Raw genomic sequence first — 254,241 nt, 5'->3', positions numbered from 1 at the left:
TTCATGTTTTACCTTTTCCGGAATGTCATATACTTTGAATTATGCAGTATGCAGCTTTTTTCAGACTGGCTTCTTTCACTTAGCAATATACATTTAAGGTTCCTCCATGGGTTTTTTTGTTTTTTTTTTTTGTTTTGTTTTGTTTTGTTTTTTTACAGCTTGATAGCTCATTTCTCTTCTTGCTGAATAATACTCAATAGTATGAATGTACCACACTTTGTTTATCCATTCACCTATTAAAGGACAACTTAGTTGTTTCCAAGTCCTGGCAGTTATGAAGAAAGCTTTTATAAACATTCCTATGCAGGTTTTTGTGTAAACATACATTTTTAACTCATTTGGGCAACTACCCAGTTGTGCAATCTTGACTCATATGCCAAGCCTATGTTTAGCTTTCTAAGCTGACACACTCTTCCAAAATGGCTGTACTATTTTGCATTCCCACCAGCAATGAATGAGAGTTCCTATTTCTCACATCTACTACACCTGCATTGCTTTACAAGTTGATGATAAACATGTGAATCTCTTCCTCTCAAACTTCACTGTTGCAAACTGAGGTTTCTTTTAGGTCTAGCTCTTTGAAAGGCCCTAGGCTGAGGAAAGACCTATAAAAAGGTAAATGTTTATGAACATCAGAACCAATTTCACTATAGAATGTAAGCTTCCTAAAAGTTTCTCTTACACAGGCTGCAACCTGATTAACCCCAGATGAAGATCTTCTATATCATGAGGGGAAATTTTTGAAGGTCAGTTTGGGAAGTGGATGGCTTAGCTGAACATTTGCGTCTTTAAGCCTCTTTAAAGCAAGTTCACTTACACATCAACTTGGGACTTTTTTCCAAAGCTGCTATATGTGATGATTCTCCCAAGATATATCCCAGTAAGAAATTAAGCCTTGTTAATGGGAAAGGAATATCGCCCACTTCTATTTTCATGCAAATGGTCCCAGCAGGATAAAAAGGGGGACAGTGAAAGTGATGACACTGATCTAATTATCTGCAGGCCAATATCACCAAGTTCTTGAAAGGAACCCACAGAATGGCCTGACACAGACACACAAAACACAGCCAGGAAACAATTGGGACCTTAGCAACAAGGCAAAAACTGGCTTCTCTGTGCATAAAGAGCTGTTTTATGAGCATTTCTTGTTACTTTCCATTAAGTCCCACTACCTCTTCCAAACAAGGGTGCAGTCTATTTTTAATTGATGCCCCCTTGCCTAGAATCACTGACATGTACCTTTCCAACCTCTGCTTTCCAGGACTATTGTCCACTCACACAGCTTCAAGCCCTGGTTTCATGGGAAATGTAACACAGAAGAATAGGACTTCAGTGGATACAAACCCTCAGCATCCAAACACAACCTGTCTCTCACATCATCCTATTAACCACAAAATGAAATTAGGTTAAAAATGTCACATTTTAAAATAAGGAAAATGAGGGGCGCCTGGGTGGCTCAGTTGGTTAAGCGTCTGACTTCGGCTCAGGTCATGATCTCACGGTTTGTGAGTTCAAGCCCCGCGTCGGGCTCTGTGCTGACAGCTCAGACCCTGGAGCCTGTTTCAGATTCTGTGTCTCCCTCTCTCTGACCCTCCCCCGTTCATGCTTTATCTCTCTCTGTCTGAAAAATAAACGTTAAAAAAAATTTTTTTTTTAAATAAGGAAAATGAAATCCGAGGAGATGAGGCCACTTGACAAAACATTCAAAGCTAGCTAGCAAGTAGAAAGAGAGGAGTCCCAGGTCTAAGACCCTTTATACTGCACCACATTGCAGCTGTGTTAAGATGTCAACAAAATGAAGAAATGAGAGGTATGCTCCAAACAGCAACATTCAGTGCAATTCAGCAAACAGTTTCCTGGTTTGTGCTTTAGTTCCCTGCATCCAGCCTGCTTTACCTGGGTTCCAGAGCCCTCCCAACCTTTCCTGAGGAGCCTCTTCTCTGCATGGGATGGGCTCCGGGGCACCTGGGTGGCTCAGTGAGTTCAAGCCCCTCATCGGGCTCACTGCTGTCAAGCCTGTCAGCACAGAGCCCACTTCAGATCCTCTGTCCCCCTCACTCTTCCTCTCCCTCGCTTGCTCTGTCCCTAAAATAAAATAAAATAAAATAAAATAGGATGGGCTTCATCTCATCTCTCTCACCCACCTCTCTCTCAGTTAATCTCTTGTTAACTATGGTCCTATATCAAATCCTGGCTGCCTTATCCCCACCTTGTAGTTACCTAAGTACCAACACTGCCTGGGGCCAAGTCATGCCCTGTCCTGTTCCCAGATAAGTCTTTGCCTCCTAATACCAGCTCAGATAAAATCAAGTTCATTACAACCCCTTAGGGTCCTGGCCATCCCCCTTAGGGATCGGATTTACAGTTTACTTCCCCTGGCCCTGCTAAATCCAGCCCATCCACTTCTCTAGGGCCTCATAGTAAGGTTCCACACACTCTAGCAGAGGCAGTGTTTAGTAGGCAATTATCAAAGACTTTGGAGTCAGGCATTCAGGCCTGGGTTTGAATCCCATTAAATGAGCTGGGCAAGGTATTTCAGAAGTTCTATAAACTTCTATTTTCTTACCTGTCTATGGAGAATGATACAATGTACCTTGTGAGGAATCAGCACACAGTGATTGTTCAGTAAAGGCTAGATGTGTCCAAGATCATTATCTTCATTTATATTTAGTCAAAATTCTTTTACTGTTATTGAAGAATAACTACATTCAAATTAAACGGTAATAAATTGCCTTACTACTTAAAAATAGCTAACATTATTTAAGGAGTGAATAAATGATTAAATGAATGATTAAATAATTGAATGAATCAATCAGACTATTGGATATACCTGGTACAAATGAATCAGTTCACTTAAACAAATGAATATTAAATACCACCATGTTCCAGCTACTATGCTGAGTTCTAGGTAAATAGCAGTGAATAAGACAGATGGGATCTTTGCTTTCAAAGAGCTTATGGTCCAACAATTACTCTCTCCTTCCTTTGGTTTTTGATACAAAATCTACAATAACATTGCACAAAATGTATTGGAATTATTTGCTTTGGAAGCTGAGTCCCTTGTTGGCCTGTGAGAACCATGAAGGTAAAAGCTGGGTCTTCAGTACTGCCTCAGGGCCTGGTAATGATTCACGACCTTAGGTACTAGCCTAATTTCCCATCCTTAACAGAGATTTTGCTCTGGATTTATGGATCCAGAGAGTGAATTTTAACTATATATATCTTAAAGGAAAGTGCCGATGTTGTAAAATGAGTCCAAGATAGTATGTCAACTGAAGGGAGGAAGGGGTCAATGAGAGCCAGACTGCGCACCAAGGAGTAAGCCCATGGCAATGCCCAAATTAATTCTGGAGACCAGCATTGCCTGCTGCTCCCTGATGCTCCTGCTATGCATTTGGGTAAGCAGCCCAGCTTAAAGAAACAGAACTACATGGACACTGTTAACCTGTGGAGGTTTAAACCTACCCCAGTCCCAAACAAAATTTGGACCAAGACTGAGGAAATTTGAGAGTGGTCACCCTTTCCCTTGTCAGGAAAACCAGCTGTGCCTTTAGAGGCTCAGGCCTGATGAGAAAAATGAATTCAGTCAGCAACTGGACACTTGTACCAACAAGATGGGCCAAGGTTTCTTCACCTGCTTTCTGGTGCCACAGATATGGGGGAGGACAGAAAATATGGACGAACAATAATTCGCCTCACTTATACAACGGATGAAGAACGGGAAGCCTCAATGCAACTGCCTCACTCCCGTCAGAGCTTGTAGCTGGACATCATGAATATCGGAAAGCATGTGGTTTTCAACTGTCTCACAGAGGAACCCTTTGGAGTAAATGGTATCCAGGAAGTCATTTCATAAGGCAGATGATGGCAGAGCTCTTGTGGCTGGAGTGAGGACACGAGGATACGAGGCCTGCTCAGCCTCCTCCTTGTCCGCCGCAGTTGGCAAGGGTGGGAGGAAGGGAGCAGGAAGGGAGAGAGCTGGGGAGAGGATGAGGAGGTTGTGGTTCATAAAAAGAAACCACCCCACTGCAGAGCGTTGGGATTTCATATTCTTTCAGGGTATTATATACCAAAACAATGGTGAACGGGAATGGTCAGGAATGAGTAATAATGGGCTGCCAGGATCCTTGTTAACCATGGTGATTATCTCCCAGCTAAAGTCAACAGGCAGCAGACCGATAAAAGACACATCAGTTCTTCTGTTCACAATTCAATTAAACCTTTTTTAAAAAAAAAAATATGGAAGCCAATTTATTCAGATATGCAAGCTAGGTCTCTACTCGGCAAAGGGGCATTTGTTCCTTATCCCTCATCTTCTCTCACTCTTCAAAACCAGAGAGGAAAAGGTGCCAAACCAGCTGATCAGAAAGGTCTGCACTCATGCAGGACCTTCTTTCAAAGGCCCTTTGGAACCAGAAGCCTGCATCCCTGCATCCGCCTGTGGCCAAGCATCTTCGGACTTCCCCTCGCCCACCACACCCCAGCTTTGGGCATCTGCTCCCCAGCTGCAGCGGCTGCCAGCCCACAGACTGGAGAAAGAGGAATAAACTGTTGCCATTTATCACCTGTCAAAAATTCAGACTCTGCTTGTCCTGAACAGCATAGCCAGACACAAAAAGGAGACCACCAGTCAGAGGATAAGAAGGAGGGCTGAGGGGTCTGTATCCCACTTGCAGGGAAGAAGAAAGAAAGGTAACAATGGTTTGCCAATGTCCTTCTTCTTTTTTTTAGATTTTTATTTTTTTATTTGGAGAGAGAGTAGGGGAGGGGAAGAGAGAAAGGGAGAGAGAGAATCCCAAACAGGCTTTGTGCTGTCAGCAATGGCACCCCATTTCTATTGTCTTTCTGTCTAAGTAGGAAGGCAGAGTCTTCCAATGTGTGTCTCTTTAGAAATAAAAGGATCAGGCTGAGGGTCTCTATTCTACCCCTTAACTGTGTGCCTTCCAGGGGCGCCTGGGTGGTTAAGTTGGTTAAATGTCCAACTTTGGCTCAGGTCATGATCTCACAGTTTGTGGGTTCAAGCTTCACATCAGGCTCTGTGCTGGATCCTGCCTCGGATGCTGTGTCTCCTTCTCTCTCTCTCTCTCTCTCTCTCTCTCTCTCTCAAAAATAAATGAACATTAAAAAAAAAACCAAAAAACTGTGTGCCTTTCAGAAACTTACTTGATCTAAGACCTGGTTCCTTCATCTGTAGAAGGAGGACAATATGAACACCTGCTTCAAGGTTTTTGCAGAGATCAGCTAAAAAATATGATGAGGCTTGTGAACTGTAAAGCACCGTATGTGTGATTACTGAGTATCTAAAGACTCCCTGGAAGCCATCTGGGTCTGAGTGTTACCGTCCCCTTGTTTCTGTTTTTTCCTGTGTAGAACCATGTAGAACCATCAGTGCCCAGAGGGACTGAAGAAATTAGCAACTTCAGCGCTGCCTGGGACAGCGGTCTAATTATACCACCACAGCAGCTGCAAGGTAACACAAGGTTTTGAACACTGACAGGCTGGGGATCCAGTGTTGCTTCTTACCACTTCTGTGACATCTGACACAATATTTTCTCTGTGTCCCATAGGGCTAATAGCATACACCTTCAAGGTTAAGTTTAAGTGTCATACTGTCTAAAGTGCCCATGGGCGTCTGGGTGGCTCAATCAGTTAAGCGACCAACTTTGGCTCAGGTCATGATCTCAGGGTTTGTGGATTCAAGCCCCACATTGGGCTCTGTGCTGACAGCTCAGAGCCTGGAGCCTGCTTCGGATTCTGTGTCTCCCTCTGTCTTTGTCCCTCCTCTGCTCACACGCTGTCTCTCTCTCTCAAAAATAAATAAACAATTAAAAAAAATTTTTAAGTGCCCAGATCATTAAGACAAAACAACTGGAAATCGGTACTTTTGTACTGGAGATGTGAATTTCACAAACTACCATTTCATATTTTCTTTAATTTTTCCAATCTTCCTCAAAAGTTGCAGGAGCAAGAGGATTGAAAATTTTCAGTTAAATGGTATCTCTTTCTCTTCTGGTTTAACAGTCTCTTTTCTGTATCCTGGTATCTCGGAATAAACGCTGAGGATTTCTTTTTTTCCTCCTTCCTCTGATCCACCCCAGGAATGGTATTTGGATCTGTGAAGAGGAGTAAGATAGGTTACCAACATAGGTTGGTGGCAGCTGGGGAGGAGGTCCTCACATCTCTTCAGGAAACTCCTTATACCTGGTCCCTAGACTGGGACACACGGAGGTGTTACTGATCCTACCAGATCTCTGGGGATGTCCTACACCAGTCTTCTCAGCACATCGGAGCCCCAGCACTGAGCTGAGCAGAAACTTCTGAACACGCTCTGTGCTCTTCACACATCAGGGGAAGAGGCACTACCTATGCCACCTAGCTAGACTGCTTCTTGGCCACAGCTCCCTAGTCTGGCCGGACTCAGTGCTAACCCACAGGCACAACTTCTACTAGAGGCGGACAGCATCCCTGGGCCCTGGACCCAGGCCACTAGTTTCAGTGCTTTCACTTTCCTCACACTCATCTGAGGACTTCCATGGTACAGACACACAGACAGGCAGATAGACAGACACAAACACACAACTCAAGGTCATACCCTCAAAGGGGACTGAGGGGCCGGGGGAATGAGGGAGGACTCCAGTGTCTATCTTATCCTACCTCTTCCATGCTCTGTCTTCTCCTCCCAACATTAACCATGCTAGGAGAGGTGGGATGTCTTCCCGAAGGGCAATACTATTTCCTGAAATTTTTGTTTCACTTTTATATGAATATATGTGTATGTGTGCATGTGCGTGTGCGTGTGTGTGTGTGTTAGGTGAGGATAAAAAAATGTATTTCTTACCAGGAATTGTGGTCAAAAGGTCTGAAAATCACTGGCTAAATTTAAATTCTTGTTAAAAATTTAAGCTTTGCTTTTGATATATAAGGGTAGCTTAAGACCTCTAGAAATCCATCTTTTTTGTCAAAAATGCCTGACTCTGAAAACTATTGTCTTTCTAAGGATTCGGCAAAGAATTCAGGTCTGAAACTGAAAGCTGAATGATGAATACTTTGCTCTAGGTGGTATCTGCCCTTCCAGTGAAAGATAATGACATTGAGTCATTGAATAAGAAGCCACAGGGCGCCTGGGTGGCTCAGTGGTTGGGCGTCCAACTTCAGTTCAGGTCATGATCTCAAAACTCATGAGTTCAAGCCCCGCATTGGGCTCTATGCTGTCAGTGAGGATCCTCTGTCTCCTTCTCTCTGCCCCTCCCCTGCTCATTCTCTCTCTCTCAAAAATAAATAAACATTAAAAAAAAAAAAGGAGCCAAAGATAATAAAATTTATATTAAGATTCATCTGACTAGTCTAAAATGTATGATCCTCAATATAGCTTGTAGAAAAGCATGTATGCCCCTGGCAGCTATGGCCCATGGTAATAACACAACTTATTACCCCCTGATGTCTTGCCAGACATCTCAGAATCAAAGACATTCTGACTGACTTATATCCTATTACAAACAGTCCATTAATAATCCAGTGATTATCTTCAGCAAAATTGGGTTATTCATTACTCCTAGAGTCAAATTTAGGGGTAGGCCAGCCAGGCCATTTCCCAAGATCCCAATTTATAAGGAGAGTGAAAGCAGGTCTGGATCATACCACATCCACACAAACGGTTTTAAACAGTGACAGCTGCCCAGTTTCACTAGGAAAAAAAATCCACCAATAGAGTCAGGAGAAAGCCTCAGAGTACCTTGCGTGATATGAGAAGAATGCCTTGGAGTTTGGCTTAATCAATGTAAGACCACCTCCCTCAGAATCCCATGCTCCTGATGGGGCCCTCACCTCTCTCTCCTTCCCTGGCTCAACATCCATAGCCTCACACTACTACCGTCTGCCTCAAGGCCATCAGAATTAATCTCATATGCCCTTTATGCTAAAGTCGGACATCAAAAGGAGTCTGGCTTGGGGTGCCTGGGCGGCGCAGTCGGTTAAGCGTCCGACTTCAGCCAGGTCACGATCTCGCGGTCCGTGAGTTCGAGCCCCGCGTCAGGCTCTGGGCTGATGGCTCGGAGCCTGGAGCCTGTTTCCGATTCTGTGTCTCCCTCTCTCTCTGCCCCTCCCCCGTTCATGCTCTGTCTCTCTCTGTCCCCAAAAAAATAAACGTTGAAAAAAAAATTAAAAAAAAAAAAAAAGGAGTCTGGACATCCTCATCCTCTGGGCTTTCATCCCCATTTGGTTCTCTATATCCTCTTTTCTGATGCCACTGACCTCAGGAGATACCTTAGGAAACCCTTCCACTGTATCCACCTGGAAATCAAAGCCAGTCATCAGTAAACCCTTATATCCTCAATCTTTACTTTGCCTTCTTGTTCTAATGGAAACCTGATCCTTCTGGGAGGACACTGCTTCCCCAGAAACCCTCTCAAGTGGTTGTTTTTTAATCTCCAAACTCCTTGGTCTATGGAGTCCAGGTGGAGTAAATGTTCTCCTTGCCCATTATAACGCCTCTGCGTGTCCCTAAAACTCCTAGTTTTAATTTTTTTAGTGTTTATTTTTTGAGAGAGAGAGAGACAGAGTGCCAGCAGGAGGAGGGGAAGCTCTGAGCTGTCAGCACAGAGCCAGATGTGGTATCGAACTCGTGAACAGTGAGATCGTGATCATGAAGTCAGCACTTAACCAACTGAGACACCCAGGCACCCCTAAACCTCCTAGTTTTAAATCATGTCACCAGACCATACTGCCCACTACCCTCTCTTGGTTGCTGTCATCTACTGACCTCTAGGTCATGCCTACTCATTTCTTGGAAACTGTATTTCACTTTTATTCTTACTTAGTTATAATGTAATAATTTCATTGAGACATAATTTCAGTAATCATATAGATGTTCCTTCCTGTATCCTGGTTTCTGTTTTCCTTGGTCTCATCTCCTCCGATGATATTACCCTACAGCCCAACCCAGCCACTCATTCCCATAGTCTTATCCAACACCTTACTGTGAATCAATAATAGCATTTATCTCATCTCAGTTTCAAACATGCCACATTCTGATCAACACCATCTCGTATCTTTCCAGTCTTAGTATCCCAGTTCCAACAAATCTTGGACCACACAGTAACCTGCAATGCATGGACCCCACCCCTTTTCACTACCACCCACTCTAGCACCCTGCTGCAGTTTCACTTCTCACTTGACCCAGCTTACAGTCCACGCTCTGTCATAATTTCTCCGCTACATGCACCTTCAACTTTCTTTTCCCTTTCTTGCTTCACTGTACTCATCTTGAAAAACCCCAGCCTCAGTGAGATGCACCTCTTCACTTCTCCCAGCCTGCTTCTGAGCAGCTGAACCTGGCTGGAGGTAAATACACAGCCGTGCTGACTGGTCTGACTTTGTGTTCCTGACTCCTAAACTAGAGCAGGCTCTTGGAGCTGCTCAGGAATCAGGTCCATGGTCTAGTCTCTCTCATGCTTTCTTAAGGAAGTAGTTCACCCATTTTCCTCTCTTTAAACCTCCATCTTTTCTTCCATCATTGCTTCTTCTTTCTCAGGGAAAGTAGAAACAGTCTACAGAACTTCCTGCAACTGCATCAGCCCATTTTCCCTTAGACATGTGTCTGTGCCCACATTCTCTACGTTCTCCCCTGTTCCTGTGAATGAAAAGTCTTTGCTCCTACCTAGGGCCAGTTCTGTTGGCTGTATTTTGAAAGCATCTAAAAGCCAACCTCTTCTCCTTACCCATATCATTATCTCTTTGGTTCAAGATACTAAACCTGGTTTACTGCAATAAATCTCCTGACCAATGTCCCTACTTCCTCCCTTGATTCCTAAATCTATCCTCTAAACTTTTTAAAATGTGTCAGTTTGTGTCACTCCTCTGCTCAAAACCCTTCAGTGGTTCCTATCTCCTTCAGAATAAGAGCCAAGAAGCTCCATAGAGTAAACCATTCTCTATTCTCTGAGTCTTGTATGTACCACGGTGATAACACTTCTCACACTGAATACTAATGAGCTTATTCACTGGTCTGTTATTGCCTACTCTATTAATTCCTTGAGGACGTGGGGTGGGGGGCATTTTCTTTTTCTTTTCAATTTTGGTACTCTCAGCTTCTAACACAGTGCTTAATACCTAGAAGGAGATCTATAAATATTCATTGAATTTTAATTGCACATAACCACAGTGAGTCTGCCTAAACCTAATTTTTCTTGCAGGAAAGTCCCGATATATTCCCAACTAGACTATAAACTCCATGAGGATTAAGATTGCGTCTGCTTCATTCACAGCGCCTAGCATGACATCTACTATGTAGTGGGTGCTGGGGAAATGGCTACTGAATGAATGAGTGATGAATAAGTAATGAAATAAAGGTCCTACACCTCAGGCTGACCCAACCCCCACCCCACCCCCCCGCCATGAAATGCCACTGTCATGTCCAGAACAGCAACTTGTACTTTTCTGAGAGAAGGCTTAGAGCTGTTAACTTCTTTCAGCAGTGCCGAGTTGGCAAAGGGGAACTGCTAGCCTCGTTTCCCGGGCTCAGCTGGCTGGGCTCCGAGCTCCATGCCTGGCTCTGGGGTAGGGGGAGAAAGGGAAGGCAACTATAGATCACTGCTTTGGTGAAGTGAGCAACACTTGCTTCCGTAAAGAAAATATCTTCTCTATTTACCTTCACCTCAAGTCAGAAGAGCTCCTGACCAGCCAGCTTTGTCCCCAAACTCTTTCTTCTCAGTCTCAGGAAGCTAGGAGCCAGAGCTCACTCCTGTTCTGGTGTGTGGTCTGAGTTTCAATTCTGTCTGGCAGACAGTATGGAGGACCCCAGGTCAGCAGGGTCATCAGAATGCTAAGAGGAAATCTGATTGATGAGCAAGTGTCAGCAGGAATGAATGGGAGCCTTAATTAATGACTTCTGCCCTATTTCAAAGAAAGGTTCCCTTACACCCAGTTCTCTCTTTTCTCTGAAAAAAAAAAAAAATTGGGGTGGGTGAGGAACTGAGGAAGAAAAGGAGGAAAAAACACCCCTATAATCCAAAGTTTTCTAAACGACATAAAGGAGACTTCAAAGACAGACATGGTCAGTTTTTTATGTGCAAGACTGGTTCAGTGATTCTCTCCTCTCTTTGTTTCCATGGACAGCTAGGCTCCATTCCAAAGCTAAAAAATAAAAGGCCACATTGTTCTGAGGGGAGCTTGCTTTTACAAGAAATTTCCTCCTCACCACTGGGGCAAATTAACTGCCTCGGCCCTGGGTGCTCTGGGAGTATTTCTTCCAGAGCTGGCTCAGCAGGCCAGCCCTCCATTCCTGCCCTGCTTACTCTCACCAGAGGAGAAGTATAATCTGCCTAGTCCATTCAACAGACTTTGCAAACTGACCAGCCTGGTGAAAGATCACAAGTCAGAGAGATAAGCATGGTAACAGGTCTGATCAGGGTTCGTGTGCAACAGGGGCAACACTAGATTCCAGGATTCCTAGAACGGGTAGTGTCTAAACTGAGGCTTACGTTCAGGAATTTTAGTTGATAACCCAGTATTGAACATCTGCCACATGCCTGGCCATGTAGATGGATGATGTAACAGAAGGTAAAGAGGAAAGTTCCAAATCACAGCTCAGGAAACCACTTAAACTCTCTGTTCTTGGAATCCTCACCTCTAATGTAGATTTCATCAATATCTATTTCCAGAGGTTGCTGAGGGAGTGATGAAATGAGACAATATAGGTAAAATTCTTATGTGGTATGTGCTTGGGACATAGAAGCTAATCAATCCATGATAGTTTAGAAAGGGGAAGGGGAACCCTCCCAGTCTAGTGAGAACAACATGAAACATAAGTAGTCACATTGCGTCCTAGTAAGTTCTAGCTGCTATAACAAATTAACATAGACCGGTGGCTTATAAACAACAGAAATTTATTTCTCACAGCTCTACAGGCTGGAAGTCCAAAATCTGGGGGTCCCACAGTCAGATTCTGGTGAGACCCCTCTTCTGGGTTGCAGACTGCCTCCTTCTTGCTGTGTTCCCATTCACGAGGGCTTCATTCTCATGACAAAATTACCTCCCAAAGCCCCCCACCACTCCTAATACCATAGCATTGGAGGTTAGGGTTTCATTAATTTGGTGGGGGGGGGGGGAGGGGGGCACATTCAGTCCATTGTGCTTTGTGATATTACAAAGGCTACAAAAGGTGTACACAAATATAAGTATGAAGTAGAGTGTACACAGAATAGTAACCGTGAAGGGAAAGTTTCAGCACAGATTTAACAAAGAGCCAAATTCGATCTGAGTGTTGAAAATCAAATAATTCACCAAGTAAAGGAAACTGGGAGGCCATCTGAAGAGGAGGACCAGTAAAACTACATCAAGCGTCATACTCATCAAGGATGAGGGGAGATTCAGTAACAGATGGCACAGTGGGATGACAGAAGCCACCAAACCTACCAATGGATTGGACATGGGTTGAGGGGCAGTGGGAGAAGTCAAAGATGGCTGAGGATGGGCTTGGTGGCAGGAAGATGGTGATGCCCCAAATTAATCTCCCAAGAAACGAGGCAGAGTTGCTCATTCAGGGCAAAGAGGAAAGAGCAGATTGAGTGGATCCACAAATTCCAACCAGTGGGGAAAATTCAGATGCTTTTATGCTTCTGGAAGCGGTGAGCAGGAGAGGACACTGAGCTAACTTTGGCCCCACATCCTCAAATTGTAACAGACCCCACTTCTGCAACTCCATCACCTCTATGAATTACTGCTGAAACCCTCATCAGATATTCCTCTGGCAGCCCTGTCAAGCAAGTGAGGACACTTGTCCTCACTTTAAAGAGATGAAAAAGCTGGACCAATGAGTAGCCCTTAACTGAAAAAACTGTAGGTCTGTTAATGAATTATCTTAAGTGATGTCACTGATTGTGTTTGAGTTAAAATCCAGGATCCAGTTTGCTGAGTTTTGTAAAAACACCTGAAACTAGTAAGTCAAATTGTTTTCCAATGAAAAACTAGGTCTATATGAAGTTAATATACAAACATTACTTTTTACAGATAGTTTTTTTTCTTACCACTGTACATTTTTTTTTTTTTTTGCTAGAAAATACATGCACATGGTAAAGAAATTCTAAAGGTAGGAAAGGTTACAATGAAAAGGAAATCGACCTGTCTCTAGCCACTTCCATTTATCCCTTCCAGAGGTAACTTACCAATTTCATGTGTATCTATATTCTTCTTATATAAATAAAAATATATTCTACACTAATAAAACCTTGTTTGTATACTTCGTTTTATTTACACAAATGCTATTATACTATGCTAACAGTTCTGTACCTGTATTTTCCCACCTAGCAATTTATCTTGGACATTGTTCCATCTCATTATAGATACAATTGTTCTGACTTTTTCACGATTTTCACATTACCAAAAAAAAAAAAAGCCTTTATTAAATATTCTGGTGTTTATTTATATAAATATTTTGGTACCTTAATTTACAGTTTTGAGAATAAAGTCCAAGAAGTGGATGGCAGAAAAAGAGGATATGTTAATTTTAACTTTTTTTACTTATTGCCAAGTTGCTCTCTTGTTAACATTTCCATTAGCAAACTATGTCTGATTTCCTTCACCCCCACCAATGCAATGTGTTATTAAACATTTCCATTTTTGCCAACCTGGTAGGAAAAAAGTGGTTTTATTGTGAATGAAGTTAACTATTTTTTCACATGCTTAGCAGCAACTTGTATTTCCTTATTTATAAATTGGATATCCTAATTGTTGAGCTTTCTTAGTGAGTTATGGATACTTTTGATACACTACGTGTCAGGCACTGACATAAATCAACTCTTTGGGTCCTCATAATAACACCGTAAACTAAGTTCTATGTCGCATCCCCATTTTCTTAAATGAGGAAACGGAAGCTCAGAGAGACTTCATAATTTGCCCAATGTCACACAACCACAAAGTGGCGGAGTCCGTATTTGAACAGAGCCATTCTGGCTCCAGAACCCAAGAGTTAGCTAACTGCTATACAAGACAGCTTCTTAGCATTGTAACCCTCTTCTTCATCTCCTGTCCTCCATGTACTGTATGGCACTGGATGAAGCAGGGCACAAATGAATACTTGACCCAGTAGGAACACCAAAGGCGGAAGAATAAGGCTATTCAGAACAAAAAAGGGCCTCCCCTCTGTGCTCTGTCAAAAAGGGAGAGAAAGTGGGAAACTGGTTTTGAGGAGATCAACTTGTGGCCACCTCAAGGTCAGTGAGCCCTTAGGACCAGGGTAATCTGCATGAGTCTTAGGGCCCCTTGAAGAATGCTAATACAAGGTGCTTCATTTATCCAGATATTTCAATAGAGGTCTGGAGGCAACTTGAGCTGCTGTCCTTCAGAGAATGTGCTCCCGTAGACTGCTCTTGCTCTGGTCCTTCCCCTCCCCCACTCCCCCTAAACCACTGTCGCCAATGCATTTCATAAAAAAAGAATTGAGAAATTTTATTTCCAGAGGATGTAGAATTTGAAGAAATTACTGGAATCCCAATTGAAAACAGCCTTCCACTTGCACATCAAGATTGGGAAACCAAGGTCCCAAACAGGAAGTGATTCATGCAGCTCTTTCTATAGGGGCCAGGTCTCAAACTTCTGACCCTGGTTCCCACCTCAGTACTTTTTATACTGTTGGGGAAATGCAATTATAAACTCTCTTCCCGATCCAGAAAACTTCTCCACAAAGGTTGCAGAGAAAGAAAATAATTTTATTATTAAATAAGCATTAAACCAGAATATGATGCATATCATGGGCAATCAATCCACAGAGATTACAAAGACAGAAAGAAACCTCACCCTTTTATATGGTTTCCATGAGCTGAATTTTTTTCCCTTTAAAATTCATATGTTGGAGCATCTGGGTGGCTCAGTCGTTTAAGTGTCCGACTTCGGCTCAGGTCATGATCTAGCGGTCAGTGAGTTTGAGCCCCGCATCGGGCTCTGTGCTGACAGCTCAGAGCCTGGAGCCTGCTTCGGATTCTGTGTCTCCCTCTCTCTCTGCCCTCCCCAGCCCACACTCTGTCTCTGTCTCTTAAAAATAAATAGACATTAAAAAAATTAAAAAAAAAATCATATAGTGAAGTCATAACCCCCAGCCCCTCAGAATATAAGTATATTTGGAGATAAGGCCTTTAAAGAGGTAGTTAAAGGGAAGGCCCTAATGCAATCTGACTGGTATCCTTCTAAGAAGACTAAATTGGGACACACAAAAAGCCACCAGGGGTGTGCGCACAGTGGAAAAGTCATGTAAGGACACAGTGAGAAGGCAGCCATCTGCAAGCCAAGGAGATGCCTCAGAAGAAAGTAAACCTGCTGACACCTCCAGTCTCCAGAAGTGTGAGAAAATCAATTTCTGTTGTTTAAGCCACTCCCCCACCCCATCTGTAGTACTTTCTTATGGCAGCCCTAGCAAATCAAGAGCCAAGCAGATGCAACCCATTTTGTTCATGTTCTCAAGATAAATGATAATATGGGGTGCCTGGGTGGCTCAGTTAAGTGTCCGACTTTGGCTCAGGTCATGATCTCATGGTTCATGAGTTTGAGCCCTGCGTCGGGCTTTGTGGTGACAGCTCAGAGTCTGGAGCCTGCTTTGGATTCTGTGTCTCCCTCTCTGCCCCTCCCCCACTCATGCTCTGTCTCTCAAAATTAAGAAATGTTGAAAAAAAATTTTTAAAAAGATAATAACTAGTCCTCAGTTAAGAGGACGTGGCAGCACCATTTGTCACACTCAATGCATCCTAGATTCACCTGGTAATTGAGGTGGCCAACTGTGTTGGCTAATTGGCTTTATAAAAACTATTAAAATTGGGGCACGTGGGTGGCCCAGTTGGTTAGGCATCTGATTTCGGCCCATGTCATGATCTCGCAGTTTGTGAGTTCGAGCCCCGCATCAGGCTCTGTGCTGTCAGCATGGAGCAGCCTCTCTCTGCTCCTCCCCTGCCTGCTCTCTTCTCTCTCAAAAATAAATGAACATTTAAAATATATTTTCTGTATCTTTATGAAAGGAAGTATTTTCACAAGTTGAAGCTGGGCACCCACAGAAGTTAGGCTCCTACCTTTCCACAGAACTGGGAGATGGGGGTGCCATCTGTTGCAAGATCAATTGTGGTGTCATTGCACAACAATGTGAGCCTACTTAACTCCACTGAACCATTTGCTTTAAAATGGCCAACACGGGGGCGCCTGGGTGGCGCAGTCGGTTAAGCGTCCGACTTCAGCCAGGTCACGATCTCGCGGTCCGGGAGTTCGAGCCCCGCGTCAGGCTCTGGGCTGATGGCTCAGAGCCTGGAGCCTGTTTCCGATTCTGTGTCTCCCTCTCTCTGCCCCTCCCCCGTTCATGCTCTGTCTCTCTCTGTCCCAAAAATAAATAAACATTGAAAAAAAAAATAAAATAAAATGGCCAACACGTGGGGCGCCTGGGTGGCTCAGTTTGTTAAGCATCCGATCTCGTGGTTTGTGAGTTCAAGCCCTACACTGGGCTCTGTGCTGACAGCTCAGAGCCTGGAGCCTGCTTCAGATTCTGTGTCTCCCTCTCTCTCTGCCCCTCCCTGCTCTTGCTCTGTCTCTCTCTGTCTCTCAAAAATCAATAACTAATTAAAAAAAATAAAATGGCCAACATGATAAGTTTTATGTTATATATATTTTACCACAATACAAAAAGGAGAAATGGTTCCCAAGTCCTTGAGAAAGACATTCCTGGGTTGTAAAACTGGCGGGATGCTTTTAAAAGGATTTATATACGTCTCAAAGGGACGGAGAAAGAATTTATAAGTTACCTAAAGAAAATACTCCAAGAAAAAAGAGAAGTCTTTTCCTTATTCTCAACAGGGAGAATTAAGTCTTTTATTTTTAGTTTGTATTTACCCTTATATTCTAAATCTTACCCCCTAATCACACTTAAGGAAACTATGGCCCAGAACGATCAAAGAGCTTGCCCAAGGTCACATAGCTGGTGAATGTCAAAGCTTGGCCTTGAATTCAGGTGTCCTTACACCCAGGCTAGTGCCAACTCCTGAAATACCCCCAGAGACAATAAAGTCACTCTACCTATTTGTGGAGAAGCCACATCTTATCTTGCAGCTCACTGTGGGGCTATCATCCATATTAAGCAGGCAATGTCCTTTGGCAGTATCTGTGTGGCTACAGCCAACATGATGTCTCCTCTCAGCTTGGGCCAAACAAACTACCAAGAAGCCTCCCTAGGGTCCTCACTCCCTGCTGCAAGGGGAAGGAGAATGAGACCATGAACAGTACCTCTGCCACAGTGCTTAGGGAAGTTCTTCTGCCTCCCTTTCTAATCTGTCTTGACTTGGACAAGTGGTATAATTTCTGTATTTCTAAACCACGAAAAGCCCTGTGAAGGCAGTAAAGAGGAAACAAAGAGGAGAAAATCCTGGTTCTTGGCCCAATGTGGTGCCATCACCAAGAGCCTGGATTATATGTTCCAAGCACTAACAATAACAGCAACCACATTTCAACAGCGCTTAATGGTTTCCAAAGTATGGTAAAACCATTACTATCATCACAACAACACTCTGAGTAAAAAGGAAATCTTTTATACACACCCACCACCTTCCTCTTCCCCTTCCGCTAACACACACACACACACACACACACACACACCCCACTTCACCTTCCAGTCAAAATACATACATAAATACATCTTTCCTCTCATATCCTATCCAATTTTTTTAAACTGTTAAGACATGCAGGAGATTGACCAAGATGGCAACACAGGGGCTTTTGAACTCCCCTCCTTTCATGGACACACTGAATAAACAGCTACAGTCAGAACAATTTCCTCTGAAAGAAACCCAGAAACTAGCTGAGCAACTCTTACACATCAGGCAAATGAGAAAATGCCCACATTGAAACAGGTAGGAAAGGCTGAGACACCCTCTTATTAGAGAGTCTACCTCCTGGGCAGTGCCATGCATTTGGGAAGAACTCAAGTCCTGAAGTGCACAGAGTTTGGACCCCATTTTTAGTGCTCTACCTTTTTTTTTTTTAAGTATATTAATATATTTTAAGAGAGAGAGAGACAGAGAGTGAGTGAATGGGGGAGGGGCAGAGAGTGGAAGAGACAATCCCAAACAGGCTCTGCACTGACAGAATAGGGTTCAAACTCACGAAACCATGAGATCATGACCTGAGCCGATATCAAGAGTCAAGAGGCTTAACCAACTGAGCCACCCACGTGCCCCAAGTGCTCTAATTTTTAATACCCCTAAGTGATGGACCCCCCAAAGCACCCAGCTCTGAAAGCCAACAGGGGTGGCATTCATGAGTCCCACAGAACTATAGTAAACAAAGAAGCAGTTCTTAATGGGTGCGCAAACACTCTCTCCCAGTGCAGAAGGAGCAGGCAAAAATGACCATTTTCCAGTCTTTCCCTGAAAGGACTCTCCATCTGTATACTTTTGAAAGCTGCTGTCTGTGGGTCAGGTTTCTAATTTACTGCAATGGATACCTTCCCTACTTTCTCCTTCTAGTCTGTTTCAATTCACCAGTATCAACCCGGAAGGAGATGTACACATTTCTGCACCCAGTTTTTGCAGCCATCACCCAAGAGATGGGTCCCCATATTATCTGGCTTTGATAGCCAACAGGGCTTGTGTCCACAAGTCCCATGGGACTGTAGCAAATAAAGACGCAGTTCTTAACGAGAGCAGCAGTGCACCCACCCTGTGGCTATACACTTGGGCCAAGCACAGAGGAAACAAGCAAAAACATGAAAGGGGTTACTTACATACTTTTCTAACAGCTGCCTGAGGGTCCAGCTTCCAATCAGCCTTCATCTAAGTGCTGAATTTGATCTTCCCCTTTGGGACACTGCTGGGTCTTGGCACACCTACAACCAGGTAGTCCTTCAGAATTGAAGGAGGCATCGATTTTTCAAGACAAGCAGAAGCCGAAGGAATTCATCACCACTAGACCTGAAACTGTAAAACTCCTAGAAGAAAATACTGGGAAAAAATTCCTTGAGACTGGCCTTGGCAATGAGTTTTTGGATATGACACCAACAGCATAAGCAATAAAAACAAAAATCAGTAGATGGAACTCTATCAAACAAAAAATGCTTCTGCACAGCAATAGAAACAATCAAAAAATGAAAAAGTAACCTATGGAATGGGAGAAGATATTTGCAAACCATATATTTGATAAGGGGTTAATATCCAAAATATACAAGAAATTCTCACAAATCAGTAGGAAAAAAACAAATAACCTGATTAACAATGGACAAAAAACAAAAACAAACCAACAAACAAACCCAATCTAGACATTTCTCCAAAGAAAAAACTATTTAAAGAACATGAGATTAAGAGTTCAATTAAAACACCAGCCAGAGAGACATGATGCTTGGCAAACTTTCTCAGTGAGAATCCCCTGAGAAAATTAAATCTTACAGAAAATATTTTGAATAAATTCTCTTAAAGATGGTGCATAGCTAGGGTAATTTCCAGATGCAATGGAGAAAAGTGAGTTCATTACCCACCGTGGATACTTTAAACAGTGGGGAATAATTCGTTCATGAAATACATGAGAAAGACTTTAATAGCCTGAGGAAGAGGGAAGGGTCAAGAAGGAAGCCTGGGTTTCAGGCTTGGGACTTGAGAAGGTGGGAGTTCTATTTACTGAAACAAGAAAAAATACCCTACACCCACCCCTCTGGTTGTAGAACATTCTTCTCCATCTACAGTAATAGTGCCTGTCCTTTCTCCCTGATTTCCCTAGATGTCTCACAAGCAGTAGCTTCATGTCCCAAAACCAAGTTGTCATTTTCTATTTGCCTACATCCTCTCTCTAGCCTCAGTTGATTGGACTGTATCCTGGAGATGACACAAAGTCAGTGTTTGGGAATCATCAATTCAAGAGCAGGGTCTCTGCAGATGTGTGTTTGCTGTCTCACACAGTGCCTGACACACAACAGAACTCCACACGTACTGAGTGAATAATTAGGAAAGCGTGTATGATGACTAAACCGTTTGGGACTTCTTAAGCAAGAAAGTGACTTAAGATTTGTGTTTAAAAGGATTACTCTGGCTACAGTGTGCAGAATCTCCTAAAACAGGTTTTCTCAACCTTGGCACTGCTGGTATTTGAACTGGATAATTCTTTGCTGTGGGAGGCTGTCCAGGGCATTGTAGATATTTAACAACATCCCTAGCCTCTAGCCACTAAGTAGCATTCAATTCAATTATGAAAGCCAAAAATGTCTCTCCAGACATTGGCAATTTCTCTGGGAAGCAAAATGACCCCTGATGAGAACCACTGTCCTAAAGGGAAAAGATGAACGATCCTTCAGGTGACCGTTCACCAAATAATGTTATAGAAGGAAGAAGGAAGTGCAGTCACGTTGGTTAAGAATGTCTACTAAGTGCTGGGCACTTTACATGTTACCATATGTTAAAGAAGGGTATGGGACATGAGAGCCCTACCCCACACCACCTGCTCCCTGAAATCCCTTCAGGATTACCTGACATCAAGCTCCCAAATGATTAAGTCCTAGGACAGATGCTATCACTTTCCCTAGCCCCACTTGCGCACAGTGAAGACTAATTCCCACGCCATGTCAAAGAGGAGTATTTGACATTGCTCCATGGGTATTAATTTGTTATTCTGGGGAGGACTCAAGATCACTTTTTAGCCAGCTCCAAGGGGAAACAGAGCAGAATTTCTTTGGCACAAGTTGGTGAAATTTCAGGACTTGGTTATCTTCTTCCTTTGCCCAAGCCCTCATCCAAACTTGGGGAGCCGATCCTGGGGACCACGCAACAGCTGAGCTAAGAGCTAAATGCTGGAGCTGGCCAGCATTCTTGGGGAGGTCCAGCTCAGAGGGTCCTGACAGGTGACTGTGTTCACTTAGCAGCCTGGGGGCTCGGTTTGCTCCTCTCTGCTCCCACCATCACCCGCTGGCTGCTGCTGGTATTAATAACCTAAGCAGCAGGAGGCTTTGCACCAGAATCGGGGCTGTCTGGATAATTATCTAGTGGCCTAGGACCAGTCAGTAAATTACTCTGTGACCTGGGAATTCAGCAGGTTACCACCATCACTCAGGCCTACTCACTTTATTGCTCTCCCCTCCTGCTGCCCTGGCATTTATTTGTCTAGTTTACATTCTGAGCATCGATTTCATGCCTTTTGTTTTCCATCTTAGAGGTAAGAAGTAGACCCCTTGGAGAGACTAGTTCTCAGGTCAGTGTAGTGACACAGGGAGGGAGAATATTGGAGGTTTTGTTTTGTGCAATCACTTAGTATGCTCCCAGCACACCAGCACCTGCTCTCTGTGGCACCCCCAAACGTATTTCAATCTTTTTTGTCAGAGCTATGACACATTCCGGTAAATTACCTGTTTATGTAATCTTGCTTATTGGGGAAAGGAAAGTCAGAGAAAAAAACATCTCGTGTCACTCCCACCTCACATACTACACTTCAGCTATACCAAACGGGAACAGCACATTTGAGCTACAGTTCCCAAATGCAGGAGTCTCTCCTTGGAGCATTTGTTCCCTTTATCTAGAGCACACATTGCCCTCACCTTCACCACACGCTTACTCACCTTCCAGGTCTTTCTTAAATGTCACTTCCTCCACCCAGAAAGCTTTTCCCCACCCATCTGTAACAATGTCAGGTTACTCGTACCCCTTTGGGACTGCATAGCCATCCTAAGCCGCCTTATAGGACTAACTCCAGCTGGTTGCAATTACCTGTTTTCTTGCCTAGCCTGTCTTTCAGACTGTGAGCTTGGTAAGAAGTGTCCTACATTGCTTCCAGGCCCCCATTTAAAGTAGCCAAAGAAAATTCATAAGTAGACATAGGAAGATATCCCCCTAACTCTACCTTCCCAGCAAACCTGATTCCCAGCTTCAGTTCAGCCAAGACACTCATTTATGCAACACCATTCTCTAAAGATGGCTGTTTCCCAGTGGAGAAACTATAGCTCCAGCTAAGGACCTTATTCCCATTCCCTGGAATTATCTACTACAAATCTCTCCCTCTTTTCAATGTACCAATTTCTATAGATGCACCTGAAGATACTCCTGTAACTCTCATTAAATGTTTACTTTCACCTCATAATCCATCTAAAAAACACAGATATTCCTGGATCAGCTGATTAAACTGCTTTATGGCCTCAATGAAGACATTTGTATGCAGTCACTCTTGATTTCTTCTTGCACAGAAGGAGTTCATGATCTCTTACGTGCCCTCTTTTCTGAAAGTTTTCTCATCCTAAAATTTGAAGTGTACTTTGTACTTCTGCAGCATAAAGGGGGCAACAGTTCCCATTTTGCTGCAAACCCCTGACAGACAGAATAGAAATCAAGAAATTAATTAAAATAAAGAATTTACCCACTTTCTTCACAAAGGTGCAGTGTGAGATCATAACCTGGCTCCTATGTACTCCTCCAACCTGTCACACTCCACTGCTAATCACAGTTCCTCTCTGCACAAATGCTTTTCTAGCCAATGTACCTTTATACCTATGCTATTCCAACTGCTTACAATGCCCTGTTCCTCTGTACACCTGGAAAACTTCTAAATATGTTTGGAAGCCCAGCTATGGTTAACTCCTCTGGGAAGTCTTTCTTGATCTCAAGTGTAGCCCACCCAGCACAATGAGTAAGAGTTTAGACTGTAAAGTCAGACAGATCTGGGACTTTAATTTGGCCCACCACTTACCACTGTGGAAAAGTGACTTAGCTGATCTGACCAAGCCTCAGCCTCACGATAGTTTCTACCTCACAGGGCTACAAGGATTGAATGAAGTAACTTAGGTGAAGCAGTTGGCTAAGCTCCTGGCAAATAATAAGCACTGTATAAGAGTTAGCTATTATTATTGACCTCAAGTTAGAATTAACCAATTCTGATGCACATTTATCAAGCTGAATTTACATGCCTGCCTCCCCTACCAGACTGCAACTTCCTTAAAGGCTAGACTTATTCAGAACTAGGCATAATGCCCAGCATATAGTAAGTAGTCAACAAATGTTCTGCTGAGTTAAAATGAATTAAACACTTAGAAGAGAATTCTTAAAAGAACAAATATTAAAAATAATACTTTAGGGGCGCTTGGCTGGCTCAGTTGGTTAAGTGTCTGACTTTGGCTCAGGTCATGATCTCACTGTTGGTGAATTCAAGCCCCGTATCAGGCTCTGTGCTGACAACTCAGAGCCTGGAGCCTGCTTCGTGCTCTGTGTCTCCCTCTCTCTCTGCCCCTCTTCTACTTGCACTCTCTCTCTCTCTCTTTCAAAAATAAATAAACATTAAAAATTAAAAAAAAATACTTTAAACAAAGTAAGGTAAAATAAAAGTGAGCATGTTATTTGAAAATGTTCTAGATTGGCTGTGACACTTTCATATTTATGTTCACATTTTCAGTATGGTTCTCACAGTGGCTTTAAGTGGCAGGCATTATTATCCTGAGCTCACGAATTAGAGAAACAGACTCTGAGGGATCTAATTTTGGCCCAAAGTCAACAGAGCAATTTGCAGAATCCAAACGTGTATCACTTTTCTCCCCTCTTATGCTTCTCTTTCCTGCCCATCCCTTGCCCCGCCCCAAAAAGGAGTAGTGAAGCCACACTTTAACTCAGGTGTAAGATGTTAAGCTTCCACAAGTGATCCTTCAGCCAGCACTCAACGAAAGCGAGCGCTGATGAGACCTGGGCCCTTCTCAGAGAAACCATTCCCGCTGGTGACCATGGCCCCGGGTGTCTCCACACGCTGTGGGGAAAGCAGGCATGTGCTGTACAGTTTGCCCTCAGCATTCAGAGGAAACACTTGCTTTCTGCCAGTCCTTTGGGTTCCTCCAGACTTTTCCTGTGCTTTTTGTGCAGCTGAGAAGGTGAAGCGTACGGGTATCAAAAGTGGCAAACAGTCCCTACCTCTGGAGACAGGCATTTACTAGAAGAAAGAACGGACCAATGGCTTCCCAGAGCATTGTTCAGCCACATTAGAGAAAGGATTAAGCAGATACATTCAGCTATTCTAACAGATTTTCTTTAAGCCTTGAATACGCCTCTCACACTCACTCAGATAATCACATTAGTTTTGTCATTAAAAGCTCCCTTTTATAGAAAGTACCTAAACCGCTTAAACCACCCAGAGAGGTTGCATACATTATCAAACACCAAGACAAACAAAAGGGATTTTCTGTTCCACATCTCAGTTTTCCTTATTCCACAAAAAAAAAAAAAAAAAAAAAAGGGCGGGTGGGCGGGGAATAGAGGTAGCGATGATTTTTCAAATAGGCATTGGTTGGACAGCAATTCTCATTCCCCCCTTTCCTTGGCAGTTGCAACTGGGAGGACTGGAAAACCCCTTCAGCACTGAGGCCAGCAGAAAACAAAAGTTAAAACAGACATGGAGACAGCAGGGCAAGGAGAGGGTAGAAAGGAGAGGGTAGAAAGAAGTGTGCTTGCTTCTCTGCACAGGAAATTGCATTTGGAACCAAGGAAGGATAGAAAAGCACAGGATCTGGGATCAGAGAATTTAAGAAGAGAGGGGGGATAGAAGGGAGTCACTTCATTTCTCTTGGCTTCATGATCTTCCTGTATAAAATGGAGGTAATATCTGCCAGGCATGTTGAGGAGCTCACATGAGCAAAGGCAGGTGGCAGCGTTCTGCAATCTATAAAGTATGATACCAGCATTACAGGGGAGGTTTCCCTTGGCTTTCTTGTTAGGAACCCTAGTAAAATGGAAACTATGTCCTTCTGTCTTTTTTTCACAGTAACATGATCGGTGCCTAACCCTTGGTACATGATGTGTACTTAATAATTTTCCTTTAAAGCCTTCCTCAAACCTTCAGGGCGAATCCATCACTTCTGTTTTCATGCTCCCACAGCATCCTGAGTGCAACACAAATTCTTAGCCCCATCACCCGACATTGTGACCATCTCTCCCTAGTAATTAACAGAGCTTCTTGAAAACAACTGGGCTTTGCCTTTGAATTCTTACTACCTAACACTATACTGCATAGTCAATTAATGTTTGAATGAACAAATGATAAACAAAGGGACAATCCAAAGAATTACAGTTATTTGGTCCAGGAAAAGTAAATTCAAGGACTAACTTGAGAATCAGTCTCCAAAATATATACAGGTTATTACATTTTAGAGAGGAGTGTGTCTGTATTAAACATTGTGCTATTGCATGGTTTACAGCATAAGGCTATTGGATGAATTGAATTAACAATAAGTTTTTCATCTTCTTTGTGGGGTAAAACTTGAGAAAAGGGCCTTAGATTACAATAGCGATTTAGGTTGGACTAGAGTTTTTCAACATCAGCATTATTGGCATTTTGAGTCAGATGACTCTGCTGTGGCAGGCTGTCCTCTGCATTGTAGGATGTCAAATCACACTAGACACCAGCCCACCTCAAATTGTGACAACCAAGAATAACCCCAGACATTGCCAAATGTCCCCCTGGGGGGCAAAACTGACACCAGTTGAAAACCAGTTGGTCTAAAGACTAAATTCCTGCCCGTGAGGGTTATGTGGCATCAGAAAAAGAGACAAGGGTTGCTTGGGTGGCTCAGTCAGTTAAGCATCTGACTCTTGATGTTGGTTCAGGTCATGATCTTGCAGTTCATGAGATGGAGCCCAGCATGGGGCTCTGCACTGACAGCATGGAGCCTGCTTGAGATTCTCTTTCACCCTCTATCTCTCTGCCCCTCCCCTGCTCTCTCTCAAAATAAATAAATAAGCATTTAATATGAGACAAAGAAGATGGTGGAACTCTGACCATGAGTTTCTTTAAGACATAGCAGAGGGTTTGTTTTACTGATTTACATTGTACCTTTCATTCTGAAGGCAGGTATTAAACAAATGAACTGATATCATGGTAACATATAAAACATCTTCTGTCAGCTGCAAGGGATATTTCTGAAACAGGAATAATCCGACAGCTTTTGTTGATGAGAGAAGGAAGCCATTTATCATCTAGTTACTTCCACTGTATTGCACTTATTCAAGGTCACTGATTGTACACCCTCAGTGTCATAGCTCTTTACATATCACCTAAGCAAAAAGTTTTCATTTAGAGTTTAATATCTTAGAGTTACTGACTGGATGGTTTTCTGTAAATCTTTATTTGGCTATTTACCTCTGGGCTTCAGGAGCTACAAAACAGAGAGAACAGTTAAAATCATCCCCCAAAGCCATAGAGGAAGTTTGATGACACATGTGAACATCTCTGCAGTGGAAGAAGCACGTGATTCCTTGTCTCGCTCTGCATCCACATGGCTGGTGAGCTACCGTTGGTCCCATAGTAAGTTAACAGTATATTCAGGTGTCCGAGCTTGTTTTTTTTTTCAAACTACTTCATTTGTGTTATAAAATAGCATTCCTTCTCCCTGTTCAACTACCTACTGAGGCATTCAAACTGGCCAAGACACATCTATCTGGTGAAATTTTGGCTGAGAGTGTTCCTCCAAACACTGTAAAATCTATTTTCAGATGAAGCCAGATCAGCAAAATATATACACACCAGTAGTAAATTTCATTAGCTCATTATAGAATAATTGCTGTACTTTGGTGTTAAGACTTTCCTCTGTACTAAAGGATCACATATGGATGAATACAATGAAACCTAGCCATATATGTAAAGAAGTTGAAGATCTCATTACATTTTTCCCCTTTCTGAGGCTCCTTTAGAACATTCCTGCCTTGGCTTCTCCAAGTTGATTGGTCTGGTTTATCTTACACACTGTGTGAACTGTTTAACTGACTTTGTTGTCTTCTTTGAAGATGGCTGCTAGAAAAGTTAGCCAACTTTTCTTGGCCCGTCTTCTGAAAATATATAGAATTCTGTAACAGTATTTCTCAATGGCTTCCTCAAATGCTGTTGAAAAGGGGGTTGTGGATCAAAAAAGTTTGGAAAGTGTTGCATTCTTGGTGATTCACAATGCACATGGCATATCAAAGTTTTGAGAGATTCTGTAATAAAGATAAGCTGTTTACATTTATTTCAAGCATTTGCATCACGTATACCTTTTTAATGACCTACCCACTAACATCTGGCCATATTAGCATTCTGTAGAACCTAGCTGATAAATGCCACTTCATGGTTTGCATACTTAGATCCATTTTACATCTCTTTCCCTTTTAAATCTCTTCTGTCCCATATGCTGTGTTTAATCTATTATCTTTAGAACATCTGAAATCCTTTCAGAATGAGGTGTGACAAAAATTTAAAAACAATAAATAAACTGTTAGCTATATGACCTTGGGCAAGTAACTTTCACACTCCAGGCCTGAACTTATTAAAGGTGTTAGCCATGTTAAACACACATGCAGAACTAAGACTGAATTTGCACTTTGCTACTGTAAGCATCCATCCTCCGATCTTCATTAGTAGGTAACAAAATCTATTGAAACCAGCCCCTTCTTTCACTCTTTGCATTGAAAAATGGCTTCAGAGAAATCCATCCACTTGCATGTCTCCGTTTCTAGTGTTCTAGTTCCCACCTAACCTCAAGAGAGGTTCATCCCCTTGATAAAGACTGCCAGGCTGATAGAGTGGGAGAGGGAGCCAGGAACACACTCAGTTGAAGAGAGGGTAAATCGGGAAGTCTGTGTTCTAGAGGTATTGAGTACTAGGAGATCCCCTTTCCAAAATCCAGGGAAGCCTGGGGCAGGAGGTCACATGATCACATCAGAGCTGTGAAAGGTACTTGCCTATAGAGACAGAGGGATAGAAAGTTTGGCCTTTCCACCCCGCAATGTATCTATTCATATAAATTTACAGAGGGCCTACCAAGACCTGGCTGCCAGTCTCCATACTAGATGCTGGTTACGAGAAAGAAGGAGGCATAGTTCCTGTTCTCAGAGAGCTTGGTCTTCCTAAGAGGGTGAGAACATTTAGCAAAACATTACAATTGGGGATATGTGCGTTAAATAAGAGGAAGTCGGGCACTGTTTAAGGTACTAGAGATGCAGAGATGAATAAAACAGATAATCCTTACCTTGGTGGAGCCTACATTAGAGCTGACATACTAGGTGTGAACCTTGTTCTTTGAGAGCGTAAATAAGGAAACCATTCCCTTTAGGAAAGCTGAGAAAGAACTTCACAGTGTAAGTAATCAAGTTGATCTGGGCTTTGAAAGATGCACACAAGTTTGCCAGTGAACACATATTGGAAAAACATATTGGGGGGTAATGCTAGGAAAGGAATTTCAGAGGAATTTTAGTGTGACTGAATGGCAGGGCATAAGGAAAGTAATAGGAGGCAAGTAAGAATGGGAAATGAGTGCAGAGAGGTAGATCCCAATTTTAAGCCATGGTTGTACCACAGCACAAGTGGTGGGTTGGCTAAGTGGGGTCATATGTCCTACAGTTGTAGTACAAGATGTTTGAGGCTTACTTAATGTATCATGGTAAGTACAATACATTAGTGGCTCCTGAAGTTTCCTGAACACTAGAGTTCCGTGAACTAACATCCCAGGCTTTGATTACTATCCATTCACCATGGCTTTCCAGCCCAGACTGGATTCCAGACCTTTACATCCAACAGCCCTACTTGACAGCTAGCTCTACTTGGTTATTTCAAAAGTACATAAAACTCAGCCTGACAAAACTGAACTGAACCCATAATCTTCCTGCCAAACCTGGTCACCCTCTGTCCTCTGATGCTCCTTGCCAGTGCATGGCACCACAATCTATCCAAGTGCATAAGCCAGAATTCATCATCCTTGACACCTGTCCAACTCATATCTCATAGAACACATCACCAAATCCCATTGACATTCCTTACTAAAACTCTCAAATTCCTCCACTTCTCGCTGTCACCTCTACCACCCTAGTCAGTGCCACCCTCTTCTCTAACATGCACAAATGCAACAGTGGTCTCTACACCACATGCTTGCCTCCTACAATGCATATTCCACTCTATAGCCAGCATGACCTTTTTATTTATTTATTTATTTATTTATTTATTTATTTATTTATTTTTTTTAAAGATTTTTTTTTTTCAACGTTTTTATTTTATTTTTGGGACAGAGAGAGACAGAGCATGAACGGGTGAGGGGCAGAGAGAGAGGGAGACACAGAATCGGAAACAGGCTCCAGGCTCCGAGCCATCAGCCCATAGCCTGACGCGGGGCTCGAACTCACAGACCGCAAGATCGTGACCTGGCTGAAGTCGGACGCTTAACCGACTGCGCCACCCAGGCGCCCCTATTTTATTTTTAATATATGAAATTTATTGTCAAATTGGTTTCCATACAACACCCAGTGCTCATCCCAAAAGATGCCCTCTTCAATACCCATCACCCACCCTCCCCTCACTCCCACCCCCCCTCAACCCTCAGTTTGTTCTGTTTTTAAGAGTCTCTTATGCTTTGGCTCTCTCCCACTCTAACCTCTTTTTTTTTTTTTCCTTCCCCTCCCCCATGGGTTTCTGTTAAGTTACTCAGGATCCACATAACAGTGAAAACATATGGTTATTTATTTATTTTTTTAAATGTTTGTTTATTTTTGAGAGAGAGACAGAGAGGCAGAGTGTGGGTGGGGGAGGGGTAGAGAGAGAGGGAGACACAGAATCCAAAGCAGGCTCCAGGCTCTGCGCTGTCAGCACAGAGCCTGACACAGTGCTCAAACTCACGGACTGCGAGATCATAACCCGAGGCAAAGTTGGATGCTTAACCAACTGAGCCACCCAGGCACCCCTAGCCTTTCTATTTTTTAATTCATTTATTTTTTTACATTTTATTTATATTTGAGAGACAGAGACAGAGCATAAGTGAAGGAGGGGCAGAGAGAGAGGGAGACACAGAATCTGAAGCAGGCTCCAGGCTCTGAGCTGTCAGCCCAGAGCCTGACACAGTGCGCAAACTCATGGACTGCAAGATCATAACCTGACCAAAGTCAGATGCTTAGCCGACTGAGCCATCCAGGCACTCCCAGGATGACCTTTTGAAATGAAAATCTGTTCATGTCATTCCCAACTAAGGACTGTCAATGATTTCTCATTCCCTGTAATGATTCCTTATCATGGTCTACTTGAATGAGCTTTCTCCCTGCCCAAGCCTGCAGATTTATCTTAGATCACTTCCCCTATGGTCTGCTATCCTACTACAGTGGCCTTCTTTCAGTTCTTGGAATATGCAACACTCAGGACTTTCACACATGCCATTTTCTCCACTCCGCTTCCTATACAGCTCCCATTCATCATTTAGATCACAGCTAAAACATCACATCTCAAAAAAGCATTCTCATATTCCTGTAGACTAGCTCAGATTCCCTGCCAAAATAGCCCCCACTCTTCATGGCACTTATACCAACTCATTATAGAACTTGACATTTCGTGTCTTTCTTCCACTAGACCATAAACCTTATTAGAACAGATACTATATTTTCTTTTCACCATCGTTTTCTCCAGGTCCCAGAATGCCTTAAGCCTTGTAGATGGCCTTAAGCCATCATTTTCCAAACTTGTGTAACTATGGATCTTTCTCCTACCTAAGCATTGGCATTTTGTTGGACATTTATGTTCTGAAAAACACTGTGTGATAGATAGATAGATGATAGATAGATAGAGTTGTCTGAACTGCTCTCTCTCCATCCTAAATAGTGTATCTCTGAAGCCATGGTTTTATAACCTCATCCCTTTCTAAACACCTGTGGGCTTGTTAGGTGGTGCAGCCACAGGTGCCTGAGGACACCATGCTGGGATGTCATCATGGTCCTTGTGCCAACAGAAAAGAAGCTGGTCGGCAGAGAAAGAACAAAGCAACCATGGGAAGGGAAGCCTTAGGCAGGGCTCCCACACTCAGATGGAATTAGGCAGGACAACAGGAGTGAGGCAAATTGACAGGGCATGTCCTGTCTCAAGATATTCAAACTCAGAATTCTTTCAACTGCTGGTTCTCAAAATATGATCCCCCAGTATCCTCTAGAAACTTGTTAGAAAGGTAACTTCCCAGGGTTGACCGCCAAGACATATTACAAACTCTGGGGTGAAGCTCAGCAATCAGTGTTTTCAGTAATTCTAATCAGTAATTACTGATGCTCATTTGCATTTTATACTGCTGGCCAAACTATAAAAATCTGAGGAACAAATCTCGCCCACAGGCTGGTGACCTCTGTTGAAAGCAAGACAAAACAGAAAGTAGCAGTCTTTTTTTCATGACTTTCTAGACACTGGCTCCCCCCCCCCCCAATTCCTGGTTTTATTCAAATCCTGGAGCTATGCCTGCATAGTTTCAATAAATTTCCTCTTTTGCTTAAACTAGTTTGTTGAGGTTTTGTTACTTATCCAAATAGAGATTTAGCTACATCAATGTAAAAAACAACAGCAGAACAAAACAAAACAAACCTGGATTTAAGGCCTGGTTCTACCAAAAATGAACTATGACAAGTCCCGTCTCTCTGAGCCACAATGCCATCACCTACAAATGATGGGGTTGGACTGGATGATATCTAATTTCCCTCACCTTCTAATACACTAGACACTGATTCCTCTGGATAATCTCTTGATCCTCCAGATCCCTTAAGAAAGTTTCATAAGTTTCTTTAGTTCTATCCATTGACTGAGGTAGTTAAAATACCAAAAATAGAAAATAGAAATACTCCAATTCTTCTTCTTTTTTTTTAATGTTTATTTTTTTGAGAGAGACAGAGTGCAAGCGGGAGAGGGGCAGAGAGGGAGGCACAGAATCTAAAGCAGGATCCAGGCCCCGAGCCATCAGCACAAAGCCCGACGCAGGGTTCAAACCCATGAACCGTGAGATCATGACCTGAACTGAAGTTGGACGCTTAACCAACTGAGTCATCCAGTCACCCCAGAAATACCACAATTCTTTACGTCTCTCTTTCCTTGTCTTTCAAAAGCATCATCTATTAATGAGAGAGATGCTTTAAATAATAACTTATTTCATGTTCTAAGTCTTTTTCAATGTAAATTAAATTCTAGCATTGTAATTAGGCTAACCTAAGGTTGTTGTCTGTAATGAAATGTACATTGAAAAATGTGTACGTAATACCAAATTATAATTGCATACAAATATAGTAATTTTGGCAGTTTTTCTCTTCACAAAAATGTAACTTATCCAAACAATGTTAAATTAAATGGCAGAATATTTTAAAGACTTTAAACAAGTATAAGGTTTCAAGGAAAATACCATAAAATCAATAGTACCTAAAATAAATAGTACGAATATCCTCTACTAAGCCCATAAACCCTGCTTATATAAAGAATAAAAACTAGTATTGTTTTGACCCTTAAATTCTCACTCCAGCAGACTTTTCTCTGATGCTGAAACGAAAATAGTGACCAAATGCTTTGATGGACAACTCATTACAATGAGAACTGAAGGCTTCCGAAACCAGACAAAGATTTTTTTTCTGTATCTCCCAGATGCCGGGAAAGTAAGGGAAATATTTCAGTTTCCCACCCAAGAATGAACTCTATGTCTGCACTTAAAAAACAAAAATAACAGCTTTAGAAATGACTGAACTCAAGGTACAGTTTTTGAAAAGCAGAAAATGTTCCCAAGGCAGGGTGAAGAAAAAAAAATTATTGAGAGAAAATAAAAAGAAGGGGGAAGAAATCTTTCAACAGAGTAGAAACTGTTAGTCTCTCTGTGTGTCCCTGAAAGGTTTTGATCCAACCCTATTTGTTATCCTAGAAAAGCTCCTCTGAAGAAAGGTCTCAGTGTAAGAACTGCTTGAAAGAAGCCAACCCCTTGGAAATAGGAACGGCTCAGCCATTTATTAATGTCAAATATGCTGCCTGCACGAATCAGTCAGCTTGTCTCTTGGAAGCCATACAGAAAAGTTCTCGCACACCTGCCTCTTGGTGCCTGGACACTTCTGACTTTAATGACAGCAGTAACAACCACCAGAAAATAAAATCTAAAAAACAAAATGCTGAACATGACTATATTCTACTTCCCAAGTAGTTGATTCATCAATTTTTAAAGGCTTCTTGCTGAAGTATCATCAGTAACCACAGCATATAAAAGCTTGCTCAGATGTAAAAGCAAAAGCAAAACAGAGTCATTCTCCTAAACTGGCAAAATGTAACCAAATTACCACAAAACTGACCTTAGAAACAAAGAGAAATGGAGCAGAAAAAGGCCAGATTTCTTACTGGCAGTACCACAGTGGCAAGTATCCCAGAACTGAGAAAAGCTGCCAAGTAGAAGAGAGAAAATTAAAGGATTTTCCAAAAGCAGCCAAGCCCAATGCACACAGCATTCCCAACAGCTGGAGTGAGCTTCAGAAGCAACACACAGGTATAAGGTCCAGCCTTATTCTTTATTTACAGCACAGTCAAAATCATTAAATCAAGTACAAAAGAAATGGCTTCCATTTCCTGGATTGGCATCGGACATCCTTCCTACCAGCTGCAATTACATCATTTTTGTCTATCTTCTGCTGTTCTTTTTTGAGGGAAGGGCTAGGGAGTGACAAACGGACCAAAGAGACTTTACCCTCAAACCCAAGAGGAAGCTCTGCTTGCAGAGAAACAAAGGAAGTGACCCTCCCTCTTGTGAAAGGCAGTCAGGAACTCTGCTCCAGTTATGAGGGCCACTGATGGTGTAGGAAAGCTGTCACAAAGAGATTCTTTCCAGGGGTGGTGTGAAGAGGGCGACGATTCAGGGTGTGGGATGGCTGCTATCACCATCATCACCCTCTCTTCTATCTCAACCTTTGCCTCATCAAATCTAATGACAAACCAAAGTAATTACATGTAGAAAACCAAAGTGAATGGGAACGTGGGTAAAATGAACAGAAAAGAAACTGAAAGTGATCAAAATTTCTCAGTGCTTCTTTCTCTGACTGGCATAGAAATCTCTGATCCACTGCTTCATGTGTCTAACTTCCAAGGAGCGGGCTAATAGCACGGTCGTGGGGTCAAAGGCATTTCTGGCTCGAAGATCTAGATGATGGGCCCCTTCTGGGATGGTGATCGCAACCAAGGTGTCTGTGATATCCTTGGTTACTCCACCTCCTGACCAGGGGTCTAGTTCACCATTGCTAAGTGAGGGAAAAAAGAAAAAATAAGATTGTTAGTTTTTCATATCTACACCCAGATAAGATAGGAGAAACCTATTATGTGCATAACATCAAAAATTACAAATTTATAACCTGGGGGATTTGATCTGAGATCTAATCTGTCATATAAAAAGGTGCTTCATGCTGGAATTTTACTTAATTTCTGTAACTAGGTGCAAGAAATAGAATCAGAGAAGACTGAAGGTGGTACTATATGAATCAACCCAGCTTCTACTAGGACATGGAATATAGAAGCCTGAATTTTAATCCCAGCTTCATCACTCAAAAGCTGGATACCTCACACAAGTTACTGACTCAGTTTCTTCATCTGTAAAATAGAGATAACAAGGCTGACCTCATAAGGTTGTTAATAAGGGCTAAACCAGATGGCACATGTGGATGTACTGAATAAGCACAGTGTCAGGCACAGAGGACTCCTTCAATTAATGCTGGTTTCCTTACTACCTAGGACCCCAACTCAGAAAATTTGGGCATTACTCAAAGATCTTCATTTTATATTAGCTTTAAACTTAAAGAAATGGTATTTTATTAGTCTTGGCTGTTTCACACAACACATTTCAGAATGATGTAAACAGGATCAGTCATTAAAATAGGCTATTTAGTTTAGCTGAGTAAAAAGCCAATATACCACTGACAGTATTCCTAAGAATATTATCAACAGCTCTTACTGAGCCATAATTCACCTATCACAAAAGTCACCCACTTAAAATGCACAATTCAATGGCTTTTAGTATATATTCAGAGTTTGCAACCATCACCACAATCAATTTTAGAAAAGTTCATCACCCCCAAAATGAAATCTATACTCATGGCAGTCAGTCCCTATTCCCTTCCCCATACCTCCTCACTCTCAGCCCCAAGCAACCACTAATCAATTTTCTGCCTCTATAAATTTGCCTTTATCTTTACATTTCACATAAATGGAATTATACAATACGTGGTCTTTTGTGATTGGCTTAATTCACTTTGGCATAACGTTTTCAAGTTTCATCCATATTGTAGCATGTATCAGTACATTATTCCTTTTAATTGCCAAATAATATTCCATTGTATGGGTATATTACATTTTATTTATCCAGTCATTAGATGCACATTTGTGTTGTTTCCACTTTTTGGCCATAATGAACATTGTTCCTATAAATATTCATATACAAGTTTTTGCTTGGGTGCAGGCTTTCATTTCTCTTGGGTATATACCTAAGAATGGAATTTCTGGGATGTATGGTGACTTAACCTTTTGATGCACTGCCAAACTTTTTCCAAAGTGGCTACACTATTTTATATTCCCACTAGCAATATATGAGGGTTGCAATTTCTCTATATCCTTGCCAATACTTATTATCTGTCTTCTTGATTATAGCCATCCTCTGTGGGTATAAAATGGAATCTCATTGTAGTTTTGATTTTAATTTCCCAAATGACTGAAGGTATTGAGCGTTTTTTCATGTGCTGACTGGCCATGCGTATGTCTTCTCTGCAAAAAAATGTCTCTTCAGATCCTTGACTGTTTTTAAATTGAGTTATCAACTAATATCATTTGATCCATTTTAAGTTACTTTTTTGTATGGTTATGAAATAGGGATCCAACTTCATTTTTTGCTTGTGAATATCCAGGTTTCTCAGCATCATTTCTTGAAAAAAAATACTCTTTCCCCAATAATTTGTCTTGGCCCTTGTTGAAAATCAATTGACCATATATATACCAAGGGTTGACTTCCAGACGGTCAATTCTCTTTGACTGATCTGTATGTCCTTATGGTAGTATCCTAATATATTGGTTATGGTAGCTTTATAATAATAAATTTGAAAACAGGAAGTATGAGGTATGAGTTCTTTAAATTTGTTCTTTTTTTTTCATAATGTTTATTGAGAGACAGAGACGGGGGGGGGGAGGGGAGTGGGGGAGGGGCAGAGAGCTAAGGGGACAGAGGATCTGAAGCAGGCTCTGCACTGACAGCAGAGAGCCCAGCCCCATGCAGGGCTCAAACTCACAAAGTGCGAGATCATGACTTGAGCCAAAGTCGGACACTTAACCAACTGAACCACCCAGGTGCCCCTGTCCTCCCTTTTCAAGATTATTCTGGCTATTCTGGGTCCCTTACACTTTTAAGATCAGCTTGTCAATTTATGTGAAAAAGCAAGCTGAGATTTTCATAGAGATTGCACTGAATTTGTAGATCAATTTACAGACTATTAACACCTTACCAATATTATCTCTTCGACAAGAACATGAGATGTCTTTCCATTTATTTAGATTTTAATTTCTTCCAACAATGTTTTGTAGTTGTATAAGTCTTACACTTCTTTTGTTAAACTTATTCCTAAGTATTTTATTCTAGATGCTATTAGAAATCAAATTCCTTCCTAACATTTATTAACTCCATATCTGCATAGAGTAGTTTAGAATTTACAAAGCCTTGACTATTGTAACAACTCTGTGAGGTAGGTTTAATAACAACTCTTTATAGACAAGAAAACTAGTACCCAGAGAAACTAAAAGATTTGCCCATATCATTCATCTAGCAGCGGCAAATCTGAGATACAAATTCAGACCTTGTAGCTCCAGTCTAATGTTCAATCTTTCATGCACACATCGTAAATCAACAGCACTCTTGACTTGTATGGTACAGAATAAGAACATGAGCTTTGGGATCAGACACACCTGGGTTCCAGTGCCAGGTCTGCGCCTCACCTTCCTAATCTTATGGAAGTTTAGATTCCTCAAAATAAAATAAAGACTGAAATACCTGGATTAAGAACCTGGTAGCTATTAGATTACTTTCCCCTGGTACTGTACTTTTTGGTATATCTTTATCTACATATCACTTATGGAACATTTCTATATGCTTTCTGACATTTGTTTCATGTACATTCCATTTTGCTGATATTGTTACAAAGCCTGAAATAACAAATATTCAAGGTCACATTATCAGATATATGAAATTGTTCCCATAATTTGCGTAATCATTTTTAAAAGTCTCATCTATAAGTACAATCTATACAGATGCCTATCCAATAATATCTTTTTTTAAAATGCTTATTTATTTTGAGAGAGAGAGAGAGAGCATGAGCAGGGGCCAGGCAGAGAGAGAGAGGAAGAGAGAATCCCAAGCAGGCTCTGCACTGTCAGCTCTCCAGCTACAACTCCATGAGGGCAGGGATTTTTGTCTCTTTTGTTTATTACTGCCCACAGGGCCTAGACCAGAACTGGCACACGGTAGGAGCCAGGTGTTTATTGTGTGAATGAAAAAAAAATTTTTAAGTGTTTAGATGTCTGCGGCCTTGTACCAAATGCCCTACAAAGAGATATATAAATATATGTAGGCAAGTTCAGGCATATGAAATCACTTCAGTACTTTTTATGTGGGAAACCAAAGTTAATATAAATGATCAATATAAATCTAGAGAGACTAACCTTCAGCTGTGTGTAGTAGTGAGAAGAACCACTAACTAAGAAGATGTAAGTTTTATTGCCCTACCAGCCTATGACTTTAAGTAAGTCACCTAACATATGTGAACCTTAATTCCCACATATACAACAAAAAATAAATTTTTTTAAAAGATAATGCCCCTCCATCACAGAGATCTTGTGAGGTTCAAGTTAAATAATATATGTGGTAGTAAGATATAAACTATAAAATACTACACAAATGTGCAGTATTATTACAATAATTATCATATTCTGTAAGTATGAGAAGTATTAATACTTCTGAGAGGTAAATGAATCATGAAAAGGGATGTGAAAGCATGTCTCACAGACATTTGGCTAGAAAAGTAATGTGGTCAACATTTTCCGTTAATGTACAAGCTAAATGAGAAAATAAGCATTTAGGTACATTAAATATATGTGTGTTTGAGATACAATTTTAAATTCCTTTTACAATTCCCACCACATTTCTCTTTTAAAAAAAATTAATTCAACTTCAACTTAATAACATCATTCTTGGAAAGAAATCACTCCAAAAATGTACATTTTTGGTTTCGTTAAAAATGAAAAGGAAAACTCACGTGCAAAATAACAGTCTTAGTTTTCAACTACCAGATAAATTCTTAAAGTAAACTACACAAGGGGTTAGATTTTCCTAAGTGAACAAATCGCCTTTATCATTATTCCAATTTAACAGGACCAACCCAGATAGGAAACTCTCCATTATTTGCAAAACAAAAAAGCCATCCCAACAGCCACATAATAAGCAAACTGCATTTGATTTAAAAGGTCATCTGAATCAGCCCAGTGGCTTAGCAACAGTGTTTGGAGTTGCCGAGAGACCCAAGATGCACATGGACTTGAATTTCTTGGTCCTAGACACGTGAAAGCTTAACCAGCCACTGGGACATTTACCAAAAAAATACTGGCTTTCATGAGAGAGTCTAGATGCCTGGATAAAATTCCCAACAGTGAGCTTCTAATCACTAGCAACAATTAATTTGCCTGAGAAATGATATTAAACTAACCAGCTCCTCAGGGACTCCCTTTTGGATTTATATTTAAATTACTGAGCATGACCATTGGTAAAATAGTTTCTTACCAGTTGGGGTTGGGGAAAAAAAGGAATCCTTCTAACAAAACAACCGTACAATAAAAAAATTGTTGAAATGGAATGATTAATGGCTCCTAGTTATTAACTCCTCATTCATTCAACAAACGTTTACTGAGTACCTACTATGTGTTCAACAGTGAACAGACAAAATGTCCTCATGATGCTTACTTCCATGATAATCTATTTACTCATTAAAGTAACCTTGTTTGGTAGTCATTATTTCTAACTTTTATATATTGGCAATTTGCCTGAGTCTATACAGCTAACTTGGTCTCCCTCACTTCAAAGCCCAAGGTTTTAATTGCACTGACAAATTTCCTGTCTGATACGGACTAAACTTTCCATTCAGGAAAGCAGTCACAGTTGGACTTGGAGATGACCTAAGGAGAGAAGCATGGACATAAAGATACTTTCCACCTGGTTCCTTGGACATTTTCTTACTCATCAACCAAAACCGTTTTCTAGTTGGTAGCCACTAAGTAGAGACAACAGAGGCACACCTAAGGCTGTTTCTTTACTTTGGGAATGTGTTTACTTTAGAAAAGCAGGACAATTTTGAATTTTTAAATATACTGGGGACGTCTAGGTGGCTCAGTCGGTTAACCTTCTAACTCTTGATATCGTTTCAGGTCATGATCTCATTCACGGTTCTGACATCGAGCCCCACATTGGGCTCTGTGCTAACAGAGAGGAGCCTGCTTGGGATTCTCACTCTCTCGGCTCCTCCCCCACTTGTGCATGTGCATGTGCATACACATGCACACACACATGTACACACACACTCTCTCTCTCTCTCAAAATAAGTAAACATTAAAAAAATAATAATAAAAAAAATAAAACTTCTATACTGGATTTCCTCACACCTAGCAGCATAAAGATTTCTTTTTAAAAGTACTTGCCACTGTAAAAAGATAAACTAGTACCTTCACATAGTCCTGCCTTTACACTCTCATATGCCTCTACAGACTTTCTAAACTTTGTATTTTGTTCCTTGTTTTTATCAACACACATATTTCTTGGGCATCTAGTATGTGCCAGGTACTGGATGCAAATGCTGAAAGCACAGATACAATTAAGTCAAAGTCTCTGCCATTAAGAAGTTTTCAATCTCATGGGGCAGACAGAAACATAAATAGATCATGTCCAGAGTGCTAAGTGATATTCACAGGCCTAGGGGAGCTAAGGGGATGGGGTAAATCTCACTTCCCTGGAGGAGTCAGGGAAGGTTTCTGGGAAGGTGCCTGAGTTTTAGGAAAAGGAGAAAAAGATGAAGGGGAAGGACATGCAAAGACGAATAACTCCCTATGTCTAGGACATGAGTACAAGGCAGAGTGTCCTTCCATTTATTCATTCAACAAATCTTTTTTGGGCACATATATTTGCCAAATCTGGGCCAAATACTTTCTTGGGTTAACTCTTAAGCATTATGCAACTCTGTAGGGTGAGTTATTATTATCATTTTATAGAAAAGTCTGAGGATCTAAGAGCCTAAGTAATTTTTCTTAAAATAGCTCAGTTTACCTTTGCAAAGTTCTATTGGAAAGTCCTCTCTTAACACTGAGTTAAAAGTTTCTAACACTGAGCTAGAATTTCCACTTCTTGCTTCAGTTCTATTCCCAAAACTTTTCTCACCAAATCTGCCCCCTCCCCCAATGATGATGATGATGATGAGTTTGATAGCCTAAGGAAAATAATATAAAAGGACAAATAGAGTGCTAAGATACCCATCTATGGTTGAATCCCATAACTCATACATTAAACTCATACATTAAACAAACTCATACAGTGCTCGCTTCGGCAGCACATATACTAAAATTGGACTGATACAGAGAAGATTAGCGTGGCCCCTGCACAAGGATGACATGCAAATTTGTGAAGTGTTCCATATTTTTTTTACCCAAGGTATACAGGAGTGCTGATGCATAGGGCCACTTGTACCCCAATGTTTATAGCAGCACTTTCAACAATAGCCAGATTATGGAAAGAGCCTAAATGTCCATCAACTGATGAATGAATAAAGAAATTGTGGTTTATATACAGAATGGAATACTACTTGGCAATGAGAAAGAATGAAATATGGCTTTTTGTAGCAACATGGGTGGAACCGGAGAGTGTTATGCTAAGTGAAATAAGTCATAAAGAGAAAGACAGATACCACATATTTTCACTCTTATGTGGATCCTGAGAAACTTAACAGAAGACCATGGGGGAGGGGAAGGAAAAAAAAAGTTAGAGAGGGAGGGAGGCAAACCATAAGAGACTCTTAAAAACTGAGAACAAACTGAGGGTTGATGGGAAGTGGGAGGGATGGGAAGTGGGAGGGTGGGTGATGGGCATTGAGGAGGGCACCTGTTGGGATGAGCACTGGGTGTTGAATGGAAACCAATTTGACAATAAATTTCATATTAAGAAAAAATACATACTAAAATAAAAAACTAAAACAAAAACAAAAAAACTATTGGCCATGTCCAGAAGGTAAAATTTGACTCTCATTTTAAAGAGATTGTAAAAGAATCACATTTACAGTTTAAACAATGGCTCCAGGTTAAGAGGCCTATATGCTATCTCTCTACTATTTCCATGTAGATTTGGGGAAATTTTTTAAGTAACTTGTTTTTCTCTTAATAGCTGATAGGCTAAGGTTCAAACCAAAATATGGAAATTTTAAAATCACAATCACATACACATAGAGTCTACTCAATTAACCCTGATGTGAGCCAATACCAAATACATCCCTTCTAAAGAAGCAATGTAACATAGAGGAGCAAACACAGGTTTTGTAGTCAGGCAGGCCAAGGTTGAGATCTGGTTTACCACTTAGTAACCATTACAAAGCTGGATGAGGTTTGGCAAGAGACTGAACTCAGCGACCTTCGCTTTCCTCCTAAGTAAAAAAGAGACTATAACAACTACTTCAGAGGACTGCTGGGAGGATTCAATTAGGCAATTTATTTAAAGTGCCTCATATAGTGCCTGAAACAGAACAGAGTAGGCACCTCAAAAGTGTTTGCTGAAAAAATAGTGAAAAATATTTACTATCAATTAATAATAACAGTTAACAGTAACAGTTAACAGTAACAAGGGCAGTACAAATTGAGAACAGCAAATGATACTTCATTTTGTGCTAGTTTTTTTAAATAAAATATTTAAGTTTTGTTGCTGTTACTGTTTTTAAGCCTTTAAGCATGTTTGTAATAGAGTATAAAAGTGTATCTCTTGCTCAGCATCCTGTCTTTCAAAGAAAGACATGATGGATACCACTCCTGTATTCTACATTGTTTTACTATCAGCATTTTTCTGGTTCTACCTTCTCAGCTATTCTACAAATGTCTTCATCAACCAAAGTTTTTCTCTGCACTAGTAAAAACTCACCTAAAAACAATGTTGCTGTGTGAACTGATGTTTCTGCCTCCATACACAGTAGTGATCCAGGCGGGCCTTGGTCTCACACCCCACTGTTTAAAACAGTCATCAGAATATTCCCTAAAGTTCCATGAGCGAGGCTCAAACATGTCATCGATACCATTAGTACAAAAAGGCATGACCATTTCTGTGCAAGCCTAAAAAAGGAAAACAAAAGAGAATCCAATGACAAAATAAAGCACAAAGAGTTAAATAACTTGTCCAAAGTTATTCTGCTGGTAGCAGCAATCTAGGGTTTGACCTCAGGTGGTCTGGCTTCAGAGCTCCTGCTCTTTACCTATGTCATACCACCTCTCATTATTCCTGGAAAGGCTCAGCTGAGAAGTAACAAAAGTTAGGGCTATATATTCTTCATCGGTAAATTGCTGTCTTCCACATCTATTATCATATTTAACCCTCAGGAGGGAAAGTATTAGTATTAGTATTATTAGTCTCATGCAGGTGAAGGGATGGAGGCTCAGAGAGTCAAGTCAGACTCCCCTTCTTTTCTTCATCCATAAAATGCTTCCTTTTGATAGGAAGCATTGCTTTTGATAGGACTTACCAAGAGATATTGTAATGTTAGTATCTTTTTCAACGAACTATATTTAAAGGTGAGATCATGTCATATTTATCTTTGTATCTTTGGAGTCTAGCAGGTTGCCTGGCACATGGGTACCCAGAAAATATTTGGTGATGATTAAATACATGAAGGAAGGAAGGAAGGAAGAAAAAAAGATAATGGAGCCCAGATTTGGACCCAGGTTAGTGACAAAATCTTGTGAACTATCTTACAGTACAACCATATCAGCGGGAAATTCCACTTGAGGAAATTGTGCAAGCTTACCTGATAGCTCCAACCCTGGGTTCCCAGATTGCTAGTTGTTGTCTCTGATATATTCAGGCATCTCGCCTGGCCTGAGTAATTGTAATATATATTCAGAGCTTGGAAAATATTCTGCAGCAGCTGTGCATCAGATAAACTGGGATTGTTCAAATACTTGCACACTACCTGTCATTTTAAAGAGACATAAAAGAAGAAGAGTCAGAATATATTTATAAAATCATAATTTTAATGAAATAAAGAAGAAATATGACTGTGATTTGCCTATAAAATAATCTTAAACATCTAACAGCATTGCTTGACAATTTCTATCTCTTGAGTATAATCCTGTTCATAAACGAATAAACCATTACTCTCCAAGTGTAAAATTTAAATTACTCTCCAAGCTATAGAAATAAACCAAAGGCATTTGTATGGTATGCAAAGTATTCCACACCTACCACTGTCGCCTCATCTTTTTTGCACGCTTTGTTCCAGCCTAGCAAAACCATTCTCAACACACCAGGGTCGTTTTCTCCTCTTTGCCTTTGCTCACCCTAAAATACCCTTTTCTCACTCTCGCACTCCAGTAATGTCTGGCAAACACCAATACACCTTCTATAATACTTAGCTCAAGTATCACTTCCTCTATGAGGCCATCATTAGCTATGCCCTCAAGTTGGGGAGAACTAAATCACTACTCCCTTTGTGCTTCTACTTACCCTGTACTTGCTTCTATCAAAACCCCTGTAACACTGTACTGTACTCATTTGATTCCACAACATCCTCCTCAGCACTCAGCAAGGTATCTGACAACTAAATGCTAGCTGAATGAATAAATACATTTTTGTGAAAATGTAAAATTTATAAAATTTCTTATGGAAAAACTATACCAAGCTCCAGTATCTGTGGTGTGATAAGAAATATATCAGGCAGCAACCCAGCTTCCAAATATTCCTGCCACTAGATTATCATCAGCATCTGAAATCTAGTACCTAAAAATCACAGAGAATACTTGGGGTCAGAAGTGAGGGCAGGAATGACTAGATAGAGGCATGGGGGAACTTTCAGGGCTAGGGAAATAGTCCTGATCTTCATGGAAGTCTGGGTTACACAACAAACAGTTCACTTGCGATTTGTGCAATTCACTGTACATAAATTTTATCTCAAAAAAAAAAAAAAAGAAATACTGAACTTTAATTAATGATGATAAAGGTGAAGTACCCTGAGAAGTATACTGATGTCTGCAACTTATTCTGAAATGCATTTTATTTTTTTTTTCCAACCTTTATTTTTTTATTTTTGGGACAGAGAGAGACAGAGCATGAACGGGGGAGGGGCAGAGAGAGAGGGAGACACAGAATCAGAAACAGGCTCCAGGCTCTGAGCCATCAGCCCAGAGCCTGACGCGGGGCTCGAACTCACGGACCACGAGATCGTGACCTGGCTGAAGTCGGACGCTTAACCGACTGCGCCACCCAGGCGCCCCTTGAAATGCATTTTAAAAATAAGATGGAATGAAGGATAGAGGGATGGCTAGCCAAAAATATCTGTGCTAAATCAAACCTAGCAAAATACTTTTATAGAATTTAGGTGGTATTTTTAATGGGTGTTCACTGTCCAATTATTTCAGTATTTCTGTGTTTGAAATCTTTCACAATAAAATACTGGGGAAAAATCACAGGCAATGGTTTCACAGCTGCATAATACCACCACTTACTGATTACTGAGCTCTGGGTTTACAACCATTGTATTATATAATCCTCAAGCAATCCTATCAGATATATTATTGTCCATTATTTTACAAAAAGAAACTGAATCTTATGTTAAATCACTTTACTTGAAGTCATCCACCTAGTAAATGTTAAGATCTATATATAACCCAGATCTCTCTAGCTATGAAATAGGCATCTTCTCCATTATGCTACACGGCTTAGGGAGCATCCTTTGTAAAACTGCAAATAGCCCCGATGGCAAGGGAAACACACTCAGCTTGCATCATGAAGTCAGTGATTTGGTCCTTTCTCATTTTATATGGAAAAGATGTATACAACAGGCAAGTCTGATTTTAAAAAAAGAGACAGGAAGAGAGAGGGACAAGCTGAGAGAAAAAGGAGCCAGGAAAGAAAGAGCCTAGTTACCCTACTTCAGGGAGAGATTCCACGCAACAGGAGCAACAAGGCCCAGGCTGGGGACATGCCCAAAAAGGAGGCACTGAGAAAGGAAGTGAACAGCAGAAAGCAAACCCAGCTCTCCTCCTAGTTCTGTTTAGGACCAGTTTCCAGCAACACCTTTCTGAAAAAAGAGGAAATGTGAAAAGACTGCAGAAATTAATCATAAGGAAAATTCAAAGTCTCTCTCCAAATGCATTCAGCACAAAAATATTTCTGTGAAATGTTGAATGGCACTTTGTGAAAAAAAGGTTTCAGAGTCAAATAATTTTAAGAAATATTGTGTCAGCAAATGTGAACAGTTTACTTGACTGCGGGAATCCTCAGAGCCTTTAACATGCTCAACTACAACATGACTTTCCAAAAGGGATAGAGAGTATGCACTACTTCCAGTAAGTTTTTGGAAATAACAAATGTAAGAAAAGTCAGAAATTGGGGCGCCTGGGTGGCTCGGTCGGTTAAGCGTCTGACTTCGGCTCAGGTCATGATCTCACGGTTTGTGAGTTTGAGCCCGCATTGGGCTCTGTGCTGACGGCTCAGAGCCTGGAGTATGCTTTAGATTCTGTATCTCCCTCTCTCTCTCTGAGCCTCCCCTGCTTGTGCTCTTTCTCTCATTCTCTCAAAAACAAACATTTTAAAACATTAAAAAAACAAACAAACAAACAAACAGAGCCTGGGACCAAAACATACATGCTTATAGTTTATTTGGGAATGTGATCCCAAACAAGATAAACGACAGGGACAGAAAAAGGTAAGGAAAAAAAGGTGATACGGAAATGTGTACCAGGTGGTCACCACCACGGCCTTCATAAGGCGCCTATAAGGGATCTTCATGGAATTCCTCAGAACCCTTGTGCACTATGGGTGAGAATATAAATTGGTACATTGTGGAAAACAGTATGGAGGTTCCTCAAAAAATTAAAAATAAAACTACCATAAAATCCAGCAATTCCACTTCTAGGCATATATTCAAATGAAAGGAAATTAGGACCTAAAAGAAATATCTACACCCCCATGTTCACTGCACCATTATTCACAATAGCCAAGATAAGGAAACCTAAGTGTCCATTGATGGATGAATGAATAAGGAAAATGTGAGATGTATATAAATGAAATGGAATATTAATCACTCTTTAAAAAGAAGCCTTGCCATTTGTGAGAATATGGATGAAACTGGAAGACATTACACAAGCCAGATACAGAAAGACAAACATTGTATGATCTGTTATGTATAGAATCTAAAAAAGTCAAACTCATAGAACCAAGGTAGAATGGCAGTTGGTAAGGGCTGGGGGAAGGGCGATGGGTAAATGCAGAAATGTTGGTCAAAGGATATAAACTACTTTCAGTTATAAGATGAATAAGTTCTGGAGATCTAATGAAGATATTGGTGACTACTATTAATAATACTTGAAATCTTCCAGGAGAGCCCCGCGTCGGGCTCTGTGCTGACTGCTCAGAGCCTGGAGCCTGTTTCAGATTCTGTGTCTCCCTCTCTCTCTGCTCCTTCCCTGTTCATGCTCTGTCTCTGTCTGTCTCAAAAATAAATAAACGTTAAAAAAAAAAAAAATTAAAAAAAAAAAGAAAAGTCAGAAATTAAGATGTCCAAATAACCTGGATATACCTTTAAAAAGTAACAGCGAGGTCATAAGAGTAAGATAAACCTGAAAAGGTGTACATGAAGAAACAGTACTGAGCTAACCTCAGAGCTTCGCAAACCTGTTAAGCCTAAAGCAATAAGAAAATGAAAGCTGAAGAAAAAAGGCAAAACAGTGTTTTACTTTTCTACAACTTTCATTTATTCATAGTAAGTCAAAAAATACCTAACAGTTGTTGGAAAATGTCCCTAAGAAATATGCCAATCAGAAACACTCAAGAAAATATGGAAATCAAGAACCAATCACAGAATTTGTTAAACTACTTATTGCCAACAGTTGGTCAGCATTGCTTCCTGACTGTGGACACTAACGGTGGATTCAGCTGTTTCCAAATGCAGCATAAAGGTATGGGATGGACCCGCGGAATGCATAGGAGAGCATTATGTCCAAGCACAGCACAGTAGATGAGGCAGGGTGACAATGTAAGCCAGGCAGGAGGAAAAGGGAGCGCTGATGAGCAACAACAAACAAGTTGCCTAAAACTCTGTTAAAGAACAGTAGCAAGTAAGTGTGACTCACATGCTGGCATCAGATCCCCTCTCAGAGCTAGAACACTGGGCCTCTGTCAGGCAAAGAAAAGGAGTCCCCATGAATAGCCATCTCTGCAAACAGCAGTTACTGTCACTCCTTAAAAGACACAGGCATGGCTGGGGACCGGCACCGGCTGACAATACTTGGGTTTCGGCAGTGCCAGTTACTCAGAGGGAACATCGTGGTCAGAAACTTGGCGTCTACTAATAGAAATTCCATATCCAGATTAAGGGCACTCCTGGGCCCACTGTCCTCTGTAAGGTCAGGGCTCCCTTGGAGCACTGGGTCCAGTTCCGAGCACCACACTTTAAAAAGGACACTGACCAACATGAGAAAATTTAGAGGGGAGCAATCAGGATGGGGAGTTGAGGAAAAGTTGAAGCAATCCTACAATTGTTTGTTTGTATCATTTTTCCAATCTTTCAGTACTACAAATAAGGCTACAATAAATAACCTTGGGCCTAAATCTTTACGTACACCCTGAACTGTTTTCTTGAGATAAATTCTTAGAGGAGTTATTAGTTCAAAGGAAATAAACATTTTTAAGGCTTTTGCTACATCAACTTTTGGAATAATTTTATATAAGGTATAGCATTTCTATTTAGGTCATAAATTCAGTGATATGAGAGCAACTGGGACTGAGGCTGCTAGTCCAACTTGTGGTTCCTTGTGGTCAGGTACTTTCCCTATGATGACCCAGGGGAAAACATAGAACGACCATCCCCATATCACAGAGGAGAAAACAAGCTCAGAGAGGTCTGGCTAAAGATATACAATTTTAAAACTATGAATATAAGTTCTGAACCCACACTTTGGCCACAAAGTCCTAGTACAACACTGCCTCTTTGTTACTATATACAACAATAATAGCTCTTGTTATTATTATATAATTAGTATCAATTTAGTGCTTACTAAGCACTGGGTCCTATTAAATTCTCATAATGACCCTAATAATTACTAGTAATTACAATTACTATTATCCCCACTTTGCAGATGAGGAAACTAAAGAACAGAGAGGTTAAGAAACCTGTCCCAGTCACACAGCCAGAAAGTGGCAGAGCTGGCATTCAAATGCAAGATTCGCTGTGGAGCTTCCATTTGTAACTGCCAATACTACACATACTCAACTTCAAAACTGTAGTGTAAGAGAAAAATAACAACACAAACAGTGCCTAAATATACCTGTAGTCTCACGCTTAATTTTTTAAGCAAAAACATTGTTTTAACGTTTATTCATCTTTGAGAGACAGAGAGAGACAGAGCATGAGTGGGGAAGGGGCAGAGAGAGGGAGACACAGAACCTGAAGCAGGCTCCAGGCTCTGAGCTGTCAGTACAGAGCCTGACGCGGGGCTCGAACTCACAAACTACGAGATCATGACCTGAGCCGAAGTCGGATGCTCAACCGACTGAGCCACCCAGACACTCTGCAAATTTTTTTATTCTTAGATTATCTTTATATTTTTCTAAGTTTGTTTTACATAAAAACTTAAATAAAAGGGATTCTGTGGCAATGTAAAAAACAAACAACTTTTTTTTTATCATGCAACAGAAAAGAAAACTGTAAAACAGTAGAGTAATTCATATGAGGCTCAAAAATCAACATATGAAATAGACTTAATTCACTTTCTATTTCCTAGAACAAAGATGAACATTCAGGAAAAACTTAAAAAGAGCATTAGAAGTCCATTTTAGTAATTCTTGTTTTAAAGAGTGTAGAAATCATGGTGAAAGAACATTTCAATCTTAGTACCAAACTAATTAGCTCTATACCCAGATATTTAGAATCTCCCCTTTGATCCCACATACACTAGACAGTGTAAAGATAATGATTTGTTTAAAAGCTTTATGTGTCCCCTTACCTATAAGGATAAACGTCTGAATAAGAGAAATAAAAAGGGGGCAAAGAAAATTTTTTAAAAGAAGGAAAGAAGATGGGTTAAAAAAAAAAAAAGACCAACCTCCTCTCAGAAAGTATGGCCCATCCACATTAGAGAAAGGATTAAGCAGATACATTCAGCTTTTCTAACAGATTTTCTTTCTCTACGGCTTCAATACCCCTCTCACACTCACAGATAATCACATTAGTTTTGTCATTAAAAGCTCCCTTTTCATAGAATGCACCTAAACCGCTTAAACCACCCAGAGAGGTCGCATACATTATCAAACACCAAGACAAACGGAAGAGATTTTCCATTTTATGTCTTATTATTTCACTACATCTAACTGCATGCTCAGAAGGCCAAGCCAAAAGATTTGGTGAGTTATCAGCTAAAAAATTATTCCAAAATCAATAACCGCTATAGTATCCTTAAAAACTGTTCTTTAAGCTGAGAAGGGACCTAGTAGTTTCTATGCTGACAGAGCAGTCAAATGACAGAGAGGTTTTCTATTTCCCTTTTCTCTTCTTCCTTGTGCTCTCTCAGCCAAGTCCATGATTATTTCTGCATGAATGTTGCAGCTTCTGTTAACAGTAAACAAAAGCAAATGGAGTCTGAGTGTGCAAAGCCCACAAACAAATTAAAAAGAACGATACTTGAGTTGACACGGAAAAGGCATTCAATCACTGCCTCTGGATCTTTCAGAACCATACAGGGTCCAGGCAGAATTGGAAATCCCCTACTTTTTTTCATAACCCAACTGTTACACATTATCTCACTATCCTAAGCCTAAGTTACAGACTTAGAAAAGGACGGCTGTTTGTCAGCCTTTTAAAAAGGAGGAAGTGTATCAGAGGGAGGAGGAGTTATGGTTAAATGGAACTATCCAAGTGAAAGAGCGGTCCCCAACTGGGTAGTGTTCCTGGGATTAGTGGGTTGGGAGAACAGAGAGGAGGTCAAGAAAGGAGAAATAGAATGAACAGTGAAAGAAAGTGATCTGAAGCTAAAAGTTTGGGAGGGAGACATGTAGTAGAAAAACTTTGAAATCATATAGGATAAAAGTGGAAATAGAGGCAATGGAAAGTTCTCAAGCAGGGGGCAATGAGAGATTTCTTTTGGTTGGGTGCAGGCAAGAAACAGAAACATAAATATATTATAAGCAACCAAGAATTCCTTAATATGCCAAAAGAAAGGATAAAACCAGTAAGAAATGACTGAAGAGAATAACAAGAGGTAGTCCTGGAGAAAAGAAGTAAAACCTGATTGTCGGGCAAAGACACAAATTACCTTGCCTTAAAAATAAACTTTTATAATGCATATATACAGAAGATAAAAGAAGGACTGTGCTAAATCAAAAATAAATGGCAGAATATTTGAGATATACTCTACTAATTTTGAATGAATGAATTTTTAATGAATACTTAGGAGAGAGGAAGGATAGAATATTTATTTACATGTGAGATGCATCAGCAAATTTTTCAAAAGGAACATTAAAGAAATGGGGAGAAAAGCAAAGTTAGTGTTCCTTGTTCCAAATCATAATACAAACGAATACAAAAAAGCTGTATTCCTCTGGCTTTTTTCTAAATCAGGGGTTGGCACACCCCCAGGCCAAATCCAGGCTACTGCTTATTTTATAAATAAAGTATTATTGCATAGTCTTCCTCATTTACTTGTATTTGCCTATGGCTACTTTCCTGCCACACCTGCAGAACAGAGCAACTGTGACAGAGACCAAATGGCCCACAAAACCTAAAATTTTTATTATTAGCTGTTTACAAATAAAGTTTGCCAACTTCTGTTCCAAATACCAAGGGAATTCCCTGTATGTTTTTGATTTATGTATTTATTTTGAGAGAGTGACAGAGTGCAAGCAGGACAGGGGCAGAGTGGGAGACAGCAAGAATCCCAAGCAGGCTCCGCACTGACAGTACAGAGCCCAGTGCGGGGCCTGAACTCATAAACTGTGAGATCATGACCTGAGCCGAAATCAAGAGTTGGACACTCAACTGACTGAGCCACCCAGGCGCCCCATTCCCATATGCTTATCATGTGACAACTCATTTGTTCTTCAAATGGGCATAAAAATGCAAACTTAATTTTCACTTTGTAAACAGACTATAGTTAAATTTGATAGTTGTCACAATGTGGCTAGAGATCCATCCCAAAATCCAGCCAAATCCTCTCCTAATCCAGTGCAATATGGTAAAAGATCAGAGGCTCTGAACAATGGTAGACCCAAGTTCAAATTGTGCTTTCCCCATTTCTTGACTGAGCTTAAATTTCCACTCCATTGTACCTCTTTTTCCCAGAGTATTTTTGTGGGGATTATATGGGACAGCATATATGAAAGTGTTCTGTAAATAGTAAAATAAGAGAGATAAGGCATTATTAGCACAAAGACATGTATGGAGGCTAACTGGCTCAAATTTAGTTTTTTTCCCATTATTTTGATCCAGGTTTTCTTACCATGAGAGAGATCTGATCTTTTAAATAACTCTGTATTGTCGAAATTCAATTGAATTCAATACAAATTTAGCTCTGGCCTGCTATGTGCAAGACAACCACTTCTCATTCTAGTTTTTAGATGAAGAATAGGATCTCTAATAGCAAATGACCTTGTTCTATTTGGGTTACAAAGTTTTAAGTAAAATGTTCATTTAATAGTTCAAAGGGACTTATGGGGCACCTGGGTGGCTCAGTCAGTTAAGCGTCTTGACTTCAGCTCACGGTTCATGAGTTCGAGCCCCACATCGGGCTCTGGGCTGACAGCTCAGAGCCTGGAGCCTGCTATGGATTCTGTCTCCCTCTCTCTCTGCCCCTCCCCTGCTCACACTCTCTCTCTGTCTCTCTCTCTCTGTCCCTCTCTCTTTCTCTAAAATATAAACATTAAGAAAAAAAATTTTTTAAATAGTTCAAAGGGACTGTTAAGTTCAAAGTGCTTTTGAAAACTGGTTTTCATCTGACCAAGTCTATTTATATTTCCAGCACTCATTCTATCTGTAGAATCAATTATATTCTCTAAACTTAACCATCAAGTTAGCCAAACTTTAATTTTAAAACTAATAAGAATATTCTTTACAAAGAAATGCTTAAAAGAGGATGAATACACAATAAAGAATTTTGTCATGAAAAGAACTTTAAAATTTATAGTGCGATGTATCTTTACAGTTTCCACAGTACTTTCACGTCTAATATTTTATTTGATCCTCAGCACAACCCTATGGAAAATGTAAGTATCATTACCTCACTTTGCAGAGGAAGACAGGGAGGCTCAGGAAGAAGACAGCCTTGCCCAAGATCACACAGCTGGTATATGGTGGTTCTGGATCAAAGATCCAGAGTCAGTACTCCTTCCACTCCACCCTGCTGCATGGGGATCACTCCTTTATGATATGTCGAGCACTTAGAACACATTAGTAGTTGACTGAGTCATAGCACTATGATAGCAGTTGCCTTTTATTAAGCACTAACCATATATGACATAGGTCTATGTGTCTCAGATGTATGACAAAGATGGAGTGAATTGTGCATGCAAAGTGTACAGCACAGGACTTGGCACACAGTAATCGTTCCATTAGGAGCAACTACCGATCTTAGCTCTAAATCATACAACTCTATAATCTATACATTTATTTCCTTTACTCAAATCAGAGGAAACTGATGTTTACAAACATTAGGTAAGGTGTCCAAGGTTGAGTAACCAGAAAGTGACAGAAGCCAGAATTTCTGCCCAGGTTGGTCATACTCAGAGCCCCTTTGTCATTGGAAATTCCTCTGATGCTAAAAGTCACAGAAAGCACCAGTTTAAAAAACAAAACAAAAAGAGAGAGAAAAGTTCATATTAAAAGTGATGAAGGAGAGGGGCCTGATGGCTCAAGTCCCTTAAGCATCTGACTTTTGATTTTGGCTCAGGTCATGATCTCACGGTTCATGAGATCAAGCCCCATGTTGGGCTCAATGCTGACAGCATGGAGCCTGCTTGGGATTCTCTCTCACCCTATCTCTCTGCCCCTCTCCCTTCTCAAAATAAATAAGTAAACTTAAGTAAAAAAAAGTAACGAAAGGATATTTTCCTATTACCTTGATAGGCCAAGCAGGCAAAGGCTGTAAAAAGTTAGACTCGTAAGGGTAGTCCACCATTGCCAGATTTATCCAGGTTTCAGAGATCCAGCCTTTCAAATGCTGAACATCCTGCGAATTTCTTAATGGGGTACATAAGTGAAGGGCTTCAGAAAGCCAATGCAAGCCACTGCCTGAAAACAGAATCACATTGTTGGAATATAAAAAGCACTACTTGACAGAAGGCTTTACCGATCACTTGGTATTTTAGAAAATTCAATCTTCTATACCATTTCTCCAAGTATGCTTTTTCAACATTCAATAAAATATTTTTAAAAAAAAATTTTTTTTTTCAACGTTTATTTATTTTTGGGACAGAGAGAGACAGAGCATGAACGGGGGAGGGGCAGAGAGAGAGGGAGACACAGAATCTGAAACAGGCTCCAGGCTCTGAGCCATCAGCCCAGAGCCCGACGCGGGGCTCGAACTCACGGACCGTGAGATCGTGACCTGGCTGAAGTCGGACGCTTAACCGACTGCGCCACCCAGGCGCCCCTCAATAAAATATTTTTAAAGCAACTGGAAAATCCCATGATAAACAAGTTGTCTATCTTCATGGGGTGTGCCAGAATTTATTTGAATTATTTCTTGTTTCAAAGATACTTTTGAAATAAGTAAATAAATCAACAAATGGAACATCAGAGAGCAATCAGAATGCATAAACCACAATGAAATAAAACAAACAGAAGTATCTGACAAACATAGTGTTGATCAAAAGACAGCAGATACAAAACATAGTACTATGTTCTTGATTACAGTGGATGATTATTATACTAATATACCATATTGGTTATGTTTCACTCCATGAAAATTCATCAAGTGATGTATTTTGATTTGTGTATTTTCTGTATGTTATACTTAAAAATAAAAACAAGCAAGTGTTGAATTTAACAAGTGAAAGGTAAAACACTCCATGATTTTATTCTATTAATTAAAGCTTACCTGTTCCTGCGAGTCGAGTAATAGCACCCCAGGAATTGTGGATGGTCTCTGAACAATTTGGGCCACTTTTCCTAAAATCTTCAGTTACGATCTTCATAAATACACCACAAGGTACCAGATTACTAAAATGCCAGATGGGGGCAGAGGCTGCAAGAGCTCTAAATTGGAAGGAAAATAATAAAGGCAAACAGAAAAAAAATGTAACTCATCAAATTCAAGTTTTAAAATTGAAACGGACATTGAACAAAAATGGTGAGAAAAATAACAGCTGTTAATGAAATAAAAACCAGAAATCTCAGTACAACAGAAACAAATATCTAAGTATGCTGTGACAGTATTAAGAAGTGCTCATGTCCAATGAATAGCCACTTCTCCAAAGAAGACATCCAGATGGCCAACAAACACATGAAAAAATGCTCAACATCACTCATCATCAGGGAAATACAAATCAAAACCACAATGAGATACCACCTCACACCTGTCAGAATGGCTAACATTAACAACTCAGGCAACAACAGATGTTGGCGAGGATGTGGAGAAAAAGGATCTCTTTTGCACTGCTGGTGGGAATGCAAACTGGTGCAGCCACTCTGGAAAACAGTGTGGAGGTTCCTCAAAAAATTAAAAATAGGACTACACTACGACACAGCAATTGTACTACTGGATATTTATCCAAGGGATACAGGTGTGCTGTTTCGAAGGAGCACATGCACCCCCATGTTTATAGCAGCACTATCGACAATAGCCAAAGTATGGAAAGAGCCCAAATGTCCATCGATGGATGAATGGATAAAGATGTGATATATACATACAATGGAGAATTACTCAGCAATCAAAAGGAATGAAATCTTGCCATTTCTAACTATGTGGATGGAACTAGAGCGAAATTAGTCAGAGAAAGACAAATATCATATGACTTCACTCATTTGAGGACTTTAAGATACAAAACAGGTGAACATAAGGGAAGGGAAGCAAAAATAATATAAAAACACGGAGGGGGACAAAACATAAGAGACTCTTAAATGTGGAGAACAAACAGAGGGTTACTGGAGGGTTGTGGGAGGAGGGATGGGCTAAATAGGTAAGGGGCATTAAGGAATCTACTCCTGAAATCATTGTTGTACTACATGCTAACTAAGTTGGATGTAAATTTAAAAATTAAAAAAATAAAAATACAAAAAGAAGTGCTCATGTCCAACATAAATGCATTTACCCAACTACCATATGAGGGTATTTCATCCTGAACCAGGCTGCAAGCATGCCACCATAAGAGCCCCCTAGGGCAATGACAGGTTGATTTTTAGCTCCTGGGATTGTTCTTTTCAAGTATTTGATTAACACTGCAAAATCTGCCAGAGCTTGTTCTGATGTCAGATAATTCAAGTATCTGGAATCCTAAAGAAAAGTAACAAAGAACAAGTATAAATGTGCACATAATAGCAGCTTAGGCATAGCATAGATCCAGGGAAAAAGCCAGTCAGATAAGTTTTACTCCAAATAGAATTTCTAGGCTATTGAGTTAAAATGCCCAGTCAACGCAATAACAATGCTGATTTAAATAAATCATTAAAAAATTATTTCAAGTTTGTGCGAAGAACATAATGTATTTTGCATTCAAATGTAATTTCTATTAAATGCTATTTACCAAAGACCTTGTTGAGGTTGTAGAAACAATAGAAACAAACTGTAATATTTAATAGTAAATGTGATGGAATACAATTCTCAGCTTAACAGACAACTGCTGTATTACAATTTTTATTACTTTTTTTTAATGTTTATTTGTTTTTGAGAGAGACAGACAGAGAGACAGAGCACAAGCAGGGGAGGCGCAGAGAGAGAGGGAGACACAGAATCCCAAGCTGGCTCCAGGCTCTGAGCTGTCAGCTCAGAGCCCGAGGCCAGGATCGAACTCATGAACCGCGAGATCATGATCTGAGCTGAAGTCGGATACTTAGCCAATTGAGCCACCCAAGGTGCCCCTACAATTTTTATTTTAAATTTTGAAACATTTAAAATGGCTACTGGGGCACCTGGGTGGCTCTGTTAAGCATCCGACTTCGGCTCAGGTCATGATCTCGTAGTTCATGAGTTCGAGTCCAGCCTCAGGCTCTGGGCTGACAGCTCAGAGCCTGGAGCCTGCTTTGGATTCTGTGTCTCCCTCTCTCTCTCTGCTCCTCACCTGATTGTACTCTCTCTCTCTCTGTCTCTCTCTCTCTATCAGTCTCAAAAATAAACATTAAAAAAAATTTTAAAAATAAAATGGCTACTATACAGGCAAAGGCAGACTGAATCTTGTGAAAAACTGAAGAATCATCAATAAAAATCAAACTCATCCTTCCTTATCAGAAAGATTATCATTATATCTGCATACCAACAACTGGAAATTACCCTGTTGTAAACAACTATAAAATTGGAGTTACAAAATGCAATACAGCAACTACATCCAGGCATTAGAAAACAGGCAACACAAGACGTTGATCCCTGAGAGAAGGATATTCATAAAGTAAGCCCCATGATCACTGTCTCTCTGCCTAGAGACAATTTCCTCAGTGCAACGTAGGGGGGTAAAGCTCAGAGTCCTGCTAAACTAAGGGAGCTAGTAAAGTGTATGATTGGACTCATAGGTGGAATTTGAGAAACTCAACAAATGAACATAGGGGAAGAGAAGGAAAAACAAGATAAAAACAGAGAGGGAGGCAAACCATAAGAAACTCTTTTAAATACAGAGAACAAACTGAGGGTTGCTGGAGAGGGTGAGGGCGGATGGGTTAAATGGGTGATGGGCATTAAGGAGGGCACTTCTCAGGGTGACCACTGGGTGTCATATGTAAGAGATGAATCACCGGATTCTACTCCTGAAGCCAAGACTACACTGTGTGTTAACTAACTTGAAAATTAAAAAAAAAAAAAAAGTATCTCTCCTTTAAAAGAAAAAGTCTTATTCCTCTCTCTTTGAGCTTGGGCTGGGCTTAGTGACTTGGTTCTAATTAATGTGTCAGAAGTGACGTATAACTTCCAATGTTAAGTCACAATAAGCACTGCAGTTTCCACCTTGCTCTCTCTTGAGCCACCCAGGGACCCCAAGATACATACTTTCTGACCTCTTACCTCCTCTTTCATTATCTATCACTAGTCTTTACTTCCAATTTTCTATGTATAGTTGAGTGTCATTTTTTTCTAATCCTTGCATAACATTTGTAATATTAACCCCCATGCTACTGACAAATTCTGTGAGCACATGAAGGGAAAGAAGCGTATCAAAAAGAGCCCTTAGTTCCATTTTGCTAACAAAGTATGAACCATGGGGATCTAGGTGACATTATGTTTCTATCTGCAACAAGCTGACTTCTTCCAATGGTTTCAAGATCTATCAACTCTCCTAATCAGATAATTATGCAGAATAATAAGCTAAAGAATTGAGTTTCCCCCCATAGCCCAACAAATATCAGCAAATAGTTCTGTTCTTCATTCACAACACAAGAAATTTTCATTTATTTTATTTATTTATAATATGAGCTAATAAAACCTCTGAGAATGAAAATTAAAACTCTTTTCAGGGGTGCCTGGCTGGCTCAGTTAAGCATCTGACTTCAGCTCAGGTCATGACCTCATGGTTTGTGGGTTTGAGCCCCACGTTGGGCTCTGTGCTGACAGCTCAGAGCCTGGAGCCTGCTTCGGATTCTGTGTCTCCCTCTCTCTGCTTCTCTTTCTCTCTCTCAAAAATAAACAAACACAAATATACATATATAAACTCCTTTCAAAATAGGCAGCCTAGAAAATTACTGGCCCCAAGTTCTTCTAAAAAGATGGTATATACATACTGGTAGTATGCATAATGATCTTAGGTAATCTTTTTTATTTTAATACTTGTTTTAATGTAATTTAGAAAAAAAAAAACTAGTACATGAAACCCTTGTTAAGATAATGCAAAATTTGAAAAGTTAGTTGTTCAAAGACAAGTATTATGTAAATAATAGCACAGATAGCAAATTCATATACCCAGAATCACAAAGTACATGAGTGACTCAGTTGAGGAAATAGTATCCTTTTTATTGGGTGTACAGTCTGTGGCCAAGGCCAAAACTCCTTTGAGATTAGGAAAGGTCAGAAGGGAATCCAAGTGGCTATTTGGACTCACTGAGACAGAGATAATTTGTCCTTATCTTATTGAAAAATACCTTTAAAAAAAAAAAAAAGAAAAAGAAAAATACCTTTTTAAACATTTGAGTGCTCATTATACTTTTTCCTGTGGTAGACCCAGTATATAATACATTATTAATATAATATATATTATAAGTGTATAATTTATAAAGTAGAATAATTTACTGATATTTCTGAAACAATGAGAAGTTCCCCTCACATTCTCTGCAGCCATATCTTAAGATTTCCCACTGAGTTAAAAAATGATCAACATTAGAAATGATAATATTATAGTTTAAAAAGGGCTTGGAGGCACCTGGGTGGCTCAGTCGGTTAAGCATCCGACTTTAGCTCAGGTCATGATCTCATGGTTCATGAGTTTGAGCCCTGCATCAGGCTCTGTGTGGACTGCTCTGAGCCTGGAGCCTGCTTCAGATTCCGTGTTCCCCTCTTTCTCTGCTTCTCCCCCTCTCGTGCTCTGTCTCTCTCTGTCTCTCAAAAATAAAAATAAAAATAAATAAAAAGCACCCAATCTGTTCAACTGCATATAAAAAAGGAAAGATTAAATACAAATTATTGAAATTTCAGGCTATTCAAGCTAAAGCTATCATTTCTTTCTTAAAGTGGAACATGTAATTAGAACATGTAATACTCTAAACTTCAAAAAAAAAACCTTTTAAACTTAAAATTAAAAACTACGCAGGCATACCTCAGAGATATTGCAGGTCTGGTTCCAGACCACTACAATAAAGTTAATATCTTAATAAAGCAAGTCTAATGACTATTTTGGCTTCCTAGTGCATATAAAAGTTATGTTTACACCATACTGTAGTCTATTAAGTGTGAATTAGTATTATTTCCAAAAAGATGTATACACTTTTTTTATTTAAAAAAAAAATTTTTTTTAATGTTTTTATTTATTTTTGAGACACAGAGAGACAGAGCATGAGCAGGGGAGGGGCAGAAAGAGAAGGAGACACAGAATCAGAAGCAGGCTCCAGGCTCTGAGCTGTCAGCACAGAGCCCAATGCAGGGCTCGAACTCACAGACTACGAGATCATGACCTGAGCCAAAGTCGGACACCCAACCGACTGAGCCACCCAGGCGCCCCAAAAGATGTATACACTTTAATTTAAAAATACTTCATTGATAAAAAATGCTAACCATCATCTGAGCTTTCAGTGAGTTTTTTTGAGCTTTCATCTTTTTTACCAGTGGAGGGTCTTGCCTAAATGTTGATGGCTGTTGACCAGTCAGGGTGGTGATTGCTGAAGGATGGGTTGGCTTTGGCAATGTCTTAAAACAAAACAACAATAAAATTTGCCATATCAATTGACTCTTCCTTTCATGAATGATTTCTTTGTAGCATGTGACACTGTTCAATAGAATTTTCCCCTCAGAATTTTTTTCAGAATTGGAGTCAATCTTCTCAAACCCTGTAGCTGCTTTAAAGTTTGTTTAATTTTCTACATTCATTGTTGACATTTCAGCAATATTCACAGTATTTTCACCAGCAGCAGTTTCCATCTCAAGAAACCAATTTCTTTGCTCATCCATAAGAAATAACTCCTCATCCATGAGAAACAACTCTTCATCCATTCAAGTTTTATCACAAGATTTCAGCAATTTAGCACATCTTCAAGGTCCACTTCTAATTCTGATTCTCTTATTTCCACGACATCTGCAGTTACCTCCTCCACTGAAGTCTTTCTTGAAACCCTCACTGTCATCCACAGGGTTGAAATCAGCTTCTTCCAAACTCCTGTTCATGTTGATATTTTGACCTCTTCCCATGAATCCTGAATATTCTTCATAGCATATAGAATGGTGAATCCTTTAGAAGGTTTTCAATTGACTTTGCCAAGATCCATCAGAGAGGAATCACTCTCTGTGGCAGCTATACCTTACAAAATGTTTTTTGTTTGTTTGTTTGTTTGTTTGTTTTTTCAGAGAGAGAATGAGCAGAGGAGAGGCACCAGAGGATCCAAAGCAGGCTCCCTGCTGACAGCAGAGAGCCCGATGTGGGGCTCAAACCCAAGAACTACGAGATCATGACCTGAGCCAAAGTCAGATGCCTAACCAGCTAAGCCACCCAGGTGCCCCACAAATGTATTTCTTAAATAAGATTTGAAAATCAAAGTGACTCCTTGATCCATGAGTTGCAGAATGGATGTTGTGTTAGCAGAAATGAAAATAATAGTCATCTCGTCGTACATCTCCATCAGAGGTCTTGGGTGACCAGATGCATCGTCAATGAACAGTAATATTTTGAAAGGAACTTTTTTCTTCCTGAGCAGTAGGTCTCAACAGTGGTCTTAAAGTATTCAGTGAACCATGTTGTGAACAGATGTATAGTCATCCAGGCTCTGTTCTTTCATTTATAGAGCACACACAGAGTAGATTTACCATAATTTTTTAGGGCCCTAGGATTTCCAGGATGGTAAATGTGCATTGGCTTTAATTTAAAGTTACCAGTTACATTAGCTCCTAACAAGAGAGTCAGGCTGTCCTGAAGACTTCAAGCCAGGCATTGACTTCTCTTTATGAAAGTCCTCAATGGCATCTTCTTTCAATAAAAAGCTGTTTTGTCTATATTGAAAATCTGTTGTTTACTGTAGCCACCTTCATGATTTATCTCAGCTAGATCTTCTGGATAACTTACTGTAGCTTCTACATCAGCACTTGCTGCTTCACCTCGTACTTTTATGTTATGGAGACAGCTTCTTTCCTTAAACCTCATGAACTCTGCTAGCTTCAGATTTTTCTTCTACAACTTCCTCACCTCTCTCAGCCTTCATCACATTGAAGAGAATTAGGGCCTTGCTCTGGATTAGGCTTTGGCTTGAGGGAATGTTGTGGCTGGTTTGATCTTCTACCCAGACCTCTCAAACTTTCTCCTTACCAGCAGTAAGACTGTTTCACTTTCTTGTCATTTGTATGCTCACTGGAAGAGCATTTTAATTTCCTTCAAGAACTTTTCCTTTGCATTCACAACCTGGTTAAATGTTTGTTACAAGAGTCCTAGCTTCCAGCCTCTCTCAGCTTTCAACATGCCTTGCTCACTATACTTAATCATTTCTAGTTTTTTATTTAAAGTGAGAGACATACAACTCTTCTTTTCATTGGAACACTCAGAGGCCAGCTGGCCTCATTTCAACATTTTTATGTCTCAGGGAATAAGGAGGCCTGAAGAGAGAGACAGAGATGGGGGAATGGCCACTTGGTGGGACAGTCACAACACACACATTATTTATCAATTAAGTTTGCCATCTTATGTGAGCATCTTCTAGATCACTGATTGCAGATCACCATAATAAATGTAATAATAATGAAAAAGTTTGACATATTACAATGATTACCATAATGCAACACAGAGAAACAAAGTAAACAAATGCTGTTGGAAAAATGGCACTGATAGACTTGCCCAACACAGGGTTGCTACAAACCTTCAATTTGCAAATAACACATGATCTGTGAAGTCCAGTAAAGTGAAGTTCAATAAAACAAGGTATGCCTGTACTTACCTTGAATGAATTGTTACCAAAAGGTAGGGATTCTCCATAGTATCGATGTTCAGCAAACACCAACATAGCTTTCAGTTCCTCAGCCACATCCCACATGAACCCCTAGGGAGAATTTACAAATTCACAGGATAAAAATCATTTTTTATGTGAAACAGTCATTGAACCTTTTGCCAAGTCATATGAGATGAATGTTAAACCAGACCAAAAAGAGCTCTGAGAAGTTGCACAATTTATATTTGTTCTACAGATAAATAACTGTTGTTTCGTTGTTGCATGTTAATCTCATACTATAGTACAGTGAGATAATTAAAAATAAGCCCAAGTCACTCAACCACCAATCATTCCAACTCTCCTTATTCTGACACTGGAGCTGCATAATCAATATTTTGTCAAAAATAGTCTTCAAATTGCACTGTATATAAAATAGTCTAGGAAAAACTGTAGATATCTAAGTTAGCTGCCTACCCATAAACACTTACAACATAAAAGAAAAAAGAAATACGAATAAGCATACTGGGCTCCCTTGGGTTTTATATTAATCTTATTTTCTCAAAAATAAGTAGTAGCTAACAATAGCTAATAATAATTGAGTACTTACAATGTGTCGGGCTGCTCTAAATACTCCATATATATTACTTCATTTGATTATCACAACAATCTAAGAGATAGGTACTTTTAGTAACCCCATTTTACAGACAAGGGCACTGACACAGTAGTTTAAATATCCTGTAACAGTCACACAGCTAGAAAGCGGCAGAGCCAAGATTCAAGCACAGGCTAGCTTCACAGTACAATCATCAAATGCTTTCAGATCTTATTTCCATACTTAATGCTGGTCATTAATCAATCACTGAATTTTTTCTCTTACCTCAAGTGGTGCTCTCAGAATCCTTCTCAACAAAGCACTCTAGACAGCCAACATCAATCGATTAGATTTAAATTTAGCACAGATTAAAAACTATTTGTCATTCCTAGGGCACACTGCTGTTTTTTAATGAACTGCTGCTTCCTAACAAGGGCTAAGAACCTCTAAAAGTTTTTATTCATCTTGATCAATAAATGAACAATTTAAAGAGCTACATGCACATGACGATGGAGAATTTAACCTGTTATCTGTGATGGTTTCAATAACCTTCACTTTCTCTCTTAACTCCTTGCCCATTTCCTGCCATTTATCTGCAGACCCTGTAACAACCAGCTCAAGCATGCCCTCCTCTGCCTGCCCCATTTTGGCATTGCTGATCAGTCCTGCCTCTCAACATCACTGTGCTAGGTATAGATCTCTATTACTACGCTGAAATATTTGTTTATATGTGTCTTACCCTACCAGACTATGAACTTCTTTTTTTTAAAGTTTATTTATTTATTTTGAGAGAGAGAAAGCACGAGCAGGGGAGGAGTAAAGAGAGAGGGAGACAGAGAATCCCAAGCAGGCTCTGAGACACCAGCCTGGAGCCTGACTAGGGGCTTGACACAAGGCTTGAACTCACAAACCATGATATCATGACCTGAGCTGAAACCAAGAGCTCAACCCAGAGTCACCCAGGTGCCCTCAGACTGTGAGCTTCTTAAGGGTAAGGATCATCTATCAAAATAGCCAGGCCTCTGGGGAGCTGAACTCAGGCTTTCAAAGGAAGCAATTTAATTGAACATTGATTGTAGTCAGTAATTTTTGCCTGCATCTATTTCAGGGTGTTTTTATTTTTCAGAAGAGGTCCATGTAATATATTAACAATTTAATAACACTCTGTGCCAGCACTGTCCTAAATTCCTAACTCTTATTTAGTCCTCACAGCAACTGTATGAACTAGATTATTATCACTACACCCATTTAACAGGTAAAAAAACCAAGGCACAGAATAAGAGACTGCCCAAAGTCACACAGCATAATGGCAAAACCAGAATTCAATCCTAACCAGTCTGTCACTCTTGACCATTCTGCTACAGTCTCTTAATAAATGAACATCCAGATTATGTGATAGTGCAACCAGGACATTTTAGTACAAAGGGAGGTGTCTAGGGCTGGGAAAGGGCCAGGACCCTTCTAAGGATCTACATCTAGTCACTTCCCTGGAACTGTTCCTACACTGTGTAGCTCTTCCTTTCTGTCACTTCTAAGGTAAGCCTTAAATTATGCTGCCTGTCAGAGCAGTGGAGGCAAGAACATCTGCCTGTCTATAAGAAAGAGGAAAAAGAGCTGGGAAAAATAACTGGACACGAGAAGCTGCCCCATGGCCGTGGCATAAATGGGAAATCACACATGAGAAAGAGAAAAAGACAAAGCAGCCTCAGTTGTTTCACAGAATAACTAAGCAGGAATCTGATGGAAAATAAATCCTGATTTCACTTGTCACTGATGTAAGAGAAATAGACATCCTAGGATCTGAATTATTTGATTTCAACTAACATATTTAGACTCAACAGTCTTAAGGAAATATTGAAAAATGAGAAATGCAATAACATTATAATTGGGTCGATATCTTTGCTTTCAATTCAGTTTAGTTCAACAAACATTTACTAAGACCTCTTGAATACCAGGCACCGTGGCGGACATTGGCAATGGAGAAAATGTGACTCAGTCTTCAGTTTAAGGTAATTCACAGACTAGCTTTTTGGTAGAAAATTGACATTTTCTAGTCATAGCGCTAGAACATAAAAAAAAGGAAAATATCTTCCTTTCAAGTGTCCTTCTAAAGTAAATTTTGTTAATGGATTTAAGTGTTATTACAAAAGACAATAGAATGTATGGTCAGGAAAGCAAGCTAACATCTATACTATTTTTTTACTCACAAATGTAAGAAAAATAGTAGAACAGGAAAGCTAAACTAAAATATAGCTACAACTTTACCTCTGTCCATTTCTATTTGACAATCAAACTTGCATTTTGTTTTTCTTATTTGCACTGGCATTATTTAGATTTTATTCATTCATTTAACAAATATTTATTGAGCACGTACTGTATGTCTAGCACAGTTCTTAGACTGAAAATACAATACTAAACAAAAAAACAAAAATTCATGCCCTCATGTTTATATCCTGGAGACCATAATCAAAACAAACAAAAACCAAAAAAATCTATATGCAATAATATTCCTCTTCCCATGTCCCTCATATCCTTATTCACTCTAGAAATAAATTGGGATTAAAAAAAAAATCTAAGATTCAATTGTCCAAAAATAGTATTTCACTCTTTTCATGAGTAATTCTTTAAACTCGAAAGAGCTTCTTGATTAAGTACAGTAATATTTGGTCATATATACCGCAAAACATTTTTTTCTAGTTTGTCATAATAAAAGGCAAAGTGAGCATAGGAATTTCACAAATTTGCACATACCGTATTATTGCAAAACCAGACAATGTCCCCTTCATTACCAGTGTAGAAAAGTATTGATCCATCATCTTTCTTCCAGTGTTCATCAGCTAGTAAGTACCGCTGTTTAAAAGTTTTATCTGTAGTAAATCCAAAATGATCAACCTATAACAAAAACAAAGCAGACAAATTTCAGAGGAAAGTAAATGAGATCAACAAAAAAGTAATTAAACTTATTCTTTCATTAAAACCGAACTAAGCTACAAAAATATTCACAAAACTTCTTAAACTTCATTTGATTTTAATTACAAGGGCACTTGGGTAGCTTAGTAGGTTAAACATCTGATTTTGGCTCATGTCATGATCTCGCAGTACATGAGTTCAAGCCCTGTGTCAGGCTCTGTGCAAACAGCTTGGAGCCTGGAGCCTGCAGCCTGCTTCAGATTCTGTGTCTCCCTCTCTCTCTGCCCCTCCCCTGTTCGTGCATTGTTTCTCTCAAAAATAAATAAATGTTAAAAAATTTTTTAATTGATTTTAATTGCAGTAGTAATATTGGCACTGTTATTTTGAAGTTACTTTCTTTATATTGTAAAATAAAACAATGTTAGGGGTGCCTGGCTGGCTCAGCTGGTAGACAGCATGTGACTCTTAATCCCAGGGTTGTGAGTTCAAGACCCACGCTGGGTGTGGAGCCTACCTAAACACAACAACAACAATAAAACAATGTTATTGGTACTCAAGATTCTCAGTGATAAGATAACAGAAAAGATAAAAGATAACAATTATAAAATCAAGGAGTTACTTAAAAACACAGTATGGTAAAACTGAAGTGGAAATAGGATATGAATTCATTAAATTGTTAAAATACAGATATCCCTTATGTTTTGAATTTTCATTATCCAAACTTTCAATATCAAAATTCATGGACTAAACAGACCACTGAAAAGGTCTATAAACACTGTCACCCCAGTAACAATTGACATTCCAAGAACTAGGATTTTGGTGTTTAATACCATTCCACACTAAAAGGAACTAGGGCTTGTCAGTGAAGTGGCTGACTAACATTTTGGGACAAGGAAGCTAAATGATAAACCTATACATCTTGCTGTGCATGGAAGCAAGGAAGTGCTCAAAAATTAATGCAGTGATGTCTAACAGATATAGGAACCAACTACAAGGGACTATATTATTGGCTTGTTTTAACAAATTGAACATAAAACAAGTTGAACATATAAAGAATAATGATTGTAGCTGATTGAAGCATTCAATTCACAAAAATCTACTAGTTCAGATGGATATCAAAAAGGAAACAAATACATATGGTCATATGCCACCATTTAAGGTATTTATTAAACCAACTCCTAATTTAGAAATTGGGAATACAAAAAAGAACTCAATATTTAACCTGGGTTTCCAATAGAATTGTGTTTCAAGGTACCAAATAGTCCCAGTTAATGAAAAAGACCTCTGTTTAATTAAATGTCAGCTAATGCAGAAGGAATGACAGAATTAGAAAAATGACAGTTTTGCAAACCCTTATGAAGTTACTGATTCAGGCAAGAATTACCACATGGTGTTAAAAACATTAGGAGAATAAATGACAGGGAAATGAAGATTCATCTTAGTGCCAGAGTAATATCATGGAGAGTGCTCTCTTGTCACCAGGGCAAAATGGAACTTTACAATGGAAGAATCAGGCTGCCATCACCTCAATCTAGTGATGAAAATTAGCATCACTAACAGTGGGGCAGGCATAGATTATGCACCTCCTCACATGGTACAACACAAAGCAAACTTCACCTATGATAAAATCGTGCCCAAAATGTTCAACTTGTATCTTTTTCCACCCTTTAGATCTAATTTCTTATGGATCTAATTTCCTGTTTCCAGGAAATACACAGTGTAGAACAAGCGAAAGGCACTCTGAATAAGCAGTTGGACAAATCCAAATGTGCGATAAGACAATGGTAAGGCAAGTCATGATAAATAAATTAGATTAAACAAAATTTAAGGAACAAAATAACCAGATGCAATGCATGATTCCAGATTGTATCCTAGTTTGAACAAATGATACAAATGATAATTAGGACAATTAGGTTAATGTGAATATGGACTAGGTATTAGAAGAATCTAATAACTTGTTAATTTTGTTAGGGGTGATCATATTGTGGCTGCATAAGTAAATGTTTTTACTTTTTACACCTGTATATTGAAGGATTTAGAGATAGAATGTCATGCTGTCTGCAATTTACTTGAAAATATTTCAACGCAAAAAAAGTAAGATGAATTTAAAGGAAGAAATTTTAATCTATGCTGAAAGAGACAAAATACACACTGAGACTTTAAAACATGTATAAAACGTGTCAAAAATGATAAAAATGACATAATAATTTCAAGCTTAAGATGAACTTTAGGGGCGCCTGGGTGGCTCAGTCAGCTCAGGTCATGATCTCACGGTTCATGAATTCAAGCCCTGCATTGGGCTCTGTGCTGACAGCACAGCCTGGAGCCTGCTTCAGGTTCTGTGTATCTCTCTCTCTCTATTCTTCCCCCACTTGCACTCTCTCTTTCTCTCAAAAATAAATAAACATTAAAAAAAATGAACTTTAGGGGGTGCCTGAGTGGCTCAGTCGGTTGAGCTCCTGACTTTGGCTCAGGTCATGATCTCACAATTTGTGGCTTTGAGCCCCGCATCAGGCTCTGTGCTGACAGCTCAGAGCCTGGAGCCTGCTTCAGATTCTGTGTCTCCCTCTCTCTCTGCCCCTCCCCTGCTCACGCTCTGTCTCTCTCTCTCTCTCAAAAATAAATAAAACTTTTTTAAAAAAGGGTTTTTTTAAGTGAACTTTAAATTTTGGGGATTTTTTTAACCTTTCACTTAATAAACTCACCATTTAAAATATAATTATCAAATCCTACAACATGGCAAGATTCATGCGCAATCTACCTGAATTTACAGTGTTATCCCACAGTACAGAGGCCCACTGAGCCTTTAGGATCATAGGGCCAGAGGCAACTGGGTAGCTCAGTGGGTTAAGCATTCAACTTTTGATTTGGGCTTAGGTCATGATCTCACGATTCATGAGTTCGAGCCCTATGGGCTCTGTGCTGACAGTGTGGAGCTGGCTCAGGATTCTCAATCTCTCCCTCTCTGCCCCTCCTCCATGCACATGTACTCTCTCTCTCTCTCTAAATAAATAAATAAATAAATTAATTAATTAATTAATTAACTTTAAAAAAAAAGGATCACGGAGATGAATTTCTCTAGTACTTGGGAGACACAGAAGTGAAAATGCTGCATCTGGTCTGAGGCAGACCCAGTGATCCAGAGCTGCTCCAGCCTGTCCAGCCTAAACCAGGCTCTGCAAGACTTCCGTAGGCCATTCTAAAACAGATGGGACTCCATAACCCAGCTCCATCTACACACACATACCTACTTCACATTCATACCAGAGGTCCCAAAAGGCAAGTTTCTCAAAACTGCACTAAATTGCATACCTCCTGATGTCCATGATCATTACTATATATAGTCCTAATACATAAGCTATTCTAATCTAAAGATGGCCTCCCTCAGGAAAATAAACAGTTTGTATAGAACAGGTTTATAATAATGATGTCCATGTGCTAAAAACCAGTAGCATTATGTATGTTAATTCAACATATATAATCAATCACTCATTCAACCAGCATCTATTGAATGGCCAAGTTCTCGTTCTGGACCAAGAAGTAAGTTAAGCAATGGGATAAAGTGTTGGCTGAGCCACAACCCCTACATTTAATTTAAACTAGGGGCGCCTGGATGGCTCAGTCAGTTAAGTGTCCGACTTCGGCTCAGGTCATGAGCTCACAGCCTGTGGGTTCAAGCCCTGCATCGGGTTCTATGCTGACAGCACAGCCTGGAGCCTGCTTCAGATTCTGTCTCCCTCTCTCTCCCCCTCCTCCACTTGTCCTCTGTCTCTCTCTTTCTCTCAAAAATAAATAAACATTAAGAAAATTAAAGACAAATAAACTAATTCAACTATACTCACTCAGCCTAAAAATAAAAGAGAGCAAGAGAAACAGACAATGGAGGGAAGATAGACAAGTGATTCCACTTGCCTCCATTCAGTAAGTATAGCGCTCCTCCATGTGAGGTCTCTACAAGTCAGCATCAGCATCACCTGGGAATCTGTTAAAAATGCAAATGCTCTGGCTAAATCCCAGAACTACTGAATCAGAAATTGTGGATGGTAGAACCCAGTAGTCTGTGTTTTAACAAGCCCTCCAAGTGATTCAGGTGTACAGCTGAAGTTTTAACAATGACTAAGTTAGCCTAAGCCACAAAATGGAACATGAATCTGCTATTCCTTCTCTTGATCTAGGTTTCAGAATACCTCTAATACTATAAACATCTCACCATTATGAATGAGATTCTGGTGTTTAAAGATGTGCATTACCACCCAACATGGTCCCCAAATACAAGCCAACTTCATCATTTGAAGCTCAAAAGGAAAAACCATCATCTGTTTCACCAAAAAAGAAAAGACTGGCTGTGCTGGACTTAAAGAAAGTAGGTACATGTCTCTCTAACAAGACACCTTACCATGCGATTCTCAAAGATTATTCTGCTTCTTGTAAAATGAGATATTGTTGTACCCTTAAAAAGTAGTCCACAAAAAACCGTATTTCAATAATCCAGTCTAAAGGTTTGAAATTTGAAACCATGTAGAATTATAAGGGCCACAAAAACTTTAGAACCAGAGAAAGCCAACTTCCATGTGTGACCACTGTCTGGCCACTACTGCTGTGAGCAATTCATCCCTAACTATTTAGATTAGGAAGAGAAGGGAAGAACTCAGGTAGAGAAAGCAGGTTTGCAAATTAATAGACCTAAACTTGAATCTCTACTGTGAGGCCTCAGGCAAGTCACTTAACCTTTCTGAGCCCAGTATCTTCCTATATAAAATAAGGATAACACCATTTAAAGGATTGCTGGAGTGCCTGGGTAGCTCAGTCAGTTAAGTGTCCAACTTTGGCTTATGTCATAATCTCACGGTTCATGGATCCGAGCCTTTGTTTTGGGCTCTGTGCTGACAGCTCAGAGCCTGGAGCCTGCTTCGAGTTCTGTGTCTCCCTCTCTCACTGTTCCTCCCCCCACTCACACTCTGTCTCCCTCTCAAATAAAGATTTAAAAAAAAGTTATTTTAGGGGCACCTGGGTGGCTCAGTCGGTTAAGTGCCCAACTTCACTCAGGTCATGATCTCATGGTTCGTGGGTTCGAGCCCCACATCAGGCTCTGTGCTAACAGCTCAGAGCCTGGAGCCTGCTTAGGATTCTGTGTCTCCCTCTCTCTACCCCTCACCGGCTCACATTCTGTCTGTCTGTCTGTCTGTCTCTCTCTCTCAAAAATAAACATTAAAAAATTTAAAAACATAAAAATAAAATAAAATCAATTATTTTAATTAAAATAAATAAATAAAATAAAATAAAGGATTGCTGTGATGATTAGAGAAAGTGTACCTAAAGTACCAGGTATAGTTTCTAATGTATAATAAGTACTTAATAATTGTTAGTTCTCCTCTCCATCCCATTTGGAAACCAATCCTAAGCATGGGGTACTTAGATGGGGTAAATAAGGGGGAGGGAAAGGATAAAGCTCTTCAGAAACAAAACAAAACAAAACAAAACTCTAAAGCTCTTCACTTAATTATAGGAAGTACCCTTGGAATGTTGAAATCTCCTATTTTTTTAGTGTTTCACCTAAATATTAAATAGCTAGAAACAGGCTATGAAATCCTGTTTGCAAAATATTAGTTTACACTTTTCTTGGCTTTTCCTAGCTTCAAGAATATCAACTTCAGGCTACAAAACTGTAGAATGTTTCCAATACCTAACGGCCCAGCACACTAGGGGCCGTGTGCCCTCTGCCGTTGAGAACTAGGATCCACATGCCACTTTCAGCTCTGCTCCTGAATAAAGAGATTTCATAAATCACAGCATGAAAGGGAACAAGGGCTTTAGAAATCATTTGATCTGTGTTCAATTGAAGAAACTGGGCTCAAAGAGGTCAAGTGACTTGACCAAGGTCACAAGTTGGAGGCAGAACTAGAGGTTTTAATTATTTTTGCAATTTGGTTTACTGAAATAACTAAAATAGATAATAGTGCTGTAAAAGCAACAAAGCATGAACTCAAAAAGCAAACACACCTCTAGTCACATACAGCAGTTCTTTCTAAAATGTGGTCCCAATAGTTTTCAAGAGATACTTCCCTCCACCTTGTAGATAAGAAAGAAATCCATAAGAATGTGTAGGCAAGAAGGAACAAAGAGAATATCCTTTAAGTAAAATTTATTGTGGCAAAAATAACTATTGGACTTTAAAACTGTTCAAAGAATAAAGTTCACATCCAGAAGAGCCTATTAGAACATTATACCTGTCACCAACAATTTGGGTGGCAATTTGGGGATGCAGGGAAGAAAGGAAAGTAAATCACACAGAGCACCAACTACGTCTCTGGCACCATGCTGGGGCTTTCTTTATACAGATCATATCACCATCTTCCCAGTGGAGCTCTAGGGGCACTTTCATTACACCAGTCTTACAAAAAGGTTGCGGACACTCAGAGAGGTCAGAATACTCGCACACGATAACATAACTAAAAAATAAAAATCAAATACAAGTTTTTCATGTGTTTTTATCCCCTACCCAATCCTACCTCCAAAGAAACCCAGTCTGATTTTTCGCTGTAACATACTACTGCAGAGAGAGCTACCAATGTCAACCTTAAGCAGGAGACACTATACTAGCTTTCTCCAAATTTGTAAAATGAAGGACATATCCTCCAGCCATTTACTAATGGTTAAAGTGAAGAATATTTGGAATATTGGTCTTTTCACCAGCCTGACTCAAAAATTGTTACTATTACTGTTTTCAACCCATTTAATTAGTCACTAATAAAAAACAAAATCACAGAGATGCCTAGGTGGCTCAGTCAGTTAAGCATCAGACTCTTGATTTCAGCTCAGGTCATGATCTCATGATTGTGAGATCAAGCCTGGAGTCAGGCTCCGTGTGGAGCGTGAAGCCTGCTTGGGATTCTCTTTCTCCCTCTCCCTCTGCCTCTCTCTCTCTTTTTCAAAAAAATAAAATAAAAAAATTTTTTAAATTACATTAACTCTTATACAATAGCCTTTCATTTTAGAAAACATAGTACACAGTTTTATTTATGCACCCAGATATATGATCATAGCTAATTGAAATTTTACTAAAGGTATGAAAAGTATACTCAGAGATATACAGGAAAAAAAAAATGGACTCATACCTCCAATAAACAGAAGTACCTTAAAAGAGGGCTCTCTGGGGGCGCCTGGGTGGCGCAGTCGGTTAAGCGTCCGACTTCAGCCAGGTCACGATCTCGCGGTCCGTGAGTTCGAGCCCCGCGTCAGGCTCTGGGCTGATGGCTCAGAGCCTGGAGCCTGTTTCCGATTCTGTGTCTCCCTCTCTCTCTGCCCCTCCCCCGTTCATGCTCTGTCTCTCTCTGTCCCAAAAATAAATAAACGTTGAAAAAAAAAAAATTAAAAAAAAAAAAAAAGAGGGCTCTCTGGTTTCCAATTCTAATCCAAAGATGCTAAAATGAAATAAGACCCCCTTTCTTCCACTTGATGTGTATGTCCTGTATTAATTTTGGAACCGTGGCATAATATTCTGTTAGAGTTCCTAAATGGAGACACATTGTTTCTAGGCAAGGTTGATCTCTCCTGAAAGGGTAGACACCTTCATGTTGGAAAGACACAGGTTTTCAAAGAAGGAACCAAAATCTGGAAGGTAAGGCTTAGGCAGGCCATGGGTCTGTACCCGAAGAAGGCTGGATATCTACAAGTGGAATCCTACTAAGTTAAGTTATCCCTCATACAGGAGGTAGCCCAAGCTAAAACAAGATCAATATTCCTTGAGGATATTGTGGTGATGACAAAGGAAATGGTCCAAGTCCCACCAAGAGGAAGGTGAGTCTAAGAGACAGGATTGTCCTTCCCTTCCCACAGGGATGTTCTCTTCATTGCCATCCTTTGCAGGTCTAGTTTCCATTTTAACAAGGAAAGTGGAAGTTTCCTCAGACATACCCTTCAAATGAAATCATCATTCTGTATAATAAGACACTGTTCTGCACACATCCTTCTGTGCATATTAACCAGGAGAGAGAATTGTATTCCCCCCTTCCATACTTTTTTGGTAACCTACTCCTAATCTTAAAAAGGAAACAATTAGAAATAAATTATTTAAAGAGAAAATGACATGGGGAGAAGTATAGAAAAGGGGTGATATGGGAGAGTCCACTGTAGAAAAAAGTTAGACCATCCGGTCTCCTATATTCATAAATGGATAGTTAGAAAGGCAAGAACACAATAGCTACCACAGTGTACCTGTATAAGACAGATGCTTTAGTGACATCTGGGTGGCTCAGTCGGTTAAGCATCTGACTCTCAATTTTGGCTGAGGTAATGATCTTGCAGTTCATGAGATCAAGCCCCACATCAGGCTCTTCACCAAGAGTGCAGAGTCTGCTTGGGATTCTCTCTCTTCCTCTCTCTCTCTTTCTCTCTCTCTCTCTCTCTCTCTCTGTCCCTCCCCAGCTCATGCATCCCCTCCTCTCTCTCAAAATAAATATTTTTTTAAAAGACCGATACTTTAGGGCACCTGAATGGCTCAACTGGTTAAGTGTCTGACTTCAGTTCAGATCATAAACTCATGATTCATGAGTTTTAGTCCTGGATTGGGCTCTGTGCTGTCAGTGCAGAGTCCCCTTTGGATCCTCAGTCTATCTTTCTCTCTGCCACTCCCTACATGTGTGCTCTCATTCTCTCTCTCTCTCTCTCTCTCAAAAATAAACATTAAAAAAAGATATTTCATAAATGTGTTAATGTTTGTTTTTGAGAGAGAGAGAGAGAGAGAGAGAGAGAGAGAGAGAGAGACAGAGTGTGAGCAGGGGAGGGGCATAGAAAGAGGGAGACACAGAATCCAAAGCAAGTTCCAGGCTCTGAGCTGTCAGCACAGAGCCCGACGCAGGGCTCAAACTCATGAACTGTGAGATCATGACCTGAGCCAAATTAGGACACTTAACTGACTGAGCCACCCAGGGGCCCCACTTAAAAAATATATTTTTTTAATAAATAATCATTAAATGAATATAGTTCAATTCTTCTAATCAGTGGCTCCTCACATTTTTATGTATGAAGCCCCCTTGTTAATGTTAGAATTTTCATACATGCTCTATTTAATAGTCACTGCTTGAGAAAATATACAGGAGAAGCTAATATAAATTTAATACTGGTATAAATGAATACACAACAGCATCTAATTACATTTGAGAAAACAATATATGCTTGGCAAGAAAATGGATTCATGCACCCTCTCCAATAACTGCGCAGTGCTCAGTTACTCCCTTTTCCTCTGACCAAGTACTGTATGCCTCAAGGGGGAAACGCATTCTAAATTACCAAAATTCTACAAAAACAAAATGCTCTCTGCTCTACTACTAACACAGAGGTGGAGATATCCTGCCCTTGAAACACCTAAAACATTACAGTAAATCAAGAAATAACATGTTTTTGAAAATATGCTCTACGTCACTCATCATCAGGGAAATACAAATCAAAACCACAATGAGATACCACCTCACACCAGTCAGGATGGCTAAAATTAACAACTCAGTCAAAAACAGATGTTGGTGAGGATGCGGAGAAAGAGGATCTCTTTTGCACTGCTGGTGGGAATGCAAGCTGGTACAGCCACTCTGGAAAACAGTGTGGAGGTCCCTCAAAAAATTAAAAATAGAATTACCTACATCCTAGCAATTGCACTACTAGGTATTTTTTTTAACTTTTTTAATGTTTATTTATTTTTGAGAGAGAGCATGAGCATGAGCAAAGGAGGGGCAGAGAGAGAGGGAGACACAGAATCCAAAGCAGGCTCTAGGCTCCAAGCTGTCAGCGCACAGAGCCCAACACAGGGCTTGAACTCACGAACCACGAGATCATGACCTGAGCCAAAGTTGGATGCTTAACCGACTGAGCCACCCAGGCACCCCTGCACTACTAGATGTTTATCCAAAGGATACAGGAGTGCTGATTCAAAGGGCCACATGCATCCCAATGTTTATAGCAGCACTATTGACAAAAGCCAAAATATGGAAAGAGCTCCAATGTCCATCAGCTGACAAATGAATAAAGAAGATGTGGTACACACACACACACACACACACACACACACACACACACACACACTGGAATATTACTCAGCGATCAAAAAGAATGAAATCCTGCCATTTGCAACAACATGGATGGAACTAGAATGTATTATACTAAGCAAAATAAGTCACTGAGAAAAAGACAAATATCATATGATATCACTCATAGGAATTTAAGAAACAAAACAGATGAACACAAGGAAGGGAAGCAAAAATAATATAAAAACAGAGAGGGAGACAAACCATGAAAGACTCTTAAATATAGAGAACAAACTGAGGGTTGCTGGCGGGGTGTTGGGTGCAGGAATGGGCTAAATGGGCAATGGGCATTTAAGGAGAGCACAAGCCTGGGTGTTATATGGAAGTGCTGAATCACTAAATTCTATCCCTGAAATCATTATTACACTATATGTTAACTAACTTGGATTTAAATTTTATTATTAAAAAATAATTTAAAAAAAATACTACTTACCTAAAAAGAACTCTAAGACTTTGGGGGGAAAAAAAAAAGAAACATGTTTTGTCAAAAAACAGTTAAGTGTTGGATCAGACAACAATTCTGGCATCATCTGTTGACTAACTTTGTGCAAGCATCAGATGATCAGTAATCACATGATCAACTCCCAATGGCTTTAGGAAGCTTTGTACCACTAGAGTTACCTGGCCACAGCTTAAGCTCTCAAATTAGAAAGTATTAATTACTGTGATTACTAAATACATACATTTTAAGAAGTATTACACAGTCAGAGGGCGCTGTTGTATAAGTAGTGGGAGAGCCTATTAAGTTTTATACACTAGATTCATAACATTTCAGATTAGATCTCAAGTCCAAACTCTTAAATGAGATATAGTGATGTCAATTATTTTAAAACTCTCTTTTTATTTTATTTTTTTTAATGTTTATTTTTGAGAGAGACAGAGCATAAGAGGGGGAGGGGCAGAGAGAGAGGCAGACACAGAATCCGAAGCAGGCTCCAGGCTCCGAGCTATCAGTGCAGAGCCCAACGTGGGGCTCGAACCCACGAACCGTGAGATCATGAATTGAGACGAAGTCAGACGCTTAACTGACTGAGCCACCGAGGCACCCGAAATCTATGTTTTTAAAATAAAGATATAGTCACATAATTTAAATATGGCATTCATCATCCTTTTTTTTTTTTTTTTTTTTAAATTTTTTTTTTCAACGTTTATTTATTTTTGGGACAGAGAGAGACAGAGCATGAACGGGCGAGGGGCAGAGAGAGAGGGAGACACAGAATCGGAAACAGGCTCCAGGCTCCGAGCCATCAGCCCAGAGCCCGACGCGGGGCTCGAACTCACGGACCGTGAGATCGTGACCTGGCTGAAGTCGGACGCTTAACCGACTGCGCCACCCAGGCGCCCCCATCATCCTTTTTAAAGTAAGGGTTCAAAAATTCATGCTTTTAAAAATCAGAATAGTGGTTACTCTTGTAGGGGGAAAGTGACTCTAAAAGAGAATAAGGGGATTCTAGAATTAGAATGGTGCGTTTTTCTATATGTATAGGATAATCAACAAAATAGACTTGTAAACATTTAAGATTTCCTCCAAGATACATGTATATGTATATATGTTTATATTTCTATTTCACTATAATCATATGGAAATTATACTGTACTAAATCACATCTGTATTAGATTTTCTTTCATTCAAAAATATGTACTGAAGGGCACCTGGGTAGCTCAGTTGGTTGAGCGCCCAACTCTTGATTTCAGCTCAGGTCAGGATCATAAGATCATGAGATCGAGTCCTGTGTCAGGCTCTATGCTGAGCAGGGAGCCTGCTTAGATTCTCTCTCCCTCTACCCCTTTCCACCACTTGTGCTTTCTCTCCCTCTATAAAATAAAAAATAAATATATGTATTGAGTACTCATTAAATGATAGGCATTAAGGAAAGAGAACTAAGATACAATTCCATCTGTCAAGTTTTGAATTTAACAAAAGTGGTGAACATGCTAATAAACAATCACAGGATGGTGTAGTTAAGTTCTACAAAGGGCTATGGGAGCTCACAAGAGGTAGTTACCATCCTGCCTGAGGCAATCATGCAAGGCTTTACCACAGAGGTAATATCCAAGCTTAACTCTGAAGAGTAACAAGATTTTTTCAGGTACAGAAGAAACAGAAGAGCATTTCAAGTAAAGCAAACAAGGTAAGCTGTGCAGAACAAGCCTATTCAAGAACTGTTGTTGTTTTATGGCAGGAGGTATACAGTTTATGAGGGGAAGAAATGAGAGATCAGATTATATTCATCAGGCTGCCTCCAGATATAGCAATGAAAATCTTCCTATAAAGAGAAACTTACCTGAAATCTGAGCTTGCATCTCTAAACCAACATTGAATGAAACTGGTTCACTGGAAACAGCCTTAATGAGGCAGAGACTTGTCTGGTTTGTCCACTAAATGTCCAGGGACTTGTATAATGTCTAGCACATAAAAGAACATCAGTGAATATACAGAGAATGAATGATTGCATGCATACATCCTAGCTCTGCTATTGGTGTAAAATTAGACCCAACGGGGCTTCAGAGAACAGCATGGTTCAAAGCAAAGAGAATGGAGATCAAAGTGCCCAAGAGTGAAGTTTGTGCAGGCTCATTTACTGCATGAGTCTACTATTGGCTTTGGAAGAGTTGCAGAACACTGTAAGTGGCTGTGCCTTTTGACCCAAGCATAAAATCTAAAACCAATTCACAATAGTTTAGCCTTATCCAGGATGCTGAGGACACAGGAACTGCATGCCCTCTGCTGAGAGTACAAACAGGAAGATAAAGAAGTATGAAATTAATATAGACAATAGACCAGCATCTGGGTGTAGGGGCAGGGGGAAAACTAATAAGCATTCTTCTGAAGTATATAACCTAAAATATACCTGACCTTGCGACAGGGTTATAGTCACAATTTTCAGGACTGGAAAGAATTTAAAGGTGTGGTTCTCAGCCAGTGCACAGTTACCTAACCTGAATGACAGTTTCCTGTAAAATGTATATCATAACGGCTCATTCAGCAGCATACTGGTATTTGGTAAACCCAAATATGCTACAAAATGTTGATCTGATCAATGTGTAAGATACACTTATTGAACAACAGAGTTTTATAAAGAAGGAAGAAACACAAAAGAGGTATCATGGCCAAGAGCACATGATTAGACAAAACAGTTGAAACTATATATACAAGGAGGCATATCATGATGCAGGGGGAGTCTGAGGAGGCAAGACAGAATGCGGTCAACAGCACAGATGGAAGGATTTGACTTGGACAGGAGGAAGAACCTCTCCTTCACTGAGAAACAGATGGCTGCAGGAGGAGTTACATTTCTAGGTGGAAAGGGAAGAAACTGAAGGGGTTCTAGCTAAAATGCCTGTTACACAGCAACTTAGTTTCTTAATCAGTGAAGTAGGGGACAGGGCATAGTGTTTCAATGATTTGAAGATAGAGGTAGAAGTGTGACATGGAAGAAGGAACTGATGCTTAGGCCTCCTAAGGGTCCCTGAGGTGGAGGCTGAATTTGCAGGCATAGATAGCAATCTGCCTAGTTGTAGGTTTGCTTCAGCAGAGATCCACAACCCAGGAGTAGGAGTAGAGACATTTAACAGCTATATAAAACTAGGATGGGAATTCCATAAAGAAGCTGACAGAAGGACAGGGGTAAAAAGACCAGAGATCATCCCTGATCTCTACACAAACATGAATACCTAGAACCACGAGGTCCTCTACACCACAGACAAATGCTATCGAAATCCACTTGCTGACTTGAAAGGGAATCTAAACTCTGTTATATTTATTCCATTTCATGGAGTAAAAAATCTTGACAGAACTCATATATGCAATATGTATTTCAATGATAATCTTATAAAAGTTATATAATGCTGTATATTACCAAACAAAGCTTTACATGTTAATATTTTCCTGCTTTGTTAAATATAATATGATGTATTACCATCATTTTTCTTCCTTTATACTCTAGTGTTCTTTAAAAAATTTTTTCTAATGTTTATTCATTTTTGAGAGACAGAGAGCGCAAACAGGGTTGGGGCAGAGAGAGAGGGAGACGCAGAATCCAAAGCAGGCTCCAGGCTCTGAGCTGTCAGCACAGAGCCTGAAGTGGGGCTCGAACCCACAAACCACCAGATCATGACCTGAGCCATAGTCAGACACTTAATTGAGCCACCCAGGTGCCCCTATACTCTAGTGTTCTAAATGTTTCTGTACACACAAAATATTCTTCTGGTAGCACTGTTATAATCGTATACCATCCCAGAACTTCTGAGAGATGGAGGCTGGTATCTACTATAGTGTAAAAAAATAAATATCCCAGCCCTACCCCTAAAAAGGCAAAACCATGCTTTCCACATACAGGACCACAGGCCTGTGGTATAAGTAACACCATTCAATCTTCTGTACTTCCCCTCCTCTGAAGGGACGGTCCTCCTGCAGAGGGCTGTGATGACTTCTCAGATCTTCTCCAACAGAGCAACCCTGTTTCTTACCCATATGACACTTTCTGAAATGTTCATAACCCCATTCACATCCTAGTTCAATTATGTTCCTCTCATGCATGGCGTGCCCAGAATTTAGTAAAATGCATGAAATGCGGTCTAATGAAGTGCCTTCCTCACCACCGGCCAGAAATAAATAATTTGTGAGTATGTTCATAGATATTCCTCCACTGCTACAGCCTACTTTAAATTAAGAGTTCAGGAAAGGTGTGTTGGGTTGAATAGGGTTTCCCTCAACCCCCCAAAATTCATATCCTTCCTGGAACCTCAGAATATGAATTTTTATGGAAATAGAGTCATTGTAGATGTAAATAGTTAAGATGAGGTCATACTGGAGCAAGATGACCCTTAATCTAATACACTACTGTCCTAATGAGAAGAGACACAGAGACAAAGACAGAGAGGAGAATGCCATGTAAAGGTACAGATGAATAAAAGAAAGACAGCCATGTGACAACAGAGGGAGACAATGAAATTACACAGCTACAAGCCAAGGAACACCAAGGACTGCCAGCAACCAGCAGAAACTAGCAAAGGCATGAAACAGATTCTCCCTTTGGTCCCCCTAAACAAACCAATTCTGGCAACAACAGAATTGTTACAACAGCTCTAAGAAACTAACACACAAGTATTCTCCACAGAGTGGCATTGAAGGTAAAGCCTAAAGGGGCCAGCCAGGGGAAGAATTCCAGAAAGAAGGAATGGAAAATATAAAGGCTCAGAGGCCAGAAAGGGCTTACTTAGCATGTTATAGAAACAGAAAGGCGTCAAGAGTGTCTGGAGCATGGTGAATAAGGGGGAGAAGAATATGGGATGAGGCTTAGGGTAGGGAGTTTAAATTTAACATTAATGGCAATGGGAAGCCCTAAGAGCTTTTTTGTTTGTTTGTTGTTTTTGAGAGACGGGGGGGGGGGGGGGGGGGGGGGGGGGGGGAGCAAGCGCACAGAGAAGGGGCAGAGAGAGAGACAGAGAGGAGCCCCAAGCAGGGTTCAAACCCATGAACCATGAGATCATTATCTGATCTGACCTCAGACACTTAACCAACTGAGCCATCCAGGCACCGCCCCCTCCCCTTTCCCTAAAAGCTTTTTTTTTTTTTTTTTATATGAAGTTTATTGACAAATTGGTTTCCATACAACACCCAGTGCTCATCCCAAAAGGTGCCCTCCTCAATACCCATCACCCACCCTCCCCTCCCTCCCACCCCCCATCAACCCTCAGTTTGTTCTCAGTTTTTAACAGTCTCTTATGCTTTGGCTCTCTCCCACTCTAACCTCTTTTTTTTTTTTTTTCCTTTCCCTAAAAGCTTTAAGACTTGTTCCCATCCATGTCTTAAAGAGATCACTCCAGCCATTCTGCTGAGGCAGGCCTAGAGAAGACGATTTTTAAAAAGGGAGAAAGAATAAACAGAAGGTTACTACTGAAAGGGCCAGATGAGAGATCACTGCAAGACTGATAAATAAGCTAAGTTTTAACCCAGATCTCTCTTTTTTTTTTTTTTAAGTTTATTTATTTATTTCAAGAGAGAGAAACAAGCAGCGTAGGGGCAGGGAGAGAGGGGAGAGAGAGAATCCCAAGCAGGCTCTGTACTGCCAGCACTGAGCCCAACACAGGGCTTGAACTCGCGAACCATGAGATCATGACCTGAGTCAAAATGAAGAGTCAGGAGCCTAACTGACTGAGCCACTAGCCACCCAAGCCCAGATCTCTTTTAAATTGTTACATATATCACATATAACAATGTTCATTTTCCAAAATCATAATACACCCAGGAAAGGTCACAATGAAAAAGGGCCCAGTGTATAATATCAGCAGTATATGCACAACAGCCATCAACAAAATGAAGTCTTCCAAACCAGTGTAACCACCATTGCTGCTCTTTAATGACTGATTCTGCACTGAACCTGACTGTGGGCATTCTAAATAGTAAGATCCCCACTAAACTAATACAAGACTTCCAAGGCCATCAGGCTCCTCCTAGTAAATAGTGGAAGTTAATAAAGTAGATTCTATTTCCACCTTTTTCCTCCAAAATCTAATTAAAGAAATTGTACAAAGTGAGACCCCGAAGTTCTCAAACTTTACGGCCTCTGTTCCCCTCTGATGAGACAAAAGCCATCAGGGACCACAATCTTTACCTTGTTACCTCTGTCAAATGTTACCACATGCTAAAATGCATCTCCTCCTCCACCATGGAGGATCTTCTGTGAATCACACTGTGAGAACCATTGAAACAAAAATCTATAGCATTCATTTTCAGAGATTGCTTTAAAATGAATTATTTTTAATACATTGAATAATACAAGATTTTAAAAGCTTTTAGCATTCCAAAATATTAAACTTTACGAAATCCTCACATGAAAATCATCCACAAAAGGAAGCAACTGAAGAAAAGTAGCTGCCTAAGCTTCTTCCTGGGGAACTCCAGCGTCAAAGTTCTCAGTCCCGATTTCACTATAAAATGGTCTCTAGAGACCTTTAATCATCAACTTAAAAATACACTCTATAGACTACTCATTGTTTTCAGCATTCATCCGGTCTGAGTGATAAGGACACTGTAAAAAAGATAAAGGAAAGGGAAAAGGATATCCTCAGCTGAAACCAAAAAACTCAGAACAATGACAAGTTCAAACACGACCAAGTTGCTTCTTTGATTACTTTCAGGTGCTTTTGCCATTGTGTCACCATCTTGTATAACAACTTCCCAGAGTTAATAGGATGTACAGAGAAGTGACAGTGAGTAGTTACAGTCATTTATTCATTTAAAAGCATTTCTTGAGTGCCTACCATGGGTAAGTACTACAGACAACAGTGGACAAGCTAGATATGGTCACTGCCTTTACAGTGCTTATAGTCTAATGATAGAAACAGACAACAAATAAGCAAAGACACAAATAAACACTCAGAAACCATAACAGAATACAGAGATACACCTAATTTTAATACAATGGTCAGAGAAGGGGTCTCAGAGCAGATAACAGTTAATTAAGCCTTTAATCTCCATAGCCTTCTATCAGTTATGTCACTGTGTGAAGAGGTCCAGGGGATTCTATTCAATGCCATTTTCTACGCAAAGCAGTCCTTGGCCTTCCTGCCTTCTTTGTGCTTCTCTGGTAATTTTAGTTCTCTTATAACATTTTTCAAATGTACTCTTTCACGGTAGTTATTTATAGACACATATCCTATCCCTGCTGTATACTATTATTAACCCAAACCTAAAGTAACCCTAAATAAGATGTTAGAATCTGTTGATCAAACGATTGTGTATTAATCCCACTTGTGCCTGTGAATAGTGCAAAGGCTGCACCTAAGGCCTAAATGTACATTCTCTCATTTGTTCTTCACAGAAATTCTAATGAAGGTGACTTTTCCCACCACATCATACTGCCTTCTCTTTTTTGTTGTTCTTTTTTTTTTATTTTTTATTTTTTAAAATTTACATCCAAATTAGTTAGCATATAGTGAAACAATGATTTCAGGAGTAGATTCCTTAATGCCCCTTACCCATTTAGCCCATCCCCCCTCCCACAACCCCTCCAGTTTGTTCTCCATATTTATGAGTCTTTTCTGTTTTGTCCCCTTCCCTGTTTCTATATTATTTTTGTTTCCCTTCCCTTATGTTCATCTGTTTTGTCTCTTAAAGTCCTCATATGAGTGAAGTCATATGATTTTTGTCTTTCTCTGACTGACTAATTTCACTTAGCATAATACCCTCCAGTTCCATCCATGTAGTTGCAAATGGCAAGATTTCATTCTTTTTGATTGCTGAGTAATATATAATATTATATATATATATACACACACACACACACATATACATATATATATATATATATATATATATATATATATATATATACACACACACATATATACATACATACCACATCTTCTTTAGCCATTCATCCATCGAGGGACCTTTGGGCTCTTTCCATACTTTGGCTATTGTTGATAGTGCTACTATAAACATGGGGATGCATGTGTCCCTTCGAAACAGAATACCTGTATCCCACGGATAAATGCCTAGTAGTGCAATTGCTGGGTCGTAGGGTAGTTCTATTTTTAGTTTTTTGAGGAACCTCCATACTGTTTTCCAGAGTGACTGCACCAGCTTGCATTCCCACCAACAATGCAAAAGAGATCCTCTTTCTCCGCATCCTCGCCAACATCTGTTGTTTCCTGAGTTGTTAATGTTAGCCATTCTGACAGGTGTGAGGTGGTATCTCATTGTGGTTTTGATTTGTATTTCCCTGATGATGAGTGATATGGAGCATGTTTTCATGTGTTGGTTGGCCATCTGGATGTCTTCCTTGGAGAAGTGTCTATTCATGTTTTTTGCCCATTTCTTCACTGGATTCTTTGTTTTTTTTGGGTGTTGAGTTTGATAAGTTCTTTATAGATTTTGGATACTAACCCTTTATCTGATATGTCATTTGCAAATATCTTCTCCCATTCTGTCGGTTGCCTTTTAGTTTTGCTGATTGTTTCCTTCGCTGTGCAGAAGCTTTTTATTTTGATGAGGTCCCAGTAGTTCACTTTTGCTTTTGTTTCCCTTGCCTCCAGGGACGTGTTGAGTAAGAAGTTGCTGCGGGCAAGATCAAAGAGGTTTTTGCCTGCTTTCTCCTCGAGGATTTTGATGGGTTCCTGTCTTACATTGAGGTCTTTCATCCATTTTGAGTTTATTTTTGTGTATGGTATAAGAAGCTGGTCCAGGTTCATTCTTCTGCATGTCACCGTCCAGTTTTCGAGCACCATTTGCTGAAGAGACTGACTTTATTCCATTGGATATTCTTTCCTGCTTTCTCAAAGATTAGTCATACATTTGTGGGTCCATTTCTGGGTTCTCTATTTTGTTCCATTGACCTGAGTGTCTGTTCTTGTGCCAGTACCATACTGTCTTGATGATTACAGCTTTGGAGTATAGCTTGAAGTCTGGGATTGTGATGCCTCCTGCTGTGGTTTTCTTTTTCAAGATTGCTTTGGTTATTCGGGGTCCTTTCTGGTTCCATACAAGTTTTAGGATTATTTGTTCTAGCTCTGTGAAGAATGCTGGTGTTACTTTGATAGGGATTGCATTGAACATGTAGATTGCTTTGGGGAATATTGACATTTTAACAATATTTGTTCTTCCTATGCCGGAGCATGGAATCTTTTTCCATTTTTTTTGTGTCTTCTTCAATTTCTTTCAAAAGCTTTCTATAGTTTACAGTGTATAGATTTTTCACCTCTTTGGTTAGATTATTCCTAGGTATTTTATGTTTTTTGTGCAACTGTAAATGGGATCAATTCCTTGATTTCTCTTTCTGTCACTTCATTGTTGGTGTATAGGAATGCAACTGATTTCTGTGCATTGATTTTATATCCTGCAACTTTGCTGAATTCATGAATCGATTCTAGCAGTTTTTCTGTGGAATCTTTTGGGTTTTCCATATATAATATCATGTCATCTGCCAAGAGTGAAAGTATGACCTCCTCCTGGCCGATTTGGATGCCTTTTATTTCTTTGTGTTGTCTGATTGCAGAGGCTAAGACTTCCACTACTATGTTCAATAACAGTCTGCCTCCTCTCTCTTACTCACATCTGAACCACCACAGCACAAAGCACAATGGGTACAGCACTGTTTCATCAATAACTGTTGAGTTGAATTGGAAAGAAAAAGTGAGAAGTGTAACGTGACACCAGAGGACCAAGTAGCCTACCTGAATCAATTAACTCTGCTCTCACCCCTTTTGTCTACCAGTGACACTATGTTATCTTTCTATCAGGTATGTTAGCATCAGGAAATATGGACAGATCCAAAAATTATCATGTTAAAATCCAACTCAATACTGACTCTCTTCAGCAAGGACAAGGCCCTTTCATCCTCCCACTACTTCCTGACTGCCTACTGCATGTGCCTGGCTACACCAGACACAAGGATAAAAGACACAGTCTTTGCTCTAAAAGAGGTCATAGCCCAGTTGAGACAAGCAAGTAAAGAAACTATTTCTACACAATGGATGCTATCATGAATCCAGGTAGCACAAGATGTTCGTTATAGCAGCAAAGAGGAAACACAATCTAACTAACTGCTGGTATAGGAGGCTGCAATGAAGGCAAACACAGAGGACATGATAATGCCTCTACTGGGACCCTGCCCACCTCTTTTCCAACCTCATCTTCCATTGCTTATCCCTCTCCTATTTCATAATTCAGAAACCCACTGGACATAATATGCTTTCTCAAGTCTCCAGGCTACTGCACGTGAATTTTCCCCTGCTTGGAATATTTTCCTACCCACGTCATTACAGAAAACTCCCTACTTCATCCTCCATCCATCCAAGTATTCATTTAAGAAGTGTCCCCTCCATAAAGTTTTCCAGGACAATCCCAGGCCTACAGAGTGGCTGCTTCTCCAGTGGAAAGAGCCCAGCTTTGCTGCCTGACACGTCCTGAGTTGAAAACCCAATTGTGCCATGTTCCAAGCCAGATGAGTTTCAGTACATTTTTCACATCTCTGAACCTTAGTTGCCTCATCTTTAAAAGGAATATTAATATCTTCCCTAGAAGGTAGTGTTTGTATAAATCCCTGACCACAGTAGAGGCTCAAAATTTATTGAATTATACCAAATACTCCCTGATGATTGATAGCCATCAGTAATTACACATTGTGGTATATATTTTTAATGTTTACTTGTTTTTGAGACAGAAAGAAAGAGTGTGAGTAGGGGAGGGGCAGAGGGAGAGGGAGACAGAATCCGGAGCAGGCTCCAGGCTTCAAGCTGTCAGCACAGAGCCCAACGTAGAGCTCAAAGCCATGAACCACGAGATCATGACTTGAGCCAACATCAGACACTTAACCAACTGAGCCACCCAGGCGGCCCACACTTTGTGGTATTAAACACACACACACACACACACACACACACACACACACAAACACACGCATAAAAGTACATTACAACCATAGCAATGTTTTCACAACAGTTGGCATGTGACCCCTGGGAAACCTTAAAAAGCAGTTTGATAATACATTTTCCCCAGGAGCAATTCTGTCCTCATTAAGGCAGTAAAAATAATGAAAGATAGAATTTACATAAAGGATCTTCTATAAGAGAAGAGAATTGCCACAAAGAGTAAAACCAAGGAAATCTTCACCTCAGAAGTTTATTTCATTTAAAAAGCAAAGTTCGTGGAAAACAAACAGCACATTCTGAAGGAAATTATTCAAGAGTAATAATTATAATCTCCCAAAACTACTTACAATAGGACATTGTCTCCCTTTAAAACTATAATCCAAGCAGCCTACAATGAGAAGGTAAACTATTCACAAGTAATACTTTCATCCCACAGCCTAGTACCTCTTAGAGCTCCCCGTTTTTAAAAGAGTCATTTTTGTTTGGCCCCAAAATGCATGACTATAAAAAAAGAAATAAATTTTCTCCCTTATAGTATTCTGCTTTGCTCATTAATGTTTAGAAATACAGTCCAAGTCAGGAAACCTCAATTATAAGCTCTGCTACTTTGCAAACACATCAACACTGAGAAGAAAAACAAGATGGTGAATAAAGAAGAAATGAATGTTAAGTCCAGGACCAGATGGCTTCAAAGGTGAATTCTATCAAACATCTAGAGTTAAATACCTAGTCTTCTCAAAATATTCCAAAAAATAGAGGAGGAAGGAAAGCTTCCAAATTCTTTCTACAAGACCAGCATTACCCTGATACCAAAACCTGATAAAGACACTACAAACAAAGAGAACTATAGGCCAAACTCTTGATGAACTTGGATACAAAAATCCTCAACAAAATATTAGCAGACCAAATCCAACAACACACTTAAAAAATAATTCACTACAGGGGTGCCTGGGTGGCGCAGTCGGTTAAGCGTCCGACTTCAGCCAGGTCACGATCTCGCGGTCCGTGAGTTCGAGCCCCGCGTCGGGCTCTGGGCTGACGGCTCAGAGCCTGGAGCCTGTTTCCGATTCTGTGTCTCCCTCTCTCTCTGCCCCTCCCCCGTTCATGCTCTGTCTCTCTCTGTCCCAAAAACAAATAAACGTTGAAAAAAAAAATTAAAAAAAAAAAAAATAATTCACTACAATCAAGTGGGATTTATTCCCAGAAGGCAACAATGATTCAATATTCACAAATGAATCAGCGTGAAACAAGAAAAAGGATAAAAGCCACATGGTCATTTCAAAGATCATACAGAAAATGCAGAAAAAGTTTGACAAAGTACAACATCCATCCATGATAAATATCCTCAACAAAGTAGGTTTAGAGTGAACATACCTCAACAAAATAAAAGCCATATAAGAAAAACCCACATTTAATATCATACTTAAGGGAGAAAAACTGAAAACTTTTCCCCTAAGGTAAGAAACAAGACAAGAACGTTGACTCTCACCACTTTTATTCAACATAGTACTAGAAGCCCTAGCCACAGCAATCAGGCAACAAAAAGAAATAAGAGGCATACAAATTGGTAAGAAGTAAAACTTTTACTATTTGCAGATGACATGATACTACATATAGAAAACCCTAAAGACCGCCAAAACAACTACAAAAACTGACAAATGAATTCAGTAAGGTCACAGGATACAAAATCAATATACAGAAATCTGTCATATTTCAATATACTAATAGTGAAGTCGCAGAAAGGGAAATTAAGAAAACAGTCTCATTTAAAATTGTATCAAAAATAATTTTTAAAAAAACTAGTAATAAACTTAAGATGGTGACACGGTGCCTGGGTGGCTCAGTCAGTTAAACGTCCAACTCTTGATTTCAGCTCAGGTCATGATCTCACGCTTCTGAGATCACTTCTGAGAGAGAGATCTCACTCTCTCTCAAAAATAAAACAAAACACCTTAAACAAAGAGGTGAAAGACCTGTACTCTGAAAACTATAAAACACTGATGAAAGAAATTTGAAGATGACACAAATGGAAATATATTCCATGCTCATGAACTGGGAGAACAAATATTGTTAAAATGTCCACAGTACCTAAAGCAATCTACAGATTTACTGCAATCTCTATCAAAATACCAATAGCATTTTTCATAGAACTAGACTAGAATAATCTCAAAATTCATATGGAACCACAAAAGACTCTGAATACCCAAAGCAATCTTGAAAAAGAGTAACAAAACTGGAAGTATCACAATCCCAGATTTCAAGATATACTACAAAGTTGTAATAATCAAAACAGTATGGTACTGGCACAAAAAAACAGACACATATATCAATGAAACAGAACAGAGAGCCCAGAAGTAAACCCATGATTATATGGCCAATTAATCTTCAACAAAGGCAGAAAGAATACCCAATGTGATACAGACAGTCTCTTCAACAAATGGTATTGGGAAAAGTGGACAGCGACATGCTAAATAATGAAACTGGACCACTTTCTTACACCATACACAAAAACAAACTCAAAATGAACTAAGAACCTAAATGTGATACCTGAAACCATAAAAATCCTAGATGAGAGCACAGGCAGTAATTTCTCTGACATCAATCATACGAACATCCTTCTAGATTTGTCTCCCATGGTAAAGGAAACAAAAGCAAAAATAAACTATTGGGACTACATCAAAATAAAAAGCTTCTGCACAGTGAAGGAAATAATCAACAAATCTAAAAGGCAACCTACTGAATGGGAGAAGATATTTGCAAATGATACATCTGATAAAGGGTTAGTATCCAACATATACAACTCAATACCCAAAAAATGAATAATTCAAATAAAAACTGGGCAGAAGACATGAGCAGCAGACATTTCTCCAAAAAAGACATCCAATGGCCAAAAGACACATGAAAAGATGCTCAACACCACTCATCACCAGGGAAATGCAAATCAAGACCACAATATCACCTTATACCTATCAGAATGACTAAAATCAAAAACGGAAGAAACAAGTGATAGTGAGCATGTGGAGAAAAGGGAAACTTTTTGCACTATTGGCAGGAATGCAAACTGGTGCAGCCACTGTACAAAACAGTAGAGATTTCTAAAAAAATTAACAATAGAATAACCATCTAATCCAGTAATTCCCTGAGTATTTACCCAAAGAATAAGAAAACACTAATTCAAAAGATGTATGCACCCCTACATTTACTGCAGTACTATTTATAATAGCCAAATTATGGAAGCAACCCAAATGTCCATGGATAGATGAATGGATAAAGAAGATGTGGTGTGTGTATGTATGTGTGTGTGTGTGTGTATATATATATATATATGTATATACACACACATATATATATGTATATATATGTATATATACATACGTATATATATGTATATACACACACATATATGTATATATATGTATATATATACATATATATGTATATACACACACATATATATATGTATATATATATATATATACACACACACATATAGTCTTAGCCATAAAAAAAAAAATCTTGCCATTTGTAACAAAACGGATAGATCTTGAAAATATAATGCTAAGAGAAATAAGTCAGTCAGAGAAAGACAAATACCATTAAATTTCACTCATATGCAGAATTTAAGAAACAAAACAACAAAGAAGAAAAGAAGCAATCAAAAAGTAGACTCTTGGGGCACTTGGGTGGCTCAGTTAGTTAAGCTTTTGCCTCTTGGTTTCGGCTCAGATCATGATCTCACGGTTTGTGGGCTCGAGCCCCATGTCAGGCTCCATGCTGACAGTGCAGAGCCTGCTTGGGATTTTCTCTCTCTCCCTCTTTGTCTCTCTCCCTATGCTCACTCACTCTCTCTCTCTCTCTCTCTCTCACTCTCTCCCTTACTCTCAAAATAAATAAATAAACTTAAAAAAAAAGTAGACTCTTAGAGAACAAACTGATGGTAACAAGAGGGGAGGTAAGTGGGGCAACGGGTGAATAGGTGAAGGGGATTAAGAGTAAACTTATCATAATGGCCGCTGAGTAATGTGTGGAATTGTGGTACCATCTAAAAAATAAATTGTACACCTGAAACTAATATAACACTGTACATTAATAATACTGGAAATGAAATAAAAATTTAAAGAAAGTGGAAGGAGGGGCACCTGGGGGCTCAGTTGGTTAAGCATCCAACTTTGGCTCAGGTCATGATCTCAAGGTTTGTGAGTTTGAGCCCTGTGTCGAGCCTGGAGCCTGCTTTGGATTCTGTCTCCGTCTCTCTCTGCCCCTCCACTGCTCAAGCTCTGTCTCTCTGTCCCTCTCTCTCTCTCTCAAAAATAAACATTAAAAATATTTTTAAAGAAAGAAGAAATGGATGTATATTATTCCTACAGGCCCTTGGGAAAAAAAAAAAAAAAACTCTGAAAAGAATGATTTAACTATCAAGGGAAAATCTCTAAGAAATACCACGTCCCTTTTCTCCCAAACAGAATCTTCCTACAATAGGAAGTAGTTATCACCATGCAATTCTCCTTCCTCCGAAATCTTGTGCTATATATCTCTCTTGCAATAATTTACATACAACCTAGTAAAGATTTTTGCTTCCAGGCCTTACCTCTCCATTATAGGAGAAACATCCATCTTTGTAGAGCCCATATAGTCTACATTAGTGTTTCATAAAAAGGAGGTTGTGATCCATTCGTGGGTTATAAACTGAAGTTAGCAGGTCACAGTCAGCATTTCTTTTAAACAGAATTGCATGCTATTCAGCAGCCTGTCTACAGAATTTGAAATTATGTCAATCAGGAAATTTTAAAACTCTAAATGTTCTGAACCATTATGCCCCTGTGGGGATATTAATTCTAGGGCAAGTATGCTTTCTACCTGAGAGATAACTACCTGTTAAATCACATTCCAAGATATAATTACAGTTCAGGCAACAAGAGCCATTTCAGACAGTTAATGTATAGTTAACGAATGCTACAGACAATAAGTATTCTGGGAGCCCAGGGAAAGATAGCTGATACTAAGCTGAGTCAATTGAAGGTTTCCCTGAGGAGGTGGGGTTTAAGCAGGGCCCAGTAAAGATCTAGATTAGAAAAGAGGAGGGGAGAAAAAAACACAGTGCCAGCTGGCCTGGACTGAGGCTGATAGAACAAAGGGACTGAGGAGGCTACTGTAATAGTTTAGCTTGGAGTTGTGTGGGTAGAAAAAAGCTAATAACCCTGAACATGCAAAGTAAGTGGCATGAACTAAGAAGGAATCATGGAAGAGTCTTGATGGTTAAGTGGACTCTGGTCTGGTGTACAGGTGAAAGTGAAGGAATCAGATGATTCCAAAATACTCTAATCCTGGATGACCAGGAGATTAGTGCCATTAATAGTAATGTGAAAAAAATCAAAGGAGTTTTAGAAGGGAATGTTATATAATGACATTAATACTTGTTATTAAAGTTTAACTTGCTTTGAACACCCATACCTCTCAATTGCACTTAGGTATCCATATAAGGGATACTATCCAGTATAAGCAGCATGCTATTCTTGAGGCACTTACTGCTTGGAAGAACCAAGGCTGATACTCAGCCAGCTATTATAATATTGAAATCCTTCTATACCAGTTGGCAAATAATTATCTTAGTAACTTGAGTGATGTCTGCCCCCATTCTATGCCCACCAATCCTGCTGTCCCAGTTCCTTCTCCAGACCTCAGGTCTAAAGAACCAACCCACAGCACTGCAAGAACCCTCAGTTCTATGATCAGTTTCTGTTCTGATTGGACAGAGTCTATACCATATTGGTAGTACTAGACAAAATATAAAATAAAAGCAAGTGTTAACAGCATTCAGAAAAGGGAGAAATCACCTCAGGTTGGGTCAGTTACTCATTTAAACCATTGTTGAGGGCATACACTGTGGATACACTGATAGGTGTGGTCCCAGCACTCAGGCTACTCACATCCTTATACGGAGACCAACATATAAACAAATCATTGCAATCCAGAGTAACTGAGTACAAAAGAAGCATTTATAAAGTACAATGGAGGACACAAAGGGAACAGTAGTCAATACCCAGCTTGAGAAGAGAAATAAAGAGAAATAAAGTTTCACAGATAAGGTGATATATAAGACCTGAGCCAGGAAAGATGTACAAGAATGCCAGGCAGAGAAAGGAGGAAGACAAACCATTTCGAGTAGAGAGATACCAGTACTGTGTGAGTCACATCCCAGCATAGTGTGTGTACAAAACACTGTGTACACACACACAGTGTGTACAAAACAATGAAGTGACCGATGTGTAATACTTGGCACACAGTGTCAATAATAAATAACTATAGAATAAATATTAGAGATTCTTTTCTAGCAGATTTACTTCTCTGATTATGTTTTTAAAGGCTGATCCTAAAACTCATTTGTTTTGTCTAAGCCTACACTAGCTGAGCAAGGAATGGGGAAATCAACATATCCTGGGAGGCATGAGGTCAGTCAGTTTGGAATTTAAAAATAAAGCACATTCTGGGGTCCTATGTGGCTCACTCGGTTAAGCATCCGATTTCGGCTCAGGTCATGATCTTACAGCTCCTGAGTTCAAGCCCTGCATCAGGCTCTGTGCTAATAGCTGAGAGCCTGGAGCGTGCTTTGGATTCTGTGTCTCCCTTCTCTGTCTGCCCCTCCCCTGCTCACACGATGTCTCTCAAAAATGAATAAACACTAAAAAAAATTAAAATGAATAAAATAAATGAAAAATAATAAAGCACATTGGGGTGCATGGATGACTCAGTGGGTTGAGCATCCGACTTCAGCTCAGGTCATGATCTCGTGGTTTGTGAGTTCACGCCCCGCATTGAGCTCTGTGCTGACAGCTCAGAGCCTGGGCTGACAGCTCAGATTCTGTGTCTCCCTCTTTCTCTATGCCCCTCCCCCTGCCTCATGCACGCTCTCTCTTTCTCAAAAATAAACATTAAAAAAATTAAAAATAAATAAATAAAAACAAAGCACATGGAATTCACAAATCAACTAGAGTTGCCTGCACTTGTTAGATGTGTGTAAGCAAAGATGAGCAAAGGGCAGTGAATGAATTGGAGTGTGAAACAGAAGCAAAAAAACAGCAGAAGACTTCACTCCTTTTCCAATTAACAAGGGCTTCCTGGAGGGGAATATTTTATAACAGAAGGAACAAGCAAGTGCTAAACAAGCCAGATGTCTTGAAGATCAAAGAAGTATTTAAAGAATAGATCTTCAGAGGAATACCAACAGGAAAGAGTAAATGTATGTATATGCTTGGCTGGAGTATGAAATGGAGAAAGATCATCTGGAGAACAGAGACTATAGATAAATGACTATAAATTCAAACCAAGAAAAGGGTTTGGCAATGTTACAGAATTTAACTGCAAAAAGCCCTTTTGGAAATCTTTAAAAACCGTGATCCATATTTTTTGGAGAGTAAGTCTCCAAGCATCTTAGCCAATATTCATTTCATCATGTTACATTCAAATTCTTCAGAGATGAACCAAAGCACTGGGTGTATGTAAGTAACAGCAATAGGCTCTTCTATACCTTGCCTAATGTTTATTTGCAATTAATGTTTTCAATAACAGAGGACATGACATGCAGTGTCATTCTATCAGCTCAGCTCCACATGTACAGAGCTTGGTACTGCACCCTCCCAGATCCACAGATGAATGAGACCCAAGGTTGCTGCCCTTGAAGAGATCATGGAGAGGTGGTCAGCAAATATTAATTCTCTTCTCTTTTAAACTGTGGTCATTTTCTAGAAATCACACTATATAAAAAGGCAAACAAAAAGCCTGTTTGGGTCTGCACTACCGTCACCAGTCATTGTCATTTAAAGCTAATTGTTTAAGAGAAAGGAAGCATCGTAGGCGGAGGAGAAGGGAGTCATCATCACTGCTTTCTGAAATTGTTGCATGAGCAGCTCCCTCCAAGGAAGAGGCCATCAGTGCTCAGGAAATGACAAAGGTTTCCGACAGTTTTAAAGGATAGTGTCTGCAGTGTGACCCATGGTTCAAACTGCATAAAAATAAGAATTCACTGACAAATGATAACAAGTACTTCCTCACTTTCCTCTGAGCTGAATCAGAGCCATTGTTTGGGTTGTAGTTCCTTGTTTAAATTAGGTTATTAAATCACAATGATGCTGGCCAAACCTGCAGTCATACACCACCAGGAAAACTTAATAAAAAATACCAGTGTGTGGCAAGGTTTAAATGCACACACACACGCAGACACTTGCTTTTGCACTAATAAAATCTGACCAGCACCAAGCATATCTTTCAAAAACTGTTTCCCCCCGCACCTCCAGAAAACCATAAATGAATGTCCTGTGACGTTGCAGAAAGAGAAAGGAATTTGCAGACAGATCTGGGTTTGAGTACCGGTTCTGCCAACTACCAGAGCTATTTGAATTTGAACAAGTGACTTCATGTCTTTGGGCTTGTTTTCTTGTACGTAAAATGAAAAAATACTGCCTATCTTAGAGAGGTCTTATGTTGATTAAGTTGGGTAATGCATGCATGAGAGTGCCTAGCAAGGAGCTGCATGAAGTCAGAGCTTGATGTATTACTAGGACATTTTGTAGAGTATATTTTATTAGCATTCACCTCCCCAGTCTGAAACCACTGCCAAATACACACACAAACATCTACAATGGTATGTTATGTGTTTAATAGTACTACATATGAGAAAGAAATTGTGACATTAAAACTTTAGCAATTTGTTCTGACTATTCACTTAAAACAGTTATTTTTTTCTTTTCAAATTTTTATTTAGATCCTAGTTAGTTAACATACAGAGTGCAACATTGGTTTCACCACTTAAAACAATATGACCTTGCAAAGTGAAATTAAGAAAAAAACTTGCAGTTATCATGGAACTGAAGACAGCAAAAAAGCAATGACTTGATGACAGTAAGAGCCCCTTACACACCAAATATCATGTGGCCTGATATGTGATATGTTTCTGCTTTTGACTTTCAATCCAGTCCTGTGACAGTACAATACACCTTTAGTACACATTCATCACTGTATGAATTGTATAGCTCTGAGGAAAAGTATGTATCACAGAAATAAAACATGACTGAATATCCACTTCTAAAGAATTTTAAAATAATCTGTGACATCACTTTCATCACCTCATATGCTGAAGATTATAAATCCACATCTCAAAGCACTACTTATTTCCTCTAAGGTATCAGAATAATAGAATTACAATCATGATTCAAACAGCCAGGTTTCTCATAAAAGTAAAGGTATTAGCTTAAATTTTCAGTCTAATATTCTTTAAAATAATAACACTTTATTAAACAGAAGAATAACAGTATCATTCTAAGCACCATGTTTAAAGATGAGACTACCATCCAGGCTTTTATAGAAAACAAAATACCTAGGTCTGGTTAACTGAACTTTTTTTTTTTTTAAATTTCTTTTATTTTATTATTTTTTTTACCCCTCCCCCTTAAAATTTTTTAATCTTTATTCACTTTTGAGAGACAGGAAAAGACAAAGCATGAGCAGGGGAGGGGCAGAGAGAGAGGGGGGACACAGAATCCAAAGCAGGCTCTAGGCTCTGAACTGTCAGCACAGAGTCCGATGCAGGGCTTGAACCCACGAACCATGAGATCATGACCTAAACCAGAGTTGGACACTCAAACGACTGAGCTACCCAGGTGCCTTCTTTTATTTTATTTTAGAGAGAGAAAGCAGAGCAGAAGAGAGGGGCAAAGTGAGAGGGAGACAGAGAAAGACAGAGAGAGAACTCCAAGCAGGCTCTAAGCTCAGCATAGAGCCCAGAGCGGGATTCAATCCCACAACCCTGGGATGAAATGACCCCAGACAAAATCAAGAGTCAGATGCTCAATCAACCCAGGCACCCCTGAATTTGACTTTCTAATCAAGGAAGACTTTCAAAAGCCAAGTGCCAAAGGGTGACCTCTGTTCCTTTGAGTTACTGGAAAAGAGAGGAACATTCAAGTGGAGTAGAAGATGAATATATAGCAGTGACCAGTCCATGCAGCATAGATGAGGAACATTTACATGAACTTCAACATACTCCAAGGCCAATTTTGTACACAGACTGTTGGGAAAGCTTAAAAAGGAGGCTTCCTTAATGGAATTAGGGTAAACTGTACAAATTTATAGGGACAATTTCTACAGCAGTGACCTCACTCCTGACCTACCACTTTAGTCTCCTCCTTTATTTCCTTGGATAGTACCTTTTTTGGGATCATCAGTGGAGGTCTCTTAACATCCTTTAGTCTAGAATGTATAGAGCCACCCACAAATACCTCACAGTCTATATCTTAGATGGTTTCATAGTTCCCTTCTCCTGTTAACATGGTTCATTTATTTAAAGCCCATTCATGTAAAAGTATTCTTTCTGTAACACAAAAGCCAAGTCAGAAGAAAGTTCTGTATTATTAAAACCTCCATTATGATTTTTTTCTCTCCAAAATTAACCAACCTAGTGCTAGAGAATTAAGATTCCTTTTATTCTACTTTATTACTGTTTAATCTAGATTTCCTTAACAAATGTGACTGCCAGGGCACCTGGGTGGCTCAGTTAGTTATCATATCTGCTCAGGTCATTATCTCTGTGCTGAGAGCTCAGAGCCTGCTTCAGATCCTCTGTCTCCCTCTCTCTCTCTGCCCCTCCCCCACTCACACTGTCTCTCTCAAAAATAAATAAACATTAAAAAAAATTTTTTTAATGTGACTTCCACACTATCTCTAATTAAGGCCATGAGTTACACAAACTTCTGTCTATTCCAGAAATACAGTTAGTACAGAAACAACATCGATCAAGAGCTCTGATTTCAACAGAGCTCAGTTTAAATCCTGGTACTACCACTTATTAGCTATGTGATCACAGACATAGTACTTTACCTCTGAGCCCTTTATTTCTCTGTAAAAAGAAAGGTAGTACCTCCTTGCAAAGTGGAAGATAAATATATTAAGAACACTTATGTTTCTTTTGGGATGAGCACTGGATGTTGTATGGAAACTAATTTGACAAATTTCATATAATAAATAAAGAAATAACAACAACAACAAAAAAAGAACACTTATGCAGTATCTGTCACAAGGTGAATGCATTTACTCTGGTCAGCAGAGCAGTGCTTTGCCCCTTACCACTTCAACACCAACTTATATTCTTAAAGTCAATGACAGATTCAGAGAAGGAATACCCATACCATGCGTGTGCAAATGGAAATAGTGACAATACTGTCCTCACACTGTTGAGGGCCAACCTCTTGCCTCTCCCAGTCTTACTGAACTTTCAGTTCCTCCAACATAGACTGTTCTTTTCTATTTTAGGATCTTATACATGATACACCCTCTACCTGGACAGAAATCTCAATCATCTCCCTTCTCCTGGCTAACTCCTGCTCAGCTTCCCAGTCTCTGCTGTGGTACTATAGCTGCCTATAGGTTTCTCTAATACCCAAGACTCAGGACTCAGGACTCCATCGTAGATCCCACAGCAAATTACTTCCTTAAAGCATGTGTTGTCCCACTTGTAATTACTTGTTATTGTGTTTTTTCCCACTAAACTGTAAACTTCATGAGGTCTGTCTTTGCTTTCCACTTATCCCCATTTATTAACACAACACGTGGCACATAGGAAGAGCCAGTAAATGTTTCTGAATGAACATACAACTGTGCTGTTTTACCATATAAATGTTAGATATCCTGTCTGCTATAACAGAATGATATTTCCCTGTATCATACAACCAACTTGAAGAGCTGCTCAGGGAAAGCTCCTAAGGAAACTGTACTTTAATAAATCTGCCTTTTCCTAACCCATGTGGGCAGACCCCACAACATGAGCAACAGGAAAGAGAACATTGTGAGCTTGACAGAGACACAACAGCTGATCCTCTTCAGGTACAGCACTGAGTGGCAACCTAGAACTGACACATATGTAATAGAAAGTATGGATTTACAAATACACATAGCTAATTGGCTTCTTTTTGCAAATGCAAACCCAAATCATAAAAAGTACTGCCTTTTACCTTAGCTCTCTAATAAATATGGGCAGTATAGAATTGCCACAGAAGTAAGCTTTAGGGGGACATTTTTCCTAATGTCTTCATCCTTTACCCTTTCCCTGGCCCTCACCCATACACAACGGAAAGAGCAAACAGAAATTGCTGCACTCCCTCCCACTATTCTTTCTCTGTACATATATGAGAAGGGTCAGTACAGATAACTAGCTACAGCTTCCAGATCGTGAAAATAAGAGAATGTGAAGAAGTGGGCCTGTTTTTATTTGCCTGGCATTCTATAATGTTTCCCAAAAGGATTTAGACAGTTGAGAATCAAGTTTCTATACTGTTTCCCTCCCTACACACACACACACACACACACACACACACACACACACCCCTCCCTTACCTCAATAGGTAGAGAAGCAGGAAAAGGGAGAGGGAGAAAGATACAGATTCAACAAGCATTTGTAAAAATGATACTCTATAAAACTATAAAAACTATGTAAAACTATGGGCAGCATTCTATAGAGGATTATGGATACAAGACAGAGTTTCTGCTTTAAAAACGGAGTAAGACAAGGATACAAAAGATTTTAAAGCAAGGCTAGAATAAGACACATGTCATGAGAGAAGTACAAACAAAGATTTGACTTTCACACATTTTCCAGGATATTAAGAAATGTCTCATGGAGGAGGCAGACAGTATCTGAGATGGGGCTTAAAAAATGGATGGGATTGGTAAAGCAGGGATAGCATTGGGAAAGGTACTCCAGGCCAAAGGAACAATATGGGCTAAAGCAAGGAAACAGGAAAAGAATGAGCGTGTGTGAAGAATAGATTAACACACTGGAAAGGTGGGTTGGGGTCACAGGTTGGAAGGCCTTGAATGCTACAGGATTTTATTCTAAATAAAGCAAACAATAAGGAATCATTGCAGGCTCTGAGCAGAAAAGTGGCTTGATAGGAGGAGATGTGATTAATGTGACCCATAGGGACTACAGTAGAGGGAGCACTGCAGGAAGCAAGGAGGACCTTCAACCTCATATAATCTACCTTTTACTGTCCCTCACCCCATCCTCACTCCCTTTCTGACTTGGCTTAAATTTCATGGTCAATGAGTAAATTACTCCCTTGCATATGCCCCTCAGTCCCCATGTCTCTCTCTGACTTTCTTTTACTGATTTGGCAAAAGGATAATCCTGGCTAAAAAGAACTTTCCACCAACTTCTCACTCATACCCAAGAAAGTAAATGTAGCTAGAGAAACACACAGCCTGTCAAATGGTCTAATATGTATGAGGCTTCAAAGCTGCCTGCATCACACTGCATTTTCCTAGTCCATTTACTTTCCTTCTCTGCTAGTGAAGTATTTATGTTCTCTTTCCTCTTCACTATCTTCATCCCCTACTATTCTCTCCTTGGGTACATCTTTCCAGCCATACTGGCCTCCTTGTAGTTGTTCCCACCAGGCACACACCTACCTTAGGGTTTTTGTACTTACTCTTTTCTATGCCTTGAATGCTCTTCCCTCAGTGCCTAGAAGAGCCTTACAAAAAGTAGGAACTTAACAAAAATTGAGTAAATGAATTTGGAAACACATTGTACATTCAAGTTTTCTATTTTGCTTTTTTCACTTATCATTAATTGATGAACATCTCCCCACACTACCAGATATACTTCAAGGCCACCATTTTCAAGAGACAATAATATTCCCTTTTATGGATATATAATAAATCATTTACAATTTGGGATTGAGAAACCAGCAAATTGACAAGTGGGATATTTTGAATATTTCTTCTTTTGATTTTTCTGAACCTTCCTAGTTTCACCTCTAAAATTGAGCATGATATCTACCTCACAGGGTTGTTGTAAAGATTGAATGATCTCATGGTTCATGAGACTGAGTCCGACTGTGCTGTTGGCAGAGCCAGCTTGGGATTCTCTCCCCCCGTCTCTCTGCCCCTCCTCTGCATGTTCTCTCTCTCTGTCTCAAAATAAATAAATAACTTTAAAAAAGTATTTATTTTTATTTATTTTTTATTTTTTTTTTTTACATTTATTTATTTTTGAGAAACAGAGTGAGACAAAGCGTGAACGAGGGAGGGGCAGACACAGTAGGAGACACAGAATCTGAAGCAGGCTCCAGGCTCTGAGCAAGCGGTCAGCACAGAGCCTGATGGCGGGGCTCGAACCCACGAACTGTGAGATCATGACCTGAGCTGAAGTCGGACACTCAACCGACTGAGCCACCCAGGCACCCCACAAAAAAGTATTTATTTTTAAAAGTGATTGTAATAATTAAAAGTAGGATATAAAAGAGTTTAAAATAATACCTGGCCCAGATAAGACAATCAATAAATGTTTATTCATTCACCGCTCATAAACAACTATGACTCTTCTTAAACTGTGAATCATAATAAAAAATATTTAAAAAAACCCAAATTTTATAAACACCCCAATCACATACACACTGTCAATGCAAAACTGTCCCTTTGATGAACACTTACAAAGCATACATCAGATTTTTTACATAAATCTCTATATCAATTTTGTTTCCTTTATTATGAAAAAAACCGGCAAAACAATCTTTTTCAATTACTGAATGACAGTATGAATAAATAAATTCCTTTATTTACTACATGCTCCAATGTATATATACATCAGGTCAGTGAACTATCATGATAAGGGTAAGTTGAGCAAGAAAATATTAAGTAGACCAGCCTTAATTCAGGGACTTTTTGAAGTAATCTACATTACAAATGTATTAGTCCTTTTCCATATTTTTCAGATACAAGCTTAAGTATGTATGACTGCAATGGCCAACAAGTATGTGAGGTCTTCCAGGATATAATCATCTCTGCCTTCCTGGGACCTAGTCCAGTGCCTGACATATAAAAGGAATTAGATGAACAGTAAGTAGGTGGATGGGTGGGTGGGTAAGAGACTGAATGAGTATGGTAGTCATTAGTGCTGTTTCTCCTTCTAGGCACTCCAGAATCAGTATTTTTTGTCTCCCCACCCTGTCCTCAGATGCAGCAATGTAGTCTGTTTGGGCCAATGAATTATGAAATGAATGTGCCATTTCCAGACTGGAACATTTATTATCATTTCATGTTCTTTTTCCACTGCTATGGTGATCATGAAAGTATATGTTGAGAGGAAGCTTCCATAAGTCCTTTAGTCTTGAAGTGAATGTAATAAGGGAACCCTCTGCTCACCCCAATGGAAATACAATTTGAGTAATAAATTTTCGGGGGGTTAAGTCATTAAATTTTTGGAGTTCTGCTACAGCAGCATAACCTATCCTATCCCAACTAGTATAACAAACAAGGTTATAACATTTACTTTAGAACTAGAAACTCGTTAGAGTTTATTTTCAGAAAAACAAAATGGGACAGTGCATCTTGAACATGTAACTCAACATTTCTGTATGATCATTCTCTCACCTATAAAGTGGAATAATAATAGCATCTACCTCATAGGACTGCTATAGAAATTAAATAAATGAATGTCTGTTAAGTACTCAAAACCTAAGGCATATAAGGGGCACCTGGGTGGCTCAGTCGGTTGAGTGTCCAACTCATGATTTCTGCTTAAGTCATGATCTCACAGTTCATGAGTTAGAGCCCCATGCTGGGTTCTGTGTTGACAGTGTGGACCCTGCTTGGGATTCTCTCTCCCTCTCTTTCTGCCCCTCCCCTGCTTACACTCTCTCTTTCTCTCTCAAAATAAATAAATAAACTTTAAAAAATCAAAAACAAAAAACCAAGGGCATATAAAGTTTTCAATCAACAGTAGCAGATTACTAGTATTATCAGTGCATTAGACATTTATATACTGCACATTTCATTTTATTCTCTCTCCTCTTACTCCTTATTCATTTTAATTTTTAGCCAATTTTTTCCATTCAAAGAAAATCTTTATTAAGAACTATTATGTAGGCACACCTGGGTGGCTCATCAGTTAAGCATCCAACTCTTGATTCCAACTCAGGTCATGATCTCATGACCTGTGGGTTCAAGCCCCACATTGGGATCCATGGTGATAGCATGGAGCCTGCTTGGGATTCTCTCTCTACTTACCCCTGCTGTTGCCCTCCCCCCAAAAACAAATAAACAAATAAACATTAAAAAAAAAAGAACTATTATGTAGATGGCACTGTGCAATGCACTAGGAATATGAAGACAAATAAGACATATCATCAAAGTATTCTTCTTCCCTATGATTCTTCTTTCTTCTCCAATCCACCCATAACCAAGCAAACTTCAAAATCATAAATATAGTGTCCTATGTTATAAATACTGTGTTAATTGTAGAGCTAAGTAATTTAAAAAAAATTTTTTTTTAAGGTTTGTTCATTTTTCAGAGACAGAGCGTGAGTGGGGGAGGGGCAGAGAGAGAGGGAAACACAGAATCTAAAACAGGCTCCAGGCTCTGAGCTGTCGGCACAGAGCCCGATGTGGGGCCCAAATTCACAGACAGCGAGGTCATGACCTGAGCTGAAGTCAGACGCTCAACGGACTGAGCCACCCAGGTGCCCCATATAGCTAAGTAGTTTTAATTAAAAAAAACCCTTTATATGAGTCTGTGTCTAATTCAAAGTTCACATGGAAAAATTGTTCATGTCTACTGTGCCAAATGCAATTAATGGCAAAGGTAAAAAACACAACCTGTATTCAAATCCCCACTGATCCTGATATAGGGCCCATACAGACAGGAGGCACTCAGTGAACAGAATGACACATGTATCACAGATTGCATATGGAATCCTCTTATCTTACATAAGAGACCTTACACTGAGATCTAGAGGTAAGCAACTTGTCCCAGGTCATTATATGAGTTAGTAACAAGTCTGGTTGATACTAGAACCCAAACTTTGAAAATGTTTAAGTACTTAAAGTGCTTGTAATATGCTGCAGAGGGACATAAATATGACAGAGCAAAACCTTAAAATTAATTTTTACTGAAATTACATTTTAGCATTAACTAGTAAAACATTGAGAGCTATTAGAAAGACAGTGTTAGATTTAGTATTAGTATCAAAAAGAGAAGATACTTGAAAAACCTAAAATAATGCATTCACTGTCATATTGTCCCCTCCACAATTTACCAAAACACAAAATAGAACAGGAAAAAAATAATAGAAATAGCTTATATGCTTTCCGTTATCAGTCTTATGTAAAAGAAAATTGTTTCAAACAAGGAAAGAGTTAATTTCTTTGCCTTATTTCTAAGTGTATTAAATTATATGTCACAGATAAAAAGGCATATATTACTATTGTGTAACTGAAAAGTTCATACAGATTTTCATATTTTACAAAATAACTATTTTAGGTATGCTAAGTGATGATTTAAATATTCTGTGTGGAGAGGGGGTAGATTAAAGCCACATGCATTAAGAAACCACAAGATAAAATAAAAATATTTACCATTTATTGAGTGAAGTGATATAAACTGTGCTATTTAAGCCCTTTACACATACTAGCTCATTTCACAACAAATCTGTGAGATGAATAATATAATTATCCCCATCTTGCTGATTATAAAAATAGATGCTCAGAGAAACAGAATTTGTTCTCAAACTTGTATGGTATTCGATCTCTATCAAGTTCCTGACTCTCCATAATTTAGATCAAGGTTACTTCATCATATCTAAGGGATGGACGACATGATCTCTAAGACCACTTCTGGCATTGATTCCATGATTAAAAACAGAAATCAGTTCATATAATATTTGTGACATGTGGTCCAGGCCGTAAGGGGAAAACCATCAACAGATGAACCAATTAATAATAAGAAGAGAAGAGGGCAAAAACTAAAAAGAAGAGGAGGAAAAGAGCAATATTTTACTAGACATTAGGGCCACCGTGACATGAGTGGGAAAGGAGAACCTGGAGTAGGAACTGAAAGTAAAGCTGTAACAAATAAAAATAGCTCAGCCCACTGATGGGATTACCTCACAGCAGGCAAGGAAGGAGCTGTGTGAAGGCCTTGCAGAAGTCAGTGGCCATGAGCTTAATGCTGCATGAAGATGCAGAATTCTAACATAAACACTGGTCAGTAAATAGGAATAGTTGAGTATAGATGACTGACCACTAAATTTCTAGAAGAGGCATTACCACAATGGTCATGCATTTGGATCAATCTGAAATGATAACACTATGAGAGTGTGGTTTTAGGACAGAGTGGGGAAGAAACCAGCACTACTCTATTACTTTCCTTAAGTTCCTACCATATTCTAGGCACTGTGCATGTGCTTTCATGGGTTACCATATCTGGCCCTCAAAACAACCTTGGTAGAAGTGATGGTTAATTTTACATGTCAACTTGGCTGGGCTATAGGGTCCAGATATTTGGTCAAACATTCTGGATGTTTCTATGATGGTATATTTTTGGGGATTAACATTTAAATCACTGGACTTTGAATAAAGCAGATTTACCCTCCATAATGTCGGTGGACCTCATCCAACCAGGTGAGGGCCTGAATAGCAAAAAAAAAAAAAAAAAAAAAAAGACTGACCTCCCCTGAGCAAGAAGGAATTATACAAGTAGGCTCTCTTTGGTCTCAAATTGCAACTCTTCTCTGGGTGTCCAGCCTGCCAGCCTCCCCTGTACATTTTGAACTTACCAGGCCTCTATAATCACATGAGCTAATTCCTTAAAATAAATCAATCTCTGTGAAAAGAGAGACACACAGACACACACAGACACATTCTATTGGTTCTGTTTCTGTAGAGAAGTCTGATTAATACAATGAATACTGTTTCCTAAGTCACCACTGAGGTAAATGAGAGCCTCAAAGGACCCATTCCCTTTTCCCAGTACATCACATAGTAAAATGCTCTCAGTACTCAAATTCTACTGTGACAGGCTTGGGTGAGAGGTGAAGAGTAATGAGAAGTAGGGAAACATTGTAACCACAAGCCATGGATTCCAAGGAGTCCCTTACAACACTGGCATCACGCATGTGCCCAAAGCCTGGATGTGACCAAGTGAGGTACCATCCTTTCTCTGGTCTCCCGATTCAGTTACTTCGGATAAAAGAAATCAAATATTCCTACTAAATCAACAACATTTGAAGACTCTGAAAGAAGAGAAAAAATAATTAGTAAAGAATAGAAGTAAAAGATGAAAATAAAAATAAGTGATTTGTGTCAATTAAATGATGACAGACTTTGCCTTGTTTAGGCTTTTTTGGATAGTCATTCATTCACTCCCTCCACAAATATGTATTTTGTACTTTATAATTTTTATGGGCTCCTCTGGGTACTGGAGTGTGCTATCTAGGTATGGGGGACACACCAAAATAATAAGTCTGCAGAGCGAAAAAAGATCAACTAAGTTGCCCTAAAGTCAAGAACACTTCACAGAACAGGGGGCATTTCAGTTGGGATACAGGTATGAGTTTAACTTTAGGAGAAGAGACATGGTATGCCAGATAGAATTTTTAACCACTGTAAAATTCAATTGAGTCTACATTCTATGTTGCTAAAAGTATATGTGTGTGTTGGGGGGCAAAGGAGAGGAAAAGGCCTCCCCTAAGGCGTTTTTACCCAGACCATAAATGGAGCTTATGTTCATATAAGGATAGCTGGGAATAGCTTTGTCAACTGGACAGATATAACTACAGATAAAGAAAATCATTACAAGGTTTTATAAAAATTAAGCCTTGAATAAAAACTGAGCCTTACAGTTATAATAATAACATTTATTTTTAAAAGGCATAAAAGCATACTGAAACTAAAATTACTCTGTACGTTAACCATCTGGAATTTAAATAAAAACTTGAAAAAAGAAAAAAATAAAAAGCATAAAAATATTTCATGTGCTCTAACTAAAAAAAAAAAAAAAAAAAAATCAAGTTGAGTTTATACAGACATGGTAAGTCCCAACTAAAAATCTACAGTCCAGAATTGGTAACTACTATAACTATTATCATGCAATAAATACATATGTGGAAGTTTTCTCCAAAAAATGAAATAAAATTCAACTGGAACTTATGTAATGGATATTATTATTATAGTAATAAATAAACATGTGGGATCTGTGTCCTAAAATACAAGCTAAGCCAGAGGGCAAAGGTGGCTGAGTAAAGCCAAACAGATTTTGCAAGCCACCAAGAATGGAAAAAGAACTGATCTTAAATTATGTTTCTAAACAGTAAAGTGGTCAAAAAAGTAATCTATAATGAAGGAATATAAATTAAGTGCTCACAGATCATTTGGTCTCTCCCACCTTTTGTTCCTTTTCAGCTGCTAGTTCTCTTTTTCATCATTTTTAAAGAGATTTCAGACACCCTCATTCCAATAGTTTCCCTTCAATTTTACTTTACCGATGAAACTCTGCAAATAGTCGTATACAAAATACAAATATATAAAACACACCAAAGCATAAAGTTCAGGCTCAAAGAGTTCGGGGAGAGAGAGGTTACTGGAGCACTCTCACTTGGGCCTTCACACCACCTCTCTGAGATAGCTTCCCAAAGACCCCTAAATTTTCCTCAGTACAGTGTGTAACATGTCATTCCTTGTTCAAACCGCTCAATTTGTAAATGAGGAAGTCATAGCCTAGAGAGTGAATTTAAGTGAGCTGCTTGAGAAAAAGGCCCGTTTCCTGGTGTCGCTGCTGAAATTGAAATGCTTTCTCTTCCTCAGAAACTCTAATTTAAATTTCCGGGTTAAAAATCATTTCTTATCAGTTACAAATTCATGCACCCCTTCTATCCCAAATTCCTATTAAAATTCACACAGGTCAATAAGCCGAACTTTAAAAAGTGTCTACTCATGGTCAGATATTCTGCTAGGGACATGTTATCTGTTTTCATTCAACCATCACCAAAGCCCCAGATCAAGAAACTGGGTTCAGAGAGGTACTGTATCCTTCCCAAGGAGAAGAGACATGGTATGCCAAGGTCACGGAGCTAGCAGAGTGGAATGCTGATCTATGCTACTCCAAAAGCCAAACCTCAGACTCTTGCATTCTTTCTAATGTAAAACTTTCCCAAATCTTTGCCTACCTTTACACAGGCCCCCAGAAATACAGAATTGTAAGGGATCCTGTCATTTCACACAGGATGTACTTTTCCATCCAGACTTGTAGAGTGCCTCATGCTTCAGCCAACACAAAGGCATCAAGCCTACTTTAAACTCAATCTTCAGAACCATATAAATGCTAACCCCCAGCCCCATGCTGACCGTCAAATCCTAACATACCTCTACAACTTCCTTTACAAGTATGGGTTACATAAATGTTCAGTCTTATGGTAAATAGGAAAAGTTAAAAACCTTTTTTTTTTTAAGTTTATTTTGAGAGTGGGGGAGGAGCAGAAAGAGAAAGAATGAAACAGAGAATCCCAAGCAGGCTCACGCTGTCAGCACAGTGCCCGATGTGGGGCTCCATCTCAAACCTGAGATCATGACCTGAGCTGAAATCAAGAGTCAGATACTTAAAGGACTGTGCCACCAAGGAAAGGTTAACAACTCTCAACAAAAGGGCTACAAAATCAACTTTGAGCTGAGCATGAGATGACAGACTGGTGCTTTAGGCTGAATACTAAATATTATCTAATAAGATATAGGAAGTGTGTACTTAACGGCGGCTTTGGGACAAAGGATGGTTGTCACTACCAGTAGAAGCCCGAGTTGGCATTAAATAATTTTAATTTGATGGGAAGTCAAATTACGGAAGAGAGTTGGACCCAGAGCTGATATTAAAGTACTGGTAATGGGAGAAGAGATTTTAAACAGAACTGGGGCTTGGTGCCACCCTCTGGAAACTGTGAGCCCAAGATTAGACAAGTCCTAGGCACTAGGGGTCTGAAACTCCGGGTGGGCTCCGGTGCCTCAGCTGGGGTGGGTTAGGCCCGGTGACCTGGGAAGCCCCAGGGGGACTGGGAAGCCCCAGTCTTCTCCCACGCCCGCCCCGCCTCGCCTTACCTTCTGTTGGAGGTAGTGAACCGTGTACTTCGTGGGTACAGCGGGGCGGGATGTGAGGCTGGCTGACCTGTGCAGAGTGCTGAGGGCCCTCAGGGCCAGCGGTACGGGGATGACCTCCCGAAGCATCAGGAAAGCCAGGAGCAGGAGCAGGACAGTGTGGCGCCCCATGGCCAGGGTGGCAGCTGCAGAGTGAGTGGGAGCGAGACCAGCAAATGCGGGGAGCTAGAGTCCTAAGCTCCACCCACCGCAGATGGGCTCCTCCCCCGTGAAACCCAAAGCCACTCTGCCCCACAGCAACACAGCCCAAACCTGGTAACCCAAACCACACCGCCCGCTTCCCAGAAGGCGCCGCAACTTTTCTATTTTCCTCCCGTGCAGTCTCTCTCTTTAGAGTCCACCTTAATTGTGATCACACTCCAAGTCTGCCCTTACCATCTCAGGACCCCTCCTACCTGACTGCCGGAATCCCATCCTTTCCCTGAGCGCTCCCCAAGCCCACCTTTCCCCGCCATGCCCTGTCTGCCTCAATTCCACTGCCACACCCCTTGCCCTCAGCAAACCCCATATAATGGTAATAATAATAGCTACCATGACAATTTATTGAGCGTTCTTTACATGTCACTATTATCGCTAGGCATAATGGCACACATACCAACTCATTTAACTCAAGCAGCGCAGCAATCTTGTGTGTCCTGTATGATTACTACTCCCATTTACAGATGAAGAAACTGAAACTCCGAGAAGTGTGGGGACTTGCACTGGGTGACTCAGGAGGCAATGGAGCACAGCTTCGCAGACCACTCGGTCTGGCTCCTTGCACCCACTTCCAGTATGTTAGCCAACCACCTCCTGTGGTACTCTCTGTTCATGAATCACCCCAAACTTCTATGTTGCCTACATAACTCATCCCATAACGGGAGTCGCCCAGGTAGCCCCCGACTCCCGCTTGGTCCTGGGCCCTTCTCCCAGGATACGCCCCCCTTTCTTCTCCCGGCTCCGGGTAGCCTCCCTTCCGTCTTCACCGCGCCGCCAACCCCTTTCGCCCAGATACCACTCCTCCTTCCAGTCACCCTGCTGAACCCCGATTGGAGAGGTGCTACCACCCTTTCCTGAGATTCCTATGCTACCCCCCAAACCAGCTTTATAGACTGTGTCACTACCCCACCAGTCAGGGAAGAACATTCGCCAAACCCTGTCTCTCTACCCCCAATTCGACGAAAATGGTCGTACCCGAATGCTCACAGAACGCGGTGTTCAATCTCCACCCTCTGCGGCGCCTTCTTCTGATTGGCTCTGAGGGACCAAGGCCAAAGCGTCACTTCCTGCGGAAAAGGACGCGGGAGATTCGATTCAAGGCGCTTGGCTGGTCGCTGAGTCCTGGTGGCCTGCGCCAACGAGCGTCGCCCGGGCAGGTCTCGGTTCTGTGTCTCAGGTGAGGAGCTGTGGGGAGAGAGTCACGGGGCGCGCAAAGGACGAGGCCCCTAACGAAGCCTTCATTGTCGTTATAAATGAGACTTAACAGCATTCTATTTTGTTTCTTCGGGAGTTAGTCTTTTCCGTAAAACAGTGGTCGGGAGGGTAAAGAGTAAAAAGGTCGGTCATTTAAATTTTAGTGCTGTTGATAACCGCTCAGCGAACGTTTACTCAACATTTACTGTGCCATCGAGCTAGTTACGGGGGAGTGTCTGGAACCGGTAATACGAAGAGGAAAAGTACTACTCCAGCTTTTGAGGTGCTCAGAGATATGGTTTTAGCAGGCTGCTATGACGAGTTAATACGTACGGAAAGGGAGTCTTTTCCAAACCTCTTTGACGGCCTGGAGGGAAAAGTGCTTCGCTTAAGTGACCAGTGTGCTCAAACCAGAAACTGGCAATTTTCTAGACTCCTTCCTTATCTCCTATCCAGCCACTCATTACCAGCCTCTTAAATATCTCAAATCCTTAAAGTTCTCGCCACTTAAGTCATCAGCCTCCCAGCGAGTCTTCTTTCAATCATGTTACTTTCCAATCCAGTCTCCATATTGCCAGGCTAAATGTAAATCAGATCTGATCAGGGCACCCCCCCCCCCCTTTAAAGCCTTTCCTTGCTTCCTATTTGCCCTCAGGTTTAAGTCTAAACTCCTTCACATGTTTTACAGGGCCCTTCTCACCTAGCCTTTGCCTACCTCTCTTTGTTTTTCACCACTCTAGGCTCCAGTCCTACAAAATGCCTTTTTTGAGTTCCTCAAATGCACCTTCCCATCTCACCTGCAGACCTCTTCTAACCCCATCCCCAACGTAGCCAATTCTTACCTCTTCTTTAAGTCTCAGTTTATTAAGCCTTTTCAGTCAGGAAGGCTTTACTGCCCTGCAAGGTTGGGTCACAAAATACCCAGTAGTTATTCCATAGATAGTTGTAAGTGCCTCCCTCTGCCAAGAATTGGTAGGCCCTGAGATTACAATGGTAAAGAAGTTAGATTCTTCACCTAATGGAACTTAAACCTTTTATGCAGGGAGTTAAGGATAACAGGGGAATCTGATGGAGTTAGGTTGGTCTGGGAAGGCCTCCCTGAGGTCTTAAAAAACAATTCAGCCAAGTAAATTTGAAAATGAATTAGCTTTATTAAATGATGCAGGCAGCATCTTATCTAGCAAGTAGAAGGAGCTCTGAAGAGTTGTACAAAATGGAAGGTTTTTATAGGAAGGAGAGTGAGGCAAGAAAATTATTACAAAAAAAAAAAAAAAGGATTGTTCCAGGCAAGGTCACTTTCCCTCAGGGGGGAGAGCGAGGAATCTTATACAGATTACCTTTGTAGGAGGGAGAGAGCCTGATGTCGGCACAGATCGGAAAATTCCTTACTGACTAGTTAAGACTACATTTCTGGGGAAGGTTGAAACTACAGTTAGATTTAGATATTAAGCCCTGGTTTGGGGACTCTGCCTAAGTGACTCCATTTGGGATCTGTGATTTTCTTTTTAACAGAGGAGTGGACAGTTTACAAGGCTTAAAAGGTGAGAATGATCCACCCACGCAATAGAGAAAAGGAAGAAAATTCCAGAGTGAATAGGTTGTGCAAAGGCCTAGAGGCAGGAAAGAGCTTGGCATTTGGGTGTTCAAGAACCTAAGAAAAGACCAGTGTTGCTGGAATATATTCAGAAAGAACAGGTGATGAGTCTGGGGAGATGGGCAGGGACCAGATCATGTGGTTAGGTTAATGCAGCAGCAGAAGCAGGTGATGGTGGTTTGGATTAAGATGGTGGCAGAATATAAGGGAGGGAAAGTAGATGATGGTTTTTAGATATGGAAATAGATCCAAGGACACACTGATGGGTATAACGTGGGATCTGAGGGAAAAATAAATGAAAGATGACTCCTAGGTATTTGACCTGACTTAACTGGTTGGAGAGTAGTACCATTTGGTGAGATGAAGAAAATTGTAAGAAAAGAATGTGATGTCTGTCAGATCGGATGGCGGCCCCCAAATGTGGGGAGATAATCGCATAGAATCCGGTGGCGGTGCAGGTGGTGAAAGGATTCATCCAAGGCAGAACAAAGGAGATAGAAGTTTATTGAATACACCACAAGGGAGCAATGGGCAGGACAGCAAAGGAGAGACCATCTGCCTCAAGGCAGTGGGGGTTGGGGGGCCGTTTTTAAAGGGAGAAGATGAGGAGGTGTGGCTTCGAATGGAATTTTCCCTTTTTTGGTAACTGGTCCATTGGTCGGTTAGGGCCTACGGATATTTTGAGGTGGGTCACCTGACGGGCCTGTCTGTATTCAGCCAGGTGGTCACTGTGTGCCTTTTTGCCTTGCTCTACGTTCCATTGCTCAAGACTGTTGTCTAAAAGCAGCTTCTACAAAGCAGTTTGAGAGGAAACTAAGAATTCAACTGTTTTACCTTTTTTACTTGAGATGTCTGAAATATCAAAATAGTTGGCTCTCTGGTAAGCTGTTGAGATGTGGAAATCTGGATCTTGCAGATATTATATGTACCTTATAAATTTCTTGAACACTAGAGCCTGTCTTTTCTATCTGTAACTGTCCCCTTTCCCATCCCTAGAATAGTACTTGATGTATCATAAATTCATTAGACAGACTGTGTTGTACTAAGATATTCTTGGGTAGTGTTTTGAGTTTTTTGTTGTTGTTTTGGGTTTTTTCTTTTAAGTAGGCCCCATACCCAGTGTGGAACTTGAACTCGGTGTCCTGACATTAAGAGTTGCATGCTTGGGGTGCCTGAGTGGCTCATTGGTGACCATTGGCTCAGATCATAATCTCACAGTTTGTGAATTCAAGACCTGCATCGGGCTCGCTGCTGTCGGCACAGAGCCTGCTTCAGATCCTGTCTCCCTTGTTCTCTGTCCCTCCCCAACTCAAGCGTGCTATCAAAAATAAACATTAAACATTAAAAAAAAAAAGTTGTATGCTCTATGGACTGAGCCAGCCAGCCGCCCCTCTTGGGTAGTATTTTAAAAGTATTTTGGGGGCTCCTGGGTGGCTCAGTCAGTTGAGCGTCTGACTTCGGCTCACGTCATGATCTCACGGTTTGTGGGTTCGAGCCCTGTGTCAGGCTCTGTGCTGACAGCCTTGGAGCCTGAAGCCTGCTTCTGATTCTGTGTCTCCCTCTCTCTTTGCCCCTCCCCTGCTCACGCTCTGCCTCTCTCTCAAAAATAAATAAATGTTAAAAAAAAATTAAAAGTATTTTTCACTGGGGCTCCTGAGTGGCCCAGTTAGGTAAGCAGCCAACTCTTGATTTTGGCTCAGGTCCTGATCTCACAGTTCCTGAGTTCAAGCCCCATATCAGGCTCTATACTGACAGCACTGAACCTGCTTGGCATTCTCTCTCTCTCTCTCTCTCTCTCTCTCTCCCTCCCTCTCTCCCTCTCTCTCCCAAAATAAATAAATAAATAAACTTAAAAAAATTAATAAAAGTATTTTTCACCAATACTTCTCCAAACAAAAGAGGTTTTCTTTCTTTGTTTTTTGTTTAATTTTCCGTCTCCTGCCTTCTCTTATCCCTTTCTAGAATTTTCATGTTACTGTCAGTAGATCATTTCTCAAGGATTTGTTATGACTACTTTTATTTTATTTTATTTTTTTTTTATTTTTTTTCAACGTTTTTTATTTATTTTTGGGACAGAGAGAGACAGAGCATGAACGGGGGAGGGGCAGAGAGAGAGGGAGACACAGAATCGGAAACAGGCTCCCGGCTCCGAGCCATCCGCCCAGAGCCTGACGCGGGGCTCGAACTCACGGACCGCGAGATCGTGACCTGGCTGAAGTCGGACGCTTAACCGACTGCGCCACCCAGGCGCCCCATGTTATGACTACTTTTAGAAAAATTAGACACTGTACCCTTGGGGGTGACCTTTAGATAGTTTTAAGTAAACAGCTCAAAATAGTCACCCTTCCCATAGGTGAGGCCTCTTGGCCTATATAGTATGAAACAGGAAATCTGAGAGCAGCAAAGTGACAGGTTTTCTTGCAAAGCAAGAACAGTTTGGGGAGTATGGAAGCTGCCCCATGATGGGCCTCTTTGACATGAAGATTCTTTTGAGTTAAAAAACAATCAAAATCTAGCAGATTCAGGAAAAGCTTTGTACTTCCTCTACCCACTTCTCCTTAGTTCAGGATGACATATACAGTATACCTCATTTTGCTTGACTGTCTTTGGAATTTCCATGTCTGTGTGGATTCCTGTACGTATGCGTGTATTAAATTTGATTTCTTGTTAACCAGTCTCATGTCAATTTGATTCTTAGTCTAGGTAAAAGGACCTTGAATGAGACAGGAATTTGTGTCCCCAGCAATATTAAACACTTAATTAAATTTTTCTCCAAGATCTAACGTTTAATAAGAATTATTGTAGGGGCACCTGGGTGACTCAGTCAGTTAAGCATCTGACTTTGGCTGAGGTCATGATCTTGAGGTTTGTGAGCATGAGTCCTGCTTTGGGCTCTGCTCTCAGCGCAGAGCCCACTTCGGATCCTCTGTCTCCCTGTCTCTCTGCCCCTTGTGTGCTTGTGTGCTCTTGTGTGCTTGTGTGCTTGTGTGTCTCTCTCAAAAATACATAAACATGTTTAAAAAAATTATTCTGATTTTCTAGGTTAGCCCAGAGGAGAAAAAAAAGTATGTTAGTGTGTGTGTGTATGTAGGGGCTAGGGGCATGGTTTTTCATATTAAGCTGCTTTCTAGGAAATTGATAGTGAAGGAGGTAAGCTGAAGGGTCCCCAGATAATAGATTAGAGCAAAGATTTACAAAGTAATATGAAAGATACTGTAATGCTCTCAGGCTTTACGATTTAACTATAACCATGTTAATCACAAGTGTTGTTCACTATCCGATGGCCTCATTGGCTAGCCAGTGATTTTCAAGCCTAGGCAGCATAAACATTATCTGAGAACTTGTGAGACATACAAATTCTCTGGTCCTCCTCCCAGATTTACTGAGTCAAACTCAAATTGGGTCCCAGAAGTCCATTTTATTAGGCCTTCTAGGTGATTTTGAGGCACACTAAAGTTTGAGAACCACTTGGCTAGTATGAAAACAGATAGTAATCAATGATTTATGTATCTGGGCCCATTGTCAAAACCATCTCTCGTGTGAAAAAGATTCATCAGCTGTATTAGCCTGATTCCATTAAAATATTTGATTCACGTAATGCCCCCTCTTCAAGCAACTTTCTCTTTATAATTTGGCTTGACATACAGTTATACCCAAAAGAAAATACGGGCTTAAGCTGTGTCCCCTGTGATTATAATTTTTCATGGCAAATTAGTAAAGCACGTTTGGATATGGTTTATATTCTCATATAGCTTGACTAGAAAGAAAGAAAGCAGGTATTCCAGAGCATTTTTATAAAGTTTCTTTATTTATTTTGAGAGAGAGAGAGAGTGCAAGCACACACACAAATATAAGGGGGAGGGGCAGAGAGAGGGAGAGAGAGGGGATCCAAGCAGGCTCTGAATTGCCAGCACGGAGCCCAACTCAGGGCTCAAGGCAACGAACCACAAGATCATGACCTAAGCTGAAACCAGGAGTCAGATTCTCAATAGATGAACCACCCAGGCACCCCTCCTTGTTTCTACTTTTATGTATGAGAGATTGAGAGGACCCAAGATTTGCTTTATATGTTATTGCTGAGTTCCCTACCTAGTGTTTTTTTATATTTATTGGTTTTTAAAAGTATAAATGTAATGCATTTTCAAAATACCTTTTCTTTTCTTTTTTTTTTTTTTTTTAAGTTTATTTTCAGAGAGAGAGCATGCAAGTGCACATGAGTGGCAGACAGGCTAGTGAGAATCCCAAGCAGGTTCTACACTGTTACTGTGGAGCCCAGTGTGGGGCTTGATCCCACTAACCATGATGTCATGACCTGAGCCAAAATCAAGAGTCGGCCACTTTACTGATTGATGCACCCAGGTGCCCCCAAAATACTTTTCAAACAAAGATTATGTGTTTGCCTATTTTCCTTTCTCCCCACTCCTCCAAGCTAAGACTAGAAAAGTCTCCTTGTTATATTTTCTCATAGCATTATGTACATTTTTTTTTTTTTAAGAGAAGGAGCATGTGAGCAGGGGGGAGAGAGAGAGAGTGAGAAAATCCCAAGCAGGCTTCATGTTCAGTGAGGAGGACAATGCAGGGCTTGAACCTACAGTCCTGGGATCATGACCTGAGCCAACATCAAGAGTCAGATGTTTAACCAAGTGACCCAGGAGCCCCTAGTTTTTTTTATAGAGTTTACTATGTTAAAATTCAGTTAAATTTTTTATGTGATTATTGTCTGTTTTGCCCATCACTTATATTATCCCCAGTACCTGGTATTTAGCAGCTGCACAATAAAAAATTGACAATATGTATTGGAATATGGTTTTCTGGCTGTGCTGGAGCTGAAAGAACTGTAACGCTATATCACCATCCTTATCAAAAGCAAGAGGTACTAAATATGAAATTGTTCCCAAGTCTATCATAAGGTTTCATAACTTTAGTATATATTTATTCCTGATGCTTCATTCAGTTCTCCGTCAAACATGAATTTACCACACTACAAGCCAAACAGTAGAGAGCTAAAACCAACTAGATAACAAGTGTCCTGAAGGAAATACTATAAAAACAGCAAAAGGAATAACTAACAGTGACTGCCTGAAAGGATCTTAATGCATTTTTGTCCACCAGACAATTAATGAGAAGCCTTCTTTCCATTTCTGAAGTTTACCAGGTGAAACATAAATAGTAAAAATAGTTTAATGACCTTTTTCATTTTGCCAGTAATTTGTAAATACTGTAGTTTTTTAGACATACTTATTTGATCCACTAGAGGGCAATAAACCCTTACATAAATATAATTTAATCAATTTTACTTTTAAAATCTAGCAATTAGTGCTTGCACAGTGAATTTAGAAATAACGCAAATATTTCTGCTTGTGTTTTTCATTTGTTGGTGAGCTGTCTGCCCAATTAGACAGTAAACATCTTTTCATTGTTTTCCCTACAATAGCACAGTGTCCTAGTTAGTTATCTTTTAAGGTTTATTCTATTTCCTAAGGTTTGAATTTGATAACAGTTTGTCTAAGAATATGATCTGATGAATGCCCATATAGTTGTGGTACAATATTTTGTTTTACTTTTTTGTGAGAAAGAATCTTTTTCTTTTTTTTTTTTTTAAGTTTATTTATTTTGAAAAAGAGCAAGCATGAGCAGGGGAGGGGCAGAGAAAGAGGTAGACAAAATCCCAAGCAGGCCCTGCACTATCAGCACTGAGTCCAATGTGGGGCTTGAACTCATGAATCATGAGGTCATGACCTGAGCTGAAGTTGGACACTTCACCAACTGAGCCACCCAGCGAACCCAGAGAATCTTTTTTTATGTCTAGAATTTTTTTGAGGGAGAGCGTGAGCGAGGGAGGGGCAAAGGAAGAGGGAGAGAATCTTAAGCAAGCCCCACACCCATTGCAGAGCTCGATCTTACCATGAAGTAGTGACCTGAACCAAAATCGAGTCAGACCCTTAATTGACTGAGCCACCTAAGTGCCCCTAAAATTCTATTTTAGAGCCCTAAAGAAGATAGTCTCTGCTCATAATTTGACCACAATTAAGGGGGAACAATGGAAATGAAGATATAATGTGGATGATTAAAATAAGTTTTAAATAAGGTATTATATGTGAAACTATTCTGTGCACTCTCTATATAAATATAAGATTATTTTGTGATTTGGTAAAATTGTGTATTTAGTGGTATATGGCAAAACTGGCTTTAGGTAAAGGAAAGCTAAACATCAAGAAGAAAGTTAACAGCTGAAGTTCAGATTGACAGTTTTTGAGCTTGGCCCTGAGGATATAATGAGATGGTCCCTCTAAGATCTTACACTGGTTTCCAGCAAAAAAACATTAAACAGGTAAGTTTACTATGATGTGGAAAAAAGTAGGGTCTTTAACCTGAGAAGCTTCCTGGAGATGAAAGCCCCTGAGAAGACTCTTAAAGAAGAATAAGCATTAGCCAGGAAAATGAAAGAGCATTTTAGAGGGAAGAATGAAAAGAAGCAAAGGCAGAGAAATGTAAAACATATTGTAATGGGGAAATGTTGGAGGGTTGAGAAGAGAACGAGGGATGTGTTCTCTTTAAGCATAGATTACTGACACATAAATAACGAGAGAGAATCAAGAGAAAAGGTATTTGGGAGAATAAAACCAAATGGAAATGATTAGAGTAGACAAAGAAAACAGATGGTAGGACTATAGAAGTACAGTAGTATAAGATGCAGAAAAAAAAGAAAAGCCATCATCTTTTTGTTAAAAGAGGAAGCCTTTTGTATTTTTTAAGTTTATTTATTTGGAGGGTAGTGGGGCAGAGAGAGAATCCCAAGCAGGCTTCATGCTGTCAGCACAGAGCCTGACATGGGGCTTTATCCCACCAACCAAGAGATAATGACCTGAGCTGAAATCAATAGTCAGAAGCTTAACCGGCTCAGACACCTAGGTGCCCCAGAGGAAGGCTTTTTAAATGGAGCTTTAAATGAAAAAGGAAATTCTGTTATATTGCATATACCTACTATCATGAAATTTTTTCTTAAATTGCAAAATTCTGCTTATAGTTTTCTATTCAGAATATTGAGAGTATAATATATTCTGAGCACTGGAGATATATAGTAGAACACAAGTTAGACTACATCCCTTTCTTCAAGGAACTTTCAGACTAGTAGGGGTAGAACAAACAAAAATAAGTAAGATAATATATGCATTTTCATGGTTGGATATATCACAAGCAGCATTAGTTCTATGAAGGAATAAAATGGGTGATGCCACAGAAGCTAAGAGGAAAGCTGGTGAGTCTACTTGAAATAATGTGGGGCTCTCTCAGGGGTAACATTAGAGTTATAGATTACTCTTCTTAGAAGCTTCTGGGAAGAGAAATTGTTTGGTGTGTTTGAGGAGCAGAAAAAAGGCGAGCATGGACTGAAGTGCAGAGATTAAGAGGGAGTGTGGTACAGGGTGAGGTCAAGGAGGTAAGGCTAAATGACCAAGAGCCTCATAGACCACTGTAAGGAACTGTGGCTTCAATCTAAATAGCATCATTTTAAGCAGGTAAGAGACAACATTTTTCAGGAGGGAGCTGTGCCTTTATCTCCCATAGCTCACAGATAGGTGTACCACCGTGTTACACTCTACCCCAAACTGGATTTTAGAGATCTAGAGGGAAGATGCCTTTGCTGACTTACATTCTATCATTTGTTGTGTTGGAAAGGAACTTGAGGTTAAGAGCACTAATTCAGTATTCTGTGACCTTTCTGCCTTCCCCTTGTAGCCCATTCACCTACTCTACTTTGCCCTTAGAGATTGCCTTGTGACCTAAGAGGACAACCAAATCTGGGACTACGTATCTGCTTATGATAAAACCTTACTGCTCACGTTATCCTAAGGGTCCCAAAACAAGGATTAACAACAAAGAATTAGGATTAGATTTTTTCTTTTTTCTATGCTCCCTTTAATAACATAGGTCAGTGATTTATATAAATCCCTTTATGTTTCATCTTTTTATTTTTAAGTAGGCTCCATGCCCGATATGGGGCTCAAACTCATGACCCTGAGATCAAAAGTTGCATGCTCTACTGACTGAGCCAGCCAGGCGCCCCTTTATGTTTCATCTTTGCAGGTTTTCATCTTACTGCCTAGATGGCAAGATTTTATTTTCACAGAAATATTTGATTGATAGAATCAGTATCACTTTGTTTGAATTTGCTGATGCCAGTCACAGAAACAGTTCCACCCATTTTCAGAAATTGAAACCTTTTGCCATATGTTTACAAATGAAAATTTATTGATGCAACTCTATCTTAAACATGCTTTGAATAAGCTAATCCGTTTAAAAAAATTTTTTTTAAGTTTAAGTTTTTTATTTTGAGAGAGAGAGAATCCCAAGCAGGCTCTGTGCTGTCAGTGTGGAGCCCGACACAGGGCTTGATCCCACGAACCACGAGAGCATGACTTGAGCCAAAATCAAGAGGCAGTCGCTCAACCGGCTGAGCCACCCAGGGGTCCCAAGCTAATCAATTTTTAAATTTTTGATAAACCAACATTTGAATTTTTAAAAAGAGGAGACCATTGCTATTTTACTGTTCTGCTTCTCTGAGTGTTTTATACAAGGATCTTAAAGTACTTTGTACTCTCTTGACCATGTAACATTTTTATTTTTCTGTTTGCAGAATCAGAATTATCTTTTTTTTTTCATTAGGCTGTGTAAAATATATACACCGAAATCTAATAAGGTGATTTTTTTTTCAGCCAAAAAGAACCATTTACCAATTTAGATTCTTTAAAAGAATCATGTAAGTTTCTTTAAGTTCCTTCCTATTAATTGAAGAAACAAGCTCTTATAGCTCTTTTAAATATGTGACAAGGTCTAAATGATATCTTTCCTGGTTACTGGGATGCAGCATTTATTAAAAAATAGAATATTTGTTTGAGCTACTTTGTTTTAAATCTTGTTTTCTTACTATTAATAGTTTTAATTAGGCAGAAAAATAAAATGAGTTTTCCAATACATTGGCACTTAACCACAAAAGCCATCTATCTATTTGCTTTACAGTGGAGGCTAAGTTGTTTTCCTAAGAGATGAATTATGTACATACAGTTAAAGATTTTCCAATCATCCCATGGCTATTCTGTTTTGTAGGACACAGTAAGAACACATGAATGGAGGGAGAAGATTTCTTCTTGCCTCAGTTCTTGCTCTCCAGAATTCCAGTTTTATCTATCCATCATGTCAGAAGTGCTTCTCTCGACTAATCCTGATCTCCAAAAGGTAAAAATAAAGCCTGTGGCGGCGCCCTGGGTCATTCAGTCTGTTAAGCGTCGACTCTTGACTTTGGCTCAGGTAATGATCTCACGGTTCATGATTTCAACCCCTGTGTCAGGCTCTGCACTGACAGCATGGAGCTTGCTTAGGATCCTCTCTTTTGCCCCCACCTCTGTCCCTTCCCTTCTGCTCTCTCTCTCTGTCTCAAAATAAATAAACTTAAAAAAAAAAAAGTAAAGTCTGTAAGCATGAGAGGAAATACATGTGTACACTATAGATTTCCTACGACTCAAGGGCAAGTAAGGTTTACATCCATCATACCAGAAACCATCCCAAAAGTGGAAAGGAAACTAACTGTGCTAGAGCATTTACAGAAAGGACTTGGTGAACCAGGACTATAGGTGAGAAGGGGACATGTGATCCATTAGGGGAGCCAGAGCATTGGTCTTTAGGCTGGACAGAGAAGCAACAGTAGAGGGGGAGTTGCCAAGTTCAGATCTCTCTCAGGCCAGGTGGAGCAGTTAGTGTGTGTTTCTGTGTGTCTTTTCTGCCTTCAAAGCCCTGAACAAGATTCAAGCTACTCTTCCTTCCCCTTGAGCTTACTCTGAGGATGTTCTCTTGGAAGTTTTGGTTCCACGCAAACCAGGTGGTGCCTGATCACCTCCAGATCCTAGGCCCTACACATGGACCTGTACAAGAAGACCCATGGGAGGAGAAGGCACCTCTGGGAGCAGCCCAGGAGGCACCAAGCATCCAACTCCAGTCTAAGGAGACCCAGTTCCAGTGTGAATCTCTGGAGACTTGGCCTTTCCCAATGAGTGAAGATGACACACAGTCCAGGGACAAAGGATCACTGCCACAACCACTCATTACAAAGTAGAATCACAGGTGTTCTCAGAAAAACTCACCACTGACACCTCTACTTTTGAAGCTACCTCTGAAGTTCAGAGCACTTTAGAGCAGCAACAGAGAAATCCCGAATTGGAGAGAACGAGGCGGTCCCCTGTCCAGGAGAAATGCTTCAGGCAGATGATTTTCACTCATAAGAAAACTCCCACAGGGAAGACCGTAAATGTAGTGAATGTGGTAAAGTCTTCATTTATCACTCACACTGTATATCCATGAGACAATTCATTCTGGAGAAAAATGCTGTAAGTGTAGCAACTGTGGGAAAACCTTCAACCAGAAGTCAAACCTCATTCAACATCAGAGAATTCATACAAGAGGAAACCCTACAAATGTAATGAGTGTAGGAAGTCCTTCCGGTGGAGTGCTCATCTTCTTTGGCATCGGAGGTTTCATTCAGGGGAGATGTTGAGAGACTAAGAGAAAAATTACCAGGTGTACCCTCAACTGCAAAGAAAAGAGCCCCCCCCCCCTCCCCCCCGCCGTTCCCGGAACCAGCCAGGGCGTGCCCGGTTGTGGTCTGACCTAAAGGCGGGAACCAATCAAGTTCTGCTGAGTGTTCAAATTTAAATGACAACCAATAACAGCTCTGTAACCGCGAAAAATCCCTAACTTGTTTGTGCCTGTCTATAAAAGAAGCTGTAAGATCCTCCTGGCTCCTGACCTCTTAGCGTCACCGGTAACGAGTGCGCGGAGGTCCGGGTTCGAACCTGCAATAAACGACCCTTGCCGCTTGGCTTTGACTCTGGACTCTGGTGGTTTGTTCTTGGGGGTCTTTCGAATTTGGGCATATCAATGTCCTATGAGTGTAATGAGTGTAGGAAGACCTTCAGTCAGAATTCATATCTAAGTCAGTATCTGAGACTTCACAGTGGAAAGAAACCTTTTTTATGTAAAAAATGTGGGAAAGCTTTTAGGTGGAGTTCAGAGCTCCTTAATCGTCAGAGAATTTATTCCAGAGAAAAGCCTGCCCAATGTACTAAAGGTGAAAGTGCCTACAGACAGAATTGTACTTTTGTTTAATAAATTGTGGGACTATGGGGCGTCTGGGTGGCTCAGTGAGTTGAGTGTCTGATTCTTGATCTCGGCTTAGGTCATGATCTCACAGTTTGTGAGATCGAGCCCTGCATCAGGCTCTGAGCTGACAGCTGCCCCTCCCCAGCTCACTAGCTCTCATTCTCTCTCTCTCTCTCTCTCTCTCTCAAAATAAGTAAATAAACATTAAAAAAAAATAAGTTATAGGACTAGATTACATAAAAGTTAGTTATAATAAGTTCTTTTGAAAAAATTCACCGTACCAGGACATAAGATTTTCTTGGATTGGTTCTACTTTAGAGGAGAAAAATAACTTCTTGAGAGTACATCTCAATCCTGATGAAAATTTAGTCCACTTCTGGAATATCCCTAGAAATAGGGTTTTTTTCTTTGTTTCCTTATTGTTTGTTTATTTTTGCGTTATACCTAGATTATTTTTTTAAATAAATTCCTTGAGAACAGAGACTGTTAGAAATCTCTACCTTTCAGCAGCTTGAATGGTGCTTGACACATAATACTTTATTGTGGTCCTGAGATACAGGCCAATTATACCTGAGAGTCTAAGATTCTTTGATTTTTAAAGTACAAGTAAGGGTTAGGGTTGGAGTTTTTTAAGAACACTTTCTTTTCTGCATAGAGGATATATAGTAAGTACTTAGTAGTATGGAAGAATAGTATGCCAGCAATATTCTTTTTTTTAATTTTTTTTTAATGATTATTTATTTTTGAGAGAGAGAGCGTGAGTAGGGGAGGGGCAGAGAGAGAGGGAGATATAGAATCCGAAGCAAGCTCCAGGCTCAGCAGTCAGCACAGAGCTGGACAGGGGCCCTGAATCATAAGATCATGACCTGAGTGGAAGTCCGATGCTCCTGCTCAATCGACTGAGCCCCCAAGCGCCACCCCCACTCCGCCCCCAGCAATATTCTTAAATAGTCTGTCTAGTTAGCATTCAATGGGGAAGGATTAGCAGTTCCAACACCCATCTAGACTTTAAGGGATCTTTCCAGAAGATCCCCTTATCACTTGTTCTTTTATTGAGCCATTTTCTCAGGTATGCATTTATAAACTCAGAACAACCCCACTTGTGGTATTCATCATTAAATCCTCAGCATCCAGGCCAAGGTCTAGTTTATAACAAAAGCACAAAAATGTTTGTTGAATGAATGAATGACAATATGATAGTTTCTATAGGTACACTTTACGTATTGCAGTATGTTATGGTGATTAAAAAGCATAATTCTCTGGAGCCAAACTGCCTTTTCAGGAGCCAAACTCCCAACCCTGCCACTTGAAACTGTAGCCTTGGGCAAGTCACTTGAATTATCTGGGCCTCAAAATGGGGAAGGTAATATCTGCCTCATTGGGTTGTTATAAAGGATATAATGAGTTAAGATACATGAAATGCTTATTAGGACATTGTGTGCTACATAATCAGTAGTCTATACATGTGAAATATTTTTAAAACTGGTTTTGGGGTGTGTTTTTTTACCAAGTCATTTATTTTAAAGATAATCTGCCTCAGGGCACCTGGGTGGTTCAGTCACCTTTAGCTCAGGTCGTGATCTCATGGTTCACAAGTTTGAGCCCCATGGTGGGCTCTGTGCTAACAGCTTGGCCTGGAGCCTGCTTTCGGTTCTTTGTCTCCCCCTCTCTCTGCCCCTCCCCCTGTTTGCACTCTTTCTCAAAAATAAACAGTAAAAAAAATTTTTTTTAAAGGTAATCTGCCTCAAAAATTTAGGTTGAACAGTAGTGCCATTGTTCCCTCTTGAGTCTGGTAATAATAATAGATAACATTAACAAACATTTACCATACACGTAAGTACTTTGCTAGGAGCTTTGTAAGCATTATATTTTTTAATACACCAGCCCTATGAGGTGATGCTATTGTTAATGCCAGCCTTCAGAGGAGAAAAATTAAAGCTTAGAAAAGTTAAATAACTTGCCCCAAATAACACAGCTATCTAGTTAGTGGCAGAAGCATATTCAAGCCTAAACAACATGACTACTGGCTATATTCCTAATTACCAAGTTACCTTCAAATTAGCAGGGGAATATGTATCCAGAATGACATCACTGACCCCCTTCCAGAGCTTAAGATGCCCTGGTAATGGAGCTCTGACTGAACTGTTTCGGTACATAAAACCCACAGCAATTGTCCTTGCATGTAGAACTATAGTCCACAGAAATATAACCTATTGTCTCTATATATTATATTGACATTATATAAAAAATACATCCCTGTGATTTCCAGTGTGTATCTTTTCTACTGTTACTTCTGCTTCCCTTTTTTCTTACTTGGAATCATTTGTAAGCCAACACAGGAAACAAATTCCTCACCCTCTTGGGGCACCTGGATGGCTGAGTTGGTTGAGCATCCAACTCTTGATTTTGGCTCAGGTCATGATCCCAGGGTCATGGGACCCCGCCCCGTGATTGGCTCCATGCTGAACATGGAGCCTGCTTAAGATTCTTTCTCTCCCTCTGCCCTGCTTCCACATTCAGAAAGAAAGAAAGAGAGAGAAAGGAAGAAGGGAGGGAGGGAGGGAGGGAGGGAGGAAGGAAAGAAGGAAGGAAGGAAGGAAAGAAGGAAGGAAGGAAGGAAGGAAGGAAGGAAGGAAGGAAGGAAGGAAGGAAGGTTTCTCTCATTTCCCCACGGTTACAGAAGAGCAAATTTATGACAGAAGAATTCTATACTCTAGCCTTTACACATTTTAGAGACAATGAAGAGCAAAAGGTCTGCTCCCTAAGAATTTTATTGAACCTCAAATCTTTAGCAACAGCAAACAAAATAGGTGTTTGTGTCCTATGGAGTTAACTTTTTTCTTTTTTTAACCTTCAAAATTAGAGCAGTGATGATTTTCAAATTGCATTCTCCATGTAGGAGGTGCTTCTAGAGGGAAGTAGGAATTAGAGAAGCAGTAGTGGCCAGGGTTGACTAGTAGGTAGGCTCTAGGGCCCCCACTTTAGTTTGTAAACTGCAAAATGCTGATGCATATTTTTCTAAGATTTACTAATAGTTTTACATTAGACCCAAATGCATTATTAATACATAAGGGGAAGGTTAGATGAATGGATTAGCACAGAGCCATTTTCAGTGTGGCAAAAAGATAATAATTAGCACAGATCTAGTGATTATGAATCAGTAACTTCTTATAGAAAGGATTAACCTCTGTTCAAAATAGTCACCTTGTGAACTATGGATTTTAAGCTCCCCCTAGTGGCTATCTGGCAACCATCAATTATACAACCATCTCTACATTATTTTATATTTGCATTTTACCACTCATTTTGAAGCCAGATCATTAGGGACACGAGACAAAAATAAAGTCGTAGGATTAACAACTACCATAAGATGTACTAAGGGGTTATTTTGCTAAATTTAAGAACCTGAAAGATGGCTATCACAGTTGTAAGACCTTGCAAACAACTAGAAAGGAGGGAAACACTAAGTAGAGTTGACAGTAATCATCACAGTATTTAATATAACTATGAGGAAGAAGCAGACCAATAGTTATTAATTTGGCAAGATCTGCACTAGATCCTTTCTTTACTTTCTTTTCTTAGATTTTGTCTCATTTTATTCTTCAACCCCATTTTTACAGATTAGAAAATCAAGGTTTTAAGGGATTTAGTAACTATCCCAAGACCTGACTGCTAGTACATAATAGTAGAGTTACAGTTGACCATGGAACTAGGTACTTTGTGTATCAAGATTTTTTGAATATTTCAAGATTATTCATTATTCTCTTCACAGATACTGTTTTCTTAATAAAAGATAGACATTAAACATCAGGTATTCTGTTGGTGTGGTGTTCACTTCATTAATGTTTACTTTGCCTCCCAATTCTAGACTGTTTATTATATGCCTCGATTTGTTAATGATAATTTACCCAATAAGAAAATCTATCTGTTCCTCCCTTCCTCCTTTCCCTCTCACTCTCTCTCCCTCTTTTTCCACTTTCTCCTCTCACACAGTTTTTCTTCAGGTTTCTATCAATTTGGTGCTACTTAAATCGTAAAAGTAGTTGTTATGAATAGAGATTCAAAAGATGTTGGTTGAAATTGTTTAAGAAGGATATAAGTTATATAAGTACATTTGTACACACAATATTATTTTTAATCTCTTCCAGATTTGTTTCCTGTAATATAAAAAAAAATTAATGAACATCTCTATCCTTTTTTGTTTCCTCCACTCTTTCAGGTCTAATTGTCCAAAATGTGGCTCCACTGGTAAAGCTGAAAATGCCAGTTACAGATATAAACTTTCCTTAAAAGTTGCAGAATCAAGCAAATTGTTTGGCATTACTGTATTTGGGAGCTGCTTAGATGCATTTTTTGGTCTTACAGCCACTGCTTTGCACAGGTAAGAATATTTAAAGCATTTTTTTTTTCCTAGCTACTCATTTAGTATACCAATAGAATTTGAAGATACATGTTTTTAAGATAGTATGCATTTAGTTAAAATATGATAGCTTGACCTCAGATCATCAGTTCCTTTAAAAGATAATCAAAGAAATAGAAAGGTATTTATTTTCTGATTACACATTGTGATGTTAAACTAGGCTCCTTTTAGTTAGACCAACTGAAGTGTAGTTAAAATATTAATTTACAATAGTCCAATCCAGATTGGAGAAATACGGAATAGGAAAGTAAAATTGTTTCAAACCATTTCAAACTATTGAAGTGGCTAAAGTCCCTTGAGGTTGAAGAAGCTATTGAGGGAATATTTGCATATCAGAGGTAGAAATGTTGTTGTTCCTCTCACTTACCTTGTGTCTTCATCTGCATAGTTTGACCTAATAAGATGTCCTGAGACGTATGAAAGATATATATAAGCAATTAAAACTTTTTCTTCCCTTCAGTCTTCCACCCTCCTCCCCCAATCCCCTGACAGAAGAAATCTCTATTTCCTTGTAGTTGAGAGCAAACTGCATTGCCAGGGAAGAGAAAAGAATTGCCTCTGCTTTGAGGACAAGGGCTAGAGATTCCATTACTACTCCTACAGCCACTTTTGGAATAAATACTGGGCCTGATTACTAGGAAGGCATCTGCTTTATAATACACTTGATAGTTTTTGGCTTTCTAGGCTATGGGACACTAGAGAGGGAGCAAAATTGCCTTATTTTTAAAGACACTTTTTTCCTACATGTAACTGAAAAGGTTATACTGCATTTTCAAACTAATTGTATTTTCTTTATGGCAAGTTAAAATTTCAAATTTTTTCTCTTCATGTTTTTAATTTTCTTTCCAATCAAGGTACATTCAGGACCATAATGAAATTTCAGAAACACTGGACAGTGATGCAATTCAGAACCTATTAACTAAAGCAGTTGAAATTTGCTTCATTGGACAAAGCTTTATTTTTGGAGTGACGGTAATTAAAACTAGCTTTCTTTTTAGTATTCCTTTAACATTTCCATTGTAATAAATGATTTGACTTTTCTGAGTAGTTTTTAGGAGTCATAAATGTGAGAGTCTATAACATTTTAAATGTATAAAAAATAGGTTATACATGATCTGTTAAAACACCAATGTGACAACTCCCTCTTTCAAAAGTCAGAAGAGCCCAGTTCAAAGATTTCAGAGCTTTAAAAATCCAAATTTATTTTAAATTCAGAATACATAATTTTGTTTTGATATTCAGTGTTTATTTCATCTCCAAATTTTGTTTAAATTCTGTAGTAAAATTTGTATCAACTCTTTAGCTTTTTGATTCTATCAGCTGTAAAAGAAGGAGGGAACGAACATGGAAAGCAAAGCGTCTAAATATTGGTTACTTTAAGGATAAGTGGGAAGGATGGCCTTAAAGAATTATAAAAGTGATGTAGAAGTTACAAGAATATACTGACTCTAAAGGAATAATCATTTTCTGTCTCCTCTATGCTAAAGGAAACAAATGGAAATTTTGCCCACACTGGATTCAGGGTTTGACAAGTGGGAATAGAGCATTCCATAGCTGAACAGTGAGAAGAACTCAAAGCAGTAAATTAGGAGTTACGAGTTACAGAGCTTTTTTTTTTTTCCTGTTAAAGTCTTAGATGGTTCTTGTTCTTTTTCTTATTTTTTTTTATTAAAGTTTATTTATCTTGGCGGGGTTGGGGGCAGGGAGGAAGGGACATAAGTGAGGGAGGGGCAGAGAGAGAGAATCCCACGCAGGCTCTGCATTGTCAGTGCAGAGATGATGTGGGGCTCAAATTCACGAACTGTGAAATCGTTAACCAAAATCAAAAGTCAGGCTCTAAACCAACTGCACCACCAAGTGCCTCTCTTCTTCTTCCTTTTTTTTTCTTTTTTCTTCTTTATGAGTGGGAACACTTCCTTAAACATTCGAAGTTTATGGACACTAATGAGAAATATAATAGTAGGCACTATTTATTGAGCAACTACTATTTGCTAAGCACTATAGTTTTCCAAGTATTATTGATAATACAGTAGTCCTGCATATTTATCCTTAATTTATACATGAGAAAACTAAGATTCAGAGAAGTTAAATAATTTGTCCTAAGCCCCAACCCTAGTAAATGTTAGAACCAGTCTCTTTACTCAAGGTTTATTTCTATTACTTATGCTTCTCTACCTATAACACTACAGAAATTAAAACTATAGGAGTAGGAGATGTAATTGTGTCTGTTTTAATCTGTTAAGTCCCTGTTTCACCTTTGAGTCAAAGGAAAAAATGTGTATTCTCATTTAAGTTCATTTACTTTGACAGAATTTTGGAAACCAACATGGACGAGGTTCAGATTCCAATAACTTCTTAAAGCAACGTTCTGACCACAAGAGAGAAGTAAGAGCACTAATAGCTTGCCAGATTGTTCTACCAGACCCAGGTGTTGCAGGCTTCACTGTCATTGACTACTTCCATCAGCTTTTGCAGCTTTCTCATTTCAGGAAACTTCATGATGGCTCCCAGGCACCAAATAGCCACTTACTTGCTTTAGAACACACAAATAGTGATCTCAGCAGCATATGTGGCCCTGACAGCAGTTCTGGTTTCTTCAAGTCCCATGGCAGAGATAGTTTTTCAAGATTCTGGCAGGCATCACTTGAACTCACTTACACACTTTCACACCTAACAGGTGATAATTTTTCAGCTTCAGAACAAAGCAAGGCCATTGGTACTCTTCACCAGAACAGAAAGTGCATCTCTTTTTCCGAGGCCACTGGTTCCCATAGCTGCCATGATGCCTTTCAGGGTTCTTGGAGCCTTGTTTCATACATGGATAAAAAGAGTACATCCCAGAAGTTGGATGAAGAACTTGTCTTGCAAGCTTATCAGCCCAGTGTAGTCCATAGCAGTCATGAAATCGGAATTGTTGACTCTAATTTTTTCCCTTTAAAAATGCGAGAGCTCCTGGAGTCAAATAATAAAAAATCCTTCCACAGCGCAGTGGAAATTAAAAATCAATATTCCCAGCATGAGCTAACATGTGACCAGTATCTTGATTTAGATAACCCCCCTAGCCTTCAGAAGAGATCTACATGTTGTACACCTTCATCACTCAGACTTGAAGAAATAGCTAGTGGTTCCCAGGACTGTGACACTGAGATTTGGGATGATCTGCCATTCTCTGAAAGCCTGAACGAGTTCCTGGCAGTTATCGAAAGTGAAATTGCTACAACTCAGACACATGCCAGTAATAGGAAATGTCATCTAGATAATATCGATAGATTACAGGCAGACCACGTCAGGTTATCTGTGGCTTCCCAGAGAACTGGAGCCTTGCATACACCACCTGTAGCTTTAAGATCATCACAAGCAACAGTCAAGGCAAGCTGTAGCAAAGATAACTTCTTTTCCAACTGTGAAGCAAATTCAAGTCCTTGTGTTCAAAAGGAGTCACAGTTAAATAACACAGCAGAGGTTGTCTCTATAAATAGTAATGGAAGTGATATTTCTGAATATTTTCCATCAAATGCTTATCTCTCAGCTCTGTTTCCATCTTCAAAAAGTTTAGGAACAACAGTTACTCTGAAGTCTACCAGAATTCCACTACATAGGGCTGAAATTTCACTTAAGCTCACTACTTCAGAGAGTGACCATTCTTGTCTCAGTAGCAAATGCTTCAATAGGTGTGGAGAAAAATCACTTTCAGAAATGAGTGAAAAGTTGGTAGCTTTGGGTTCTAGGAGATATAATGATGTTTCTGACCTTTGTAACTTAGAAAATAAACAACATTGTAGATGGCCAAAGAACCAAGATGACCGTTTTACAATTTGCAGGAAACTTACGTATCCTTCAGAAGCTCTTGGCTGTAGTCCAGATACAACTACAATTACACTGAAAGAAATGCCTGGTAGACATATCAATAATAACTTAACACAGAACTATTCTACTGGTCACGAAGGTAGCTACGATGCTTCTGCTGATCTCTTTGATGATAGTGCTAAAGAAATGGACATCACAACAGAAATTACGAAAAAGTCACAGCATATTTTGTTACAGTGGGGAAAATCTTTGGCAGAAAGTTATCATATAGAATCTGATTTTCTAATGAGATCACTCCCTGAGAATTCCAGCCAGTTTTCACAAAAATTGTCTTTGCAAAGTATGTCTGCCACTCTATGTCCAAGAACATGCTCTTCTCCACCTCATTGTCAGTCAGATTCAGAATATGATTTTGTAGATAGCCAAGACTTTGTTCCATGTTCACAGTCAACTCCAGTTGCAGGATTCCACCAAACAAGAATTCATGGGATGAAAGGAGCTTTCAAAAACTTACCTGACCTTTATTTGGATCTTGATGGTAACTATAAAAAAAGAAAGATTTCCTCTGAAAATGATGCACAGCAAGCCACCCCTAGCTGTCCAAACAATGTAAGGACGCCGAGCCAGAAATCCAGAAGCCCTGTTATATCTGGTATTCCACAACCAGAGGTTTTCAACAATAGTCCTTTTGCTGAGTGTCTTGAAACTGAAGATGAATGGGTCCCTCCTACCACTAAAAAAGTATTTCCTTCAGAAATGCGTGGATTCCAAGCCTTGAGTCTAAGGAAATGCTCTGCTGCCTGTGATTCTCCTGATCAAAAAGAACCACCGAGAAAGAAACTGAAATGTGTCAAACGAAGAATTGAAAAATGTTTAATTAAAAAGGAGTTAAAGAACATGTTTACAGCAGGAGTAACGAAACAGAAAACTCTTAACACTAGTTCAGACTGGTTTTGCAAAGAGTCAGTTTTGGGACTTGATTCTTGTTCAGAAGTCAAATGTTGCCTTCCGTTTTCAAAAAATTGGCCACCTTCTGTGCCTGAGACTAAAAGCAGTTGGTCTCCTGAATTATTTTCATAAGTCACCTGAACCTAATTGCTAAACTTTTAAAAGTAAATCTGTTTGGAAACTTGGCTCCCGTGGTATGGAAGGCAATCTTGCCATTTTGAGAACTTGAACAGAGGCAAATAGTAAATAGGTATCGTCATGCTTTTTAAAACATAAACCCTTTGTTTGGGCACGTGGGTGTTGCAGTCGGTTAAATGTCTGACTCTCTTGATTTCAACCAGGGTCATGGTCTCATGTTTTGTGAATTCCAGCCCCACACTGGGCTCTTTGCTGAGGGTGCAGAGCCTGCTTGGGATTCTCTGTCTCCCTCTCTCCCTGCCCCTCCTGTGCACACGTGTGCTCTCTTTGTCAAAAATAAATAAACTTAAAAAAATAAAAATAAAAAATAAAGCCATTGTTTTTTCCAGCATACATTTGTTCAAACACTTTGGCACTTTATCTTATATTGTTGATTGTCCTTTAGTAACACTGTTAATTTTGCTTATTAAAAGTATTAGTTAAAATCACATGTATATTTAGAAATAAAGCTTTTGCAAACCAAAACTTAAAGTCTTGATTGGTCTGTTCATCTCAGAAAATGCCTGCTATATGTTAGGGCCAACTACTGTGCTGAGTTTGTGATACAAAGCTACCAGATCAGTAATCTCAAAAGATTTTAGTCTGCTGGATAAGACAGACATATAACACAATTTCAGGGCAATGCAGTAAATGCAGTGATAGAGGTTTTTAATGGGTACTAAAACATTTATGTTGGTATGGGAGTGTGGTACAGAATTAATTTAACCCAGCAACATTTATGGGCTGGGGATAAGAAAGGTCAATAAAAACCTACTATTTACAGTTAAATGTGAAACTGTCATTATTTTATTTAGTAACTATTTATTGAATGGTCACTACATATCAGGCACTGGGCTAGGTGCTAGGAACTCGAAAATGAAAGTCAAGCCTGTTCCCTCAAGAAACTCAAGGTCTAGTAAAATAAACAATTAGTAAGCATCTGGTAAGTCCTATGATAGGAGATAAGCTTGAAAAGCTTAGAGGAGCAAAAATGAGTAGTTTCTAGACTATCCTTAGCAGCACCTCAGCTGTACCCTGTGAAATCTTTTACATATGTCCGGTCAGCTTCCTTTGCTGTTTGTCACAGTGGCCATTCCAAATCTTCCACTCTTAATACCTCCAACCCACACTACTCTCCTCACCTCATACATCATGGGGAAGATTGAGCTCATTTGGTATTCCCTCAACTTCCCACACCCATAGCTACCCACTTGTCCATATCTGTACTCTTCCACAGCTTCTTTAATCTCAGAAAATGATACACACCTTCCGTTTAGTGCTCATCTTTCTAGTTGGGCTGTTGATTATTATACCCATCATTGCCTTGTCACTACTGGCTTTTTGGATCTCCCCCCACCCAACTTTTATTTTGAAAATATATAAACACAGAATTTGGAAGAATAGTAAAATCATTTTTAAGATTTTGCCTTTTGTGTATGTGTATTTGTTTTTATTGTGTCTGAATGGATACATATAGTTGTTTTTGCTGAACCATTTGAAGATAAGCTGCAGATAGGACATTTCACTCCCAAATACTTCAACCTGAGTTTCCTTAGAGTAAGTGTTTTTCTTCTACAGAATTGCAGTATCATTATCATGCCAAAGAAAAATAACAGCAATTGTCCAAATATCATGTAATATTCAGTGCATAATCAAATTTTTCTACTTGTCCCTAAATTACCTTATAATTGTTGATGATGTTTAACCAGGAATTCATTAAGTTTCATTCATGGTGTTTCATTATGTTTCTTGTCTCTTCTAGAACTTTACCTCTTATTTTTCAACACTGGCTCTTTGAAGAAATCAGACCATTGTTTTGTAGAACATCCCACAGTTAAGATTTGTATGTTTGCTTCTTTATAGTAACGGTAACTTATTTCTATGTCCCCCACTATTTCCTGTAAAAAAGTCCTGAAGACTTGATTAGATTCAGGGTTTTGGCAGAGACATTTCATGGGTTATATTATGTACTTCACATTGAATTCTCATTAAGAGACAATGTCAAGCTGTCTACTGGTGATGCTAAATTAGATTGCTTGGTTCAGTTGTGCCTACCAGATCTCACTTTTGTAAAAGTACTTTTATTACTCAATTGCACTCATTATTCTTTTTGATATTCTTGCTATAATAGTCCTTGCTACCTCCCTGCTAAGTACTGTTGTTCATAACCAGGGTCCTTTAAAAAATAGGGTCAGGGCGCCTGGGTCGGTTAAGCGTCCAACGGGCTCAGGTTATGATCTTGTGGTCCGAGAGTTCAAGCCCTGTGTTGGGCCCTGTGCTGACAGTTCCGAGTCTGGAGCCTGCTTCGGATTCTGTGTCTCCAATTCTCTCTGCCCCTCTCCTGCTCATGCTCTGTCTCTGTCACTCTCAAAAATGAATAAATGTTAAAAAAAAAAAAAATGGTCACGGTCAACTTTCTCACCACTCACTGTTCAACCTGCTGCAATCTGTTTCTTCCAAATCCAATGGATTTGTCTTTTGTTTTGTTTTGTTTTGTTTTTTGAGAATCCCAAAGCAGTGAGCGTCAGACACTCAACCGTCAGAGCCACCCAGGTGCCCCAGACTTGTCATTTCTTATTTTATGTGATCTCTGCATTTCCCCCTTTTCCAAGTTACCATTCTCATCGTTTCTGGTTTTGCCTAGTTTCTGCTTCTCTTTGATTGGGGCTACCTCCAGGGCAGATCTTTTTTTGCAGGGCCCTTGTCTATAAACAGTTTGATTTTAAAATGTATTATGAAATTCATGGGCCCACATAAGGTAATGTGGTTTGTCAATAAAGATTTAGAACACTGAATAGAAAAGGTACACACTTATTGTTCAATCAGTGCACATAAAGATTCTTTATAATATATCTCCCAACTGCAATAAAAGAATGGTAGTGCAGTTACTCACAATGCTATGGCTCTTAAGAACCTGTTTGTATTGAACTATATGGATCTTCCCTCTAGAGCTCCCTAATACCATCTTTTTAATGCTCATTACATCATTACTTAGGATGCTGCACCCATTGTGCCACTGAATACTGGCTTCCAGTGACTATCAAAGGTTGTTGCTGTGTTTCATTGATGATTACCAAAAATGCAAGCCTTACCCAGAATATGCAGGAAAATGAATAATATTTCATTTTATGGTCATATTGTATTTATCATTTGGACTTTTGTAGCATAAACACAGAACACATATTCTTACAATGTCTTTTCTTGAACTTTTTAGGCTGTAATTGCATTCCTAGGCTGTGATCTCTGGCCACACCCAGGAAGAATAGACAAGAGGCCCAGAGATGGAACAGGAAGAGGGGTTTCATTTGTACAAGGAATGTCCATTTCTCCATCGGCATGGCTTAAGTCCAAACTTATTGACACCACAATGTCAATATCAATTGAAAGGAGGACATTGGTTAGAAGGGACAATTGGCATTGTGGAGCAATAGTCATAAAAGGCCTCAGATGAGAAGGGCCTGGCCTGGCACAAGGTACAAAACCTGCAAAAGGGTAGGGGACCTCCTTAGTGCCAGTGGCAGGAGGTAAATGGTAAAGAACAACTGCCACCACCTCACAAGCCTGGGGTCTACAGACCAGAGGCAGCACCATAGCTAAAACAATGAGAGCCCATGCACAAGCCCACACACACAACTCAATCCCACAGGTCAGTGGTGACATTTGGTAGCCCCGAACCTGGAATTTGTTCAATAGGAGAGTCACCTAAACAGCACCATTCCTGCAGCCCAATCACATACTGCCATGTGAATGAAATATTTCTTCAGACCCAGGGCGATGCCATAGGTGCAAGACCCAGAGCTCCTTTGAGCATTTGCTGCACACCCAGCATGAGTTAGGGGGTTGGAGAGTACCTGAAAGGGGAGAAATGGTACTTATCCCAGGCACTAAGTGAAACTTAGAAAATTTCAAGGGAGGTACTTCCAGCAACCAGATCCCATGTGGGACCAGATCCAGACTCAGGGTGCCTTGCTTCGTCCCAGAAACTGGAGAACTTAGAAAATCTTGAAGGCACTCTAAAGTACCAGTCTCCCGGAAGCATGTGTGCTGGAGTAGGATCCCTGCATACTCAAGTCTCAGAAGTATCGTCTGATCATCTCCCCTTATGTCTTTGACTACCCTTTTATTTGCCTGCATTTTAAAAAAGATGGTGCCTGTCAGTGTTCTATTATTGGCCCTTTAAAAAAAAAAATGTTTATTTTCTTCACAGTGATTATCACCATCTTATATTACTATGTATTTCTTTTCTATTCTTCCTATGCTATAATTTCCATTAGAGTAAGTTTTTATAGTTCACTGCTATAGTTTCAGTGACTAGAACACTTCTTGGCACCCAGTAGGTACTTGACAGATAACTGAAGGCTATCAACATTGAGATCCTCATTTTATAATGAGGAAAGCAAGATTAAAAAGGCTAATTGGCCCAAAGTAATACAGATATCTTGACCTAAAGCCTTTGTACTCTTCATTCCTTTTGTTTAGAATGCTTTCCATGTTCAAAGCATGTCTTAATCTTTGTCTTCTATCAAAACTTGTGTACTTTATACTCCAACTGCTGAAAGCACTTCACAAGGTTACAATGAGGATTAAATGTGAATGTAAACATTAACAAACTTTGTAGAATGTTAGGCCACATACAGTTGTTAGTTCTTGTGGTTTCATCTCTTAACATCAAAGTCAGAAAGACCAGCCTGTTTCTTCAAGCTTATTTTTATCTAAATGTGAAAATGTAACTCTTCTCTAGGAACCTGAATAAATTCCAGGTATGAAAATTTAGATATGATGTCTTAATGTTACCAACATGTGGTTTCCTGCAAGGAATGGAAATAAGATATTTTAGTTCTTGAAATATTCCGAGGTGAGCACCTGGACAAAAGCACAGGCACATGACTGTGGTTTAAACATAGCTCCCAGTTTCATCTCAGCTGCAGATGTGTTTTGGGGCATATAGATAGCTTATATGAGGTATAGTCTGCCGGTTAGCAGATGTGGAATAATTGAGTCAACTGAGGATAGTTATCCTCAAAGATTTTTAAAACACTGATTTCCAGCTTGCCAAGGAATTGTGTATCTGAAGCATTACATTGCCCAAATGAGAAGATGTACAGTGATCTAAACATTAGCTATTTGGGGAATAAATCACATTCATACTTTTCTTCCAATGATCTGTAAATATTTGTACATGCATAAGTATTTAAAAATTCTATTCAAGTTTGCAATGTATCCCATTTAACTAATGGAAAAATCAATGTTCAAGGTGAAGTAACTTGTCCAAATTTCCTTGGGAAAAAAAAATAGAATGAAAATACATAAGAAACCATTTCTTCACTGGCTAGTGGTATTTGCATCTCAGTCTTTGCAACTTACAGCATACTAGGTCATATTAGAATGATAAGAAATTATCTGACTGGTTTTGACCTACAAAAACAAATTTTTTGTGGTGCAAGTTAATATTAATAATAGAACACTTAAAACCACAGAATGTATAAATTCAGAAGAGAAATTCAACAAAACACATCCTTTTAATGAAGGTGCTAAAATAGCAAAAATAAGAGTTTCATACCAACTGTAGAAAAGCTATAATTAGACAATAACATAAATTTATAGTAAATGATTTTTTAAAACCCGATACTTTATAAATGCTAAATGATCATGTCAAATAATCATACTGCCTATGATCTAGTAACTAAAGAACACCATGTCAGGGAGCCCAAATGTTTGATTCCTTTATCATTCCGTTAACCCTACCTAGCATGTTCCATGACCCATGTACTCACTCTTAATCCAAGACACTGATTTCTCAAGTGCATGTCCCAATGCAGAGGATAAGAGGAAAGGATAGGAAAGGAAATGAATTTCAAGAAAAAGAACAAATCCGACTCTTGGAGTAGAGGTAGGGGAGGGATTCCTGCACCTGCCTTATAGCATATGCTAGTAAATTGTGAATAAATGAATGGGTGAATAAATGAATGCCTTTCTAGTGATGAGTATGTAGTTTCATTCCTAATTGTGAAGGATAAGATCTTAAGTGATATGTCTGAAGAATACAGAACCATATAGTGTGTTTTAGATGGAAGGGAACTTAAAGATATCTAATCTAGTGTGTAGTTAGTATTTGAGAAAATCAAGGCTTGAAATTAAATGATTAGTCCAAAGTCACACAGCTCATCAGTGTCACAGTTGGGACTAGAATTTATGTCTTCTGATTCTCAGTGTAATACTCTTTCCAGGATACCATCCACTAAAGCATCTTTCTCACCATTAGAAACAATTAGCAAATAATTTTCATACCCTGAATATAGTCTTATTTAGTATTATAATTGGAAGGACTTAAAGATTATTTAATCTAGCCCCTTATTTTACAGAGAAGAAATCTATGGTGCAAAATGTTAAATAATTTGTCCAAGGTTAGGCAGTTAGAGAATAAACAAACTCAAGTGCCCAAATCCAGAGCAGTTTCCATGTCATGCTGAAGGACACTGGTATACTTAAAAAGCTTATTAACTTCTACATGCTTTGATGGCATATTATACTCCACATATGGGCAACAGGAAATGTTTATTTATATACAAGGACATGAGAAAGCAATTTCCATTCATCTTTTAAAAAAATTTATACAAATAAAAAGTTATTGATACATTCATCCTTTGCACACAAAATACATTCTTTTTACTTTTACTCTCAGTATGAATTATTTCTTAATAATAAAAACTTAAGCTACAATGGACAGTCAGATGGTTTGGTGATTTGACAATCTTTTTTCAAGAAGGAAAATCCAAACTTTAAAGACACTCAATATGTAAAGGAAATTGTATATTAAAAGTGCTCCTTCATTGAATCCTAGAAGATTGAATGAGTACTCCTCTCCAACATGGTTTGTAGCTGTCCCTTAAAACAATGCAGAGGACTTTATAAATTCATTCTGTGCAATGACAATTTCTACAAGACTGAAACAGTCTTCATGAAATTGATTACTGTATATAAATGATAGGCTCACTGAAAGATTCCTATGGACATATTGGGAAGTTAGCCATTATTCAGGGATCTCCTAATTGACCAATTGACCTAAGATTGTAAGTTGCATCTCCAAGTGGGATTTTAAGAGGTTCTGCTTAAGGAACACAAATGACTTGATTTGCTAGACTACTGCTTTTAAGAGAGACATGAAAATGTATACCCACATGGAAAACTTGTGCACAAATGTTCATAGCAGCATTGTTTATAATAATCCCAAATGGAAACAACCCAAATGCTCAGCAACTGATGAATGGACAAATAATTTGAGGAATATACATACGATAGAATATTATTTAATCATAAAAACAATGTATTGATTCATGCTACATGAAACTTGAAAACATTATGTTAAGTGAAAGAAGTCAGACACAAAAAAAACACATATTGTGTAATTATATTTATACGAAATGTCCAAGACAGGCAAATCTAGAGAAACAGAAAGTAGATTAGTGGTTACCAGATGCTGGGAGGGGTGGTAGGTACAGGGAAAAGATTGATTGCTAATGATTACAGAGTTTTTCATTTGGGATGATGTAAATAGTCAAGAGTTAGATAGTGGTGAGTGTTGTACAACTTTGTGAAAATACTAAAAAATACCAAAGTGAACACTTTTAAAGGCATGAATTGTATGTGGATTATATTTTAATTTTAAAAAGAGGGATGCAACTTCATTAAAATTTTTTGTTCACATTCCTGTTCCCTATCCCCTCTTTTTAATGCTAATTGAAGTTTTCATGCAGTCACCTTTCTACAGAGGTGCACTTCAGCTAAGTGCACTCAGGTCATTGTGGGCTTATATTTCTAACAGACTTTTTATTAAACAAAATACATGTACACATAGGACAATACAGTGTACTGTTATTATCTGCATATTAACATTTAAAATCAAGTATTATGCCTGTATAGAAGCAGATGGTTAGATTTTATATACTGGTGTATTCAGATATTACTGAAAGCCTATGCTTAAAACCAACAGCCAAATATTAATAACTGAGTTCATAAGATTTGATAATTAACATGTTTGTTAAAATTATGTGTAAAAGATCCATGTTTTAATGGAAAGAGATAGGAAAAGAGGGGAAATCAGGGGTTCTCTAAGTCTTCATAAAACAGCTTCTCTAAATATTTTAACTAGCTGCTGAGAAGACCTCCATAATGATATATTTTGCATTTTATTTCATCCCTACACTAAAAGTCATGCATTAAGGTATATGTAACAATATATATGGGGCACAACTTTTTCCCTTTAGATGATCAGAAATCTCTTCTTAATCCTTTATTATTTGAAATTTTAAGCAGAGGTTTTTCTGGAGGGGTGTGTGTGTATGTGTGTGTGTTTTGCTGAAAACAGCAACTTTACTCACACACATTTATGTAAGTGTATTTACATAAATACATTTATGTAGCTCCCTTACATATCATCAAAGGAGCTCCAGCCATCTGGTATGTCTAGAGGACACTTCAGTGAGCAGAAATTAGAAGCCAGCATTCTAGTCATTTGAAATTTTCAACATAGGAACATGAAAGCCCCAACATGCCTTAAAGGAATAAGGGGATTAAAAAAAATTTTTTAATAAATCAATTGACATTCATTGTCAAACAGCCTACAAGAAAGTTCCACTAGCATTCTGCAATTGTGTAGGATAAGAGAATATTCCTAATAATTACATTCCAGAAAGCAATATGGTTAGCAGCTGTTTTTCAGAGGGCTTATCAAGTTTTGCTATTGTTATTTAATCCAGGCATAACTGTGTAACTTTAAACAAAGCTGTGGACCATTCAACTAACTAGTGATAAATTATCTTACAGACCAGATTCTTATCTTTTATTATTCTATACATGAATTTTTGCTTTATTAGGCATTTGGTACTCCAATTTTTATTTCAGAGCACAGTGCACATGTAGAAAGGTTAAGAAACCCTGCTAAATTTGGGTGTTGGTAATTCTGTCCACCAAATACATGTCATCTATGAAATTAAATTCTAAAAGTAGATGACAAACTAGGATTGATAACTCCATTTTTACCAAGACAAGGAAATAAGAGTCACACAACCAGAATAATTCTTCAGAAGCACACTTTGTTACCAAGTATATAAGGAAGAAAACTACGTGGATAATTGAAGAGTTAAACAACACTAAGATTACAATCTAAATCTGACACTAATAAGAAACTAAGAGAGTATAAATACCTAGCCTGACATTCCCCAAGGGAATAATGATTATCACCTTAATGAGCTTTTTCTGACTGTCATTAAAGGGAAAAAAAAATGAGGCAAAGGGCAATAACGCATGGCAAACACAGTCCCTTAAAAAGATGATAGGATAAACCCATTTTTCTTCCCATGGAGACTGGGATCAAGAAGAAAGAGGTTCAAATTGCACTGTGAGGTATTTCAGTAATAATGTTAAGTTTCCTGATTATGAGGAGTTTGCAACCTTGGAACTGCCTGTTGGAAAAGAGAGAGAGAATACCTTTCCTGAAGTGTGTAAAGAAATAAAGAGACTCTTGGGTAACAGTAATGCCCAAAGGCAGAAAGATAGATCAAATAAGTGACTTCCTTTTAATGCCCTTTCAGAAATGATGCTCTTTTCTTTGAAGTTAAAAAGGGTTCTTTGTTTTCCCCTAAGGATTTATACTTTTATCAGACCATCCAAGTCTGCCTTTAATCAAGGAGAAAAGAATTTATGAGTGCTTACTGTTTACTGAGCATTGTCCTTTCAATTTATCTTATCTAATTTTCACAATAATCCTGACAGGTATTATGAGTCTTCTCATAGATGACGAAACTGATGCTCAAGAGATTGTGCTTTGCATAAAGTTACAGCTAATTCATGGCAGTACTAGGACTCCTCATACCTAACCCGGTGTTCCCCCTTCTACACACCTCTCTACATCACTCTCTGAAATGTTAAAATTACAACCTACCAAAGAATCCACCAGGAACTAGAACACAACATCTCTAAAAATTCTGCTCTAATTCAGTAGGAAAGTAAAAATTTGTCTCAGGTACCTCAGTAAGTCAATTAAAGAGGTAGCTAGCTTTTGGGCTCTGACCTCTTATTTAAAGGAGTCAAGGAAAGTCTCACCCAAATTCATGTGTTTCTCACCATACTGATGCAAGACCAATGACTTTATAAACACTAATGAAAAGCTATCTATCAACCTAACAGGGATGCAAGTTATTTTGCAGGTGGAATCATTTGGTCATAGGCTTTATTAGCAAATGTTGCTTATGGTTATCTCTGATTTTTGAAAACCCATGTTTTGTTACTTTTCCTACCTGAAGTAATTTGGCCTTGGTTCTATTAAAATAAAATAATTTGCAGATCATGCTTTTTCAAGAAGATCAAGCCAACTAACCAAATGTCATCTGAGATTTTGCCAAAATAGATCTTAGGGTCTGCTTTATGCCAGTAACATACCAGCCCATCTCTAATGGAAGCTGCAAAACTTCACATTGGTATGTTTATGGGATCTTTAACTGAAGATTCTGTTCTGCTTTAAAAAGGACTGGCTTGAAATCCTGGATACCAGTTATTCACTAAATTGAGCATGGCCTATGTTTGGCAAGTGACAAAAACTTAATTTTCCTGATTTCATGTAACTTCTATTAAAAAAATACCTTTTCTTCTTTTTAACTCAAGAACCAGTTTGTGATTTCAACTGAACATGAGTGAATGGACTGACAAAGCAATCCCTCAAGCGCAATGACAAGCCAGTCTTTTAGCTTAACAACATGTAACCAACCTCCTTCCCGGACTGGCAGAACAGCAAAGCCTTTAAAAAAAAAATCACTAGCTGTGGGTCAAAAGATACTTAACTGAACATGATATGAAAGACAAAGTGCTAGAACATAGAATTATGTTAATAAGTTAATAAGTCATATAGTCCAACCTCCAACTAATGCTGAGATCCTTTCCACATCATCTTTACCAAGTTCTTATCTAGCCTCTGCTCGACAGATACTATTACCTAAGGCAGTGCCTTTCATGGTCAACCATCTTTTTGAGAAAGTTCTCCCTGACATAGAGCCCAAATCTGTGGTCCTATGGCTCTTAATCAGTAGGCCTCATTCTACCCCTCCGAACCAGTGTCTTGCTCTAATTCACTAACCGTATTCCTCTCTTTTCCAGGCTAAATTTCCAAAAATCCTTCAAATATTCTTCAAATGTCTTAAATTTTAAATTCCTTCACCATCTTTGTTATGCCTCAATTTGTTTTTAATTTCAAAGTATAGCTCTCAAAAATGATTGTAGCATTCCAATGTAATAAATAGACTTAGGAAAGATGAACCATCACCTCTCTTGTTCTAACATCACTGTATTAATTGTTTGAAGGGATGATAATTTCTTAATTCAGTGTGCTTTCTACATAGTGTGATGAATGTAAGGGAAGGCAGCTTTCCTTTTAAACACAAATACACTCATGGGACATAAATTAAATTTGAAAAGAAAAAAGAAAAGAAAGCACATCTTTCTCTTATCCCAAAATTAGTGTTCAACCTGATTGCTTATGTGGAGTACTGTTTGTCTGAACGATGAGATAAACATGTCTTTTTACTGTTTTTGAATTTTTAGTTAAGTCTCAAAAGTATTATAGTTGCATTAAAACACATCTGTCAGGACCATGGTTGAGGAGAGTAAGGAACCAGGTGCAGTTAAAAAAAAAAAATTCTAAAGAAAACAAAGGGCAAACCCTAGAAGAGCTCTTCCAGAAGCTAATAGAGCAGTATTCCCTAAAGTACTAACAGCTATGAAAGGTAACAAGTTTTGCAGGATTAAGAAACAGAAAATGTCTATCTTTAAAGCCATTGGTTTGATATGTGGGGGGAGAAAATGAAAGGGTTTTTTTTCTGGTTACAAGATGGTATCTTATGTGGCTTAGTTTATTAAAAAAGATGTTTTCACTTTAGTCAGAAGAGCAATTCAAAATCACTTTCAACTGGTATCTATTCAGAATGATTCATTAGCTGAAATTTGATGCTTAATCTGGAAGGCTTGTGGAATAGCCAAGAAAGTAAATGAGACAAATCATTGACCTAACCCTGGAAGTCACCAGTGTCCTCCAAAGGTATACATTCACAAATAGAATCCAGTCCTCTGTCAGATTCTGCCTCCTCTCTCCAACAAATCTAAATTGCTTAAAATAAATAACCCTAACTCAGATATATTATTTTGGCCAGTGGTTTTCATGTTTCTTTCAGAAATTGACACACTGTCAAATCAATCCATTTGACTTTCATTTCTAGTTCTATTCTTGCTGCTTTACTCAGGAAGAGATGGTAACATGAAATGACTAGAAAAGACAGGAAAAAAGAAAGGCCAGGAGAGCTAATGGCCTACTCTAATCCACAGAAAGGATAAGTGGCCCCGCAAAATCAATATTAAATATTAATACATTAGAAATAATAAAAGCATATAAAGAAATAAAAAGCCTTATGTAGGTAAAGGAAAAAACACAAAATCCTTTGAGGATACAGCCTATAGAAAGCCATATAAAATATTATTAATATCAGCAAGCTTTTAGATTTCAGATTCTCCCAAACCTGACTCCATAACATGAATATGATGTGTTTTCACTGGAAATTGAAAAAAAAGGTTTTGCCATATATTTAGTAACTTTATTAAAAGAAGAAAAAGATTACAGCAAAAATGCAAGTGGACACGGACTCTGGTAGTGTGAGTCAGACCAAGCCAAACTAAATTAATGAGAAAGCACTCTTTCTTTCATCCACCATTAAGTAAGAATTCATTTTTATTTAAGAAGGCTCATCTTAGCAAATGTTGCCATGGCAATAACAACTAGTAAGCAAACCAGTAAGTTTAGGTCTTGGTCTAGGTTAAGATAACCACGTTTCATTACGACCCTTTCTCAAGTTCTATTTGAGAAATTTCTATTTCACTGGCAAAGCTCCACTTGGCACAAAGTCTTCATTCAGCTTTTATTGAGCACCTACAATATTGTCAGGGATTGTTCTCAAACTTGAAATGTGTCAGTGAGCAAGTGTCCATAAGGCCTTCACACAACTAGGGGTCGGGGCATGGAGAAAAGCTTCAAATTCTCATGTATCTCCACTATGGGCCATGGATGGGTGACTGTAAGATACGGAAAGGCTGGGAGGAGTAACAGGGAAGGAAAGGCCCAAGAGCAGAACTTTCTAATCCCCTTATTTATGAGTATGGCCACGGGTGGACAGAGAATACTGAGCCCTAAGGAATAAGAATTTCAGATGCAAAAGTAGCCCTAGAAACTGTTGTTTTATGACCAAATTTGCCCAATCTAACAAAGTCCTATCTGAGTTCTCAAAGCAGCTTCAGTTTCAACACACTTGCTGCTAAGGTGGGGTCATGATGTGGGATATTAATTAGATTTTTGCCCTAAATGAAAGACAATAAATCTACACTTAGGGATACTTACTCACAGTTTAAAAAGAGAAGTTCTTCTGCCCACTTTGATCAGCTTGTTTTCTGAATACTTTTATTGTTGCTGGCTTAGTGGAGAAATGGGGAGGGAAAAGCAACAATTATCACTGATTTTGGTTGGTGTTTATTAAAATGATTTTTCTTTCCTGTAGACACAGATTCAAAATAAAAGCAATTTAAACTTCTGAGATCTCCTTCTGTCATGCAGAGGACCAGGACAAACACAGTGAGGCCAACCAAAGGTATCAACCCCTTAAACAATGTATATAATCTCTATACAAAAGATGAGTCACTCTGAAATCTGCTGGAGAAATGCTGGAAATGCTTTATCAACATCATGTCTCCACGTGTCTCATTTCTTTAAAATTAAATAGCTTTCAAATATCAACATATCAGGACTGAGATTGCCACCATCGACAACAACAGCAGAATTGCATATCATATCCTTATCCCATTCTTCAGCCCTCAGTGATGCTAAGCAGCAAGCTACAGAAACATCTGACAGCATCAACAGCATACAGGTTTAATTATTTCCCCAATTTGCATTTATATCGGTGAACAAATTGGAAGGCATCAAAGTATGGCACTAAAGAAATTAGTAACACATATTCAGCAGCACATCTTCCATTTTGAGTCTTGTTTTAAAATTGGCTAAGTAAAGGCATATACACCTCCATTTGAATTGGAGATTTGCAGTAACACATGCATATGAAGGGAGAGAGGAAAAGAGGAAAGTAGGAGAAGACCAGGAAAGAAAGGCAGAGGAAAGGAAATAAGATAGAACGTATGGTCGTGAGTCTGAGAGTAACATCACTACATGAAGGAGGTGACAAATGACAGCTCCACCTGCTTCCACAAGCAGAATCTGTCGAAGGTTCTTGACAATACAAAAATGGTTCATGAGACTTTTCATCTGTTGCTATTGTCACTTATCATACTAAAAACATGTACAAAATTCTAAGCCTTGGTCTGTCCAAGATGGATAGTACCAGGAAGTAAAAGATGTCACCTGCTATCAAGGACTGTGCTCTGCTTAGAACTCTGCATTGCAGTCCATTAATCCACAGTATTTTGGTCAGATCTGGTCTGTTTTCTCATACTACTCATAATGTCTTAGAGATAGTCTTTTTTATTAGAATATCATCAACCATTTTTTTTTTCATTTTTCTAGTGTTTTCATTTACTTAAAGGGCAGGAAAGATGGGAGAAGAGAAGAATAAAATGGTAGAGATTTCGAGGGGAAAGAACATGAAAGGAATAGTATTTTATTTTCCAACAAATCTACCCTAGAAAAGGTAGTAAGGAGACTTTGAGAAAGAGTGCTGATTCATGGACTTCCCTTATTATTATTATTTTTTTATTTCAATATAATACATTTAAGGACATCAATGTACTAAAATGTTTGGTCTGTGAAAGAGCAGAATCATTAGCACCAGAAGGAGTCATGGGGCTTGTATATATTATTAAACCAATGATTGTTACTGTTGGTCATGGGGTAAAGGTTTCATTTCATTTTTACATCCCAAAGTTCTTGAAAGTGCCTGTGGACAAGAGAAATAACACTTTTCAAAGTCTCCGTGGAGTCATCAACACGCACCACAAAGACAGTACTTGGCCTTCCCAGTTTTGGTTTATCTGGTAGACAAGAAAACCAGGGCCCCCAGAAGCCCTAAAGAACAGCCCCCACATGCACCCACTGACGTGCAGGAGGGGTCCCTACAGTACATTTCCCCCTGGACTGTGTTCAGGAATGCGCTTTTACTTGCTTTTTGAAAAGAACAAAAGCAACATGCTCTGCAGATCATGGAGCGTCTAGCGCAATTTTCTCCTTGCTCCAACTCCTGACTGCGAAAGGGTGAAACCATTGTATGTTCTGCTAATGCTGGCCTGCGGACAAAGCCTTTGGCCTGCCATGCTGTGTAAGCCCTGGATCCCACAGGAGTCAGAGGGTCTAAGAGCGGGAGCCACAGTCATCACCAGATCTGCCCAGCAATTCAGGGCCCATCAGGGCAGCTGCTGATTCCTTTCGCTTCTCCTTGCATCAGCCTTCAGTTGAAATTACAACAAGTCAAATAGCTGATGCTTTTCCCTTCTCCAGGTAAGGGCGAGGATACATTGTTTACAAGCGTGTTCTGCCTGGCTTCACTGATGAGGCGGCACGCTAAGTCAAGGAATAGTTTCTCCACGTTATCTGATTCCTTGGCCGAGGTCTCCAGGTAATACATGTCCTGAGCTTCTGAGAATTCTTCAGCTCTCTGCTGGGAGACCTCTCTCCTTTCAGCCAGATCAATCTTATTGCCTGGAACAGGGATAAATCAGAGAAGGAACCATCACTTGACTTTTTACAGGCTCAGAGGCATCAAAATGCAATTTCAAATCTGAAGTCAAATCAGACAGATGGGCAAGTAAAGCAGAGCAAATGTGTCTGTGATTACCGGAATGTTTATTTTAAAATATCAGTGTCGTGTGTAACGGCAAATAACTGGAAACGCAAATGACCACCAGTTGGCCACTGGCTTGATGAAGTATGGCACATGCACACAATGCAGTTATTTGCCACTGTAGAAAGCAATGAGGAATATCTCTATATACTGCCATGGAATGAGACATTAGGATATACTGTTAAGCATATACCTGCTATACTGTTCTACATTTTCCTAAGTATAAAAAAGGTATATAATATACAACTGCTTAAGCAAAAGGGATGAAAAAAAATACACACGGGCACACTTACAGACTTAATTTATTTTTTTAATGTTAGAATAAGCCAACATTTTAATTTTAAAGATAATGGTTACTCATGAAAGGAGCAAGGTTGGGGAGATAGGAAAGGATAGAAACTAGATGTCTCTACACTTTGTCTAATAGATTTGACTTCAGAATCTTAGAAATGTTTCACATAATTGTACAATTAAAACTATATAATTAATACAAAATTAAATTTAAAAAGCAATCCCTAAGAATGGAAAGCAATATGAAACAAATGAACCTGTTTATCATGAAATGGTGTAACCACACAGAGAGGAACTATTTCTCTGGTATTTTAACCATGTATCCTCAGTGGTATATACCCTAAGGACAAAAAGAGTTGAAGGAAAAACCCTTGAACTCTTGTAGTAATCGTCCTGTCAGTGGTAGTGTGAGTATTGTTATTCTGTGGCTGCTATACGGGTATTAGAGGATAAAGCAAATAAGTAATTGTGTCGGTGTCATGGTCCTGTGACTTGGGCATGGGAAAAAGGAAAAAGAGATATAAGATTAATGAGGTTAAAGGGGCACCTGGATGGCTCAATTAAGCATCCAACTTCAGCTCATGCCATGATCTCATGGTTTGGGAGTTTGAGCCCCACATCAGGCTCTGTGCTGATAGCTCAGAGCCTGGAGCCTGCTTCAGATTCTGTGTCTCCCTCGCTCTCTGTCCCTCCCCTGTTTGTACTCTGTCTCTCTCTCAAAAATAAACATTAAATTTTTTCAATTAAAAAAAGATTAATGAGGTTAAGTAAAATTTGTACAGTCCGGAATTATAAATGCAAGTATCAGTGTGAATAATTCATGATGGATTTTATCATTAAAAAATGTTCTACCTCTGTTCTCCTGGAAACCTGACAAAAGTGATATGTCAACCATGCTACCTGGCAGCACAGCTTATGATAAAAGTGACCTTTTATCATCAGGTCAAATTCCATCTGGCCTGGGAATTCTACATATGAATTATAAATATCTAGTGGAAAACCACAACTTTGGGCTTCCCGTAGTGTGGTGATTCCTCACTTGAAGAGACTCTGAAAGTCAGGTTTGTAGAGTTGTTACAAGAGAGACTGGCTCCTGTTGAGGCTTCTAGGCCAGGGCAGGTCCATCATGTGCCTGACATGAGTCTTTTTCCTCACCTGAACTGTCCGGAAGGCCCTGGACAGCTATGTGGACTGCTATTGAGGATTACTTCCACTGAAGAGTAATGCCTGATGCTGACCTACTATTAAGCTGTTATTTCCTGTTCTGAATCCTTCTAAGTGAATGTCCTGCCAAGTATGGCCTATAGTAGTCTTGTGAATAAAAGTGCTTAGTGGAGCCTAAGAGACAACCCCCTGTGAGTGCTACAGAATTCAACACACACACACACACACACACACACACACACACATTAGTTCTGTCCACTGAAAAGCCTAAAAACAATGACCAGCTACTAGTACAGAAGATTCTTATCACTTTGGTTGTGGCCTCTAAATATAATTTGCCATTAATAATAAATGTGTGTCTTGAAAAAATGGCTAATTCCAGCTCTGGGGAAGGAAATGCGCTGGTTGTGCCTGGAACCCTTAAACCAGAAAGCAAGTGAGGTCATGTCAAAAGGACTCAGGAGACCATCTGAAGCAGCTCCACAGTTGGAACATTTGGACCTTCAATAATTACAATTGCAAGAGCCTAGAAAATACTGCATATATTTAAATCTCTAATAATACTAAAAATATAAAATTTCCGTAGTGACTTTTGGAAGATAATAGGGAACCAACTCATTATTTTAAAAATTGGGAAATAAAAAAGAGACAAGCAAGTTTTTTTCTTAGCTGTCCTATGAGAACTGTACCTCAGAATATCAAATAGGAAGTATATTCGCTAAGAAAAAAAAAACAAAAAAACTTGAATCTGATCAGGCCTCTAAATTTACCTACAGATCTGCAGGAAATACAGATGATGGAGGAACATGTTAAATGACACTATAGTGGTGAAATAGCAAAATTCAGACATGGAAACTCTGGAGGATTAACATATGCTTTAACAAATAAATTCCAAGGCAGAAAAATGGAGGGATAACTAACATATAAAAGGAGAATTAAAAGACACAAAAATCGGGGTGCCAGTGTGGCTCAGTTGGTTGAGCGTCTGACTTCGGTTCAGGTCATGACCTTGCGGTTCGTGAGTTCGAACCCCGCATCAGGCTCTGTGCTGACAGCTCATAGCCTAGAGCCTGCTTCAGATTCTGTGTCTCCCTCTCTCTCTACCCCACCCTTACTTATGCTCTGTCTCTCTCTCTTTCAAAACTTAATGAACATAAAACAAATTTTTTTAAAAGACACAAAAATCAATTAGAACATATGAGCCTTATTGGGATCTTTGATTTGGACAATTTTTTTTTTTAAATGTAGGAGTCAATCAAGGAGATCTGAACATTGTCTAAATTTCTGATGCTATTCAAGAACTGTTAATATGTTTTAGGTGTGAAAACGGCATTGTGGGTAGGTTCTCTTTCTCAAAAAATCTTTTAAAGATATTCATTGAACTAATGAAAGATATATTAATAGAAGATCTGGAATTTGCTTCAAAATAATCTGAAGGGAAGGGCAGACAGAAAAGAGGGGGAACAGATAAAATAAGATTGACTGTAAATTGATAATCATTGAAGCTGAGATGTGTTCATGGGAGTTCATTATACTGTTTTCTCTACTTTTGCTTATGTTTGAAATTTTCAAGAATAAAAAGGTTTTTTGTTTGTTTGTTTTTTTTAAGCCAGTGCCTCTTTCATACTGAGTGGACTAATTATTTCCCATCAAACTTCCATTTAATTTCTTTAGACAGAATCCCAAGGAATAATGCTTTGGCTCAAGTTCTCAAGGGCTTTCTGTCAAATAGAAAGAAAGCCCAAGTCCTGAGACGGGTGCTTTCAAGTGCTTCATGACAGACATTCTCCAATGTGCAAGAGGGTTTTCAGGAATGGGCATAGAGTACTAGCTCATAGACAGGTGGATACTTAACCCAGCAGCCTGAAAGAAAAGTCCAGCAATTTGTTATAAAGCAGAACATTACAGCTGGACAAATACAGGGTTTGAAGTTGATCCTACATGCTGTGCAACCCTAGGCAAAGAGCTTCACCTTTCTGAGCCTTGGTTTCCTTGTATATAAATAACGAATCATCACGTATAAATTTTCTGATATGATTCCTGGCACATGTATGCTAGCTATAATGCTTACAGAAGTATTTACTTAGCTTATTGTTAACCATAATTTGTAACTTAACAATGTTTCTGAGATTCTCTACCCTGATTTCCAAAATTCAAGTCTTGCTAGAATATATAGTGATGTTCCTTTATAGGAAGTAAACATTTTAACAGCCATATACTATTAACATTTTTCATCACCACAAGAGGAGTTTTTAACCATCAATTCCTTTTCTAATGGGTGTATTTGTCACAAAAGAAAATCATGGGTTGTTTTCTGCTTTTCCCTCATGCTAAACAGGTTCTACCCTCCTACAAGATGAAACAAAGTGCAGAATTTCCTTTAGTGGATTCTTTCTGAAATTAGAATTTTTCAAGTCAGCATGAATGTAAGAAGAGAAAAAATTACCCAAAGTCCATTTTTTTAGGCAATAAACAATTGCTTCAAAAACAAATTCTTTGTCAAGACATGTTTTACTTCTAGACCAGCAGTTTCCACAATCTTGTAACTAGATTTTTTTTAATGTTTAGCAGCCCACATAAATCTCATGGCAGTCCACCTTCTTCCCTAGAGCCTTCATTGACAGAAAAATCAATCAGCAATATTTTCTACTTTACTTTTCTAAACCATTACCTTGGGATACGACCTATTTCATTTTCTCTTCAACTTCAGGAGAAACTGAATGTTGACTGAATGAATTATATAGCTGTAGACTATATTACTGGAAGATACCAGGGCATAGGTATTATGTGATTATAAATTCTCTGATGGCCACAAACCAATTTCCCTCTTCATTAGTCCTTACTTACCCACTAGCACAGTGATGACCTTGTTGCTAGCATATTGTTCTATCTCCCGCAGCCACTCAGGAAGGCAACGGAAGGATTCCTCACAGGTTATGTCATAGGTGAGGATCAAGGCATTGGCGCTTCGGTAGTAACTCTGGGTAATGGACCGAAATCTCTCTTGACCTGCTGTGTCCCAGATCTGAAGCTGTAAAAACGTAAGAGAAAGATCAGGTTGGAGAAGCAGAAAAGAAAGTATTGCCTTGCTTTAGTTTAGAAATGGAAACACCTCACTCAACTTCATGGTTGCTTTCTGCCCTTAAAAAAAAAAAATGCACGTTTTTTTTTTTTTTAATGTGTTGGGTATGCCTGGTTAGGGAGAGAGGCTTGCTTTGTTTTTTGTTTTCTGCTTTTTATTTGTTTTGTTACCCAAGAATTTCTTTTATCCTTTTAAAAAAAAAACTTACTGAGCATTTATTATGTGTCAAGCTCTAGGCATTTTACATGTAACAACTCGATGAAGTAGGTACTATTACCATATCCATTTCTCACATGAAGAAACTGAGGCAGAGAGATTAAATAACTTGTTCAGGGTGTCACAGCCAGTATATTCCAGAGCCAATTTAAGCAGGCTTTGTGGTCCCAGAATTCATGTTCTTGACCACAAAAACATATTACAAACATCAGGATACAGGGCAGACTGTCATTCTATGATAGTTGGCACTTCAGTTAGCAACTGAAGCAGGAGAACATCCAACCTCAACCACCTTTCCCAGTTCAAAATTCAATGCATCTATTAAGATATTATCTTTGTTAATGAAAACAGAAACAGTGCCATGGCGGATAGAGAAAATAATTTCCCTCCACCCCTTTTAAGCACTGAGATCTTGGACAAGTCACTTAATCTCTGGGTTTCAGTAGTTTCTTTAGAAAAAGGAGTCAGTAATATGCAAGCCTACTGAAAGTTCACATTTTCTAATAACAAAGAAGAGAGTAAACATCACTTCTCCCTGAATTTCTCTGCACAGAGCAGAAGGCTGCCAAGAGAACAGCTCTCTAGAACAATGCACAAGGCCTTGAGGAACAACATCAGCAATAGTAAGAATGTTCCCTTCTAAATGCATAAACCTTATCTCACAAAAGGCATTCACTCCCATTAAGAGAACATCATTTCCTCAGGGAACACCTTCTGGAATGTTCAGATTAGGTCAGGTTGCCCATACCCAACCTCCAATCCCCACATATTTCCTCCCACACCCCACCCTGTAATTCTCCCTCATGACGCCTGACACACTCAAATCATTTATTTGTAATAATAGGTTTTTAAAAAATGTTTGTTTATTTTTTGAGAGAGAGAGAGAGAGATAGAGCATGATCAGGGAAGGGGCAGAGATAGAGGGAGAGAGAATCCCAAGCAGGCTCCATGTCATCAGTGCAGAGCCCAATGAGGGGCTCGAACTCACAAACCATGACATCATGATCTGAGCTGAAATCAAGAATCAAATGCTTAACTGACTGAGCCACCCAGGCACCCCAAACATTCAAATATTTATTACAGGTCTCCTTTAATCTTTACAACAACCCAGTGAGGTAGGCAAGTTTATGCCTGCCCTCCACCTTTTAACTGGTTACTCACAAAGCTGGGGCTCGGACTCCAGACCTTCTCATTCCCAGGTGCGGACACATTCCACCACCATGCTGCCTTTGCTCCCAGAGACTGATTTAAATATACATCTGCATCCAGAGAGGATGAGTCAGTTGGTGTCACCCTCTGTTCATACCAGTTTCCCTCAGGAGACTAATGAGGGACTGGCGGTCCCTGCCCCCAAACAGGGGCACAAGGCTCTCCTTTGATCTGAAGTCGCAGCTGCTTTTCATGATGTACATGAAAGTCTGTGTGCTGAAGGCAACCATACAGATGTTATGGCTTTTGCTGGGACAAAAGCTATTTCTCTGCTCTGCTTCAAACCTAGGGACATGGTTCCCCTCTGCCAGGATGTGTCTTAGAACAACAGACTATTATTTTAATGCTACAATGAGCCTTGAGAAACACTTGTTATTGAATTTAATACTGTCAATCATTAGATATCAGTATGTTCTCATGATTGGCACATCTTGAGAACAGCTTTGAGAGTTAAAAACCACTGAAATATTTTCTAGAATAGTGATTGTATGGCCTTGCCAAGATAATATGCTGCTTTCTCATAGGGGGCTGTCTGTTTCTAGCTTCAGAGTTGATTTTTAAGGATATCCATATTCCACTGCCTTCATCATTCAGTTCGGTTTCACTATTTTCTCTACAACTCATTTGTTCCTTTTCAGCATTTCTGCATCATTAATATATGCCCGCTGCTATGTTAGGTACAGGGAGGATCCCAAGACAAATAAAACATAATGCCCAATCTCAAAGAGCATACAGTCTACAGGGAGGAGAAACCTAGAAGAGTAACCATAATAAAATAGAAGATGTCCTATTACAGAGGTGTCAGCAGGAGAGAGTGCCTCCTAGTTTTTGTCTCATGCTGTCAGTATGTTCTCAACAGTTCAGTCATGGGCTTTCTAACCACCTTCATGTCCAGCATGGGGCTACACTGTTTGTCTCCACTCTTCTTTGCACTACTACTTATCTCTATTGTCTCACTGTTTCAATAATGTATTGTAGTCATAGGTGTGCCTCTTTGCTAGACTCAGTACTTTAAGGGCAAGGGCTGTCTCTTATTGAACCTTATACTCCAGTGTGCTTTCCTAACAGGGTACAAGGTACACGGTAGACACAATTAAATAATGGCTACCTGGATGAACAAAGGATTACGGAATCAAAAGAAAGGACTGATTAATGCTGCTTAAATGATTAGTAGGATATTAAGGAAGGTTTCACACATAAAATGTTTGAGCTAGCTGACTGCGAGTTCCTACAGGGCAAAAATGCTTTACCTATTCTTGGTGCATATCATCTACTATACTACAGGATGGATATATGGATGAATGGATGTTCATTGGCTACTGACAATAGCCAAATTATGGAAAGAGTCCAAATGTCCATTGATGGATGAATGGATAAAGAAGATGTGGTGTGTGTATATATATATATATATATATATATATATATATATATATATATGCAATGGAATATTACTTGGTGATCAAAAAGAATGAAATCTTCAGGCCTCTGGGTGGCTCAGTCGGTTGAGTGTCTGACTTTGGCTCAGGTCATGATCTAGCAGTTCACACGTCAGGCTGTGTCATGACAGCTCAAAGCCTGGAGCCTGCTTCAGATTCTGTCTCCCTCTCTCTCTGCCCCTTCCCCACTTGCACTCTGTCTCTCTCTCAAAAATAAATAAACATTAAAAAAAAAATGAAAGGGGCGCCTGGGTGGCGCAGTCGGTTAAGCGTCCGACTTCAGCCAGGTGTCCGTGAGTTCGAGCCTCGCGGTCCGTGAGTTCGAGCCCCGCGTCGGGCTCTGGGCTGATGGCTCAGAGCCTGGAGCCTGTTTCCGATTCTGTGTCTCCCTCTCTCTCTGCCCCTCCCCCGTTCATGCTCTGTCTCTCTCTGTCCCAAAAATAAATAAAAAGGTTGAAAAAAAAATTAAAAAAAAAAAATGAAAACTTGCCATTTGCAACAATGTGGATGGAACTAGAGTGTATTATTCTAAGCAAAGTAAGTCAGTCAGAGAAAGACAAATATCATATGATTTCACTCATATGTTGAATTTAAGAAACAAAACAGATGAACATAGGGGAAGGGAAGCAAAAATAAGATGAAAACAGAGAGGGAGACAAACCATAAGAGACTCTTAAATATAGAGAATAAACTGAGGGTTGCTGGTGAGGTGTTAGGTTGGGGGATGGGCTAAATGGATGATGGGCATTAAGGAGGGCATTTGTTGGGATGAGCACTGGGGGTCATATGTAAGTGATGAATCATTAAATTCTACTCCAGAAATCATTATTATACTATATGTTAACTAACTTGGACTTAAATAAAATTAAAAAACAAAAGACTTTCTTATCTATGTAATATATACCTGACACAAAGATAGTCAGTAACTCTTCTATTTATATTATAATTAATCTCCTAAAATTAAAATGTTGTAGTCTGAGCTTAAAGCTTTGTTTGTTACTCATTTATTTATGATAGACTGATAAAAAAAAGGATAGGAGAAAATTCTACATCTGTTTTCATCCCATTTTCTACTCAAGGTCATTTTCAAAATGCAGACCTCTTTTTCTTTTCTTTTCTTTTCTTTTCTTTTCTTTTCTTTTCTTCCTTCCTTCCTTCCTTCTTTCTTTCTTTCTTTTAATGTATTTGTTTTTGAGGGAGAACATGTGTGTATGCTAGCAGGGAAAGGGCAGAGAGGATCCAAAGAGGGCTCTGCACTGATAGTAGCAAGCCTGATGTGGGGCTTGAATTCACAAACCGTGAGATCATGACCTGAGCCCAAATGAGATGCTCAACCAAGTTACCCAGGTGCAGACCACTTTAAGGAAGGGCCTCAACTTTGCCTTTACTGACTTGGCACTAAGGCTTAACAGCCACAAGAATTTTTCTAATACCTTTGATTTCCTGCCTTCAGTCCTGGAGGCTATCCTAGAAGGAATGAGCCTTAATAGGGGAGGCTGAGGCGGGTTGATGGAAAGTCAGGAAAGAGACCTAGGTTGTGGTGCTGCCCTGGCACTCACCAGGCAGGTGATCCTGCACAAACCACCCGTAGATTCTCTTTTCCACTGACTTACGAGGTTCTAAGAAAGCCTGCACACTACCTGCAAAACGACACTTAAACATCACCAAGAAGAGGTATTCGGTAAACATTAAAGAACAAGGATAAAAGTAAGACAAAAACTCTTTCCCTAGGGAAGTTTGGGCAGCTCTTCCTTCTTCTACTGAAAGACTGAAGAAGTTGCTCCTCATGTATCCCCGTGTTATTTTTTTTTTTTGTATCCATGTGTTAATGAGGCCCTTGGATTAATGTGGTTGAAGAAGGTCATTTATTTTATTATTTTTATTTTTGTTTTGAGAGTGTGCACGCACACACCAGCAAGGGAAAGAAGGGAAAGATGAAGGGAGAGGGAGAGAAGGAATCTTAAGCAGGCTCCATGCCCAGTGCAGAGCCCAATGCAGGGCCCAATGTCACTACTGTGAGCTGAAATCAAGAGTTGAATACCCAACCAACTGAGCCACCAGGCACCACTCTCAGAGCATTATTTTAGATCTTGATTCTATATAAATGGCTAGAAAAAAACTCAAACAAATTAATTAGGACTGCATTTGGAAGATTAAATCTCTTACTGTTTATTTTTTTATTTTAATGTTTATTTTTGAGAGACAGAGAGAGACAGAGTGCAAGTGGGGGAGGGGCAGAGAGAGAGAGAGACACACACAGATTCTGAAGCAGGCTCTAGGCTCTGAGCTGTCAGCACAGAGCCCGATGCGTGGGTCAAACTCACCAATGGTGAGATCATAAACTGAGCTGAAGTCAGATGCTTAACCAACTGAGCCACCCAGGCGCCCCCAACTCTTACTGTTTAAAGGTGAAGGTCTAGGGGCCAGGAGAGGTAACAGGATAGGAACTATGCCGTGGATACAGAGATGAGTAAGACACAAACCTTGTTCTTGGGGAGCCTGTGGTCTCATGGTAGAGTTAGATGTTATGAAAAGATGGATTTTAGCTGAGTATAATAAGCATGTAACAATGAGCTTATGGTTTGTAGAAAATGGAATAAATGCAATACCTAAACCTGGGGATTCAGAAAAAAAAAAGCCTGTTCTTTAACAGTGGGGATCACAGTGGGGAAATGAATATTCACCCCTATTCATTCCCAGGGCTTGGCACATAGCATTTGTGGTCAAAGGAATGAATTCACACATATGTGTGTATATGAATAGGAAACCCAAGCATCTGGAAGTAAAACGCTTGAAACACTAGTTATCCTTACTCAACTCCTAGGGGTGGCCATCACCTCCACTCGGCTGGAATAGTACTTACAATTGGCTCTTCTGCCAATGCTCCCTGGACACACAGTGTCTCCTTCCTACTCCCACACCCTAGCTCCTTCTCCCCATCCCAATGCACTGTTTTTCTGAGCTTTCTGGTTGGCATTTACATGGGTTTCACACCCTGCTTTGTTTTCCAGCACCCCCAGTTCTCCATTCACTATTGTATTTGATGTGGATGCCTCTGCCTAAGGAACCACTTTGAGGAGTCAGGGCTGGAAGAGAAGTGGGATAGCTTCTGTCCCCCCTCAGGAACCTCACCCTAAACACTTCACTGTATATCTCTGAAATGCTGCAAGAGCACCCTGGAGCTTCTCTGCCCTTCCCAAGGCATTTGAAGGCAGGAGTGCAGGTATATATGGGAGAAGGATGCAAGAGACATGGATTCAAACTTGGGATGCTTAAGTGAGATCTAGTTGGAACTCTGATGCCGCAGTTTTCATTTGGCTGTTTATGGGTCACTGCTTCTCACCATGGGACTCAGCTCTGAAAGATCTGACAGTGGAATTTCACTAACTCTGAGGGGCAGGTAGAGCACAGAGCCAACCATCAGCCTCTCTACCCTCTTTCCATATAATTCAGTGTTATTCCACATTTCTTCCCATCACCTTCCTCCTTTCCTTGCTTCAAGGTGACAGGCCTATTGTGCCTTCATCCCCCTCTTTTTGCATAGCAGAGGAGACCCCAGGGAGGCAGTGGATCACCGGCTTGCAAAAGTAGTTCAGATCGCGCCTACCTCCCTTCCTTCCTGTGTAGCCATGGATAAGTTGCTCAATCTCTCTGAAACCTATAAAAGGAAGGTAATTTGCCACTTACCTCACAGGAGTTACGGTAAGAACTAAGTTAAATATGAATGTTAGGTCAATAATATGACTGACATATTAGGTCAATAAACACTACCTCCCTTCTCCTGTTACCAGACATACCTTGGTTCTTACAGGTACCCAACAGTCCGAAGGCCACAGAGAGGAAAAGGGAGATAGTGGATCCTTCCTGGACCCCTCACTTAGAATTTCTCCCCTGTTACAAATAGGATTATGGTGGGAGACACAATAACTCCAATAAGTGATGCATATGACCAAATGACCCATAACCAAAGTGGGCATCAGCAGGCTCTTTCATGGGGCTGCTGTTCTTAAGAGTAAACACAACATCTACAAAGGGAATAGAAGAACTCTGTTTAGAAATAAGTTTCCATGGCTGAGTATATTATTTTCAATGAGGGATTTGATTAGGAGATTTAATAAATGTTATGAAAACACTACTTCCTCTCACATAGCACAATGAAAGCCTCATTGAACACTTAGCATCTTACCTTTACTTTTTCACCATTAATCTCCACTGTCTTAATCATAAAATCAACTCCAATCGTGGCTCCTTGCCCTGGAGGGAAAAGACCCTAAAGAGGAAATAAAGGAAAATAATTAAGCAAATCTTTCAACTAAATGAAATGTTCTCCCCTCTCCCCGCTCGCTATCCATCACCAGCCCCTTCCTTTGGCTGAGTTAACCGGAAGAAAAGAGAACTCTGGTTAGTGTCAGGGGAGCCTTGTTTAATTTGATTTTGTATGTATGTATGAGGGGAGGAGGAAGGAGGGAGAAGGTGGAGAGAGGAATGCTAAAAGAACAAAGAAACTGAAAGGGGGATGAAAAAGGGGGAGAAAGAGGGGTGAAGGGAGAGAACGGAGAAGTGGTGGGGGCCCTGATTTCAAAGACTGAAACAAAAGTCAGACACAAGGGTAAGACCGAGGAACATGAAGCCATCAGGATGAGATCAGGATTGTTAGAAGAGGGGCAAAAAGCATAGTACTCCCAAAGAGGTAAATTCCAGGAAGATTAAAACTGGTTATTGGTCTAGGGCATGGACAGTCACGGGGGTGGACAAGCAACATGAAAAAGCAAACAGGAACTCACTACAAGAAACATGAATGAGATAGTGAAGCTTTTGGATTTCCCTCTGCCCTGAGGGTGATAACAATTTCCCTTAGTGCATTGTACCACACATATAGAATTCCATGAGATCAGGGCCCATGACACTTGGAAGATAATCACAGAAAATAAAATTCAGGGAGAAAGTGTAGTAGGAAGAACATTAAACTGGGAGTCCGGAGGTTCTCTGTGTGGTCCTAGGCAAACGAGTCCCCTTCTCTGGGTCTTAAATTCAGTGGGTTTGAGGCTGATGCAAGCATTTCAAAAGAAAACAAGGCAAAAAAAAAAAAAAAAAAAAAAGCGGTACCTCAAACTGAAAGGTGAACTAGAAAGATACCATTTTAGCGAAATTACACGTACAATGTGCGTTACTGGTATACAATATTTCCTAGAGGCTCAGGGAGGGACCTGGAGGTGGGAAGGAATTTTATTAAGGAAGAGCTCTGCACCTAGTCCCATTCCCTCTCCACTTCTATTCCAGAATTGCTAGAAATTAAAGTAAAATAGACTTTATTAGCTCTGGCAGCTAAGATTGGGGCATCTTTAATTAAGTCTATTCCCTAACAGGAGAGTTCTTTAATTAAAGTTTGAACTTAGAAGACTGAGCTTCAAACCCATAGAAAATATTCCATTGCATGTCTGCAAAAGATGTAAATATAAACATTCATAACTTTACTTACAAATATTGAATCAATTTTCTTCTTTTTTAGTTTGGCTCAAACACAAGGCTGCCAAGCTTCAAGTTTATCACTCCAGCTGTTTTGCTGTCTAATAAATGCCAAAAAAATCAAGCAGATCCTTCCCAGCATCTCCCCCATCATTTTGTTCCCCAATTCCTCATGCCTCAAAAACAGCTGAATCCAATTCATTTTAACTGCCTACCAAATAACAAAACCAAACATAATCCTCTCTAGGGAATGTTACTTTTGGGAGGAGTTAAGGGTCTGGGGCATGGGGTGGGTGTAAAAAGTAGAGAGAAAAGAAAGGGGTAGTTGTGCTTATTGGTAAAAATTAATGTTCAAAAATGGAAGCATTTTACCTTTAATGACAAAGTTTAAAGACAAAAGCCATATTCCTATGGTCTCAGAGGTTAGGACACAGAAAATAAAAATGACCAGGCTGAGAAGCAGGAGACCTGGGTTCTAATCCTATCGTTGCCACTAACATGACGTATGATGCTAAGAGGTCCTTTGTCCCTGTAGACCTCAGTTTTTCATCTGTGTTAGGAGAGGAATAGGCTGAATAATCTCTAAGGGATATTTCAGTAATAAAACAAGGTCAAAGGAAATTTTGATAAAGGTACCAAAAACTCCTCTACAACTCTGCAGTCTTGTCCTCCTGCCAAAAGCAGAAAAGATTACCGTTAGGCGGAAGTAAAACCAGTTGGAGTTTCCAGTATAACGCCACAGCGGCTGACTAAGCCCAGATGCCTGGTAGCTTCTTACTTTTGATTTCACCGGGCCCAGACTTAGTAAAAAGCATGAGTTCTATTCCGTGTTCATTTACCATGGGAAAATCCCTGGCATTTCCAAAGGTGATTATGCCCCAAAGCCGTCTGTGTTATCCAATCTGCCTCTCCAGTTCTGCAGAGAACCACTGACTGTCAGAGCTGGAAGTGGCCTCAGAGATCACCAGGTCCCTTACGTGTGGCAGGGAGGCCCAGCAGGGGAGGTAACTTATCCAGGCCCACAGGATGGGCCAGCGCAGAGTGGGGACTAGGACCCAAGTCTCCACACTCAAGCTGGTGCTCTTTCCAGGGCATCCAGCTGTCCTATGCCTTAGCACAGCTAGTCTCAGCTTTCCCAACTGGCATTTTATGAAAAAATGCAAGATGCCTGCATCATAATCCTGAAAAGGATGCCGTTCATATTTTTTCAAGGAAAATACAAAAGAAGGCCAACTTCAGAATGATTTCTCACTCATTTCTGTACAAAAACAGGCATATAATCTCTGGCAGTAATTCTCAAAAGGGCAGCAGCCCTGATGGGAACTTGTACTTAGATCATACGATAAGGACTCAATCCAGAGGGAACATTTAATTTCGTTCAAATAGTCCTTCACTGTTCTCATTTCACTCCCATTTAATAGACTTAAAAACATCAGCATATTTGGTTCTAAACCAAAATGACTCACTCACTTGCCTAGGAGGATGTGAGAGGGCATAGGCAAGGGATTGATTGGCTTAATTTGTATTTGAGTTTTTAAAAAATTAATATTTAGGGGCTCCTGGGTGGCACAGTCAGTTAAACATCCGACTCTTGATCACGGTTCAGGTCATGATCTCACAGTTTGTAAGTTCAAGCCCTGCATCGGGCTCTGCACTGATGGTGTGGAGCCTGCTTGGGATTCTGTCTCTCCTTCTCTCTGCCCCTCCCTTGCTCATGCGTGCACACTCTCTCTCAAAAAATAAATAAATAAATAAATAAATAAATAAATAAATAAATAAAAAGAAAAAAATGTTTAATTAGTATTTAGGTTTAGTCTGAGGTCCAGATTCATTTGGTTAACACGTTTAGATTGTTAAGTGATAATCTATTTTTAATCTAATAATCTGTTTTGAATAGCACACCAAAAGCAAAACCACTTGCCCCTTTCACAAAGGAAGCAACAAGAGTGTGGGAGGACTGATTGGTGCACCCAGAGAGCCATGCTCCCCTGAGATGGTTTCCAAAACTCTGACCTAGGCTACAAGAGCTGGTACACAAAGGTCACATTAAGAACCAGCAGCCAAGAAGCCGGCACTGGGACCGCTCACCCATCCTCTTAGGCTGGGCTGAGAAACCCAACTCTGGACTTCCAAGTTCTCTTACCTGAGTGAATCGTCGGACTAGGCACGTCTTCCCCACACCAGCATTGCCAATTAAAACAATTTTAAACAGGAAATCATAATCTTCCATACTCATTTACACAGCTGCAAGGCAAACACAGGCAAGAGTGAGATGGGGCCTGGTCAGACTTGCCCACAGAGCTCAAGCTGCGCCAGGCTCGTCTCCTCGGGAACAAGGGATCTGACTCATTCGAAGAGCAATTTAATGCTCTTCAGTTTAACGGTGATCTTGCCAGTGAGACAGGAACACAGGTGTCTGGTCACAGATGAACTTTATTCCTTCGTGGTTACCTCATGCCACAGAGCGGAAATGATACCAATGGCCTTTCACCTGGTAACCTTTATTCTGCTAAGTCGTCAGGTCACAGGTCACTCATGTGGCAAGATCTGTTTTCTTTCAGCATGGAAAGGAGATTACAAACCCATGTGCAGATGAGCTGGGAGTGCAAGGAAGCAGGGACAAAAGAGAGCCCATCCAAAGCTTCTAGGTGGTTTATGCACATGCGGTATGTGCCTCTGGGAAGAATGCCAAGTGACTGGGAGACTGAATGAAGGGAAGGAACTAGGAACAAACCTCTCAGTCCCCGGTAAGTCCTGGATGTCTTGGAGTCTTAACCGAGGGAGTTATCGCCATCTTCCCCTGCCACCACCGCAGAGCCTCCTGCCAGCCAGGCTGACACCGCAGTACCTTCCAAGGTGCCTGGCTCCTCATTCCTATGGGCTGTGGCATGTGTCACTCCCTCTGCCCGGAATCCCCTCCCTCCTGCCCTTTCTGTGCCACCAAGTCAATCCTGTAAAGCCCAATGCAAGCATCTCTTTCTCTCTGAATTTTTTGCTGCTCTCCTCCAAATAAATTGAAACACTTTCATCATCCCTCTGTCCTAAAACTAAGTGTCTGCTTCATCCTTGAGGGAAGGGATTATATCTTTTGGCTCTATTTCCTAGCCCATGCATGGGACAGTTATATTTAGTAAATGTCTACTCTGTAGAATTAAAAAGTTAATTAGTAGGCCTAATGCTTGAGTGTAGGCCTTAATTTCTCCAACTGTGCTGAAAAGAATACTACATGCTGTGTCTACTTCAGAGGACAGTTGTAAAGATTTTTTTTTTTTTAACTGTACAGAAGAGTCTTGGTATCCACAAAGCTCTATCCTGGTGAAAACCATTATAATCTATTGGGTACCTACTATAGCACTGGGCTAACCATGGTAGGAAACAGAGATGAGACAGGCTCTGCCGTGGAGACTAATGTGAGAAAAGTCAAACAACAACCACAAAATCAAATATATTTCAAACCAGCAGTGAAGCTCATTTCATAAGGTGCAGGAAGAGCAGACCTGGTGGACTCCGGAAGAAGAGGAAAAGGACACCCATTGAGCCCATGAGGGGAAGGGTGCTTGGGAGAGCTGAAGGAAGCCTCAGGATCATGCCTACCAGCAGAGCTGAAGCTCAAATGGCTACGGGGCTGCAGGGTCGAAAGAGAGGCTACTCCACTGAGACTTGTCAAGTAGCTAGGGGGAGGAGATTCCCTATGTGCAGAGATGATTTCTATGTGGGTCTTAACTCATCCTTGGAAAGATGACCGACAACCAGGCCAACATGCATATGGCAGCTCATGGGGTTTTCTCTCAGTTCACCGGGCCTGTGAAGGAAAAACGCTTCTCTGTCAAGGGTCCCCCATTGTGGAATTCGCTAATATGCCAGGCACTATTCTTGGCATTTTAGATATATTTTCATTTGTCTTTACAAGACTCTGAGGCTGGCATTGATTAATGTTACCTATTTTACAGGTGAGTAAACTGAGGGTAGTCTGAAGTCATAAAGCTAATAGCCAGAGTTCAAGTTCAGAAGGCATAGGTTGCCATCAAAAGAACTCTAGCTTTGGAGCCAGAGAGAACTAGGTTCAAATCCTGGCTCTACTATCTTCTAAGTCTATGCCTCTGGATAAGTGAAAATTTTTTGGAGCCTCAACTTCCCCATTAACAAAATGGGGCTAATAACACCTATATCACAGAGTTGTAATGCTTGAAGGAATTCATGGAAATCCCTGAGGATAGTATTTGGCTCTTTAGTCATCCAAACTCCTCAATATAACAACTGTTTTCCATGGTCTGGCTTCTGCTTTCATTGCCAACTGACTTCTCACCACTCTGCTCACATTCCGAGCTCTAGGCTCACTGGATTTCTTCAGTTCCTTAGACACGTGGAGCTGCTTTCCTCTTCAGACTTTCACGTATACTGTTCCTCTGCCAAGAACATAGAACACAACATCCCCTCACCACCCCCAGCCCAGCTAACTTTTATTTCTCCTTTCAATTTCACTGAAAAGTCACTGTCTAGTATGCTTCTCTGACCTGTTAGGAGGCTGACCCCCTGCTGGACACTCGCATGATACCCTTCCCTGTCCTAGAGTCATACTCACCAAGCTTCATTGTATTGATTTATTTATATCTGTCTTAGGCTCCAAGTGCATCCCTCAGCACCTCCACCCTATACACACACGTGCACACACATGACTATAAGCAACATGAAAGAAATGATGTGTCTATCTGGTTGAGTCCCAATCCTAACCCCTCCCCATCAAGGTCACTGTCATCCTTGCTGCCATCACCATCATCATCATCATCATCGTCTCATTCTATAGTACTAACTCATTTACTCGTCACAGCACTCCTAACAGGTGGACACTATTAGCATCCTAACTTGACAGATGGGGATACTGAGGCACAAGAGAAGTTAAATAAGAAGTTGTTAAGGTCCCACCCAACTGGTGGAGCTGAAATTCAAACCCAGGTAGGCTGGGTCCAGTCCCCCATGGACATCTTTAACACATTACCTACAGTGCCTTTCACAATGCCTGGCTTGTGGCAAAAGCTTAAGAAAGATCTGATGAATTGAATGATAAGGGGCAAGCACTCAATAAAATGTGATTTCCTTTTTCTCTTCCCTCTGGCTTCACATCCAAAACTCTTGCCACCACACTGTAGTAGTTTAATTAAGAATCAAGGACAGACTCCAGATAAAAATTCAGGGATGCAGTATGTTCATTAAAATTCAATAAAGCTTTAATAGTGAAAAGAAAAAAAACCTCAGAGATAGGGACAAAGACAGCAGGAGGACGTGGGGCTCTCTGGGTCCCACACGGACCACAACTCACTGCTTTTGTAAGCACGTGAACAGAGAGCACAGGACCAGACAGCATCCTTCTGTGCTTGGATTGTTTGCCACACATTTATTCCTCCATCTTTGGCAGAGGCCAAAGACATAAGGCAGAGAATTCAGAGAATGTCCAAATTTAAAGGCCCAAGAAACAGGGCTCCTAAGAGGTTTGCAGCGTCCAAATTCTGCACCTTCAGGGAAAGAAGGGGAAGAATTACTTGGTCAGAGTCAATGCTGACAGTCAAATCTCATATGGCCAGCACCTGGAGAGAGCCACAGAAGATAAAGTAAGGCCCTTCTCCTTTCTATAAGAAGTCAATTTAATGCTCTGTTGAATGTTGTTGTTGTTTTTAAATAAAGCTCTGGGGAAAAAGTGTTTGGTCTTTTTAAAAACACAGGGCTGTCTGTGGCTAAGGCTGGACTGTATACTATGGGTTACCTGCTGTGGTCACCGTGCTGTCTCTAATAGAAAACACATTGCTGACTGAAAAGATCACAGGATTCTCTGAAAACTATGTCTGAGGAAGCCCTTCTGACTGGTAAGTAAGGCAACAGCTCAGGCATTGCCAATCACCCTGGGATAAGAAAGCATTCCAGGAGAGGGAAACCCATTCAAAATCAGTTAGTGACACACAGCCCTAAATTGACAACAAAAGTCACACCTACTCTGGGGAGCAAACATGTCAAAAGGTATGCTACTGACTATTCTAGGGATTTTTTTTTTTTTTTTTTTTTTTTTAGATTTTTTATCTAAAGAGAGAGAGCAGGAGACAGGGGGGAAGGGCAGAGAGAGAGGGAAAGAGAGAATCCCAAGCAGGCTCTGCACTGTCAATGCGGAGCCCAATGCGGGGCTCGAACTCACAAACCATGAGATCGTGACCTGAGCCGAAGTCAGACGCTTAACCGACTGAGCCACCCAGGCGTCCTTATTCTTGGGATTTTATGTTGTATCATTGTTAATGATAATAGTCGTTGACACTTATTTGTACTTATGATGTGCCAGGTACTCTTCCATGTGTACGTACTCATTTAATCCCCACAACAATCCTATGAGGTGTTTTTATTATCATCCCCAGCTTACAGAGGAGGGAACAGAGGCATAGAGAGGTTATCCTGAAGTCACACAACTAGTGGGTCTTAGGACCAGGATTCATACCCTGATCCATCTGACTCCAAAGCCTGGCTCCTCTTGAAGTAGGATGCTGCTGTCCCCTGCCCTGTGGTAGACAGCACTGCTGGACCTGTCCTAATGGCTGGAGGCTCAGCTGAATGGAACCCCTCAATGCCTGTGAGCTGCAATATTCTAGAATCTCCCTCCTCTCGAAGCAGCACAGCCACATTGATAGAGCCACACACTGATTCCGGATCACACAAGCACAACTCTTCACAGTGTCCTCTGACCCCAGATCTCTTTGAGGAGCTGGACCCTGACTTTCCCCCAAATACCACTCCCACAATTCATTCATCCATGTAACTAAGTATTGGGCATGGGGCAATAAACAGGAACACTACTCAGATGAACCCGCAAAACCCCAAACATCATAATCACCACAGTAGCTCTACATAAATGGATATGTGAATAAGATTCACAGGAAAAATAGATGAGGAAAAGAAAAAAATGCATTTAAAAAAGACACAGTTAAATGAGGTGTACTATGAAAAGAAAAAAAAAATTCTAAAGCAATGTGATCTTGGCAACATAAACCATTTATCAAAATAACCTTAAAAAAACACACACACACTGTATTCTCCATTGCACATCAGTACATTTTTCCCCTCACCCTTCTGGGCTCAGTATAACAGATAAAGTCAAGGCTTCTGGTAAACAGTGGCTTGATTCCCTCTCCCAGCCCTGCTCCAGAAAATGATAGTTTGGGGGACTTGTCCTTGTTCAAAAACCACATGTCTCATTCAAGTCCATTTCACTTTCAGGGTCTCAACCTTGAACTGTAAACCGAGGGGGTTGGGTGAGGAGGCACCACAGCCCTTCTCAGGACAGCGTGTGCTGCCATTCTCTCATACCAAAGAGGCAGCATGGGTAATGACATCAAGAGACGTGGGTCTGCTAAAGAGCTGTGTAAAGTCTCCTCATCCATAAAATGGGGATAACAGAATCTATTATCACTGAGTTGCTTGAGAGGCAAATAAGATAATGCATGGAAAGTGACATTTAAAAAAATATAATAATCAAATGTCATATGACTAGAGCTATATATGACAAGCGTTACATATACTGATTGCAGAAAATACAGCCAAACAAAAAGGAAGAGAAAATCACTTATAATCTCTTTCCCTAACCACATCCCTGCCTGGGGATAATTATAGTTAACATTTTGGTATACATCCTTCTAGTTTTTTTGTTTATATACACTGACCTATACATGTATAGATTTTTAAATGTATAGATTTTAAAAACAAAAGCAATTATAACATTAGGCAGAATTTTTTTGTTTTCTATAGAGTGGTATTTTCCCCAAACCCAAAATCAGAACACATGGTCTACAAACAAAACTGATTACCAAAGACTCTCAGCATTCATTCAACATTTATTCCCATGACCCTAAATACTCAAGTAAGGGGTGGCAGGAGGATAGCTTCACAGTGACAAAACTTTGAGAAATACTAAATACTATGACTCAATCTTGAAGATTTAAAAGATTCTAGGGGTGCCTGGGTGGCTCAGTCAGTTAAGTGTCCAACTCTTGGTTTCAGCTCAGGTCATGATCTCATGGTTCATGACTTCAAGCCCCACATTGGGCTCTGCACTGACAGCATGGGATCTGCTTGGGATTCTCTCTCTCCCTCTCTTTGCCCCTCCCCATCCCTCCCTCTCTCTCTTTTTCTCCCACAAATAAACTTAAAACAAATTATTTAAAAGGTTCTAAAAATTCCCATAATGACCCAGGATTTACCATATGTGATTGTAGCTGAGAGTTCTTTTCTCATCCAACACCTTTTAACAAAAAAAAATTCCACACTACTAGGGCCCCATGAAGCATCAGTGAAGTAAATGTTATTTTATAGCACCTGAAATCAGGGCTGACACCCAGGTAGGGCTGCTACATGAAAAAATAAATAAATAAAGGGAAAGGGAAAGGGAAAGGGAAAGGGAAAGGGAAAGGGAAAGGGAAAGGGAAAGGGAAAGGGAAAGGGAAAGGGAAAGGGAAAGGAAAGGAAGGGGAGGGGAGGGGAGGAGAGGGGAGGGGAGGGGAGGGGAGGGCAGGGCAGGGCAGGGCAGGGCAGGCCCAGATAAATTTCAATTTTAGATAGCAACAAATAAATTTTAAAACAAGTTTGTTCCAAATATTGCATGGGACATATTTCTGTTTATCTGAAATTCAAATTTACTGGGCAATACTACCCAGAGAAAACTTGAGTAGTCAGATCTAGTAGAAACAGAGGCCCCAAACATAATATCATGTGTACCCAGAAGCTGTGGAGGGCGATTGGCAAGGCATGAGAAACAAGATAAGCCTGATGAACCCAAAACAACAAACGGAGGAATAAAAAAGGGCAACAAGTAACATTTGAAGGTATTACTGAGCTTGGGTATTTTATAATCTGAGTCGGACTCCAGGGACCAGGTTCAGACTGGCACACAGAGCTCTGCAGGTGAGTCTCCCCCTTCTGGACAATCCCAGGGCACAGTGGACCTTCTTCTAAGTACATTTCCATATGTACGCCTGCCTGGTCCAGGGGGCTGTGCTCTACACATCTACTGCCCCTAGTATCCTTAAGGACAAGGACCATGCTTCAATAAGACACTCACGTCAGCATATCCTAGTGCCATGTTCAAGTAGACACTGGGTTGCAAGCATTTGATCTTTCACTCTGACAAGGTTCTGTCTCAGGAAGCTCGTTAGTGCTTAATTACTAGAAGGCAATTACTAAACATTACTATAATCAACTGCTGCAAGCCTACTTGCTTTACATAAGCTGCTAATTTCATGTTATTGCAAGTTATCATTCTCCTTGGCCAGAGATGTCACACACCCACCTGTGCCATGGCTGCTCCTCACGCACCCGGCCATAATCTCCAGTGTTCTGACGTGGCCCTTTACAGTTTACAACATGCTTTCACAGACATGATCTAATCTGCACCTGCCAACAATCTCATGAGCTGGTTCTTATCATTCGTTATGCAAGTGAGGAAACTGATGGTTTAGGTAATAAAGTGTCACCCTAAGTCACACACTAGTGACTTGCAAGGTGGCCTCTATATCCTAGACACCTAGGATATAAGGATTTTACATTCTATCATTGTTAATAATAATAATAGCTGAAACTTAATTCAATGCTTATTATGTGCCAAATACTCTTCTACATGTACATACTCATTTAATCCTCACAACAACCCTAGGAGGTAGGTACTATTATCATTACCCCCAGCTTACAGAAGAGGAAACTCTAAGCCTCCACCAAAATTACACAGCTAATGAGTAAAACTGCCAGGATTCAAAACCCACGTCTTTCTGGGAAAAAATTAAGTTGGAACTCTATCTCATTCCTTATACTAAAATAAATTCCAGATGGATTAAAGATTTAGATTTTGAAAAATGAAAACATAAGAGTACTAAAAGAAAGCATGGTCTATATAAAATCTTAAAGTGGGGAAGGCTTTCTAAGAATTACTCAAAATCAAGGCCATAAAATAAATAGATTGACCAATTTGACTAAATAAATAAAAAAAAATTCTGCATGGCATGGGGTGCCCGGGTGTCTCAGTTGGTTAAGCATTGACTCTTGATTTCAGCTCAGGTCATGATCCCTGGGTTGTGGGACTGAGCCCTGCTTCCAGCCCCATGCTGAATATGGGGCTTGCTCTGTGATTGTCTCTCTCTCTCCCTTTGCTCCTCTCCCCCAACTTGTGCACACACACTCTCTCTATTAAAAAAAAAAAAAATGCTGCATGGCAGAATAAAAGATGAACTGATTAAGATATCTGAAATACATATAACTAAGGGCTAATTCCCTTAAATGCTTAAAGAGATCCTATGAATCAATAAGAAAAATTGAATAAATCAATAGAAAAAATGGACAAAGGACATGAGCAGATAGTTTACAAGCAGGGGAATAAAAATGACACATTTTTTTTGAAATGATCAGCTTTACTCCTAAGAGTAAATTCAAACTCTAATTAATTTATAATTCTAAATTATAATTCTAGACAATTAAGATTATAATTTATAATGAAAACTACAATAAATTCATAATCAGAAGCCGTTTTTCATTTCAGACTGGCAAAGTTCACTCTGTATAGGAAAGAGTACGGAGAAATTGGGCATGGGTATACCACTGGTAGGAAGTAAATCAATGCAACCTCTACGGAGGGCAATATTGATTTAAAACTAAAAAGGCTATTACAAACCCTCAGACCCAGCAGTTCTACCTCTCCGAATCTATCCTACTTATGTAATACATGTGTACAAGGATACATGTAGTAGGGTATTCATTACAACATTTGTACTAACAAATATGAAAAACAACCTGAAAGTCCATCAGCAGGAAAATGGTTGTAAGATTATGAAAACCATACATCAATATACCATGAAGCCTGCTGTGGACATCTGCAAGATGCACTAAGTGAAAGAGGCAAGGTAGAAAATGGTGTGTATAGTATGAAAAGGGCACATTCAATTATTTAATCTGTATAAGCATAAAAAAATCTCCAGAAAGATACAAAAGAAAACTACTAATAGTGTTTGACTCTGGAGAGGCTCTAGTATCCAGCTCTAGGAAAGAGGATAACCTCCAGCTCTTAACAAATTGTGTTCCGACCTTCCATTCGGTCTGCAGTAGTGCTGGAAAGGCAAGATGATTTTCCTAAAACAGTGAGAGAAGTCCTTTTTAAAAAAAAAAAAATCTGTTTGGGGTGCTCTGTTTCTATCTTTCTGTCTTTCTCTTTGTCTGTCTGCCGCATCCCTTCATGTGACAGGGAAGGAATGCCCCACCCAGCCCCACCCAGCCTCAGGGGTTGGCCTTTCCAGGCCCTTGTGTGTGCCATGGTTTTCTCTCCAGGTCCCAGCACTCAGTTCCTACATGGTGGATTCATTCTTTCATATCAACTGCCTTCAAAACCAAGCATCCATCCTATCACAGCCAAACAGATAGAACAACAGTCTGTTTATTTCACTAGTAAAAACAAAACTGTCACACATCTGTATCATGTATTACAGCTCAGAAATTACTCACTGCACTCTGATACAGAATCCTCCTGAGGAGGGGGGGAGGAGCCTATCTTGTTCTCCCCATTTTACAGAAATGGGACTTGGAATCCAAAGAGTGACTTGCCTCAGGCCATACAGCATGTGATCAAGAGGGCCAGAAAAGCATGCACAACGGGTCCCCTGACTCTAAATCAGAGCTATCTCCAGGACAAACAAGGCCTGAAAATATAAATCCCTCCTGGGCAGTCCCCTGACTCTAAATCAGAGCTATCTCCAGGACAAACAAGGCCTGCAAACATAAATCCCTCCTGGGCAAGACCACAGGTGTTAAGCACCAGGGGAGGCTGACATGGACCCACGGATGAGAAAGACCTCAAAAACAGCCTTTGGGAATATTTTTTAATACATGTGAAAAATAAAAATAAAAATAAGGCAGGCCTGAGATTGCCACAATATCATTCTCAAAAAGAAAGACAATGAAATATTTTATTTTATTCTTTGTATGTATTACCTTTCATATTTTCCTATTTCCTAGAAATACACAATAGATCTGGGAAACCAGGCATGTAAGGGAAATGAAAGTGAATCCATGAAACAGCATTTCATCAGCACTAACCAAAGCAAATGTCTGAATTCTCTTGCTGAAGTAAGTGCGCTCTTTCACTTTCCATAGTAAGAAAGCATCGCTGTACTGAGCACAGATTTGATTTTCCTCAGAGGTGAGAGGAGGAGGGAGGACCACTGCGACAGAGCCACTTGGGCCCCCAGTCAGTTAGCTCCCCAGGCAGCTCTAGGTTGTTTGGTACCAAAGCACTGGGGCGCAGGTGCTTGGCAAAGAGTCTTGGATGCGCCAGTAAATACTGGCACCTTGTTTCCTGGGGAAATGAACGATACCTTTCCCACTCATTAATCCCTTTCCAAGGTGGGGAGTTTCTATATGCAAAACATGTTTGTGGAACTGATCTAAAAAAAGGCCTTTCCAGACCCAACTTGCAGCTTCCGCCATCTGCACAAGCAGGCCAGGCTCCCTCCGTCGTCCTTCTCCAACAGTAAACAATATCACCCTCAAAGAGCTCTGGGGGTTTGTCCCAATGCCCTCCCCTCTGTGTTCTCTAAGTTGGGGGCTGTGTCTAATCTTTCCTCTGCAGAAGCTTTCCTGCGCCTGTTTGGCTGGACCGGAAGGGCCTCCTTATCGGCATCTTCAGTCTCCTCCCCCAGGCTGAGCACACAATACCCACGCCGCCAGGCAGCCAGGGCGCAGGGCTGCAGCCCACAAGTGGGCCTAAGCACTTCCCCCAGCCTTAGGGACCCAAGGCCTTTCAAGGACAGAGGTGTCTCCTTCTCTGCCAGAAGACTGTCATTCCAGGCTGGACCCTTCCTGCAGCTGTTTAAACAGATTCCCTCCTCACTGGAAGCATGAGAAAAAGTGAAGGGGAAGCAAGTGTCCCCATGCTCTGGAACTCAGACGGGTGAGAATAAAATACAGGAATTCTCCCAGGTTGGTCTCTCAAGTTTGTCCTAGTTCCTGTGTCACTCAAAAGAATGACTATTTGTCTAGAGCCTATGTACATGACACACACCAGCCATTTCATCCTTGAAACAACCCTGTTCTAAGGGCACGGGGGGGTAGATTTCTTAGTTACCAATACTAACAAAAATCTTTTACATCTATAGAGCACCTCAACTTTGCTAAGTGCTTTCCTGTAAATTATCTTATTATTTGCATCCTGGAAAATTCCTATGCAAAAAGATAGAGTAGAAACTCTCGTTCAACATGGCTCCCCAAGACATACAGACACACACAGCATGCCATCAGCCATCTGTCACCAGTGCCTACAGATGTTCTGTCAGAAATGTAGCTCGAATTCCCCCTTGGCACCACCTTTGTCCCTACCACAGCAACCTGGCTCAGAACCAGCCCAAGGCTTAGCTGTTACCCAATCAGCCTGCCATGGACTTCTAAACAGGTGAAGTATATAAACTGGCACAACTTTCCTCAACAGCAAGTTTTCAATATTCTTCAAAAGCCTTAACAATCATATTCTTTGATCCAACAATTCTGCTTCTGGGAATTTCTTAAGGAATGATTCCAAGATGTGTACAAAGATTTATTCACAAGAAAGTTCATTCCAATATTACTTAGAATTGACCTCAGAATGGAGAGAGAAGTAAAGCCTCTATTCAAAAATAGAAAAGAGGTTACAGTTTTGCATTTTTTGAGCCACATGATATAACATTATGAAATATATACTTTGAAGTACATTTTAAAATGCTTCCCTCTGAGTAATGGGATTATGGATAGTTTGTTTTCTTCTTTATATGTATCTTTTTTAAAGTTTTCTTCAATAAACATGACAGAAATAATACACCTTATTAAAATATCATAGAGGCTCAATACTAGCGAAGGGAACATGGGACAGGCACACATGTAGACAGCTAGTGACATCCACATTCAATTGGCTCTTCTTCGAAAACAGGCTCTAACTAGGTACAAACCAAAAGCTGTAACAGAGTTCAAACCTTTCATGCTGTGAGCTCACTGCTGGGAATTCACTTTAAGGAAAGAACTGAACAAACTCAAAATGCTAAATGTGCAAAAATGTTGATTACATCTTATCTAAAAGAACTGGAAACAATCCAAATGTCCAACAAGGGATAGTTCAGTATGGAACATCAACACCATGGAATGCGGGGCAGCCATTAGAAATGCCAATTATGAAAACTATGTGGAAATATGAAATAATGTTGACAATAGGCTATAAAATAAGAATACACAAAACTGCGTTTGTCAAGACTGCAGCTATGAAGAATAAGCATGTATGTGAACAAGGACATTTTAAAAGTAAGAGCATGTCATGTTAGGATTATGGGATTACAGGGAGCTTTTTATTTTTTAAGTTTTGTCCATTTTTTTTTTTTTTAGGTTTTTGCATGCACCATAGACACATATTTTGAAAAGTTGGAAAACACAGAAAAGAGGAAAATCAATTACCAAAAAGAGCACAATCCCTGTCAGCATTTTGACACATTCCTCTTCCCTGTCTCTTTTTCCTATGCACTGGGTGATTTGGTTTGGTTTTTACCACTATAATCATGCCAATGTTTTCTTTAAAGCAATTATAAAATCAGTTCAATTTTTTAAAAATAATCAGTGAACTTAACAAAAGTCCTGCCAGAGAACATAGTAGTGGGTTTTTCAAGTGTTGTCAAGAGAACTTAGCTAACACAATGTCTGTTTGTCAGCAAAAAACAGACGTATTGCACCATTGTCACAATAGATGGATTGATCAAAGTTCCATAAACACCTGCAGAAGACTCTTAAGCTTATTTCAGTAATCACAGGTCAGGAGCAGAGAGAATACTGTGTTACCGAGGCTGACATAGTGGGAAATTTAGAAGGAATTTTACCAGACTTGGAAGACAAAAAATACAACGATGTACCAAGTTTTCAGATCAGAAAAAAAGCTTGAAGGGAACAAATCCAATTGGTCATTAGGTCTGAAATATTTTACCTCCTTTTCATCTCTCACATCATCTCCAGTCCAGCTGTCCTGACTTCAGTGGGGCCAACCTCTAATACCTTGGCAGCAGCTGCCCTGTTCTTCCTCCATGCCACGTGGACTCCTCCGGGGAGAGACACGGAGACAGGGACAATCACTAAGCAGCGCATGGGCTCTGCTGCCCATGATGTGAGAGTGGGCCCTGGCAAGAGTGAGAGGGGAGGCTGAGCTGGCAGTCGCTACGGAGGGGCTCAGTTTCTGCAGGAGTGTGATGCTTTTGTGCTTTTTGAACAACAGGGCCTCTCCACACAAACCAACTATTCATCTCTTACATGCATTCTACCAGAGACCGCCCTCTGTCCCAAGGCTAGGGGAAAAGCTGCGGCCTTGGGCGAAGTGTGACATGAGACGCCACTGCTTACATGGCAAACCTCGCTCAAATACTCCTCACTTCAAGGAGAAAGGTAGCTGTATTTTTTGCCTTAGAGGCTTTTAGCAACTAACTCATGTACAAAATGCAGTGTAATTCCACTGCAACAACATGACCATGTCAATCCCACACTTAAATCTCCTCGGGGGCTCCCGGCTGCCCACACAAAGCTGTCTGTGAGAGGAAGTAAAGTGCCCTGTTGAAGAAGGCAAACTTTGGAGCCAAACTGCCTGACTGAGTCCTCCTCTGCCCTTTATGTATTGAGCGGCCTTGGGCAGGATCCCTATCCTCTTGGTACCTGTGTTTCTTTATTTGTAAACAGGGATAATAACAGTACCTACCTCATAGGATTATGGTGCATATTAAAATAATTAATAAAGAACAAAGAATAAAGTCTGGCAGATAGGAAGCACTCAGTAAATGTTAAGTGCTCTTCCTGTTATTGCTATTGTTGGAGAAAGTTCAACTTCTCTAGCAGGGCATACAGAGCCATCCATGACCTAGGCCCTGCCCATCTTTCTAGCTATTTCCTGTGACCTTTGAGTTACCACTGCCACTGTGATCACACAGCCATGCCAGGCTCCCAGAGGGCAGACCCCAAGGCAGGTTCATCCCTCCACACCTTTGCTCACCTTTCCTCTACAGCCATTCTCTCCTTGTTGGCTGATGAGCAACTATAGATTTCTGAAACCTTCCTTCCTCTTCCATGTGGATTAGCCACTCCTTCCTCTGTGCCTCCACTATGTTCTATTCAGACTCTCTTCATAGATACTTTATTATCCTCATTGATTTATGAATCCTGTTTCCCCCACTAGACTTTAAAGACAGAGGCCCCTATGAATTCTTAACCGTATCCCCATTTCCTGGCACTCAGTTGACCCTAAATACTTATTAAATAAATGCAAAAGAAATATTGATCAGAACACACAAAAGTCGGGAAAGCTTTTCAGAGAACCTAAACACCAGGATTTGGAAGTCAAATCCCAAAACACTGACTCGAAGGAAAGTTAATTGGAAAAGATCATATAACCAAAGAGAAGAAGAATATTATGATCTCCCAGGAGAAACCTTGTTTGTAATGCCAAACCTTGTTGTAATGCAGTTGTCTCTGTGTATATTAGGGGATGGGGACAGAAGTGACATTGATAATGGTTCTAAACTAGCTGATGTCAACTATTCATTGAACAGTACTTTTTAAACCTTTTCTTCAGAAAAAAAAATGTGGAGTTATAGCTGATTGGGAAGTACCTTTCACCTTGTCCAGAGTATAAACTGTCTCAATATAAAAATACTACGGGGATCCGGACTGTAAGAAAGAGAATGAATCTTTGTTGAAAATCTATAAGCCAGATGCTTAAAAAATAATATATTTTAGGGGCATCTGGGTGGCGCAGTCAGTTTAGCATCTGACTTCAACTCAGGTCATGATCTCACGGTTCCTGCTGACAGTGCAGAGCCTGCTTGGGATTCTCTCTCTCTCTCTCTCTGTCCCTCCCCCACTCACACTTTATCTCTCTCTCTCTCAGAATAAATAAATAAACTTAAAAAATATATATATTTTCTATTCATTAAATATGCTGGGCACAGAACTATTCACTTCACATGCATTATCAAGTTTGATAATGTAAGTCCTTAACAACTGTGAGACATAAGTATTAGGCTCTCCATTCTACAGATGAGGAAAACATGCTCACCCATCCCATTCATTGGTAGTGGGCATCTACCATGTGCAAGTACCGATCCAGGACTACAGGATACAGCAATAAACAGACAGAGCTGCCCCACTTCATAGAATATGCATTCCAGTTGGGCAGCAGAGCAATGAATGAATGGAGAAATGAGCATATATATTAATGAACAAGAAAAATATCAGATAGCAACAAGTACAGGTAGAGAATTAAAATAAGAAGGGACAGAGTGACTAGACAGTAATTTTATTATTTTTTTAATTTTTTAATGTTTATTTTTGAGAGAGAGAGAGAGAGAGAGAGAGAAAGAAAACAAGCAGGGGATGGACAAAGAGAGAGGGAGACACAGAATCTGAAGCAGGCTCCAGGCTCTGAACTGTCAGTACAGAGCCCGACGTTGTGTTTGAACCCATGAACTGTGAGATCATGACCTGAGCCAAAGTCGGACACTTAATGGACTGAACCACCCAGGCGCCCCTAGACGGCAATTTTAGAGTGGGATGTCAGAGAAATCCTCTCTGATGTGGCTATATTTACAATGAGATTTGAGCAAGAAAGAACCAAGCACATGCATATTGGAAGAAGAGCATTTCAGGCTGAAGAAGAGCTAGGGCAAAGGCCCTAAAATGAGAATGGGCTTGGAAAGTTCAAGGAACCAAACCAGCACAGTAAGGCTGAGTCCACGAGGAGAGGGCTGAGTGAGTGACATGGGGCAGGTCCAGAGACCTTGGTCCACCAAGGCATGGAGTGTGGATTTCATTCTGAGTGCAATGGGAGGCCAGCTACAAGGAGGCGGGTAGGGAGTGTGGCACAAACTAATGACCAGTTTTAAAGATTTCTCTGATCTCTGTAATGGAGGGTATAATGAGTGGTGTGGATACAAGCAGAAGCAAGGAGTCTAGTTAGGGGGTCACTGCACATGGTCTAGGTGGAGGATGATATGACTTGGACTAAGGTGCTGATGGTGGAGATGTGGGAAGCAGATACATTTGGAAATGTTTCTGAAGCCAGAGAAGATAAGACTTGCTGAAGGAATGGATGATGATGGGGAAGAAAAAAAGAAATCAAAAGCAATGCCTAGATTGGCTTCAGCACTGAGGGGGGACAGTAGCACCACTTACTGGGGTCGGGAAGATTGAAGGAAGAACAAGTTTCAGGTGGAGACAAAGTCAAGAGTTCACTTTCAGCCATGTTAAATGTGCAATGCCTCTTAGGCATCTATTTGGACATGAGTCTGGAGCTCTAGAGGAAGTTTGAGGATAAAGATACAAATTTGAAGGTCATAGGCAAATGGATGTTATTGAAAGTCATTGGATTAGAAGAGGATATCTATTCTCTATCTCGGAGAAGGGAAGGAGACCATTGCAGAACATGGAGCGTGTTACCACTTAGAGATGGAGGACATAAGGAGGAGAGCCTAGGGAGGTAGGAAGAGACCCAGGAAAGTAGAGTCCAAGAAAACAGTGAAATCCGTCTTGTCAAATGCTGCTGAGAAAATGAATAAGATTAAAAGAAAGCAGTGGCCTTCAACTTGGTCACATGAAGGTCATTCATTGAATGACATTGGCAATAGTCCTGGTGGGACAATGGAAAAAGATTAGAGGGAGGGAAAGGTATCAAAGCCCAAACTGTGGACAACCTGAAAGTTTTACTGAGAAAAGGAACAAAGAAACTTGAAGACAGTTAGAGGGGGATATAATGTCAACAGAGGTGTAAATTACATAATGAATTTATTTGGCAATAGTTAAGGGACAAAATTAGAAAACATTTTGGGATTTTGGATGGGGGGGTTGTTTATTTTTAGATAAGAAATACTGGAGCATGGTTATTTGCTACTGAGAATTACCTAGTGATGAGGGTAAATCTGATGAGGGCAGAGAGAAGGGGCATAATTACAAGATCAAAGATCTATAAGACTTATTCTTAACAAAATTCATAATGTGCCCAAGGTAGAAGAATTGGTAGTCTGGGAAGCTGGGATACTAACCCAGATCTATTCTGACTCATAAATGCATCCTTTTTTTCATACCATTCACCGTAATAAATACAGTAGCATTTACAAAAGATCCCAATTCCAGGCTCTGAAGATAATCAGTATCTAGTTAGAAGGACTCTTACGAGAACTTGGGAGAGCCAACACAAACAAACACCCCCTTCTATATAAGCAAGCTCAGTTCAACACACAGACTGTCAAATGTCATTTCCACTTACACATCTGGTTGTCGTTCTACTATCTATAGGAACTTCAGTTGTTTCCCTTATATATTTGGAGTGCTTCTGAGGAGAAGACAGGGATACCGAGACAAATTACAGTGCAGTGTAAGGGAACACTGTTGAATAAACTCTCTAGTGACGATAATAAAGTAATAAAAATATGTTTTCAATGCCAGTTGTGTGTTTTGCAAAAGTAAAGATGGGAACTGAGGTATGTGATCATTTGTTTCTCTCTTCTTTACACAGCCATCTCAGGAAGCAAGTGACCATGATTATATCAGGAAGTGGCCTCTCCTCAACTGTTTCCCAGGCCCACTCCTGCCCTCCCACATGGCGCACAGCCTCACTTTTCTCTCACCTGGCTTCCTGTTATCTGTTCTAGTTTCTTTCAGGGCAATATAAATGCCATCTCCCCCATGAATTCCTCCCTAATCTCTCCTTCTCTGAACTTTTATAGCACTAAGGACCAGTACCACATAAATTTGGCTCTTCATAATATGAAGTCTTAAAACTATTCTCTGATTCAAATATCAGAGTGAGAGTAAATACTCTTCAGTCTGTTGGCCATTGTTACTTTGAGAGGTAGCTCAGTAGTATAAACATTCAGATGGATCTGAGTTGAAATTGTGGCTCTGTTCCAACTCTAACAAGCTAAGTGATCTTGGGTGAGTCACTTTCTGAACCGTGGCTCCCCAACCTAGGATGGGAATAATACTACCACTGCCCACCACCTGGGTATGTGTCTAAAATATGCTGGGAGGCACCCGGGGGTCTCAGTCAGTTAAGTGTCTGGCTCAGGTCATGATTTCATGGTTTCATGAGTTCAAGTTCCAAGTCAGGCTCTGCACTGTTAGTGCAAAGCCTGCTTGGGATTCTCTCTCTCCCTCCCTCTTTGCCACTCCCCCACTCATACTGTCTCTGTCTCACTCAAAATACATAAACTTTAAAAAATTTAATAACCTTAAATAAAAATAAAATAAAACATGCTGGGCAATTTGCTCTTTGGCTGAAAACTACAAACCCATGGTTTTCAAAATTAAGTCTGAAATGCTTCAACCTGTTCACAACATCCTGTCAGCTTCTCCTCATTCCTAGCCTACCTCACATTTCCTACGCTGGTGACAACGAATTCATCCTGATATCTCTCACCCCATGCTTTGCCTTTGGTCCCTTTAGTCCCTGCACCTTCATGCCACCTTGCTCAGGTGTCACTTTCCCCCTGCAATCTGGGCTTGTCACCTTCCACCCCTTCCCCCACACAGGTTAGGTTCTCCTGTTTGGTTCTCCCATATTACCCCAATCATAGCTTCATTCCTGCACTTACCCCCATTGCTTATATATTTACAGGACTATTTACTCCATGAAACCAGGGTTCCCTGAAGGAAAGGACTGAACTTTATTCATTTTGTATCCCCAGGAGCACAGCACCTGCTGCATAAAGGTACTTATTTCTACTCCACCATTCTGATGCCTGTCTCTTCATCTATGAAATAGGAATAATATCACCTACTTGAAGGGATGGAATTAAGTTTAAATATTCATTTTACCACAGGGTGTCTGGCATACAGCCAGCCATCGGTACATTTGATTTATATTCTCAGCATCTCCTGATTTGGCCTTCTTATTCTGTCCTTTAGGAACAGGCTCTTCAACTGACCTTGTGTCCTTCCTGTGAGCCCTCTCCCCCATCCATATGAGGGTCCCAAGCTCCAGATCTGTCTGGAGTTCGCACCCCTGCCAGTGCCCTCTGAACTCCGAGGATGACTTAGCTAAGGCAGCAGTGCAGTACTGCATACATTTCTCGAGCACCTGTGTGCAAGGCAATGTCTCAGATGCAGCAGAAGTGACACAACATGTACAGGGCACCTGGGTGGCTCAGTCAGTTAAGCGTCCGACTCTTGATTTCGGCTCAGGTCATGATCTCACAGTTCATGAGTTCGAGCCCTGCATCGGGCTCCCCAAGCTGGGCTCCCGGTGTCGGGCTCCATGCTGCTTTGGGATTCTCTCTCTGCCTCCCTTGTGTCTGTCTCTCCTTCTTTCTCTTTCTCTCTCTCTCTCTCTCTCAAAATACATAAATAAACATTAAGAAAAAAACAAGTGATACAACATATACAAGGAATTTATGATCTACTAGGGGGTAAGGGAAGAGGTAGGGAGACAATAAGACACATGAAGGCAGTACAATTCAAAGAAGAAAAAAGTTATGTATCTCTGGGGGAATTCAGGAAAGCCTTAGGGGAAGTGGCATTTCAATTGGAGCTCAAAGAGCTTAAGGGGCTGTTTCCAGAGTTGTGTGTTTCCCACAAAACATAACACTGAAATGCTCCTCCTCTGATGAAAGGTAAGGTATATTTAGGAAATGCTGCCTACTGAGTGCCCCTCTGTGACATTCACAATGCATAGTAGCAAGGCTCTGACAAGTCCTGAAGTACGGAACCCTATTTAAGTGTGTTTAATCCAGCATCCCAAATTTGTTTGACCTATAGTTCTCCATTTCTTTCCTCCCAGAGGCTATATATAGCATTTTGAGTAACATACTTGAAAAAACTACAGGTTAAATGTTACGCTTTTAAAGTTACGTATTTGCATTTTAACAGGACCTCTGCTAGATCATATTTTAACGTCAGATTTTTAAAAACAATGTAATCAGAAATTTAAAAAATTCTTCTGGCATTTCATCCAAAAGGAAAAAAGCAATGAAAGACCTTGCAGAACTAAGTTGCTGTCAAGACAGGACAAATGGACTCCTCTAGGGTAAAGTGATGTGCAGACCACAAGCCTTTCTATCGAGGGAGGGAAGGAAGGCATTTCTGCTGGAGTCCATTCCTTCTTTGGTAGGATGTTTACACTCCTATGGGGGGAGGACTCTGGGGCGGGAGTGGGCTCCCCCTTCCCCTCCCCTTCCCCTCCCTCTCCCCGCTCGACCTGCTGACTGGGTAAAAAACACCAGACTTGAAAGCAAAGGGAACAACATTGCATAACAACAAGCCGACTAGGCCTGTTTCCCTCCTTAATATTTAGCAAACAGCAGTGCCCGCAAAGGGGCAGTTGGAAAGGGGCATTGTATGCTTCTCTGTCCTTACCCTGGAGGCGACGTGCTCAATTATCCAGTCTGTGAGTTAACAAATGTTTACTGGGAGTCAGGCACGGTGCTCATGATACAGAGAGAAACAACACGTAGCCCTGCTCCCAAGTCCTGCCCACAGGCCAACAGGGAAGGCAGGCAGGTAACCACACTGCAATGCAGCAAAGTGTAAGCAAACAATTCTATAATAAGAGGTGAGTGCAAAATGCCAGTGAGGCACAAAGGCAGGCAGGCGCTCCTTCCCTCTGCCTGGGCTTAGGGTCAGAAGAGAGGTGTTGTTATAATAAGAAGATTTCTCTCAGTTCTTAGAAGATTGGAAAGGACCTTTCCTGGCAAATCTATCTATCTATCTATCTATCTATCTATCTACTTAACTACCTACCTACCTATCTGTCCAGGGTCAAGGTTTGAGTAGAATCAGATAGGATAGGGGTGTCTGGATGGCTCTTGTCAGTTAAGTGTCTGACTTTGGCTCAGATCATGATCTCATCATTAGTGAGTTCGAGCCTTGGGTCAGGCTCTGTGTTGACAGCTCGGAGCCTGGAGCCTGCTTCGGATTCTGTGTCTCCCTCTCTCTCTGCCCCTCCCCTGCTTGTACCCGGTGTCTCTCTCTCTCTCTCTCTCTCTCTCTCTCAAAATAAGTAAACATTAAACAAATTTTTTTTTAATTAAAAAAATCAGGTGGTATGATAAAAGCAAAACGGAAAAGAAAAAAGTGGGGGAGCAGCTGATCTTCCTAAGAAGGTGTACGCTGAACAGCTGCATCTAATCTCACTTACTCCTGAAACCCGACAAAAATTCAGCAGAGACTTTTTTTTTTCCTAATAACAAAACCGTTCAAGTACAGGGAAAGAGGAGAGAAGATAATGGTGTCAAATTTTGGAATCTTGGGAAACAGATGAGCAAGTAACTGACAGCAGACTCAAGAAATCTGAATCTAAACCAGATGCAGGAAAAGCTGAGTGTGCGGCTGACTGAAACCACAGAGTCCTCGCCAGGCCCGGGACTGGCAGTAACGCTCACTCCTGGAGCAGGGGGACAGGATGTAAAAATAAAGAAAACAGTGAAAGCTGCTTGAAAAGAAGTTAAATCCCTAGATCCTTCTCCTCACTGACAGAATTCTGGAGGCTTAGACACTAGACAGCATAAAACAGAAATATCTAGTATTTGTTTTAAAATAATCTAGGGGAAAGGGTTTGACGGGGACACGGATGAAACAAAAATGTCTGTGAAGCGATCATTGGTGAACCGGGGTGATAGGAACATGAGGATTCATTGCACTATCCTCTCTACTTTGTAGTCTTTGGAATTTTCCATAATAAAAAGTAAGAGTGGCTCTGGTCCAGGAATACCCAGCGTGGTTAAAAGGGAACATAAAAAAGACAAGGGCACTATGTCTGGTGAAGGTGAAATACAATAGATTTTCCTAGTTCCTCTCCTCTAGAGATTTCCCTCTTCCCTCTCCAGCCAAAGAAATGAGGAAGACTCTCCTCCCCGGTAAATGCAACCAAGGAAAAACCTCAGATTGCAGCCTTAGGGGCTCTGAACAAACAGCCCACCCAGATCACACTATAGTGAAGCCCACAGTTAATGATCTCCATCCCATACTCAGTCTGACAGCTTTTTTGTTTTGTGACAGCTTTATATAACTCACATACTCAATTTGCCCTTTTAAATGTAGCATACAATTCAAATGATTTTTAGCATATTCACAGAGTTGTACAACCATCACCACTGGGATGGTTTATTAAGATATAATATTAAGTTTTATTAAAATATAACTCCTCGATTCACTCTTTTAAAGTGTACAATTCAGTGGTGTTTAGTATAGTCACAGAGTTGTACAACCACCACCATGATCAATTTTAGAACATTTTATTACCCCACAGAAAGCCTTAAACTGGTTAGCAGTCACTCCATCCATATCCCCCACCCACCTCTAGCCGCAGGCAACTACTAATCTATTTTCTGTCTTTATAGATTTGCCTATTTTGGACATTTCATATAAATGAAATCATACACTATGTGGTCTTTTGTGAGTGGTTTCCTTCACTTACCATGTCAAGGTCTCGACAGATTTTTTTTTTTTTTTATCACTCCCTCTCCTTGCCCCCAACCTTAATGAGACCACACAGCCAAGGATCACATTCAGAGTGATATCTTGGAAAAGTCTCTGATGAAGATACAGACCACAGAAAATACACAAAAGCAACTGGAAGGAAACACATACTATATGAGGCAGGGAACAAGGTGGGAGGGACCTACCATTAATATTCTCACAAAAATGATATAAAATTGCAGCCATGAAATGAAAATAGGATGCTATATAAAGGAAACACCAAGAGGACAAAAAAGAGCTCTTGGAAATTGACAACTTAATAGCAGAAATAAAAAAAAAATTCGATAAAAGGATTGAAAGATTAAGTTCACAAAATCTTCTGGAGAGGAGAATCACAAGGCAAAGGTATGGAAAATAGGAGAAGCTAAGAATATTCTTAGATACAGGAGGTCCAATATCTGACTAAGAGAAATTCCCAACAAAGAACAGAAAAAAAAAAAGAAGAAAAATTATAACAACATAATTCAATAAAACTTTGAAGAACTAAGGGGTGCAGGTTGCCAAATTCAAAGGGCCCAGCACACAAAACACAGTGTGAAATTTCAGAAAACTACAGACACAAGATTGTAAAAGCCATCAGTAAGAAGAAAAACAAACAAACAGGCTATATACAAAGAATAAGAAATTCAAATGCTTCCAACTTCTCAGCAGCATCAATAAAAACAAGTCAACGAAGCAATACTCTCCAAATTCTGAAGAAAAATGATTTCCAACCAAACTATCAACTGTGAGCATAGAACAAAAGTATTTTCAGGTATACAAGATCTCAGAAATTCACATTCCATTTACCTAAGAAGTTCCTGAAGGATGTCCTTCACCAAGGACTGAGTAGAGGCAGTCAGCACAGAACCCCAAAATGACTACCACATGAAGAAGCCAACCAGAGTAGAAGTAAAACTCAAGGGACAGACATTGAAGATGGCCATCATCAAATTTCCCACTGCCATTAAGCCCTCTTTGGAATTGCTGATCTAAATATTTTTAATATTGGATTATAAAATTTTCAAACATGCCGAAAAGTAAGCCCATGATACTCATCACTGACTTCATATATGAACACTTTGGCCTTTTTCTATTTTTTCTTTGTTTAAATGTTTTAAAACAAATTCCACATCATATCATTTCATCTCTATATACTTCAGAACTCACCTCTACATTACCCATTCTCTAACATCACAGTACTATTATCATACTTAGAAAAATTAACAGTGACCCCCTGGTATCAGTCCATAATAAAATTTCCCCAACATTTCAACAATGCTTTTTTACAATTAGACTGTTATGGGCTGAATCATGTCACCCCTGACCCCCAAATTTATATGTTGAAGCCCTAAGTGTCAGTACCTCAGAATGTGACTATAATTGGGCCTTTAAAGAGGTAACTTTGTTAAAATGAGGCCTTTAGGGTGGTCCCTCAACCAATATGACTGATGTTCTTATAAGAAAAAAAAAAAAAAAACAGATTAGGACATATAGAGAGACACTGGGGCCATGTGTGTGCAGAGGGATAACTATGTGAAGAGGGAGGAAGAGGGTAACATCTCTAAGCCAAAGAGAGAGGCTTCAGGGAAAATCAGCCTGCCAGCACCTTAATCATTGCCTCCAGCAATGTGAAAAAAAATAAATTTCTGTTGTTTAAGCTACGCAGTATGTGGTATTTTGTTATGGCAGCTGTAGCAAACTAATACATAGACTATCTGAATCAAAAAAAAAAAGATTCATTTATTACATTGATTATAATTTTTAAGTCACATTATTATTTTTTCATGCCATTGACTTGTTGCAAATGTCGAATCAGTTGTCCAGCACTCTGCATTTATCTATTTGCTTCCTTAGAGTATAATTTAATTTTTTCCATCTTTCTGATAAATCAAAGTTAGCTTTAGAGGGTTGATTAGATTTAGGGGTCATTTTTTTTTTTTTAATGTTTTTATTTATTTTTGAGACAGAGAGAGACAGAGCATGAAGTGGGGAGGGGCAGAGAGAGAAGGAGACACAGAATCGGAAGCAAGCTCCAGGCTCTGAGCCATCAGCCCAGAGCCCGACGTGGGGCTCGAACTCACGGACCGCGAGATCCTGACCTGAGCTGAAGTCGGACGCTTAACCGACTGCGCCACCCAGGCGCCCCTAGGGGTCAATTTTTAGGTAAGAAAATTCCATAGATGGTACTGCATATTCTCTTTTTAACCAGGCAAAGAACGATGGGTAAAAGAGTTGGTCCCAACTCTTTTCTGATTCCATTTGCCTTGACCTTGTGCTAGTGAAGTGCCTGCTCATCTCCTCTATGCTGTCCATGTGGGTTAGCTGATAGCATTCACTTCATCCCACAGACGAGTTTTGCTCTGACCTAATCCCTAGAGCTGGAGGTAGGTCACAGAGAAACAAGAGATAGAAAAGATAGAATAGTCCACTCTGTGACCATATCCTACTAGATGTCCAGTGCCTGACCCACAGTATAGCCTCATCAGATGTCCTGATAACGGTGGGCTTTAAATTTCCTAGGATCCACTTATAATCTTGCCCACTAACTTCCCCATCAGGACCTTCTGTAACCCCTAGGAAAGCTAAAGTCAAACGATGAACCCAAATCAGCTCATTTTTAGACCTAATAGTGGCACTATTGCCCTTTTCTTACAAAGCTTGCTAGATTTGTACTTGCTCCTTGTTTTAAAAAACTAACCAATATACAGTTTAGTAATACAAACATGTGTGGTTAAACCATTTTAAAAGTAAGGGAATGATCAACACAAAAGTCAAGATAACCACTGCCTGTGGTGAAGAGAAAAGGGGACATGATTTGGGGGCAGAAGGTATACAAGCAGCCACTAAGGTCAATAACATTCAATTTTACAAGCTGAATGATGGATGTACGATTTTCATTTTATTGTTCTTATTTGAGCTGTAAATCCATATTTGGAACACTTTTTGGTATATAGGATATGTTCCATATTAATTTTTTGTGAGCAGTCCACTGTGGCTAGAACACAGAGGTTTGAGAGTAAATGGAGAAAAGACTGGAAATGGGGTTTTACTGTGAAGGCAAATGGCAGCCTCAGTGCTGCTCTCTTGGGAGTCAGGGGACATTTACACCCAAGATCAATTAAATGGCCTTCTCATGATCTATCCATCAAGAATGACAGGAAAACCCCTTTTTTTTCTTCCTACTAAGTTACCAAGCAATGAAGTATCTGACGTTGTGAGCATCTCACTGGGAAACATAATAATATGGTTTTGATGTATTTTTCCAGTGAAAGAAGATACAGCTTGCCCTAGGGAACACATTCGCCTCAACTTCTTAAATGACACAAAGCTGGGAGGGATGTAGAACAAATGTTTTAGATGACAGAATTGGGATATATCTTGGTGAGCTGGAGTGACAGGTCAAACCTAGCGCACTTTAGAACAACATCTACCACTTACTGAGAACATATGATATGCCACAAGCTTTACATAATTTATCCCCCGGAAGCAAGTTGCCTGAGATCACAGAACAAGTCAATAGCAGAGTCATCATTTGAACCTAGACTTTCAGATTCAAATTCTAATCTCAAGTGAGATTTCTTTAACTACTAGAAATTAACTCTTAAAGAAGTGAGTCTTCTCTACTTCAGTCTGTCACCCTCAGAGAACTGCCACCCAACCCCCACCCCCTTGGGCATGTAAGGGTATAAGCACTTCAGAAAAATGATTAGATCAGACTGACTTCATTCATTGATGTAACATTTGGGGACCCTCTGACAGCTGCCAGGAAACCTCTATCTATCTGCCCTGAAAAGCAAGCCTGTCATCAAGGGTCATCTGTAAGAGGATTCTCTCTGCTACCCATTCCCAGCTGGGCTATGTCTGCTCCCCCATCTGTATTTAAGAGTTTCTAACACTCAAGCTCTGTAGTTGTAGACAGAGGGCTCCTATCACAAAGACTGCTGAGCAAGACCCCTTAGCCAGCCTGTTCTCCACCTTCAATTTTCTCTCATCCTCAGAGCCACTGTGACTTGATGGGTGTGGGTAGCCGAGAGAACAGTATAACCACCTCCAGCTCACAGTCATATCCAATGAGCAATCCCGAAAGACAGCCAGAGAATTTTAATGAAAACCAGAAAAGTCTTGGCCACTATGTCCAACTGCAGTTCAGGCCCAATAGCCCCTCCCCCTTCAGCTAAGAATCCCTGAACCAGTTTCACCCCCAAGAGCAGGGAGAAAAATCCATTCCGCATTCAGCAACATATTCCAAGGTAGCCACTTTCCAGGGTCATTTAGGTGAGAGGCAAGGCACATGCTGATTGCAGGAGGACCCAGGGACCCTGAGGAGCACAGGGTACAGCAGCAGCAGATCTGAGCCAAAAGATTATGAAACAGTCTATTTAAAAAAAAAAAAAAAAAAGCTTTTCCTTCTGCCAAAGCTGTCTGAACACAGCTGCATACAAGGCTAGTGAGGAATCTTAACAAGCTTAAAGGGACCGTATTTCAGATACTCAAGAACCAAAGGTGGAAGAAATGAGTATTTTGAGCACTTACTACGTGTCAGGCACTCTGATCTCATTCGACCTTCACTATGAGGTGGGAATTATAAACTGCATGTGACAGATAAAAACACTGACTGAGAGGCTAGATAAGTTGTCCCAGGCACATAGCTGGCAAAGGGAGAACCAAGGCCCAAAGTTCAATATGGGTGAGGCTCATCTGGAACAAACTCAAAATTCCAACCTGTCCCACCTAATAAAGAGAAAGATCATTTATTGAACATCAGCTATGTGCCTGGAACTAAACTAAGATTTTGCATGTACTGTATCATCTGATCCTCACAATGACCAGATAAGATAGGGAGTCATTATTATCCCCATTTTATTTATTTATTTTTTTAGTGTTTTATTTATTTTTGAGACAGAGAGAGACAGAGCATGAGCGGGGGAGGGGCAGAGAGAGAGGGAGACACAGAATCCGAAGCAGGCTCCAGGCTCTGAGCTGTCAGCTCAGAGCCCGATGCAGGGCTCAAACCCACAAACCGTGAGATCATGACCTGAGTCGAAGCTGGACACTTAACCAACTGAGCCACCCACGTGCCCCAATCCCCATTTTAGACGAGAAGCTAATGCAAGATGTTAAGTAACTCGGCCAAGGTCATGATGTGAATCTAGGGATGTGAATCTAGGTCTAACTAATTAGAATCGAGGTCTAACTAACTAGAGCCTCATGTTAAAATACTCACTCTTACCAACCTTCACTCTTACCAACCTACGGGAGAAACCAACCAAACACATTGCATAAAGACTTCAGCCCTCCTTCCCAGCAGGTTATCCATGTTACAGGGTTACCTTTCAATTCCTCTAGCACTCCTCGGTGGGGGCACAGAATCACTGCCTCTGGGAAGGCTGACAGTGATATCTGCCCCTTCCCATGGACTGGGAGCTCTGTTGGCACTGCATGTGTGAAGAAGACGGCTCCCAGCATGATTCGGAGAGGCCTGTGAGTAGAGAAGCTGACAGCTCCTTTTTGCAGGCTCCGCGGCACAGGCCCACCCACCTCACAGCAACTCCTCCCGCCCCCCCCCCCCCAACAGCTCACAGGCCTATTTGGTATTCTTAACAGTAGACCATGTGCCTCCTCTCAGAGCAACTGTGATTTCCCAAAGGAGACAACTGTCTAGACAGAGCATCCCAATCCATCTTGACAAGAGATGGGCCACACAATGTCAGGTTTGATCATTTAGGTTTCTGGGGTGGAATGTTCAGCACCCCAGTGAAGGCTCTGGGCCTGGCACTTCTGGGTTATCAGACTGAGTGTCATGCAGCACAACTGCGGATAACCAGAGTTAGCACTTCACAGCCAGGCAAGTGTAACCTGAGGGGAGTCGCAGGCATCTTATGGGTCATGCACTCCCAGGCACACCACAGAAACAGTTCTGTAAATCAGGTTCAAACTTGATAGAATGCTTCCACACATCGCAATTAAGCACCAGGCTTTGTGGGAGACTGAACACCTAATATGTGCCAGGTACCATGGCAGGTACATCCATGGCCAATATCTTAATTAATACTCACAACATTCTGTGAGGTAGATAGGATTGCTTTTTTTTTTTTTTTTTTTTGGATAAGATTGCTTTTATACAGATAAGGCAACTGAAACCCAGAAAGGTAACATGATTTGCCCCAAATCTCACAGGAAGTGGCAACTTCAGAATCAAATCCATTCTTTTTTTTTAAATTTGTAAATGTTTATTATTTATTTTTTGAGAGAAAGAGACAGAGCACAAGCAAGGGAGGGGCAGAGAGAGAGGGAGACACAGAATCAGAGGCAGTCTCCAGGCCCTGAGCTGTCAGCACAGAGCCTGATGTGGGGGTCGAACTCACAAACTGCAAGACAATGACCTGAGACAAAGTCAGATGTTAAACCTACTGAGCCATCCAGGCACCCCAAATCCTTTCTTAATATGACTCCAACACCCTTACATCCAGTCAGTCATGAGGCTACTTATTTATCCTGCAGATATTTATTGAGTACCTTCTAAGGGCAGCAACTATGCCACTTGTAGAAGCTGTGGCTGCTAACACGACATCCTATGTCCAGTCACTGAAGAACTTATGTTCTCAAGAGAAGCAGTACAGATCTGAAAGGCAGGTACAAACTAATGAGATTAGGGCCTCTGATGAGTGATCAGAGCAGGCCTCTCTGAGGAAGTGGTATCTGAGCTGAAACCTGAAAAATGAAAATGAGCCAGCTATTTGCAAAGCTCGGCAAAGGGCACAGGCAGAAGTACCAAGAAGTGCAAAGGCTGGCTGCGGGAAAAGGCTTGGCATGTCTAGAGAACATAAAGGCCACCAGGGACCAATGCTGAACGAACAACAGGGAAGAAAGAATGTTTCAGATGACGCAGGGCCTGTTGACCACAGAAAAGAGTCTGGATTTTGTTGTAAGGGCAATGAGAAGCCAAAGAAGAGTTTTGACTGGGGGGGGGGGGGAGGGAGCAGGTGGCACGATCTGATTTGTGCTTTAAAGAGATAATTCTGTTTGCTTTGTGCAAGGACGGGTCAAGAGTTAGGAATCAGGGGAGAGGGATGCCTGGGTGGCTCAGTTGGTTAAGGAGCCAACTTCACTTCAGGTCTGTCGTTCGTGGGTTCGAGCCCCACATCAGGCTCCATGCTGACAGCTTGGAGGCTGGATCCTGCTTCCGATTCTCTGTCTCCCTCTCTCTTCTGTTCCTCCCCCACTCGCACTCTGTCTCTCTCTCTCTCTCTCTCTGAAAAATAAATAAAACATTAAAAAATTAAAAAAAAAAAAGGAATGAGGGTAGAAACGATGGTGGCTTAGACCAGGGTGATGGTAGTAGAGATGGATTTTGTATTTGGATATAGGATTGAAAAGAGTAGCTGATGGACTATATGAAAATAGTGAAGGGAGCAAACTCCTAGGTACCTAGCTTGACCAACTGGGTGGATGGTGGTACCATATATAATGAGAAAGACTGAAGGAAAAGCAAAATGCTCATGAGATAGCCATGGTTTTTATTCTCTGTCACACCAAGAAGAAAAAAAGAGTATACCCGGTTGTGTTTGTTTTGGGGAAGCTGTAAATGAAAGGCTTGAAGCTGCTCAACCTGGTGAGGAGGTATTGGGAATGGAAACGGAGAGTAAACAGCAAGAATCTGAAAGGCTGCCTTAGGAAATAGGGGTTCTGCTTACTTCACGTGGCTATCCACTACCACGCTGGGACCCATGGGCAGAAGGCACACGTAGGGGAAGCTCAGTTGGATGTTGGATGGAGGACAGTCTCATGGTGAGAGTTATGGAAAGGGGAATGAGCTGCCTCAGAGTGATGATGACTTCCCTGTCAATGGAAGCGTTAAAGAATAAACCAATGACTTCTTGGCTGGATGGTTAGAAAATTCAATAATTGGGTGGGCAAATCCTTCTAAGCCCTAGAATTCTGTGGTTTTAAGATAAAATCGTTATTAATCTGCCCTTTAGGACTGGAGCTTCCCCGACCAGGAAGAACTTCCTTAGTATGTCCTACCTTTTAGAAGGCAAATGAGAAGAATATTAGTTGATTTCAGCCACTAAAAAGAGACTCCTAGTTTACTTCTAAGTATCCTACAAGATGCTGAAAGGCTTTCCGTGTAGTTCTGTAAAAGGCACAAGTTATGAATCAGATATCCCAGATATGCAATTTATTAGCTCTGTGACCTGTGGCAAGTTATTTAAGTCCTCTGAGTCTCAGTTTCTCTCTTTGAAAAGTTGGAAGACTAATGGCTAGTTCAGGATGTTCGCTGTGAGGACCAAAGTCCAGAACCGACCCATCACAGCAAGTAATAACAATAACCAACATTTATCGAGTCATTGCTATCTCCTAGCATATGCTCTGTGCTCTCTGTGCATTGTTTTGCATCTAATCTTTACAACATTCCAGAAGGCAGATATTATTATTATCCTTATTTTAAAGAGTAAAGAGGGGCGCCTGGGTGGCTCAGTCGGTTAGGCGTCCGACTTCGGCTCAGGTCATGATCTCACGGTCTGTGAGTTCGAGCCCCGCGTCAGGCTCTGTGCTGACAGCTCAGAGCCTGGTGCCCATTTCAGATTCTGTGTCTCCCTCTCTCTCTGCCCCTCCCCTGTTCATGCTCTGTCTCTCTCTGTCTCAAAAATAAATAAACGTTAAAAAAAAATAAAAAAAAATATAGAGTAAAGAGTTCTAGAGATAAAATAACTTACCCAACAGTCAGATAAGTAGTAATTGCTCAAATTAGGAAGAAACAAGCAAACTTCAACAAAAATGAAAAGAAAAAGAAAGGGTATGTATTTCAATAGATGTTTAGATATTTCAAAAATGTAATAATCTACTGTGGAATTTAATTCACTTACTAGACATTTAGTAAATACTTATTCAACATATAAACGAATAACTGAATGATTAAATGATCCCAGAAAACATATATTGAGTTATTAGCAGGCACAGCATTAAAAAACTACGGTTACACAGAATTTACATTAATTTAATTGAGAGGTTGCTGTGAAAACCACAATCTTCAAATCACAGATAAATTCTAAGATATTAATCCATACTCCATGGAAAAAAGTCCTAAGAAATGCCATTCTCAGACCAAAAGAAGCCAGAATTAGTTGTTCTTTCTTTGGGAAGTCCAACTGTAGCTGAAAATTAAGACCACGCAAATAGAAGCCAATGGAGGAGATAGTCTCAAAGGTAAGATGAATAAAACTTCAATAGGAAGCAGAAATCTAAGAGAACAAAGCTTTTAAAAAGGCTGACTTAACACCTAGGAATTTGCTTATGAACTTCACTAGAATTGTGGGGAAAGAAACCAAATCTCAAAGAGCATTTGGATGAAAGGACTAAAGAGGAAGACGAGGTGGCAGGGGGAGCTGGGTGGCTCAGTCGGTTAAGCATCTGACTCTTGTTTTCAGCTCAAGTCATGATCTCATGGTTTGTGAGTTCAAGCCCCACATCTGGCTCTTCACCGACAGTGGGGAGCCTGCTTGGGATTCTCTCTCTCCCTTTCTTTCTGCCCCTCCCTCCACTCACTCTCTTTGTCTCTCTCTCAAAATAAATAAATAAACTTAAAAAAAGAAAAGAGGAAGAGGAGTCAATCTTTTAAGAAGTTTGGTGATGAGGCACCTGGGTGGCTCAGTGGGCTCAGCATTCTACTCTTGGTTTCAGCTCAGGTCATGATCTCCCGGTTTCATGAGTTCAAGTCCATGTCAGGCTCTGCACTAGCAGCACGGAGCTTGTTTGGGATTCTCTCTTTCTCTCTCTCTCTCTCTCTCTCTCTCTCTCTCTCTCTCTCCCCCCCCCCTCCCTCCCCCACTCATGCTGTCTCTGTTCTCTCAAATAAATAAGCTTTAAAAATTAAAAAAAAAAAAGTTTGGTGATAAAAAGGAGAGAGAGAGAATAGCAGCCTGGTGAGGAGAAGCAGAAGAACTACTGCTAAGTACAGAAGGTGAGGGGCAGGAACCAAAGGAAAGGAGAAGCTGAAAAGTGATGATACATGGAAGAGAGGCAAGGAAGAAAAAGAAGGACCAAACCCAGGGAAGTCCAGAGGGGTGGGATGGAATGCACAGGACGGCTACCCTTGGCAAAGGAGAGGTCACCTTCTGTTCTGAGATAGGAATGAAGGAGGAAAGATTACCACAATGGACACTGTGAAAGTTACTCTGCCTTTTTTTTTTCTTTAAGAGAGAGACAAAGAAAGAGAGCGTGTGTAGGGGAGAGGGGCAGAGGAGAAGAGGGAGAGAGAGAGGGGATCTTAACCAGGCTCCACACTGAGTGTGGCCTGTCACGGGCTCCATCCTATGACCCTGGGATCATGACCTGAGCTGAAATCAAGAGTCAGACACTCAACTGACTGAGCTAACCAGGTTCCCCATGTGAATCAAGTTACTCTGAATCAAGATGGATGGATCCTGAGACTGATCAAGTTAGGGAACACCATTTTAAGCTTCAAATGATATTGATTTCCTTGGGCCACTCATAAATTACTTGGTATGGAAAAAAGACAACCATTATTTGGATATAAGTTTCACACAGTTAAAAATCAGACTTATTGAGATGTGTTTATTGTATCTTATGTCTGTTTTCTAATCTGGGTGCTGGGTACACTGGTGTGTTCAGTTTGAAAATCTCATTAAGCTATTACACTTATATGTGCACTTCTCTCTATGTACATTATACAACAATAAAAAGTTTTCATAAACTAGTTATTAACTTAGAATCACCACTCCTGAAGCATCAGGCTCTGCACTGGGCATGGAGCCTGCTTAAGATTCACTCTTTCCCTCTGCCCCACTCCCCTGCTTGCACTCTTACTCTCTCACTCTCCCTCAAAAAAAAAAAAAAATCACCATTCCTATACTCTGTCAGTTTTTAAAAGAGTAACTTAACCGCAAGAAAATTGCATATTCCTTCAGACGGGCAACATTCCTTGCAATGTTTTTAGATTCACCACAGTACTAAATGCAAGACTACATGAACAGTAGGTATCTAATAAATATATCTTGATATATTGGAAGAACTTCAGCACCAAATGTTCAGACTTAGTGCACATCTATCTACAGAAAATGGCATCTTTATGATTGCAAAATCTGGCAGAACTTACTTATCCAAGTGACTGTACTGAGCATTGCCAATAATGGGATAAATTAACATTTTGGGCTTTTCCTTGTAAAGCAATGGGAGGTATACAACATCAGCTATTTAGAATTCTTGCCAGAAATATTTAACCTCCATTTAATCATGAAGAAATAACTGGACAAATTAAATTGTAAGACATTTTTAAGAATCTTAAAAATATCAATTTCACAAAATACAAAAAAATAAGAAAATCATAGATTAAAAGACTAAAAAACAGAGAGAGACTAAAGATACATAACAACTAAATTTAATGTGTAATCTTTGATTGGACCTTTGAAAACAAATCAACAATTAAATTATTAACATTATTATTATTTGGACAATAGGGGTACAACAGATTACAAAAGAGGCTGCAATTGTTCACTCCCCTGTATCTACGCCTCTGAGTAATACGACTTTGCAGTTCCTCCTGTCAAGAACTTCTGGTTTGGGGCGCCTGGGTGGCTCGGTCGGTTGAGCGTCTGACTTCGGCTCAGGTCACGATCTCACGGTCCCTGAGTTCGAGCCCCACGTCAGGCTCTGTGCTGACAGCTCAGAGCCTGGAGCCTGCTTCGGATTCTGTGTCTCCCTCTCTCTGCTCCTTCCTTGCTCACACTCTGTCTGTCTTTCAAAAATAAATAAAGATTAAAAAAAAAATTTTTTTTTAATTAAAAAAAAAGAAAAAAAAAAAAAAGAACTTGTGGTTTGCTTTGGTCAAAAGACCGCAACAAAAGTTATGCCATACCAGCTCCAAGCCTAGGCCTCAAAACATTTGCACACTCCCACTCTTTCTTGGAATCTGCCTACATGCCATGGAAGCAAGTGTGGACTATCCTGCTGGAGGATGAGAGGCCCTCTAGGGCAGAGACAAGCCATCCAAACTGAGGCCAGCTTAGAGCAGCCAGCCCCTAGTGGATCCAGCAGCTGACTGCAGATATTGAAGACGCCCACCAAAGATCAGCTGAGCCTGACCCCCATTACAAGAACCAACCAGTTGACCCACAGAATCACAAGCATTAACAAATGGTGGTTGTTTCAAACCACAAAGTTTTGGCACCGTTTGCTACACAGCAAAAAGGCAACTGATTGAAGGCGAGATTTAAATATAGACTGCGTGTTAGACAACATTATGGAATCGATGTTAAGTTTCCAGGGCGTGATAATGCTATTGTGGTTATGGAGAAGAAGATCCTTACACTTTGGAGAGAAATAGGAAGGTATTTAGAAACAAAGTATCATGATGTCTTGCCTCCCAACCCACCCCCCAAAAAATCTAAATCTGCATACAGAAAAGAATAAAGCCTATGTGGCAAAATGTTAACAACTAGTAGATTTAAGAGCTTTTGAATGTTCTTTTCACTAATCTGCTTGTTTGAAATTCTTCAAAATAAAAAGTTAGAAAGAAAAAACACACGCCTATCTCCAGAACATGATAGTGCTGAATGTTTATCTGGTAACACAGCATACTACCACAGAGTGAAAATAAATCCTTCTCATTCTTTAAGCCATCCTCTACCTCCTACCCCTTTTTCTGAAGGTGACCACTAAAGGTGGAAGTAGAGTAGATATAAGCTGCAGTAAACGAGGGATATGCCCTGAGATAGTTAAAAGAATAAATCATTAACAGATAAGAAATGTTTAAAAGTAGGTATTAATGGCAAGCAATTGCTAAGTGAGGTTTCTCCCTGACATAATCAGAAAAAACTTCTGGCGGGTTGGCTGAAGCTTGAAAAGAAAAAAGCTTTGGCAAGAAAACATGGGCAGGTCTTTGAATTATTTTCTGTTAGAAAACAAATATTCATGTGTTTCTCTATTTTAAGGGATTTCTCAAACGCCCACAAATGAGAAGACAATCTTGCATTACAGCTCTTCCCCCTGCAAAATCCCTCAAGAGTCTTACCAAGAGAGCCTAAATCTGTCTTTTCACAACCTAATGAAATCCTTCTTTATTTAATTTGGATCTTCCTCCAAGTGACGTGCAGCAATTATTAATGCTGTGTATTGACTTATACATACCAACCCAGGGGCCCGGGTTCAAAGGATATAGCTTCCTGAGCTGAAATCTAAGAACCCTGCCATATAGAGAAACTCCGCTTACAATGAATGGATGGCAAACAAAGCCCACAATATTCCTTATGTAAAAAACAATAATCTAGGTAGAAAAGGTTTTTTTTTTTTTTTAAGAATAACCTCTACAAATCTGTTAAAATGTCTTTGACTTCAAACAAAACAAAACAAACAAACAAAAAACCTCCAATCAAGCAAACCCATGTATTACTATTGTCAGGTGAGAAAAACATTCAAGTTACATAAGAAGGGAAAGAAAACATCACAAGGTATACCGTACATCTAATGAATAGGTTGTGCCCATCCGTCAGAACTAAAAACTTAATGCAGCGAAGATATTTGTTTTAGGCATCATTTGGTTCAAAGTGAAACCTATGCCAAATTTTTTCTTACAGAATCCCTCAATTCTCTAGCATGAACCCCAGGATGCCTCAGACTATAGTTTGAAACTACAATTTTAAATCTAAATGGTTGTGCAAAAAGAAGAGGGTAACACATGCAGACAGAATCTTCCAGTTGCCCCTGCAAACATCATCAGATTCAGGGAAACCAACCAGGCTCTCACATCTTCAAGGGAAATTTGACGTCCAAACAGAATTCTACTGTGCACATTCTCAAAACTCTTCTGTGACACCGTAAAGACAGCTGCAGAGCAATAGGCTTTCCTGGCCCACATCTGCATATTAGCATATACATCTGGTGGAAGGATGAGACATCAGCAGACCTGGCATGGGTCTGCTTAGCCAATGAGTTCCCATTTAGTTGTCACAGTCAAGTGGGAATAAAGGGCTCTGAGCGGCTTAAGCACTAGAGCTTGGACTTGAATCCTGCTTCTACTGCTTAATGACTGGGTAACTTTGAGCAAATTTTACTTAATCTCTTCAAGCTGTTTCCTCAAGTTTCCTCAGCTGTAAAATGGGGATGGTAATCTTATCTATTACACTGAGTTATTGCCAGAATTAATGAGGTAATATGTATTACTATTTATGTCAATAAACTTTGAATAATGTTGGCTCTGATTCTTATTCTTTATCATTATTTGGGTGGTTATACTAAATATCTGTTAAGAGCCTTTACAGCTCTAAGATTCTATGAATTAATTAGCTGTGTGACCCACAGTAAGAAATCTGACATCTCTGGGCCTCATGCTCTTTATCTGTTAAATCAAAGGGTATATATAGCTCAGTGATCTCTAAAATCCCCTCCAGCTCAAAAATATTAAATGGTTCTATGATTGATCTTCTATGTTTTCATATGTGTGTCAGTGCCCCTGCCTAAATAAATTGGTACAAAGCAACTGCCAGATAAGCAGTCTTTATCTTTTTTCACGTTAATTCCTTTAATCTCATAACCCACCCATGCATATATAGCATGTGCATAGTATCAGTACCCACAGAAAAAAAATAAGCAAGTATGGAGGAAGCCAAGCTTCCGTCCCCTTCCTTTAGGCCAGTTAGTGGCTTCCAAAACACGAGTGTGGGAGGTGCAATGAATGAATGTATTCATTTATACTCCCACTGAAGCACCCCACATACTGAGGGAGGAGTGCTTTCCTGTGCTCCAAAGACACCCACTCTTTGTCTCTTTGTCTTCCACACTGCCATCTTACCTGCCCGCACCAACAACTGGCCTGATGGGAGTGCTGGGATCTTGCCATGATAATTTTACCACAGCAGTGCCTAGAATGTGGTAGGTACCTAACTTACTTAATTAAATTCCAGGGCACCTGGGTGGCTCAGTCAGTTAAGTGTCTGACTTTGGCTCAGGTCATGATCTCACGGCTCGTGAGTTCAAGCCCCATGTAGGGCTCTGTGCTGACAGCTAAGAGCCTGGATCCTGCTTCATATTCTGTGTCTCCCTCTCTCTCTCTGCCCCTCCACTGCTTGTTCTCTGTCTCTCAAAAATAAAGAAACATTAAAAATATAATAATTAAATTCCTACTTCCCTCAGGACCAAAACTATACATTTGAAAAGTAACTAGGCAGTTTGAGGTGTGGGCCTGAACCTCTAAGGATCCTTTATTAAGGGTCAGCAATCCAACAGTCTCAGGAACTAGTTGTGTTCTTGCTGTGCAGGCCAAGGGGGGGTGTTGGTGTACAGAGGGGGATTATTTTACCCTCTGGCTCTTAGTTTCCTCTTTGATTAAAAAAAAGGGGGAGGTAGCACTGGGAACACTGGCTTGCTCGGTGGTTAGAGCATGCAACTCTTAATCTCCAGGTCATGAGTTTGAGCCCCATGTTAGGTGTAGAGACTACTTTAAAAAATAATAATAATAATTTTTAAAGGGGTGGGGAATGGGTTAGATCAGGAGTTGGTAAATTATGGTTCATGGGCCAAATCCAGCCTATGCCCTTCATCCCCAGTTTAGGATGATCTTTACATTTTTAAATGGTTGTAAAAGCAAACAAAAACAATATGCATCAGAGATGGCATGTGGCCCCCTAAACCAAATACATTCACTTTTTGGCCCTTTACAGAAAAAGTTTGCTGACCCTGGATGAGATTATCTCTAAGGTCCCTTCAAATCCAGAAATTTTTGCATTCTAACTCTACTGGGTTTCCTTGAACAGTCAGATTCTGGCTCTACATACCAAGTATTCCCAAGACTGAAACAATACCTGAGGCACAGCAGGACCTTAATTGTTGTTTGTTTAATTGAATAAATGGATCTGTTGCAGTAACCCTAAGAACCGAATCCTACACCAGGAGGGTAAGTTGGGTCAATGTGGATCAAATGACCACCTAGTAAATGCCCCCAGGATTGACTGGCCACAACAAGGAGAACACGTAGTTCCATTGGCCCTTTGGATAACACCTGTGATGGCCCGGAGCTCGGATAACCCGGATCACAACTCACCTTGTTCCACCAAGTAAAAAATACATTTAGCTATCCCCTGAACAAACCACTTCAAACAAACAAGTTATAAAGCTGTCAAGATGTAGCTATCAGAAACACAGATCATCTGATCAGATAATCTTAATAGTGGTGGACCTACGAGAATAAATCCCACCCACAGTAAGGCATATAGGATAATTTAGCTTTCAACATTCTGTTCTTCTTTCCCTTTTGTTGTTCATATATAATAGCAAAACAAGGAATTCAAACATTTATGTCAGGGCAGGAAGCCAAGTAAAGTCTAGAATATATGATCCTATTAACACTAATGGAAGTTGGAGCAAGGTAAAAGAGAAAATAAAGCTCCCTGCTTCCACTCTCAGTACACATACTTTTCCAAAATAAACAGCCAACAATCATTCTTTTAATGTTCCTTCTCTGTACACCCATAAATCACTCCTAGGCATATACCTTGTGCTGATTTCAAAGGATGGGTTTCTGCTTTTGTGGAGTTTTTTTTTTTTTTTTAAACCTTCCCTTTGCTCTTTGGAGCTCTCTCTTCTCTTAGCTGACCAGAGAAGTCTGAAGTTCCCCCAACCCATGACCAAGGATGAGGTGGATTCCACTTCTCACCCCCACCCCCACCCCCAGGCACTATGCTCCAGACATACTGGCCTGGAAAGTTCAAAAAAAAAAAATCCTGTATATCTCAGTGCTCATTTCCAGGCTGTTCATAAACCAGAGGAGCGAAGAATAGTTTAAATTTGGATTCTTTTCCGGACTCATTAAGTAAGCTTTTCCTAATAGCCAGAACAGTCGGAAAGACACTGACCCTCTGCTGACCTCTGCATGAACCTCAAAACAAACAAACCAAAAAACTCTTTACTTCCGAGAGCCTTGTTGTTTTCATGTTTTTCAACCAATAAAAATGGCCTTAACCTTAGCTGGCATCCTTGCTTGAGACACAAGGATCCAGCACTCAGGTTATATTGTCAGAGCTCTGCGACCCTCTCAGGAAAAGTCCTGCAATGGCTGTTCTCTGAGCCCAGGACCAAACAGCCTCATCTACATTTTCTCCAAATCCCATCACTGTAAACCCTGCTCTGGGGACCCAGTCCCGCCCTGAGCCTGCATCAAGCCCTTCTTGGATGTTCCCATTCTTCTCCCTCTGGATGTGACCCAGAGCATCCACTAGGGAGAGAAAAAGCATCACACAGTTAAAAACAATCCCTGGAAGGAGGCTTGGTAACTAATGTACAAAAAAAGCTGACTGCCTCCACCATAGGGTAAATCTGGTATTTACTCACTTTATCTCTAAAAAAGCTTTTGCAGACTATTCATTAATGTTTGCATAAAGAAAAGAGACCCACAAGTGCCTTTTGATTGGGATGTTTCTTTTTTTAGAGTTTATTTATTTATTGGGGGGGGAGGGGCAGAGAGAGACAAAGAGAATCCCAAGCAGGCTCCTTGCTCTCAGGGTGTCACCCAGTGTGGGGCTCAAACTCACCAACTGTGAGATCATGACCTGAGCCAAAATCAAGAGTCAGACGCTTAATTGCCTGAGCCACCCAGGCACCCCTTGATTGTGAAGTTTAATAGGAAGTTTGCATTGACTCAAATAGGCATTGGAGAACATGTTGGCCTACTTAGTTATAATTAGGTATGTATGCAAAAATTGCATATTAGTACTCAAAATAGACCATTGCTTACTCTTTCAACAGTGCACAGTTATCTTAATAAACACAGTACATCCATTCTCATTCCTCAAAGCAGAATTGACCATTCCCTCTACTTTGGGGGCCTAATGTACCTTGTAAGGACCTTAATAATGGAACTTGTGATCCTTTAGTTAGTCTTTTGTTTGTATGACTGTCTTCCTACACCCCACTGTTTCTATTCCCCCAGGCTATAAGTCTCTTGAGGATAAAGACTTCCTATTCCTTCTTGAGCCCTCAATGCTCAATAGACTGCCTAGCACACAGCAGGTGCTTCATAACACGAGGGTGGAAAAGGGGGTGAGGCAGTAAGCATTAAGAAGGCAGAAACTTAATCTTTTATTCCTTGTTGCCTGGCCTATAAATATTTTTGAAATTAATGGATGGACTGAAGAAACAAAAGAACAGCAGTACTAAGGCATGAAAGTACAGAGCTTGGCTGTAATGAATGTCATCTTTCATCAATTCTAAAACATCTTTTCTTATATTTTGACAGGACATTAGGATGCATTTTATAATGAATGGCATCTTTGCATGGTGTCATAGTTTATTTGGAACCTTATTTTCTCTTTCTTTCTCAGTGGTGAATAGGATAGCTGTACACGTTAGAAACAATAGTGTCTGAGGCACCTGGCTGGCTCAGCCAGAAAAGCATGTGATTCTTGATCACAGGGTTGTGAGTTTGAGCCCTACACTGGGTGAACAGATTACTTAAAAATAAAATCTTAAAAAGAAAAAGAAATGATGGTGTCACTGACTCAGTGAAATACAATCTTTTGATGTGACTGAGGTAAGAAGGGCTGGAACGATGACTATAAAATTGTACTGAATTTTCCACAAGAGTAGAAACAAAAAGAGAGGCTGGGCCTTTTTAGTAAATAGAGTGGCTTTGGGTCTCACAATGACTCCCCCTTGAGGAGAAGGGGCCCAAGTGGGGCTCCCACTATGCTAAGTGACCTTACCTTTCTGGGGCACTGATTGGTTCAGGGATGGTCACATGATCCAAACTGAGCCAATCATTACTCTGAAAATTTTTACTTAGAGCCAGTAAGAATGTAGGTCACTTCTCTGCTTTGACAACAGTGAGATTCAAAGTTTAGGAGCATTTGGTGACCATGCTCCCTACCATGTAGGAAGAAAATCAAAGGCAACAGGCAGAATTTTGACATTGAGTACCTGTTTGGCTCAAACTAGCTACATGCTCACCAAACCTATTTCTTTTTCTTCCTGGGCAAACAGGCCATATTTCTCAGCCTTCTTTACCATTAGGTGGAGTCATGTACTCATGTACTGAGTAATAATTGATAGAATGAGGACAGAAGTAATATAAGCCACTTCCAGACCTGGCCCATGAAAACCTCTCACATGAGATCCTTGAATCTACCTCTCCATCCGCAGGTTAAAAGGAGAGAATTCTAACACAGAGGAGAAGGGAACCAAAAAATGGAAGAAGTGTGTCCCTGAAACACAGAAACTGGCTTAACCAGGAGAAACTATGTTGAACTGCTGTCTGAACAAGAAAAACACTTCGTTTGTGTTAAGCACCAAAATTTGGGGGTTGTTAGGGCAGTTACCTGCTCTAAAACCTCTCAGCTCCAGCTGTACCCCTCCTTCCAATGGTTATATGAAATACCTCAGCATTCTTCTCATCAAGTCCCTCTTCGCCCAAGCTAGTTTGAGTTGGGTTTCTTTCATTTACAACCCAAAGAGTTCTGAGAAATGTAGCCAAGAAGAATGAATTACAATAATTTGAAATGGCATAAAGATAGTGCTAAGCAACAATCCCCAAGTGTCTGAGGAACACACCTAGAAGATTTCTCAGAACAGAGAAATAATCCCAACACACTTAATGACAACACACAGAAGACTCTTCAGTTTCCCAGGGCTTTCTGGCTCTAAACTCATAAACCACTTACAGTGAGATACTCCCTCCCCATTCTCATTTCATTACCAGAAGCATATGCAAAGTTGTAATAGTGTTGCCTTAGGGTCCACCTACTATCAAATATCCTCAGGAGTTCCCAACCATCCAGAGCCCTAGCAAGCAAGATAAACCTCATTTATCATACACAGCCAGCTTTGCTGTCCCTGGATTTCTTGGGAAATGGATCCACGTACAGCTCTAAGAATCCAAGTAATTACTCTGGGGTGACTAGCTCTGGGTATGAGTGTATAACCCTGACCAGAGTTTTCGAAGAAAATATTAAGAATCACCAAAGATTCTGGGAGTATTATAAGACTATAAATGAAAAAGATTACAAAAATAAACATGAGAATGATACCATGCATGCCTACTTGAGCAATGAAAAGATTTGCCAGGAACTGGGGCCAGAGATTACAGAGCATGCATCCTGCTCAGTTTCCAGAAATGTCTCTCATTGAGCCAAATTTGTTTTATAACAACAAGCACTGACATCTGTTATACATTCTACGGGCTTGTTATACAGCACTTCAATACTATACATTGAGTTATTTGCCTCTCACAATGGTATGAAGTTAGGATTGTCATCAGTCCTTCATTTAGAGCTAAGAACACATGCTCAGACAGGTCAAGTCTCACAGCCCCAGGATTTGTGACTTGGGCCAACACTTGAACTCCAATCCCCTTACCCTACATCCTCTGTCCATTTCACTGTAGCCCAAACTGGAATACCAGGGCAGAGAAACGGCCCACTGGCGTCATTTCACCACTGCTATAATTCATTAGCTCATTTGGAGGTCAGTTTGCTACTCTGTGCAACCAGATGTAGGAGCTTTTTGGGGGGTTAAAGGCCCAGGATAAATGCCTGGCCTGCTTCCAAAACAAGCTGGGAAAACACTCCCTGACAAGACACAATAGCTTATGTGCACAGGAAGACTTGAGCGAGGAGGAAGGAGCCTGAAATAAGGGGTTAAAAGTGGAAACTTCTATGTGATCCCGTCAAAACCTCAGAGATGGAGGCCTCTGAGAGCCAGGCAAAAAGCTAAGTAAGCTCTATCAGGACCCCAAAGAGGGGATCTGGGGCAAGGGAAGTAAAGTTACCCTTTTTGGGGGAAGGAGAGGGGATCAAATACATTAAACTGAGCTGGTCTCAATCAGCATTCTCTTAGATGACTTTTTTTTTTTTAAGTTTTTAAAATGTATTTATTTTGAGAGAGAGAGAGAGAGAGAGAGAGAGAGAGAGAGAGAGAGAGAGGCAGACAGAGAGGAACAGAGAGAATCCCAAGCAGGCTCCACATTGTCAGTGCAAAGCCAAAGGTGGGGTTCAGGCTCACAAACTGAGATTATGACCTGACCTGAAATCAAGAGTCTGATGCTTAGCCAACTGAGCCACCCAGGTGCCCCTCTCAGATGACTTTTATGAGCCACTTCTAAGAGACAAACTGCCAACATCAAACATTCATATACTATAAGGAAAGGCAAAAAAGGCATGGGGAGAATTAACATTTTAGTAAGAGTCATTTATCTGTGAGAGCCAGTGACCCACCAGTTCAGAAGGAAGACATAGAAAATTGGGGGAGCTGCCCTTTGGCATGTTGGAAAATTTCAAGAGCAAGCCACCCCTAAATATCGCTACTTTCTAGGCTCCAAGGATGAGAGGGAAGCCCTGTTGCCTGGTGTGGATTTTGTATCCAGAAACAGAAAATCAAGGAACCTGAAGAAGCATGGGGTAGTAGAAAGGGCAAAGGCCTTGATTTTAACAAACTTGGGCTTGAGTCCCGGCTCAGTCTCCTGTTAGCTGTTACCTTAAGCATGTTAAACCTCCTTGAGGCTTAATGTCCATATCTGTGAAGGATAAGACTTGGGGAGAATAAAACAAAATTATAAATGTAAAGGACATAGTACAATGCTTGATATGTATTAGCTGCTCAATACATTTAGTTCTTTTAACTTTTCCCCCCTCAAACCTCACTTCAATTCCTTAGCATTGGAATTCTAATACTGAGTCATTCTAATTCTTAGTAATTCACTGGTCCTTAATAGTATTGAAAGAATATATTGGCCATTTCACTTGCCTCTTTGAAACATAATCATCTGTGACTTTAGTTGTGAACACCTTAAATAACTCTGGGTCCTTGGGCCTCTTACTAGTCTACTCCATGCTTCCTAAATTTCCTTAAAAAAAAAAATTAACCCCTAGGTCTCTCTTCAACTTTATCATCTTTCTCCAATCTGAAAGAGAATTCAAACTATATCAATATTTGGCTGCACTCACTTGTCAAAATCAACTACACTTTCCACAAGACTTAAAATAAAAAGGAGTTCTAAGGTCAACAAAGCTTTACTGAATTTAATAAATATGCAGTGTTCTTATAACCAGAGGAACAACAGGAAGGATAAAGTTCTCATGGTCTTCCTCATTACCTTCCTAGCCTTTAGGATAATTTCCTCTTGACATCCACTCATCCAAGACAGGGACAGGTGTCCCTTCTCTATGCTCCAGTCTTCTTGTCTACACCACTACGAATGCTATGGCCATACTGTACAATAATCATCCATTTCATCTCCTTCACAATCTCCCTTCAGGCAAGAACTGTGTTATGCCAAATCTCAATAACCAGTCCCAGTACCCACCAGCTCAATACCTGGTATATAATAGATACCAAATTAGTGTTGCATGGATGGGTAGATGGGTAGATGGATAGATGAAAAAATAAATAGGGTTTTTTGTTCTGGGAGAAACCTTAGAAATAATCTAGTCCAGGGGCGCCTGGGTGGCGCAGTCGGTTGAGCGTCCGACTTCAGCCAGGTCACGATCTCGCGGTCCGTGAGTTCGAGCCCCGCGTCGGGCTCTGGGCTGATGGCTCAGAGCCTGGAGCCTGTTTCCAATTCTGTGTCTCCCTCTCTCTCTGCCCCTCCCCCGTTCATGCTCTGTCTCTCTCTGTCCCAAAAATAAATAAACGTTGAAAAAAAAAAATTAAAAAAAAAAAATAATCTAGTCCAATACCAGGTCTTCATTTCACAGACATGGAAGCAGGGCCTCAGAGCTGTCAGGTAACTCCACCAAGGTAGTCTCAAAGCAGCAAGAAGATGACAAGTGGTGGAAGTCACATGCCATTTTTACCGTGAGTTCAAAGGCAGACATCACTTCACACTCATCCCCAAGAGAAGATAGCGTAGCTTTGTGGATACGGAGAGCATGGGCTCCACAGGCAAAGTCTTGCTTCGGCTACCTATTGGTCATGTGACTTTGGGCAAGTTACTTCATCTCTCTGAGTCACAATCCCAGCCTTTGTTAATTAGGGATATTAATAACTTCAGAGTTGTTGGGGGTGTTGCATCTGCCAACATACATAAAGTGCCTAGCACAGCACGGGCACTATGTGCTAAATATATGTTTACTGAATGAATCATGAATGAGTCCCTGTCCGGCATACCACACTTCATGAACCTGGTTTAGACTTTGCATTTAAGTCTCTGCCCACATGGAAGGTGGCTGGGACACCCATAATTATAGAGTCACTTCGAGATTTGTTCCTTGCTAAAACTGGATCTTTAAGCAGCCTCAAGCCTCTATAACATTGCTCACTATTCCCTTTACCCGGGCTGCCCTTCCCACCTTCCTCATTGCCACATAAATCTGACCCATCTTCCATTGCCTAGTCAGAGCTGCCCTGTCTAGAAAGCCTCTCTAATTCCTATGACTGCATCAGTCTTTCTTGTCTCACTAATTACTTTCTACCACATAGTAGGGGAGAGTATATCTGTTTGGGTTTTTTAAATTGTGATAAAATATACATCACATAAAATGTATAATCTTAACCATTTGTAAGTGTACACTTCAGTGGTGTTAGGTATATTCACAGTGTTGTAAAACCAATATCCAGAACTTTTTCATTTTTCAAAACTGAAACTCTATACACATTAAACAACAACTCCCCAATTTTTCCCTCCCTCTAGCCCCTGGCAACCACTATTCTACTTTCTGTTTCTATAAGTGTTACTATTCTAGGTACCTCATATAAGTGTAATTGTATGATATTCATCCACTTGTATTTGGTTTATTTCTCTTAGCATAATGTCCTTAAGATTCAGCCATGTTGTAGCATGTGTTAGAATTTCCTTCCTTTTTAAGGCTGAATAAAATTCTACTGTATGTACATCTACATTCGGCTTATCCATGCATCTGTTGATGGACACTTGGGTTGCTTCTACCCTTTGGCTATGGTGAATAATGCTGTTATGAACATGGACATATAGGGATATATCTGTTTTATCTCCTCTACTTGAGTGTGAGCTTCTTAATGACAAAGCCTGGGTCTCAATCTTCTCTAGGTCTAGGTGCCTAACATGTGATAGGCACTCAGTAAATATCAATTAAGTAAATAAGACAGGAATCTGCTCCAAAAATGAAGTGAAAAAGTAATCATCTTCCCCACAAATCTGCAAAATGGTAGTATCACACAGCAGAAAAGCACGGGCTTTGCAGTAAGACAGTCCTGATTTCTGGTCCTGGATCTGATTTTATTAGTCTTATAATCTTAGGCATGTTACTTAAGCTCTCAGAGCTGCAGTTCCTCATGTGGTTTTTGCCACAACTAAAATCTATAACTTATGTAAAGCAGTTAACATAGCACTTGACACATCATAAACTCAAAAAATGTTTAGCAATATTATTATAAAGTCCTATAATAAAAGTAACTTGGGGAGGCTCGAGCCTGGCTGGCTCAATCAATAGAGCATGCGACTCCTGACTCGGGGTCATGCATTCAAGCCCCCACTGAGATTACTCAAAACAACAACAACAACAACAAAAACAATCTTCTTATTGCACATACAAACATGCCATTTAGCTTCCTAGCCATGGTAACCTTAAAGGCAAAGAACATAAAAAAATTCTCAGACCAAACCATTTACAGCAGGTAATAGTCAAAACGGAAAGACACTACCACAGCAGCAACAATGATTCTGGACTGATATCACTGAATGTGGAATCTTGAGCTATACAGTTGCAGCACATGAGCTGGAAATTTTGTCACTTCAAAGGGACAGACTTACATCTTATACTAAAGATCATCTCATTTAGAAAAGCAGCCTGTCCAAGTTCTCATGAATGGTTTTTTTTTTAAACATTTATTTATTTTTGAGACAGAGAGAGACAGAGCATGAGCAGGTGAGGGTCAGAGAGAGAGGGAGACACAGAATCTGAAACAGGCTCCAGGCTCTGAGCTGTCAGCACAGAGCCCGACGCGGGGCTCGAACTCACGGACCGTGAGATCATGACCTGAGCTGAAGTTGGCCGCTTAACCGACTGAGCCACCCAGGTGCCCCAATCTCATGAATGTTTTAAAATCAGGATTACTTGAGGTTTTTTGGGTACTTGGGCTAAATCTATTTTGAATTTAATCATAATTCAGGTTTTGAAGCTTTTAGTAAAAGATGAAAGAAATAAATAGATCTTGATCTTTAGTACTGTTTCAGACAGAAGTATTTATTTCAATCTGTCTCAAAGGAAATTGAGCTCCCCACCCCGCTCCCGGTTCCTCTAGGACATGAATTCCTTTTGAGGTTGCTATCCGAATTTTCCAGACCAGAAACATTCCTTCCAACGTTAGCTCTTAGAAAGGCAAGTTTTTGAGTCTTAGAAGGAAAAGCTTATTCAAGCTTCTTTTTGTCTGCCAAAACAATTAACATTTGCCATGGCTAATTCAAATGGCTCTCCCAGACAAAATCAGAAACTTGACCATGTAGTTGGGGGAAGAGGGAAGAGAAAAAAAAAGAGAAGGTAAGGGGAAGTTGCCCAAATGCTAATACTGGCTCCAAAATGGCCCCAAGTGATCATAACCCCTAACCTTCTGAAGATAATCATGATTCCTTGTAAATTTAACACTATACTGAGATAATTTATTAAATGGATAACTAAATATGATTTTATGTCTCTCCCAATTTTGTTTTTTTTTAAGTTTACTTTTATTTATCTTTTTTAGTGGGGGGGGGGAGAGGGAACAAGTGGGAGAGGGGCAGAGAGAGAGGAAGACGGAATCCCAAGCAGGCTCCATGCTATGGATACAGAACCCAATGCAGGACTCAAACTCACAAACCGTGACATCATGACCTGCTCTGAAATCAAGAGTTGGGTGCTTAACCGACTGAGCCAGCCAGGTGCCCCCCAAATAAAGCTATTTTATTTTATTTTTTAATTTTTTTTCAACGTTTTTTATTTTTATTTTTGGGACAGAGAGAGACAGAGCATGAACGGGGAGGGGCAGAGAGAGAGGGAGACACAGAATCGGAAACAGGCTCCAGGCTCCGAGCCATCAGCCCAGAGCCTGACGCGGGGCTCGAACTCACGGACCGCAAGATCGTGACCTGGCTGAAGTCGGACGCTTAACCGACTGAGCCACCCAGGCGCCCCTAAATAAAGCTATTTTAAAAGTCAACTTTATAATAAAATAGTAAATGTTAAGAAATCTCACAACGCACACATGCATGCACATACACATACCACTCATTTTTACAGCCCTGTACCAGTAACTACTTCGTTATTTAAGATCCTTCCAGGGTTTCTTTGTGCAAGTTCAAATGTATTTTCTTATCCCTGCTTCTTTCACAAAATATGCACTCTTCTGCACATTCCTTCTTTCATATAATATATCCTTTGAGATTTTTCTATATTAGTACTTACAGAATACCCTAATGCTTGTTTGTGGTTTAATAGTTTCCCTTGTGTGAACATACTCATTTATTTAACCTGTTTCCCACTGACCCACACTTAGGGTTGTTTCCAATCATTTGCTATAAGCAACAATGATGCAATGTTTGTTCATTCTTTTTTTTTTTAATTTTTTTAATGTTTATTTATTTTTGAGAGAGAGAGAGAGATAGAGTATGAGTGGGCGAGGTATAGAGCGAGAGGGAAACACAGAATCCAAAGCAGGCTCCAAGCTCCAAGCTGTCAGCACAGAGCCTGATGCGAGGCTCGAACTCACGAGCTGTGAGATCATGACCTGAGCCAAAGTCAGATGCCCAACTGACTGAGCCACCCAGGTGCCCCTCCTTGTTCATTCTTTTTAACTTGATTTCATCAGGTGATGTTCTGTTCCTGGACTGCCAGTGAGGCAACAGAGTTGTCAAAACTGGGTGTGCGTCTGGCCTCTTCTGCTAACTGGCTGTGACTCTCAGAAAGTTACTTGTATTTTCTGACTCTTAATTTCCTCACTTGTAAATGGGCAGAAGGTTGGTAATGGATTACAACACACTGGGAGAAAAAAAGAATTGAGGAATCCAGGTAAAAAAAAGGGGGGGGGGAGGAGGAAGAGGAAGAGGAAGAGTTGAAAGCTGATCTATCAAAAAAAACACATGGTTCATAAATATAGAAGTAAATCATCCTTTGATAGACACCGTTTGACTTAGGCCATGATTATCAGTAGATATTAAAATCATTGGATAGAAGTTGTTGAGGAACAGGATATTCAAACAATCTCTAAGTATCACCGCACAATTTTGCTTATTACAAAGAGAAACAGGTACCTTTACAATGAAGAGATCAAGGCAATATCACTTCATCCACATGATCAAATCTCACATCACCAGTGATGTTACAAACTGATACTATGTGTCACCTAATGTGATGCAAAGAAAAGGATGCAACATTGTCTATGTGGAATTCCTACTACAAGCATTTAACTGGAGTTTGTTACAGAAAAAACAATCAGACTAATCCAATTTATGGTCTACCAGGCAATAGACTTGAAATCTTCAAAATTTCAATGTCATAAAAGACAAAAAAGGCCGAGATACTACACTACATTAAAGGAAACTAAACAGAATTACTTTGTGTTAAAGGGCAGAGGGGGCGAGAGAGAGGAGAGAGAGAGACAAAGAGACAGAGAGAGAGGGAGAAAGGAACAGAGACTGATTATAGAAACATTAGAACTGTGGAAATCTGAAAAATATTGTTTCAATGTAATGATATTGTGGTAAATGGGAGAATTCCCTGTGTCTTAAGAGATACATGCTCCAGAGCTTAGAGATAAAGTGTTGTAACGTCTGCAACTCACTCTTAAATGAGTTTTTTGGGAAAAGAAGTGTACATGCGCACACATTTCAACTAACTCCGAAGATCTAAGGAAACCTCCTCCCCATGTGCCTGAAGGTAAAAGGAACCATATCAAAGTAAATGCCACCAGCCAGTCCTACCTTCATGAAGCTTATACTTTTGATCAGAAGGCAAGGCAAAAACAGGAAGCAGCTGGAGATGCTTTTGGTTTTGGTTCCAGAAAATCTACCTAGGGCCTACATCTGCAAATTATTTTTAAGCTAGGTAACTTTTAAAACAAAACAAAACAAGTTACTTAACCTCACTAAGAATTGTTTCCTCATTTATATGGGAAAAAATGGAAGTAAAATCTACCACCTAACTTTGAGATTATATATTTTTTTATTTTTATTTTTTAATGTTGATTCATTTTTGAGAGACAGTGCATGACCAGGGGAGGGTCAAAGAGAGAAGGAGACACAGAATCCGAAGCAGGCTCCAGGCTCTGAGCTGTCAGCACAGAGCCCGATGCGGGGCTCAAACCCACGGACAGGCAACCCCTAAGTTTGAGATTATAAAACAGCATACAAAATACACCTTTGTAAAGCATCTTTCATTGAACACTCTCATTAAAAGATATTAGTCTCGGGGCACCTGGGTGGCTCAGTTAGTTAAGCGTCCAACTCTTGATCACAGCTCAGGTCATGATCTCACTGTTTGTGAGATTGAGTCCTGCATCTGGCTCTGCACTGACCATGTGGACCCTGCTTGGGATTCTCTCCCTCCCTCTCTCTCTGCCCTTCCCTTGCTTATGCCCTCTCCTCAAAATAAATAAATAAATAAATAAATAAATAAATAAATAAATAAGCAAACAAACAAACTCTCAAACTCTCAAAATAAATAAACTTTATACACACACACACACACACACACACACACACACACACACACACACATATATATAAAAGGAAGGCTCCTGATGTTTCCACCTTTGTTTCCTTCTCAGAAAACCCAGCACACAATCTCCCATTTAGCTTATGCTCACAAATATTGGCCAAAGAAGTAACAATAAGACATTACAGGACAGAATGCCTTAAAAAAAAAGTCCTTTGGAGGGGCGCCTGGGTGGCGCAGTCGGTTAAGCGTCCGACTTCAGCCAGGTCACGATCTCGCGGTCCGTGAGTTCGAGCCCCGCGTCAGGCTCTGGGCTGATGGCTCAGAACCTGGAGCCTGTTTCCGATTCTGTGTCTCCCTCTCTCTCTGCCCCTCCCCCGTTCATGCTGTGTCTCTCTCTGTCCCAAAAATAAAAAATAAAAACGTTGAAAAAAAAAAAAAAGTCCTTTGGAATACAAATGGCATTGGAATTAAATGAAAGAATAATATGAGCTGCCCCAGTGAGAGACAGCAGCCCCTTAACAACAGCACATATTTATGTACATATAAATTTGCCAAAGTCTTTTTAGACACATTATCTCATTTTGACCTCAAAATAACCCCCAATTAATAGAAGAAGAAACTGAGACTTGAAGAGATAAATTTCCACATAGCACAGAGCTCAAATCTGTGTGCTCCACCCAGCCACATAAGAATGGAAATAATTCATAGCTTGTGAACCTTGCAATCTTTTCCCCAGGGTCTCTGCTGGAACAGAGTGAGTCACTCACTGATGGCCACTCCTAAATTCATACCTTTTCTCCAAAAAAAATGCCAAAAATCTGCCCTGGGATTGCTCCCATTGATCTTCAGAAAGATGAACGGTGGGGCCTTTCAACTACCTGATTCAGCTGTTTTAAAAGTGGAGCTTATGGGGCGCCTGGGTGGCGCAGTCGGTTAAGCGTCCGACTTCAGCCAGGTCACGATCTCGCGGTCCGTGAGTTCGAGCGCCGCGTCAGGCTCTGGGCTGATGGCTCAGAGCCTGGAGCCTGTTTCCGATTCTGTGTCTCCCTCTCTCTCTGCCCCTCCCCCGTTCATGCTCTGTCTCTCTCTGTCCCAAAAATAAATAAACGTTGAAAAAAAAAATTAAAAAAAAAAAGTGGAGCTTAAATTCCCCTTTCTAGTGTGGTTGTGTGACTGCAATAGAGAGGAAGTGAGCAGTAGAGGTTATTTTCATCTCAAGGTGATGCTGTCTACATTTTAGTGAAATTAACCATAACTCAAAAATTTTCTGAAAAATTTTCTGGGGAAAACTCTTGGCTGTTTTATTGTTTCAGTTCACTTTTTAAACATCACACTGTGTTGTAGGCAGAGATAATGTATTTTATTTATTTCTTCCAGAGATTTTCACATTATTTACATACTCACCTGTACTATCACAGCCATTACAAAAGCAGCAGGAGCTCCGTGATTCCATTTTTGCCCACTTTCTGTCCACCCATCACAACTTCCTTCCCTTTAATAAGAGTTTACCCAAGTGGCTATTGGACTTGGCAAAGGTAAATAGAAATGGCACTGTCACAGACTGTTGGTAAAAATTTAAACCGGGGAGCAATTAACGGGAACTGTTTATGCCCTCTGACCAAGCATGTCCACCCCCAGAAATGTATCCGACAGAAATAATCCCACAAGTTGATCACAAAAGGATGCATACTCAAATGCGCACTGCAGTGGTATCCCACAGCCTTTAAGACAGGTAAGTTAGAACAACGTGCAAATGTGTGAGACAAATACTCAAAATATATTAAGAGGCAGCAAATTATATATATTATAATAGTATCATTAGTATATGTGTGTGTGTGGGGGGGGAATGACAGAGGGATACATATCAAAATCTCAAAGTGAGGTGGAATCAAATCTATGTGAGGTGTAATTAAGGGGAATCTCCTGTATCCAGTTCATTATCTATTTCTGTAATAAATTTTGATTAATCTTATGTCTAGACTCAAAAAAAAATGTAGGATATATATTTAACGTGCCACTTGCCATCGTTTCCTGTTCGTTGGGAGCAGCTAGTGCTCCAGCTACCTCACTACCTCTAGTAATATCAAAGATAGCATGCCAGCTCCAGAAGTTTGCATTCTTTTTTTTTTTTATGTTTTATTTATTTTTGAGAGAGAGAGAGAGAGAAAGAACGGGTGCGAGTGGGGGAGGGGTAACAGAAAGGGGACAGAGGATCCACAGTGGGCTCTGTGCTGACAGCATGAGCCCAGTGTGGGGCTCAAACCCACGAACTGTGAGATCATGACCTGAGCTGAAGTCAGATACTCAACTGATGGAGTCACCCAGGCACCCCTAGAAGTTTGCATTCTTACAGAATGACAGGATTGTGTTTAGAAAGGACAGTTAAAAATCCCTTACAATATCCCCAATAATTGGTATCACAGCCCATACATAGGCTGATTAAATACTTGCAGTAACCAAGAAAATCACTGTCTTCTGAAGCAACCCTTGATGTCTTCTAGCTTTGGTGTGACATTCCTAATGATGACATTCAGGAACAGCAACTGATCTAGACACCAATATCCACAATATGTCAGGCTAAGCAGATGGAAGAATTATTGCATCCAAGAAAACTAACATTGTTACTGATTATCTAATATGCAGCTCCCATTCAAATTTCCTCAATTGCCCCCAAAATGTCCTTTATAGCTTTTTTTTTTTTTTAAAGTCCAGGATCCAATCAAGAGTTACATGTTGCATTTGGTTGTCATAGCTCTTCAGTCTCCTTTAATCTAGGTCAGTCCCCTATGTATTTTGCTTTATTTTGTTTTGTTTCTCTTTCACGACATTGACATTTTCAAAGATTGCAGGCCAGCTGTTTTGCAGTATGTCCCACAATCTGGATGTGCCTGATTATTTCCTCATGATTAGATTTAGGTTAAACATTTTTGGCAAGAATTCTGCATCAGTGATATTGTGTACTTATCACGGCATCAGGTTGTCCAGTTTTACTGTTATCTTTTTTCTTTGTGTTATCATTGTGGTTATTAAGCGAGTATCAGCCAATAAATAAAATATTTAAACCAAGAAATAAATATAACATTAAAAACAGTTACTATGACCACCAGGTATACAAGGCATAGTGCCAGACATTTAAAAAAATATATTATCTCATTTAAACCTCACAACAATCTTGCAAAAAACCTGAGTTCCAGAGACATTAAATAACTTGCCTAAAGACACACATATAGTGACAGAAAAATATGTACATACACACATGAACTCTCTCTCTCTCTCACTCACTCACACACACACACACTTTAACATATGATCCTGACATCATGGTCTCTGCAAGGACCCTCTAGAGACGACTAAAGACCACTACCTTAGACACATCTTGCAGAGACCTATCTAGTTTTCAATGGTTGGATTCCTATGGAGAAGGAACTGAAAACAAATTATCTATGGTCTATATAAAATTCTTCCATACTTGGAAGTGTTCTTATTTGGAGATGAGCCACATTTCCATCATAGCCAAGAAAATAAGGCAATGGTTCCATAAACTATTATAACATTCTGGTGTTTTGTTCATCTTTTTTTTTACTCTTCTGCAACAAAGTGAGGAAAAATAAAGACAATGTAGAGAATTTTTCATAAAGCTCAATATATTTTTAATTTTAAAAGTATGCTCTCCCTCAACTTTTGGTATTAAATGTCCTTTATTTTATGAGATAAAAGTGAAGAGGTCATTTTTAAAAAAATATATCTTGACTATAGAAAAATAACCATTGTCAATAGCACAGCCAATTTTATCTTATTTTTTGTAATTCTGCTTGTTATAAAATTCAAAACTTTGAGACCCACAAATTTAGGGAACACTATACAATTTTAAAATTATTTTTGAGAAACTAACTTGAATAAAGGAAGTTCAGCCCAAAAAGAAACCAGATCTGAAATATTTCTGAATTTCCCTAAAAGTCATCTACAAAATATCTCAAAGGCTGCAGGTCTCAGGAACACATTTTAAAGGATTTGTTAAAAGCATTTCACATTTGCCACTTGGCATTACTAAATGTCCTCTTCCAATGCACTGATACTTCCTGCTTTTGAATGGACCCTCAGTGACTTAAGTTAATTTACTCAGTCAACAAACTTTCAGAGTCCCTAATCTGTGCAAGATACTCTATTTGGAGCCCTTTCTTGCTTCATGTCTCAGGTCAAAGGTCTCCTGCCCCTCTCACCAATAAGAAAGAATGAAAGCCTTCCTTGGGGCTGTGCTCTCCTACGGTGGCCTACATCACTCTCTTTATGTGACTATGTTTGTCTCTCTCACCAAATGAATTCTGCCAAAGCAAACACTATCTCATTCAATACTGTATTCTTAGCATGGTGCATATACAGCTAGGGGGAATCAGCATAAATTAATAGAATAAATATATTTTACAGATGCGGAAACTAAAGTTCAGAAATAGAATATAACATGTCCAACATCATACAGCTAATAAATAAGCAGCACCTGATCTTAGAAAGCTTCACAGAGCTGTCTTCAAGTCCACTATGCCACATTCTACGCTTGGACAGGCTGAAGGAGAGAAAGATCTTGATGTCTGTCTGGAGCTTCAGAGTCAACCTGCCCAAAAGTCCCTCCTTGAACAAACAGACAAAAATCTGGACCCTGTCGAGTGTTCTTTTTTTCTAAAAATGGCATTCCCAGTTGCTCAAGGAAAAACTCTCTTGACTCCTCTCTATCCTCACATCTACTCAATCAACAATCTTATCAGTTATCATCTTCAAGTTGAGCATCTCTCCAATCTCTTTCCTTCTCTCCAAGCCATCTGCCACCACCCTAGACCCAAGCCACCATCATCCCTCATGCAGACTACAAGAATGACTTGCTACTTGTCATCCACACATTCACTTTGGCCAGTCCTTTCCTCCAATCTCTTCTTCACATAACCGCTAAGGTGATGTTTTCCATATCATTCTACATATATAATTCATTTAGCTAACTAAAGCCCTTTATTAGGTTCCTATTACTGTTAGAATAAAGACCAAAATTCACATAAGGCTCAGAAAACTCTACACTCTGCCCACCTCTCCAGCCTGCTCTGGTCTCGCTCCCCTTTGCTCTGCTTCCATATACTGACTGACGTCCTTTCAAACCCTCATATTCACTCCTCTGTCTTTTGTACTTTGAACATGCAGTTTCCCTTGTCAGAAGCCTTCTTTGTGTCCCAGTAAGCACCTCTCATTGACAACCTAAGTTACTTTCACTCACTCTTCAAGTTTCCTGAAGTGTTGTCTCCTATAGGAATCCTTCTCTGATTCCCCTAGACAGGGTGAAAGCACCAGTGAGGCACTCCTATTCGACCTTATAGCACATCTCCTTTTTGTCAGTAACTTCATCACACTGTGATTACTTGTCCAATGATTATCTCCCTGGTAGAATAGAAACGCCATGAGGGCAGGGGAAACCTCTCTTCCCACTGATATATCCTCAGTCCTGAAAACACAGTAGTTGCTCAATTAATATTTGCTGTCAGAATGATGAACTGGGACCAAATGGTAGCAGGCTATGATGATATGAGGCTAAGTAAGCCAAGGGGCAAGGATCGTTATCTATTTGCAAATATGTAAACAGAGGCAGAAAGAAATGCATAGTTATTCAAGGTCACAGAGGCAGTGATGGCGCTAAATCTAACCCACCAGTCAGCTCATTTGTCCCTTTAAAACACTACAAAGCATCAGTAGGAGGGGGAGGATCTTAAAATAAGAAAATTAGTAATGAGGGGAGCCTAGGAAGCTCAGTTGGTTGAGCGTCTGACTTTGGCTCAGGTGATCTCGTGGTTTGTGAGTTCAAGCCCCAAGTCGGGCTCTGTGCCAACAGCTCAGAGCCTGGAAGCTGCTTCAGATTCTGTGATTCCCTCTCTCTGTCCCTCTCCTGCTCATGTTCTCTCTCTTTCAAAGAATAAACATTAAAAAAAATTTTTTTAAGAAAATGAGTAATGAGAAGGTGGTGAGAGACATGTCTAGAAGACCTTCTGAATCTGCCTGTCACACTGGTTGCCTCCATACTACCAACTTAGATGCCTAGAAAAGCACTAATGTTAAACAAACACGCATAACCACCACCACTCCCTTCTCCTTAAGGGGCAATATAAAATAACAAATGTTTTCATCCAAAAGAAGACACCACAGGAGGGAACACTGTTGCCACTCCAATTGTCTTAAAAAAAAAAAAAAAGGGCAGTTTGGCCACCTGGATTGCTCCTCAGCAGTCAACAGAGAAGATGGCCTTCCCACCACTCACTGGAGCAGGAATCAGAAAAAAAAAAAAAAAAGTATTAAATGACGCAGAAGCCATTTGAAGTCTTCTTATCCTTGGGAATTAAGAGAACATTTCATGTAAAGCAATTTTTTTAAAGTTTTTATTTATTTAAGTAATCTCTACACCCAATGTGGGGCTCAAACCATGACCCCAAGGTAAAGAGTCTCTTGCTCTTCCGACTGAGCCAGCCAGGTGCCCCTCAGGTAAAGCATTTAAAAACCTTGCTAACACACTGGCAGTTCTTAATACAGGTGCCAAGGGAAAGAACAGTGACATGCGCTCAGTGGCAACATGCACTGTCCACAAGCTGCTGAGGCCAAATTATGTCTGTCACAGAAGCCACAAAGGCCACAAGGTCAGGCTCATTGCTGCTCATCTTGCTTGGCACCCACTGAAAGAAAGAGAAAAGCCCAAGAGGACTCTGTGGAATAAATACTCACCAAGTCTATATCCACCATTGAGTTTCTGAGTGAGGTAAAGAAGGGGTGAGGAGGGTATGCAGAGATTGGAAAAAGGCTTAGACGTGATATATTGGTAATAAGAGGAAAATTTTGACATGGAGAGGAAAAATGGGAATTGTAAATGGAGAAACAGGGAAAGAAACTGAAAGAACTTCAAGAGACATAGAGGGGTGGGGCAAGGAAGTTACAGGCGAAAAGGGTAGGCTGGCCAGGAGAATACACAGTAAGCACCAGAGAAACGTAGAGAGAGGCAAAGCCAGGCAGTCTTTTCCCAAATCCCAAAGCTGCTAATTGCATCCCAATAAATCACTCTACTACAAAGCCCATATAATAGACTGTCCTTTGCATTCAGTAACAAGCAGTGTTTAACGAAGCATCACCCAGCTGCAACTTTGGAGACCTAAGGTCTGAATCAAAAATGAACAAAATTTGTTCAGCAGCAGAAGACAACCAGTAATGACTTTCACAATGCCTGACCTGGCTAAAAAAAGGTTTGGCAGTTTGGAGTAAGCATAAAATGCTCTGGCATTTCTCCTTCTTTTGACATTCCAGGAGGGGGTGTGGTTGACCCCAAGTCCATTCATTTCCAAGGTTGTAGATCTCTCAGCTAAGACTGGCCCCATCTGTTCTGGAGTCAGCCAGCTGTTTATCTCCAAGTAACATTTATTGCACTAATCATCCTAATAACTCTTACAAGAAAAAAGCCAAAATCATACAAGCCAGAACGCTTACTGTCCTATTAAGTGCGTCAGTTGGCTTAAAAACAAAACCCAAAAAACAAAAAAACACTACTATGCTCCTGAGTTTCCCTAGCCAGGATCGCTCTTCCTTTCAGAAGGTATCTTGTGAGTACCTTTCAGTAATGGTAAATGAAGGTTAGCAGTGCTTCTAACTTTCCCTTTCCCCAATGCGTTAAAATGAACCAGGGTTTCCCTAATGATCCCTTCTCCAAACCATTAGTTGTGACTGGTGACTGTGCCACACGAAAAGGCAGCTCATTATGGTACCATTGTCAGTGGCAAGGAGCCTACTGCAACATAATTTAAAACACTCACACGAGCACAAATCTGTCGGCTCCACTTCCAAACAATCCTGCAGTAGGGAGAAGAAAAACACTTAACAAAAATGCTGCTTCCAGCAGCCTAAGAGAAGCTTCCTTAGACACGTGAAATGTTTCTGACTGGCAGGGAGTGCACCATTAAAGGACACTGTCACCTCAAATCATCAGAAAAGGCGAGACAAACGACATAGGCACACACACATAAAATAGAGCCCCACAAAACTTAACCTACTCAGGAGAAGCACGCTCATCTTAAAAATAAATAGTGTGTGCTTGCTCGAGCGACATAGAAATGTTCTAAAGTAGTGCAACCACAGTAAATCACTGTCTCCATTTCTCCCCACGCATCACCCCTTCCCACTCAAAACCTCAGCACTCGGGGCCGTCTGTGACAGGACTGCAGTCCGCCACCTCTGCCTTCTTCTGATTTTCCAAGAGCACTTCCCAACATGCTCCCCAGCCCAGCCCCCTCTTCCACCCTCAAAAAGGTTGAGGGGAGTTGCGACTAGGGAATTGGCAGGAATCGGTCCTCCGGCGGGGGAAGGTTGCTAGAGTTGTTCTTTGCAGTGACCCAAATTGCAGAGCTTTTCGCTTAGCAGCACTTGCGAGCACCTCTCCAGCCCTCCCGCCCCCATCTTCCCAAAAGAAAGCCTTGAGAATTAAGCGGGAGGAATAACTTGGTAGAACCATTTGAATAAATCACTTCAACTCACCTGGTTTGGGATATTTCTCCCCACCCCAGGCATAAACAAAAATGATGTGCGAATGAGTCACGCAGGCAAGGGAACGTGTTGCGATGTCCTAAGTCCAAGGGCTGGAGTGAGTCCCTGCCCTGGTGCTGCTGCTACTCTTAGCTCAGCTGGAGCAAGCGGCAATCGCAAGCCCAGCAGCAGCAGGGGGGTGGATAGACCGTAGCACAATGAATGCAGTGGGGTTTTTGCAATGACATCATCCCTCTGTCCAAAAGGCCCCAATAGCCATGCTCAGGAGCGGTGCATTCTGGGAATCGTAGTCTTCTAAAGGCCTGGCAGGACACCGAGGCTATCGCGGGAACTACAATGCCCAAAATGCGCCAAGGTCGGACGTGCCCGGAGTGGGTGAAAGGAGCGAAGGGGACTCGGCCGCCATGTTAGGAGTGCTGGGACGATTCTGCGGATCCCGGCTGAGGTTTTAGGGAGCTTGCGAGCCGAGTGGTGGTGCAGTGGGGACGGTGAGGTGGAGGATAAACCGGTTGGAGAGCCTAAGGCCCGAACCTGGGGACCTGGGGTGGAGGCGGCATCTGGGGACAGATTGTAGGGCGGGTCCGGCTGGAGGCAGAATCAAGAGGCCGACTGGGCCTCGGCCTTACGGTCCAGCGGGTTGTATATAGGCCCCCTACACCTCTTGCTCCTTTTTCTTATTACGAGATTGAGGGAGTGGGTTTACTTCTGAGCTCAGAGCATCATTTCGGCCCGCTAACAGGACACTCGGAGCGGTTAGTGTCTTTGTTGGGCTGCGGGGACGCCGGACGGTTACCCGTTTCACTTCGGAGGAGCCCGCTTCTACCCACGGAGTTGGGTTATTTCTCCCAATTTTATTTTTATCTTTTTGTCATTGATACTCCAACCTTATTAACCCTCCGCAAAGTTTCGGACCCTCTTTGCTTTTTCATAAAGGAATGATTTGCAGAAGGGTCCAAAGAAATCGATGTCGAAAAATCGATGTTGGCTCTAGTAGCCAAAGCTGGAAAGGGACGGTGCTTTGGCGCCGCAATTAAGAAAAGACTAAGAGAGGTCTAAAGGAGTAACACCCGGTTTAAAATGCCCAGGATATTTTTGATGACAGGCCCATTGACGGCTGGCTATCGGTTTCGGAGTAACGTGGGTTCTTGAATAAACTAGAGTGTATGCTAAAATACTGAGAAGACAGGGTGTTCATTAGCATTAATCACCAACTTATTTTAAAAATACATTTAGTGTTTCACCTTTGGTATTCCATATATACTATTACTTTAAGAACTAATTTTTTAAAAATGAAACGAAAGTCACTGGTCTTAAGTTATCTTGCTCAGTATCTCAAATGAACTGTATTTTTTCCTAATTGTGTTACTGAAACAATGCTGTGTATTTGTTCTTTTTCAGGGTCTGTCTACACTGTGAAAGATGGAAAATTTCTTTTCCTCCTGAGGGTGTCTGAAGGGTTAAAAATGCAATAATACTTTATGCTGTTTTTCTCCCTTTTGCACAATTATTCTGAAAACAAAACTTGTTACTTTGGGTCAGTAAGGGTATGCATTTCACTTCTCTGTTAGTAATACTACAGGTGATGAATGTATTCTCCTATCAGGAAAGGCTAAGCAGAGTGATTAGAAATGATAAAAACATGGTAGAAACAGTCTTTCGGATGTATGCAGATGACAACTTTAAAAACATAGAAGAATGGTCTGCCATGTTTCTGAGAACAAGTCACAAGATGAAAGGCTTTATTTCATTTTTAACAAAAGTAATATGTGTTGGTTTCATTTATCCATGCAATACAATGGGACTCATACAAATATTTCTGTTCAGAAATACTGTCTTTGCAAGTAATGGTAAGTATAGGAAAGGGAGCAAAATGTTTGCTGTTTTCTTTCTGACCTTCAGTATAACTGTAGAAGTGTTTCACTTTTTTTTTTTTTAACGTTTACTTATTTTTGAGAGAGAGAATATGAGCAGGGGAGGGGCAGAGAGAATGGGAGACAGGATCGAAAGCACTGACAGCAGAGAGCCCTGCCGCTTAACCGACTGAGTCAGGTGCCCCTAAGTGTTTTACATTTAACAGAGAAAATTGGACAGGTTTGCATTTAGGCTTAGTTTCAAACTCCTAAATTATTTTTGGGGGTTGGTGGTTCACTGGTGTGTCTTATTTTACAAACCTTTAGTGAATCTTGTTCGTTGTAGAAGATATTTCTTTATATAAGCAATAACATCCTCAATCTGAGTTACTATGGAAGACAAATTTGCAAGGGCAGGGGGCAGATTGCTTACAAATCTTGTATGTGAGAAACTAGACCTATATGATGCAGTGATTTCTATAGTGTATAATTTGTCATATGTTTAGGTAGTTTGAAGTTTTCCAGGCTTACATCCAGTGGACATCTAAGCATAAAGAAATGAAACATCTATTTAATATCTTTAAAAAGACTCTGATTTAACCTTTAACTTTTAGGGGGAAAAAGTCTGCATCCTTCTTTAGAAATTTTATTTACAAAGTTAATATTTGAGGAATTGGACACCAGCTTCTGAAAGATTAGCCTCAGTGATCCAGAGAAAGCACTGGGTTAGGTGAACGTTGAAAAGTGGGATTAGGAATGCTTGAGGTGGATAAAGCAACTTAAGTTCTTTTCATCTCAGAAAAGAATTAGGATATTGATTTGTGTTATAATTATAGGTAGCTTATTAAAGAGTATGGAGTCATTTGCTCTTATGGCAGGGTTTTTTTCAACAGCTTCAAGTGTCAGGATCACATAGAGAACTCTAAAAATATATAGCTGAGAACTCTAAAATAAAATAAAAATATATAGAGAACTCTAAAAATATAAAATAAAACAGATAGTTGTCCACTCATCTGTTGAATTATTGTTGAATTATTCTGCTAGGTTGGAACCCATTGTGTATTTTTAAAACTATGAGTGAGTGGACAGTGGTAGGGTAGAGTAGTTCTCTACATCCCATATTTGTGTTTATTGTGGTGCATTACACTAGTAATAATAAAAGTTTTGGCAAAGATTACAGGCTTGTTAGTAATTATACCCATAAATGAATTCTGAAAATGTGTAGATGAGGAAATGATCTGGGGATCAGTCTATACATTGGTGAGGGGAGTGGGTTGGGGGAGATTTAGTTTAGCCTTATGAGTACCATGATATCTTGAATTATCTGGATATTTCTTAGAGTTAGAGTTGAGTGTAATACTAAGAAAGTAAGGATAAGAGACACTTATTGAATAAGAGCTCATGCTATCACAAGGTTATGGTAAAGCTATTCAGATTTTTTTTTTTTTTTTTTTAATTTTAGAGAGCAGGAGTCTGGAAAAAGGGCAGAGAGAGAGAATCCCAAGCAGGCTTCATGCTGAGCATGGAACCCAATGTGGGGCTTGTTCCCACAACCCTAGGATCATGACTGGAGCTAAAATCAAGTCAGGTACTCAACCTGTTAAGCCACCCAGGTGTCCCAAGCTATTCAAATATTTAAAAGAAGTATCTAAAAAAAAGGCAACAAGATACTAAAATTTTTTGAAAATAACTTTTCTCTTCAATAACTCCTTTCCTTGCTGTGAATCCTAAGTTTTTAAAATTGGTGATGTCAGGGTGCCTGAGTGGCACAATCAGTTGAATATCTGACTCAGTTTCAGCCTAGGTCATGATCTCACAGGTTCATGAGTTTGAGCCCTGTGTTGGGCTTTGTGGTGGAAGCGTGGAGCCTGCTTGGGACTCTGACTCACACTCTCTCCCTCCCTCACTCTCTCTCTCTCTCTCTCTCTCTCTCTCTCTCTCTTCCCCCCCTCCCTGTCTCCCTCCCCCCCTCCCTCTCTCCCTCTCTCTCTCCCCCTCTCTCTCTCTCTGTCCATCCTGTGCTCATGCTCTCTCTGTTTCAAAAATAAATAAACTTTTAAAAATAAAGATGTTACCTTATGTAGAGAGACGAGTCCTAAAGGTGCAGTGACAAGAGAATTGGAAAGCAGGGGGCTAAGATTCCAGGAGCCGAAGCATCAGTCCCCTGGCTCAAGCCTCTTTTATTTTTGCAAATTGATGACAGCAAGCACATACAACATAGTATTTGGCATCTTGACAGGTCACGCACCTGCAGTGTATTCCATACTGGGTCATGGCACCAGACCATGGGTCATGGGTCTGGCACCAGACAAAACATTCTTATCCCCAGGCCTCGCGCCTGTATGATGTCCTTCTGGAGAGAACGAGCACTCCCAGCAGCTTTCCGTCCTGAGAATGAAACTGCTTTTGGTTTCTTGCTGTTCTGTCCCTTTCCTTCAAGACATTCTTCCAGTGCCTCCAGCTTCTTATTCTCCAACAATCTTAGTATTCTTGGTATTTAGGTGAATGGTATACAATAGAGTATCTTTTTTTTTTTTTTTTGTAAGTTCCAAATTCTTTGATTCATTACTGAATTTGTCTGGGGTCTTTGCATTCAAAATCCTGTAACATTCTGTCATCTGTGTCTGCTAAGGAATGAATACAACATTCAAGAGGACAAGCATTTCAAATTATGAAAGCAGTCCTAGAATTCAGGCACTTAATGGGTCCATCTTTAGTTGAGGGAAGTCCTATTGGATATGGAATGTGAAGACTGACTTCAGTATTGTGAGGAATATTGGCTTCCATTCCTGCTGCTTCAGTGTGAAATCTACCTTGAATAGCTTGCTCAGTATCACAGAAATTAGTAACATTCTAAGCCTCATTGATAAAGCAGCCTCTAGGGATGTTGAAGATTAAACAAAAATAATTGTTTAATTATTGTTTAATAATTGTTTGACATTTAGGAAAGGATTTTGGAATATGTAAATTTGCTGTGGATCTTTTTTTTTTTTTTTTAATTTTTAACATTTGGGTAAATGGTAATTTTTTTATTGGATGCTTTTAAAAATTAGCCACAGAGTACTTTAGAGTCATAAGGACAGAGGTTACCTTAGATGTACTCTTCCAACAATTTGGTCAAATTTACATGACCAAGTTCCTAGCAAAATAGCTCCATTTCTTCCTTTGATACAGTGATATGGGGCAACAATCTTTTTCAGCCCATACTGCATAAAAGAAGTGTTTTATATCTTAAAAAGTTCTAAAATAACACTTTTCTATGCCAACCTATAAAATTTGAGAGAACAACTATCTCTTTTGCTATCTTTATCTCTTTTCCAAAATAGAAATAATTTTCTTAACCTTTCTCAGAAATGAAATGCCAGCAACCCAAAGGTGATATAGACCCAACAAGTACATTAAAAGTTATTCTAACCTGATCACAGAGTTGAGACAAGTAAACTTAAAGGGAAAAAACATTTTATGAAAACATCTTTACAGACCTCACCTTAGATTAAGTTAGATGTTTTCTAGTGTACATTTCTATGAGTGAACACAGCATGTGCCATACAGAGTTTAGCGGTTGGACTTTCTCTAGGGAAGAGCTTAACACATTCTGGAAACCTTAATATTTCATATTTTAAATACTACTTTGAGTTAATATTCAGGAAACTAAAATGTATGTTTTCTAGTCTTAGATGACGCATGGTGTTTGAAACAAATTGGCATAATTTTAGCTGCTGGAGTTTATAGGCCACTGAAGGTAAATGCAGTAAATATCCCAAGGTCAAGATTTAAAATCCAAACGTCCATAGTTATGATTAACCAGAAAAGTGAGCCCTATTTATCTGGTGATTTGATTTCTCGGTTTTTAATAGGCTTGGATAATTTTAACACTAGAAAATATTTCTTTGCAGAAGTATATGAAGATGAATTTAATCAAACATAAATGTTTATGAATATAAAGCCTTTTAAGGAAACTGCAGAAATATGCAGTTGTAAGCAATTATGCAAGTATGCACATACTTAAAATTCTTAACTTGATACATAGACATTGAGGGTGCTATATGGATTTGAACTTGCTGTGAAGATCAATCCTCAGTCATATCATAAACCCTTTTAGGAAGTGTTCATCAGTTACCCTCTTAACACTTAACTCATGAGTTGATGAATTAAACACATAGATGTTTATCAAATTGAATAGCTTTTTTAAGTTTTTAAACATGGTCAAGTAAAGCAGTTGCAGAAGTGGTAATATAAGAGTAAACTGCAAATAACACTGACATACTAGAGCATTTACTTTACAATTGACATATTGATACTAAAGAGCAACTTATATAAGTATAATAATAAATGACCTTTACCATTCTCGTCCTATTTCAGTGAAATACTTTACTAACAATAGTGTGGTACATTTCCTTTGTCTCAGTTATGAATGTGGTGAAAGTTAAGTGTTACTTTTGGTGATGAACTTGACATTTATTACCTTCTTTAGCTTTTGACCATCTCAGTGCAAGAATCTCCATTTCAATGCCACTTTGTTTACTTTGTGTATTTAATGCTGGGTTTTATGCCTGTTTTGAGTTTCAGTCCCATGACCCATTTTCAGTATTCATTTTTGTGTGTCTTTTCAAAATTGTTTGCTTCTCTGTTTCCTGCTTGTCTTGAGATAATTTATGAGCAATTTTTGTTGCTTTTCATGTTACTGTGTATTTGCTTGAGATGGGTTGCTGGATTTTCTCATTTTGCAGATAAACTCTGCTCTTTCACATTCCTGGGACCTGTTTGGCATTTGTTGGAGTACTGGGTTGCTAATAATGGAAAAGCTGAAGAATCGAGTACTGAGAAGAAGCCGGAATTGAGGGGTTTGGGGAGTGAATGAATGGGAGTGGGGTAAGAAGTAGGTACTTAATGTAGATAATTTGTTTTATGAAGTTTGTCTCTGAAAGAGGCAAGAAATAATAGGATATAAAAAGAGGGCATGTGGGATTGAAAGAGGGTTTATATTTAAATCTTCCTACTTAGAGGCCAAAATCACACTACTTCAGGGCACTCTGATCAATTCTCAAAGCAGTCAGGATTTAGGATTCTACCCTACTCTGAATGGGGCCAGGAGAGGAGGGGAAGAGCTCTGAAGTACTTTTGTAATTTTTTTCTACATTATACTCCGTACTTTCCATTTGATTTGATTATTTTTCCTTTCCAGTTCCTTCAAGGGTTTTCATGGCTACCATTTTACCAAACTTCTGCTTGAAGAACAGTGCATTTTTATGACAATTCCAAAAAAGAGTAGCAATGACCAAGAGCCTAGGCTTCTTTCGAGAACTTATTGGTCCTAAAAAGGTGGTGTTTGCCCTTTATACCTATATCATTAATACTTACCAAGCAAACCTGACTGAGATGCTCACAATCACTGTTAGAGAAAACAGTGCTCATTTGAACCAGGAGATTAAACTTGAACAAAATTTGTCCTTGTCTAGCTGTGGTTTTCAAGATACATTACCTAGAGGAGGAGAAATCTGAAATAGATTCTTTAAGTTATTTACATAAGGAAGGTAGGATTGTGGAAATAGAGAAAAATGCACGAGAGAAAAGCATCTAACATCTTAGGGCAACAAAGCCCTCAACAAAAAATCCATTTCTGACAGTTATGAAGTAAATTCTCCATTGCTTGAACTCACTATCATTACCCAATAATTTAAGTGAGCTGCTGCTTCCCTTCAGAGGTTTAACTAGCAGAATAAATAGGTGTCAGCAAGAGAACAGCTAAGACAGGTAAGGATTCTGTATAATGAAAAATCTCAAAAGAAGTTGGTTATTACTAGATCCTGACACTGTATGTCCAAATATGTTTCATTTCCTTTGATGAAATAGGTACCAGAAGAAATAACTGGAAGTATTTCTGAGAAAAGACTTGTGGCTACCAATTGAATTGCTGTTACCAAGTTACATTTTGAACACCAAGGCATTGTGCAAAGCCCCATACATCCAACATGACTCCCAAGTTAGCTAACACTTGACTTTGTGTCCAGGCTAATACCTGTTTCTGGCAAATGTAAGGCTGTCCAGCGCTCTTACCACATCAACTGTCTGGAAGGAGGAAAAAACATGAAAATAAATGTTAACTATGTAATTGTTTATTGTCATGGGCCCAAAGTTAGACCCAGATTTGGAAACCTACCAAATACTCCTGCTTACTACTGTTAATGTGGGTAATTATCTTAATTGTTAATATTAAGTATTAATACTTACCTGCTCAGTAGTCTAAGATAAGAAATAGACTTCATACAGGTTCATTTGTGTGCCTGAGCCCATTCTGGTTTTCAGTAGAAACTGGAAAGTTATTTATGGCCCATTGTAACTTAAGATAACCCTAAATTTCTGGAATATATTTTGGTGTTGTATAGAATTCACTTCAAGTTCACTTAATAGTTCACAGGAAACTGAAAAATAATTTTTCTTATAGTGCTGGTGAGAACATCCTGTTAAAATACTTGTGAACTAGTTGAGGTCAAAATAGAACTACAGCCTACTTCTCACGTATTTGCCAATAGTATTATAAATTATGATGGATAAATCCTTTTAAGATCACAACTTGATTGTGGAAATTTGCTTTAGTAAAAAGTAAGGACTTCAACAAATCCTAAGTTTGAATCTCAATACTTAAGTGACTGTGCTTATTCATCATTCTGAGACTTTCAATCTTACAAAAAAATAACAGTTGCTGAATTCATTGAGTTTTCCTAAGAAGGAAATAAATGAAAATGGTTAACATTTAATAAGCCCTCAAAAAGCAGTATGCTATGGTGGCTTACAGCAGTCTCAGCCAGTCTACCTGGGTTGAAATCACACTTCTGCCAATTTCTATGTGGACTTTAAACAAGTTTTTAAACTACCTCACTTCATCTGTGCAGTGGGAATGATACCTTTCTCACTGGGTTGATACCTAACTTAGTAAGTGGCACTTTATATAACTACTTTACCTGTATGGTGTGTATATAACAAATATATCCTGTAATGTCTACACATTAATCCTGTAATGTCTATAAAATGTGTATCATACAACATTTATGCCATGATTTACAATTAACTGAAGGACCTATCACACTGACAGTTTAAAGATTGAGAAGGTAGGGAAAGTATTGTCTAAAAACCACTTTCAGGTGAGCTCAAGCTTTATGGCCCACTTGAATATTAATCTAAAAAATTTGAAAGGCATAACTTGAAAGAAATGCTTTGGAGTCAGGCCTGGGTTATGGATTTGGGGTCTGATAATTAGTAACTAAGATGTCAGCCTAGGCAAATTAACTTTTTGAATCTGTTTTGGAGTTTTTTTAATGTTTATTTTGAGACAGTGTAAGCAGGGGAGAGGCAGAAAAAAAGGAGAGAATCCCAAGCAGGCTCTGTGCTGAAAGATCGCACGAACTGTGAGATCATGACCTGAGCCAAAATCAAGAGTCAGATGCTTAACCAACTGAGCCACCCAAACACCCCTTGAATCTAAGCTGTTTCTTTATGTTTAAAAATGTAGCATTTAGGGGCACCTGGGTGGCTCAGTTGGTTAAGCATCCACCTCTTCATCTCAGTTCAGGTCTTGATCTTGGGGTCCTGAGTTCAAGCCCCACACTGGGTTCCATGCTAGGCATGAAGCCTACTTAAAGGAAAAAGAAAAAGCATTTAACAATACCAAGTACATGGTTCTCTGTGATGTTAGTTCTGCAGTATGATCTACAGGCTTCTAGCATCCAAATCTGGGATACATGCTAAAAATGCAGATTCTCATGTCCCACCTAGATATACTAAAAAATCTAAGGTTGAGACCTAGGCATCTGCATTTTTAATAAATTCATCGGGTGATTGCTCTACCTATTCTTGAAAGCACCATGGTGAAATAGCTTGCCAAAGTTACTTCTAAATATTCTAAAGATAGGCCCTCTATTTTTCATGTTCCTCAGCCTTCTTTCCTTTGTGCTCAATAGCTCTTATTGCTGTAACTCTAAGATACAGATGCCAAAATTTAAAAAGCATTTCTGCACACATATATTCAGTGAAAAATAAAGCCCAACCACATGAATTGCTTAATTAAGGTGTATAATATAGGGTTGTTTTTTTTAAGGGAAATGAACAAATTATATCTTAATCTAAAGCATCTGATTGAAAAGTGAGCAAAATGCCCTATACTACTTTCATTAAAATTTTTGAATAACAAGCTGTACGTAAAGTATTATAGACATACAAAATATCAATATTTGGGGCACAGTTTCAATCCATTCTAAATTGATTTCTTTGATTCTGTAAGAATGTATTGAGTAATTGCCAAGCTAAAGGCCCTGGAGATATAAAGAAGACTATGGCCCTCTAGACTTAACATTTTTAGTGTCCTGGACCCCTTTGTCAATCGAGTAAAGTCTATGGGTCACTTTTCCAAAAATACAAAATGTTTTTAAATGTATAGAGAACAGTATATTGGATTACGAAGGAAGCAAATGATTGGGGAACCTCGGTGACTTTGTTGGCTGAGCGTCAGATTCTTGATTTCTTAAGTTATGATCTCACACTTTGTGATATCAGAGCCCCACCTCAGGCCCTATACTGAAAGCACAGAGTCTGCTTGGGATTTTCTCTTTCTGTCTCAAATTTTTTTTTTTTTCCCAACGTTTTTATTTATTTTTGGGACAGAGAGAGACAGAGCATGAACGGGGGAGGGGCAGAGAGAGAGGGAGACACAGAATCGGAAACAGGCTCCAGGCTCTGAGCCATCAGCCCAGAGCCTGACGCGGGGCTCGAACTCACGGACGGCGAGATCGTGACCTGGCTGAAGTCGGACGCTTAACCGACTGCGCCACCCAGGCGCCCCATCTTTCTGTCTCAAATTTTAAAAAACAAAGGGAGTAGGGCACCTGAGTGGTTCAGTGGGTTAAGCGTCTGACTTCGGTTCAGGTCATGATCTCTCTGTTTTTAAGTTCGAGCCCCGCATAGAGCTCTGTGCTGACAGCTCAGAACCTGGAGCCTGCTTCGTATTGTGTCTCCCTCTCTGCCCCTCCCCCGCTCGCGCTCTTTCTCAAAAATAAACAAAAAAAAAAAAAAAAAAAAAAAGGAAGCCAATGATAATGAAATAGTTACCAAAAGCTTTTACATAAGAATAAATGTGCTTTATTAACAAGACCTAGCAGTAGCTGTAATAATTTACAACTTCAACAGTGGTGAGTATAAATGGTATTTCAAATTGTGCACAATTGTAATATATGAAAATATAGTTCATCTGTGAACTATTAAAAATTATGTTTTGGGGCACCTGGGTGGCTCACTCGGTTGGGCATCGAACTCTTGATTTCAGCTTCAGGTCATGATCTCCTGGTTCATGAGTTCAAGCCCTGCATCATGTTTTGCGCTGACTGTGTGGAGCCCCTTTCTCTCTGCCCCTCTCCTGCTCGCTCACTCGCTCTCTCAAAAATAAATGGCTAAACATTTTTTAAAATTATGTTTTACTGCTAGCACTACTATGATGCTTACATTCAAATTTTATTAGAAGTTATTGCACAAAGAGATGTAATTTTTCCCCTTCCAAATCATGGACCCACTAAATTCTATGAACCCCTGATTAAGAATATTCGTTAAACTTTTTAATGATAAGAATTTTCTCTTTTTCACTGTTGTATCCAAGGCTTAATTAGTTAATCTTTATATACCTAAGCACTGAAAAACTTGTGATACCTTACTTCATATAATTCAAAATCAAAATACTCATACCATAAAGTAGATTTAAAGGACGTTCTGTTGTTTCTCATGGTGAAAACTCTGATGCTTCTTTAAAAAGTACTAAATTATCCCTGAAAACAAATACTAAGTATTTGTTTCATTGTGGATGAGCAGGGGAAGAGGCTGCTATTGTCTGAAGGTATAGGTAAAATTGTATCTACTACACTTGGTATATAGTAAGAGCGCAATAACAGAATAAATGAACTTTTCCATAAGAGGTTCACAATGTCAGAGAACATTAAATTCATCAAGGTACACCAATTATGGAATGCTATAGTAGACACTAAGTGCTCTTTGATCTATAAATGAACAGAGGAGAGGTTGTTTGTAACCCAAGTAGTCTCTTATAAATAAAGGGTAGGGCTAACATCCTCAAGTGGTCCTACTGGTGTGTAAGTTCCATGAGGGAAGGATTTTTGTCTAGTTTGCTCATGATATAATGCTCATGATATAATGTATCCCAAAAACTTAGGAAAGTGCCTGCCACACACTCAACTAAACTGTCCTCACCTGATAGCCCTCAGATCTGTGTGCCTCTATTAATCTAGACGCTGCTGAAATATTTGAGCATTAACCTACCCAAAGTGGAAATAACTTTTTCCTTAGCAGACATTCAATAGGTGAATAAAGAGGGATACTTTCTCTTTAACAGAAAGCTAATAAATGCTGTCATAAATATGTGTGTAGCTACAATTTTCACTCAACAGTAGTGAGGGTAAGAATTGTCATTATTTTAAAATTAAGGCACAAATCTGCCCAGAATCAATCATTAACTAGTAGAGGAATTGGGGGGTGGGGGGGAGGCGGCGGGAAATGAAGTGGATGTCCCAGACCTAGGTATCTCTCCCATTTGGCCAAGACTACAAATATGGTCTTTCCCTCCTATTTCCCAGAAGTACAATCATGCGAAATAGACTGGGTCACAAAACATAAGTTTCATAGCTAAGCACATCTTTAAAAATTCGTATTTAAAAAAATATTTTTAAACTTTAAATATAGATAAGCTATAGTTTATGCTGTAGTAATTTTCTCTGCTTTGCCTTCACAACATACTTGGTATCTTTTCATCATTTATATTTTACCCTCCAAGAAAAACGTTTCAAGATTTCAGGGGTTTGTGTTGGTGATTTACAGCTAATAGGTATCTTTAATGCCCATTCTTCCCCACCCTCCCATTGATGGGTATATTTTCACATAGCTTTTTTAAAAGGCAGTAAAGCAGTTTGGGCAAAAGCATCATTAATAAAACTGAAGAGTGGTTTCAAAATCCTTTTGATCCACCCAGGAAGAACCAGACCAATATCTCTAAATTAGTGCATGATACCAATACAGACCATTTCAGTTCTGACTCAGACATACTCATGTTGATCAATCCATAACTTGAAGTTAAAAAGGACTTCATGTTATAGATGAGGAAATTGAATAGCTGGGATACAAAACCTAGCCTAATGTATATTAATGTGAAACCATTTGTAGGCTTTACCTATGCTACTAGGTGTGAGCATTCTGTCTTAGACCCAGCTGGGGCCATTTCATAATTCATGGTGTATGGACCTTATTGCCATTCTAAACTACAAGGATTTCTGAATTCTGCATCAAACCTGGTCCCAATTTGTTTAGGGTAAGGGATTGTCGACCTATAGTTAATTTCCTTTCCAGAGCAGTCATCTAGGTGATCTGGTACCTAGAAATAAACACAGTGACAATGTGTTATGAGATTTTACAGAACAATTTTTAGTTCAAGCATTCTTTTTGACTTGTAGTTTTCTTGTGCAGGTCACATTGCAGTTTTATATTTTGAAAATAATTATAAATCAACTGCATCCTTTATTGACTTGGAAAAGGTAGAACCAGTGACTAATTGTAGGCCAATGGGGGCTTAGAAAATTATTCACAGTGCTCCTTCAAAGCTAATTACAATGTCTAGGACACAACTTGATTCTATCTTCTAACTCTCCTTCCCTTTTAGCACAAAGCTACAAAATCACTGGCTCATAGGCCAGCCAGATGTTATTGCTATGAGTAGGTAATATGCTATTTTCTTCTGCCTGGCACCTACACAGTTGGCATGCAACAATTGTTTGATGGATAAGTAAGTTGTTAAGTTATAAAACTTTGATGGATTGCTTAGTCCTGTAGGTAAACATCGACTTATATCACCATTTATCACCTGAATCTTTTGTGACAGGGTTTCTTAAATTTTTTTAATATGAAATTTATTGGCAAATTTGTTTCCATACAACATCCAGTGCTCATCCCAACAGGTGCCCTCCTCAATACCCATCACCCACCCTCCCCTCCCTCCCACCCCCCATCAACCCTCAGCTTATTCTCAGTTTTTAAGAGTCTCTTATGGTTTGCCTCCCTCCCTCTCTAACTTTTTTTTTCCCCTTCCCCTCCCCCATGGTCTTCTGTTAAGTTTCTCAGAATCCACATAAGAATGAAAACATATGGTATCTGTCTTTCTCTGTATGGCTTATTTCACTTAGCAGAACACTCTCCAGTTCCATCCATGTTGCTACAAAAGGCCATATTTCATTCTTTCTCATTGCCAAGTAGTATTCCATTGTGTATATAAACCACAATTTCTTTATTCATTCACCAGTTGATGGACATTTAGGCTCTTTCCATAATTTGGCTGTTGTTGAAAGTGCCGCTATAAACATTGGGGTACAAGTGCCCCTATGCATCAGTACTCCTGTATCCCTTGGGTAAATTCCTAGCAGTGCTATTGCTGGGTCATAGGCTGGGTCATTGCTGGGTCAGAGTGGCTGCTCCAGTTCGCATTCCTGCCAACAGTGCAAGAGGGTTCCCGTTTCTCCACAGCCTCTCCAGCATCTATAGTCTGATCTGTTCATTTTAACCACTCTGACTGGCGTGAGATGATATCTCAGTGTGGTTTTGATTGTATTTCCCTGATGAGGAGCGACGTTGAGCATCTTTTCATGTGCCTGTTGGCCATCTGTATGTCTTTAGAAAAGTGTCTATTCATGTTTTCTGCCCATTTCTTCACTGGATTATTTGTTTTTTGGGTGTGGAGTTTGGTGAGTTCTTTATAGATTTTGGATACTAGCCCTTTGTCTGATAGTCATTTGCAAATATCTTTTCCCATTCTGTCGTTTGCCTTTTAGTTTTGTTGATTGTTTCCTTTGTAGTGCAGAAGCTTTTTATCTTCATGAGGTCCCAATAGTTCATTTTCTTAAAAAAAAAAAATTTTTAATGTTTTTGAGAGAGACAGAGTGTGAGTGGGGGAGGGGCAGAGGGAGGGAGACAGAATACGAAGCAGGCTCCAGGCTCCAAGCTGTCAGCACAGAGCCCAATGCAGGGCATGAACTCACAAACTGTGAGATCCTGACCTGAGCCAAAGTCAAACACTTAACCAACTGAGCCACCCAGGCCAGGTGTCCTGTAACATTCTTTCCTAGTGAAGTGGACTCTTTCAGACAATAAAGGAAATAGAACATTAATTGATGATTCCCAACCCTTGTCCTGGACAGGAGACTGAATTGAGCCCTTGATTTCCAGAGTGTCATAGCTAGTCTGAGAAAGGGAGAGGTAGAGAGGGCCATGATATTTGAGAATAAAATATTTATTTATAGCTGAGCTTAATGTTGTGTTTAATGCTATAACCATTAAGCCATTCCTGTAATACTTAAGTTCATTTTCTCAAGGAAGCTTGTGAAATGTCTCCAAAATGACTTGGTATGTATGTGTGTTTAAATAAGCTCTAGGCCAGGGCACCTGGGTGACGCAGTTAAGCATCCAACTTCGGCTCAGGCCATGATCTCGAGGTTTGTGGGTTGGAGCCCCGCATCAGGCTCTGTGCTGATAGTTTGGAGTCTGGAACCTACTTCAGATTCTGTGTCTCTGCCCCTCCCCCACTGACACTCTGTCTCTCTCTCTCTCAAAAAAGAAACATTAAATAAACTCTAGGCCCAATGTGGGGCTTGAACTCATGACCCTGAGATCAAGAGTCACATACTCTACTAACTGTACTAGCCAGGTACCACAGAATGACTTGGGGTGTGTGTGTGTGTGTGTGTGTGTGTGTGTGTGTGTGTGTGTGTGTGTTTAAGCTCTAGGCCCAACAGGGGGCTTGAATTCATGACCCTGAGATCAAGAGTCACATACTCTACTAACTGTACTAGCCAGGTACCACAGAATGACTTGGGGTGTGTGTGTGTGTGTGTGTGTGTGTGTGTGTGTGTGTGTGTGTGTGTTTAAGCTCTAGGCCCAACAGGGGGCTTGAATTCATGACCCTGAGATGAAGAGTCACACATTCTACTAACGGAGCCAGCCAGGTACCCCAGAATGACTTGTTTTTTAGTGACATTAGTTATTTTCTTTTGGGACTTGATTCTAGTAACAGATTCCTAAACAATGCAGTTTGTCAAAGACTGTTTCATCCTCAGTATCTTTAAAAAAATACAATAGTCAGGTAAAGCATTTTGAGATAGATTACATCCATCTGGGCTATTTTCCTGTTACCCAGTAATGTTTCAACATCAGCCACAGCTGTATGAAAGGACATTAAAGGGTCTCCTGTTAAACAGTATAGCACTAATGTTCATAATAGAACATTAAGATAGGTTGAAGCCTTCCATAATCAATTTTTCCCTACCTTCTGCCCTCTTATTTCCCACTTATATTTTAGTAGTAACTATATTGAGGATACATGACCACTAAATTGTAAGTTTCTTTGAGAGCAGGAGCTATAATATTTATTTTCAAATTTCCTTTTGTGCATAAAACAGGACTTTTATTTCTTGAGCAAATATTCACTGAGCATCCACTAGGTGTCAGATATACTAGGTAGATTGTAGAGACACCAAGATAAATACAGACATGCCCTTGGAAACCTAACAGTTTTGTAGGGGAGAGGTAGAAAAAGGTATTTGTGAGCCCCAAACAAAACAAAACAAAAAACAAACCTGCAGTATAATATGATGTAGTGGAGTAAGAGATTTTCTGGTTTAAGAGGACTGAAAAATCATTTCCAAAAATATCTCCCCAATAAGTCTGCTTCAGTGAATGAATTTCCACCATTAGAATGTCTTTCTTTAGGGGCGCCTGGCTGTCTCAGTGAAGCCTCCAACTTTGGCCCAGGTCATGATGTCATGGTCCATGAGTTCAAGAGTGGTGTCAGGCTCTATGCTGACAGCTCAGAGCCTGGAGTCTGCTTTGGATTCTGCGTCTCCCTCTCTCTCTCTCTGCCCATCCCCTGCTCACACCCTGTCTCTGTCTCTTTCTCTCTCAAAAATAATGAAACATTAAAAAAAATAAAACTAAAAAAAAATAATGTATTTATAAGACCATTACTGCATTATGGTTGCCTCTGGGCAGAAGAGCTAAGGGACATCAATGGGCTGTGGAATTACTTTTTCCCTCTTTTTAAAAATCTTTTAACTTTATATATATTAAGATCCAATTTTTTTGATATATAATTTCATGAGTTTTGACAAATGCATAGACAACCTCTAATCACTACCACAACTGAAATACGTAACAGTTCCATCATTTCACAGAGTTATTTTATGCTGCCCTGTTTATAATTTTATAATATATTTTTTATAATTTTTGGTAAAATATTTTTCAAAAAGTAAGGTTTGATTGTTCCATTGTATGCCTTTTCCTTATCAAAAAAAGTATGTTTGGGGGTTAAGACAGTACCTTTTCTACTAAGCTTCTGGAGAAATATAGATATCCAAGGAAGGGCTGAATTATTATACCATTGTAAATCATCCACACTTGGTAGATTAAACTGCCGAATAGAATGAGGATTCAAAAAAAGTAAAGGGAGGGGAGCCCGGGTGGCTCAGTTGGTTAAACATCTGACTTTGGCTCAGGTCATGATCTCACCCTTTGTGGGTTTGAGCCCCACATCGGGTTCTGTGATGATGGCTCGGAGCCTGGATCCTGCTTCAGATTCTGTGTCTCCCCCTCTCTCTGCTCCTTCCTTGCTTGCGGTCTGTCTCTCAAAAATAAACATTAAAAAAAAATTTCTTTTCTAAAAGGTAAAGGGTGAGTGTGGTGTGTATATGCTAGGTTAGAAAGAGAATAGGAGTCGGGGTGGAGGGGGAGATTAGGGCCTGACAGTGGAACACTGTGCAATAGAAGAATAGATAAGAGTAGCATGTTTTGAGTAGTATAAGGTCCCTGCATTGTCAAAGATACAGGGGACAACAAAAAAGAGATGAGTCCTAAAGAGGGGTGGCTTTCATGTGTAGATTGGTCTATAATTATCTGGAGCTACAGTCCTGGGAGTCTAGAACTGATTCTGACAGTAACTAATTCTTGAAAAGTCACTTCCCCTCTCTGGGCCTAAATTTCATCAGTTAATCAATCAATAGGGTTGGATTAAAGTATATTCAAAAATCTATTTCAATGTTCTCCCACTAGAGGCAAAACTTGTGGATAGAGGAAATGGGCTGGTTCTGAGTTTCTGGGCTGGTTCCAATTTTAACTGGAGAAGCACATCTGTAGATAAGAATAACCCAGCTCTAACAAGTGTTAAGGACTCTTGAAATGTGTAGTTGGATGTCAGAAGCTGCAGAGCAAAGTTAATGCTGATCTGAATTGAGCTCCAGCGATACAACTCTCTGGCCCTCTGTGTTCGCATTTATAGAATGATTACATATACTTTAAGGTTCCTTACAGTTTCACGTTTTATGAATGTGAAACCTATTAAAACTTACCAGTGTTATTTCTATTCTCACTTCCTCTGGGTCTATACCAATTCTGATTTTCATTTCTTAAGTTTTTATTAGTCACTATTCATTCAGTACTTTTTGTGTGCCAGAACTTTTAATGTAGGATATTTAAGAAATACCTATGTTATTTAAGAAAATTTACAGTGCTGCTGTCCTTTATAGGTGTGCAAGTATGGGAAAATCACACCATGCCTCCTACTCCTATCCTGGATAACGTATTTCTACAGCAAGATATCATTTCAGTGAATATTAAAAGTAGCTCTGGAGAGGGGAAGAAGAGGAAGAAGATGTGTGTGGCTTTCAGTTGATAAGTGAAGGGAAAGGAACTAACAGTTGAGGGCCTACCACGTGCCATGCACCACCTTACACACACCTATCTTCTCTAGGTCATTGATATAAGCAGACAGGTAGGAGCCTGTTTATTTTGATAAGGAAAAGGACAAAATTCTTTCATCCCTTAAATGATTAGAATTATTCAGAGTATTTTTTTTCATGTCATTCTCTCCTATGAGGGCACAAACAGCAGAGTGCTTCTGCATAGTGTTTGGTGAATGTTTATTGAATGAATAGAGATTTTTCTCCTGTCCTTAGAATAGTGGTTCTTTGGGTCCATGGACCTCTAAAAATTTTATAAAAGCTATGGACCCATCTAGGATGTCACCTCCCCCACTACACAAACACCACAAAATTAAAAAAAAACAAAACAAACAAAAACCAGCTAACTCCCTCTCCTTGCCCTAACTACCTCCACATCTGTATTTGAGCAAAATCCATAATTTTGGAATGTTTTCTGCCTTTCTGCAATTTATTCATGTGCCCCAGGTTAAGAACTCAGCCCTGGAAACACCTCTGGATGTCTAGGCAGCCTAGAAGCATAATTCCATTAACTTGTAATGCTTATAGAGCTATCATCCTTGATTGGTCCTTTATACGTTCGAGAAAATGACACCATGCCTCCTGACTATCGGGTTTGTCTGTTTGTTTTTATGTTTCATGTTTTATGTTTTATGATGTTTTATCATATTTTTTATCTTTTTAAGGTTTTTGAAGTAGGTATTGTTTGATTTTATAGATGAAGAAATTAAGGTTTGTCCCAAAGCTTATTTTATGTGAATAACACATTTCTGGCTTTCTATAATTTTTTTTAACTTAAAAAAAATACACTTAAAAAATACACTTATTTATAACAGGATGTAGTTTTTTTAATGCTTATTTTTGAGAGGGGGGTAGGAGCAAAAAGAGAGGGAGACAGGATCTGAAGCGGTCTCCACACTGATAGCAGAGAGCCCGATGTGGGGCTTGAACCCACAAAATGTGAGATCATAACCTGAGCCAAACTCAGACACCCAACAAACTGAGCCACCCACGTGCCCCTAATTTTTTTTTCAATGTTTATTTATTTTTGAGAGAGAGAGAGAGAGAGAGAGAGAGACAGAATGCAAGCCAGGGAGCACAGAGAGAGAGGGAGACACAGAATCCAAAGCAGGCTCCAGGCTCTGAGCTGTTAGTAGAGTCGGACACAGGGCTTGAACCCACAAACCGTGAGATCACGACCTGAGACTAAGACGCTTAACCAACTGAGCTACCCAGGCACCCCATCTCTGGCTTTCTAAGTGGAATGATTCCTATTTGTTTCTTCTTTTTTGTACTTCTTCCCATTCGGAAACCCACTTCAAACACTGTTAGGCCAGTGTCCTCATCTGTGAAATTTTATCTGGGTAGAGAAAGAGGTTGAAAAAAAATGTCATCTCATAGTGGTGGAGAATGACATATAAAGCAAATATTCTAAATAATGCCAAATATGGTATAAGAACTACCCCATAAAGTTGTGAGGATCAAATTGGTTAAAGGAAAACTGAATGTTGTATAGACTGTATAATTTTCTAAACACAACTGGCTCTTATCTTTATATAAAATCCAAGGCCTAGTACAGTCATAACTAGGGAAATTATTTGGATGCTTATCTAATCTCCAATATCTCCTTTCTCTTTAATACCTGACAGCAAGACTGTATCTCATCCAGGCTTGTGATGGAAGAAACTTGAGTTGTTTATTATTATTATTATTATTATTAAAATGAAAAATAGGGGTTTGTTGATCAAATGGATCAATATTTTGAGCACTTATTATGTGCGCAGAGTTTTTTAATTGACACAAACTTTCTGGGTGAAGAGTAACAGAGTCTTCATTGTTCAGTTACCCCAGGCTACATAGTTACAGCTATCCTTTGAGAGCTTACTGTAAACAAAAGCATTGTTCCAAGTGCATTTACACTTATTTCATTCACGTTTCTCAATCTTTGTAATAACTCAGTAAGATATTGTTGATACTGTCATCACTAATATATCAACAATAAATCTGAAATTTAAAGAGATTAGACAATTTGCCCAACAATATTGCAAAGCTGAGACTTTGAACCCTGGCTGAAGTCTGTACTTCATTCCGGCACATTTACAAAGCTTCCAAGGTTAATAACCACTAATCACCACTGTCATTTACTAAGTATGGCTGTAGAGGAGTCTGTAAAGGGGGACTAAAGGAGGAGTTACTGGGCCATTTCTGAGAGAAATGGTCCCTTACCTCGCAAACAAGTTTCTTGTGGTGAAATCAGGTTGGACAGATAAAAAAGGTTGGAGAAGGTGGAGGTGGCGTGGTTGAACCTGTTCAGGAACTGATTACATCTGAGCCTCTGGCCCTTTTGCCTGCCAGCTGACTCAGAGTTGGCGGATGGGCCAAAGCCCAGGCAGGTTAATTTCATGGGCTGTATACTTCAAAGGATCTGATTCCTGGCACTGCTATGCACGTTGCTTTTCAGAGGGCACAACCTTGTGGGGGAGGGAACAGGATGGCCTCCAGGAAGTGTTTGCAAAAGGCCAAGGCACTGTTTGCTCTAAATCCCAATATATACAGCTTGTTCTAGGTTTGGCAATAAAAACCACAGGACCAGCCCTAAGCATGGCTTAAAACTGGCTATCTAAACCTTAAGTATTCCTCTGCAGTAAATGCAGCCGTTAAGAATATGAGTCCTAGGGGCGACCAGGTGGCTCAGTCGGTTAAATGTCCAACTTCAGTTTAGGTCATGATATCACAGTTTGTGAGTTTGTGCTCTGCATCAGGCTGTCTATTGTCAGCACAAAGTCTGCTTCATATCCTCTGTCCCCCTTCTCTGCCCCTCCCCCGCCCCGTGCACATGCGCGCGCGCACACACACACACACACACACACACGCTCTTTCTCAAAAATAAACAAACATTTAAAAAAAAGAATATGAGTCTTAGAGTTAGACCTGCATTCCAATCTTGGTTCTACCACTCAACTGTGGATTTTCTCATGTGTGAAATGGGAGATTAAGTACCTACTTCATATGATTGTTGTTAAGATTAAAGTGAGTATAAAGTATTAAGTGAATAAAAAGCAGTACCTGAGACATGGTAAAATCTCTTGAAATGTTAGTCATTATTATTCAGAGAAAACTCATATTTTATAAGAGAATCTTGGAGCTTAAACAAATCAATTGATTCATTATTCCTTCATTTAACGTACATTCAAAAAACATTTATTATTGTGTTAGGTGGCAAGGATGATGAAAACTAACAACTTTTGTTGAACACTTAAAATAAGCCAACTATCCTAAAAACATATTGTCTCATTTAATGTTCACAGCAGCCCTATGAAGTATTTTACTACTTTATTAATGTGACCCTGGGCTGAGAGGGGTTTAGTAACATGCCTAAGATTGTATAGTCAGCATTCTGTAACTCCAAAACCTGTGAATACGATAGCCTTTCTCCCCACTGGAACATGCTATTTCAGCTGGCAGTCAAACACATAAATTTCTACACTCAAAGTGATGTTGTTGAGGGTTACACTGGGTGATTGGGAGCACTGGGGAGGGAAGGCAAACCAGAGCATGGTGTGTCCAGGTAGAGTGAAGCTCATCTTAACAGAATAAATGCTAATAGTGGGGCTTTGGGCAGGAATGAGTAGGGGGCTTTTGCTAGTAGTAGAGGAGTTAAGAGAGATCTTTCTGGGTTTCCTCAAGTGACATTCAAAGAGGGGTTGGCACTATGACAAGCATTATAATTGCAGCGAATGTTATTATTACAGGTGAAGGAATGGTCTCCAGAGGGACAAGATTATGTTTACTTGAACAGAAATGGTGGGGGTTATGTACAAATAATGTCTATTTGCATCAGAAGTATCTGTACCTCCTTGGGCTTTGTAACTGAACTAACAATAGCAACTAACTCCTGTTGTATGACTGTTAGGTACCAGTCACTACTGTGATCACAGGCCACAACTCTTAACTAGAGAAAGGTAGAAAGGCTTTGCCTCAACCAGTAATCTCAAATTAAGTATGCTTAATTTAGGCAAATATCCCTGATATATGTGTATTACTTCCTACATACTAGGAAATGTAGAGACAGACAATAAAAAATTGTAAGGGATGAAATGAAGTTGAAACCAACTATTTTATCCCAGGGCAAAATATATACTTGGGATTCTGTACCTTTGTATTAATAGTGGATATAAATTGATATTTCAAATAGGCTACTCAGTAATTTTTTTTGTCAACTTGTCAGATTTGATCAGATGATCATTGTATTGAACCTCATAATACGAATGGTACCAAGTAGAAGTGTCAGTTCTACCCATTTTTTTTGTCTTCTTATGTATCATCTTCAGAGTTTTCTAAAGCAATTCTTCTTTAACCAATTGCTCATTTTGTGAGATTTAGATTAGTGAACATTAGACTTAAAAAAATCCATAAGTCCTCTTTTGAACTACAATATGTCACTAAATTCTGAAAGTGAAAGAACTTCACGTGAAATGTGAGCATTAAACATGGGGACCATGTGAAGGTGCCAAACTCAATCTGTATTAATAGAGGTTAATGTTTTTGTGAATAACAAACATATGTACAAGTAAGAAGAATTCTTGTCACACCTCAGTAGATTGTGTTGTATACCTACCTCGAGGGTGAGCACACTCCATTTTGCAGATCAGTGATCTAAGCAACAGGACCTGCGGCCATGAAGTGGGAATATCCAGTCTCATCTTCAGCAATGACTGGTCCAGATTCATTTATGAATGACAGATATGAAGGGCACAATATGACTTCCCAGGAAATCTGAAGAGCTAAGCACAGCTGGACCTTTGAGAATGTGGCCTGTCTGCACAAAGGCAGAACCTACATTCGTTGAGTGCCTCAAAGAAATGCATTCTAGTTTTTAAGAAAACGGACTTTGTCCTACCTACTTAGATTTAATCCCAGTTCTGCTACTTACTAGCCATGCAGTTCGGGGAAAGCAACAACCTCTTTGTCGTTTGTTTCTCATCTCTGAGAGAAGAAAGATTAATGCCAGTACCTACCTCACTGAGACGTTTAATGTGATACTGTTGAACCCTCACTATGTGTGCACAGAGATGCTGAGCTAAACTCTTTACAAGAATTCCTTTAATCTTCATGATATCCCAGGGTGGTAAAGGCTAACTAATTTGTCACTGAGACATTTCACTAAGACACAAAAGGACTAGATTTCCTGGCCTTCCTTGTGGCCACATTACTTTGTTCTGGCCAATGAAATATGAGCAGAAGTGATCAACGTCACCTTCAGGACTGACTCATGAACTTTCCCTTGCGATGCTCCATGCTCTCTTCCTTCTTCTGTCAGAAGATCCAGCAAAACCCGTAGTGCAAGGGCCTCTCTTGTCCTCTCCCTACCTCTAGCCTGCATTGGATTGTGATAGGAGCCAGAATTAAACTCTTATTGTGTTAAGTCATTGAGCTGTGGGGATAGTGTGTTACAGCAGTTAGTATAACCTGACTAATACAATATGGCCTGACAAGAACCTAGAGAAGGAAGAGATAAATTGTTTACAGTGTCTGGCATATGATGTACAATAAAAAAGGGTGATTACCCTCATTAATTTAAGAAAGGTGAAGAAGGTTATTTAATGAGAGAGCTTATGAGCAAATATCTAAAAGTCCTTTGGGTAAAGTGAGAAAATGTCAGGAATCACAGGCATACAGTCTGGTTTCCAAAACTTTTCATGGATACCACTGGGATGCCTCAAGGAATGGATATACCACCCCTGCAGTACCTCACACTCTACAGCCTGCTAAATCAGCTCAGCACATTCCTCTAAGGTTCATAACAATACGTAACCAGTATGAATACATCTTTTGCCCTGTGCTAGGAACCGTTCCTCTTTTTTTTTTTTAACATTTATTTAATTGTGAGAGACAGAGCACGAGCAGGGGAAGGGAAGGGCAGAGAGAGAGGGAGACACAGAATCTGAAACAGGCTCCAGGCTCTGAGCTGTGGGCACAGAGCCCAATGCGGGGCTCGAACTTGTGAACTGTGAAATCATGACCTGAGCTGAAGTTGGATGCTTAACCAACTGAGCCACCCAGGTGCCCCAGAACCCTTCCTCTATTTTAATGAGGTTTTCTTCATTTATTCAAATCCAAGAGCTAAAATATATGTTTTAGATTTCTCTCTGAAGTTATTTCTCTCTCACTAGTTTCCTGTAACACATTTTCTAGACACTACAGTGCTTAGCTGGAGCCATATTTTTATCTTTAGAAATTGAATTCCTGTAATTTGGCCTTGGTCTCTGAATAATCTCATGTCACATTTTTGATGTAGCAACCGCTACTGTATTTTCCTCTTTTTCTGTCATGCTTATTTGCAGAGTTGATTGTGTGTAATTGCATAAATGGGTACTTAGACTCCTGGCTTCACATTTTGTCCTCAAAATTATTATTTCTCGATAAACTATTTCTCCTTGATTTTGGTGAATCAGAATATTAGCACAGCCTTCCAAAACTTTTTATTGCTATTACCTTTGTCATGTTCCTTCCCTCAGTCTTATATTCTCAAAACATTCATGAGCTAGGCAATTGGTACATGCTCACAGAAGCTATGTAGCTTAAAGGAAGCAAATAGACTTTGTGTGAGGACAGACTTGATTTCCAGCCCTGACATAGCCACCAACTAGCTATATATGACATTGGTCAGTTATTCAACTTTTAAAGAGTCACAACTAAAATGGAGACGGTAAAACCCATTTGTAAGATTGGTGAGAAAACCCACTTTACAAAGGTAAGTGGGTTATATAGGCTAATTTCACTTTTGAATATGGAAACAAAAAAATAAAATACTAGCAAACCAAATCCCAAATATACATCATAACCATTTATTTATATCAAGAGTATAAGTTTGGTTTAATATTTTTAAAAATAAAAATGTAATTTATGCCTTAACTGATTGATGGGATAAGCACAAATGGTTATTACAATAGATACAGAAAATTTTTTGATAAAATTTAACATCCATTCATAAAAACAAAACTCTTGTCAAACTGGGAATAGAAGAGAAGCTCTTAAATTGACAAAGGATATCTATTTTAAAAATTGTACTTTAAAGAGGCAAAAGCTTTCCTAAATTATTGATAAATGAAAACTTTAAGAAGTATATCATACTTAATGGTTTAAAGCTGAAAAATTTTCCTTTGAAGCCAGAGTAAGAGACTTCTTGGATGGCTGGCTGGCTCAGTCAGTAAAGCACGTGACTCTTCCTCTTGCGGTCATGAGTGCAAGCCCTGTGTTGGGTGTGGGGATTACTTTTTATTTTTGTTTTTTTTAAGATTTTATTTTTAAGTAATCTCCACACCCAACATGGGCTCAAACTCACAACCCCGAGATCAAGAGTCATACACTCTACCAACTGAGCCAGCCAGGTGTCCCGGAGATAACTTAAAAAAAAAAAAAAAATAGGGGCATCTGGGTGGCTCAGTCGGTTGAGTGTCCAACTCTTGATTTTGGCTCAGGTCAGGACCTCATGATTTGTGGGTTCTAGCCCTGCATCTGGCTCTGTGCTAACAGTGCAGAGCCTGCTTGGGATTCTCTCTCTCACACTCTCTCTCTTTCTCTGCCCCTCCCTGCTGGTGCACATGTGCTCTCTCAAAAATAAATAAACATTAAAAAAAATAATATAATATAATATAATGTAATATAATATAATAATAAAAACATGAATAAGAGACTTCTTTTATTTACCATTGTCTTTAGAGGTCCTAGCCAGCTAAGGGGGAAAAATTTAGGATAGATATTCAGGAAGAATGAAAATCAAAAAACAACTACATATAAATTATTAAGACTTAAAAAGAGCTTGGAAAGTTTATTGGATACAACACTAATATGTAAAAATTAATTGCATTTTATGTGCCACAAATAGTTTTTAAAAGTATCTGAAATAGACAACTTAAAATTAAGCATTGAAAATATCAAGTGCCTGAGGCACCTGGGTGGCTCGGTCTGTTAAGTGTCCAACTCTTGGTCTCAGCTCAGATCTTGATCTCAGGTCATGAGTTTAAGCTCTTTGTTGGGCTCTATGCTGGGCCTGGAGCCTATTTAAAACAAATCAAGTGACTAGGCATAATCTAACAAAAGATGCGTGTGTCTCTAAGGAGAAGACTAAAACTGTTCAGAGACATTAGAGAAGACATAAATAAATGGAGAAGTATACCATGTTCAGACTGTCTTCTTCCCCCATTTCTTTTTTTAAATAAATCTGTGCCCTCCTTCCTTCCTTCCTCCCTTCCTTCCTCCCTCCCTTCCTTCCTTCCTCTCTTTCCTTTTCTTTCTTCCTTCCTTCCTTCCTTCCTTCCTTCCTTCCTTCCTTCCTTCCTTTTTAAATGCAAGCTCGATGCCCAACTGTAACTTGAACCCAGAACCTCAAAATCAAGAGTCACATACTCTCTCAACTGAACCAGCCAGGCACCCCTTTACTTTGCTCCTTAACATATATATAGTATTGAGTATAGTACCCTACCTGGAACCCAAGTCCTGGTGCCTCAGAGGCTTTCCTGACCCCATTTCTTTGTTACTGTAAACAAATGCCTGTATTAGAAGGAAAAACTAAAGAAACAGCACCTGATAGTCTCAGCACTGTTGTGTCCAATTTTGGACCCAAGCTCAGTGTCACCAGGTTTGATGGCAATGACTCTACTGGAGCTTCATGGTAGACCCTGATCTTTGAGAGTGTCAGGGAAGCCCAGCTCATCTCCAAACAGAAGAATAGTCAACATTTATAGATGGATTCATTCTAACCAAATTACATGCCTTCTTCTGACCTTGGGTACAAGCCCAGGAGGAGAGGATTTGCATTATCCCCATTTCATATGTGAGAAAGTTAAAGCTCTTCAATGTTAATGGCAGCCAAAGACCCACAATCATTCATGAAGCTGGAACTCAAATCCAGGGCCTTTGACATCAAATTTGATGCACTATCTCCTATAAAAACAATGCATTTTGGGGGTGTTTGGATGGCTCAGTAGGTTAAGCATCCAACTCTTGATTTTGGCTCAGGTCATGATCTCATGATGTGTGAGATCGAGCCCTGTGTCAGGCTCCACACTGACAGTGCAGAACCTGCTTGGGATTCTCTCTCTGTAACTCTCTCTCTCAAAATAAATAAATGAACTTTAAAAAAATGCATTTTTGATAGGAGCCCTGCTCTGCCTCATTTACCAGGGCAAATGCAGTGCCATGGATTCTTGAGTCTTTTGACTGAACAAATCTTTTCCGGATGCCTCTATTCTCAAACAATTGAGTTTCCGTAGGCATTATACTTTTACATCTTAAGAAGGGAAGGGATAGAGGGAAAGGAGAGACAAAAGTAGGGACTTTACAGTATTTGCCTCACAAGTCGGCAGTTAATTTTTTTTTTTTTTTTGAGAGAGAGGAAAAGAGAGAATCTTAAGCAGGCTCCACACCCACCATGGTACCCAACTCAGGGCTCAATCTCATGACCTTCAAATCATGGCCTGAGCCAAAGTCAAAAGTCAGTCACTTAACCAACTGAGCCACCCAGGCATCTTTACTGTTTTATTTTTTTTATTCAATAGACCTTTATTGAGGAGCCAGCAATGTACCAGACACTATGCTAGTCACTGAGAATGGAGAAAACTATATCATCAGCACTGCCCCAAAGGAACTCTGGGGCAATCATCTCAGGCATGCCAGTTCTGAGGGTCCAAGACTGTTCATTTGGAGGAAGAGGAGGCAGACTACCAAGTATGGTGAGAAATGTATAAGCCTGGCATCAAAGGGATGGCGGTTTAAAGAAAGGTGCTACTTATTTTATATATAAACTTGAACAAATCCTTTGTATCTTTAGATCTCTGTTTCTTCATCTGTTACTGGGAATTATATACTTACCATGAAGAATTATGAGGATTCAATGGTGTCATTTAGGTTAAGTGCCTGGCCCTTGGTGGCTCCTTTTTCTTATGAAATTGATGGGCATCTGCCCCTCTAACTTTTCCAGTCCAAGTTGCACTTTTCTCTTTGTGGTTTTCTGTTCCCTTCAAGCCTGATCTTAATTTGCTATAAGCCCTGCTCTTTTTTTTAAAATTTTTTTTTATGTTTTTTATTTTATTTTAAGAGAGAGACAGAGTATAAGTGGGGAAGGGGCAGAGGGAGAGGGAGACACAGAATCCGAAGCAAGCTTCAGGCTCTGAGCCGTCAGCACAGAGCCCGACTCATAGACTGAACTCATAGACTGTGAGATCATGACCTGAGCCGAAGCCGGATGCCCAACCGACTGAGCCACCCAGGTGCCCCTCAGCCCTACTCTTGATCAAGTAATAATAATAAAATATATGGAGAAGTGGCTGGGACACAAGGTGTACTTTGCCTCCCACAAGGAAACCACCCTCCTGTTCCTCTTCCCACATAGCCACCATTGTTTCAAGCACAAACTACTGGATCTCAAAGGCCAGGCATTCCTTAATTGTCCATAACCAAGCATTTCAAGCCATCTCTGATAGGTACCTCAAAAAGACCCCATTTTGTGCAGGTGGACTCTTTTTACATTTGTTTTTTATGCTCCAGTATCCGGTCAGACTATTCAGAGGGAGAAAAGGATCTTGTAAAGAAGTTGACTCTAGAGGAATGCTGAGTACGTCATTCTTGGACTCTTGATGCATCAGGACAAATGTCCTTTGTCCTCTGGATAGTGATGGCCCAACTCCTTTATGTCTATTTGAACCCTCTTTAAACACTGAGAAAGTTGTTTTCTTCATTTATTTATTTGTTTACTCATTCATTTACTTAATAGACGTTTAGTGACCACCAGCTATGTGCAAGGCCTGTGCTAGATCTTGGGGATATATCAGTGAAAAAGAGACTATACCCCTATCCTCATAAAGCTTGCATTCTACCAGGGTAGACCACCATCAAAAAAAGTCATCAAATAAATTAGGAAAATTGTGATAGATGAGTACTATGAAGGAACTAAACAGACAAATGTCTAAAAGAGTAATTGGATAGAATGGGAGGTGAAAAGTGACCAGAGTTGGCCTTTCTGAGGGGGGAGTATTTAAATTGAGACCTGAGGTGCCAATTATGTGAATAGCCAGGAAAAACTTTCTTTGCAGAGGGAACAGTAAACGCAAAGGTCTCTGAGTGGGGGAAGGGCTTGATATGTGTAGAGAAAATAAAGAGGTATGAAATGAGAGTGGAGAGGCTGTCAGATGACAAATTAAGCAGCGTTTTAGAAGCTAGGATTATAGATTTTACTTTAACTGTAATTCATTAAGTATTCAGCAAATACTGATTGAGTGCCTAATGTATGTCAGGCACTGTTCCAGGCTCTGGGCATGCAGCAATAACATTGAAAGTAACTTTTTTAAATGGAAGTATAATTGACACACAATGTTATATTAGTTTTAGGTATGCCAAAAGTAATTTTTGAAAGTTACATTGTAGTGGGAAAGGCAGGCAGGAAACTAAATAAGAAAACAAAATACCATTTTTAGATAGTTCTAGGGAGAATATTTTATTTATTTACTTTTGAGGATTTTATTTTTTTAAGTTTATTTATTTATTTATTATGAGAGAGTCCACGCCTGTGGGGGAAGGGAGGAGATAGGGGGAGAGAGAGAATCCCAAGCATGCTCCACACTGCCAGTGCAGAGCCTGATGCAGGGCTTAAACCCATGAACCATGAGACCATGACCTGAGCTGAAGTCGGATGCTTAACTGACTGAACTACTCAGGTGCCCCTGAAGATTTTATTTTATTGTTGTTATGTTATGTTATTTGTATTTATTTATTTTGGGGAGAGCACAAGCGGGAAAGGGGCAGAGAGAGGGGAACGGAGGATCAGAAGCAGGCTCTGAGCTAACAGCAGTGAGCCTGAAGTGGGGCTTGAACTCACCAACCACGAGATCAGGACCTGAGCCGAAGTGGATGGATGCTCAACTGACTGAGCCACCCAGGTGCCCCAAGATTTTATTTTTTAAGTAATCTCTACATCCAACATGGGGCTTGAACCCACAACCCCAAGATCAAGCATCACATGCTTTACTGATTGAGCCAAACAGACACCCCAGGAAGAATATTTTAACAAACTAAGAAAAGGAGTTAAGAAGTGTAGGGTTGCAATTTTAGATAAAAGTGGCCAGACAAGGCCTTGCTTAAAAAAAACTTACATTTAACTAAAGATATGAAGTGTCCATATGTTATCCATGGGCAAAAAGCCCCAGGCCACTTCAATATTTAGAAGTCAGGGAAGATGAAGAAGAAGAAAGGAAAGGAGAATGACAAGAAATACCTGGAATAGTAAAAAAAAAAAAAAAAAAAAAAAAAAGTCAGGCAAGTGTCCTGAAAGCTGGAAAATGTGTCAGGAAGGAAAGACATCAATGGTGTAAAAATGCTGCAAGTATATAAAGATGAGGACTGAAACATGATCATTGGATTTAGCAACATGGAGGTCATCGGTGACCTAGAGAAGAGTTTCCTGCTGTAGTGGAAGCAAAACCTTGGTAGAAATACGTTCAAGAGACAGTTGGAGGAAAGCAACTGGAGACCCTGACCTGAGATACTTTCAAGGAGCTTTGCCATAACGTAAGGGGATGAAATGGGGCAGTGACCACAGAGCCACCTAGATTAAAAGAGATTTTCCTCCAATTGTTTTTAGTTTTTATTTTTTAATTTTTTTAATATGAAATTTATTGTCACATCGATTTCCGTACAACACCCAGTGCTCATCCCAACAGGTGCCCTCCTCAATACCCATCACCCACCCTCCCCGCCCTCCCACCCCCTATCAACCCTCAGTTTGTTCTCAGTTTTTAAGAGTCTCTTATGCTTTGGCTCTCTCCCTCTCTAACCTCTTTTTTTTTTTTTCCTTCCCCTCCTCCATAGACTTAATTTTTTTTAAAGTAGGCTTCAAGCACAGCACAGAGTCCAAACTCATGACCTTGGGATCAAGGCCCGAGCCAAGAGCAAGAGTCAGACACTTAACCAACTGAGCCACCTGGGTGCCCCTGTTTTCAAATGTTCAAACCAACAGAAAAGTTGGAAGAATAGTGCAATACTCTT

At 40.0% G+C, this 254,241-nt stretch overlaps 3 protein-coding genes and 1 non-coding gene across 6 annotated transcripts; 2 read left to right on the top strand and 2 right to left on the bottom strand.

Moving 5' to 3' along the window:
- Positions 1-33,235: 33,235 nt before the first annotated feature.
- PRCP (prolylcarboxypeptidase) lies at positions 33,236-109,794 on the bottom strand. 3 transcript variants are annotated; one of them, XM_047070950.1, is made up of 10 exons: positions 109,255-109,794; positions 108,603-108,784; positions 65,083-65,223; positions 61,749-61,850; positions 55,298-55,479; positions 54,085-54,242; positions 53,104-53,276; positions 42,807-42,971; positions 41,930-42,117; positions 33,236-33,977 (listed from the first exon to the last, which is right to left on the bottom strand). In XM_047070950.1, exons 2-10 carry the CDS (start codon positions 108,768-108,770, stop codon positions 33,761-33,763), a joined length of 1,494 nt encoding a protein of 497 aa, XP_046926906.1. In that variant the 5' UTR covers positions 108,771-108,784; positions 109,255-109,794; the 3' UTR covers positions 33,236-33,760. The 3 variants fall into 3 exon arrangements, with proteins under 3 accessions (XP_046926906.1, XP_046926908.1, XP_046926907.1); XM_047070952.1 differs by lacking the exon at positions 109,255-109,794 and adding an exon at positions 77,603-77,723 and having other exon boundaries at positions 108,603-108,685; XM_047070951.1 differs by lacking the exon at positions 109,255-109,794 and having other exon boundaries at positions 108,603-108,808.
- Positions 40,343-40,449, top strand: LOC124506631 (U6 spliceosomal RNA). Its single transcript, XR_006960860.1, has one exon. It is a non-coding gene; the product is annotated as a U6 spliceosomal RNA (small nuclear RNA).
- A 171-nt stretch (positions 109,795-109,965) lies between the features above and the next one.
- On the top strand, positions 109,966-132,308 carry DDIAS (DNA damage induced apoptosis suppressor). Its single transcript, XM_047070948.1, has 5 exons — positions 109,966-110,034; positions 120,751-120,879; positions 127,016-127,177; positions 128,071-128,188; positions 129,527-132,308. The coding sequence occupies exons 2-5, from the start codon at positions 120,767-120,769 to the stop codon at positions 132,101-132,103; spliced, it is 2,970 nt and encodes a 989-aa protein (XP_046926904.1). The 5' UTR covers positions 109,966-110,034; positions 120,751-120,766; the 3' UTR covers positions 132,104-132,308.
- Positions 132,309-144,929: 12,621 nt separating this feature from the next.
- RAB30 (RAB30, member RAS oncogene family) lies at positions 144,930-163,131 on the bottom strand. Its single transcript, XM_047071159.1, has 4 exons — positions 163,034-163,131; positions 159,611-159,694; positions 152,329-152,512; positions 144,930-147,884 (listed from the first exon to the last, which is right to left on the bottom strand). Exons 1-4 carry the CDS (start codon positions 163,124-163,126, stop codon positions 147,634-147,636), a joined length of 612 nt encoding a protein of 203 aa, XP_046927115.1. The 5' UTR covers positions 163,127-163,131; the 3' UTR covers positions 144,930-147,633.
- Between the last annotated feature and the right edge of the window lie 91,110 nt (positions 163,132-254,241).

This window comes from Lynx rufus, unplaced genomic scaffold (assembly GCF_022079265.1).
Source record: "Lynx rufus isolate CCGP_SWC_20201006 ecotype Redwood Valley unplaced genomic scaffold, mLynRuf1.p SCAF_9, whole genome shotgun sequence".
Classification (NCBI taxonomy): Eukaryota; Metazoa; Chordata; class Mammalia; order Carnivora; family Felidae; genus Lynx; species Lynx rufus.
This window is presented reverse-complemented; position numbering and strand designations above follow the sequence as displayed.

Coding starts and splice junctions, on each gene's coding strand:
- RAB30 (XM_047071159.1), bottom strand. CDS start 163,126: ATGAGTATGGAAGATTATGATTTCCTGTTTAAAATTGTTTTAATTGGC. Junction 159,695..163,033: donor TAGTCCGACGATTCACTCAG/GTAAGAGAACTT, acceptor TTTCCTCTTTAG/GGTCTTTTCCCTCCAGGGCA. Junction 147,885..152,328: donor GGTCATCACTGTGCTAGTGG/GTAAGTAAGGAC, acceptor TCCCTGTTCCAG/GCAATAAGATTGATCTGGCT.
- DDIAS (XM_047070948.1), top strand. CDS start 120,767: ATGAATGGAGGGAGAAGATTTCTTCTTGCCTCAGTTCTTGCTCTCCAG. Junction 120,880..127,015: donor CTAATCCTGATCTCCAAAAG/GTAAAAATAAAG, acceptor CCACTCTTTCAG/GTCTAATTGTCCAAAATGTG. Junction 127,178..128,070: donor ACAGCCACTGCTTTGCACAG/GTAAGAATATTT, acceptor TTTCCAATCAAG/GTACATTCAGGACCATAATG.
- PRCP (XM_047070950.1), bottom strand. CDS start 108,770: ATGGGGCGCCACACTGTCCTGCTCCTGCTCCTGGCTTTCCTGATGCTT. Junction 55,480..61,748: donor TTGGTAACAATTCATTCAAG/GTAAGTACAGGC, acceptor ACTTTTCTTTAG/GATTCCAGATACTTGAATTA. Junction 54,243..55,297: donor TACCCTCATATGGTAGTTGG/GTAAATGCATTT, acceptor CTTCCAATTTAG/AGCTCTTGCAGCCTCTGCCC.